General features: G+C 43.8%; 2 protein-coding genes and 2 pseudogenes across 7 annotated transcripts; 3 read left to right on the forward strand and 1 right to left on the reverse strand.

The window, feature by feature from the left end:
- Positions 1–47,572: 47,572 nt before the first annotated feature.
- On the forward strand, positions 47,573–48,367 carry LOC100399606 (chromatin target of PRMT1 protein pseudogene; annotated as a pseudogene).
- A 783-nt stretch (positions 48,368–49,150) lies between these two features.
- On the reverse strand, positions 49,151–155,309 carry LOC108591704 (uncharacterized). Its single transcript, XM_078345279.1, has 9 exons — positions 155,298–155,309; positions 153,908–154,129; positions 151,231–153,843; positions 147,550–147,716; positions 70,793–70,934; positions 60,379–60,531; positions 58,831–58,972; positions 58,292–58,418; positions 49,151–49,525 (listed from the first exon to the last, which is right to left on the reverse strand). Exons 1-3 carry the CDS (start codon positions 155,307–155,309, stop codon positions 153,022–153,024), a joined length of 1,056 nt encoding a protein of 351 aa, XP_078201405.1. The 3' UTR covers positions 49,151–49,525; positions 58,292–58,418; positions 58,831–58,972; positions 60,379–60,531; positions 70,793–70,934; positions 147,550–147,716; positions 151,231–153,021.
- LOC103792067 (carboxy-terminal domain RNA polymerase II polypeptide A small phosphatase 2 pseudogene) lies at positions 52,330–53,337 on the forward strand (annotated as a pseudogene).
- Positions 152,489–234,616, forward strand: SPIN1 (spindlin 1). Of its 6 annotated transcripts, none has more exons than XM_035299265.3 (7): positions 153,177–153,384; positions 184,272–184,481; positions 203,324–203,518; positions 205,886–205,934; positions 218,596–218,849; positions 224,686–224,919; positions 231,012–234,616. In XM_035299265.3, the coding sequence occupies exons 4-7, from the start codon at positions 205,909–205,911 to the stop codon at positions 231,209–231,211; spliced, it is 714 nt and encodes a 237-aa protein (XP_035155156.1). In that variant the 5' UTR covers positions 153,177–153,384; positions 184,272–184,481; positions 203,324–203,518; positions 205,886–205,908; the 3' UTR covers positions 231,212–234,616. The 6 variants fall into 6 exon arrangements, with proteins under 6 accessions (XP_035155140.1, XP_035155156.1, XP_035155163.1 ...); XM_035299272.3 differs by having other exon boundaries at positions 203,324–203,506; XM_035299249.3 differs by lacking the exons at positions 153,177–153,384; positions 203,324–203,518 and adding an exon at positions 152,489–153,111.
- Positions 234,617–288,358: the final 53,742 nt, after the last annotated feature.

The following is a 288,358-nucleotide window of genomic DNA, read 5'->3' on the forward strand; positions in this document are numbered from 1 at the left end:
AATAATAATAATAAACCTAGATAGAAAAATGATGGATAGACAGATAATATACATATATTATATTTACATATATATGTAAAATATACAAAAAGTAGCCAGAGATGGTGGTAGGCACCTGTAAACCCAGGTATTTTTATGTATTATATATATATATAAATGTATGTATATTTATCTATATTTTACATATATAAAGTTTTATTATGTTATATATTACATATATGTAAGAATATAATAATATAATTTCACATATATATAAAATCTATCATTTATTTAAATATATAGATAAGAGATAGTATCTAGGTAGGAGATAGATATACAGGAGATACTGCTCTGTCTATCTATCTATCATCTATCTAAAATCTCCTTTCAATATATCCTACCACTCTGTTTCTCTGGAGGACCATGACCCACACACCATCCAAGCTCACATCTGCTGTATGTCAAGGACAGCTAATGACTGATATTTATTATGTGATTCAATCCTTACAATGATCATGCATGATATTTCACAGGTGAGGAAACTAAGACTCAAGTGTTAAGAATCTGGCCCAAGTTGCACAGCTGAAAAGAGTCAGGCTTTGCACATGTTAGGTGCCAATGGTGAGTCTGACTCTCTTTACTGCTGCACCACTCGCTCCTCTGAGAGGAACAGCGAGAGCCCATCTGACTCCTTCACTGTGCCCCTCCCAACAGCACTCTCAAGAACACCTATAGCAGAAGCATCAGCAGTCCCCATAACCATGATTGCTATGACAACCACAGCCAGCCATGCAAGAGCCCAGCAGCGATGACGACCACCTCTAGAGCCGGCAGTGTCAGAGCACAACATGACCACCACTACAGTCAGCAGTCCCCAAGTCTCTGTTTCCCTCCAGGCACCTTTCTGGCACTTTCTGTGGGAAAGAAAGTGGGTGGGAAGAGCGTGATATCACAGTTTCATGTCCTGGGCATTCTTGACCCTTCCATCCTTTCTTCCCAGAAGGACACCGTGAAGTAGGCACTGCTTTATCAAACAAAGCAACACTGATGCACATGAGTTGTATCACTTGCCTGGGTTAAAGTTACATACAGGGACCAAGTGTTTTGATTATCACTCAGTGCTTGCATATAGTCTTTCTCAGTGGTGAGGCTTGTCACCATCCACACAGATGCCATTAGGCAGGAACTATAGCTGCCACCAGTTGTTCAAGGTGTTCAGGCCATCCCTGAAGGGCCTCAGCAAAGCCCCTTGTGGCATTAGACCCTTCCCCACAGTTTGTCCAGGTTGCCTAGAGTGGGTGATGATGAGGAAGGGTGCAGGGTTTTCTGTGTAGGGACATTGCAGTCAGTGGCCCATGGTCCTGAAGGATGGCTGTCACCCTACCCCACTGTTGGAGGCATTTCTGTTGGGCCAGCCTTTGGCTCTGACCTCACACTGCTGTTGTACATGCAACATGAGCCCTGGCAGAGTCCTCAGGATTCTCAGCTGAGGGGTTTCAAAGACAGCCTTACAAAGACATGAATGTCATCCCTCACTCAGCAAGCTTATATGTAGTGTCTACTAATTGCCCTGCACAGTGTTGCGACCATCGCAGGAGATTGCGGGGGCCAGCACGTCTGCTGGGGGGCTCTTGACCAGCAAGAAGGTCCCAACCTGGAGAGGGGGGGTGCACGGAAGAGAATAAGAAAGAACAGATGGGGTCTGGAGGGTTGAGAAGTCAGATGCTTCACCAACAGCTTTATTGAACTCAGGGTCTGGTTATATACATTACAAGTAGAAGTGTTTACGTCATGGGATCAGTGTTTCATGAGATAAAGGGGAACAGAAAGTTTTACAATACAATCACAAGTCACCATATTTTGGATAAATATGCTGGGAACAGGGAGATACATAGTCAGGTTAAAGGGGGGGGGGTGCAATTATCAGTCACAAGAGTCCGGGTGCAATATCTAAGTTTAAAAGTTTAAAAGAAACTATTTATCTAGGGCAGGAGTTTCACAAGAAAATCACAGGCTACATTATAAATCATTAAGTCACAAGCAGTATTGTAAATGCCATATCAAGGGTCCAGGTGCAGGAAAGACATAAACAAAGCAATTTGTACTATCAGCTTGCTTTGAAGATTTAAGTCATAACTTTAAGAAGAAACTATAATGAATAGAGAAACAAAAGCGGACACCGTGAGAACCAAAAGTGGACACCGTGAGAACCAAAAGTGGACACTGTGCCTCCCATCACCTCAGCACAGTAGAGTAATAACTCATGTTATTTTTTGTATATCACATAAGCCTTCTTGCAGACCTTCTTTCCCATAACTTGACTACCTCCACCAGGGGGCCTGTGTCTGGGATCAAGCTCAACCACATGGTGTGACCCACTACTTGGGGGTCTCACATGGGAGCGTTCCCACAGGAGATAAGCATACTTCCTGCTGCTAAGGAGCTGCAGTCTGCTTGGGAGGCCCACACTTGGCATCAGTACACTCAGGAGAGAGTGCAAATCTGGGCTTGCCAAAGATGCCCGTGGAACAAGCCAAACCCTGCACAAAAAACCCAGTGCAGGGGAAACAGGAGCAGCTCAGGGTGTAAGGTTGGGAGAAACTTTCATTTTCATGCTTAAAGTAATTCATAGTGCATGAACATCACTTTTATAATCAGAAAAGACAGATAAGGATCTTTTCCAACTTGCCCCCCAAAAACTGAGTATTAGTTTTGTTCATCTGATAAGTCCAAAGAGAGAGAGATACAAAGAGATATTCAGAGTGAGACACAAAGAATGAGACAGAAAGATATGGAGAAAAAGAGAGAATTCCTTTTGTTCTGACTATCTTCGATTACTAGTGAGACTGACAGTTTTTGCATATAACCTTATATATAAAACCATTCATTCTTTGCATTTCTTCTTTTGTGACTCAGTTATTCCTGGATTACACCATCTTCTTCCTTTGGTTGTTTCTCTTTGGTATGATTGATGCATAAGACCTCCTTATATATTAATGTTTTTAATCCTTTGTCTATTGCATATGTTACAAAAGTGTCTTTTTTTTTTATGAGACAGAATCTCACTCTGTCGCCCAGGCTGGAGCGCAGTGGTGCCATCTCAGCTCACTGCAACCTTCACCTCCTGGGTTCCAGCTATTCTCCTGCCTCAGCCTCCCGAGTAGCTGGGACTACGGCTGCGTGCCAACACGCACAGCTAATTTTTTTTTTTTTTTTGCATTTTTTAGTAGAGATGGGGTTTCACCATATTGGCTAGGCTGGTCTTGAACTCCTGTCCTCGTGATCCACCCAACTTGGGCTCCCAAAGTGCTGGGATTACAGGTGTGAGCCACCATGCCCAGCTGTCTTTGTCTTTTAACTTGACTATTTTATCAGAGGGAAGATACGCTTATGGGGACAGATATAGTGATCTTTTTGTTTGTGAGTTTTGCCTTTGCCGTCAGGCTTGTTAAATTTTTTTTACACGCCGAAAGATTGTATAGATGCTGACTTATATACGACTCCGATTTTCATAGTTTTATTTTTGCCATCTAAGTCCTTAAATCATTTGAGATTCATTTTGATGCAAAACATGACAGAGGAATCTAATTTTTTCCTCAATAGCTGGCTAATTGTAACAACTACAGTTGGGCAAATCTTTTCCCACGGATGTGGAAGGCTCCTTTATTGTTTCATAAAGCCTTGTCTATTTCTGGTGGTTCTGAACTTCCTTCTTTTCTTTCACTACTTGTTGACTCGAACAGGAGTATCATTACTATTTTAATTGTTGTAAATTTTATAAGATATATTTATATAAAATTGGCCAGGAAAAGTCACCGTCATTATTTTTCTTTTTCAGAATTTCCAAGCTATTTGTATGTATTTATTTTTTCTGAATGAACTTTAGAATATTTTATTGTGTTCCCCCTAAAGAAAGCTTTGAGTTGAATTGTATTAAATTTTCAAATTTACAAAACAATAGGCTTCACATCCAAAGAGAGGGTATGGATTTCCAATTCAATGAAAAAAATAATGGCTAAGAACATGTATTTTTGAGGTAGATGGCCTGGGTTCAAACCCCAGCTGAAAAACTTTCTAATTCTGTGACCTTGGGCAAGATGGTAAGCCTCTCTGTGCCTCAACTTCTATATATAAAGTGTGGGTAATAAGAGTAACCATTTCATAGGATGGTTGTACAACTTAAATGAATGTATGTTTGTCAGGTGGGTGGAATAATGCATGGCGCATTCTTAATAGGAACTAACTTTTTTTATTTGATACTTTCTTCTTTACTTTCCTCAGTAAGATTTTGTAGTCTGCTCCGTGTTGGTTCCATATGAGAATGTTGGGAGGATAAGATGAATCAAAACACAGAAAATATAGAACGCAGATGCCCCGTGGTAAGCACTCGATTATTTTGTCTTTTTTTTCTTTTCTTTTACTTTTTTTATTCCTGAAACATAGAAAGGGTGAGTGGAAGCTGCAGATGTTGTGCTGACCTGCTATGTTGTCTTTTTAACATCAAATGACAGTGCGACCCCTTTCTATGCCTACATGTCACCTTCAAGCTCATTCCAACTTCAGTACTGTGAAAAATGTTTAATAAAAATAACAGAGAAAAATACTCGTTCTGGACAATGGTCCATGTTTTCTGTACACTAAAAACCACCCTTATGTATCTCACATCATTCAAGTAGGAGAACAAGTCTCTCTGAGACTATGTAGTCCTTGTGGGTGAGGAAGAGAGATGATGGGTCCTTAGCTATTTTATTTTGTTTTAAATTTCATTCCCAGGCTAGGACTGTCTTTTATGGGTTTCAGCTGGAATAAGGTTTTCCTGTCTCATTATGAATCTGTAAGTGTTAACGACTATAACAGAAACTCTCCACGACCTTTGTGTGCAGTCGTAACTGCAGATCTCTACGTCGCAGGGAAATCACAGCAGTAACTTGAATCCCTCACGGTTCATCAAGATGAACAAATTACAGTGCTTGACGAGTGAACATTTGAATTAATGCAAGATCCCACAATCAGCACCAGGGCACACATGCATATGATCTGTCCGTCCACTGTAGTCACAGGGGCTTTGCACTCCTTTGTCTCATTTTCACAGTCTAGCAGATATTTGCTTTCTGCTCATCCTCACCTGTGACTTTTAAGGATTTGTTGGAATATGAGTTCAATGAGCAATAGCTGCCAGCCACACACTGCTGGACTGCCATGAGATTTTAAGAAAGACTTTTTCTCCTCATTCATTTCAAATAAAAACAAACAGAAATTCACCTGCACAGAAGAGTCCATAGATGCTAAAACTTTGAAGTTCTAATTTCTAATGGCAGCTGTCTCTTGAATCATGGACTTAGTTAAGTCAATCTCCTTAAACCTACTTTTTACTCTGTGAAAATGGTCATAAAATAACCTCACAGTAGTGACATTAATCTCACATTCTCATAAATGCAAATAATTAATGCGTACCTCTAACTTTTCCATAAGGACCACGTTTCTGAAATATGACTGACATAGTTTGGATATTTGTCCTCTCAAAATCCCATGTTGAAATGTAATCCCCAGTGTTGGAGGTGGGTCTAATGGGAGATGTTTAGCTCATGCAGGTGGATTCCTCATGAATGGTGTGGTGCTATCCACATGGTAAAGAGTGAGTTCTCCCTCTATTAGTTCACTCAAGAATTGGTTGGTAAAAGGGTGTGGCAATGCTCCTCCTCTCTTGCTCTCTCTCTTTCACCATGTGACACACCGGCTCCCTTTGCTTTGCACCACAGGTAAAACTTCCTGAGGCTTCATCAAAAGGTGAACAGATGCCAACACCATGCATTTGGGACAGCCTGCAGAACCACGAGCCAAATAAATACCTTTTCTTTGTAAGTCACCTCATCTCAGATAGTCCTTTACAGTAGTACAAAATGAGCAAATACAATGACTACATAGCAAATTGTCCTGAGACTCACACAGTCAGGAATCCGGTGGTGGCTGATCTGGGGCTTCTGGCTCTGGTTTCTGTTGTTTGGCTGCAGTCAAGCTGTCATCAGGGCTGTGATCTCATCTGAAGGCTTGGCTGGGGCTGGAGGATTTGCTTCTAAACTCATTCATGTGTTGTCAAAAGATGTCAGCTCCTCACTGACTGTTAGCCAGAGACCTCAGCTCCTTCCTGCATAGACCAACCCTTTAGGCTACTCACAAAATAATAGTTGGCTTCCTCCAGAGCAAGTAATTTGAGAGAGGGAGAAAGAAAGGGAGAGAAAGCCAGCACAACACAGAAGTCATAGTTTCTCTTACTGGCTAATCTCATAGTGATATCTCCTCACTACATTGTATACTAATGATCACATAGACCCACCCTGGCCCCATGCTGAAGGGGACTCTACAAGGGTATAAAAACCAGGCCATGGGTCACTGGGGCCGTTTTTGAAGCTGGCTACCAAAAGTACCATAAAAATCCTAAGCTAAATAGGGAGATGTAGAGTATGCTAGCTAGTGTTAAAGGAAAATCAGAAGTTCATTTTCTCCTTTTGAAAATCAAGCATCAATTATAATTCACCCTGGAAACTCCTTCGTCAGCATCCCAAATTCTCAGCAGTGACCTGTTGCCTGCCCATCCTGGAGAATTTGCCAGCTATCACCAGAACCATGCTCTCAACAGTACAGAAATGATGGGAAATGTCTGTATTCCCTTACCTCAAGAATACCTTGGAGTCCCCAGAGTCTGGCTGTTTTAGTTTTGGTTACTCAGTGCATGCTTGTGAGCACCTGCATGAAAGGGGAGACTGCCTCCCAGACAATCCCAGGCAGAGTCTGAAACCAAGGTTCTAACTACAGGAATGAACCTTCAGACTTGCCTGGTTATGACTGCTTAGGACAAAGCTCTGTATCACGCAGCCTGCAGCACATCTGCACTTCTGTCTTGCTGTGTGGGCATGCTAAGAGGAGCAGAGGGGAATGTCTTGGGTCAAACAACACAGGAGACTTAAGAGCAATTTGATCTTACACCTCAAAAGTAGGCAATGTCCAATGGCCACATGTGAGGGGAAGCTGCATATCTTCAAACCCACTGAAAATGTGTTCAGGGTATAATATAATGTTCCACTCAAAGACTGCTCCCTAAACATGTGCCAGGCAGATCTGATGCAGCAGCTAGAGCACTGGCGTATGAAGCTGAACCAAGCATAGACAGGGCTGACCCTCAAATCACCTCCATTTACAGAGACAGGCAAACATTGCATACAAAGAACTATCACAGGTGGGCGCGGTGCCTCAAGCCTGTAATCCCAACCCTTTGGGAGGCCCAGACAGGGATCACGAGGTCAAGAGATGGAGACCATCCTGGCCAACATGGTGAACCTCGTCTCTACTAAAAAAAAAAATGCAAAAATTATCTGGGTGTGGTTGCATACACCTGTGGTCCCAGTTACTCAGGAGGCTGAGGCAGGAGAATCACTTGAACCTGGGGGGCAGGGGGAGGTTGCAGTGAGCCGAGATTGCACCACTGCACTCCAGCCTGGTGACAGGGTGAAACTGTCTCAAAAAAAAAAAGAACTATAACACAAGGCAAAATACACTAAATACTGGTCGAGAAGTCAAAACAAAATAATCATAATTCCAGAGAAAAAAGCACCTTTTTATATTCAAATTAATAGTTCAAAACTAAATTAGTCATTTATTAATTGGGAAGATGCATTTATCCCATCCCTGGTTGTTTAGATAGGCTCAGCAGTGTGCTGGAACACAGGAGAAAAACCACAGCCCCCTGGGAAAGACTTAGATCTGCAAGGATCAGCAGCACAAAGCGTGCTATCTAGGCTGGAATAGATCTAGCTGTGTGGGAATAAAGCCATCATCGTGAGAAGCCAGTTCTCTGCAGGGGGTAATCAAGGATCTATTGTGGGAGTTATGCTTTGAGGGAGTGAGGAAGTATGAAGGGGACACTGACAAGGAACAGAGAGGTCGTACAGAGAGAACATTTCAGAAGGTACAGCATGTACAGGGACTTAAAGCCATAAAACACCCCCGCATATGCAAACAGTTGCAAGTGCTTTGGAGAGGGCTAGTTTTATAGAACACCAGGGGAAAAGTGAGGCAGCAACAGGTCCGAAAGTGTGGCTGGGCTGATGTGTGCAGGAGTATGGATTCTTTCCTCTAGGCAGCGGGCCTCCACCGAGGGTGGAGTAACAAGGCTCTTTGAGAATCTGAAGAAAGCTCTGGCCACATCTGTTGCAATAGTGTATGCAGATACAATTGTACCTACAATTCAGAGGGTTCCTGTAGCCCAGGAGCCCCTCTGTGGACCTTCTGCAGTATGAGGATAAGAACCCTCTTGCTCAGCCTCAGGGACCCCCTGCTGGGATTCTCACTGGAGTGAGATACTCCGATGCTCACTTCAGACCCACCTCCTCCAGGCAGCAGGATGGAGGACTGTTCTACAGGAGAAAGGGCAGAGGCAGGAGGCTACTGAATGCATCTCAAAACGTACTCAAGAGCTGAGAGCTTAATGTGTGTCTACCAATACGTTTCCTCTCTCTGAAATGCAGAACGTGGCATCAATTTAATAATAGCTGTTAGGAAAAAGAAGAACTCACATTAAACAGAAACTTTTTTTTTTTTTTTTTGAGGCAGAGTCTTGCTCTGTCTCCAGCCAGGCGTCAGGCTGGAGAGCAGTGGCATTATCTCGGCTCACTGCAACCTCCACCTCCCGGGTTCAAACAATGCTTCTGCCTCAGCCTCCCAAGTAGCTGAGACTACAGGCACGCGCCACCACGCCCAGCTAATTTTTGTATTTTTTAGTAGAGACGGGGTTTCACCAAGTTGGCCAGGATGGTCTTGATCTCTTGACCCCGTGATCCGCCTGCCTCGGCCTCCCAAAGGCATTACAGGTGTGAGCCACTGCGCCTAGCCTAAATAGACACTCTTTTCTACCTCACTTTTTCCATTTAGGATTTTTGGGTGGGGGAGTGGGGCAGTGGACACCAACTCTGATTAACTTAAGCATGACAAAAATTGGGTCTAATCCTAAGAAGGCTGGGTATCTATCTCATAGAGCCAACAGAGACACACACGTAGCCTGTGTTGGTTGGGTGGACAGGACGCAGGGCAGGAGCCTGGGCACTGCAGGCAGTGAGTCCCGCACTGTGAGCGACCCTGTGGCTGATCTCAGACGACAGCATCCCTGTGTGTCTTCCCATGACTTTCCTTCTCCCAAGACAGTGTCTGGTTGGCATATTGGGATCCATGCCCCATGCAGCCCAGGGATATTCAGTTGAGGTCCAGCCCAGGGATGGGGGAGTAGATCCCAATATGTCAACCAAATACCATCTCTGGAGAAGGAAAGTCCCAACAAACTCCGGGAAACGATACAGAACAAGGGCCCAAAGCAAGGAGGAAAGTGCTGTTACCAGAAAAAATTAAAATATTTAAAAATAGGGAAGGATGGGGCCGGGCTCAGTGGCTCATGACTATAATCCCAGCACTTTGGGAGGCTGAGGCAGGTGAATCATGAGGTCAGGAGTTCGAGACCAGCCTGACCAACATGGTGGAACCCCGTCTCTACTAAAACTACAAAAATTAGCTGGTCGTGGTGGTGAACGCCTGTAATCCCAGCTACTCGGGAGGCTGAGGCAAGAGAATTGCTTGAACCCTGGGGGCGGAGGTTGCAGTGAGCTGAGATTGTACCATTGCACTCCAGCCTGGGTGACAGATCAAGACTCTGTTTAAAAAAAAAATAGGTAAGGATGATGGCTTACCAAAAATAATGGATTTGCACTAAACTGATAAAAGCATGTTTTTCTCCAGACACATAGGTTTTCTTCTTCACTATCAGACCTTCACTTATTCAACAAATATTGTACTTACTATGTGCCTGCCCTGGGAATTACAGCAGTGGAAACAAATAGATGAAAATTCCTTCCCTCACTGGCCTTCCATTCTAGTGGAGGTTTGACTCTAAGCATTCTGCAGGTACAGATGCTAAAGGTCCTGGCTGCCGTGGCTTGGCCCTTTGCCTGGAGCTAAGTGATGCTATTCATAACCTACTCAAGTCCTGGACCTCTTTGCCACCATTGGGATGGATAGAATAATGTTTTGAAATGCAATACTGAAGAATACCATGGTTTTGTGCATTTTTCATATTCAGTTGAGTTCACAGTCTTGTTCTTTGTTTATCTGAATTCCTATTGCTGGAAATCATCTGGGAGTTTCTGACAGAGGGAATTTTTACAGCCGAGTATGGCACCAGAGTGAAGCATAAGAACTATGCTCTTGGTCGGGCGCTGTGGCTCACACCTGTAATTCCAGCACTTTGGGAGGCCGAGGCAGGCGGATCACAAGGTCAGGAGATCAAGACCAGCCTGGCCAACATAGTGAAACCCTGTCTGTACTAAAAATACAAAAAATTAGCTGGGCATGACAGAGCAAGACCACATTTCAAAAAAAAAGAGAGAGAGAAAAAAAACTGTGCTCTCTTTAATTCATGACTGGGTGTATATACCCCAGGCAATTTGTGTGCAACCAACATGGAGAAACCCCATCTCTACCAAAAATACAAAATTAGCTGGGTGTGGTGGCACATGCCTATAATCCCAGCTACTCAGGAGGCTAAGGCAGGAAAATCGCTTGAACCCTAGAGGTGGAGGTTGCAGTGAGCTGAGATTGCACCACCACACTCCAGCCCGGACAACAAGAGTGAAACTCCATCTCAAAAAAAAAAAAAAAAGAAATTAGAGACAAAATTTCAGTTAAACTTCATCTATTGGTGTCACCACCAACACAAATGACAGAGCCTGCAGTGATACCACAATTTACCTCCAGACTGGTGGTGGTATCTGGAAGTCAGACATATTAGATTGTGGAAAATGATGAGTCTTAGAATGGACAATGCCATTCAGTCAGCAGATGGCCAGAAGAATGGAGCTGGAACAGGCTGACAGAAATGCTCACAGGTGGCTTCCTGGGTCATTATTAAACAGCTCCTGGGACCGGTCTTAGACAGATGTGTCACGTGGTGCTTCTCCCCATATGGCCAGAGTCAGGGTGACTGAATTCCCAGGTTTCCAGGTTTACACAGCTGCAGACATCATAGAGGAGGGACACATGTGGTCCAGATACAAAGATATTCAGGCCTGCGAACAGCCTGCGACAGACGGATGTGCCAATGGAAAGGGGAGCTCATCACACCTTCCATCCTCCTGCCAGCCCACTAGGCCCTCTGCCAGGCCTCCAGACTCGGCCCACTGTCTCCTGCCCCAGACCTAAAGGTCTCCCCAGCTCTGAGCACAGACTGAGGCAGCCTCCTGTTCTCCAGGCACAGAGATGGTGGTAGGATGTCAGCCAAAGCCACAGAAGCAGCCAGTCTAGGCTCCTCCACAAGTGTAGAAATATGGAGGTCCCCCACCTCCCAGAGCCAAGGTGAACTGCAGGGTGATTTGGGGCTTACAGACCAGTATGCAGGGACATTCCTCCATGGGCTCCCATGACAGGCTTTGCAGTGCTGGAGGAGAGCCATACATATTTGTCCAGTTGCATAGTTCAGGCTTGTGAAAATCAGAGCTGAGAAATAAGCACTTTATTCTCCTTCCAAAAACAATGCCTGAACTCTGACCTCTGCCCCCCCATTTCTGCTCGATTTTCAATCTGTTTTCTATTATTTTCACTTCACATCCCTGTGCAGACTTTGCTAGAAATTCAGTGAGCCCAGGCCAGAAAACAATCAGTGCATTATCCTGAACTTATCCGAACATCTCCCTGTTGCTAGGAAAACCTACTCATTCTGGGGACTGATTTGATGCCACTCCTGGCCTTGCTGAGATGTTCCTCCTCCCAGCGGAGAGCAGCCAGGCCTTCAAAAGCATGCCTCGTGTCTTAGAGTCACCTGATATATCCTTAACCACGGCCCTGTCCACACAGCCAGGTGTGGCGGGGCTAGTCCCCCAGGGAACAAGCAGCCACCTCCCTCCCTGGCTGTTTTTCTATACCTGCCCTCTGCCTAGGGGCTGCATGTGTATTCGCTACTTCCTCAAAAGGGGGCATTTCCCACTGTTCTGGAGTTCTTGATTACGCATGCATCTGTGCTTGTGAAGCCAACCCAGTGTCCTGGCACTTTTCACACTGTTCCAACCAGCTGTTTCCAATCGGTCAGTTTCAGCTGGGTGAGCTGTTTCTTCTCTCCTGAACATGCAGTGCAGTCTGTACTATTATGACCCTGGTGTCTGCTTGTTTAATCAATGCTGGAGACACGTGGAAAATGGAGATGACCCTGCTCTTGGACCAGTTAGGTGGTATGGGCACCAATAGGGCCTCAGAAGGAAACTGAGTCTTTGAGGAAGTGGAAGAGGGTGCACCTGCACAGGGTGACGCTCGCAGCGAGGGAAGTGTGGGGAGACACTGACACGTGTGCCATTTCTTTCCCTTGGATGTGTATGACCTGGTTACTTCTGCAGGGGCCAGAGTTTATCATCCTGAGGTGTGTGGGCAGAATTTGGAACCCCAAGAACTTGGATGGGGAAAAAAATTGCATCTTTGTTTTCACTAACTTCTAACTACAATTTAGCACTTCCTTCCACTTCAAATGTGGCTGACAAACCACGGTGGTATCAGCACCACCTTTGTGACCCTGTCAGTGGAGGAAATCTCAGTCGTTTTCATTTCACCTTGAATTAGTTAGTGTCCACACTCGGGGCTGTTTCATAATTAACGGTCATCATCAGACCACTGCGAGGGCTTATTCATGCATTAACAAAGACGCACCCGTATTATGACGTTGCGGATGCATTTTTATACTTTAATGATGATTTTCAATAAGTGGATTTTCCTATAATTCTCTATGTTTTGTTTTAAACATCATTCTGAGAAGGGGGCCTGCAGAGGCCACTATGGTGCCTCCTCCACATTCCTGACCTCACCTTCCAGCTTCACTTTCTACGTGGAAAAGTGCGCCCTGTGAACCATCCTCCCCTATAAGCCTCAACCAATGATTTGCAAGGATTGTTGTAAACTGCTCAGCTCCCTCCTGTCTTGGGTGGGTTTCACCCTTCTCCCAATATCCCCCCAGGATTCAGTGCATCCTCTGCCGAGGAAGCCAGCTTCACAGCTCCCCTTGGCTACCATGGCGCCCCCATGTTGCTTCCTTACCTGCGCCGGTGCTCCCGGCACCTCCCCAATAAATTACCTGTTCTCAATCTTATGTCTTCACTTCAACTTACACAAAATGCAGACTTGATATGTGGTTGCATAAGGAGTTTATGGCCCAAAATTAGTCAAAGAATCCAGGCTAGAGGTCCCCCTTTCTTTCCAGTTTACCTTAAACCATACTTTTCTCCAGGGGACTCCAAGGCATCAGTTCTTGAACTGGAGTGGAGAGATTCTCAAAGATTCTTAAGTTCTCCATAGGAACTTCTAAGATGTACATTATCATCCAAGTGATAATCTTTGAGAAAAGTGTGTCATACAAGTTTTGAATAATTTACATGTCTTATAACTTGGAGTGTCATGTAAAAAAAGTGTCTTGGAGGCTTTAGAGTCCCAATGGCATTTGTGTCGATAATTGAGTTGCCACCATGCAATATCCCTTTAACTGTCACAGGAACAGAACAGAGACAGACATAATGTGCGAATGGTATATTCTGGCCAAGAAAAGACCAAGTAAAAATCACAATAGGATTGGTGAGGTTGCAGAAGAAAGAAAAATGAATAAGCAATCAAGTTGTCTCACGATCCATCATAGTTCAGGTACGCATGCTCAAAATAAACGACAAAGGCCAGGTATGGTGGCTCAAGCCTGTAATCCCAGCACTCTGGGAGGCTGACCCAGGCAGATCACTTGAGGTCAGGAGTTTGAGACCAGCCTGGCCAACATGGTGAAGCCCCGTCTCTACTAAAAATATAAAAATTAGCCAGGTGTGGTGGCAGACACCTGTAATCCCAACTACTCAGGAGGCGGAGGCAGGTGAAGTGCTTGAGCCAGAAGGCAGAGGTTGTAGTGAGCTGAGATCACGCCACTACACTCCACCCTGGGCAACAGAGGGAGACTCTGTCTCAAAAATAATAAATAAATAAATAAACAGCCATAGCTGCACAGAACATAGTTATTCTAGAGCCCTGATTGAGTTGGAACTAAGGTATCATCTGGCAAACAATACTAATGTTGCTAGTTTAAAGCTACTCTTTTAGTTTTGTTTCCATTCAGTTTATACATCTTGTAAGTCTTCATAAGAACTATAAGCATAAGGTGTTCTATCAAATTGTTTTATATTTGTCCTAGTTATTACAGTTGTGTAACAAATTGCCCAACACTTGGAAGCTTAGAATAACCATTTAATTCTGTTCTTGATTCTGTAGGTCCAGACTTAGGGAAGAGGTCAGTTGTGCATTTTTTACTTCGGGGCTGGAGTCACATGAAGACCCCACAGAATGGGACGTCCAGAGTAGTTCACTCATGGGGCTGAAGGTTGGCTGGTAGTTGAGTTGAGGCTGTCAACTGGCATACTTACAGGTGGTGACCAACATCCATAGGCAAGAAGGATACCCAGTATAACAGGCTCAGGATGGCCAGATGTATGAGAAAAATTATAAAGTGTTGATGAAAGAAATAAAAGACTTAAACACTTGGACAGACCTACCATATTCATGAATTGAAAGATCAACAGAGTAAAGATATTAATTCTCCCTTAAATGATCCATACGTTTAATGCAGTTTCTACCAAAATTCCAGAAATTTCTTTGTAGACATAATAAGGTTTAATCTAACATTGATATGGAGAGGGTGAGACCCTAGAAGAGCCAAAATAATTTCGAAAAATAAGAATAAATAAAGTGGAAAGAATCACTGTTCTCAGTGTTGAGACTTACCATACAGTTGTAACAGTCATGACAGTGTGGTACTGGCAGAGGGACAGACACATAGATCAAAGGAACAGCACGGAGAACCCAGAAATAGACCCACACAAATATGCCCACTTAATTATTGACAAAGGAGCAAACACAATTCAATAGAGAAAAGAGCAACTTTTCTGCTGAAGCAACTCAACATCCATAGGCAAGAAGGATATGGAGAAAGAAGAGAGAGGAGAGGAGAGAAGAGAGAAGGAGGTGGAGGAGAAGAAGAAGGAGGAGAAGAGAAAAACGAGGAGTGGAAGAAGGAAGAGGAGGAGGAGAAAAGAGAAGAAGAAAAAAGAAGACTGAAAAAAGAAACAAACCTCAACTCAAACATCATACTTTACACAAAAATTGACTCAAAATAGACCATGCACTTAAACATTAAAAAACGTAAAACTATAGAGCATTGGAGAAAATCTTTGAGACCTAAAGCAAAGCAAAGAATTCTTAGAACTAATGCCAAAAGCATTATCTAGAAAAAGAAAATGTATATATTCAACTTTATCAAGATCAAAACTTCTTCTCTGTGAAACAAACATCCTGTTAAAAGAATGAAAAGACAAATTATTCACTGCAAATCACATATCTGACAAAGCTCCTGTATCTAGACTACATGAAGAACCCTCAAAACTCCACAGTAAACAGCAACAAAAACAAAGAATTCATTTAGAAGATGAGCAAAAAGTGTGTATGGACATTTCACCAAAGAGAATGTACAGATGACAAATAAACTCATGCTGAATTTCTCCCTGAAGATCTTCAACATCATTAGCTCTTAGAGAAATCCAAATTCAAACCACTCTACTATTTCACTACCTGCTTATCAGAGTGGCTGAAATGAAAAGCAGTGATAATATTAAATGCCAGCAAGGACATGAAGAAACTGGATCACTCATACATTGCTGGTGTTAATGAAAAGTGGCACAGGCACTCTGGAAAATAGTTTGGCAGTTTCCTATAAAATTAAACATTCAAGTACCGTATGACTCAGACATTGTACTCTCGAGTATTTATTCCAGAGAAATGAAGACTTATTTTCATGCATGACCTTGTAAATAAATATTCATAGAGCTTTCTGATAATAACCAAGAGCTGGAAATTACCCAAATGTTCTTAGAAACTGAATGGTTAAACAAACTGTTGTAATCTACACTATGGAATCCCAGTCAGCAATAAAAAGGAGCAAAGGATTGATACACGAAGCACGTAGACAGACGTGAGGAGTATTATGCTGAGTGACAAGAGCAAGTCTCAAAAGAATGCATCCTGAATGATCCCATTCACGTAACATCACAGATAATGATTATGTTATTATCAAGGTAGAGAGCTGATCAGTCAGTTGCCAGGGGTCAGGGATCAGGTAGGGGGCGTGGTTATAAAATGTAGAATGAGGAGATCTTGTGGTGATGAACAGTGGAGTATCTTGATTGTGGTAGTGGTTATGCAAAGCTCGATGACAAAAGTGCATAGAGGTATATAAACAAAACTTGAATGGATAACTGATGAAGTCTGAATAAACTCTACAGATTGTGCCAATGGGAGAAAAAATACTGTGAATTTTTAAATCTGGAGGAAAGAAGAGCTACATAGGTTTCCTTGTCATTTTTCCCTTGCATTTGAGGACTATTAGAAACAGCTGCTGGGAAAAGTAAATTAGGTGCACAATTAAGGGCCCAGGGCCATACACGAAACTGGGGGGATGTGACCTAAGAAATAGATACCTGGTCTCTGCCACTGTTTTCTGACACAGAGTTCCCAATTCCCTTGGAATTTCCTGGGTGAATGGAGTGTCTTTTTTTTTTTTTTTTTTTTTTAACGGGTTCTCACTCTGTCACCCAGGCTGGAGCACAGTATCACAATCACGGCTCACTGCAGCCTTGACCTCCCAGGCTCTAGTGATCTTCCTACCTCAGCCTCCCAAGTAGCTGAGACTACAGGCCCACGCCACCACACTCAGCTAATTTTTTGGTTTCTCCATGTTGCCCAGGCTAGTCTCAAACTCCTGGACTCAAGTGATTTTATCTTGGCCTCCCAAAGTATTGGGATTACAGGTGTGAGCCACCACACCTGGCCAGGAGTGTCTTTTGTTCTAATGAGGCTACTCTTGTGCTTCTGGTAGCTTCAGAATGGGCGCTGGTCACCAGAAAGACCAAGCCATCATTAGAAGCTTGGAACTTCCAGGTTCTACCTTCCATCCTCCCTGGAGAGAGAAATGCTGGAAATAATCGACCATTCCTATGTGATGAGGCCTTCATAAAAGTCCCTAAACTATGGAGTTCAAAGAGCTTCCAGGTTGTCCAGCACATTCATGTGCCAGGAGGGTGACACATCCCAATTCCATGGGGAAAGACGCTCCTGCACTCAGCCCCTTACAAACTTTTATGTACCTTTTAATCAGGTTGTTCATCTGTATCCTTTGAAATACACTTCATGCTAAATCAGTAAACATAAGTTAATGTTTCTCTGAGTTTTGCAAGCCATAAAAGCAAATTATCAAACCTGAGGAGAGGATCATGGGAACCCCTGATTTATAGCCTGTTGGCCAGAAGTACCAATGACAACCTGGGACTTGATATCAGAAGTGGGGGCTGTCTTTGTGTGACTTTTGGAGTCTGCACTAGCTCTAGGCAGTTGGTGTGAATTAGTTGGTGTTCAGAGAGTTGGAGAATTAATTCGTATGGGAACCCCCTACACACACACACACACACACACACAAACACACACACATACACACACACACACACACAAACACACACACACACGGTGTCAGAGGTGTTGTGCATATAAAAAATAGTTTTTCTTTTTAGGTGTTTTCCTATAGGGAATCATGCAAAGACCTAGGGCAGTACCTCTCAAGCTTTGCTACATGTTAGAATCAGCTGGAAAACTGTAAAACGTACTAGACTGATTCCCACCTTCAAACATTTCCATTTAACTTGTTTAGGGTACAGTCCAGGCACTGGCAGTTTTAGGAATTTTGCAGGTGATTCTGACTTACAGCAAAGGTTAAGATTCACTGCTCTAAGACATTCCTCCCCATTTCCCACTCAGGAAACACCAAATTGGACAGAATAAACCCTTGCACTGTACAAATTCTAGAAAGGGGGTAAGAACGTGGTCTATCCTGTCCTCAAGCTATAGCATAACAGGCAAAAGAGGAGACAGATAATTCAGAATCAAGACAGCAAAGAAGGTACATACATCATACAAGAGCAAGTTGAATTTCAAGCCAGAGCCTTTCAAACATAAACAAAAATGAAATGAAACCACATGGCAACAATGTAGTCATTCATAGCAATAGAGTGCAAATACACAAATAAGGAAAAGTAATTCAAAAGACACCCAGAGAACTCAACAGAAAAAAAAAAATATATATATATATATATATATAAAACTCAAGGACAGAAGAAAATTCCACAATTCCAATTAGTTTATGCTCTAAAAACTTTTGATGAAAAACACATGTAACAATCAAAACTCAAAGAGATGGTGACTGGTTTTAAAAACAAAAAATAAACAGGGAAATTTAAACATAGGGAAAGAGATTCAGGATGAATCTCTTGCAGAACTAATATAAATTAAAACAGGAATAGTGTCAATATCACTGAAAATGGAATTACTGGTATAGAGAAAATAATGACATTGAATGTGGATTTTTTTTTTTTGAGAGAGAGGGTCTCTCTCTGTCGCCAGGCTTGAGTGCAGTGGCGCGATCTCGGCTCACTGCAACCTCTGCTCCCAGGTTCAAGCAATTCTCCTGCCTTAGCCTCCCGAGTAGCTGGGAGTACAGGTGTGTGCCACCACACCCAGCTAATTTTTGTATTTTTCAGTAGAGACGGAGTTTCACCATATTGACCAGGATGGTCTTGATCACTTGACCTCGTGATCCGCCTGCCTCGGCCTCCCAAAGTTCTGGGATTACAGGCACGAGCCACCGCTTCTGGCCTGAATGCAGATTTTTTAAAAGGAATTGAAGCAATTAAAATGAGCTAATAATTGTGGAAGAGAGGCAGAGAGAGACAATCCAACAAAAGAAAAACTGTCTCTGAAGAAAAGACTCCAAAAGAAATGTAACAGAAGATGAAATCAAAGTTATAGTACAAAAAGAAAAAAAAATTCTTAAAGAGGGAGGCTGGCTGGGCAAAGTGGCTCATGCCTATAATCACACCACTTTGGGAGGCTGAGGCAGGTGGATCACTTAAGCTCAAGAGTTTGAGACTAGCCTGAGCAACATGGTGAAACCCCATCTCTACCAAAAATACAAAATATTAGTCAGGTGTGGTGGCATGTGTCTACAGTCCCAGTTACACAGGAGGCTGAGGTGGGAGGATTGCTTGAGTCAGGGAGGCAGCAGTTGCAGTGAGCCAAGATTGCGCCACTGCACTCCAGCCTGGGTGGCAGAGTGAGACCTTGTCTCAAAAACAGAACAAAACAAAACAAAAAAAAAAACAAAGAGGGAGGAAACCCCAAATCCACAGGTCAAAAAATATTTCATGTTTCATGAAAAACAGTAATATATACGTTGTGCAGCAATGAGAAATACCCTAGATATACTAGATATACTATTGTACTTCAAAATATAAGAAGAGAATTTTTTCAGGCACCCAGGAAAGTAAACCACATATTCTGCAAAGGGCAAACTTAATCATGCTTTGGACTCCTCTGCAACTACTTCCAGAGTCAACAGTCAATCGAGCGAAATCCACAGACTCTGTAGGAAAGGACGAGCAACCCATGAATATGGTATCCAGCCAAGAAGTCATTCCAGGACAATGGCAACTGTCGGATGGATATTCCCTGGAGAACATGGCACCCTTGAACACACATGTTGTTCGGCACCACTTGAGAACTAACTTTGCCATTTCAGAGTTGGACCCAATGGGGAGGATGCCTGGTGGCATATGAAACTGTCCTAAACAGCTTTGGAAATCATGGTTCCAGAACATTCTGTGGGTGTTAGAACTCAGGACTCCAGGTGAGGGAGGGGGATCTGGACACCCTTTGAGGAAAAGTGTCTCTAAAAGGGGAGGGTCTCAGCTGTCCAGTCCCCTGACAGGTCAAAGGTGAGGCTTTAGAGTGGTCATTGGCTTCAGCAACATGAGTGTGACTGGTCAGGGTGAACAGGGCCAGCAGCAGAGTGAGGACGCAGGGCTCACGCCTGACTAGAAAGTCAAGAGGGGAATTATTCTGTGGTATTTTTCTGTAATGAGGAGCAATGACATTGGGCAGCAGCTGAGAAGGATATTCTTTGTTAAGGGGGAAAAGATGAGGAGGAAATAGATGATATAGAAGAGAGAGGGATGGATCTCTGGAGAACAATGCTGGGATGGCCTGAGGGAAAGGGCTGAGGGGCTTGTACCCTACCATATGTAAGTTGGCCCTGGGTGGGAGCCAGAAGAGTAATTTGGGGAAGGCAGGGAGGCACACGCAGAGCCAGAGGGATGTCTGTGTTGGCAAGAAGCACTCACAGTTCTCTTCCCATGCTTGTTTCCTCAGTGAACTAGAAAGCAAAGTCACTGACTGGAAATGAGAAACCATAAGTAACAGGACTATAGGCAGCACTGGGGCCCACTGGAGGGTCCTAACTGCCACCTTAGTGAGACCAGCCATCGGGATTTGTGCTTCCCCAACCAGGGCCAGGCGTGGTCAGGGTGAGAGCAGACTGGCTGGAGTGGGGTTTTGCCAGGTGAGAATGATGAATGAGATGGCAGCATCTTAGGGGAATGTCTGTTCTGTGCCTGTTCTAACATCGCATTTTGGACACACGTAACTTGTCTGGTTTCACAGTTCACAGCTGAAGGGGAGTTTGCCTCGGATCGATAGTGCCTTGAGTCTCACCCATAGCTGATGTAGATGATATTTAGATGAGACCCTGGACTTTTGGTTTTAGCATTGCTGTTGGAACCAGTTAAGACTTTGGTGGCTGTTGGGACAGAATGAATATATTTTGCATGTAAGGACATGAATTTGCTAGGCCAAAGGTGGAATGTCACAGACTGAATGTGATCTCCCCAAATTCATATGTTGAAAGCCCACTGCCTAATGTCATGGTATCAGGAGCCTTTGAGAAATAATAGGATTAGATGAGGTCGTGAGTGTGGAACCTGCAAAAACGAGGTTAGTACCCTTGTAAAAGAGACCCCCAAGAGAGCTCCCTTGCCCCTTCCAGCAAGTGAGGAAACAGCCAGAGGCACTGACTATGAACCAGGAAGCGAGCCTTCACAGTCAGGGAATCCTTGATCTTGGACTTCCAGCCTCCAGAACTGTCAGAAATAAATGTTTGTGGTTTATAAGGCACCCAGTCTATGGTATTGTGATACAGCAGCCCCAATGGGCTAAGGCCGGCAGGGAGTAATTAGATCCTGACCCAAGGACACCAAGCTGGGTAAGAAGTCCTTGCTAAGGACCTGAGTGTGGCTATGAGTAGCTGAAGGAAGTGGAAATGTGGGAGTTGTGAAAATGCAGGAGTTGTCTGACAGGACACGAGGTTGAGGGTGCTGGGCAGGAGGGGACACTGAGGAGTTTGTTCAGTCTGTGAGTCTAGGTAGAAGATCAATGGAGAAGAGGATGTCAGAGCTGAGGCCAGGCCATTAATGTGAATGTTGGAACCACAGGAATCAGGATAGCAGTGGCAGTGGAGAGTGTGAGCACGTGCCAGGAATGAGAGAGATTCATTCAAGGTCTGGAGACAGCTGTAGCAAGAAAAGGGTAGGCATTGGCATTGTTGGCAAAAGACTCAGCAGGTTTTAGGGAGGAAGGAGAGGGAATGATCTGGAGGCAGCAATGAGGAGCAAAGGACACAGCTACCATGTCCAGATGGGTGGCCAGCAGGGACACACCACCTTCAGCAACAACAGTCCCCAGGGCAGAGTCAGCTTGCAGAGGAGCAAGAGGGAAAGGGAACTTGTGGGAAAAGAACAGAGGCGGAGATGGCTTTGATGAGACTGTTCAGTGTGTTCAAATAACTAATTATGATCGTGTGACTGTGAAGAGCAGATGCTCTTCCTATAAACCTAGAACAACTAATTTATATATAGGAACTGATCATGTCATTTGTTGCTGTGACTAACAAGTAACATGGCCCCAAAATCTCTGGCTATTTGCAATTGATCCCCCCAAATTTAAGTAGACCCTTAGTCCTCACAGCATGTTGAATTGGTGGGATTTGTCTGGATGCATGTGCTCTCCTGATTGTTACCACCAGGAGGATTGAGCATGGGAGGCCAAGATTAGCCAGGCATGTTTGTTCATGCCTGTAGTCCTAGCTACTCAGGAGACTGAGACAGGAGGATCCCTTGAGTCCAAGAGTTTGAAGATGCAGTCAGCTACAATTGCACCACTGCAATGCCCAGAGACCCTGTCTCTAAAATAATAATAATAATGAAATATTGATACAGCTCAGTTCCGTGTCCCTACCCAAATCTCATGTTCAGTTGTAATTCTCAGTGTTGGGGAAGGGGCCTGGTAGGAGGTAACTGGATCATGAATGCAGATTTTTCCCTTGCTGTTCTCATGATAGTGAGTTTTCATGAGATCTGATGGTTTCAACGTATCTGACACTTCACCCTTCTTTCTGTCTCCTGCCGCCATGTGAAGATGCTCTTGCTTCCCCTTTGCCCTTCCTCCATGATTATAAGTTCCCCAAGGCCTCCCCAGCTATGCCTCTGGTACAGCCTGTAGAACTGTGAGACAATGAAACCTCTTTTCTTTATACATTTTCCAGTCTCAGACAGTTTTTTTATGGCAGTGTGAGAATGAACTAATACAGAAAAGTGGTACCAGAGAAGTGAGGCTTTGCTATAAAGATACCTGAAAATGTGGAAGCAACTTGTTACTGCATAATGGACAGAGGTTGGAACAGTATGAAGGAATCAGAAGAAGACAGAAGATGAGAGAAAGTTTGGAACTTCTTGAATTATCGAATGGTTGTGACCAAAATGCTGATAGTTATATGAACAGTGAAGTCCAGGCTGAGGTGGTCTCCAATGAAGATAAGGAACTTATTGGGAACCAGAGCAAAGGTCACTCTTGCTATGTTTTAGCAAAGAGACTGGCAGCGTTGTGCCCCCACTCTAGAGATCTGTAGAACTTTGAACTTGAGAGACATGATTTAGGATATCTGGTGGAAGAAATTTCTAAGCAGCAAGGCATTTAAGATGAACCTGGCTCCTTATAACAGCTTATACTTATATGCATGAACAAAGCGATTATCTGAAACTGTAACTTACATTTAAAAGGGAAACAGGATGTAAAAGTTTGAAAAATTTGCAGCCTGACCATGTAGTAGAAAAGAAAAACCCATTTTCTGGAAAGGAAGTCAAGGCTGCATAAATTTGCATAAGTAAAGAATGTTAATAGCCAAGACAATGGGGAAAATGCTTCTAGAGACCTTTCAGACATAAGAGACCTTTGTGGCAGGCCTTCCTATCACAGGCCTGGAGGCTGAGGAGGGAAAAATCATTTCGTGGGCCAGGCCCAGTGCCCCATTGCTCTGTGCAGCCTTAAAACATGATGCCCTATGTCCCAGCCACTCCAGCTCCAGCTATGGCTAAAAGGGGCCAAATACAATTTGGGCCATTGCCTCAGAGGGTGAAAGCACCAAGTCTTGGCAGCTTACATGTGGTATTGAGCCTGCAGGTGTGCAGAGGACAAGAGTTGAGATTTGAGAGCCTCTACCTAGATTTCAGAGGATGTAAGGAAATGCCTGGATGTCCAGGCAGAAGTCTGCTGCAAGAGTGGAACCCTCATGAAGAACTTTGACTAGGGCAATGGGGAGGGGAAATGGGGAGTTGGAGTCCCCACACAGAGTCCCCACTGGGGCACTGCCTAGTGGAGCTGTAAGAAGAGGGCCACCATCCTCCAGATCCCAGAATGATAGATCCATTAACAGCTTGCACTGTGCACCTGAAAAATCCACAGGCACTCAATGCCACTCTGTGAAAGCAGCCACAGGGGCTGTACCCTGCAGAGACATAGGGACAAAACAGTCCAAAGCCTCAGGAGTCCACCCCTTGCCACCCCTTGCATCAGTGTGGCCTGGATGTGAGGTATGGAGTCAAAAAAAAAAGATTATTTTGGAGCTTTAAGATTTAATGACTGCTCTGTTGGGTTCTGGGCTTGCATGGGCCCCCTTTGTTTGGGCCAATTTGTCCCATTTGGAACAGGGGCATTTACCCAATGCCTGCATCCCCATCGTATCTTGAAAGTAACTAATTTGTTTTTTTATTCTATAGGCTCCAAAGGGAACCAAAGGGACAGAAGAACCCTGCTTTGTCTCAGATAAGACTTTGGACTTGGACTTTTGAGTTAGTGCTGAAATGATTTAAGACTTTGGAGCACTGTTGGGAAGGCATGATTGTGTTTTGAAATGTGAGAGGGATATAAGATTATGGAGGGGTCAGGGGTGGAATGATATGATTTGGCTCTGTGTCTCCACCCAAATCTTATGTTAAATTGTAATTCTCAGTGTTGGAGGAGAGACCTAGTGAGAGGTGATGGTATGATTTGGCTCTGTGCCTCCACCCAAATCTTATGTTAAATTGTAATTCTCAGTGTTGGAGGAGAGACCTAGTGAGAGGTGATAGTATGATTTGGCTCTGTGCCTCCACCCAAATCTTATGTTAAATTGTAATTCTCAGTGTTGGAGGAGAGACCTAGTGAGAGGTAATTAGCTCTAAGGGGCGGATTTCTCTCTTGCTGTTCTCATGATACTGAGTGAGTTCTCATGAGATCTGGTTGTTTAAAAGCGTATAGCACTTCCCCCCTTTTTTTTTCTCTCTCTCTCTCTCCTGCCACCATGTGAGGGTGTGCTTGCTTCCCCTTTGCCCTTCCTCCATAATTGTTAAGTTCCCTGAGGACTCCCTGGCCATGCCTCCAGTACAGTCTGTGGAACTTTGAGTCAATGAAACTTTTCTTTATAAATTACTCAGTCTCAGGTAGTTCTTTAAAGCAGTGTCAGCATGGACTAATACAAATATACATTGGATATGAAGGTGACTCTGCTTCAAGAAAGAAAAGCATTTTATAACAAAATTATGAGATTATCTTGAAGGACATAATACCTGTTCTTAGCTCTTATATTTTGAGTTCAACCAAATAAGCACTTGTTGACAAACTATTCTACACCAAGATATGAGTACAACCTAGAGCAATTTATAGTCACACATAAATAAGTAAGATATAACATGGCAATTTCAACAACTGAGATAAGAAGGAAGTGTAGGAAGTTGGCAGAAGCCATGGAAAGCAAGAGAGTAGATGATTCCTAAATGCCTGTGGAAAGACCTAGGAAGGCACATGAGTTAGCTCAGGGTATCATAACAGGGTACCATACTGGGCAGCTTAAATAGAGACATACAGATGATTCCCAACTTATGACAGTTCGACCTACAATTTTTCTACTTTATAAATAGTGACAAAACAATATGGACACCATCATTTAAAACAGGAATAATCAGGGTAATTGCAGGAGAACAGAACATTCCAGGCAGCAGTTTCACATGAATAGCAAAAGGAAATTGTTAAAATATCTGCAGCAGCTATGGGCTGATGAGACTCTGAAAAACCCAAGGTGTAGACCAAACTAGCTAAAACCGACTGGACCCAGCACGCTGGATTTGACCTGGGTTTCACTTAGGTCCTCACTCTATGCTCATTAACATTCTAAATCATACACCCACCAGTGCCGTGACAGTTCTGGGAACCCCCATATTTGGTATACAAATGGATGGCACCACAGTTCCAAGAAATCTCCACCTTTTCCCAGGAATCTTCATTAATATTCCACCCCTTGGTTAAAGAAACTCATAAAGACAGCAGTCCTAAACCCCCATGTGTGACTCTCTTGAGTATACCTGCGCTCCCTTTTCCTGAGTGTGTACTTGTCCCTTTACAATAAATCTCTACTTTCACTGTTTTCTAACCCAGCCTTAAAGTCATTCTCCAAAGAGTGTCAAGAGCCTGGCCATCGGCTGGGGTTGAGGTCCCACCGGTGTTTGGGGACCTCCCCAGCCCACTGGTATCACAGTTAGTAGAAATTATATTTTGAATACCCCTACAATCATTCTGTTTTTCACTTTAAGTACAGTGTTTAATAAATTGCATGAGATATTCAACTCTTTCATACAAAACAGGCTTTGTGTTAGATAACTTTGCCCAACGGTAAGCTAATGGAAGTGTTCTGAGCATGTTTAAGGTAGGCTAGGCTAAGCTGTGATGCTCAGTATGTTATTGTTTGAAATACATTTTTTATTTTTTTTGAAGAGGATTCTTTTTTTTTTTTGGAGGCTGGAGTGCAGTGGGGCAATCTTGGCTCACTGCAAGTTGTCTCCCAGATTCAAGTGATTCTCGTGCCTCAGCCTCTCGCATGTGCCACCCGCCAGGCCTGGCTAATTTTTTGTATTTTTAATAGAGATGGGGTTTCACTGTGTTGGCCAGGCTGCTGGTCTAACTCCTGGCCTCTGATGATCTGCCCACCTCGGCCTCCCAAAGTGCAGGGATTACACTTGTGAGCCACTGTGCTCCCCTGAAATACTTTTTTTCTTTTTCTTTTTCTTTTTTTCAGCTCTGTCACCAGGCTGGAGTACAGTGGCACGATCTCAGCACACTGCAACCTCCGCCTCCAGGATTCAAGCGATTCTCCTGCCTCAGTCTTCCGAGTAGCTGGGCCTACAGGTGCATGCCACCATGCCCAGCTAATTTTTATATTTTTAGCAGAGACGGGGTTCCACCATGTTAGGCAAGATGGTCTTGATCTCTTGCTCTCGACCTCGTGATCCACCCACCTTGGCTCCCCAAAGTGCTGGGATTACAGGCATGAGCCACCACACCCAGCCTGAAATACATTTTTAACTTATGATCTCTCCAACTTATAATGGGTTTTTCCAGAACATAACCCCTCAGAAGTTGGTGAACATCTGCATTCTTTCACAGTTCTGGAGGCTGGAAATCTGAAATCAAGGTGTTAGCAGGATTGGTTTTTCCTCAAGCCTTGCTCCCTGGCTTGTTGACAGTTGTCATCTCCCTATGTCCTCACATGGTCATGCCTGTGAGTGTCTGCGTCCTAATCTCCTCTTCTTACAGAGACACTAGTCAGATTGGATTAGGGTCCACTCATATGAACTCATTTCAACTTATTTGCCTCTTTAAAGTCCCTGTGTCCAAATGCAGTTACATCCTGATGTGATAGGGTTAGAGCTTCAGTAGATGAATTTGGGGGAAACACAGTTCAGTTCAGAAGGGTACACAGGGAAGATGATACTAAAACAAAACCATGTGCACATACCCAGACTGAGAGGGAACCCAAGTCCTGTCTGGGTCCTCAGCTTTACAGAGTCAGAAATTCAATTTTGTAAATGTTCAGTCTCCCAGGAGAATCCTGTGTGACTAAACTCACAGAGGCTGTGAGCTCACTGTAAGCACAAGGCCAACTTGATCTTCTGTGATGAGAAATAGATTTCAAATAGACAGACACTCATGTTGGTTGGGCTGACAATTTTCTCCCTGGAAGAAAATGTTGTGAGACACAGTATTTCTTTTGGGGATGGGCTATAAGAATGTCAAAAAAGAGATAATTTGAGCAATGTTTTTCAAACTCGAGATCACAACCATTAAAAGATCCGAATAAATTGAATTGATTTAGTAGGTTAACAACTACCTTTTCTAATGGTATCTAATAGGATCGAATGAGATGAGATGCAGTGTAAAAAACATGGTCTCATCAAACATTCATCAAAGTGTTTTCAGCCAGGTACAGTGGCTAATGCCTATAATTCCAGCACATTGAGAGGCCAAGGCAGGAGGATCACTTGAGACCAGGAGTTCAAGACCAGCTTGGGCAACATAGTAAGACCCCATTTCTAAAATAAATTTTTAAAAAATCACGAAGTGTTTTGTATGTTCACATTTTGTCTGTGTGTGTGCATGTGCACGTGCACCTAAAACAAGTCCCAATGTGACATGTATTTCTTTCTGTGGAATGTGTTAAAAGATAAAAATTTGAGACACATACTGTGTCTCACAACATGGTGGTTCATGCCTGTAATCTCAGCACTTTGGGAGGCCAAGGCAGGCAGATCACTTGAGCCCAGGAATTTAAAACCAGCCTGGGCAACATGCCAAAATCCCATGCCTACAAAAAATACAAAAGAAAAACAAACAAATTAGCTGAGTGTGGAATGGTACATACCTGTGGTCCCAGTTACTCAGGAGGCTAAGGTGGGAGGATTGCTTGAGCCTGGGAGGCAGAGGTTGCAGTGAGCTGAGATCATGCCACTGCACTCCAGCCTGGGTGACAGCAATACCCTGTCTCAAAATAAAAGAAAATAAAAATTTGAAACGCCTTACAGTGGACAAACTTGAAAGCTAGATTGTTCCTCCCTGATGCACTTATCCCACTACAGGATTGGGTGTATTAACTGACCGGATATTTTGCCTTACTAAAATATTGCATGTGTGGAACTCTTAGTTGTAAGGGAAACATGTAAAACTGGCGTAAGGTAAAGGACCAAGTTACTATAAGTATGTAGAGGAACTAGACCAACCAGCGGAACCTGAGCAGAGAAATGGCCTCAGGCATGGTGGTAATCACCTGTAATTCTAGCTACTCGGGAGGCTAAGGTGGGGGAATCACTTGAATCCGAGAGGCAAAGGTTGCAGTGAGCTGAGATCATGCCACTGCACTCCAGCCTGGATATCAGAGCAAGGCACTCTCAAAAAAAAAAAAAAGACACGACTCAGGCCTCCCAACAACTCTGTGAAGGAGTTCCTATTTGGCAGGAAAGGGAAATACGGCACAAAGGAAGTAACACCCACATAAGGCCATGAAGATTGTCACATTACAGCTGACTTTCCCTTGACTCCAACTCTGAATTCTCTCCATTGCACCCCAACCCCTCCTCTGTTAAACTAGATTCTGCCAGTTGGCCAATCTCGAATTACCGTCACTCGAATATGTATGATGTTTAATCTGGGAATGTTGTTGGGATTAAAAGCATTGGCCAAATATCAGGTTTATATTCGCTCATAGCAGTGTGGGCTGCAAGCCTGAGAAAACAAATGCAAGAGGAAAGCCCACTCTCTGTGGGGGGCCTCTGCAGCTACACTGGACATTCAGCTCTAACCAGAACTCTTCACTGAGCTCCTCCAAAAAGGCAGAGTTCTTGGGGTGCCTATAGGTTCTCCAGAAATTGCCATGGTTCTAACCCGATGGTCTCAAAACCTCTTAAGGTCTTAGGACAGGTGGGTATCTTCAGGTGCCACTTTCTCATTGTGCAGGTGAAGAAAGTGATCTCAGAAGGGCAGGGGCTTTCTCCAGGTGTCATCAGGACTCTGGGAGAAAGTGCTCCACCAGGAGCAGTAGTACGTGCTGGAGTGGGACAGGGACCCAGAGAGAGAAGTGTGGAGGGGGCAGAGGTGGTGCACATCAGCGTGCAGTCCAGGTGCCACCAGTGGGATGTCAGCCTGGTAAAGAAAGGAATGTGGATAGCCAAGGGCACAGCCCAACCTCCGTGAGCATCAGACAAGGTAGCCAACTGTTTTGCAAGCCTGAATGCCCTAGAACCCCAAATGTTTCTGTGTGCCTGTAATCTCTCCTCAGTCTGTGCAGGATTATAATACAACATACAGAGAAGTCAAGGTTAGATTTTCCCTTTTTTTTTTTTTTTTTGAGACGGAGTCTTGCTCATCACCCAGGCTGAAGTGCAGTGGCACAGTCTCGGCTCATTGCAACCTCTGCCTCTGGGTTCAGCGATTCTATTGCCTCAGCCACCCAAGCAGCTGTGAGTATAGGCTCCCACCACAACATCTGGCTATTTTTTGTATTTTTGGTAGAGATGGGATTTTAACATGTTGGCCAGGCTGGTCTCTTAACTCCTGACCTCAGGTGATCCACCTGCCTCAGCCCCGCAAAGTGCTAGGATTACAGGTGTGAGCCACTGCACCTGGCCTACATTTTTTTTAAACCTCAAGTGTCTGTATGACACAATCAAAGCATGTTTGCGTGCTTGATTGTAAAGACCAAGCCTGTCAGCAAGCACAGATGGGTATCTTCAGTCACTTATGCTTCTGGACTTACCAGAATAACCTTGCACTCTCTCTCCCTTTGGCAACACAAACCATATGAATTGGTAAATAGTCTTTTCTGCAGCCTTAATGCTTGCTTGCTTTCTATTCAAAGGCTACTGCATGACTATACAGCATTTGAAACTCACTCTTTGATTGGAATTCAGGAAACACTGGCTTTCTTAATGCTGATTCTGCATTTCCTGCTGAAATTGAGCTCTCAGCTTTGAGCAGTCCCACTGAAACCAAGAGCAGCCAGCCAGATTCCCTGCAAGTCAGGAAATGAGAGCCAGACTCCCTTGCATGTCTCTGTGGACACTGGAGTCGGTTTCCCTTCCTGGGCAGATGAACGGGTGAGGTCTTGCACATGAATGAGTGGTGGAGAAACTCAGCCTTCTAGAAACTAAGACCAAGCATTCATCTCACAAGAAAACATTTTGGAAACTAGGTTTTCATCAGCAACATTAAATAAATCACTGGTTTTTAAAAACCAGTAAACCCCAATAGCAGTGTGTCTGGATTTGTTCTAAAACTTAAAGCATGAGTTTTGCTTGTAAATGAGAGTTCCCTGAAATGCCAGCAAAAAAGACAAATCAAACTCAATCCTATTAATAGAAACAACAACAAGGAAAAACATTTTTTTAAATAAGTAAAACATTTCATGTTTAACTTCAGTGATTTTGTGTTTAAAAGAAACAAACTTTTCCATAAGGAAGGTGTGCCTTCAGCCTCCCGGAAGAATCTCTTGGCTGGTATGACCTGGCCTGGTGCCAGGAAAGAGTGAGATTTGGCAGACGCAGGCATCAGGACTGCCTGCATGGTTAGTGGGTCGCAGGATCTGGCCCCGTCAAAGCAGACAGCGCTATCATCCCCACAGCCTGCAGAACCGGGGTCAGGTGTACCCTGATGCCAGGATCTCTGCCCTCCTCCTGAGAGGCGAGACCCCCTCGCCTCCTTCAATTTCACCTCTCCGCCATTTCCAGTTGGGAAGGAGGATAAAGAAGGAAAAATAAAATAAAATAAAATCCCAAAGAGCTGGGAAAATTACTTTCTTTAGTTCCCAGCGTGTCCGCTATCTGTCAACCTTGAGAGAGCTGCAAATGAATGCTGTCTCTGCCGGCTGGAGCTCGGCACTGGTTCATGCCCCAAGTCTCCACAGACCAGGCTCCCTCCTGGAGATACCTCTGCCAATCAACAGCTTGTTGCTTTTGTCTTGTCTCTGTAAGCCCCTCCCTTGCTGGTGCCTGTTCAGGCTGCATATGAAAGCAAATCAATGAATCCAGAAGATTGCAAGGTCAGACATCCAGCAAAGGGACAATGACATAGTTCCACTTCAGTTTCTCCTTTAGCATTGTAAGCCTATAACAGGGGAGAGAAGCTGCAGCTCGGGGAGCTCAAGAGCTCAGTGAATGAGGCTGAAGTAACCCGCAGCTCCCGGCAAAATAAAAAACTCACTTCCTTCCTCAGTTCGGTGTTCAAGAGATTTGTTCCCCGCTGCTCCTGCTACACTCCCGGTTCTCATCCGGTGGGCGTCATGTTTGACCATTTGCACAACAACCCTCTCGCTGCCATTCCCAGATCCTCATTGGTGCATTGTTCTTGTTGTTTATAGTAGACTTTATTCATGTATTTATTTTAATTTTTTAATTTTTTGAGAATGTTGCCAGGCTGGAGAGCAGTGGCTTGATCTCAGCTCACTGCAACCTCTGCCTCCCGGGTTCAAGCAATTCTCCTGTGTTAGGCTCCTGAGTAGCTGGGGCTACAGGAAGGTGCCACCATGCCCTGCTATTTTTTGCATTTTTTTTAGTAGCGATGGGGTTTTACCAGGTTGGCCAGGATGGTCTCGATCTCTTGACCTGCCTGCCTCAGCCTCCCAAAGTACTGGGATTACAGGAATGAGCCACCATGCCCAGCCAGTAGACTTTATTTTTTAGAGCAGTTTTAGGTTCATAGCATGAAGGAGCAGAAAATACAGAGCATTCCCATATCCCCCCTGCCCTATAGACACATAGCCTCTCCATGTCAACATCCCCCACAGAGTGGTCCATCTGTTACCATTGATGAGCTACCATGACACATCATCACCCAAGTCTGTGGCTGTCACCAGGGTTCTCTCTTGGCATTGTACATTCTGCGGGCTTGGACAAATGTATACTGATGTGCCCACCACTACAGTATTCCACAGAGTAGCTTCACTCTCTTAAAAATCCTCTGTGTGGCCAGGCATGGTGGCTCATGTCTGTAATCCTAGCACTTTGGGAGGCCGGGGCGGGCTGACTGTCTGAGCTCAGGAGTTCAAGACTAGCCTGGGCAACATGGCGAAATGCTGTCTCTACTAAAAATACAAAAAATTAGCTGGCCATGACTGTGTGTGCCTGTAGTCCCAGCTACTTGGGAGGCTGAGGCAGGGGAACCACTTAAACCTGGGAGATGGAGGTTGCAGTGAGCAGAGACTCCCCACTGTACTCCAGCCTGGGCAACAGAGTGAGACTCCAATTCAAAAAAAAAAAATCCTCTGTGTTTGACCAATTCATCTCTTTTCTTTTTTTTTTTTACTGTCTCCATAGTTTTGCCTTTCCCAAGAATGTCACAGGGTTGGAACCACTGAGCCTTTCCACGTTGACTTCTTTCACTTAGTAAACAGGTATGTTCCTTTTGGAGACTGTATCTCATCTCCTAGTTAAAGAGCAGGACTAACTACATAATTTGTGTGACTCAATGTAAGATGAAAATTTCGGGGCCTTTTGTTCAAAATTATTAAGAACTTCAAGATGGTGATAGCAGAGCATGAAGCCAAGCATGGGCCTTCTGAAGGCTGGGCCCTGAGAAACGGTGCAGGTGTCAGCCCATGAAACCACCTACTGAAGAGTAAGGTTTTAAAAGTAAATGCCCCACTGGGAGCAATGGCTCATGCCTGTAATCCCAGCACTTTGGGAGGCCAAGACGGACAGAGCATGAGGTCAAGAGATCAAGATCATCCTGGCCAACATGGTGAAACCCCATCTCTACTAAAAATACAAAAATTAGCTGGGCATGGTGGCACATGCCTATAGTCCCAGCTACTTTGGAGGCTGAGGCAGGAAAATCGCTTGAATACAGGAGGTGGCGGTTGTAGTGAGCTGAGGTGGTGCCAGTGCACTCCAGCCTGGCAACAGAACGAGACTCCATCTCAAAAAATAATAATAATAAAATTAAATTAAAAAATAAAAATAAAGCAGGCTGGGCGCAGTGGCTCACGCCTGTAATCCCAGCACTTTGGGAGGCCGAGGCGGGTGGATCACAAAGTCAACAGATCGAGACCATCCTGGTCAACATGGTGAAATCCTGTCTCTACTAAAAATACAAAAAGTTAGCTGGGCATGGTGGCGCGTGCCTGTAATCCCAGCTGCTCAGGAGGCTGAGGCAGGAGAATTGCCTGAACCCAGGAGGCAGAGGTTGCGGTGAGCCGAGATCGCGCCATTGCACTCCAGCCTGGGTAACAAGAGCGAAATTCTGTCTCAAAATAATAATAATAATAAATAAAGCAAATGCCCAACATGTGACTGGATCCTTTGTCTTCTTCAGGTTCCATAAAGCTGGGACATGTAAACAAAAGTGTTTATTTTGGTTTGCTTGTTTCTACAATGCTTCCACAGTTGCCAGTAACCTTGGTGCTCAAGCACTTTCTCAAACAATACAACTCAAAAAACAAGAGGGGACAAAGCCGGGGGCTCTGCTGATGACTTCCTTAATTTTATCAAAACATAAAAACACAGTATACTCAGAGAGATTGGGTCATGAAGCACGAAGCCCCCTCAGTACCCATGAGTGGGCAATGAATGACGTTTATTGATAAAAAGAAAACAGGCCCCTTTTTTGACGACATCTCAAATTGTCTTACTGATGACGAGGCAGGCTTATGTATTTCCAGGCAACACGATTCTAATTTAGGGAGTGCTGCAGCTGAGTAGTTAGCCGGTTTCCTGCTCACAGGGTGAAATATGCCAGACTCTAGGAAATCAAGGCAGGCTGCAGCACGGGGGCAGGTCTCTGTGCTGAGGAGCACGCATTGGCTCCGGCTTGCACCCTACTATTGTAAACTAAATGTCACTCCCTCTTGCTTTCTCCCAAATGCTGGTACTTTAGAATTCATGCAACTGTGCAGAACACTGAAGGGAAAATGTTCCATCTCTCATGCTGGCAAGACCCGTAGGGCACAGAGAGTTTGGGCGAGGGCTGCAGAGAGGACGAGGGAACGGCCCTGGATGGTGCTGTGCCTCACCAGCACACCGGGTTGCAAAGAGCATTAGTGTCTAGAGCTGCGGCAACGTGGGCCCACAGGCTGGGCGGCTGAAACAACATTTATTTTCTCACAGTTCTAGAGGCTGCAAGTCCTAGATCCAGGTGTCAGCAAGTATATTTTTCCTGATACCTACCCCCGTGGCTCGCAGGTTGTGTCTTCTGCCCGTGTCCCTCTGTCCGTGTGTCTATGTCCTCATCTCCTCCTCTTATAGGACACCTGTCATGTTAGTTAGAAGTTGACTACAGCTGTAAAACCTCTGCCTCCAAATACGGCCACTGACGTCCTGGGGTTTAAGGCCCCAACACAGGAATTTTAGAGGAACACAATTCAGCCACAACACAAGGTAATTTAAATTCTCCCCAGAGAGTGAGATGCGGAGGGCTATCCGGCAGTGTTACCACACATGCAGTTCTTCTGCAATTGCACTTTTAATAAAACGTATCCTTGATTTATTCTACAGTGTTAACCTTCCTCCCACTTACATTTACAAGTGGAATTGAATTGTTTTAAATTACCCCTAGGAAATCCTGTCTCTTCTCCATCACTTTATGTTTCCTTTCTCTCATATACCAATAACATTGTGTGGTTCTTTTATAAAGCTGAATAATCAAACTACTTAAGTTGTTTGTTTGACTTGCTATTTAGTGGTTTGGAATACAGATCAATCTAAGCACAGTCAGTAAGAGTTAAAGGGTAACAGATTCCAAACTCTCTGAACCTTTAAATCCCAGCTCCACTTCCCCTAGACCATCCTGGCCAACATGGTGAAACCCTGTCTCTACCAAAAATACCAAAATTACCCGGGTGTGGCCGTGTGTGCCTGTAATCCCAGCTACTCAGGAGACTGAGGCAGGAGAAGCGCTTGAACTGGGAGGTGGTGTTTGCAGTGAATCCAGTTGGCACCATTACACTCCAGCCTAGGGGACAAGAGCAAAACTGTAAGAAAGAAAAAAAAAGAAGAAAGAAAGAAGGAAAGAAAAAGAAAGAAAGAAAGAAAGAAAAAGAAAGAGAAAGGAAGGAAGGGAGGGAGGGAGGGAAAGAAAGAGAAAGAAAGAAAAAGAGAAAAAGAAGGAAAGAAAGAAACATTACTCTTTACGTTATGGAAACACCAAGAGTGCAGTGAAGGTTTTGCTGCTCTCAGCACAGAAAGCCAGTGACTGAGATGACGAGTATTACCAAGGAAGAAGCTTTCACCAGGTGCCACAGTTATGGGAGCTCAGTTTCAAATCCATCCCCCTAACCCACTCAAATTAGGGGTTTCTATAGCAGGGGAAAAGGTGTACCAATGTGTGAGAAAACAGGAACTTAAAATTGGTAAGGAAATAATCATGATAAATAAGGGAGTCTCATTGTCCGGAGTGGTGATCTGGTGAGTTTCAGTTCTTTGCTAATTTTAGAGAGGCCTGGAGGTCCTCTCCTGAGGAAGGTACTCAGACAAAACAAAGTAAGGTTCAAGCTTTAAGACCAGGGTCAGTTTCTATGTTTATCCAAAAAGATTGTCTATGGGACAATTGGACTGATTCATTCATTCTCTCTCTCTCTCTCTCTCTCTCGCTGTCTCTCTCTCTCTCTCGCGCTCTCTCTCTCTCTCTCTCTCTCTCTCTCTCTCTCTCTCTCTCTCTCTCTCTCTCTCTCTCTCTCTCAGACAGCATCTTACGCTGTTGCCCAGGCTGGAGTGCAGTGGCTCAGTCATGGCTCAGCTTAGCCTCAACCTCCCAGGCTCAAGTGATCCTCCCACCTTAGCCTCCAGAGTAGCTGGAATTACTGCCCCTTCTCTTTTGGTACTTTAAATTTGTATTATTTTGTTTTCAAGGGGAGTTGCAATTTTTTCCATATTTTCTGGGAAATTTTACAAATTATGGTTCTATTTTTGTTCATTGTTTTTCCTGTTTATCCCTTCCTTCACCACAAAATGAAACATTTAAAAACTTTTTCTATCAAAAGCACTTTAAATTATGTGAGAATCTCTGATTTCATCCTTCTATGAAATAGAATGAATGCTTCTGATTTACCCCTCTATTACATGGGAAAGCACACATAACTGGGAGCTGACAGCCCTAACTAGAGCGTGGGAGGCTTCGGAAGTGTCCTTTGGAATCAGAATGTCAGAGCTAGAGAGGGGAGCTAATCCACAGGGAAAGTCCCACTCTTAAGCGAGACCACCAACTTTGGGGGTATATCCCCAGGGTGCATGGCCAGGTCCATGTCGCAGTGCCACCTCTGGGTAAGACTTTCCCAGACACAGCAGAACCGCATCCAGCACACACTTCACCTATGAAAATAGGACTATGATTACCCAGACGTGGTGGCACACACCTGTAGTCCCAGCTACTCAGGAGGCTGAAGTGAGAGTATTGCTTGAGCCCAGGGAGTCTGATGTTGCAATGAACTGAGATCACTCCGCTGCACTCCAGCTTGACAGAGTGAGACCCTGTCTCGGAAAACAAAAAGAAAGAAAACAAATATGACATAGGTTGAGGATAAAATAAAAACAATGGATAGAGGTATGCCTTTCCTTATTATTCCTCACTTTTGTGCTGCAGGGAGCCTGTCTTGGTGATCGAAGCCTGATACAGGGGTTTGCAGTAGTAATTTATTCCACATATTTCCTAATTGCAAGTTCACTGTCAACACAGAGCTAGAAGAAACAACTGCTGCATATTCACTTGTCTATTCTTCAAGATGAAATTGGAATTATTGGCCAGGCATGGTGGCTCATGCCTGTAATCCCAGCACTTTGGGAGGCCGAGGCGGGTAGATCATGAGGTCAAGAGATCGAGACCATCCTGGTCAACATGGTGAAATCCCATCTCTACTAAAAATACAAAAAATTAGCTGGGTGTGGTGGCACGTGTCTATAATCCCAGCTACTCAGGAGGCTGAGGCAGGAGAATTGCTTGAACCTGGGAGGCGGAGATTGCAGTGAACCAAGATCATGCCACTGCACTCCACCCTGGCGCCTGGTGACAGAGTGAGATTCTGTCTCAAAAAAAAAAAAAGAAAAGAAAAGAAAAGAAATTGGAATTATGTTGTCAATTTCCTTTTAAAAGTCTCCCAGTGACCCTCTGCAGACCATCATGATTGAACACGTGGCTCCACAGCAGGGTTATGTGGCCACAGGCTGGTCGCTAAGCCTTAGTTTTTCATCTACAGATTGGCGACACCACGGGTGCCTGTCTCATGGACGATCCATCCTTAAGACCTGTTACAGTTACTTAGATAACAACTTCCAACAGGGTTTCCCTGGCCCCATGATCCCCAGGGCCTCTAAGTCCCCATCTCCCAAAGCAGCCCAATACACTTTACTTCTACCAAAACTGGACAACCAGAGGTCCAATTCCATCAGCCCCAGCATTCCTGGAAGACAACCTTACAGACCATCTCAGGCCCCTGCCATAGCCCTGTGCTCTGTGCCCTCCCTGACTCCTGGGCCAGCTATAAGGCTGGGATCTGCAGCTGCAACCTGGCCTCTCAGGAGCCACTACGTGGCAGGGCTAACACTGGCCACAGCAGGGGCACCTCCAGATGGAGCCAAGAAATACTGTCATTAGAACTGATTTTGCTTTGAGCCACTATGGTGAAGCCCACAAATGGCTCATTTCTTTTCTCTGATGTCCAGGGACTCAGTTGGGAGGAATTAAAAAAAAAAAAAATGTCTGGATTGAAGGCTTCTCCACTCACAGGCCTTCTGCTTGAAGGCTGAGCTTGGGTGGGACCGTCAACTAGAGCACCAACACGTGGCTTCTCACAGCTGGCAGCTGAATCTCAAGGAAGAGTGAGTGCACTGAGAAAACCAGGAGAAAACTACATAGGTTTTTCTGGCCTTGCCTCTGGAGTCAGGCACAGTTAGTATTCCCACACTCTGTGGGTTATCAGAGTCTCTATGGCTGGCCTGACATGGTCACATACAGAAAAATTGGGAGGACAGACATTAATTCTGTGAATGTCTCTGGAAAATATAATCTTCCACAGTCCCCATCTCAGAATAATATTTTTCCCGAGGACAGGCATGGTGGCTCACACCTGTAATCCCAGCACTTTGGGATGCCAGGATGGGTGGATCACTTGAGGTCAGGAGTTCCAGACCAGCTTGGCCAACATGGTGAAACTCTGTCTCTACTAAAAATACAAAAATTAGCCAGGCGTGATGGTGCACACTTGTAACCCCAGCTTCTTGGGAGGCTGAGGCAGGGGCATCACTTGAACTCGGGAGGTGGGAGGTTGTAGTGAGCTGAGATCAGTGTGTGTGTGTGTGTGTGTGTGTGTGTGTGTGTGTATGCACACATATATATACACACACATATATTTTTTATAAATAAACAGAATTGCAAAGAAATACAATTAAGACATGTCACTTGTGGTATAGTCACATACGTACTTCCTTGCTAACTTCTTAATTAGGAAAGCAAGACCTAGGGCAGTGTCTAAATGCCCCTAATTACCAATTTCCAGCTTGTGATGAGCTTGCATGCTATTTTAAGGAACCTGTGCTGACTGTGATGTGTACACACGTGTGGTTTCTATTGGTGGGTGATGGAATCACGGGTCCAGTGAGACCTAGTGGTTTGTGACTTACATTCACAATTGAATTTTCCTGTGTTTGTAAATTGTTATTAGGATTACAAATAAAGGAGAATCAACATTTTTTAATTTTCTGTATTTTGACCCCAAAATAGGATATGTCATCCCATCTATTCAAATTCAAAACTTTCTTTATTTCTTATGTATATTTCTGCATATATATTTTTATATATTTTTTCTTAATATTACTTCTAAGTATTGTCTAAAAACATTTTTTACTTCCAGTATATTTTCTAACTAGGTATTATTTTATGTAGAATAGCTACCTATTGATTTTTCTACATAAACTTGGCTTATACTGTGTTTTCTAGGGCCTTCCATGTGTGCTTTTATTATTTTATTTTATTTATTTCAAGACAGAGTCTCTCTCTGTCACCCAGGCTGGAGTGCAGCGGTGCAATCTCAGCTCACTGCAACCTCCAAACCTCCCAAGTTCGAATGATTGTGCTATCTCAGCCTCCCAAATAGCTGGAATTACAGGCACACACCACCACGCCTGGCTGTTTTTCATGTTTTTAGTAGAGACGGGATTTCACCATATTGATCAGGCTGATCTCAAACTCCTGACCTTAGATGATCCACCTGCCTTAGCCTCTGAAAGTGCTGGGATTACAGGCTTGAGCCACCACTCCAAGCCCCATATATGCTTTTATATATCATCCACCAACAGTAATAATTTAGTCTCTTCCTGGCCAAGTTTCATGTCTTCCATTTTGCTCCCTGGTTAATTGCATTTGCTTCCAGGACAATATTAAATAAAGAAGTGATTCGGAGTTTACACTCTTCTTCCTGACTTTTCTTGTTTCTAGAGTCTTAGCATTAATACTGGTTTCTGAGTGGAGATTTCAGTAGTGAGAGACTGAAAATACAAATGGACAATGGCCAGATTATGTATAAAAAAGGATCTTTCCCACAACTTGCAGCCTAGCTCAGGAAACCAACCTGCTGTCCACAGTAACCAGCTGAGGAAGCCAGCCTGCTATAGGTCAGACTTGCAGGAAGGCAGGCCACTGTCCAACAAGCAGTCCAGGAAGCCAAACCACACCCTGTAGTAACAGCCCAAAACCGCCAGGACTTGTTTAACAGCTGACAGTGACTCAGCTATTCCATGTCTGGATGTTTAACCAGAATACATGAAATCAGCATGTTGAAGAGATAACTGCACTCTTGTTTCTTGCAGCACTATTCACAATAGCCAAGATACAGAATCAGACTAAGGGTCCATCAGTGGCTGAATAGATAAGAGAAAATGTGGTATATACACATGATGGAATACTATTCATCTTTGAACAAGGAAGATATGGTTATTTGTGACAACAGGGACAAAACTGGGGAGCATTTATGCTAACTGAAATAAGCCAAACACAGAAAGACAAATACTGCATGTTCTCACTTCTAGGTAGAGTCTGATACAATTAAACTCATAGAAGCAGAGAGGAGAATGGTGGTTACAGGCGCAGAGGGCGGGCGGGGGGGAAGGGGAGATGATGATCAAACAGTGCAGAGTCTCAGTCAGATAGAAAGAACAAGTTTGATTTTTTTCTGAGACCTATTGCACAACATGGTAAATAGAACTAATAATTGAGTGTTAACAATCAAGCTAATAATTGCTAAGAGAGGAAATCTCAAATGTTCTCATCACCACAAATGTCAAATATTTGAGAGGATTGATAGGTTAATTGGTTTGACTTAATTATTTCACGTTATTTTCAAAAGTCATAACATCACTTTGTACGCATAAATGTATATAACTGTAATTTGTGAATGTGTAATTTAAAAATTAAAAAAAGGCTGGGCGCAGTGGCTCACACCTGTAATTCCAGCACTTTGGGAGGCCGAGGTGGGCAGATCACAAGGTCAGGAGATTGAGATCATCCTGGCCAATGTGGTGAAATCCCATCTTTACTAAAAAATACAAAAATTAGCTGGGCATGGTGGGGCGCACCTGTAGTCCCAGTTACTCGGGAGGCTGAGGCAAGAGAATTGCTTGAACCTGGGAGGTGGAGGTTGCAGTTAGCTGAGATGGAGCCACTACACTCCAGCCTGGTGCCTGGCGACAGAGTGAGACTCTGTCTCAAAAAAAAAAAGTAAAGAAATTTTGTTGCTGTTGTTTGAGATGGAGTCTCACTCTGTTGCCAGGCTGGAGTGCCGTGCCAGAATCTCAGCTCACTGCAACCTCTAACTCCTGGGTCCAAGTGATTCCCTTGGCTCAGCCTCCTGAGTAGCTGGGACTAGAGGCGTGCGACACCATATGTGGCTAATTTTTTGTATTTTAGTAGAGATGGGGTTTCACCATGGCTAGGATGGTCTCCAACTCCTGACCTCGTGATCTGCCGACCTCAGCCTCCCAAAGTGCTGGGATTTCAGGCGTGAGCCACCACTCCCAGCTTTTTTCTTTCTCTCTTTTTTTTCTTTTGAGACGGAGTCTAGCTCTGTCACCCAGGCTTGAGTGCAGTGGCATGATCTCGGCTCAGCAACCTCAGGTTCAAGTGATTCTCCTGCCTCAGCCTCCCAAGTAGCTGGATTACTGGCACACACCACCATGCCCAGCTAATTTTTGTATTTTTAGTAGAGATAGTGTTTCACTGTGTTGGCCAGGCTGGTCTCAAACTCCTGACCTCGTAATCTACCTGCCTCCACTTCCCAAAGTGCTAGAATTACAGTTGTGAGTCACCGCACCCAGCATGTTTATTTTAGAATTTTTTATTTTGTCTTTCAACCTAGGTACCATGTTTTACATTATTTTCGTTGTCTTATAAATTATAATCATTTGGCTCATATTTTCTGACAGATTATTGAAAGTATATCAGAAAACTACTGATTTTTAAAAATCTGTATGACCAATTGAACTCTAATTTATTTTAAGTGATTTGCTCTTGATTTTTGTTTCTAGTTTTAGATAGACCACCCTATGATCTTCAGACGATTATAATTTCGTTTTTACTTTCCATCTTACTTCTGCTTCAGAACATATTAAAGTGGTCATGGTTAAGAAACCAACCCAATAATCCATTTGTTTTATCTGAGTTCCTTCCTCAGAAAAGGATCTCCAGGCCTCTCAAAAAGTATCAAAGAAATGAAACTCACCAGATCATCTGATCAAGATAATGAGATGCCAGACCCCTCATTCATCATGATGGCTTTCTTGCCCCTCCCTAGTTCCCATTTTCTCACACGTAGTTACATTTCTTTCCTGCTGTGTAAACCCCTAATTTTAGTCCAACAGGGAGATGGATTTGAGATTTATCTCCTGTCTCCTTGGCTGCAGCACCCCATTAAAGCCTTCTTCCTTGGCGCTACTCATTATCTCAGTGATTGGTTTTCTGTGCAGGGAGCAGCAAGACCTAGACCAAACCTTGGATGTTTTGGTAACAATTCCTGTGTTGTTCCTGATTGTAAGAGGCATACACTGAATGTTTCATCATCAGGAACGGTGATGGTGTGTTTCAGTGACCAGGGTTGCCTAGACAAGGAGCTGACTGGGGATTGGAGGATCCTCATCTCCCAGCTTGGTTTCCCACCGACTGAAGACGCCTTGCCTTTTCTCCCCAGGAGGAAGGGTTACCTCCCCACAACCCCCTGGCGAAAGAAAATTTCCCGAGCCCTAAGAATGTGCGTTTCTCTTTCATTCTGCCCAACTCTATACCTAACCTTGGGTCTGACCTTTAGCTGGAGGGGGAAAAACAAGAAAGCAAGAGAGAACCAGAGCAACCACTTCTTGGAGAACTAACCAGAGAAAGCAGAAAAATAGCCTGACCATGAACTTGAGACCCTTTGCAGTCCATGACTTCACTGTACTCTTTGGACTCAACACAGTTTCCAAAACCTTAAAGCAGAAATTCCCAACCCCCAGGTCATGGACCAGATACCAGGTACTTGCCAGGAACTGGGCTTCACAGCAGGAAGTGAGCAGCTGGTGAGCAAGCGCAGCTTCATTTGTGTCTACACCTGCTCCCCATCACTCACATTACTGCCTGAGCTCCACCTCCTGTCAGATCAGCAGCAGCATTAGATTCTCATAGGACACAAACCCTATTGTGAATAGCACATGTGAGGGATCCAGGTTGTGTGCTCCTTATGAGAATCTACTGTCCAATGATCTGTCACAGTTTCCCATCACCCCCAGATGAGACTGTCTAGCTGTAGGAAAACAAGCTTGGGCTCCTGCTGATTCTACATTATGTTGAGCTGTATAATTATTTGATTATATATTACAGTGTACTAGCCTGGGCAACATGAAAAAAGCCAGTCACTACCAAAAATACAAAAAATTAGCCAGGCATGATGGTGCATGTCTGTAATCTCAGCTACTTGGGAGGCTGAGGCACAAGAATCACTTGAATCTGGGAGGCAGAGGTTACAATGAGCCAAGATCCACTGCACTGCAGCCTGGGCAACAAGAGTGAGACTCCACCTCAAAAATAATGTAATAATAATAGAAATAAAGTGTACAATAAATGCAATGCACTTTAGGCTGGGTGCGGTGGCCCACGCCTATAATTCCACACTTTAGGAGGCGGAGGAGGCCAGATCATGAGGTCCTGGCTAACATGATGAAACACCATCTCTACTAAAAATACAAAAAATTAGTCGGGCATGGTGGCATGCATCTGTAGTCCCAGCCACTTGAGCGGCTGAAGCAGGAGAATCTCTTGAACCCAGGAGGCAGAGGTTGCAGTGAGTCATGAGATCGTGCTATGCACTCCAACCAGGGCAGCAGAGCGAGACCCCATCTCGGAAAAAAAAAAAGTAATCCTGAAACCATCCTCAGCCCTATCACCTGTCTGTGGAATAATTGTTTTCCAAGAAACTGGTCCCTAGTGCCAAAAAGGTTGGGAACCACTGCCTTAAAGGACTTAGGGTTCAGAGACTGGCCCAGGCCATAATACATAATGACAAACTCATCCTGAATTGACAAGCCAAGACCCTGCTTAAATTTCCAATCACTTTTCCTTGTGCAACTTTGATCATTTGTCTTTGAGCTGCATCTAGTTGGGGAGAGAGTCTTCCTAGGGACTGCTTTCCCACTTTATGGGCTAAACTGTGTCTCCCTAAAAAAGCATCTATTAAAGCTCTAGTACCTCTGAGTGGGACATTATTTGGAGATAGTGTCTTTACAGAGGTAATTAAGTTAAAATGAGGCTATTAGAGTGGGCCCTAATCCAACCTGACTGTCCTTATAAGAAGGGAAGATGAGGACACAGACACGCAGGGACAACCATGTGAGGACACAGGGAAAAGACGCCATCTACAAGCCAAGGAGAGGACTCAGAAGACACAAACCTGACAACACCTTGATCTTGGTCTTCGAGTCTCCAGAGGTGTGAGGAAGTAAACATCTGTTGTTTAAGTCACCCGGTCTGTGGAACTTTATCATTATTGCCTGAGCTGACTAATATGCAAACACTGTGAATCCTGGGTGCTTTCTTCTCTGACAGGAAACCTAAGGTCCATCCCACAAGGTCTAATACCTCAATTAGATTTTATCCTGCCTAGCAAGGAACTCCATTGAACACTCACCTTATATAAGAGTCTATATTTTGCTGGGCACAGTGGCTCATGCCTGTAATCCCAGCACTTTGCGAGGACAAGGTGGGAGGATCACTTGAGCTCAGGAGTTCAAGACCAGCCTGGGCAACATGGCAAAACCCCATCTCTACAAAAATTACAGAAATTATCCAGGCATGGTGGTGCATACCTATAGTCCCAACTACTTGGGAGGCTGAGTTGGGAGTATCACCTGAGCCCGGGAGGCAAAGGTTGCAGTAAGCCAAGATCATGTCACTGTATTCCAGCCTAGGTGAGAGTGAGACCCTGTCTCAAAAAGAAAAAAAGAGTCTATATTTTTCCTTTGTCACTACTGACCCTGTTTAATTCATTCGCATACTGCTATAAAGAAATACCTGAAACTGGGTAATTTTTAAAGAAAAGAGGTTTAGTTTACTCATGGTCTGTGGGCTGTACAGGCTTCTGCTTTTGGGGAGGCCTCAGGAAACTTACAGTCATGGCAGAAGGCAAAGGGGAAGCAAGCACCGTCTTCACATGGTGGAGATGGAGGGGAGAGAGAGTGAAGGGGGAGGTGCTACACACTTTAAAATGACCAGATCTCATGAGAACTCTAACACAACAACAGCAAGGGGGAAGTCCACCTCCATAATTCAGTCACCTCTCACCAGGCCTCTCCTCTAACACTGAGAAGTACAATTCGACGTGAGATTTGGATGGGGACACATAATGAAACTATATCAGACCCCAAGGTCTCCAAGCAACTCCTGCAAACATTGGTTGCCCCAACTCCAGTGCCCTGGTGCCACAAAGCCTGTGTGTTTCACCACATTTATTTCACACTTGCCTACAGAGAGAGGTGACTGCTCTAGAACAACCCTCTCCATTCAGCAGACGCCTTGCAGACCTCCCTGGGAGATGATGGACACAGGGAGGCCTGCAGGGCATCTGCTACACATGGCTGTCCTGCATTTCCCTTTCAGTGTAAAGCCTGGACACTCACTCAGCCCCAGGACATGGTAAAATTTATCCCAACCCTTTGCCAGAAAGGCATCAGCCCTGGAGGGGTGATATGGCAAGACAGACAGCCCTTATCCTCACAAGAGAGATTTTTTTATAATGAGCACCGAATTCTATCAAATGCATATGGTTTGCTCTGATGAAGCCATGCATGGTGTGAAGTGACTTCTTCATTGTGTGTCATTCCTAGAATGACTGCTGCTTGCTTACATTGGATTATTCTGTTACTGTAACCTAGTACCAGTGCTGTAGTCAGAACTAAGCTCATTCATGGTAGGCAGCTTCGAGTGGTCCCGCTCCCTCACCCAATTCACAGCCTTGTGTAGTTACCTCTGCTTGATCGGAGATTAGGCTCACACTTCTAAGGAACAGATAGGCAGAAGTGATGATGTCATTTCCATTGTTGGTTTACAGAAAGACTGGCTCTCCTCTCAAGCTCCCTCTCGCTCTCTCCCACACTCACTCTGCAGGAAGCCAGCTGCCATGTTGGCAAGGCCTATGGAAAGCCACATTGCAAGATGCTGACGTCCCTGCAGTCTGCCAGCAAGGACCTGAGGCTAACAACCACATGGGTGGACTCAGAAGCAACCCCTACCCAAGTCCAGCCTCAAGATGACCCCAGCTCAGCCAATACCTTGCAGCCTTTTGAGAGAACCCAGACTCCTGGCTCTCCTCACATGCCACAGGAATCAGATCTGTAGCTATTTCTCTAGTTGACTTATTTGATCCATAAGTATAATAATAACCTCTCTTACCTCCCCAGGAGGGCCAAATGTGGTGACCCAACCAAGGTCCATAGATTAACCCCCCAAGATGACAAAAAGACTGGAGCAGCTGCCTCTCTAGGTATTTACATCTCAAGGACAAGTGAGTCTCAGAACTTGCAGAACTCTGTATCTGAAAGCCAAAGGTGGGCAGTTCCAGCTACTCAGGAGGCTGAGGGGGAGGATCACTGGAGCCCAGGAGGTCCAGCCTGAGCAACTTAGCAGGACTCCTGTCTAAAAAAAAAAAAAAAATACCCAGCTGATACACACATGCACTTCAGGCTAGCAGGCTCCAGGAGATTTTATTTACATACCAATAGGCCCAGGATCTCCAAGGAGACCCTTTTAGGAAGGAAGGCAACAGCTGCCTCCTTCCCATTCATAAGCAGGGAAAGTCAATTCCCCCATCCCTCACCCATGGAGTGTCCTCCTCCCATCGGCTTGCATCACGTCCCCTGGGGGACAGGCCTGGGATGAGGCAGTGCCAGTGCACTGATGATTTACTGCACGGTGTTCAATAAGAACTCTGTCTCGGAGCCAGAGGCTCCTCATGTACACTGTATTAGTTTGCTGTGGCTGCCATAACAAGGTACCACAAACTGAATAACTTAAAACTACGGAAATTTGGGCTGGGCATGGTGGCTTATGCCTGTAATCCCAGCACTTTGGGATTACAGGCATGAGCCACAGGCCGAGGCGGGTGGATCACGAGGTCAAGAGATCGAGACCATCCTGGTCAACATGGTGAAACCCCGTCTCTACTAAAAATACAAAAAATTAGCTGGGCATGGTGGCGCATGCCTGTAATCCCAGCTACTCAGGAGGCTGAGGCAGGAGAATTGCCTGAACCCAGGAGACGGAGGTTGCGGTGAGCAGAGATCGCGCCATTGCACTCCAGCCTGGGTAACAAGAGCAAAACTCCGTCTCAAAAAAAAAAAAAGAGTGCCTTTGACCAGTGATTTCATTAAGTCGACTTAAGACTGTTGAGGTTTACTTAATGTCTATTTTTGCCTCTTCTGAAGCGTATATACTTTTCTCCTTACTCTTCAGCTATGATAAGCTAATTACTTTTGTTTGTATGTTACTATGTGATAAATACTTTAAAATGTGATACACTCCTGTAATTTATGAGAGTACGTTAACTGCTGTGAGTTTTGAAGGTGCTCTAGTTCTTCCTCATATTTGGCCTTGGAATGCACCTTGGATTCCCCTAAGGTTTAGGCTTTCTTCGTTTGTCTTTGAAACTACATCTTCTGTCTCTTGTCATCATATCTGCCTATTGCGTGTTTTTATACCTTCAACCTCTCTAAAAGCTGTTACCTGAGCCCTTGTTATCACTTTTGGTTGAATGTGCTGCACCTAGCTGCATTTCTAAGTTTCTGATTCTTGCAAGTTTGTAGAGGAGTCTTTAACCCACATCAGCCTTGATCTAAGTGCACCACTTTACTTAAAAGTTTGTGGGATCTGAAGCTCCTGGTCTAGCAAGCCATGAAAATGCTAATAAATATTTGTAAAAGAGCTTTTATTTAAACATCCATTTTGTTCGACCTTGAAGCTTTACTAATATGCTGAAGAACAAACAGCCGACGCCAGTGAATATTCGGGCTTCGATGCAGCAACAACAGCAGCTAGCCAGTGCCAGAAACAGAAGACTGGCCCAGCAGATGGAGAATAGACCCTCTGTCCAGGCGGCATTAAAGCTTAAGCAGAAGAGCTTAAAGCAGCACCTGGGTAAGAGTAACATCCAGGCACGGTTAGGCCGACCCATAGGGGCCCTGGCCAGGGGAGCAATTGGAGGACGAGACCTACCCATAATCCAGAGAGGCTTACTCAGAGGAGGACTACGTGGGGGACGTGCCACCAGAACCCTGCTTAGGGGCAGGATGTCACTCCGAGGCCAAAACCTGCTCCAAGGTGGATGAGCCGTAGCTCCCCGAATGGGCTTAAGAAGAGGTGGTGTTCGAGGTCATGGAGGTCCTGGGAGAGGGGTCCTAGGACGTGGAGCTATGGGTCGTGGCGGAATCGGTGGTAAAGGTCGGGGTATGATAGGTCAGGGAAGAGGGGGCTTTGGAGGCTGAGGCCGAGACCATGGACGAGGGAGAGGTGCCCTTGCTCGCCCTGTATTGACCAAGGAGCAGCTGAACAACCAATTGGATGCATACATGTCGAAAACAAAAGGACACCTGGATGCTGAGTTGGATGCCTACATGGCGCAGACAGATCCCGAAACCAATGATTGAAGCCTGCCCACCCTGCCATGAGATACTCTTTTTAGTCCACAGGTCTGTAAATAACCTTGAGATAACAGATGAGAAGAAATCTGATTGATGCTGGATGGACCTATCACAACAGGCTATGGACTTACTTGCCACCAGCTTGTGCATTTAGTGTGTTCCTTTTACTTTTTGATACTGTATTGTATGAAGCCCTTTTGTCCTTTAATTTTGTTTTTTGTTTTTGTTTTCTTTTTCGGGGGTGGGGTAGTTTCCCCTCCTTTACCCAGACTTCTTTTTGATGCATTAGCCTTGTGGCTAGAACACCCTCTTCCTACCTCTGCCTTCCCTCACTTGTCAGATGCTCTGACATGCTAACATTTCTTTTGTTGATCTCTGTTGCCCCCACAGAAAGGTCCCAGAAACAAAAACAGTGTTCCTCCCTGATGCTTAGATTTCTGAGGTAGGGTTCTGTTATATCCTCTTCAATAGCCTCTTTAAAATGTTAAGAAAGTCTGGAGCTCAAAGATGCATTCTTCCACATTGATAATTTAGTAAATTGAGAACATTGACATCACTACAGGGCAGCATAAGTGGTTGCTTACATGTGGTAGCAGCTCTGATTTGATCAAGGTTGCTACCATGTACATCGACACCACATATAACCAGCGTGCTGGGTTGAGTCGTACTAGATTTCTACCCTTCTCTTGGCTTTGTATCATGTCCAGAAGGGTACTATAGGGTTGGTTTATACCTATAATATAGAGGAAGAAGCCATTTGATTTGGCAGGTATGTCAGAATGGAGACTGATGGCGGATGAAGTGCTGGAAGAGGTCAGAAAATATCCATGCTAAAATGTAATTATCCTCATGTTTATCCCAAACCAATCTCGGACTTCCCCACTCATTAGCTTTATTTCACCCTTATTTCCCTCGAAAGTTTAAGTTCAACAATTGTAAGTGTTCCAGTTTCAGTGGAATCTTGTATTTCTGGTTCATTATAACAAATTGTTTGCTCAAAAAAAAAAAATATATAGAAATTTATTCTCTCAAAGTTCTGGAGGCTAGAAGTCCAAACTCAAGGTGTCAGCAGGGCCATGCTCTCTCCAAGGGTCCAGGGAAGAATCCTCCTTGCCTCCTCTCACTTCTAGTGGTTTCCAGCAATCCTTGGTGTTCCTTGGCTTATGGCAAGATAACTTCACGCCCCACCTTCACCCTCACGTGGCTGTCTCTGCTCTGTGTGTGTCTGTGTCCAAGTTTGGCCCCTATAAGGACAGCAGTCATTGGGTTAGCGCCTACCTTAGTCCAAGAAGACCTCATCGTAACTTGATTACATCCTCAAAAACTATTTCCAAATAAAGTCATATTCACAGGTTGAGTGGACATGAATTTGGGGGAAAACATTACAATGGGAATAAATACACATATTCACAATAAAACCAATAAATACTTTTTCTTTGGAGAGAGAAAGGGCCTTTTTTGTCTCCCAGGCTAGAGTGCAATGGTGAGATCATGGCTCAATGCAGCCTTGACCTCCGAAGCTTAAGCAATCCTCCCACCTCAGCCCTTCAAGTAGCCCGGACTACAGGTGCGTACCACCATACTCAGCTAACTTTTGTATTTTTTTTTTTTTTTGCAGAGATGGGGTTTCACCATGTTGCCCAGGCTGGTCTTGAACTCTTTAGCTCAAACAATATACCTGCCTTGGCCTCCCAAAGTACTGGGATTATAGGTGTTAGCCATGCATGGACCTAATGAAGAAATATTCAAAACCTAACACACATGTCATCCCAGCATAATTATTAATAATGCTCTTTCACTCTCAAAATGTTCTAGTCTGGGATGGACGCAGTGGCTCACGCCTGTAATCCCAGCACTTTGGGAGGCTAAGGAGCATGGATCACAAGGTCAGGAGTTTAAGATCAGCCTGGCCAAGATGGTGAAACCCCATCTCTACTAAGATCAAAAAAAAAAAAAAGAAAAAAAAAAAAAGAACACTAGCGGGGTGTGGTGGCAGGCACCTGTAGTCCCAGCTACTCAGGAGGCTGAGACAGCAGAAGTTGCAGCGAGCAGAGATTGTCACTGCACTCTAGCCTGGGCAACAGAGAGAGAGAGACTCCATCTCAAAAAAAAAAAGTTCCAGTCTGGATGATAGATGGTGCAGTCGCTGACTGATAGAGACTCATACTGTCAGACACTGTTCAATTCTCTTCTACTTCTTCCTGTAGCTTGGAAGTTATGCATGGTCATGTGACTGGTTTTAGCCAGTGGAATGTGACAAGGAGTGGCCTTTGGTTTTTTGTTGTTGTTTTGAGATGCAGTCTTGCTTCTTCACCCAGACTGGAGTGCAGTGGTGTGATCTTGGCTCACTGCAACCTCCACCTCCCAGGTTCAAGCAATTCTCTTGCCTCAGCCTCCCAAATAGCTGGGATTATAGACACATGCCAGCATGCCCAGCTAATTTTTTGTATTTTTAGTAGAGACGGAGTTTCACCATATTAACCAGGTGGGTCTCGAACTTCTGACCTCAAGTGATCCACCCACCTCAGCCTCCCAAAGTACTGGGATTACACATGTGAGCCACTGCACCCGGCCAAGGAATAGTGGCATTTGGAATACTGCCTTTAATTACCAGTGCTCAGCTCTTCAGTCCTCTCTATACTATCAAATCAAATCCAGAGTGAGCCAAAATAATGATATATGATAACCAAGCAGAGCTTGTCCCAAGAATGCAGGGATATTTTAACATTAAGACATCTATTAATGTAAGCCGGGGGCCGTGGTGGCTCATACCTGTAATCCCAGCACTTTGGGAGGCTGAGGCAGGCAAATCACTTGAAGTCAGGAGTTTGAGACCTGCCTGACCAACATGGTGAAACCCCATCTCCACTAAAAACACAAAAATTTGCCAGGCATGGTGGTGCATGCCTATAATCCCAGCTACTCAGGAGGCTAAGGCATGAGAATTGCTTGAACCCAGGAGGCGGAGGTTGCAGTGATCTGAGATCATGTCATTGTACTCCAGCCTGGGTGACAGTGAGTCACTGTATTTAAAAAAAAAAAAAAAGCATGCATCACTACATGTACATTACACACAGCCTATAAATTCAAATATTAATATTGGCACAGAATTAGACACATAAAACAATGGAAAAGAATAGAAATTCCTGGAACAATTACATTAGAAACTTGGATCTCTATCTCACATTGTGCAAGTACACATTCCTCATGGAGCAAAGGCACAAACATAAAAAATGCTTTAAAAATATAGGAGCACATTTTACAAAACTGGGATACAAAAGATCTTCTTAAGCAAGATTAAATGCAGAAATGATAGAAGTATAATAATTGACTACACAGAAATTTAAAACTTCCATACAACAAAAATTCCAGACGAAGTATAAAATGAGAGGATCCAGTATGTGCACTATGTCTGTACAGGGTTTATATTCAGAGTCTGCGTCTACTTTGACTCTGATTAATCAATTTTTTCTAATAGGCAAAAAACCCAACAGAAAACAGACAAAGGGTCTGGGCACATATGAATGGCCTACAAATATATAAAACAGTTTTCACGCTTAGTATAGTGGGTCATACCATAACCCTAGCAGCTTGGGAGGCCAAGGTGAAAGGATTACTCGAGGTCAGGAATTCAAGACCAGCCTGGGCAACACAGTGAAACCCCATCTCTACCAAAAAAAACTAGCTGGCATGGTGATGTGTGCCTGCAGCCCTAGCTACTTGGGAGGCTAAGGGTGGAGGATGGCTTAAGCCCAGGAGTTCAAGGCTGCAGTGAGCTGTGATGGTGCTGGTGTACTATAGCCTCGGGTGACAGAGCGAGAACCCGTCTCAAAGAAAAATAAATTAATTTTAAAAATGTGTTTTTGCCGAACTGAGGAGCCCAGAACTGCCGCCGGGGAATCGGGGTCGGGGGCACCCGGGGGAGCCGCTGCCCTGGCCGCCTGCCCTCCGTACAGGCCGCCTCCCTTCCCGGCCCGGGGAGGAAACGAGACGGGGGACGTGAACAGCTGTGGAAGTCGGAGTATCGGGAGCCAGAGCAGGCCCCGCCCAGGCCCCCCAGCCCAGCCCAGCCCGCGTGCCCGCCCGTCCTTCCACCCAGCCAGCCCGGGCCCGCGGGATTGTTAGATGGAACACAGCTCCATCATCACCCAGGCGCGGAGGGAAGACGGCCTGGTGCTCACCAAGCAAGGCCTGGTCTCCAAATCCTCTCCTAAGAAGCCTCGTGGAAATAACATCTTCAAGGCCCTTTTCTGCTGTTTTCGCGCCCAGCATATTGGCCAGTCAGGTTGCTCCACTGAGCTCGCTGCGTATAAGGAGGAAGCGAACACCATTGCTAAGTCGGATCTGCTCCAGTGTCTCCAGAACCAGTTCTACCAGATCCCGGGGACCGGCCTGCTCCCAGAGGTGACAGAGGAAGATCAAGGAAGGATCTGTGTGGTCATTGACCTGGACGAAACCCTCGTGCACAGCTCCTTTAAGCCAATCAACAATGCTGACTTTATAGTGCCTATAGAGATTAAAGGGACCACTCACCAGCTGTATGTGCTCAAGAGGCCTTATGTGGATGAGTTCCTGAGACACATGGGGGAACTCTTTGAATGTGTTTTCTTCACTGCCAGCCTGGCCAAGTATGCCTACCCTGTGACGGACCTGCTGGACCGGTGTGGGGTGTTCCGGGCCCACCTATTCCATGAGTCCTGTATGTTTCACCAGGGCTGCTACATCAAGGACCTCAGCCGCCTGGTGAGGGACCTGAGGAAGACTCTCATCCTGGACAACTCGCCTGCTTCTTACATCTTCCACCCTGAGAATGCCTGTGCAGTCTTGATTTGATGACATGGCAGACACCGAGTTGCTGAACCTGATCCCAATCTTTGAGGAGCTGAGCTGAGCAGAGCAGAGGACGTCTGCACTAGCCTTGGGCAGCTGCGGGCCCCTTAGCCTTCCCTGCTTCCAGGCAACAGCCATCCCAATAGGGGACTTTCCCACACTGTGCCTTTATGATTAGCGTGACAGAGTGGAAGCTGCAGCGCCTCACCACATGGCCCAGAAACAGTGAAAAGTGATTGTAAAGAGCTTTAGGACAACCTAGACGCCGAGTGGGCAAATGCCAGACCAACGATACCCAGAACTACCTGCCGCCAAGTTGTCAACATGTGTGTGTGACTGAGAGAGAGAGTGAGTGTATGTGTGTGCGTGTTGCCATGAACTGTGGCCCCAGCATATAGTGTTTCACTGGGGAAGAAGCTGAAAGACCAAGACTTCCCAAGTGAGCTCGCCTCCTCTCCTGTCACCCTAGGAGCCACTGAGCTCTATAAGGATGAAGACTATTGAAGGCTCCATTGCCAAACCATGGCCTTTCCTCAGTGTTGTAAGGCCTATGCCAAGGAGAAAGGAAGGTATGCCTTTGGGTGCTCGAGGCACACACCTTTCTGAAATCCTCCAGCCAGCTGCTGCAGACAAAAGGTGACATTTATGGGAAGATGAGGACTTGATTCCAGACCAGCACCTCAGTGGCCATCAGGGCTTGTGGCCCAGAGGCTATGCTTGCGTCCAGCTGAGTGCCTGGGACGGGCCCTTTCTGTGTCTCCCCAAGGCTGGGTTGCTGAGCCTGCCTTCCTCACCACCTAGCCATAGTCTCAAAACTGTGGGGAAGGAGGTTTTCTCCCTGCCTGGGAAGAGGACAGATAACTGATTTCCATTCTTTTGATTCTGTTTTAAAATTCTCTTCTAAAAAAAAAAAAAATGTGTTTTCACCTTTATTAATAATCATGGGAATTGGTTAAAATATCTACGATGACATGTTATCTTTCTCAAACTGATGTTCTCTGTATGCAAATACACTATTAGAGAAGAGAATAAACTGGTACAGCCTTTTTCGAAGGGCACTTTGGCAAGTGCCTCCCACTCTTTCTAATGTGCACACCTGGAGTAGAATGCATTATAACAGGAGAGTATTTACCCCTACTTTGCTGTAAGAAGAGTTCCCACACCAGTCCACAGCCATGAGAGTTCCAGGGCCTTCCCCTAAGCCAAGATGCTTCTATATTGCAAGACCTAAAATTTCAAAGTGCAGCCATGACATCTTTTAGACTCACGGGCCCCAAAGGCTTAATTGTGAGTTCCCCTGCTCTAACCAGAAGTGCCCCCTATACAGTGGAAAAGGCTTCCCACCTAGCTAGTTCCAGACCAGCTGAACTCCACCTGGTCTTCAACCTAACAGATTTCACTTCACTGCCAGCTTGAAGAATTACTATTATTATTATTATTATCATTTTGTTGAGATGGAGTCTCACTCTGTTGCCAGGCTGGAGTGCAGTGGTGTGATCTCGGCTCACTGCAACCTCTGCCTCCTGGGTTCAAGGAATTCTCCTGCCTCAGCCTCCCGAGTAGTTGGGATTACAGGTGACTGCCACTGTGCCCAGCTAATTTTTTAATTTTTATTTTTAGTAGAGATGGGGTTTCACCATCTTGGCCAGGGTGGTCTTGAACTCCTGATCTTGTGATTTGCCTGCCTTGGGTTCCCAAAGTGCTGGGATTACAGGTGTGAGCCACTGCGCCCGGCCAAGAGAGAGATCTTTCTGATACACCTTCATGTAGAGTATTTTCTTTCTAGCAGTTACATCTATTTAAAGTCATCATTTTACAGTGTACTTTCTGATCTCTGCTCCGTCCCCCACCATGACAGAGGCTCCCGTTTGCCTTGGCCAGGAAGTCTCCTCAGCTCCTGGGACCATGCCTGGGGTGTCCCAACTCTCCAAAAATATTTTCTGAGTAAATGAAATGAAGGATTTACGCTCTTTGGGAAAATGAAATCAAATTCTTGCTCAGAAAAAAGGACCACTAAGGAAAAACTGTGGGTTGTTCTGAGAATTTGAATTTTATCTAAGGTTTAGTCAACAATGGGTAATGAAGCCACTCTTTGTGTTCAGAGCTTTAAAGTTCCAACTGTGGTGAGGATGGGGGGCGGGGATGGAGGGAGGCTGGAATCTTGTGAAGCCACATGTCGCCTGCGTTAACCAGATCTCAAGGGACAAGAGCAGACTGACTTCTATATGGACATGACGGCATCTGCCACTTTTGCAAGAAAAGGCCAGGGCTGTGTGCCCCGTCTGCCCATGGGCATATCCTCCAGCATAAGGGATCTGAATCAGGAGGCCTAGAGTTCCCCCAGTTTGGTAAATTCCCCAAACGACATGTACATTTTTCTGGGGAGTGACTCTATAGCTTTCATCAGAATCTCAAAAGGGCCTAAGACCAAAACAAGGTGAAGGCGCATGTGTCTAACTGCTTACTGCTGAGGTACAGTACTTCAGTAAAGGAGGCCAGCCCTCCATGTGGTTGGATTTATCTCTCGATATTTTCCCTGGAGCTAATTCATAGATGGCTCCAACTCTCATTAGATGTTTGCCCTCTGTAGCCAGGAGGGTGGAGAACAGTACAGGGGCATACGAAATGCCAATGTCATCCCTTGTCCTAAGATTCCACCACCCCACCTAGCTCACAGCTAATGAATCCCCTTATGCTCCAGCCAAGAAAAGCATAAGGAGGAACCCCTCTTCCTCCAACGCGACACATATGTCCTGTCAAGGCACCTCCCTCCCCAGCTCCGGGTCCTCTCACTTAGAGGAAAACTTCCCACCCTCATCATTACCCTATTACCGCCCTCTCCTGGGGAAACCTGTCGCTCTTTGGCATACTAACCTGTTCTTTTGTTGTTGTTCTTTCTTTTAAGAAACAGGCTTTCACCATGTTGGCCAGGTTAGTCTCGAACTGCTAACCTCAGGTGATCCCCCCGTCTCGGCCTCCCAAAGTGCTGGGATTACAAGCGTGAGCCACCGCATCCGGCCAATACTAACCTGTTTTAGCAGCTCCCGTCATTTAGAAACAACTGTCCTGACCCCACACCTACTCATTTCATGATCAAACTCGTTTAGCATCTGTCTACACTTGCATCTTCACTACCCTAGAGGAGGAAGAAACTCCGTTTCCTACCACCTTCCTAGGTTTTTCGGCTAGGGCCCTGCAAACTAGATGGACAAAAGACAGCTGAATGAGAGAAAAACAAACAGAAGTTTATTAACGTGTGCGGTGCAGACACACCAAACTCAAAGATGAGTAACCGAAAGGAGCGGTTATGTAGTATCTTTTTTTTTGAGATGGAGTCTTACTCTGTCACCAGGCTGGAGTGCAGTGGCTCAATCTTGACTCATTGCAACCTCTGCCTCCTGGGTTCAAGTGATTCTCCTGCCTCAGCCTCCCTAGTAGCTGGGACTACAGGCACGCGTCACCACATCCAGCTAATTTTTTTGTATTTTTAGTAGAGACAGGGTTTCACCATGTTGGCTAGGGTGGTCTCGATCTCTTGATCTTGTGACTCAGCAGCCTTGGCCTTCCAAAGTGCTGGGATTACCGGCATGAACCACCTCGCCCAGCTAGTTGTGTAGCATCTTAACAAAGAGCAGTACACCAGAGAAGTGACAAGGCCAAGGCCAAGGACTGAGTTTTCTAGGAGCTGCAAATTGTGGAAAGGCAAATGTAGGGGAAGACTAATGAGAGGATATGGGTGGTTGGCAAGGCTTGCTGTGTGGGTTCCTCTGGTGCTGTCTCCAGGCTGCCGAGAGTCTGAAGCCGTCTCCTTTGATTAACAATGAACTTCTGTCCTTCCTGGTTGAGAGGGGAGGAGGGCACCTTTACCAATTTCTGTTTTTATGTTATGGAAACAGGGGCACGAGAGGGAGCGTTTCTTCTGTCTGCTGTCTCTCAATTGCCTTCAGTCCAAAATAGTCCTTATGACAAAGTGGCATATTTTGGGGTGGCATATTCTGCCACCCCTCACTTCTCTAACAAACTCTTCAATTAGGCTTCCGGCTCTACCACTCCATTGAAACCACTCCTATCTCCAGCCCACCTGTGGCAAATCCAGAGAATGCCTCAGCCTCCTTATCACATTGAACCCAGGGGACCCTCCTCTGCTTTGAAACCTTCTGGCCATTTGGCTCCTCTCTCTCCTCCTCTCTTGGCTTTGCTGCCGCCCTGGACAGCTGACTTCTCCACTCTGCTGCAAGGCATCTCTGTACCAGAGCCCCGGGGGTCGGCAGGTGGGATGAGGTGCCTGTTTGATGACAGCATTTAAGCTCCCTTCGCCCTTCCCCTCTGCCCCATATCTGGACAAGCTACTGTGGGGACCCACTAGGAACACTAGAGTTGGCATAAAGACTATTTTATGCTGAAGACATTTGAGAGTCAACAGATGCAGAAAGAAGCCAGAGCACTCCTTATCGGACTGCGAGCAGAAACTTTAAAACTGAGGCTGTCATAAACTCCCCTTAGGTAGTTTCTACTCCCAGGAAGAAAACTGAGAGTAGCCCCATCATAAATCCCCTCTTCAGAGAAGTTTCATGGCAATGAGGAGGATGGGAAAGACCACTCACAAACATTATATTATTATTGTTATTTGAGACAGAGTTTCACCCTTGTTGCTGAGGCTGGAGTGTAATGGTACAATCTCAGCTCACCACAACCTCCGCCTCCTGGGTTCAAGCAATTCTCCTGCCTCAGCCTCCCGAGTAGATGGGACGTAAGTGTGTGCTACCATGCCTGGCTAATTTCTGTATTTTTAGTAGAGATGGGATTTCCACCATGTTGGCCAGGCTGGTCTTGAACTCCTGACCTCAAGTGATCTGCCCACCTTGGCCTCCCAAAGTACTAAGATCACAGGCATGAGCCACCACGCCCAGCCTACACTATGGACTTTAAATAACACCTACCTGCTTCCAAATTCAAAATCAACCCAGAATCCCCCCACAAACTCCAAACCCAAATTTCTACCCCTTACCGTCTCAATACCTGTGTCATCTCAAAGTTTAAATTGAAACAAAATTCTTCACTTGCCCTCTGCCTCAATCCTAGTAAATGGTACATTCACCCAATTTCAGACCAAAGCCCAAGAATTCGTCTTTCTTTCTCCCTTCTCTTCATGCACCACATCCAGTTCTTGAGCAAGCTACCTCCATGTAGCCTTCGTACTTGTCCCCTTTCCCACTCAGCAGCCATTGTGCTGATCCAGGCCACCGTCACTTCCTGCTTGACGGCCAGAGCTTCTGCTCCACTCCTGCCCCTCTGTGGGGTGCAGCCCTGGAGATGGAGAAAATGTAACCAAGATATAGATTAGGCCCATAGTGTATAGCAGATCTAATCTAGTATAACAATCTGTATATTCAAATATAAGAATCTACGTCCTGTGAGAATATCTACTGTACTGTGACGATCCAGATGTAATCCTAGATTAGCTGTGCTCCCTGCACACTGCGCCTGCCATGGAATGGAATCCCAGGAGGCTGCCTGCCTCTTCACCTGGTCTCTCCCTGAGCTGGGCTGGCGTCTAGTCCCACCTGTCCCCTGGACACCTTTAGCCCATCCTACCTTGAGGCCTTGGTGCGGGAGGCTTCCTCCTCCTCACAGCCTTAAAACTCAGCATACCTGCCCCTCTTCAAACACGCTTTCCTCACCCTTCCATCTGAAGCTTAAAACCCTGCGTCTGAATCACCTCGTTTCCCGAGCCCTGGTGAGTTTCATTCTTCCCTAGGTGTCCCCGGTCCCTGGACCACTTTCCCGAGACGCCGAACAGAACCTCTCGGAGTTGTGTCTACACTTGCTTGTCACGAAAGGAAATGCTGGTGTTCCAATTCCTAGCACAGAGTTAAGAATTGGCACCAAATAATTATTTCTTGAACTCATGGATGATTAAATGAATGAATAAATTAGTTAATCACATGACCTAGAATGGGGTTCTGAAAGCCACCAGTTCTGGATATGTGAATTTAAAAAAGACAATATTTAGGCCAGGTGCAGTGATTCACACCTGTAATCCCAGCACTTTGGGAGGCTGAGTTGGTGAATCACCAGCAATCAGGAGTTCAAGACCTGCCTGGCCAATGTGGTGAGACCCCGTGTCTAATACAAAAATTAGCCGGGCATGGTGGCGGGCACCTGTAGTCCCAGCTACTCAGGAGGCTGAGGCTGGAGAATCCCTTGAACCTGGGAAGTGAAGGTTACAGTGAGCAGACATCACACCATTGTATTCCAGCCTGGAGGCCAGAGCAAGGCTCCATCTCAAATAAATACATAAGAAAATATTTAAATACAAACTTACAGGGAGCAGAAGAAAATAAAGATATTCATTTTCTAGGTGGGAAAAAATGTTTCAGCTTAATATTAATGGAAAAAATTACACAGTAGAATGTTCATATTGTAGACTGCATTGAAAATGTAAAAAATGTCAAATTAAAAACAATTTTATGTTTAAAATTAAATATGACAAAGAGGGAGCGTGTAGCAAACATAAGAGGTTATAACCTTAATATTAATGATTTGTGCACACTGGTTAAGGCAAACATGACCCTGTAGTTCAGTGAGGACAGAAAACGTAAGCAAACTATTTACAAAAGAAACTACATTCAACCATACTATAAATCAAAGTGCAAATTAAAACAATAATAATTTCCGTCTTACGTATGGAATTTGAAAAGGGTTACATACATTATTATCCATATTCAATGGTTAGACTGCGAAACTGCTAAAGGGAATAATTTGGTATAATTTTGTGATTAAAAGAAAAGGCCTTAGAATGATTCAATGATCATTAACCCATTAATTCTACTTCTCCGAATTGATCCTTAAATAATCTGAAAAGACAGAAAAGATTAATGCACAAAATTTTATCTCTATCACTTAAACAATTTAAGAATTTTCCTTAGAAACAATTTAAGATATTATTAGAGTAATAGTTGAGTCAAATTAGCTCATTTATATGATGGACTATAATATAACCATTAAAACATTTATAAAACCTGTATAAAAGCATGAGAAAAATCCTATGATATAATATAAAGGAAAAAAGAAAAAATATGAGCTTATGCACACACAGGCAGACACACATACACACACACACACACACATGCACGGTTGCATATTAAAATTTAGGTGAAATGCATATAAACAATGAGAAAGAAATACTGAGTGCCTTATCTAAGTATGTATAATTCCTGGTAACCCTGCAGTTTACAAATAAAGTAAAATATAATGTCATAAATACCTGTGCATTGGCTACATTCAATATCAGTCCATTCATGGCCAGCGCAGTGGCTCACGTCTGTAATCCCAGCACTTTGGGAGGCCGAGGTGGGTGGATCACTTGAGATCAGGAGTTCGAGGCCAGCATGACCAATATGGTGAAACCCTGTCTCTACTAAAACAAAAAACAAAAATTAGTCAGATGTGGTGGCAGGCGCCTGTAATCTCAGCTACTCAGGAGGCTGAGGTAGGAGAATCACTTGAACCCAGGAGGCAGAGGTTGCAGTGAGCTGAGATCGCACTACTGCACTCCAGCCTGGGAGACAGAGGAAGACCCTGTCTCAAGAACAAACAAAATCAATCCATTCAAAATCCCTCATGTCTGAATCCTTCTGTTTATTCTCAAGTCACTTCCACTCACTCAACCCTAGTCTCTGACTGATTTCAGGGGCTGTGGGCATCCAATGAAACAATGTAATTATAAACTCAGCCAATTATTAAGTTAAAATTGGAAATGAGGCTGGGCATGGTGGCATGCACCTGTCCACTCAGCTACTTGGGAGGCTGAAGCAAGAGGATTGCTGGAGCCCAGGAGTTTGAGTCCAGCCTGAGCAACTAATGAGACACCACCTCTAAAAAAAAAATTTAAAAACAAAAACCTGGAAATCATAAATGTGATGCATCATTTCTCACATTGAAATGCTGCTCCAATTAGAATAAAGCTGTTGGGAAATGATTGAGTTCCCTCTACCTCAAAAAGGATCATTTAACAATTAAAGAGAAGATAATAAAGAGAAATGAAAATGATATGAGTCTCAGTAGGAGAACTTTATTAAAAGTTGACCTTTTTATTGTTTTAACTAAGACTTTGAAGGCTATGCAGTCAAATTCGAAAATAGATGAAAAAATGCCCTCAGTCAAGTTTGCGGAGAATGCTTTGTGTGTCTAGCAAGGTGGGTCTCTGGTGAAGCTAGACCTGAAATAATACAGTGAGAAGCAACCAAGAGCCCACTTGGGGTCAGCCATAGGTTTCCAGAGTGATATGTTGAGGAACCTGGGCTTTGCTCTCTTTTCAAGGAAGTGTCAAAGGCCATTTAACCAAGAGCACAGTGCCCTCAGATCTATGGTTTAGGAGGGAAGCCTGGGGTTGCGGGGAGGGGGACAAGAGGAAGTGCCTGCAGATATGAAAGCCGCAGAGAATTACATCTTTTAAGTTTCCTTGGTCTCCCTGACATTAGGGCCAGAGGATTCCTAAGCAACTATCTGGACTGGATTTCTGCCAAAGCCCCCTGGAAAAAGCTCATTTTAGTTCATTCTGCTGAGCACTCTGCCTCGCAGTGGTAACTGGATCATCAGTGGCCACAACAACTGCCCGCGGAAGCCAGTTGCCGGGGAAACAGCCTAGCACTTGCTTCTTAACTCCTGGCTTCAGTGTAACTGTTGAGCTGAAGTCACCCTGAATTATGAATGGCAGCAATGAATGCGGTGGTCTACCTCAAACAGCCGGGGGTGTCATGACCCAGAAACAAAGGTCAGGAAGGAGCCAGGGGGCCAGAACCCCTGCGTCCCTGCTCCACTGTTCTTCCCGGAGGATGAACTGACACATTTGGTTGGAGAAGCCTTCCAGAAGAGAGCCTACCTTCCTTAGAGTATGGCTGAGTGATCAATTAATTCCAAGAGTATCCAGCTTGGATATGATTTGAAAGAAACTCACCTGTCATTTCATATTAACACAGCAATTATGATACTAGATGTACGTGGAGACAAACACACATACACACATACTGGGACAGAGAGAGAAAGAGAGAATTTGGTATAATTTTGTGATTAAAAGAAAATGACTTAGATTGATGTGATGATCATTAACCCATTAATCCTAGTTCTCTAAATTGATCCTTAAATAATCTGAAGAGACAGAAAAGATTAATCAACCTCAGTGAGAGTATAAACCTAGAGAGAGAGAGAGCAGCCCAGGCAGCATATGCAGTATACACTAAAGCATGGTCAATGATCAGTAGTTATCTATAGATTAAAGCTGATTTTTACTTTCTTGCTTGTCTACTATTTCTCTACATCTTTTACCTGACCATACGTGACTTTTGCAATAAGAAAAATATAACAAGTTTATTTCCATTTAACTAAAAAAGGAGGGGTCTGGCCATGAGCTCATGCCTTTCAAATGCCTGCTCAGAGGATGAGTCAAGAGTCAGGAATTTCAGAGGGGACCACTATCAGCAGGGGAGTTTTGTAGCTCAAATGGCCCACCACAACACCCGGCTAATTTTTGTATTTTTGGTAGAGATGGGATTTCACCATCTTGGTCAGACTGATCTTGAACTCGTGATCCACCTACCTCAGCCTCTCAAAGTGCTGGGATTACAGGCATGAGCCACCACATCCGGCCAACACCCAGGATTTCTATATCCAGCCAAACTATCTATCAAAAAGTGTAGAATAATGACATTTTCAGACATGCAACATGACATGCACCCTTCTTGAAGAATACACTCAACCTCGGTGAGAGTATAAACCAGGAAACAAGAGATGCAGCAATGCATACCAGAAAAGAGGGTCCCCAAGATGATGGCAGGGGATGTCTCAGGGCAGGGACAGAGCCCAAACAAAGAGGGCAGCCAGTCCAACCAGATTGGACCATCATGACCAAGAGAAGGAGAGGTATCATCATCAGAATCCCTGCTGCTGTTTTGTTATCCTTTTAACCTGAGAATTAATTATGTTAGCTTGCCTCAGATTATTTTCTACATGTGATTTGTTTTGATCATGAGACTTCTGACAGCCCTTCCCTGTCTGCCTGAGTACTTTCATTCCATCCAACAACATGATTCACTTTGATATTTGCCTAAAAGCTGGGTATAAGCCACACTAAGCTTAGAAAAGCAAAATTTAGAGCAGCCCTATTTCTCTGATCATACTCCTGCCAGATATGCAAGTCCTAGCCCTATCACAGATGCCCCAAATGCAGCGAGACCCCTGTTTCCCAGGACTGTCTCATGACCTTACCCCAAACTAAAGCCAGATTATATCCCAGAAATTCTCTACAGCTTCTTTTCCACTGAATATTTTTATCTAACAATGACAATATTGACGTTTGCATAGATGGCTAGTTTTGTGCTTGCTACCCAGATTTCAAAGCTAAGCAATATATATGTAATTTTTTTCCCACTGCAGACACAACTGGTAGAATAATGTGCTGGGGTTAGGACTTCAACACGTGAATTTTGGGAGGAGGTAACTGGGAAGTAGAAAAGTTCCTTTTTAAAGTTTCCTTTCTTGTTAAAGAGTAAGTATGCTAATAACTTTTTGATAAGCCCTATGTTATGCAGCTGTTAAACATGGCTTGCTTACAGGCACATAGTACATTCTATGTCTGTGTACTCTAACCACAATATCTGTGCTGAACATGTTCACAGGCATGTCCCAGCTCCCCATTGCTTTTATCTATTTAGAAAAGTTTTAAGTTGTTAGCCAATCGGATTTTAGTTTAGATTGTGAGGTCTGGCTCCAGCCAATGGAGATAAGACACAGCAGTAAGGATGACCCTAAATGCGTAAGGAATAAATTTGCGTGTCTTTTTTCTTGTTCATTGTACTCCCGTGGCACAATGGCTAGTGAGGGTACCCTTCCTGCAGTGCAGGAAGTAAAAATTGCATTGCTGAAAGATCCTTTATTTCAGTGCTAATTTTTCTTCACAGCACCAAGAATCTATTTCCAACATCTATCTCCAATAGTAATTCAGCCCATAACAGTAATATTATTTTTAATTATTATTTTTTTTTTTGAGACAGAGTCTTGCTGGAGTGCAGTGGCGTGATCTTGGTTCACTTCAACCTCTGCCTTCTGGATTCAAGTGACCCTCCTGCCTCAGCCTCCTTAGTAGCTGGGATTACAGGCATGCACCACCACACCCAGCTAATTTTTGTATTTTTAGTAGAGATGGGATTTTGCCATGTTGGCCAGGATGGTCTCAATCTCCTGACCTCATGATCCTCCCACCTTGGCTTCCCAAAGTGCTGGGATTACAGGTGTGAACTACTGCACCCAGCCTATTTTCAAATTTTTATTAAAAAAGTACAAGAGGCCAGGCATGGTGGCTCATGCCTATAATTGCAGCACTTTGGGAGGCCAAGGCTGAGATCAGGTGTTCAAGACCAGCCTGGCCAACGTGGTGAAACCCTGTCTCTGCTAAAAATACAAAAATCAGCTGGGTGCGGTGGTGGGTGCCTGTAATCCCAGCTACTCAGATGGCTGAGACAGGAGAATCGCTTGAACCTGGGAGGCAGAGGTTGCTGTAAGCCAAGATTGTGCCACTGTGCTCCAGCCTGAATGACAGAAAGAGACTCTGTTGCCCAAAGAAGAAAAAAAAAGTATTAAAGAAAAGAGCAATAAAAATTTTAATGAGCAAAAGAAAAAATATATCACAATTGAAATTTTAAAGTGATAGAGATTTCCTGAAAACAAAAACTTACATAACCACAATTATCAAAACCAGAAATTAAACATTAACATAATGCTGTTATCAAGTCACAGAACGCCATCGAATACTGCTAACTATCACAATAATCTGTCTTATGGCTCTCTTTTTCTCCCTGGACTGTGATCAAATCCGGGAGTGCCTTGAGTTTCACGTCCCTTTAGTTTCCATTAATCTGGAACCATTCCTCAGCCTTTGACTTTCAGGACCTTGCCATTAAAATTAAAATCAAATTTTGAGGTCATGAAAGTTGCAGTGAGCTATGATCTCACCACCATGCTCCAGCTGGGGTACGGAGTGAGACCCCAACTCTAAAATAACAATCATAGAGTTACTCACCAAACTTTCACTCAGTAGTTTCAGCATCCATTAATGGATTTCCTAATTCCATCATTTCTTCTATCTAGTAGGCATTCCATAGTTTTACTAAGTTATAATCCATTCTTGTCATTAATTATTCTAATGTTCAATCATTCCAAATTTGGCTTTGATGTCCTTTTGATATGTCTCCATTGTTCTTTAAAGACACAGAACTGGCCAGGCATGGTGGCTCACGCCTGTAATCCCAGCACTTTGGGAAGCTGAGGCAGGTGGATCACCTGAAGTCAGGAGTTTGAGACCAGCCTAACCAACATGGTGAAACCTTGTATCTACTTTATCTCTACAATTAGCAGGGTGTAGTGGTGGGCACCTATAATCCCAGTTACTCAGGAGGCTGAGGCAGGAAAATTGCTTGAATCTGGGAGGCAGAGGTTGCAATGAGCTGAGATCATGCCATTGCACTCCAGCCTGGATGACAAGAGTGAAACAGAGCTATTCAGGAGAACAGTAGCATGCTGACTTCAACTTATTCTGAAACGCTTCTAGAAAAAAAGAAGTATGTATATACACACAAATGCATGCATATACATACAGTCATGGATTAACTGTGGGGATACATTCTGACAAACACATCATTAGGCAATTTCTTCATTGTGCAAACATCATCGGGTATACTTACACAAACCCAGATGGTATAGCCTACTGCTCACCTAAGCTACAAACCTGTACAGCATTTGTACTAAATACTGTTAGGTGACTGTAACACAATGGTAAGTATTTGTGTATCTAACCATAGAAAAGTTACAGTAAAAATAATGTGTATAATTTTATGAAACCACTGTCATAAATGTGGTCCATTATTGACTGAAATATGAAACATAACTGTGTATAGATAAAGACAGGGCCAGGTATGGTGGGTCATGCCTGTAATCCCAACACTTTGGGAGGCCAAGATGGGTAGATCACTTAAGGCCATGAGTTTGAGACCAACTTCGCCAACATGGTGAAACTCCATGTCTCCACTAAAAATACCAAAATTAGGCAGGCATGGTGGTGCATGCCTGTAATCCCAGCTACGTGGGTGGCCAAGGCACAGGAGAATCACTTGAACCAGGAGATGGGGGTTGCAGTGAGCCAAGATCGTGCCACTGCCCTCCAGTCTGGGTGACAGAGTGAGAAAAAAAGAAAGAAAGAAAGAAATCCTTTATCTGGTACACTAATGTACTAAGCTTGTTATTTGAGCTAGATGTTATTAATTATATAATGATCACAGCCATCGTTGTGTCTATCTCAAAAACTCTCTTTTGTTTAAAGCCTAAATAGCCTAAACACTGAGATCGGGGCACTTCCCTGATATATGAGCCATGGAGCAGGAGTGCTGCAGAGACAGAGCAGGCCTGTTCTTGGTTTGCTCCCAGACTTGCTTTTGGCCAGGGAGGCTGGCCTCCACTCTACCACCCCTATCCATCACCCGAGCTCCCTTGCCTCTGGCTTACAGCTGGGGTCAGTCAGCTGACCAGGAGGCAACAGGAGGGAACAAGGGTGGAAAGACAGAGAGATGACAAGGAAGTTATTCTGCCCCTCCTCTCTTGCTGCAGCCTGGCATAGCTGTGTTCCATGTGGCCCTGTCCCTGGCCCCAAGCCATCACCAGCCTCTGATCACAGCAAACATTCTTCTTGCCCTTCAGAGCTGGGAGCAACCACTACCAGTCTGTACAGTCCCTGGTGCCTCCAGGTCCCTCGTTGGTTTATTTACCCAGCTCTATAAAATCTCTTCATTAAACTCTTTTCAGATAAACTATTCATACCTTTAGTGTTTCCTGCCAGGATTGTGATAAATAAGGACAGATGACACATGACTGGTCTTCCTCTATCTTTTGATTCCTGGATGTTATTATGTTTTGATATATTTAGAATAAACATATATATATGTATACACACACACATATATATATATATATATACATGTAAAGAGCCTTAAACATCTAACAACAACATGACCCGACCCAAAGCACTGGCAACTTGCTGGGGAATCCTAGAAGGTCACAGAAATCAGACACACCGGGGCCTATGATGGTGAAGATGTGGGACTCCATCTCCTCTATCTGTGCTCTCTGGTTCCCAGTCTCTACGACATCCCAAAGTGATTGTCTGAAAAGATAGAGATGCTTCCAGCACAGTTGTTGCATAACAAACTACACCCAAACTTGGTGGCTTAAAACAACCACCATGTCTTTAGCCCACAGATCTGTGATTTGGGCAGGGCTCAGTGGGATGGCACAGCTCTGCTCATGTGATGGAACCTGTGGTGGCTGCAAGCTGGTGCTCGAGACAGCAGCCCCCAGAGTAGCCAGCCCACTTGGACAGTGGCTCAAACCTGAGAGAGAGCCAGGCAGAAGCTGGGTTGCTCTGAAGATGTGATCAACCCAGCCTCATTCCCCCGTTGCCCTCATTTCCTCCTGTTGCCTTGCACTGGCTGACCCCAGCTGGAAGCCTGAGGCGAGGGAGCTCAGGGCAGCCTCCCTGGCCAAAAGCGAGTCTAGGGGCAAACCAAGAAGCCACACAGGTTCTTCATCTGGCCACAGTCAGAAAGGCTCAACCTGGTTAGAGGTGAGAGAACAGAGATGAAATATCTTGATCGGGAATAACAAGGCTCAGGAGGAGCCCATGGGACCATAAACGCAGTTGTGGCCAATCTAAACAAATAGAATCTGCCACAAAGACATTAAGAAAATCAATACCCAAGTGTGAGAATCAACAACACCCACTCTATGTTGCCCTGCTACGGTCATGTTGGAGTGCCCTCCCTCCCCAGGCCTGCACAACAGCAGCTAGAACGCGACTGCACACTCAGGCTGCTTTGGAGACCTCACCACCCTTACACCGTTGTACGAAGGCATTTCTGCCTTGTTCTGTACTATATCTCAGATGTCACATAAATCAGTGACAACTACCAGTTAATTGCTTCTGGAAGAAAGCTACCTGGAGTTTCATTTTTTTTCTTTGCTAGTGATGAATAATTTTCCTTTGAATTGTATTTTGAAATATGGGGGAATGTGGTCCTTTCATTTTCAAAACCTTGCATCGGTGACAAAAAGCAAAATAAAGGAGAGATCTTGAGTATCCATCACACTGGAAGCTGAGCACTGTATTCCATTGCACAGTTCCCAGAATTCCCACATGTGTGTGAAGGCATATGAACATTCCATGTCAATGTCAGTCTAAGGGCATATCTTTCTCCCCCTCCATCAGAGAGTCTTCACCAAACAAGTATTTCTGGAGTAACCTACTCTTCATCGTCAGGAACAACCTGGAATGCATGCCGGGTCCTGTGGGTGCAGAAATTAAAATGGTAGCAACTATACTGGCCACACTGAGACCTGCAGCCCAGGCTGGATCCAATGTCCAGCTAGCCTGAGGTGTGCCATTCTACAAGTCCATACATTCATGCTCATCTCCCACACAAGAGTTGCCAAACTCTGACCAGGTGCAGTGGCTCACACCTGTAATCCCAGCACTTTGGGAGGCTGAGGCAGGTGAATCACCTGAGGTCAGGGATTCAAGACCAGCCTGGGCGACATAGCTAAACTCCATCTCTACTTAAAATACAAAAACATTCACTGGGTGTGGTGGGCATTCCCAGCTACTCGGGAGGCTGAGGCAGGAGATCGTTTGAATGCAGGAGGTTGCAGTGAGCTGAGATGGCACTATTGCACTCCAGCCTGGGCAACAGAGTGAGACCCCATCTTAAAAAAAAAAAAAGAGTTGCCAAACTCTGCTCAAGGCCTCCTCTGTGATTCCAGGTTTCTTGCCTCTTGATGTGCACACAGTGGTAACCTCTCCTCACGCAATTCAACCCCCCTAAGTGCTCCTGCCCATTGCCTCATCTCCCATCTCTCCTCCCACTTCCCCTTTAATTCTCCCCTTTGGTCTACTAATGAATCAGTAACTCCAGTGTCCAGATTTGGGGAAAGCTCTTCCCAATTCCTCCCATGACTGAAACCTGGTTTTTCTCTAAGATGTCCCAAAACTTGAAGCCATCTCTAAGAGACTTTCTTCAATCTCCAATTGTCCTGGGGACCAAAAAAGCCCTTTGCCCATCTGTCTTCTGCAATCCCTGCTGGGACTTGCTCTTTCTCCTCCCAAAAGTCTCGTCTCACTGCTGACACCACGTCTCCCTCATGTCTCCCCCATGTCCCTCTGCTGTCTCCAGGGCCTGCACCTCCCTGAGGCTTGCCCAGCATTGATGCCTTCAGCTTTCTCAAGAATCCTTTGAAGAACTTTCCTTTCATAAATTCTTGGCTGCACTCAAATGGCCTTCTGCTGGGCAGGTGGCAGTAGCTACCCTTGACTCACAGAAACCCCGGCTTGCAAAGCTGTCCAAGAAACCCTCCCACCTTGCAGCCGGAGTGACAGAGCACAGGCCAAACGTGGGTACCTGGTCCTACAGAGCTGTTTAGGGTTGGTCCAACCTAAGGCAACTCTGAGTTAGTACAGTTTGAGGGTACGTTTTGGGCAATGCTCCCATGTGAGACCCTAGTAAACTGGGTCTCACCATGCAGTGAGTTTGAGCCCAGACACAGAGTCTCCAGTTGGAGGAAGTCGAGCTAAGGAAAGCAGGATCTAAAAGAGGTTTTGGGTTGAAGATAAACTACTGCGGACAATCGCTAGATGGCCATGGGGTCTTGAGGTGCACCATGACCCAATGGTTAGCAGTCATGTGCAGCAGTATGTTCATTTTTACAAGCATATTCTTCTTTGTTCTGTCAAGACAGTAGTGATTGACTGTCATAGCTTAAGAGAACCTTCTGTGTAGCAAGATGATGAATCTGACTTTGTATTGTATAGATAACAAGAACCACCTGCTTGGTTCCATTGTGTATCTGATCTTTCTACTGTAACCATCTGATTTATGTTGTAACTTGCTTTTTCACAGTAAAAACTTTCTGTTCCCTTTTATTTCACGGAACAATGTATTGAACTGACGTAAGTGAGGTTTTAAGAAATGTATATAAACTGACACTGAGCAAAATAAAGTTGTTGGTGAAGCATAGACTTCTCAACCCTCCAGACCCCAGCCGTCTATCATCTTTGTCTTCCACGCACCCCCCTATCCAGGTTGGAACCCTCTTGCTGGACAAGAGTTCCTGGTAGATGTGCCCCCCAGAATACATGTCTGAAGTCATCAGACAGCCTCAGCCCTGCTCCCAAAACAACCCCTTTGCAGTGCCTCCATCTCCCCTTGACAGTGCCCTGGGATGCTGTCTACTGCTCAGCATGGCGCTGTGCAAAACTCACAGTCCATTCACTTGTATTAGTACATGTGTTGAAATGTGTTCGTATGGATGAAAAATAAATTCCCTTTTAAGATTGAGGGAAAACTTAATAAATAAATAAATAAATTCCAGTGCAGGGTTTTCACACACAGCATAATGAAGCCTCTGTAAGATGGTAACAAAGTCATTAGCTAAAAATGCTCTGCATAGTGGGGGCTGAGGAGGCAAGAGAAATCAGTAGCTGAGATTCTACATAAAAAACATCTGTTAAGACTGAGAGACCAGGCCTTGCTGCTTACAGTGGCATCTCCTGGGAGCTTGTGAGTAAATGCAGAGATTCAGCTCACCCCTGAGCTGTTGAATCAAAACCTTCATTCAACGATGTCCCCAGGTGATTCACGTCCACATTAGTTTGATGAGCACAGGCCAGATGACAGAGAAGGCAGGAGGAGGGAGCGTGTGTACAGCATCATTGACATATAACTCCATCTAAGAAAAAAAAATCCAGGTTATGTTTCAAAAGGCAACTTGCCAGTGGAACCAGATGTTTTGCCTTGATAAATAAAGACTGTATCCAACCAGATAAGGACATAACTGAACATACTCTTCCACTGTCAGCCCTCACCAGAGGACTCTGTGGCTATTAAAAGAGCAAGATTTCAGCAGATTAAAACAGCACTCTTTTTTTTTTTTTTGAGGTGGAGTCTCACCCTGTTGCCCAGGCTGGAGTGCAATGGCTCGATCTTGGCTCACTGCAACCTCCACCTCCCGGGTTCAAACAATTCTCCTGCCTCAGCCTCCCAAGTAGCTGGGATTATAGGTGTCCACTACCATGACCAGATAATTTTTGTATTTTTAGTAGAGCCGGGGTTTCATCATGTTGGCCAGGGTGGTCTTGAACTCCTGACCTCATGATCTGCCTACCTTGGCCTCCCAAAGTGCTGGGATTACAGACTTGAGCCACTGTGCCCGAGTCTAAAACAGCCATCTTAATAGACACGGTCTTGCTGTCACTCCTGATCAGCACCCAGCATCTGCCACTGAACGTTCTACCTGCCTCAGACTCTTCCTTGAAAAACTGGTGGGTCTCCTGGGCCACACAAGGATATTCTTTTTGTTTACATTGCTCTCCTTGGATGGTTCATTAGCCCGTACCTATCTCCTTTTTAAACAATTTGGCCAGACGCAGTGGCTCACACCTGTAATCCCACCACTTTGGGAGGCCCAGGTGGGTGGATCACCTGAGGTCAGGAGTTCAAGGCCAGCCTGGCCAATATGGTGAAAACCTGTCCCTACCAAAAATACAAAAATTAGCTGGGTGTGGTGGTGGATGCCTGTAATCTCAGCTACTCAGGAGGTTGAGGCAGTAGAATCTCTTGAACCCAGGAGGCAGAGGCTGCGGTGAGGCAAGATTGCGTCATTGCACTCCAGCCTGGGCAACAAGAGTGAAACTCCATCTCAAATAAATAAATAAATTTTAAATATTTTGTAGAAATGGGATCTCATTATGTTTCCCAGGATGGTCTCCAGCATTTGAATTCAAGTGATCCTCCTACCATGGCCTCCCAAAGTGCTGGGACTACAGGCATGAGCCATCATACCCAGTCCCATCCCCTTTCTTTTGATACTAAATGTTACTTTGTTGTGGAATGTTTACTCTGTAACATTTTTCTATGAAGTATACCATTATGTTCCATTTACAACATTGACTGACTTGTGGAGTGGCTTGAGCCTGTGTGCCTACAGCTCTAAATACTGGGAATTGCCTCCTTAGGAACCCATGTAGCTTGTGGCTTTTATGATTGAAATATCATCAATAACAGTCTGACATCATGGAAAACATAAACATGGGTGGACCTGGTTATCTCTGACCTTGTACCACTTACGAGAGGGTTAGTGGGAACCCCCAGAGAAGAAGGAGGCTCAAGGGTCTGACAGGAGCATTGGCAGCCCTGAAAAACCATAGTCTGCACAGGTCATACCTGCACTCAGAATACTTTTAGGAGCACCCCACCTGTCCACCCTCATTCCTACAGGCTGAGAAAAGCCATGGGGAGCTGAGCAGGAGTCTCCCTCACCACACTCTGACATCAAATGTATAGTGTTTATTCCATGCCAATTCTCTAACTTGTTGACACCAGCCAGTGTCAATTCAATTCTGGCACTATCTACCTGGAGATAGCACAGACCGCACAAGTTAAGAGTTGTGCTGCACGAGACTGCTGCCCCCTTCAGATGCCAGTCACAAGTCCCAGACCTGTACCTCTGACTAGCCATAAATCGGGGGTTCTTGCAACCTTTCCTTCAGTTTGATAATTTGCTGGTCGGACTCAGAACTTGGAAACATTCGTTAAGTTTATTTACTGAATTGTTATAAAGCCTACAACTCAGGAACAGCCAGATGGGAAAGCGGCATGGGGCAAAGGATGTAGGAAGAGGCTGGAGCTTCCATGTCCTCTTTGAGTAACCAGCTCCCAGCACCCATATGTTCGCCAGCCCAGAAGCTCTCTGAATCCCGTCATTTAGGGAGGTTTCATTAGGAGGTTTGATTATGTAGGTATAATTGATAATCATTGGCAATGGGTTATCAGCTCAAACACCAGCTCCTTTCTCTTTAATCCTGTCTTGGTCTTCTGGCCACCAGCCCCGATCCTGAAGCTACCTGGAACCCCAGGCCCCAGTCCTTTCTTTAGCATACAGACACTCCTATCCCTCAGGACACTCCAAGGGTTTTAGGAGCTGTGTGCCAGGAACTGGGGCCAAAGACCAAATATTCACCTTTTTATTATATCAGAGGTCACTCCATGGTCTTTGACCATGGATACCTTATTGTGAAGGATCAGAGAAGTCAAAAGACATGGACACATTACCAGAAACGCCTTGAGTCAAAATAATTCATCCAGTCTATCAAATTGTATGAAAGTATCTTCCAGGTTTACAGGCTGCCATTCCATCTTGTCAGCTTCTGGAAACAGGTGTGGTCTCTGCAAATATTGCTTTGCCCTTTCAAGCCTCTGAACTAAGAGACATTATCATCTCTTGCTCTGAGCCATTTTCAAAATATTAATATGACATTGGGTTTCCCTTGTTACATAACCTATTTATTCATTTCTTTACTTTTACCTACTATTCCTCCTCCTTTTCATTTATACCCAAACTTTTCCACCCTGGATTGAAGGGGCATTCAGTTCAGCCATTGCGCTAGTCCAGATTGCAGGTAGCAGTATAATCTAGCAAGAGCCTTCTCCTCGGTCCACTCCCATTCAGAGAGGGTAAGGTTACACAGGCACAGGACGAGTTGGCTACTTTCACCATTAGGCAAGATAGCTGCATTCACCATTAGCCCCAATTTCTCAAATGGGATGAAGGCACAGCCTACCCCATCAGGCCTTTTGGAATTCTGTCATAATCTTTAGAAATACAGTTACAAGGGCTGGGTGCAGTGGCTCACATCTGTAATCCTAGCACTTGGGGAGGCTGAGGCGGGCGGATCAAGATGTGAGGGGATCAAGACCATCCTGCCCAACAGGATGAAAACCCCGTCTCTATTAAAAATACAAAAATTAGCCAGGCATGGCGGCACGCACGCACCTGTAGTCCCAGCTACTCAGGAGGCTAAGGTAGGATAATTGCTTGAACCTGGGAGGAGGAAGCTGCAGTGAGCCAAGATCACGCCACTGCACTCCAGCCTGGGTGACAGAGCGATACGCTGTTAAAAAAAATAAATAAATAAAAATAAATTAAAAAAAAATATATATATATATAGTTACAGCTGCTTGTTATTCAGGAACCATCCCTGCTGTAGTTGCAGCCCGATCCTGTGACCATTACATCCGGTGGGGAAAAAAATTAAGGTGAGGTGGAGAAGAAAGACAAGGTTATAGTTGTTATACCAGTATACTTCTCTCTTGGCAAGAATTGCATAGACCTACCAGGGTCGTCCCCACCCCCTTCTCCCCAGATCTACAGAAAGAAAAATACCAGCTGAGCTTGGTGGCTTACGCCTGTAATCCCAACACTTTGGGAGGGTGAGGTGGGCAGATCCACTGTAGCCAGGAGTTTGAGAGCTGCCTGGCCCACATGATGAAACCCCATTTCTATAAAAATACAAAAATTAGTCAGGTATGGTGGTGGGCGCCTGTAGTCTCAGCTACTTGGGAAGCTGAGGCAGGAGAAACACTTGAACTAGGGAGGAAGAGGCTTGCAGCCTGGGAACACTGCACTTCAACCTGGACAACAGAGCAAGGCTCCATCTCAAAAAAAAAAAAAGAGAGAGAGAGAAATATTTACTGGAGTCATTCTTTTTTTTCTTTTTTTTCCAAGACAGGGAATTGCCCGGGCTGTATTGCCCAGGCTGGAGTACAGTGATGCAATCATGCCTCACTGGAGCCCCGGCCTCCTTGGCTCAAGTGAGCCTCTCACCTCAGCCTCCCAAGTAGCTGGGACTACAGATGTGCACCACCATGCCTGTCTATATTTTTAAAAGAATTTTGTTGAGATGGGGTGTCATTATTTTGCCCAGGCTGGTCTCAAACTCCTGGGATCAAGTGATCTCCCCTCCTCAGGCTCCCAAAATGCTGGTATTACAAGTGCAAGCCACCGCACCCAGCCACATACACTCTTTTAGTATTTCTCATGTTGAGTGTGAGCACACACTGAAGAAAGTGTCTCAGGCAACGTTTCATGTTTTTATCTCCCCCTTGTATTAGACAATCAACGTTTTAATTGCTTGTTCCACTTTTCTGTCAAACTATTACTCCAAGGCAGATGTCTCCCCACCCATTGCTGGATGTAAGGACTGTACTGTGTCCTTGGTCTGAAGAAATTACCATCAGCTGTCCAAATCTGGGCAGTTTTCTCTTCTGTTCTTTCTATAGCACTCTGAGCACTTACATCTTCTACCAGGTAAGCAAAGCCCAGTGCAGAGTCAATGTCTATTCCTCTTAGGACCTATTCATAGCCCCCAGGGCTACTACGTCAGTCTCACTTGACAGTTGTGCTTGAGCAGAGCTCAAGCCCCTCTCGACTGACCAGCAAAGAGTTGCACGGTGTGTTGATGACAGTTCCAAGGTGATCGGACTTTCTGGAAACATGCCCTGGGGGGGCCTCCCCACTAGGGAATCTGCCCCGTAGCCGTTTGCAGTCTCTGTCTCTTTTGCTTGCAGACAGAGCAGTTCTATCAGCATTCTGTGCTCGAGAGAGTACAAGAAGAATGTGTCTAGATTCAATCCATCTCTGCACTACTGAAGTCCTCCCCCAATCCAGTCATTTTATGGACCCAGATGACCACCTCAAGTGAGTACATGGGGATACCTGCTTGTCAATTACAGTCACCTTCTGGACCTGGAAGTTCAAAGTATCCATTCTTCTGATAGCCTCTTCATGTCTTACTTTAGTGGAGCCCTCAAATTCCCATAGTGGCCAGGCACAGCAGCTCATGCCTATAATCCCAGTACTTTTGAAGCGAAGGCAGGCGGAGCAGTTAGACTGTTGTAAAAAAGAAAGAAAGAAGGAAAGAAGGAAAGAAAGAAGGAAGAAAAGGAAAGAAAGAAAGAAAGAAAAAGGAAGGAAGGAAGAGAGGGAGGGAGGGAGGGAGGGAGGGAAAGAAAGAAAGAAAGGAAAGAAGGAAGGAAGAAAGAAAGAAAACAAGGAAGGAAGGAAGGAAAAAAAATAAATTCCCGTAGTGAGTTCCATAGAACCATGCCCCATACAAGTATCTCTTTAATAGGACAGGTTTCCATGGCCTCCTGCCTGACCATTTGGCCAGGCCATTGGCCATCACCCATGAATTGGTAAAAACTGAAACATACAGGCTCTTACCACTCTTCAACTCTTCCATCACTGCTAGAAATCCAACCCACCGAGCTGATTTGTTTTTACCTTCTTCAATCAGAGGGGCATGTTTCCAGACAGTCTGATCACCTTGGAACTGTCATCAACACACCATGCAACTCTTTGCTGGTCAGTCGAGAGCAGTTTATTTATAGAGCACTGTTCATGTGATAAAAGAATCTGGCTGCTCCTAATGCGATTTCTGAGTCAGTCCTGGGGAAAAGAGGCTCCCTGTTTGTGAGTTTCTGCAGCACAATCCTGTGTAAACCACTTTCATCTTATTATGGAGCTCCTCTGAGCACTGCCATCCGCACTAGAATGTTTCTCTGACATCACATAGGACGTTGTGGGTATTTTCGGTTTCCAGATTATTTTATGTCCTTTTGTCATAGGGGTGGCTCCATTAATGTCTGATAGCAAGCTAGTAAATGCCCCCAAGTGGAAATTCACTGGTCCAAAGCCCAGTGGGTGTGACTGGGATTCTTCTCCAGGCTTTCTCCATTGGCCCCACTTTCCACTCCACACAGGGCTATCCCACCGTGAGTCCGTCTCTCCCAGCACTCCAGCTTCTACTCTGCACCGTGTGGGCTCAGGCAGTCTTTCTGCTCCCCACATAGCGTGTCCAGTTAATACTGCTTGAAAAGCAAGTGTAATGCCTTCTGTTTTGTAGCAGCAGTTCCCCAGTAAGATACCAGTCCATCTCCATAGGATGTTCCGGTAAAAGAGATACAGCAACTTCAAACATACCAATTTTTACTCTTACTTTCACCTTAATCTCATCAATCCTGCTCTTCCTAAGTGAAGCCTTCATTAGGACCTCCCCAACAATTTTTGGTTTTACAACACTAGGTAGAGGAGGCCTTCCACAGTCAGCCATGATATTCACTCCCATAAAACACTCAGGAAAGAGACACACCCTCTTCACATTCAGCCTGTTTAACACTCCGATGTTCATGCAATCTTTCACCCTAATGCTCCCAGTCCTTACATTTCTATATTCTCTCAGTATCATTGCCGCTGGGTTAAGCTTCACCAACAAGCACTGGTCCCAGTGCAGGGGGCTTCCTTATCAAGGTGTCTGTGACTCTCCCCTCTGCCTTTCCTCATTCACTTATTAATTAACCCAGTATTTTTATTAGCACCTGTAAGACCCATGCGAGGAAGCTGAAACAGAAAATTTGATAAGGCTTCTGGAACTTTCCCTCCATTTTCAATAGCGAGGTCATATGGGGTGTCCACATAAAGGAGCTCCCTGAACCACAGCATTTACCATGACGTGGGTAACAGGCGTATTCAGCGGCTGAGTATCCCATCATAAGCTAATCCCACATGGCTTGCATTTGAAGCATGTCAGCTGTGGTGCTCCACTTGGCATTGATAGGGGAGTCAGGCAAGCCCCCTTTTCAGAATAATTAGATCTTATAGTGGCTTTTATCCAGTCCACCAAGCTGGCTCTTCCCTTGGGAATAACCTCCTGTGTGTCTGAATCATGTACAGCTATCTGTGATTGTTCCATAGTGAGCTGTGGGTCCTGTATCAACCCACGCATGCTCTTCCACTCTGCAGTATTCAAAAACAAAGATACTGCCCCTAAATTAGTTATTCTCAGAATTTGGGTTGGTAAAGGCTCATCAAGAAGCTAATGATACTGATTCACAAAATGAGTCAGTTCCGTGCTCTGTAACTCCTGATCTCAGTAGTTACTGTTTTTTTTCCCACCACCCACCCTCACTACCTTCTTCGTGACCATAGGTCTTAGAAGGACTCTTTTTGTCCCCTCATATTTCTTCTCTCGAGAGGTGCCCTGAAACTAGTGACTAAGCTCAGGCCAACCCAAATCTGACCCTGGTCCAGCCTCAAGGTCCACCCGGCACTCTCATTTACTTTCATTTTAGCTAATACAGGTTAGCAATAACCGAGAGATTGTATATTTTGCTTTTTTCTTATTATTTTGCATTTCTTATGATTCCAGTGAATCAGTTCCCCGGGAGTTGGATGCATCTCTAAATTCCACTGGTAACTTTCACCTTTAGTAACTGATTGCAGCACAGCTATGGCTCCATATCATGGGTGACCACATGGCCACCCAGGAATCAAAGGTTCCCCACCCCATACCCTTTTACCCTTTCTCTTCCCAAACCATATGCTTCTATGAGCCAGTGCCTTTCTATCAAATCCCACTTTTTTTTTTTTTTTTTGAGACGGTGTCTCATTGTTGCCCAGGCTGGAGTACAACAGTGTGATATCGGCTCACTGCTTACTCTGCCTCCCAGGTTCAAGCCATTCTCCTGCCTCAGCCTCCCAAGTAGCTGGGATTACAGGTGCCTGCCACCATGTCCAGCTAATAGTTTTGCATTTTTAGTAGAAACCAGGTTTCACTATGTTGGCCAGGCTGGTCTCAAACTCCTAACCTTGTGATCCACCCACCTTGGTCTCCCAAAGTGCTAGGATTACAGGTGTGAACCACCACGCCCAGCCTGATGCAAATCCCACATTTTTGACACCAAAAGGAGCAAGGATTTTCCCCACCACACTTCTGATGTCACATGTGTGGTGTCTTTTCCAGCACCATTTCTCCAAGTCTCCTACATCAACTGGGTGTCCTACAATGAATTCTACCCAGTTCTGAGACTATCTTCCTGGAAGTGGCAGGAGATCCCACAAGTTAAGGGTGCAGCCCCACATACTGTCTCCATCCCCACTTCACACACCAATCACAAGTCCTGGGTCTCCTGTACTTTTGACCAACTAACTGGCTATGAACTGAGGTTTCCACGACCCCTCCTCAGCTTTGGTAATTTGCTAGAATGACTCGCAGAACTCAGGAACACGCTTTACCAGCGTTATATAAAGGATACAACTCAGAAACAGCCAGATGGAAGAGATGTGGAAGGCAAGGTATGCGGTGACGCGGAGGCCTCACACCCTCTCCAGGTGCCCCACCCTCTCGGCAGCTCCAGGTTTCAGGTGTTCATCCACCGGTAAGCTCTCTGAACCCCGCTGTTTAGGGAGTTTGTGGAGGCTTCCTTATGTAGGTGTGAGTGACTAAATCATTAGTCATTAGTAATTAAGCTCAACCTCCAGACCCCATCCTTTCCACAGAGTCAAAGACCACTTCCTTTTTAACTTAGGATTATGAAATGAAAATATCTTTAAAAAATTTTTTTTGAGACAGAGTCTTGCTCTGTCACCCAGGCTGGAGTGCAGTGGGATGATCTTGGTTCACTGCAACCTCTGCCTCCTGGATTCAAGATATTCTCCTGCCTCAGCCTCCTAAGCAGCTGGGATTACAGCTGTACACCACCACACCAGCTAATTTTTGCATCTTTAGTAGAGATAGGGTCTCCACCATGTTGTCCAGGCTGGTCTCAAACTCCTGACCTCAAGTCACCCATCCGTCTCGGCCTCCCAAAATGTTGGGATTATGGGCATGAGCCACTGCACCCAGCCAGGAAAATACCTTGGGCCCCCAAAATCACTAAGCTAAAGGGAAAATTCAAGCTTTTATCTTTGTTTTTGGCCTACCTTAAATGTCTAGATTAACTTAGAGAGAGAGATATCCTTGCCATGCTGTCTTTCTGTCTCAGAATGGAAAATGTTTCTTCATTTACTCAGGTTCTGTGTCTGTTCCTCTGTTCACTTGAAGCTTTTCTCTGGGTACTCCTGTACATCTCCAGGTGTGTATTCTGAGATACTTCTTCTCCTTCTTTCCATGCTAAATGAGACTCTCTTCCATCAGTGTTTGAGGACTGTTGCTTCAGGTAGGAAGCATTTTGGCAAATTATTACTAGAGAGCCCATCTTAGCGAAGAGTCTGCCTGCTGCTCACCCCAGAATCCTGTGTGCATGCTCAACCTCCTGTGACACCCTCTTCTTGTCACCTAGTCCCCGTGTAGTGAAAGGGTGGTGATGCCCAGGACACAGGGACTGCCCCAGGATCAACTGGACCCAGCCCCTCCAACCCCTTTCCACCAACTACTTCATCACCTTTCACACTGAAAAGTCAAATCAATATTTGTGGACTGCAAAGTCTCATTTCTGAGAGGTATGTCTTTTTTTTTTCCTTTTGTCTTTTTTTTTGGAGACAGGGTTTCACCATGTTGGCCGGAATGGTCTTGATCTTATGACCTCGTGATCCACCCACCTCAGATTCCCAAAGTGCTAGGATTACATTTTTGTTGTTGTTGTTGTTGAGATGGAGTCTCACTCTGTTGCCCAGGCTGGAGTGCAGTGGCGCAATCTGAGGTCACTGGAAGCCTTCCAGGTTCATGCGATTCTCCTGTCTCAGCCTCCCAAGTAGCTAAGATTACAGGCATGTGCCACCATGCCCACCTAATTTTTTGTATTTTTAGTAGAGACGGGGGTTCACCATGTTGGCCAGGCTGGTCTCAAACCCCTGACCTCAAGTGATCTATCCGCCTCGGCTTCCCAAAGTGCTGGGATTACAGGCATGAGCCACCATGCCCAGCCCTTTGCTAGTTTTGGGGATCTTCCTTTCAAATACTGAGAATATCCTGGGTAAAAAGGGACAATTAAAGGGAAGGAGACCTAGACTGCACCTCTCAGGGAGGATGTGGCCAGGTCACGCTGTAGGAATACACATGGGATGGGAGACATTTCTATAGCTATCTTTGGAAAATGCAGCATCAGGAAGGGAAAGCGTCAACAGAGACAGGAGACAGGGCCTTGGAGACTTGCCTGGTTCCCAGGAAGGTCACTGGTCACAAAAAGAGAAAGAAAAGGGTGTCAGAGATACATGTAAAAGCAAATGCCCCAACAAGACCAGACGGCCACATAAAAAAGCATTCCAATTCACAGTGAAGTTAGTGCACCTACGCATTTACAGATCAATCTTTATTACATATACATTTACAGTCAAATAGCTTATGACAACAATACAGATCTTAAGGCGGTTTCAAGGATTTCACAACAAAGTTTTGCAGTTTACTTCAGTGGTACCCATTAATTACACATTTGGTTATATTTGGCTGTATTTGGAAAAGTTCCTCAAGGAAGGAAAAAAAGACTTTTAAGATATTCCCCTCAGAGGCTGGGTGTGGTGACTCACGCCTGTATTCCCAATACTTTGGGAGGCTGAGGCAGGCAGATCAAGAGATCAGGCATTCAAGGCCTGACCAGGCCTGACCAACATAGTGAAACCTCATCTCTACTAAAAATACAAAAATTAGCTAGCCTGGGCAACAAGAGCAAAACTCAGTCTAAAAATAAATAAATAAAAGCCTGGTGCAGTGGCTAATGCTTGTAATCCCTTGTAATCCCAGTGCTTTGGGAGGCCGAGGCAGGCAGATCACCACCTGAGGTCGGGAGTTCAAGACCCATCCTGACCAACATGGAGAAACCCTGTCTCTTCTAAAAATACAAAATTGGCTGGGTATGGTGGCACATGCCTGTAATCCCAGCTACTTGGGAGGCTGAGGCAGGAGAATCGCTTGAACCCGGGAGTTGGAGGTTGCGGTAAGCCAAGATCATGCCATTGTACTCCAGCCTGGGCAACAAGAGGGAAACTCCTTCTCAAAAATTAATTAATTAAAAAAAAAACAAAAAAAACAGCAAAGTGTCCCCAGCAAGCTGGAATAGCTGGGCACCTGACTGCAGATCTGGGTGGGTTCAGGATGGCTTCAATCAAAAGAACAGACATTGTTGAGTTCCAAAGCTGGGTCATAAAAGCCTGGAAGAGGCTTCCTCCAGGGTCTCCTATGTCTTAGTCATGTTTTTTGGTCTTCTGTATAATTTTTTATTTTTTTTTTTAGAGATTGGGTCTTGCTATATTGCCCAGGCAGGTCTGGAACTCCTGGACTCAAGCAATCCTCCCACCTAGGATTACAGGCACGTGCCACCACGCCCAGCTCTTTTATAATGTTTTGACATCTGAAAAACCTGGCTAGCCAAGGAGAGACTGCCTTTCCAGGGGTTAGATCATTCTTAGAGCTAGCCAAGGGCTTTGCTGAGACCTCGCTTTTTCTATACAAACCAACCAATTCCAAGTCTATACTCCCGCCACCCCCTTTATCTTACTCTCACACAAGCCAATATTTCTCCTGCCCTAAATCATCCAAGAGCTGGGTGCCAGGCAACTAGAGGCAACCCCTAAAGCCCAAAGCCTGCTGGAATCATTCAGACTGTTTCTCCTGCCCTGCCCTGCCATTCTCACAGAAGCCCCAGTAAAAGCTCTGGCCTCAGCTTCCCCCTCACTTCTGCTCCCGCCTCTCAACCAAAACCTGGCACTCAGTTTGCGGTGGTCTGCCATAAGCAACAGAAAGCAGAACAACGTGCAGCTTGGAGGGTCTGGAAAAGCCAGTTCTCCTGATTCCATCCCGGGATTTTCAGATGGTGCTTTTTCAGGAACTAGAGGTTCTTCCAGCACTCAGGACCACACAGGATGAAAAGTTGGGGGAAAACACCTGTCCCCACCACCTTCCAACCAGAATAGCTGCAGTTTTCATCTGATTTTCACCCTGTTTTGATTACTTCTGAGAGAAAAAAAAGTCCCATTAAGAAAGAGATTCTCTGGATTCTGAGCATTCTTCGGCTTGAACAAAGCTGGAATGCGCCTCAATTAAAAAAAAAAATTAGAGAAGGAAACTGAGGGCCACAAGGGGAGGCCCCAGACCTGGAGGCCAGCTCCAAATAACAGAAACAGTTCTGGTCCACTTGCAATTTTTGTTATTTCACGTCCGGGTGACCCATTTTATCCCACAAATCAAGAGAAGAAACAAGCTTTGTTCCTGCCTTCTAAATTTAACCCGCTAGGCTGGCAACTAAACTGTGCTAGGCGGTCTCCAAGCAATACACCTGTGTTTCTCATTACGTCTTTCATTTCCATGGTTTCAATCCTTGCCCACCTCAGGAACCAATTTCCTTATCACATCTGAATAACTTCAGTGGTGAGCCAAAAAACAACCAGGATATTCACACTGAAATTCACAGCATTCAAAATCTAATTTAGTGATTCTCTTTGTGTATTATTTTCCGAACAAGAGGGGGCCTAATTACAACAGACTCACACAGATCGCTTAATATCTAGTACTAGGCACTTACTGATAAGACATCACATGAAAAGCACGTTGGAATACAGCTGATGGGTCCATTGGCATGGGCGATACTCAGAAATACCCACAACTATCAAATTGCTCGGATACCTCAAAGCATATTCATTCAATAAATTTTCAGAACTTTTTTTTTTGAGACAGAGTCTTGCTCTGTTGCCCAGGCTGGAGTGCGGTGGCGCTATCCCAAGAGCACTGCAACTTCTGTGGCGCTATCCCGAGAGCACTGCAACTTCCATCTACCAGATTCCAGTGATTGTCCTGCCTGAACCTCCTAAGTAGCTGGGATTACAGGCATGTGCCACCATGCCTGGCTAATCTTGTTTTTTTTGGTATTTTTAGTAGAGACAGAGTTTTGAGATCGGATTCTCACTCAGTCACCCAGGCTGGAGTGCAATGGTGCGATCTCAGCTCACTGCAACCTCTGCCTCCTGGGTTCAACGATCCTCTTGCCTCAGCCTCTCAAGTAGCTGGGATTACAGGCATGTACCACCATGCCCAGCTAGTTTTCATATTTTCAGTAGAGATGGGGTTTCACCATGTTGGCCAGGCTGGTCTCGAAACCCTGACCTCAGTTGATCTGCCCACCTCAGTCTCCCAAAGTGCTAGGATTACAAGCATGAGCCACTGTACCTGGCCAGAAAGTCGCTAATTTCTAAGCAGAAGCTAGAAGAGGATGAAAACAGTGCGCTGTTTGGCAAAGAAATACTTTAGACTTAATGAAGTATCTTATATTAAACACAATCTCCCCTTTTCCTAGGGCACCCTTTCGAACAGTTGCTGTTTCTCTGTCACATGGTCGTGATGTTTTCATAAACAGCAGAGGTTTATTTGCTGCCTTCATCTCGTAATGGGACATAGAAAGTCATGGAGAAGGAGTGCTTTGGCCAAACAGAACGTGGAGTGATGGTTCTTGGGCCTAAATGGAAACAGCCCATGCCGGGGTGCTATTGGGAAACTTCACATGCATTGACTGGATAAACAAGAAATACAGAAGTGCCTCTCCTTCTATCCAATATTCTAGAGCCTCAGCCATAAGTCACCATACCTCACACAAGGTCAAAGAATCTTGTAACACACGGATTAGTCAACATTTGCATGAAGACAGATCCCTGCAAAAAATATTCTCCAGAACCCTGCACCCCCACGGTAGCCCTGTTGGGTGGTCAGGCTGCCAAAAGGAGAGAGATCAAGCTTACTTACTGCGTCCGTGTCCAGAGGTGGAGGCAGAGCGGTCACCCCGGAACCAGTGGGTTATTTCCCTACCTCCCTTTCATACTTGTTCCTTGCTGCCTCTCGGGCTGACAGCAGGCCTAAGCCCGAGCTTGCCAAAGTGCCTTTGGCCATTTCATCACTTCATCTTTATTTTATGATTTTTTTTAAGACAGAGTCTTGCTCTGTCACCTAGGCTAGAGTGCAGTGGCATGCTCTCAGCTCACCCAAACCTCCACCTCCCGGGTTCAGGTGATTCTCCTGCCTCAGCCTCCCAAGTAGCTGGGATTACAGGCAAGTGCCACCATGCCTGGCTAATTTTGTATTTTTAGTAGAGACAGGGTTTCTCCATGTTGGTCAGGTTGGTCTCAAACTCCTGACCTCAGGTGATTCACCCACCTCAGCCTCCCAAAGTGCTGGGATTATAGGCATGAGCCACTGCACCCAGTTCTTCATACTTATTCTAAATGTGAACAATTTCATATCTGTATAAAGTAGACATTTGAATGACAACCTGAAAATGATTTCAGTTTTAAATTTTAACTGCTGTGTATTGAGTCTTTGGATATCATGCAGAAATTCAGTCTGGTCTTATTAATGGAAATTCCTTGTGATTCTACATTTTACTTATTTGACCCCAAATCCTTTTTTTCTTTTTCTTTTCTCATTCTTTCTTTCCTTTTCCAAGTATTTCTCAGAACTAGCATTTCAAAGTTTCAGGAAACACGTGTCAGGAATCATTAGCTCAGAATAAAATCCTCGAAGCCCAGCTCAGTTCTTCTACAAATTATTTTATTTTTTTAATTGCATTTTAGGTTTTGGGGTACATGTGCAGAACATGCAAGATAGTTGCATAGGTACACACACGGCAGTGTGTTTTGCTGCCTTCCTCCCCTTCACCCACATTTGGCATTTCTCCCCAGGCCATCCCTCCCCATCTCCCCCCACCCGCTGTCCCTCCCCTATTCCCCCCAATAGACCCCAGTGTGTAGTACCGCCTTCCCCGTGTCCATGTGTTCTCATTTTTCCTCACCTGCCTATGAGTGAGAATATGTGGTATTTCATTTTCTGTTCATGTGTCAGTTTGCTGAGAATGATGTTCTCCAGATTCATCCATGTCCCTACAAAGGACACGAACTCATCATTTTTGATTGCTGCATAATATTCCATGGTGTATATGTACCACATTTTCCCAGTCCAGTGTATCATCGATGGGCATTTGGGTTGGAACTGAGTCCTAATAAGTTGTAGAAAACCACCATGAACTTCTACAACTTATTAGGACTCAGTTCAGACCTTTTCTGTCTTTCACTTCCAGCTTCTCCTGACCAATTGCTTTTCTAATGCCTTGGCATATACACAGCCTTAACTAAACACTTCTGGAGGTATTCTCCAGCTCTCCGGAGCACTGGACTTGTCAGCTCAGCAACATTCTTTTGTTAAGGCAGGGATCACTTTGTCCTGCATTCAGATTGTCAATAAGTATCAGCTAACTGATTAATCCTAAGAGGCCTCTGCAGCTGAAAATTTTAAAACTTGGTGACTATGTCTATATAATCACCATCCCTTATTGCTCCAGTTGTTTCTAAGTTTTTCACTGTGCTGCGTCCAATTTCATCATCATCCAATTGAAGTGGTGAACTTAGCCTGTGATCCAGCTATGGAGATGTTATTCTCATCCAATAGTACTGAATATTAAATGCTTTTAATAAAGAGACCTTCCAGGAAAAAAAACACCTTAAACTTCACATAGAACCAAAAGAGAGCCCGCATAGCCAAGCCAATTCTAAGCAAAAAGAACAAAGCGGGAGGCATCACATTACGGGACTTCAAACTATACTATGAGGCTACAGTAATCAAAACAGCATTGTACTGGTACCAAAACAGAGATATACATCAATGGAACAGAACAGAGGCCTTGGAGGCAACACAACATATCTACAACCATCCAATCTTTGACAAACCTGACAAAAACAAGCAATGGGGAAAGGATTCCCTGTTTAATAAATGGTGTTGGAAAAACTGGCTAGCCATGTGCAGAAAGCAGAAACTGGACCCCTTCCTGACACCTTACACTAAAATTAACTCCAGATGGATTAAAGACTTAAACATTAGACCTAACACCATAAAAACCCGAGAAGAAAATCTAGGCAAAACCATTCAGGACATAGGAGTAGGCAAGGACTTCATCACCAAAACACCAAAAGCATTGGCAACAAAAGCCAAAATAGACAAATGGGACCTAATCAAACTCCACAGCTTCTGCACGGCAAAAGAAACAGTCATTAGAGTGAATCGGCAACCAACAGAATGGGAAAAAATCTTTGCAGTTTACCCATCTGACAAAGGGCTGATATCCAGAATTTACAAAGAACTCAAACAGATTTACAAGAAAAAAACAAACAAGCCCATTCAAAAATGGGCAAAGGATATGAACAGACATTTTACAAAAGAAGACATACATGAGGCCAACAAACATGAAAAAATGCTCATCATCACTGGTCATTAGAGAAATGCAAATCAAAACCACATTGAGATACCATCTCACACCAGTTAGAATGGCAATCATTAAAAAATCTGGAGACAACAGATGCTGGAGAGGATGTGGCGAAATAGGAACACTTCTACACTGTTGGTGGGAGTGTAAATTAGTTCAACCATTGTGGAAGACAGTGTGGAGATTCCTCAAGGACCTAGAAATAGAAATTCCATTTGACCCAGCAATCTCATTACTGAGTATATATCCAAAGGATTATAATCGTTCTGCTATAAGGACACATGCACACGAATGTTCATTGCAGCACTGTTTACAATAGCAAAGACCTGGAACCAACCCAAATGCCCATTGATGATAGATTGGACAGGGAAAATGTGGCATATATACACCATGGAATATTATGCAGCCATCAAAAACGATGAGTTCGTGTCCTTTGTAGGGACATGGACGAACCTGGAAACCATCATTCTCAGCAAATTGACGCAAGAACAGAAAATCAAACACTGCATATTCTCAGTCACAGGCAGGTGCTGAACAATGAGAACACATGGACACAGGGAGGGGAGCACTACACACTGGGGTCTGTTGGAGGAAATAGGGGAGGGACAGCAAGGGGTGGGGAGTTGGGGAGAGATAGCATGGGGAAAAATGCCAGATATAGATGAAGGGGAGGAAGGCAGCAAATCACACTGCCATGTGTGTACCTATGCATGTTCTGCACATGTACCCCAAAACCTAAAATGCAATAAAAAAAAAAAAAGAGACCTTCCAAACAGGCTTTGTGTAGGCAAGAAGGCAGTTTTATTTCATACTTGGGTGCAATCCAAGAAAGGACTGGTGAAGGGAGTAGGGGTGGGAATTGGTTTTATAGGTTGGGACACTTTTTTGGTGGCCAGGGGTATTACAGAGTAAGATCAGTTACAGGGGTGGGGGTAGGGGCAAGAAGCATACATTACCATAAGTTCAGTTACAATGGCTGGTGGGGTAAGGTGTAAGAGTAGTTAGGATGTCAGGGTGGGGTGAGGAGTATTCATATTATCATAATAACAGTTAAGATGGCTGGGTGGGGAGAGAAGCTCAATGTCCGTGGGAAGCTCCACTGGGTAACCAGGGATAATGTCGAGTGCAGGTGGTGGGTGGGGGGTGATCAGCCGAGGCAGGCAGGACTTAAGATTTTCTGGGTCCAGGCTTGCACATGGAGACCTGGCAGGAAGCAGTTTTAATATTGCAGCCAAAGGTCCCCAAGACTGGAAACTTTGCTTTTTACAGCATCATAGTACCATGTGACAGTGGAAAGGGTGATGCTGACATTTACCACTCATTTGGGGATTTCACCTTACACTGCCCTTCCTTCCTGTTATTTGCTGGTTATTTGCCTGTTATTTATCTTTCGTATGTTCTCACACCTTCAGTCCTTTGTCTCCTTTCCTTAATTAAACGGTCGATTTCTTGAGGCGATGCCGTGAGTCTAGCACAAAGCCCCTCACGAAGTAGGTCTTCAGCAAAGGGTGGTGAATAGGGGCGTGTTTCACAGTATCCAGATTTAACAGGCAGAGCTAAACCCATTTTTTTTCCCTAAAAACAGCAGGCATCGTGTATTTCTGTTGAAGCCTCAGAGTTTAAAAGGCAAAACTAAACCAAATTTCCCCCTCAGCACATCAGGCATCGGTTCCATTGAAGTTTATTTCTGTGTGCAGGGCGTCCTGCTTGTGCCCGGCACCCCACGCATCCTTAGCCACACATGGGCTGGAGAGATGTAGGTCACCACTCCCAGCAGAAGTAGCAGAATGAGTTAGTGGCTGGCTTAATCAAGAAATGCAACCCTTTTGTGAAGCAGAGGTGGGAGGTCACTTGAGGCTAGGAGTTTGAAACCAGCCTGGGCAATATGGTGAGATCCTACCTCTACAAAAAACGTTTTAAATTAGCCGGGTGTGGCAGCATGAGCCTGTAGTCCCAGCTACTCAGGAAGCTGAGGCAGGAGGATCCCCACCCTGCCATCTTAACTACTCTTACACCTTCCCCCATCTGCCATTGTAACAGAACGTATGCTAATGTATTCTCCTTGCCCCATCCCCACCACTGTAACTGATCTTACTCTGTAACTTTCCACTGCCCACCCCAAACTTATAAAATGAACTCCTATGCCACCACCCTTTGCTAATGCCCTTTTCAGCCTTAGCCCACCTGCACCCAGGTGAATAAACAAAGCCTATTTAGGGGGTCTCTTCATTTAAAGCGCATATTTTAACAATTGGGAGTTTGAGGCTGCAGTGAGCTGTGATTGCACCACTATACTCCAGCCTGGGCTACAGAGCAAGATGCTGTCTCAAAAAAATAATAAGAAAAATAAGAAAATGAAATACAACCTCAAGAAGCCACCAACGAGGAGTACTCTCAGCAACATTATCTGGAAAAAGAATAAGTAACATTTTCTGCTGTAGTTACTCAGGAAAAGGAGCATTACCCCTATGGGAACATTGTTGTGGACTGCTAAAGGCATTCCGAGAGCTTGTCCCTGTCTGGTTGCACTTGGTAGCGCCTATCCCACTGAACCACTGTCAGACCCTCTGGAGGGCCAACTATGGGTGATCTATAACACAAGGGGATTTATGTTTAGCCCCTCACAGAAGGTCACTTATGTCTTGGCACATCTGGTGCACTGGTAAAGAGGGGATTGATTTGCAAGGCAGGGGTGGCCCACACAGGTCTTTGCAGACTTTTCAGGAGAAGGATGAATATGCCCCCCTCCCCCACAAAATAAGCCACTTTGCTGTAAGAATTACTTGAAGCTGAAGGTAACTGAAAAAAGGCAGAAACAGAAACAGCACTCGGCTCACCCTCTCCCCCCGCCCCCACCCCACCCCGCTTTCTCCTAAAAAGCATGGCATGCATTTGTAAAACAGTCCCCAGTCCTCTCTCCACCAGAAAGGGCCAAAGGTAATTACAGGTGACAACTGGAGACAGCACCAGCAGGACCCACTTAACAAGCCCTCCTCCCTAGCCCTTATCTACCATCAGCTTCCCCATATATTTGCATTCCTATAATTTGACACTCCCAGGAGCCAGGAGTCCTTTTGTCTTGCCACTTTGCTACAGATTTATTAACGATGTAGAGAAGCTATATACATCTGAGTTCCAGCCACCCTTTGAGTCACACACCCTTTGAGTGCTGCACATAAGCAAAATGCACGCATTATAAACTTCCTTGTTTTTCTGCTAATCTGTCTTTTCTTAGTCTAATGTGACTGCACCCCAGATGGGTAGAGAGGAAAACCTACTTTTCTCCGTCCCTCTACAGAGAGGTCCTGACCAGAGGAGGGAGAACGCTGTTCCTGACCCAGACACCAGACTGGGGCCAGCTCCTTGGACTCCTCCATGTGAGTGGAGAGAAAGTGCCACTCTAGTACTAAACCTTTGTTTAACCCAGACATACCAGAAAAGGAAATCTTAAGCTCAAAATCTCAGCCAAATAGCAATACTTGGAAGTTACTCTTAAAATGTCTTTATCTGTATTTAATGCTTTCTTAGGCCGAGGCAGACAGATGGCTTGAGCCCAGGGGTTCAAGACCAGCCTGGGCAACGTGGTGAAACCTGGTCTCTTAAATACAAAAATTAGTTGGGCATGTTGCCATACCCCTGTAGTCCAAGCTATGCGGGAGGCTGAGGCGAAAGAATCACCTGAGCCCAGAGACGTCAAGACTGCATTGAGCCAAGATTGTGCCCCTGTACTCCAGCCTGGGTGACAGAGTGAGACCCTGTCTCAAACCCCGCCCCTCACCACTGCAAAAACAAACAAACAAAAAAACCACAGTCCCAGCTCAGTAGTTTACTTCTGTAATCCCAACATTTTGGGAGGCCAAGGCAGGCGAATCACCTGGGGTCAGGAGTTCGAGACCAGCCTGGCCAACAAGGTGAAACCCCATGCCATCTTTACTAAAAATATAAAAATTAGCTAGATGTGGTGGTGGGCACCTTGAATCTCAGCTACTCGGGAGGCTGAGGCAGGAGAATTGCTTGAACCCGCGTGGCAGAGGTTGCAGTGAGCTGAGATCGCCCCAATGCACTACAGCCTGGGCGACAAAGTAAGACTCCATCTCAAAATAATAAAAATAAAGAGAGAGAAGCAACCAGTTGTGGTGGCTCATGCCTATAATCCCAGCACTTTGGGAGGCTGAGGTGGGAGGATTGCTTGAGCCCAGGAGTTTGAGACCAGTCTGGGCAACATAGTGAGACCCCATCTCTATTCAATATGAACTCTTTTTTTAAAAGCAAGAAAGAGACAGAAGACAAGACATAGATACAGAGGAGACGGCCATGCAAAGACAGAGGCAGAGATTGGAGTGATGCTGCCACAGGGGCCCTCTCTGGGCCACCAGAAGCTTGAAGAGAAGAGGAAGGACCTCTCCTAGAGCTTTCAGAGGGAGTGCAGCTCACTGACACCTTGATTTCAGATTTCTAGCCTTCAAAACTGTGAGATAATAAACTTCTGTGTGTGTGTGTGTGTTTTGAGAAGGAGTTGCCCAGGCTGGAGTGCAGTGGCGCTATCTTGGCTCACTGCAACCTCCATCTCCTGGGTTCAAACAATTCTCCTGCCTCAGCCTCCCGAGTAGCTGGGACTACAGGCATGAGCCACCACACCCTGCTAATTTTTGTATTTTTAATAGAGATGGGGTTTCACTGTATTGGCCAGGCTGGTTTCGATTTCCTGACCTCGTGATCCACCCACCTTGGCCTCCCAAAGTGTTGGGATTACAGGTGTGAACCATCATGCCCGGACTTTTTGTGTGTATTTTGTTGTTTGGGTTTCTTTGAGATGAAATCTCGCTCTGTCACCCAGGATGGAGTGCAGTGGCACAATCTCAGCTTACTGCAACCTCCTCCTCCTGGGCTCAAGTGATTCTTCTGCCTCAGCCTCCCAAGTAGCTGGGATTTACAGGCGTGTGCTACCATGCCTGGCTAATTTTTGTATTTTTAGTAGAGACAGGGTTTTACCATGTTGGCCAGGCTGGTCTTGAACTCATGATTTCAAATGATCCACCTGCCTTGGCCTCCCAAAGTGCTGGAATTACAGGTGTGAGTCACCGCACTGGCCTTTCTGTTATTTTGAGCCACCAAGTTTGCAGTAATTTGTTGTAGCAGCCACAAGCAACTAATGCAATTGGTAAGAATTTACAATTTTTGGAAGAGATGGGAAGAGTTAGCAACCACAATTTACAGCTTTGGGGTTTTGCTTTTCTTTCCAACTCAGTTTTCTAAAAACCACCAAAAATATGTAAAGAGAAGGTGAAGCCTCTTTTCTCAAGGCAGGGAGATAGAGCTGCACCCATCAGATGAGATTCCTGCCCCATTCTTCAGGGCCTGGGTCTAACTGATTTCCCCCAGAGCATTCAAGTGATTCAAATCTGCAGGCCAGTCTCTGTGCATGTCTCCTTGAACTTCCTGCAAGGGTCATTTTGTGGATTTTTGATGCATTTCTATATTCTCAGTAAGGATTGTATTCTGCACTTTATAAAAGACTCTTTTTTGCTTCTCTCATTTCTTTCTTCTTACTTGCTTCTTTTTTCCCTTCTAGTGACTATTTGCTATTGAAGACAGTTAACTTAAAGTCACCATTCTCGGTCCAGCCAGGAAAAATCAAGTCTAGGACTCCAGTGGTTTCCCTCTTTTTGGGGAGGAAGGACTTCTACTCCAGTGGAACATTACCTAGTGGGGCGTGGGGGTGGCAGGGGGTGTTAGCAAGGTTTTTCAGTTTTATCTAGGATTTTTTTCCCCAAGTGCTCTTTTATATACATATATAAAAGAAACCCTGTCTCAAAAAAAAGAAATATCTATATCTTTGTTGATATTGAGACAGGGTCTCACTCTGTCACCCAGACTGGAGTGCAGTGGCACAATCCCAGCTCACTGCAACCTCTACCTCCATGGCTCAAGCAATCCCCCCACCTCAGTCTTCTGAGTAGCTGGGATTACAGGCGCATGTCACCACACCAGGCAAATTTTTGTATTTTCTGTAGAGACAGGGTTTCACTATGCTGCCCAGGCTTGTCTTGAACTCCTGGATTCAAGGAATTCTCCTACCTCAGCCTCCCAAAGTGCTGGAATTACAGGTGTGAGCCACTGCACCCAGCCCCAAGTGCTCTTAAAAGGATAAAAACATGTCCGTCTATCTCTGGGTGAGACTTCTCTAATTCATGTTACTAACAGGTGAGCAAATGATGTGCTCTAAAACACGAAGGGTTCGAGGCTACACCTGTAATTGTGCCACTGCACCCCAGCCTGGATGACAGTGAGAACTTGTCTCTAAAAAAAATAAATTGAAGGTCAGGTGCAGTGGCTCACAGCTGTAATTCCAACACCTTGGGAGGCTGAGGCAGGTGGATCACTTGAGACTGGGAGTTCAAGACTAGCCTGAGCAACATAGTGAAATCCTGTCTCTATAATAAGTAAATAAAATAATATGCAAAGGGAGGAATGATTGGTGCGAGGGAAGAAGACCAGAATCCTGGATCCAACACTTGCTGTGTAACAGTGGATACGGTTAGTTAACAAGCCCGAGACTCAGTTTCCTCATGCAGAATGGACAATAGTAACCTTGTGTACTGACTTTATCTGTGCCTGTGTCTACTTCCCTGTTAACCTGGCACCCTTGAGGGGGGCCGTGCCAGCTTCTGCTGTCCCCCAGCTTGGCCCACAGAAGGGAGCTGACTGTGCAGCCCCACAGGGTGGCTCTGAAGAAAGACTCCTCATGCTTATGAACTCCTTGGCCTCATCTCCACCTTGGTTCTCTCCAAAGACTTGTCCTAAAGCCCTGTTTGCCACTTCTACCACTCTCTTTCCCCCTCAACATGCCTCTGTGGCCCATTTTTGCAGGATGGAGATTAAATAGAGATAGGAGAAGGATGAAGAGAGGGAAAAAGGCTGAGATGACCATGTTAACGCTCCAAGTACAAATTTTTAGAGAGTTGTTTCTGGCTGGGTGTAGTGGCTCATGCCTGTAATCCCAGGGCTTTGGGAGGCCAAGGCGGGCAGATCACGAGGTCAAGGGATCAAGACCATCCTGGCCAACATGGGGTAACCCAGTCTCTAGAAAAAAACGCAAAAATTAGCTGGACTTAGGCTTGGTGGCGCGTGCCTGTAGTCCCAGCTACTCGGGAGGCTGAGGCAGGAGAATTGCTTGAACCCAGGAGGTAGAGGTTTCAGTGAGCTGAGATCACGCCACTGCACTACAGCCTAGATAGAGCTAGGCTCCATCTAAAAAAAAAAGGCAGTTGTTACTAAGTTGTTACTTTGTTAGAAGGTAGAACTTCTACGAATATGGAAATGCAGTGTCATTTATTTGTTCAAATTCTACTGAAAGCTTTTTTACTTTTCTTTGCGATGGCTGCTGCTTAAAGAGAAAGTGTCGGGACACAAATCATGCAGGGTCAAATGTGTTCCCTAATGAAGAGACTGCTGCACAACAGAACCCCGCGCTTCAGCTTCACTCACATTGTCATGACTACCTTCTGCACTTCAGGAAAAACAAGCAGCAGGTGTTAGCACAGGCCTAAATAAGCTAACAGACCTTGCTTGTCATGGCGAGCACCCAACACTCTTTGAATTAGGTGGGTTTGGGTTTGTACCCAGGTCTCTGGGATGAGCTGCTTGGCTGGGCCTCAGCCTCCAGCAAAGCCCATCCAGCTGTGTCCTGGCAACCTCCTGCTGTTCTGGGGCTTGCCACAGAGAATTCAGTGTCTACAGCTTCTCCAGTTTGTCATTATTTAAACGTAACTTCTTTGGACAGGGAGAAATATATCAAGCTGTAAGTCATCTGTAGATGTCACATCTTTTCTGTAAGGCTGAAATGTTTCCAGATGCTGACAATTTTTTAGATAATGCCTTCAGATTGATATAGCAAGGGGATGATCTTTCTCTGCAGAAAAACAATCTAAATCATTCATTGATGGCTTCGCTATTTCCCACCTTTCACCTCTTTGGTAAGAAAGCTGAATTCTTTGTGTAGTGAGGCAGTGAGATAGGATGTGGACATCTGTCTAGCACCCACCCAAAGGGACAGATCCTCTCCCCCAGGTCTTCTCACCTTATGGATGGGGGTCTTCCTCAGGCTCTGCTGGCTTGCAATGCTCTTTAATTTGCCTCTCATCATTTTTCATAGAAAATAAAAGGATTGGCTGGGTGGGGTGGCTCACGCCTGTAATCCCAGCACTTTGGGAGGCTGAGGGGGGCAGATCACTTGAGGTTAGGAGTTCAAGACCAGCCTGGCCAACATGGCAAAACCCTGTCTCTACTAAAAATACAAAATTTAGCCAGGCATAGTGGCACATGCCTATAATCCTAGCTTCTCGGGAGGCTGAGGCAGGAAAATCACTTGAACCTGGGAGGCAGAGGCTGCAGTGAACCGAAATCATGCCACTGTACTCCAGCCTGGGTGATAGAGCAAGACTCAGTCTCGAAAAAAAAAAAAAAGAGAGATTTATTTCTGTACATGTCTCTGAGCTTTTTTTTTTGGCAAGGCATATAATGTACATTTCTGCTTGTAATAAGCAATGTTATTTCTTATATGCATATATCTGTCTTAAAGTCCCCTGATACCTCCAGCCTGGGAGAATAGATGCTTAATTGCATGCTTTTTTCTCCAAATAACATTTGCATGTGTTCCAGGAGGAATTTGCTATACTTCTACTAGTGAGAAGTAAAGAACAGGGAAACTGACAGTAACTGTTGCGACACAATCCTACAGGAAAATGCTTACCAAAACAAAACCTTTTCAATAATCATTTTTCTTTATGGAGAAAAAAACATTAGATAAGGACAACACTGTCTAAATATTTATTTGATGATTTGAAAGGCATTTCCATTGTTCCAGGGCTTGGTGAGGCATACCTACATTCCTTATCCTAGACTAAGCCACCTCCAAGTAACCAAGGCCAGCATCTAGACTCAGCCACTGGTCACTGAGTTTACCAGGGTAGAGGCTGTCCCCAAGGAAAGAGTCCATGCTGGGGCCCAGGGTGTAGGCTACGTTTCCAGAGCATGTTGTAGCAACATCCCACTCCAGCTGCCCTTCTACAGGGTGACTTGCCCCTCCTCCTCCAAGAGGTGGAATGGACTTCCTTCCCTCTGCATCAGCTGGCCCAAGTCAGGCTTTGACCAAGAGCACACAGCAGGAGTCCCCGGTGTGGCTGCCAAGACTGGGCTGGAGATGACCGGCAGCTCCTCATCCTCCCTCTGTCTCATTTGTCCACTCCTCCCTAGAACAAGCATGGCCCTGAGCACCATGCAGAGCCCAGGCTCCCTGAGAAAGAGACCACTTGGAATAAAAGAGTCTGTCCAGCCTCCAGTTGCTTTAGCCATCTTGCCTGGGCCAGCCTCAGGGGTCCCCACCCCCAGCCCATCTGCCAACTGACACCACCTGGAGCAAAACTAACCTGGTTGAGCCCTGTCCAACTCTGGACCTACACGATTTTGCACAAATAAAATGATGATTGTCATCTTAAACTACTAGGTCCCTGGGCCATTTGTCATTCAATGAAAAAGCCAAGTGACAAGATGTAGTCAGGGGTCCCAGCAACTTGGCAGTGAATGGTGTCAGGGAAACCGGCACAGCAGAAAATGAAGCCTGGATGGCTGGCCACCACACCACACCCACACATCACTAGCTACCACAGCCCTGATTCCAGTGGGCTCCAGGGCAGTGCCGTGGGCACCAGGAGAGAGGGTGGGAGCGTGCTTGATGTACGTGACTCCATCTTAGAAAAAGACTCCATCTTACATTTCAGAAGGCATACCAACAGGGACTGGAAGTTCACCTAATTGATAAAGATGGCACCCAACCAGATCAGGATATAAACATAAACTCTTTCACCATCAGTCCTCATCAGAGGACGCTGTGGCCATGAAACATACGTCAGCTCAAAATGGCCATCTTCAACAGACACTGTCTTGCTGTCAGTGGTGATCAGCACCCAGCATCTGCCACCAAAGGCTCTGCCTGCATCAAAGACTCTTCCTTGCAAGATGTTGACAACTGCCTGGACCAAACGAGGACACTGTCCACGTCACTCTTTTTTGGACTAGTTTGTGGACCTCTCTTCCTATCCCCTTTACTCTTTTTTTTTTTTGAGATGGATTCTTTCTCTGTCACCCAGGCTCTGCAACCTCTGCCTCCCAGATTCAAGTGATTCTCATGCCTCAGCCTCCTAGAGTAGCTGGGACTACAGACTTGCACTACCACGCCCAGCTAATTTTTGTATTTTTAATAGAGACAGGGTTTTGCCATGTTGGCCAGGCTGGTCTCAAACTCTGGACCTCAAGTGATCTGCCCCCCTCAGCCTCCCACAGTGTTGGGATTACATGCATGAGCCACCGTGCGCTGCCTCCCTTTTACTCTTGATGTTAAATGTTACTTTATTTGATGTGGAATGTTTCACCTGTAATATTTACATATTGAGTAAGTATACTCTAATGTATGGTTTGCAGTATTGACTGACCTGCAGAGGGGTTTGAGCCTGTGTGCCCAAGGCTCTGACTACTGAGTAAACGGGATGTGCTAAGGAGAACTGCCCCTGTGGAAACTCCATGTAGTTCATGGCTTTTATGATTGAAATACCATCAACAAAAGTCCAGCCTTGTGGAAAGACACCAACGTGCGTGGGCCTCGTTATGTCTGACCTTGTGCTGCTAATGACAGAGGTGGACAGGATCACATGCTGTGGGGCCTCAGCCACACAGGCTGGTTTCTAAAACAGGCAGTGATTTAGCATGCTGTATCTCTGAGGTCAGAGCTGCCACTAGACACAGGTTCAATTTTTTTGTTTTTTAGATGGAGTTTCACTCTTGTTGCCCAGGCCAGAGTGCAATGGCATGATCTCAGCTCACCACAACCTTCACCTTCTAGGTTCAAGCAATCCTTCTGCCTCAGCCTCCCAAGTAGCTGGGATTATAGGCACAAGCCACCATGCCCAACTGATTTTGTATTTTTAGTGGAGATGGGGTTTTTCAATGTTGGTCAGGCTGGTCTCAAACTCCTGACCTCAGGTGATCCACCCACCTTAGCCTCCCAAAGTGCTAGGATTACAGGCGTGAGCCACCACACCTGGCCCACAGATTCAATTTTACAGAGCTGGAGGAAAGGCATTTACAGATTCTGCATAGGACCAGAATGTGTCTTAGCAACTAAATAATGGAGGTACATGTTTTTAGATGGATCAAATGCCCCAAACAATTCAATATGTTAAATGTTGACATCAGAACACTTGCACCAGAATCTTTCTGTTTCTGCACTTAACTTTATAGTTCCTTTGGACTTTTGTGTCTAGTTTGCCATAGGCTAGGAGCCTCCCAGAGGTTCCTGCAACAGCACACAAGTAAAGGAACAAGACAGGTGTAAATAAACCCACAAATAGAATGAGGACAATGCTGATGATGACATCTGCAAAGGGAAGACAACAGACCACTTCTGCGACACTGAACCCAGAGTGAAGAACATTGATGGAGGAAATAGCAGAGGAAACCACAACTCAGAGGAAGCCACAGCTAGATGAGCAGCTCCTGGTGGGATGGGATGAGGGAGGGTGTAGCCATGGAAGAAACTGCTGTGCTCTGTAGAGTATGGGACAGGGCCAGGGCTCCACAGTTAGCAGGAGGAGAGTCCAGTGGCACTGAAGATGAAATAGAGTTGAAGACTTGTGTGTAGAACCATCAACACCCCCATCCCCACCCCACCACATGTACAGAACTGCAAGGACATCCAGCCAGGTAATGACTCCAGGCAGAGTCATGTGCACAGTATGGAAGGGCTTGAGCAACTGGTGTGCACGCCTGGAGTAAAGGCCTCCCCACACTTTGCACGGCCAGTTCTCTGCCCACCCTCACCAAAGGATGGTCTGAAGTCAGCAGTCCCTGTTCATATCCCAGAGTTTCTGTCACCCTTTATAGTTCCTCATTCTTAAATATGAAAGCTCAACCAATGCTTACCACAGATTAGAGAAAACTTGTGGTATAAAAGAAACCAACGAGGATTCCAAGAAAGAAAGACAAAGACAGAAATGTAACTTCAAAGAACACAGAGAGAATTCAGAGAACATAGAATGTAAAACAGGCTAGGCACAGTGGCTCACGCCTATAATCTCAGCACTTTGGGAGGCCGAGTGGGTGGATCACCAGATCAGGAGATTGAGACCATCCTGGCCAACATGGTGAAACCCCGTCTCTACTAAAAATACAAAAATTAGCTAGGTGTGGTGGCGGGTGCCTGTCCTAGTTACCCAGGAGGCTGAGGCAGGAGAATCGCTTGAACCTAGGAGGCAGAGGCTGCAGTGAGCTAAGATTGCGACACTGCACTCCAGCCTGGGGGAGAGAGTGAGATTCTGTCTCAAATTTAAAAAAGAACATGAAAGAACAGAACTTCTTTGATCAGTATCTCCAGAAAGATTTTAGAAAATACTCCATCCACAGAACAACATGATACAATGAAGAATGAGCCCTTGCTGGGTGTGGTGGCTCACACCTGTAATCCCAGCACTTTGGGAGGCTGAGGCGGGTGGATCACAAGGTCAGGAGTTCAAGACCAGCCTGGCCACATAGTACAACCCTGTCTCTACCAAAAATAAAAAAATTAGCTAGGCATGATGGTGGATGCCTGTAGTTCCAGCTACTTGGGAGGCTGAGGCGGGAGAATCGCTTCAACCCAGGAGGCAGAGGTAGCAGTGAACTGAGATCATGCCATTGCACTCCAGCCAAGGCAACAAGAGAAAAACTCAGTCTAAAAAAAAAAGAAAGAAAGAAAAGAAAAAATGAGCCCTGTGAGAAGAACCCCAATAAAAGCCTCTGGAAATTAAAATTATGTTTTATAAAATGTAAAATAATAAATATAGATGGACAATAATGTTTGGGAAATCACAGAAAACACAGAGAAGGGGAAACAGAAAGTAGGCCAGAAACAATAGAGATATGGATTTGATTTGCAGTAGTTTTGAAGGTCTCTTATAGAAAAAAAAGAGAGAGAGATAGATGATAAATACAGAGGTCCAACACCTACCTAGTGTGAGGTCTTTTAGGCTGACTGACTGCACCATGGACTATGCCATGGTCACCTCTGCAACCTGCACATACACGCCAGATGAGTTCCTGGAACTAGAAAGTCTGAAGTAACTGAAAAACCACCAAAAGAAGAATGATCAACCCCAGCAGCATCTAATTAACTTTGAGACATTATTCTATTGTTCCTTATTCCCACCTCAACTGATAAGGCAACTGGACTTTGCAACAGATGTTGGTCAACCTCAGGACTCCAGACCCTACGACCCCCTCCCAGATTGCAAAAAAACCTCCCTGAACTGTAACTTCTGTAACTTTCCACTGCCTACTCCAAACCTGTAAAACCAACTCCTATCCCACTGCCCTCCACTGACTCTCTTTTTGAACTCAGCCCACCCGCACCCAGGTGAATAAATAACCATGTTGCTTGCACAAAGCCTTTTTGGGGGGTCTCTTAATTCAGAGAGCATGTTTAACACCTAGCAGGAATTCCAGAAAGAAGAAAAGAAGGAAAGAAGAGAGAGAGAAGAAAAGAAACAGAACATAAAAGGAAGGATAGAAAATTATAAAATAAATAGGGCAGTGGCTCAAGCCCATAGTCCCAGCAGTTTGGGAGGCCTAGGTACGTGGATTGGGAGTTCAGGACTAACCTGACCTGAGGTTGAGAGTTTGAGACTAGCTTGACCAACATGGCAAAACTCTGTCTGTACTAAAAATACAAAAATTAGCCAGGCCTGTAATCCCAGCTACTCAGGAGGCTGAGGCAGGAGAATCACTTGAACCTGGAAGGCAGAAATCGCAGTGAGCCAAGATTGCTTCACAGCACGAGCCTGGATGATAAGAGCAAGACTCTGTCTTAAAACATATATATATATAGATATATATACACACACACATACTTATTATATATAATAAATAATTAACTTTTCTGAAGAAAAGACAAAATCTTCAGACTGAAAGAGGCATGAACCAGGCAAGGTGGCTCACAACTGTAATCCCAGCTACTTAGGAGACCAATAAGGGAGGATCATTGGAGGACAGGAGTTTGAGACCAGCTTGGGCAACATAGCAAGACCCTTCTTACAAACAAACAAACAAACAAGAGTGAAAGAGGCATTGAGAGTAGTATCAATTACTACAACCACTTTGAAGAACATCTTGATGATAATTCACAGAGCTGTCTACACACCTAGTAATTTCCCTGTCAAGTTCATCCCCTGGGGGCACAGCTTACAGACTGGGGACTCTTCAAGCACTATGAAATGAATGTGAACCTGCTGGGTTTAGAGTCTCAGTCCTCAGGGTGTCTGAGCAGGGCCAGGAGCAGCTGGAATGGCCAAAGATCGGCACCTCCTGCTGCTCCTCCATCCACTGATGCCCGTGTGCCACAGTGTGCAGTGCCAGTCCCACTGTGCACTGTGACATGACAAGACTGAAAGTGCTTGCCCAGAAAGATGCTACACTAAGTAAATGAGATGTAGGCAATTTGTTGCGGCATTGTTTGTGGGAACAAAATAAATGGGAATAGCCTAAATGTCTACCAGTGGAAAACTGATAAACAATAACACGCCAAGGAGCTTCCAGGTCGGTGAACATATGGATGGGTCTGCAGGGCGGTGCCCCAGAGAAAGTATGAAGCCCTTGACCTCCCCCAGACCTTGCCCTATATATCACTTCATCTGGCTGTTCCTGAGTTGTATCCTTTATAATAAACCCTCAATTGGCTGGGTGCAGTGGCTCATGCCTGTAATCCCAGCACTTTGGGAGGCTGAGGTGGGCAGATCATGAGATCAGGAGTTCAAGACCAGCCTGGCTAATATGGTGAAACCCCATCTCTACTAAAAATGCAAAAAAAAAAAAAAAAATAGCGGGGTGTGGTGGAGGGTGCCTGTAATCCCAGCTACTTGGGAGGCTGAGGCAAGGTGAATAGCTTGAACCTAGGAGGCAGAGGTTGCAGTGAGCCAAGATCGCACCACTGCACCCCAGCCTGGGCGACCATGCGAGACTCTGTCAAAAAACAAAAAACAAAATCTAGTACCATTTCCTGAATTCTGTGAGCCATTCTAGCAAATTCTCAACCCCAAGAAGGGGGTCTTAAGAATGCTGGATGTATAGCTTGTCTGTCAGAAATACGGGCAATATCTGGATTTGAAATTGGCAGCGGAAGCTGAGGGCGGAGCAGTCTTGTGGGACACAGCCCTTCATCTGTGAGATCTGCTGCTACCTCAGGTAGATGATGTCAGAATTGAGTTAAATTGTAGGACATCCAGCTGGTGTCTGCCAAGGAACCGAATTGAATTTGTTGTAGGGAAACAACCCACACATTTGGTCACAGAAGTGTTCTAAAGTTGAGAGAATAAAGTAGATTTCTTCCTATACATTTGATGTTAGAGAAGGGATTTCTAGGATTTGCTTGAGCAGCCTTGACTTGTGAAAACCTGTGGTTTATAAAGAGGAAGGATGAAAGGATGAGCAATCAGGAACCTTTGATCCCTGGATGGCTATATGGTCACCCATCATATGAAAACACAGCTGGGCTGCATTTAGTGACTAAAGATTAAAGTTACCTATGGAATTTGGAGATGGTAATAGACCCAACTCTTAAGGAGTTGGCCCTTTGGGTATATAAGGAAACGCAAAATAATCAGAAGCATGCTAAACATCTAATTTTGAGGATATTGTTAGATGTAATAGTTAAAATGAAATTAAGAGAATGCTGGCTTGGACCTTGAGGCTAGACCAGACTCAGATATGGGTTAGTCCAAGCTTCAGCCACTAACCTCAAAGCCACCCCCAAAAGAAAAAGTACTTTCTAGACCTCTGCTCACCAACAAGTTTGTCCACATGAGAGGATGGCAAAAATAAGAAAGTACTAAAGCCAGGGATACGGTGTGAAGGAGTTGTTTCATTTTGTGAATCAGTCCACCAGCTTCCAAAAGTCGATTGTGAGAGTAACTCATTTGGGGTAGTATTTTTGGTTTTGATTGCTACAAAGCAGAAGAGCAAGGTTAGGTTAATGCAGGACCTAGAGTTCACTATGGAACAATCACCAATAACTGTACATGATCCAGACACACAGAGGGAATTCCCTAGCGAACGGCCAACCTGGTGGACTGAGTAAAGCCCCTGAAAGATCTGTTTACCTGAGAAGTGTGTCCACCTGACTCCACCCTGAGGCTAAGAGGAGCCCTGCAGATGAAGCAGCTGAAATGCTTTGTATGCAAGCCACGTGGAACTGGCTTCATGATGACTGGGATATTCACACACTGAATATGCCTATTACCCAGGTCATGATAAATGCTGTGGTTAAGGGGGCTCCTTTTGCATACGCATCTCATGTGACATTACTTCTGCAGAATCAGAGGACAATCCACAAATCCTTATCAGATCACCTGTCTCAGCTTCCCTGTATAGGTCTTACGGACACCAAGAACATTAAAGTGATTTAATGGCCGGGCAAGGTGGCTCACACCTGTTATCCTAACACTTTCGGAGGCTGAGGCAGGAGGATCGTTTGAGTTCAGGAGTTTGAGAACAGCCTGGGCAACACCCTGTCTCTAACCAAAAATACAAAAAATTAGATGGGCATGGTGGCATACCCCTGTAGTCCCAGCTACTTGGGGCGCTGAAGTGGGAAGATTGCTTGAGCCTGGGAGGCAGAGGTTGCAGTGAGCCAAGTTCTTGCCACTGCACTCCAGCTTGGGCGACAGAGCAAAACTCTGCCTCAAAAAACAAAAAAGAAAGAAAGAAAATGAAGAGACAGGGGCAAGAATCAAGGAACTTGTCCCAGCAGGTGTAAGACTTTGGATGAAAAATGGGATGAATGTGGCATACACAGATGGTGCTAAACAAAGGTGTTGAGGCAGCACTGTCAAAGGTTGGGTAAAGCGATGGCGCCTCTTGCTCAAGCCCTACTCTAAGGAGCCCTGTCTTCAGGGGCCAGGCATGGTAGCTTATGCCTATAATCCCAGCACTTTGGGAGGCCAAGGCAGGTGGATCACCTGAGGCAGGGCATTTGATAACAGCCTGACCAACGAGGAGAAACCCTATCTCTACTAAAAGTTTAAAATTAGCCAGACGTGGTGGCACATGCCCGTAATCCCAGCTACTCGAGAGGCTGAGGCGGGAGAATTACTTGAACCAGGGAGGCACAGGTTGCAGTGAGCCGAGATCGAGCCATTACACTCTAGCCTGGGCAGCAAGAGCGAAACTCCATCTTTAAAAAAAGGGCCCAGTTTTACTGTTTGTTTTGCTATAATACTGTCTACAAAAAGAGTCGAACTCTATAAAATATTTGAAGATGATTATCCTGAGGCAAATGTGAGTGACGCATGACACAGCCCTTAAGAGATCCTGAGAGCAGGTGCCCAGGGTGGTCAAGGCACACCCTAGTTTTACACATTTAAGGGAGACATGAGACATCAATCAAATACATGTCAGATATATGTTGGTTCAGTCCGGAAAGGCAGGACAAGCTGTTGAAAGAGTTAAGTTATTATCTAACGATATGGAATCAATAGAAAGGAATGTCTGATAAAGGAATGATAAGAAGTTGTTATCATGTAGATAAAGCCTCCAGGCAGCAGGCTTCAGAGAGAATAGATTGTAAAGGTTTCTTATTATACTTAAAATCTGTGTTGATGTTAAATTCTGGTTAGTTTTTCCTGAATTCCGAAAGAGGGCAGGGTAAGGGTATAATGAGGCATGTTAAACCCTCCCTTCCTGTCATGGCCTGAGACAACTTTGGAATTTCCTTGGCTGAGAGGGTCCATTTACATGGTTGGTGGGAGGCAGGGATGCTTAGAATTTTGTTTTGGGTTTACAATAGAATACCACAGACTAGGTAATTTATAATGAACAAATTGGCTCACGTCTGTAATCCCAGCACTTTGGGAGGCCAAAGCAGGTGGATCACCTGAAGTCAGGAATTTGAGACCAGTCTGGCCAACATGGTGGAACCCCATCTGTACTAAAAATACAAAAACTTAGCTGGGCATGATGGTGGGTGCCTGTAATCCCAGGTACTCAGGAGGCTGAGGCAGGAGAATTGCTTGAACTTGGGAGGCAGAGGTTGCAGTGAGCCAAGATTGCACTGTTGCACTCCAACCCTGGGCAACAAGAGCGAAACTCTGTCTCAAAAAAAAAAAAGAACAAAAGTGTATTTCATACAGTTCTGGAGGTTGAGAAGTCCAAGTTCAAGGGGCTACATCTTGTGAGCGCCTTCTTGCTGTCTCATCCCAAGGCAGAAGGTGGAAAGGCAAGAGAGTACTCAGGAGCAAGCAAGCGGAAGCAGGCTGGCCTCTTTCTTTTATCAGGAGCCCATTCCTGCAATAACAGCATTCATCCCCTCATAAAGACAGAACCCTCATGACCCAATCATCTCTCATGGGTTCCACTTCTCAACACTGCCGCATTGAGTATTAAGTTTCCAACACATAAATTTGGGGGAATACGTTCATCACATAGCACTGTCAAATCAATAATTTTTAGGAACTTCAAGACTGAAACCTATCTGATATTGTTTGGACTTGTGTCCCCACAGAAATCCTATGTCAAATTGTAATCTCCAATGTGAGAGGAGGGGCCTGGTGGGAGGTGATTGGATCGTGGGGGCAGACATCCCCCTTGCTGTTCTGGTGATAGTGAGCGCTCATGAGATTTGGTTTTCTAAAAGTGTGTAGCACCACCCCCATCATCCTCTTCCTCTTGCTCCAGCCATGTAGGACATGCCTGTTTCCCTTTCACCTTCTGCCATGATTGTAAGTTTCCTGAGGTGTCCCCAGCCATGCTTAGTGTACAGCCTGCAGAACCGTGAACCAATTAAACCTCTCTTCTTTATAAATTACCTAGTCTCAGGTAGTTCTTTATAACAATGTAAGAACGAACTAATACACTATCCAATCATTCATTGCACAAATACGGATGCATATGGACTGAAATACTTTGCTGGAGGGGGAGCACACATGGTCCATGCCCCATGGAGCTTCGATGCAGGGCCATGCTTGTGATAGATGACTGAAATGTGAAGTTAAGAGAGCTCTAGGCACCCACCAGGAAAGTCTGGCCCTGCCTGGGCATCAGAAAGAGCTGTCTTGATAAAGTGGTGATAATGCTGAGGTCTAAAGGACTAATAGGACTAACAAGGTGAAGAGAAGCAAAAGAACATTCCAGGTGTCCTGAAAGTACTTGTAGCTTTAAGAAAAACATTTCTGGTGAAGCTAGCTCTGGGATATGAAGCCACAAGAGAAGTTACTCAATAAAATGAGAACTTGGCAAGGAAGGTGGCTCACGCTGTAATCCAACTACTTTGGGAGGCAGAAGCAAGTGGATCACTTGAGGCCAGGAGTTTCAGACCAGCCAGGCCAACATGGCGAAACCCCATCTCTCCTAAAAATACAAAAATGAACCAGAAATGGATAAGGGTGGCGGGTGCCTATAATCCCAGCAACTCAGTAGGCTGAAGCAGGAGAATCACTTGAATCTGGGAGGCAGAGATTGCAGTGAGCGGAAATCACGCCACTGCACTCCAGCCTAGGCAAAAGAGCGAGATCCTGTCTAAAAAGTTAAAGGAAAAAGAAACCTATGATTACAAAGAGATACACTGTCAGACTTCTCAAGAATTGGTGATGTGATTTCCATGCCTTAGAAGATACTTATTCACAGGATCCTGGGCATAGCATGCAGACTGGCTTTCATCCCCATAGTGAGCAATGACTTCCACACTCATACTATTCCACAATTCTACTATTCCACACCCCTACTATTCTGAAGATTCCACACTTCTACTATTCCACACCCCTATTATTCCACACTCCTACTATTCTGAAGATTCCACACTTCTACTATTCCACCCTCCTATTCTGAAGATTCCACATTTCTTACTATTCCACACTCCTACTATTTCGCACCCCTACTATTCCACACTCCTACTATTCCACACCCGTACTATTCTGAAGATTCCACACTTCTACTCTTCTGAAGGTTACGTTTTATCTAAGATGATGCTCTTTTTTGTAATTGTTAAACACAATATTTAATCGCTTTTGTATAGCTAGGTAGCTTCATACAAGATAAATTTCCTCTATCTTAATGTACGGACTGAATTTTATATCTTTTGGAAATATTTTTGCCCCAAGACTTTATAAACGTTTTTTTCTCAGAATTTAGAATGTTAACCATAGGAGAAGTTAGAGGCCTTTTATTGCCAAGAAACTATTTAATAATATCTTCTATTTGAATTTATTATTATTATAATTTTTTTTTTATAAAGACTGGGTTTCACCATGTTGGTCAGGCTGGTCTTGATCTCCCGACCTCAGGTGATCCGCCTGCCTTGGTCTCCAAAGTGCTTAGATTACAGGTGTGAGCCACCACGTCCCTTCTGAATTTATTATTTTATTACTGATGTGTCCATTTTATTTTTGCTCTTTACAGTGACTAGTATTTCAGAGTACAAAACTATAAATTTTTACTGCTTTCATAGGAGAACTTATAGTGTTCCATAGCACTGTGGAATGACTATAGTTAATAATAGTATATTATGTAGTTTCAGATAGCTAGAAGAAGGATACTGAATGAGCCCAATATAAAGAAATAATACGGCTAGGCGTGGTGGCTTACACCTGTAATCCAAGCACTTTGGAGGCCAAGGCAGGTGGATCACCTGAGGTCGGGAGTTCAAGACCAGCCTGACCAACATGGTGAAACCCCATCTTTAGAAAAAAGAAAGAAAGAAAAGAAATAATACATATTTGAGGTGATGAATATGCTAATTATCCTGATCTGATTACCTACATTATATGTATCACAACATCACAAACCCATAAATATGTAGTTATTTTGTATCAATTTTTTTTTTGAGATGGAGTTTCACTCTTGTTGCCTAGGCTGCAGTGCAATGGCATGATCTTGGCTCACGGCAACCTCTGCCTCCCAGGTTCAAGTGATTCTCCTGCCTCAGCCTCCAGAGTAGTTGGGATTACAGGCATGTGCCACCATGCCCAGCTAATTTTGTATTTTTAATAGAGATGAGGTTTCTCCATGTTGGTTAGGCTGGTCTCGAACTCCTGACCTCAGGTGATCCATCTGCCTCAGCTTCCCAAAGTGCTGCGATTACAGGCATGAGCCACTGCACCTAGCTTTGTGTCAATTTTAATGAAGAACAAGGAGGCAACTCAACAAATGGGAATTTAGTACATGACAAAGGTCACAGTTATTTTTTATAAATTGTTGGTTTTAAAGCCAGGGTCCTGCTCTGTTGTCCAGGCCTTGACCTCCTGTGCTCAAGCAAATCTCCTACCTCAGCCTCTGAGTAGACTACAGCTGCACACAACCAAGCTTGACTAATTTTTGTTTATTTCTTGTAGAGACTGGGTCTCACTATGTTGCCCAGGCTGGTCTCGAACTCTTGAGCACAAGGGATCCTCCCACTGTGCTCTCTTAAAGTGTTGGGATTACAGGCATGAACCACCACAGAACGAATTATTTTTAAAATAACAGTGTTGAAACAATTGTCTATGTGAAAAAACACTGCAATGTTTTCCTAAGATCACACATCCTCAAAATTTATTTTATTGATTAAGGACCTAGGTGTAAAACAGTATTTTATAAAAGCACTGGAAGAACCCAAGGGAGTATATTTCTATAGGTTTTATTTGATAAAGTGTTTACTAATTAGGACATTAAATACACAAGTTATACAGAAAATAAACTGGTTGGATGCAGTGGCTCACACCTGTAATCTCAGCACTTTGGGAGGCCGAGGCGGGCAGATCATGAGGTTAGGAGTTCCAGACCAGCCTGGCTAACATGGTGAAATCCCGTCTCTACTAAAAATACAAAAATTAGCCAGGCGTGGTAGCATGTACCTATAGTCCTGGCTACTCAGAAGGCTGAGGCAGAAGAATCACTTGAACCTGGGAGGCAGTTGCAGTGAGCCAACATTGTGCCACTGCACTCCAACCTGGACCACAAAGCCAGACTCTGTCTCAAAAAAAAAAAAGAAAGAAAGAAAAAGAAAAGAAACTGACTGGATACAGTGGCTCACACCTGTAGTCCCAACACTTTGGGAGGCCAACACTGGTGGATCACCTGAGGTCAGGACAAGACCAGCTTGGACAACATGACAAAAACCCATCTCTACTAAAAATACAAAAAGTAGCCAGGCATGGTGGCAGGCGCCTGTAATCCCAGCTACTCAGGAGGCTGAGGCAGGAGAACGGCTTGAACCTGGGAGGTGGAGGCTGCTGTGGGCCAAGATCGAACCATTGCACTCCAGCTTGGGCAACAACAGTGAAATTCCATCTTCAAAGAAAAAAAAAGAAAGAAAGAAAGAAAGAAAAGAAACTGATAGTTTTGGGCCATTTTAAAATTTAAATGTCTGTATGAAAAGGCATAAACAAAGTTAAGCAAGTAATGCCAAAAAATGTTTTTACTAAAAGAAAAATGCAACAACCCAATGAAAGAAAAATGGACAAAGGATATGAGTCAACAATTTACATAATAAAAAACGTAGGCTGGGTGCTCACACCTGTAATCGCAGCACTTTGGGAGGCTAAGGAGGAAGGATTGCTTGAGCCCAGGAGGTCGAAGCTGCAGTGAGGCAGCCAAGGTCACGCCACTGCACTACAGCCCAGACAACACAGCAAGACCATGTCTAAAAAATTTTTTTTGAAAAAAAAAAGTATGTGCCGGGCACAGTGGCTCATGCCTGTAATTAGCACTTTGGGAGCCCGAGGCAAGTGGATCACTTGAGATCAGGAATTCGAGACCAGCCTGGCCAGCATGGTGAAACCCTGTCTCTACTAAAAATACAAAAAATTACCAGGCATGGTGGCGGGCACCTGTAATCCCAGCTACTCGGGGGCCTGAGGTAGGAGAATTGCTTGAACCTGGGAGGCACATGTTGCAGTGAGCCAAAATCGCACCAGTACTCCAACCTGGGCAACAGAGCAAGACACCATCTCAAAAAAAGAAAAAGAAGAAAAATATAAATAAATGGTCAATAATAGATGCTTTCTCTCAATAGTTATCAGAGAAACATAAAGTAAAACAGAGAGATATTTACACTAATTAGGTGAGCATAAATATTAAAGATTAATAACATTAAGTACAGACTGATGCATATGTACATATGGAAAGAAGAGGAAGACCATATCCCCATTTAATTTTGGTAGCAAATTTTTATAGAATTTTTAGATGAACTCTGGAAAAATCTATCAACATTTACAGTATGCATATACTTTATGGTAACAATTACATTTCCAGAAAGCTATCCCACAGAAACATTCATACATGTATACATGTGTTTATAGAAGTATTGTTTATCACAATGGAAAATGGAAACAATCTAAATATTCATCAAAAGGGAAACTTAAATAAACTATGGCACCTTTTTAAAACAGAATACTAAGTAGTGGTTTTACAAAAAATAGGAATTTCAATTCAGGATGGCAGACCAATCACACATACCTACCACCCACCTGATGAGGTCTCATGATACAGAATTTAGAGGCACAGGATTGAATAAATCCAAAATATTAGAGCAAGAATGAGGTGGTGGTGCAGGAGACAGTGGTGGCCAACAGATGAGAAATTTCAGTACACTTGAGGGAGACACATACCAGTGGTAAGCATGTTCACCTAATTATGAACGTTCTGTAAATGTGGTGAGCTCAAAGTGAGTTGGTAGGATGGAGGACAGAAGTCAGGATTGGGGCGAATGGGGAGAATTGACTGCTTGGGCTGGGTCCCTTACTTACTCCCCATCCCCCCCAATAGATAATTCAAGAGAAAAAGAGATACATTTAAAGGCTCTAACATAAGGCCAGGCGCAGTGGCTCACTCAATCCCAGCACTTTGGGAGGCCAAGGCGGGTGGATCACGAGGTCAGGAGTTCAAGACCAGCCTGACCAACATGGTAAAACCCCGTCTCTGCTAAAAATACGAAAATTAGCTGGGCATGGTGGCACACGCCTGTAATCCCAGCTACACAGGTGGCTGAGGAAGGAGAATTGCCCGAACCTGAGGCAGAAGTTGTAGTCAGCCAAGATCAGAATATACATGCACACACGCACACACACACATACATTTTTTTTGAGACAGAGTCTCGCTCTGTTGCCCAGGCTGAGTGCAGTGGCACGATCTTGGCTCACTGCAACCTCTGCCTCCGGGTTCAAGCGATTTTCCTGCCTCAGCCTCCTGAGTAGCTGGGACTAAAGGCACGTGCCATCATGCCCGGCTAATTTTTGTATTTTTATTAGAGATGGGATTTCACCATATTGACCAGGCTGGTTTGAACTCCTGACCTTGTAATTCACCCGCCTCGGCCTCCCAAAGTGCTGGGATTGCAAGTGTGTGTGTGTATATATATATACTTTTTAACTACAAAACAAAGCCAGGAGAAATGGGGAGTTATTGTTTAATGGGTGTAGGGTCTCATCTGTAGGGCATTAGAATGTGCTATCCCAGGACAGGTGAGGTAGCTCATGCCTGTGATCCTAGCACTTTGGGAGGTGGAGGCAGGCAGAGTGCATGTCTGTAGTACCAGCTACTCTGGAGGCTGAGGTGGGAGAATCACTTAAGTCCAGGAGGTTGAGTCTGCAGTGCACCATTATCGTGCCACTGTACTCCAGACTGGGTGACAGAGCAAGACCATGTCTTAAAAAAAAAAAGTGTTATCCCAGGTCAGGTGTGGTGGCTCACACCTGTAATCCCACTGCACTCCAGCCTGGGTGACTGAGTGAGACTCCATCTCCAAAAAAAAGTGTTGTCCCAAAACATGTCTCTTTGACATAATTATTATTTTGAGCCAGACTCAGTAGTTGAGAAACAGCAGATGCCAAAAAAGCTCTCTGCCCTCCCCCTCATTTGCCTAAAAGCAGGCTTAGAGCCTTAATCACCTGAGACTCTTTTTGGCCCTGAGACAGCACCCAAGGGGAATCTAGGTAACAAACCTTGCCAAAATAATGATCTTCCTTCCCAAGTGTCCCTGCACATCTTCACCTTCCCACAGACTGCTATCTAGAAAAGCTTAGACATCTTTTCCTTTGTCTTGTCACTTCTCTACAAATGTATTGTTCTTTGTCAAGATGTAGTACAAGCTCACGTCTTTTTTTTTTTTAATAAGATGGGGTTTCACCATGATGGCTAGGCTGGTCTTGAACTCCTGACCTCAGGTGATCCACCCACCTCGGCCTCCCAAAGTGCAAGGATTACAGGCATGAGCCACCATGCCCAGGCACAAGCTCATGTCTAACCACCCCTCTGAGTTACTCCTCCCTAAGTGCTGCATTGTGTTTGCACAGTGCACGTTAACAAACTTGCGTTTGTTTTTCTCTTGTTAAATCTTTTATCAAGGCTGGGCGCGGTGGCTCACGCCTGTAATCCCAGCACTTTGGGAGGCTGAGGCGGGTGGATCACGAGATCAAGAGATCGAGACCATCCTGGTCAACATGGTGAAACCCCGTCTCTACTAAAAATATAAAAAATTAGCTGGGCATGGTGGCGCGTGCCTGTAATCCCAGCTACTCAGGAGGCTGAGGCAGGAGAATGGCCTGAACCCAGGAGGTGGAGGTTGTGGTGAGCCGAGATCGTGCCATTGCATTCCAGCCTGGGTAACAAGAGCAAAACTCCGTCTCAAAAAAAAAAATCTTTCATCAGTTTAATTTCCAGGGCCCCAGCTGGTAAACCTGGAAGGGTAGGGAAGAAGCTTTTTTCCCTCCCCTACACAGTTCTGCAAGATGATAAAAGTTGTGTGGGTGGGGCGTGGTGGCTCACGTCTGTAATCCTAGCACTTTGGGTAGCTAAGGTAGGAAGATTGTTTGAGCTCAGGAGTTCAAGACCATCCTGAGCAATATAGCAAAACTCTGTCTCTACAAAAAATACAAATATTAACCGGGTGTGGTGGTGAATGCCTATAGTTGCAGCTACTTGGGGAACTGAGGCAGGAAAATCACTTCAGCCCAGGAGGTGGAGGTTGCAGTGAGCCGAGATTACACCACTGCACTCCAGCCCAGGAAACAGAACAAAACCCTGTCTCAAAAAAACAAAAAAACAAAGTGGGGGACATGGGGGGTACACACTGGGCTGTGTCCCCTGGGCTTCCCTTCTCCTCCTGTCTGTGGTGGCATGGCTGCAGCTCTGGCAGCCATCTTGGGACCAGAGGGAAGGCAGTTAGGAGACACTGAGACCTCGACTATGGCATCCAGCTGGGAAACTCCAAACGCCACCAGTCCCTATGCTGCTTTTTCATAAACACTTTGAGTTTGAGTCACTATTATTATTATTATTGTTATTATTTTTTTTTTGAGAGAGAGAGTTTCACTCCAGGCTGGAGTGCAGTGGTCCAATCTCGGCTCACTGCAACCTCCACCTCCACAGTTCAAGCGATTCTCTTGCCTTAGCCTCCCTAGCAGCTGGGACTACAGGTATGTGCCACCACACCTGACTAATTTTTTGTATTTTTAGTAGAGATGGGGTTTCATCGTGTTAGCCAGGATTGTGTCGATCTCCTTACCTTATGATCAGCCTCGGCCTCCCAAAGTGCTGGGATTATAGGCGTGAGCCACTGCGCCTGGCCGAGTCACTATTATTTTGTGCTTGCTGTTATATGCACCCAAAGGCAATCCCTAACTGATGCATTCTTGTTATATCCTATTCCTGTTTCATGTGAACCAGTCCTGGCAGCACCTAGCAGAAACTTTTGCAGAGCAGCCTTTTAACAAAGACTTGTTGAGTGACAGAAATCGACCTGGGATTGTTGTAACTTATGTCAAACTGAGAACAGCACCACCAAATGCACTGGTGCTCTGAAAACCTCATAAAGGAAAGCAGAAGCCTTCCCCAGGAACATGAAGAACTAACAACTCTGCACCTTAAGGAAACTTCCATCAGTCTTGTCTAAGGAGGAAAGTAGATAGCTTATGTCCCGGCAGATGAGGTAATAAGACAGGCCCTCCACTGTGAATTTATGTGTTCCAGCCCCTTGGGAAGTAAACTGCCTGAAGCCAATCAACTTGTGGGTATTAGTGCCAAGGAGCAGGTGACAAATCGCCCCCTACTCATTATAACAGAAGCCAGAATGTCTCAGCTCTCAGGGAGAGAGGTGTTAACCCCTCACATTCTCTCCTGCAATGGGGCACTTCATGAAAACTAGAGAATTATTTCCCTTTATTCTTGGTAGTCAATAACAATCACTTATTTGGGGAGAAATATTAGGCTTAAAAACAAACAAACAAAAACACAAAAAGACAATCACTTAATACCATGGACATGGGAGGCAAAAGAATTCTTAGCCTTCCTCATTAAAAACACTACTAAACCAGCTAGGTGCAGTGGCTCTCGCCTGTAATCCCAGCACTTTGGGAGGCCGAGGCAGGCGGATAACCTGAGGTCGGGAGTTCAAGACAAACCTGACCAACATGGAGAAACCCCATCTCTATAAAAAATTTTTTAAACATTAAAAAAAAAGAGGGCCGGGCGCAGTGGCTCACGCCTGTAATCCCAGCACTTTGGGAAGCTGAGGCAGGTGGATCACGAGGTCAAGAGATCTAGACCATCCTGGTCAACATGATGAAACCCCGTCTCTACTAAAAATACAAAAAATTAGCTGGGCATGGTGGCGCGTACCTGTAGTCCCAGCTACTCAGGAGGCTGAGGGAGGAGAATTGCCTGAACCCAGAAGGCGGAGGTTGCAGTGAGCCGAGATCACGCCATTGTACTCCAGCCTGGATAACAAGAGCGAAACTCTGTCTCAAAAAAAAAAAAAAATTTAAAAAAAAGAAAAAAGACCACTAAACCATAAATCACACAGGTCATAGAAGCATAGAACAAATATTCAAGTTGCCTGTCTGCTTTCATTTTTTGAGATCAGAAACTTGGGGCTGAAAAGCTAAATATTTGGCAACTAATTTAGGAACTTAAATTCATGCTTGGAAAGCTCTTAATGTCTAAAAGGAAAATAGATAATATTGATATTCTTCCCAAATAACTACACATTCACTATCATTGTACCACCCCCACAAATGTGGATGCTTAACTGTATCTTGTTTTCTTTGTTCTGAACTGATCTGGTATTTATAGTTCTAACGATCTCTCCCTAATGAGGGCTGTGGTTTTAAGGACCACTACCCTTCTAACATCTACTATTACTTCCCTTCTTTTTCTCTTTTTCCTTGACAGTTGGGCCCTTTCCTCCAGTCTCTCGTTCCAAAAGAAATCACATTCTAGTAAGATGATCTAGTTAATGTAAAATTTTATACATTTTCTATTCTGGGTTTCATATAGAACTTTAAAAAATAATAATGAAAATTGTGCTGACTTAGATGGACACTTTGATTAATCTTTCTCCTGTAAATTGTATTTGATGGCTGGGGGCACGGTGGCTCATGCCCATAATGCCTGTAATCCCAGCACTTTGGGAGGCTGAGGTGAGCAGATCACTTGGGGTCAGGAGTTCAAGACCAGCCTGGCCAACGTGTTAAAACCTCATCTCTACTAAAAATACAAAAATTAGCTGGGCATGGTGGTGTGCAACTGTAATCTCAGCTACTCAGAAGTCTGAGGCAGGAGAATGGCTTGAACCTGGGAGGCAGAGGTTACAGTGAGCCAAGATCCTGCCGCTGCACTCCAGCCTGGGTGACAGAGTGAGACTCTGTCTCAAAAGAAAAGAAAAGAAAAGAAAAGAAACAATGTCAACAGTATATGTCAAAAGCACTTTCATTTACTATTTTATTATTTAATTTTGCTTTTTCCAGACAGGGTCTCCCTCTGTTGCTCAGGCTGGAGCACAGTGGCAAGATCATGGCTCACTGCAGCCTTGACCTTCAGGGCTCAATCAATCCTCACACCTCAGCCTCCTGAGTAGCTGGGATCACAGGCATGTGCTGGCATGCCAGACTAATTTTTTTATTTTTTATTTTTTGTGGAGACATGTCTCTTTATGTTGCTCAGGCTGGTCTCAAATTCCTGGGCTCAAGCGATCCTCCCACCTCAGCCTCCCAAGACACTGGGATTATAGGCATGAGATACTATATCTAGCCCTCTTTCATTTTTGAGAATTGACTAACAAAGAATACAGAAACTAGCTGGCTGTGGTGGCGTGCACCTGTAGTCCCTGCTATGAGGTTGAGGTGAGAGAATCTCTTGAACGACGAAGAATTGCTTGAACCCAGGAGGAGGAGGAGAAGGTTGCAGTGAGCTGAGATCAAGCCATCACACTCCAGCCTGGGTGACAGAGTGAGACTCCACCTCAAAAAATTAAAATAAATAAAAATAAAAATTAGCTGAGATAAATGGAGCGATCTTGTAGTATCCATTAATGTGCTACTTAAATTCAGGGACGGGTCATGCAGACACCCCCACCGAGGCCTCCTCCCTGCTTTGGAGGTCCTTACCTCCCTTCCCTCCAACACCAGGGACTGGTTGACAGGCATGGCAGTTCTCCCTCAACTCTGAGAATGAAGAGGTGAACACGTGATTTCATTCTCAACTTTATACTTTTCTACCAGCCTCCTAGGGAATAATCACACCTGCTTGCCTGAGGACACTCTTTCCCGCATTTTGTACTTCAGTGGCCGGAGAGTAAGGGATGACAAGAATCTGAAAACACTGCCCACTCGTTCATTCACCAAATCAAAAAACTCACAACTCTTTCCCCAAAAAAGTCAACAGAACCAGAAACGGCAACCAGGCTACTTCTCTATTTCCAACCTGGGCTCGTACACCCCTCCGTAGGCAACCTAGTGGTCCCCCGCTTCCGGGAGGTCACCATATTGATGCCAAACTTAGTGCAGACACCTGATCGGCATAGCGCACTATAGCCCAGAACTCCAGGACTCAAGAGCTCCTCCAGCCTCAGCCTCCCGAGTAGCTGGGACTACAGGCACGCGCCACTGCGCCTAGCTCTATTTCCTTCTCAACCATGTTAAAGAAAAATTATTCCAACTTTTGTTAAAATGATTGGGAAGACTTATCTAAGATTATTGCAACAGAGGAGAGAGATCAGGCTGAACTCCAAAGGCAGGAGAGACTCTGGGACTGATAGCCAAAGAGGGCAGGGTGGGATCAGTGGGTGGAAAATTACTAAGAGGAGGCACCAAGGGTCAGGAGATTCTAGCTAACCCAGCCTAATGAGACTCTTGCTAAAGGCAGGCCAGGGACTTAGACTTAGAAAGCATCACCTTATCAAAGGTGGAGGATGATCAACTTGATGAGACATCAAGGGTGACCAAATTTCAACGAAGACGGGACTCTCATAAAACTGACTCCCAGAGATCTCTTTATAAAGGCACTCATGATCTAACCACCTCCAAAGACTCCACCTGCAGCTGATACCATCACTTTAGGGATTTCTACTTATAAATGTAGTGGAGACACAAACAGACGATAGCAGTATTATTAGCTTTTAATAATCCCATACTTTGGCTAGGCACAGTGGCTCACATTGAAATCCCAGCACATTGGGAGGCTGAGGTTGGGGAATGACTTGAGGCCAGGAGTTTGAGGCCAGTCTGAGCAACAATGGAAACCTCATCTCTACTAAAAATACAAAAATTACCCAGGTGTGGTGGCACATGCCTCAAGTCCTAGCTATTTGGGGGACTGAGGCAGGAGAATCGCTTGAACCTGGGAGGTGAAGGTTGCAGTGAGCCAAGATCACACCACTCTACTCCAGCCTGGACGACAGAGTGAGACTCCATCTCAAAAAACAACAACAATTAAAAAATCAGATACTATCTGAGACTGGGTATTTATAAAGAACAGGTTTAATTGACTCACAGTTCCACATGGCTGGCAAGGCCTCAGGAAACCTACAATCGTGGCAGAAGGTGAAGGGGAAACAAGGATCTTCTTCACATGGCGGCAGGAAAGAGAAGTGCAAGCAGAGAAAGTACCAGATGCTGATAAAACCAACAGATCAACCGGTGGCTCATGCCTGTAATCCCAGTGCTTTGGGAGGCCAAGGCGGGCAGATAACAAGGTCAAGGGATTGAGACCAACATGGCCAATGCGGAAACCCCATCTCTACAAAAAAATACAAAAAAAAAAAAAAAAAAAAATAGCTTGGCGTGGTGATACATGCCTGTAATCCCAGTTACTCAGGAGGCTGAGGCAGGAGAATCACTTGAGCCAGGGAGAAGGAGGTTGCAGTGAGCTGAAATCTTGCCACTACACTCTAGCCTGGTGACAGAGTGAGACTCCATCTCAAAAACAAACAAACAAACAAACAAAAAGGATCAGATCTTGTGAGAACCCACTATCACGAGAACAACATGGGGGAAACCACCTCCATGATCCAATCATCTCCCTCCCTCCACACGTGGGGATTAGAGGTCCCTCCCTGGACACGTTGAGATGACAATTCCAGATGAGATTTGGGTGGGGACGCAGAACCAAACTGTAACAGTATATATCAGAGCCACCCTCTTGGGGTTGACCTCACAAAGAAACTGTTGTTTCATTGTCCTCTACCCTGGTTTGAGCATCAGGCTGGCATGGAGCAAGGCTTCATCATACACCCTCCTGGGAAGACCTTGAATCCTGTCAACACCACCCCATGTGGACGGTGACCATTTGGGTATCCATCATGAGCATGTGAGACCTTTCTGGTTATTGATTATTCAGATCCAAAGAGATGAGGTGATAACAAGCACACACTAAATATCTTTTAGTCTCTCATAGTGGTCAGGATATGCTATCCCAATTGTGGCCCCTTAGCATTTGACAAAACAGCCAAGGCAGGAAGGTCACTCTCACTTCCCCTTCACCCTTTTCCTCTAAAGCAGGTCACTAAACCCTTATTTTTGAGGTGTCCTCGCTGCACTCAGAGGAAAGGAATGTCCTTATCTCTGAAGGCACAAGGACACAGAGAAGAGTCTGAACAAACATGCCTTTCAAGTCCAAGGTCTATTACCATTAGATCGTGTCCCTTTGTTCAATCACACTTCTGCACACGTGTCCACTCTTCATCAACTTAACGTAAAAATATATAGGTTTCCCTGTTTCTTTGCGTCTTCATTTCTTTTGTTATACGGGCTTCAGACATGAACCTACTGATGGGGAAGAAAAGGTGATTTATTGGGTTGCTGTTGTTGTTTTTTTTTTTTTTTTGAGATAGAGTCTTGCTCTGTCCCCCAGGCTGGAGTGCAATGGTGTAATCTCATCTCACTGCAACCTCCACCTCTAGGCTCAAGCGATCCTCTTGCCTTAGCCTCCTGAGTAGCTGGGACCACAGGTGCACACTACCACGATTGGTGAATTTTAAATTTTTTTTGAAGAGACAGGCCCCACTGTGCTGCCCAGGATGATCTTGAACTTGTGGGCTCAAATGATCCTCCCATCTTGGCCTCCAAAGTGCTGGGATTATGAGCAGGAGCCACTGAGCCAAGCCAAAAAAGGTTATTTCTTTGTCCATACATCTCCTACCATTGGTACGTTGTTCTAAATTCCTCTGAGGCTCTGAAAACCAGGTCTGATGCTTATTGAATGGGTAAATTGAAAGGAAAAGGGTTTATAAGGTGAAAGAAGTTGGTGCCACTTCACTGGTATGAAGATATTTTTCTTAAGGATAGGACCTTTCTCAGGAGCACTTGGGAGTTTTCTTCCTTGTCAACTTCTTCCATTACAGGAGAGAAAATAATGTTTGCCCTTATCAAAGGCCAAATGTAGAAACCTTCGACAGTGGTTGTCCATTGCCACTCATGACTTCCCCCACCAGGGGTAGAAGGTTGCCCACAAGAAGCTGGGGAAATAAGAACACCTGAACCCTGAAGCACAGCCGTAAATCATTGAAAACAGCCTTTGTTCACAAAGCACACTGCTGGCTTCCAAAGGTTTATCAGCTGGCCAAGTGCAGTGACTCACGCCTATAATCCCAATGCTTTGGGAGTCCAAGGCAGGAGGATTGCTTGAGCCCAAGAGTTCAAGATGAGCCTGGGGTTTGAACGCATGGGGAGACTCCATCTATACAAAAAATAAAAAATTAGACCAGGCGTGGTGGTTCACACTTGTAATCCTAGCACTTTGGGAGGTCAAGGCAGGCCGATCACCTGAGTTAGGAGTTCAAGACCAGCCTGGCCAACATGATGAAATCCTATCTCTACTAAAAATACAAAAATCAAGTCCATTCCTGTAATCCCAGCTACTTGGGTGGCTGGGGCAGGAGAACTGCTTGAATCCAGGAGGCGGAGGTTGCAGTGAGCAGAGATCACACCACTGTACTCTAGCCTCTGTGACAGAGTGAGACTCCATCTAAAAAAAAAAAAAAAAAAAAATTAGCTGGGTGTAGTGGCTTGTGTTTTAGTTACTCGGGAGGATGAGGTGGGAGGATCCATTGAGCCAGGGAAGTTGAGGCTATGGTGAGTTGGGATCGTGCCACTGTACTCCAGCCTGGGCAACAGAGTGAGACTCTGTCTCAAAAAAACAAAACAAAAAAAGTTATCTGTGCTCTTACCCAAAAACTCCCCTCAGTCTCAGAGGCCACCAGATAGGGCATTGGTGCCTCATCTATCCCAATGCTAGGCCACAGTGTGAGCTCTGGCTCCAGAGTCCTGCTGTGTCAAACCCTAGGACAATAACAGCAGTCCTCTGACAACAGGGATGAGCCTTGCATTCCAATAACATATCAACATAATGGTTCCATGGAGAATATGTGGAGAATTCCACTGCGGCCCTTTGCTGGCATCTCTAGGATGGAGACTCTCCAGGGAAGGCTGGTGAGTGAGCCTGTGTCCAACAAGACAGGAATCTGCACAGCAGGAACCTACCCAGCAGCTCCAGTGACAGGCATGTGACAGTCCTGGCTGCTAGTGCAAAAGCACATGCAAAGGAGAAATAAGGAGGCTTAATTTTCCCCGTGGAAAATAAGAGACTCCTGCAGCTTTTCCCTCTTTCTTTCCCCCATCCCTCCCTCCCTCTCTCTCTTCCTCCCTCCCTCCCTCCCTTCCTTCCTTCCTTTTGAGATGGAGTCTCACTCTGTGGCCCAGGCTGGAGTGCAGTGGAGCGATCATAGGTCACTGTAATCTTTTTCTTTTTTTTGAAACAGAGTCTCGCTCCATTGCCAGGTGCCAGGCGCCAGGCTGGACTGCAGTGGCGCAATCTTGGCTCACTGCAACCTCCGCCTCCTGGGTTCAAGCAATTCTGCCTCAGCCTCCTGGGTAGCTGGGACTACAAGTGTGCACCACCATGCCCTGCTAATTTTTTATTTTTAGTAGAGACGGGGTTTCACCATGTTGGTCAGGATGGTCTTGATCCCTTGACCTTGTGATCCGCCCGCCTCTGCCTCCCAAAGTGCTGGGATTACAGGCGTGAGCCACCACGCCCAGCCAGATCACTGTAATCTTGAACTCCTGGGCTCAAGCAATCCTCCCACCTTGGCCTTCCAAGTCACTGGGACCACAGGTGCACACCAACATGCCTTAAGTTTTAAATCTTTTTTGGAGATGAGGGTCTGCTGGGCTCAGTGGCTCACATCTGTAATGTCAGCACTTTGGGAGGCCAAAGTTGGAGGATTACTTGAGACCAGGAGTTCAAGATCACCCTGGGGGACATAGAAAGACCTGTCTTTATAAAAAATGCAAAAATGTTAACTGGGCTTGGTGACATGCATCTATAGTCCTAGCTGCTTAGGAGGCTGAGGTGGGAGGATTGCTTGAGCCCAGGAGTTCAAGGCTGCAATGAGCTGTAATCATGCCACTGCACTCAAGCCTGGGTGATAGAATAAGACCCTGTCTCAAAAAAATAAAAGAAAATGAGAGCTGGTATCTCACTCTATTTGCCCAGGATATTATTGAACTCCCACCTCGGCCTCCCAAAGCTTTGCAGTTACAGGTGTGAGCCGTCCACTGTACTCAGCCACCTTTTCTTTCTTTCACCTTTTCTTCCTTTCTACCTTTTCACTGCAACCTCCACCTCCTGGGCCCAAGCCATTCTCCCACCTCAGCCTCCCACATAGCTCAGACTACAGGCATGCACCACCACACCTGGCTAATTTTTTTTGCATTTTTAGTAGAGATGGTTTTTCACCATGTTGGCTAGGCTGGTCTCAAACTCCTGACCTCAAGTGATCTGCCCACCTGGGCCTCCCAAAGTGCAGGGATTACAGGCTTGAGCCACCATGTCCAGCCAAGATGGCGTTCTGCCATGTTGCCCATGGCTGGTCTGGAACTCCTGGGCTCAGAGCGATCCACCTACCTTAACCTCTCAAAGTGCTGGGACTGGCCATGAACGGCAGCTCACGTCTGTTATCCTAGCTACTTGGAAGCAAGAGGATCGCTTGAACCCAGGAGGCAGAGTACAGAGGTTGCAATGAGCCAAGCTGAGATCACACCACTGCATAACTGAGTGAGACTCTGTCTCAAAAAAAAGGCGGGGGTGGTTTGGGATTATAGGTGTGAGCCACCACACCCCTGCTACCTTTTCTTTCAATATGTTTCTCTGTCCTTTTCTTCTTTTTTGTTTTTGTTTGTGTGACGAAGTTTTGCTCTTGTTGCCCAGGCAAAGATCTCAGCTTACCACAACCTCCACCTCCCAGGTTCAAGTGATTCTCCTGCCTCAGTCTCCTGAGTAGCTGGGATTACAGGCATGCACCACCTAGCCTGGCTAATTTTGTATTTTTAGTAGAGATGAGTTTGTATTTTTAGTAGAGATGGGGTTTCTCCGTGTTGGTCAGGCAGGTCTTAAACTCCTGACCTCAGGTGATCTGCCTACCTCGGCCTCCCAAAGTGCTCGAATTACACACGTGAGCCACCACCCCATAGCCTCTCTGTCCTTTTAAAATGTATGTAAATCTTCTAATGGCCAAAGAAGCCTCTTGCCTGCCTCCCAATACCACAAATGTTTCCTCAAGGACCCAAGATACATCTCCCTGAGATGTAATCATCAAGGAAGAAGATGCCCCTGTCTCCCAGTTTGAAATGTAATTATCAAGGAAGAGAACGGCCCTGTCTCGCAGTTTGCAGAGAAGAGCTGGGCTTCACTTGCCACCTGACTCCATGCTGCAAACCTACTTACTGCAGTGTGCTGCAGCCACTTGCCTGTACAAAAGAGGAAATTTCTTTCAGTCTTTGCAATCTTCCAGCAGATTGCCTGTGATGCACATCACTCTATTTGATGCTTATTTGATAATGAAATTGCTTTCTTTCTCTTCTACCTTTGTAGAGAGGTTTTCTGGCTTGGAAGGGGATTTTGTTTTTAAATCCATTTTCAAAGCATTGGCCAGGAACAGCCCCCAGCACACTTTTCTTGGGCCCCAGGGGAGGGCTGCTTTCCCTCTTGCATCTTGGAAGTACCCAGGAGCTCCAGAAAAGACCAAGACTGGCTGGGCACAGTGGCTCACACCTGTAATCCCGGCACTTTGGGAGGCTGAGGCAGGCAGATTGCCTGTGCTCAGGAGTTTGAAACCAGTCTGGGCAATATGGTGAAACCCCATCTCTACTAAAATACAAACAAACAAAAATTAGCTGGGCATTATGGCATGCGCCTGTTGTCACAGCTACTCAGGAGGCTGAGGCTGGAGAATTGCTTGAACTCGGGAGGTGGAGGTTGCAGTGAGCCAAGATCTCACTATTGCACCCCACCTTGGGTGACAGAAGGAGACACTGTCTCCAAAAAAAAAGCAAGACCCAGAGGGGCCCCAGGGCAATTACCCTCAGTCAGAATTTCTGGGGCTAGGGAAATAAAATAAGGAAATAAAAGGGAAATTTCAAAAAAAATGTTTAAACTCTCCAGGTGATTCCAGTGTGCAGGCATAGCTGGGGTTTGCCACCCTGGGAGGACCAAAGAAACCAACAGATAAACCCACTGCCAATGGAACTAGACCCTTACGTAGAACTATAAAGACACCAAAACATGGCCCCGACTTCACCCTTTTAAGAGACTTCCCATCTTCCTGCTCCAGGTCCCTTGAGGCTTGCCTGCTTCCTCATTCTTTCTAAGCCCGGTTCTCTAGCCCTCTTTCATTTAGGGAACAATATGCTGGCATTAAATTTCCTTTTGTGGCCAGGCACAGTGGCTCATACCTTATATTAGTCTGTTTTCACGCTGCTGATAAAGACATAGCTGAGACTGGGAAGAAAAAGGGGTTTAATTGGACTTACAGTTCCACATGGCTGGGGACATCTAGGAATCATGGTGGGAGGTGAAAGACACTTCTTACGTGGTGGCAGCAAGAGAAAATGAGGAAGAAGCAAAAGTGGAAACCCCTGATAAACTCGTCAGATCTCATGAGACGTATTCACTATCATGAGAATAGCATGGGGAAAACCAGTCCCCATGATTCAATTACCTTCTTCTGGGTCCTTCCCACACGCATGGAAATTCTGGGAGATACAATTCAAGTTGAGATTTGGGTGGGGACACAGCCAAACCATATTACACCTGTAATCCCAGCATTTTGGGAGGCCAAGGTGGGAGGATTGCTTGAGCCCAGGAGTTCAAGGCCAGCCTGATGCCATCTCTACCAAAAATGCTAAATCAGCTAAGTGTGGTAGCATGTTCCTATAGTCTCAGCTACTCAGGAGGCTGAGGTGGGAGGATCACTAGAGCTCCAGAGGCAGAGGATCTAGTGAGGCAAGATGGCACCACTGCCCTCCAACCTGGGTGAAACAGCAAGACACTGTCTCAAAAAAAAAATCCTTTTGTGCAAGTTAGACTACAACTAAAAAACCTGATATATCTATCCTAAGAAAGTCATCATTACCTTAAGTCTCATACTGAAAAATCCAACCATGACTTTGATTTTTTTCTAAGCTCTGAAATTATAGAAAATCCATTTCAAACTTCTTAGGACTGAAGCCTCATTAAGGGAAAAATTATTCAGACACTTGTTAAAACAGGAAGAAAGACTATTCAGGACTATTGCTGTTGGTGTCAAGATGGCTGCAATAGGGGAGAAAGATTACATTTAACTCTGAATACACCGGTAATCCCAGCATTTTGGGAGGCCAAGGCAGGTGGATTACCTGAGGACAAGAGTTCAAGACCAGCCTGGTCAACATGGAGAAACCCCATCTCTACTAAAAATACAAAAATAACCCCATCTCTACTAAAAGTACAAAAATTAGTGGGGCATGGTGCCACCACTAATGGGTGCCTATAATCCCAGCTACTCAAAAGGCTGAGGCAGGGGAATCACTTGAACCTAGGAGGGGAGATTGCAATGAGATCATGCCACTGGACTCCAGCCTAGGCAACAAGAGTAAAACCCTGTCTCAAAAAAAAAAAAAAAAAAAACAAACAAACAAAAAAAAAAACTGGCTGGGCACGGTGGCTTACGTCTGTAATCTCAGCACTTTAGGAGGCCAAGATGGGCAGATCACAAGATCAGGAGTTTGAGACCAGCCTAGCCAATATGGTGAAACCCCATCTCTAATAAAACTACAAAAATTAGCCAGGCATGGTAGTGTGTATCTGTAGTCCCAGCTACTCAGGATGCTGAGGTAGAATTGCTTGACCTGGGAGGCAGAGTTTGTAGTGAGCTGAGATTGCGCCATTGCACTCCACTCTGGGTGACAGAGCAAGACAGTCTCAAAAAAAAGGGTCGGCTGCAGTGGCTCATGCCTGTAATCCCAGCACTCTAGGAGGCTGAGGTGGGTGGACTGCATGAGCTCAGGAGTTCGAGACCAGCCTGGGCAACATGGTGAAACCCCATCTCTACTAAAATACAAAATATAAGCCGGGCATGGCACCACCATGCCTAGCTAATTTTTTTTTTGTCTTTAGTAGAGATGGGGTTTCACCATGTTGGCCAGGCTGGTCTTGAACTCCTGACCTCATGATCTGCCTCCCTCAGCCTCCCAGCGTGCTGGGATTACAGGCGTGAGCCACTGAGCCTGGTCTTTTTTTTTTTTTAAACACCCTGACTGGAGTGTAATGGCATGATCTCAGCTCACTGCAACCTCTGCCTCCTGGGTTCAAGTGATTTTCCTGCCTCAGCCTCCCAAGTAGCTAGGATTACAGGCATGCGCCACCATGCCTGGCTAATTTTTTGTATTTTTAGTAGAGACAGGGTTTCACCATGTTGGCCAGACAGGTCTCGAACTCCTGACCTCAAGTGAACCTCTCACCTCAGCTTCCCAAAGTATTGGGATTACAGGCATAGGCTACCACACCCAGCTGACCACACTTCTCAAATACTACCTGATAACCTTCTGGTCATATTTGATAGTTTACATTAGAAGTAAGCAGGCTTACTAATTAATCCCCCTTGGGAAGATCTTGTGACTTGATGGTGATATTCTGTCTCTGAGTAAAGAATCTTATCGAAAGTACCACAAATTGTTGATGTACTGATGAATGCATAGCCTGCTGACACTGAATAGAATGCTGATTTATTTTAAGATTAGCTGAAGCACGAAGTTCTACTGATTGTCTTGCTTGTAGGCATTTTTTAGCCCACATGATGTAATCTGTAGCTAATGATCACGACTTCTGTATTGTACCCTCCTACGAAAAGAGAACAACTCCAGTATAAGAAATCTTCCTCCCTTCTTTTAAACTTTCCTATAAAAACCTTTTCAGGAGTTCGAGACCAGCCTAGCCAACCTGGTGAAACCCCGTCTCTATTAAAACTACAAAAATTAGCTGGGCGTGGTGGTGGGTACCTGTAATCCCAACTACTTGGGAGGCTGAGGCAGGAGAATTACTTGAACCCGGGAAGTGGAGGTTGCAGTGAGCCGAGATTGCAACATTGCACTCCAGTCTGGGCAACAGAGCAAGACTTTTTTGAAAAAAAAAAAAGAAAAAACAAAACAAAACAACTTTTCACCATGGTGGGGTGTGGCAGCTCATACCAGCACTTTGAGAGGCCAAGGCGGGAGGATCCCTTGAGGCCAGAAGTTTGAGACCTGCCTGGGCAACATAGTGAGACTCTGTCTCTATTTTAAAAAATTAAAAAGAAAAAACAACAACAAAACCTTTCACCTAGTGACATGCTCCAGAACAACTCCAAATTTGTTGATGGGTCTTCCTAGGCCAATTCTCATCTTCAGCTTTCAATAATCCCTTACAAAATTATTTCTCTCTCAACAGCCTCAATTTTGGTAGACAAAACCAGCCAGCTGACTGCCCCAATCACATCCTCTATGAGGTTTTCACACTCTAGGCTACTATACATCTGCCCTAATCACCCCAGAGCCACGTACCAGACAACTAAGAGTCAGCCCCTAAGCTCCAGGGGCCACTGAGATTATGCAAACTAGCCAATCTTAAACCTGCTTTTGCTGCCCCTCCCATTCCTTCCTGTGGAAAAGGCTAAAGAAACTTACCCACAGTTTTACCCTCCTCTTTTTTTCCTCCTGACTAAACCCGATGCTTCCCCATCCAGAACCGCCCCACCTATCCACCCTATCCCCATGGCATGACCTCTCCTCTTGGAAACTGTGAGTAATTATGTTATAAATGAAATATACCTCGTCTTTGTCCCTAGTTAACACAGAGCACCTAAACCCCTTAGAATTTCTTAAGAGATACTTCTATCTTTTGCTTTCTTTCTTTCTTTCTTTTTTTTTTTGAGACAGAGTTTCGCTCTTGTTACCCAGGCTGGAGTGCAATGGCTCGATCTTGGCTCACTGCAACCTCCGCCTCCTGGATTTAAGCAATTCTCCTGCCTCAGCCTCCCGAGTAGCTGGGACTACAGTCGTGCGCCACCATGCCCAGCTAATTTTTTGTATTTTTAGTAGAGATGGGGTTTCACCATGTTGGCCAGGGTGGTCTCAAGCTCCTGACTTTGTAATCTGCCTGTCTCGGCCTCCCAAAGTGCTGGGAATACAGGTGTGAGCCACTGCACCCTGCCATCTTTTGCTCTTCTTTTGATCACACCTGAATCTGTGCTAATGAGGTGACTTACAGTGGGGCTGCTATGCTAGCTTCAGGATGAAATTGGTCACCAGAAAGACCAAAAATGTAATCAGAGGGTGGGAACTATCAGCACCACCTTCCCACCTCTGGAAAGAGGATGAGCTAAAGATTAGGTGCTATAAAAACTCTAACAGGCCAGGTGCGATGGTTCACGCCTGTAATCCCAGCACTTTGGGAGGCCCAGGCAGGTGGATTACCTGAGGTCAGGAGTTCATTACCAACCTGACCAACATGGTAAAACCTTGATGAGCTTGGGGTTGGTGAACACTTGGAAGTACCTGGAGGATGGTGCACCCAGACAAGGCATGAGAGCTCTGCGCCCCTTTCCCCCACTGCCTTACCCTGTGCATATCTTCCATCTGGCTGTTCCAGAGTTGTATCCTTTATAGTAAAACAGCACATGTAAGTAACTATTTCCCTGAGTTCTGTGAGGGGTCTTAGGAAATTAATCCAACCCAAAGAGTGGATTGTGGAAACCCCCAATTTAAAGCCAATCAGTCTCATCAGACTGAACCCTCCAGTGGTGGGATCTGATGCTGTTTCCTAACAGTCAGAATGGAATTGAATGAGTACACCCAACGGGTGTCTGCTGAAGAACCGCCTTGTGTGTGAAAAAAAAAAACCCCCACACATCTGATTACAGAAGTGTTCTGTGGTGAGTCTGAGTGTACAGAGGGGAAAAAAAATCTGTTTTTCCTTTACAGTAATGAACTCTCTTTTCATTGCCATCTCTCCTGATCTGTTATCCTCAGTACACCTTAAATTTTTTATCAATACACCATATTTTAAAACATTATGTCACTGTCTCTAGAAGTAAGCTCTATTATTGGGGAAAGAGACTAGAACTGGCTGGGAGCGGTAACTCACACCTATAATCCCAACACTTTGGGATGCCAAGGTGGGCGGACCAGCTGAGGTCAGGAGTTCGAAACCAGCCTGGCGAACATGGTGAAACCCCGTCTACACGATAAATACAAAAATTAGCCTTGCATGGTGGCAAGCACCTGTAGTCCCAACTACTCAGGAGGCTGAGGCGAGAGAATCACTTGAACCTGGGAGGAGAAGTTTGCAGTGAGTTGAGACTTGCCACTGCCCTCCAGCCTACACAACAAGACTGAAACTTCGTCTCAAAAAAAAAAAAGAGAGAGAGAGAGACCGAAAGAGACTGGAATTGCCCAATGGGTTCGCCTTGCCTACTGCCTAGACAAAGCCAATATACAAAGACAGGGAAATTGCAATACAGAAAGAGCAATTCATGGAGATCTGGCTGTGCAGGAGACCAGAGCTGTATTATTACTCAAATCAGTCTCCTGGAGTATTTAGGGATCACAGTTTTTAAGGACAATTTGGTGGATCGGGGAGGCCAGTGAGGTGGGAGTGCTGATTGGTCAGGGATGAAATCACAGGGAATCGAAGCTGTCTTCTTGTGCTGAGTCTGTTCCTGGGTGGCGGCCACAAGATTAGGTGAGCCAGTTTATTGACCTGGGTGCTGCCAGCTGATCCATCAAGTGTAGGGTCTGCAAAATATCTCAAGCACTGACCTTAGGAGCAGTTTAGGGAGGGCCAGAATCTTGTAGCCTTCAGCCGCATGACTCCTAAACCATAATTTCTAATCGTGTGGCTAATGTTGGTCCTACAAAGGCAATCTAGTCCCCCAGGCAAAAAGGAGGTCTGCTTTGGGAAAGGGCTATTATAAACTAAGTTTCTCCCAAAGTTAGCACTGCCTACACTCAGGAATAAACAAGGACAGCAAAGAGGTTAGAAGCAAGATGACGTCAGTTTAGTTAGATCTTTTTCACTGTCTCAGTCATAATTTTGCAAAGGCATTTTCAAGACCTTTGTGTAGTGTGGATACCCGGCATGGTCCATAAGCCCAAAAGCGTTATTTAAATGTGGTTAAACCAAACAAAAAGCCATACGTTACTTGGGTATAACATTGTACCAGAAAAAAAAAAAAAAAAAGAAGAAGAAGAAGAATTAAGAAAGTCTGGACACATTTAAATATTGAATAATAGTTTGTTGACTACCAGGCAAAAATAAAATCCAGGGAACTCACCACCCAGTCATTCCTGTGGTCCTGTGGTCCTGAGGTCCCTGGTCAGCCTGCTGTCTTCTATCCTTCTTGTGATGTTTGTTCCTTTTTTTGTTGAGATGGAGTCTTGCTCTTTTGCCCAGGTTAGAGTGCAGTGGTACCATCTTGGCTCACTGCAACCTCCACCTCCCAGATTCAAGCAATTCTTTTGCCTCACCCTCCTAAATAGTTGGGATTACAGGTGTGCACCACCATGCCTGGCTAATTTTTTTTCCCCATGCTGCCTCCCCCTCCCCAATTTGTTTTGAGTTTTTAGTAGAGACAGGGTTTTACCATGTCGGTCAGGGTGGTCTCAAACTCCTGACCTCAGGTGATCTGCCTGCCTCAGCCTCCCAAAGTGCTGGAATTACAGGCATGAGCCATTGCGCCCGGCCATGACATTTGTTTCATATATAATACCCAGGACTGTTAGTTGTACTTAGTATGAGGAATAAGGAAACTACCACAACTCACACATATGAAATAGATAATTTGAATAGCTGCATAACTATTAAAGAATTTGAATTCATAATTTTAAAACTCTCAAAAAGGAAAAATTCACAGACAGATGGTTTCATTGGAGATGCCTGCCAAAAGCTTAAAAAAATTAACACCAGTTGTACACAATCACTTTTAGAAAATAGGAGAGAAGGGAATATTTCCCGACTGATTTTATAAAGTTACTATCAGCCTAATGCCAAAACCAATTAAAGTATAAAAAAATAGACCAGGCACAGGGACTCACATCTGTAATCCTAGCACTTTGGGAGGCAGAGGTGGAAGGGTCACTTGAGCCCAGGAGTTCCAGAGACTAGCCTGGGTAACTGGTGAGACCCCATCTCTATTTAAAAATAAATAAATTGATTAATTAAAACAAAAAACTACAAACCTATAACCCTCATGAGTAGACATGCAAAACTCCTTAATAAAACATTAGTAAATTGAATTCAACAATATAATTTTAGAAATTATACAACATGTCTGAGTACGGTTGATTTTAAGGATGCAATCATAGTTTAATATTTGAAAATCTGTAATCTATTACATTAACAGCTTAAACAGAAGCAAATCACATAGTCATGTCAACAGATGCAGTAAAAGCTTTTCACTTTTCAACACCCATTAATGATAAAAATTTTCAGAAAAAAAAGGAATAGAAAAAACACTTCTTTCATCTACAAAAAACCTACAGCTGCCAGGCACGGTGGCTCATGGCTGTAATTCCAACACTTTGGAATTTGAGAGGCTGAGGCAAGAGGATCTCTTGAGTCCCTGGGCTCAAGACTAGCTCGGGCAACATAGAGAGACCCTGTTTCTAAAATAATAATAATAATAAAACAAAATTAAAAAAATTAGCTGGGCATTGTGGCTCTTGCAAAAGCATGAGGATCACTTGAGCCTGGGAGGCAAGGCTGTGGTGAGCTGTGATCATACCATTGCACTCCAGCCTGGGTGACAGAGTGAGTGACACTCTGACTCCAAAGAAAACAAATTAACAAACAAACCTACAGTTAACATACTTGATAGTGAAACACTTAATGTTTTCCCTTTAAGATCAGGAACAAGACCAAAAAAAAAAAAAAGATCAGGAACAAGGAAAGGATGTCAGCTCTTATCAGTCTTAATTTAACATAACGCTGAAAGTTATACGCAGTGTATAAAGCAAGAAAAGGAAATGAAAGGCACACAAACCATATGGATCAGAAAGGAAGAAATAAACTTGTCCATGGCTGGGCACAGTGACTCACCCCTACAATTCCAGCACTTTGGGAGCCAGGCTGGGAGGATCACTTGAGATCATGATTTCAAGTCCAGCTTGGTCAACATGGTAAAACCTGTCTCTACTAAAAATACAAAAACTTAGCTGGGCGTGGCAGCGCACGGCTGTAGTCCCAGATACTCGGGAGGCCGAGGCATGAGAATCACTTGAACCTGCAAGGTGAAGGTGGCAGTGAGCCCAGATGGCGCACTGCACTCCAGCCTGGGCAACAGAGCCAGACTCCATGTGAAAAAAAAAATTGCTGGGTGTGGTGGCACTTTGGGAGGCTGAGACGGGTGGATCACCTCAGGTCAGGAGTTCCAGACCAGCCTGAGCAACATGGTGAAACCCCATCTCTATTAAAAATACAAACACTATTTGCAGATAGCACATATATTTTTAGAATTTTATTGGAGATGGAGTTTTATAGTGTTTCCCAGGCTAGTCTTCAACTCCTGAGCTTAGTCGATCCACCTACCGTGGCCTCCCACAGTGCGATTACAGGGGTGAGCCACTGTGCCTGGCTAGATAGCATAATTTTCTTTTTTTTTTTTTTTTTGAGACAGAGTTTTGCTGTTGTTACCCAGACTGGAGTGCAATGGCATGATCTCGGCTCACCACAACCTCCGCCTCCTGGGTTCAAGCAATTCTCCTGCCTCAGCCTCCTGAGTAGCTGGGATTACAGGCATGTGCCACCATGCCCAGCTAATTTTTTGTATTTTTAGTAGAGATGGGGTTTCACCATGTTGACCAGGATGGTCTCGATCTCTTGACCTCATGATCCACCCATCTCGGCCTCCCAAAGTGCTGTGATTATAGGCGTGAGCCACCATGCCCGGCGATAGCATAATTTTCTATGTAGAAAATCTCGGCCGGGCGCGGTGGCTCATGCCTGTAATCCAAGCACTTTGGAGGCCAAGGAGGGCAGATTACCAGAGGTCGGGAGTTCAAGACCAGCCTGACCAACATGGTGAAACCCCGTCTTAAAAAACAGAAAGAAAGAAAGAATATCTCAAGGTAGTTAAAAAACACTTCCTAGAATTAATGCAGAAGTCAATTGTATTTCTACATACTAGCATGAACATGAAGACATCAAAAGTAACAATGGAATGCCATTTAAAATAACTCAAAAAGTACTCGAGTATTAATATAGCAAAATATGTACATGACTTATGTGCTAAAAGCTACACGAATTTCAGGAAAGACATCAAAGAAGATCTAAATAAATGAGGAGACATACCATATTGATGCATTTAAAGACTGAACATAGTAAAAATGGCAATTCCTTGCAAGTTGATATAAAGGTATAATGCAATTCCTATCAAAACAGCAGCAAGATTATCTGTAGATATAGGCAAGATCATTCTAAAATGTATGAAAAGGCAAAGGAACTACAATAGCTAAAGTAATTTTGAAAAAGAATAAAGTAGAAGCAATCAGTTTACTTGATTCCAAGACTCGTAATATAGCTACAGTAATCAAGTTGTTTGGTATTGGTAGAGGGATAGACACATATATTACATAACATAACATAACATAACATAACATAACATAACATAACATAACATAGACCCAGGAATAGACCCACATAAATATGCCCAACTGACTGGGCAAAAGCAATTCAATAGAAGAAAGATAACGTTTTCACAAGATGGTACTGGAGCAAATGTACATCAAAAAGCAAAAACAAGAAATCTCAACCAAGTCTCATACCTTATAGAAAAACTAGTTGGGCGCGGTGGCTCACGCCTGTCATCTCAGCACTTTGGGAGGCCAAGGCGGGCGGATCACGAGGTCAAGAGATGGAGACGATCCTGGCATACATGGTGAAACCCTGTCTCTACTAAAAATACAAAAAATTAGCCAGGTGTGGTGTGCGCCTATAATCCCAGCTACTAGGGAGGCTGAGGCGGAAGAATCACTTGAACGGGGAGGTGGAGGTCGCAGGGAGCGGATATCCCGCCAGTGCACTCCAGCCTGTTGTCAGAGACTCCGTCTCAAACAAAAAAAAAAAAAAAAAAAGAAAGAAAGAAAAGAAAAACTCTTTTGGCCGGGCTCAGTGGTTCACACCTGTAATCCCAATACTTTGGGAGGCCGAGGTGGGTGGACCACGAAGTCAGTAGTTTAAGAATCGGCCTGGGCAAGATGGTGAAACACCATCTCTACTGAAAACACAAAAAATTAGCTGGGCGTGGTGGCAAGCGCTTGTAATCTCAGCTACTTGGTAGACTGAGGCATATAGTTGCTTGAACTCGGGAGGTGGAGGTTACAGTGAGCAGAGATTGCCCCACTGCACTCCAGCCTGGACGACAGAGTAAAGAAAGAAGAAAAGAGCCAGGTGCGGTGGCTCATGCCTGTAATCCCAGCACTTTCGGAGGCCGAGGCGGGTGGATCACTAGGTCAAGAGATCGAGACCATCCTGGTCAACATGGTGAAACCAAGTTTCTACTAAAAATACAAAAAATTAGCTGGGCATGGTGGCACTGGCCTGTAGTTTCAGCTACTCAGGAGGCTGAGGCAGGAGAATTGCCTGAACCCAGGAGGCGGAGGTTGCGGTGAGCCGATATCGCGCCATTGCACTCCAGCCTGGGTAACAAGAGCGAAACTCCGTCTCAAAAAAAAAAAAAAAAAAAAAAAAAAGAAAGAAAGAAGAAAAGAAAAAAGAGGGAAGGGGAGGGGCCTGGCCTCCCTCCCCTCCCCTCCACTCCCCTCCCCTCGCCGCTCACGCCTGTAATCCAAGCACTTTGGAGGCCAAGGCAGGCAGATCACCTGAGGTCGGGAGTTCAAGACCTGCCTGACCAACATGGTGAAACCCCATCTTTAAAAATAATAATATTTTTAAAAAAAAAAAAAAAGAAAAGAAAGGAAAGAGAGAAAGAGAGGAAAGAAGGAAGGAAGGTGGAAGGAAGGAAGGGGAGAGAGAGAGAAAGGGAGGAAGGAAGGGAGGGAGGGAAGAGAAAGAAGGAAGGAAAGAAAGAACGAGAAAGATCTTCCCAATGTTTAGGAAGGGAGGCAGAAGGAAGCATACATATCTATAGCTCTCTTTTCTCATATAGAGAAATGTAGATAGAAAATACCAAAAAAGAGATATAGACCAATGGAACAAAACAGAGGCACCGGAGGCAACACAACATACATACAACTATACAATCTTTGATAAACCTGACAAAAACAAGCAATGGGGAAAGGATTCCATGTTTAACAAATGGTGTTGGGAAAACTGGCTAGCCATGTGCAGAAAGCAGAAACTGGACCCCTTCCTGACACCTTACACTAAAATTAACTCCAGATGGATTAAAGACTTAAACATAAGACCTGGCACCATAAAAACCCTAGAAGGAAATCTAGGCAAAACTATCCAGGACATAGGAGTAGGCAAGGACTTTATGAACAAAACACCAAAAGCATTGGCAACGAAAGCCAAAATAGAAAAATGGAACCTAATGAAACTCCACAGCTTCTGCACGGCAAAAGAAACAGTCACTAGAGTGGATCGGTAACCAACAGAATGGGAAAAAATTTTTGCAGTCTACCCATCTGACAAAGGGCTGATATCCAGAATTTACAAAGAACTCAAACAGATTTACAGGAAAAAAACAAACAAGCCCATTCAAAAGTGGGCAAAGGATATGAACAGACACTTTACGAAAGAAGACATATATGAGGCCAACAATCATATGAAAAAATGCTCATTGTCACTGGTCATCAGAGAGATGCAAATCAAAACCACATTGAGATACCATCTCACGCCAGTTAGAATGGCGATCATTAAAAAATCTGGAGACAACAGATGCTGGAGAGGATGTTGAGAAAAAGGAACACTTCTACACTGTTGGTGGGAGTGTAAATTAGTTCAACCATTGTGGAAGACAGTGTGGCGATTCCTCAAGGCCTTAGAAATAGAAATTCCATTTGACCCAGCAATCCCATTACTGGGTATATATCCAAAAGACTATAAATCGTTCTACTATAAGGACACATGTACACGAATGTTCATTGCAGCACTGTTTACAATAGCAAAGACCTGGAATCAACCCAAATGCCCATTGATAATAGACTGGATTGGAAAAATGTGGTACATATACACCACGGAATATTATGCAGCAATCAGAAATGATGAGTTTGTGTCATTTGTAGGGACATGGATGAATCTGGAGAACATCATCCTCAGCAAACTGACACAAGAACAGAAAAGGAAACACCGCATATTCTCACTCATAGGTGGGTGATGAAAAATGAGAACACATGGACACAGAAAGGGGAGTACTAAACAGTGGGGTCTATTGGGGGGAAAAGGGGAGGGCCAGTGGGAGGGGGAGGTGGGGAGGGATAGCCTGGGGAGAAATGGCAAATGTGGGTGAAGGGGAGAAGAAAAGCAAAGCACACTGCCATGTGTGTACCTACGCAACTGTCTTGCATGCTCTGCTCATGTACCCCAAAACCTAAAATCCAATAAAAAATTAAAAAAAAAAAAAAAAAGATCCTCAAAAAAAAAAAAAAGACCCAAGAATAACTTTAAAAAATAAACAGGCGGCTAGGTGTGGTGTCTCACGCCTGTAATCCCAGCACTTTGGGAGTCCGAGGCGGGCGGATCACGAGGTCAAGAGATCGAGATCATCCTGGCCATGGTGAAACCCCGTCTCTAATAAAATACAAAAATTAGCCAGGCGTGGTCGCGCGCGCCTGTGGTCCCAGCTACTCGGGAGGCTGAGGCGGAAGAATCGCTTCAACCCAGGAGGCAGAGGTTGCAGTGAGCCGAGATTGCGCCACTGCACTCCAGCCTGGCGACAGAGTAAGACTCCGTCTCTAAATAAATAAATAAATAAACAAACAAAAAAACAGGCTTCAGCAGGTCATAGACTTAAAAAAAAAAAAACCCAAAAATCATGAACAGGCTGGGTGAAGTGGCTCAGGTTTATAATCCCAGCACTTTGCGGGGGCCTGAGGCAGGCCGATCACTTAAGAGCAGGAGTTTGAGATCAGCCTGGCCAACATGGTAAAACCCCGTCTCTACTAAAAATACAAAATTAGCCAGGCTTGGTGGTGGGCGCCTGTAATCCCAGTTACTTGTGTGGCTGAGGCATGAGAATCACTTGAACCAAGGAGGGGAAGGTTGCAATCCTTCACCACTGCACTCCTGCCTGGGCAACAGAGCAAGACATTGTCTCAAAAAAAAAAGAAAAAAAGAGGGCCAGGCACGGTGGCTCACGCCTGTAATCCCAGCACTTTGGGAGGCGAGGCGGGTAGTCACGAGGTCAAGAGATCCAGACCATCCTGGTCAACATGGTGAAACCCCGTCTCTACTAAAAATACAAAAAATTAGCTGGGCACGGTGGTGGGTGCCTGTAATCCCAGCTACTCAGGAGGCTGAGGCAGGAGAATTGCCTGAACCCAGGAGGCGGAGGTTGCGGTGAGCCGAGATCGCACCATTGCACTCCAGCCTGGGTAACAAGAGCAAAACTCCATTTCAAAAAAAAAAAAAGAAAGATAGAAAAACAAAACAAACAAACAAACAAAACACTGGATAGGATTAACAGCATCTTAGACAAGGCAGAAGAAAAGATGAGTGCATCGGAAGATCAAGTAATAGAAACCATGCAAAATGAAACAGAACATAACATAGAGACCCAGAAATAGTCTTTGAGGGAAAGACTCAAAAGAAAAATAAACTGAAAAATAAATCGGTGAGCTATGGGATAACATCAAATGGCCTAATATATTCGGGCCAAAAATTTTTGAAGAAAGAATGGCCCATGTTGTCAAATTTGATGGAACTGTAAACCCACAGTTCAAACAAACAACAAACCCAACAACCCCAAGCAGGAGTGTGAAGAAAATTAGACCAAAGTACAATATAATAAAATTGCTGTCCAGGTGTGGTGGCTCACACCTGTAATCCTAGCACTTTGGGAAGCCAAGGTGGGTGAATCGCTTCAGTCCATGAGTTTGGGACCAGCCTGGGCAACATGGCAAAACCCTGTCTCTCAAAAAAAAACAAAAATTAGCCAGGCATGGTGGCACACATCTGAAGTCCCAGCTACTCAGGGGGAGGCTGAGGTGGAAGGATGGCTTGAGTCTGAAAGGCAGAGGTTGCAGTGAGTCAAGATCTCGTCACTGTACTCTAGCCTGCGTGACAGAGTGAGATCTCATCTCCAAAACAAACAAACAAATAAATAAACAAAATTGCTTAAAGTGAGATATAAGGCTGGGCATGGTGGCTCACACCTGTAATCCTAGTGAGAAAGGTAGAAAATTGCGGGGCAGGCAGTTAGGATGAGTTATTGGTTGAATTATTTCAGACAGAACAGCTGGAAAAATCAAGCTTCAGGCACAGATAAGGGAACTTGCAAGGGGGCTTGCCTAAGACAGGCCCACAGCTGCACAGATGAGAAAGGATATATAGATGACATGTCCACAATGGAAAAATTCTGTCCCCTGACACATATGCAGTAAAGGGAACAAAACAATATGGAGCAACTCAAACTAAGGGTCTGCATGTACATTAGGAAGAAGGAGTGGAGCCACCTTATGCAAATGAGATGCCCAAGCCTCATAGGTTTCTTATAAAAGCCTTTACGTTCAACTGAAAACACAGTAGGCTGGGTGCAGTGGCTCACCCCTGTAATCCCAACACTTTGGGAGGCCTCTAAGCCTTCACCTCCCATTAACACAACATCATTAGCACAAAGTCACCACAAGTCCTCTGGTCAGGCATGGCTCCCTCTGTGCAGATGCTCTAGGAAGTACCCACTGATGTATTCCCACCACAAACCCCTAAATTTCCGTGTTCTGCAGTGGTTCACTCTCAACCCAGGAATCTGAAGCAATGATTTCTAAATCATGTAATTTGAGGGGGAGAGGTAATGAGAAGGTGGACATATTTAACTGGTAACTAAGGCATAGAAAAATCAGCTAAACAGGCCGATTAGTTGATGGCTCATGCCTATAATCCCAGCACTTTGTGGGGCTGAGGCGGGCAGATCACCTGAGGTCAAGAGTTTGAGACTACCCAGACCAACATGGAGAAACCCTGTTTCTTTACAAAAATTAGCCCAGCTACTCAGGAGGCTGAGGCAGGAGAACTGCTTGAACCCGGGAGACAGAGGTTGCAGTGAGCTGAGATTGCGCCACTGCACTCCAGCCTGGGTGACAGCATGAGACTCCTGTCTCAAAAAAATAAAAAATAAGCTAAACTTGTGTCATTTTTTCATATATAGACAACACCACACACACACATGCACGCACACACACACACACACACACATACACACACACACACACACACACACACACACGGGTACATTCACATATGGGCATGCTCAACAGGTTTTTAACTGCCCAAACACATTTGGAATTCATCTGTGTAGAACATTCCAACACTCCTGCCTCAAAGGATGGTTGATCAGAAGACTGAAGATAACAAACAAAATTCTTGGCCTTTGGTTTGCAAAATAGTCTTCTGAGGTTTCAAGGCAGAGATTTTAGTCTGAGACAACAAAGTTTTGAAGTCTGCAAGATCTGTTTGAGATTCAAATGCCAAATTTCCTTTTTCTTTTTTTTCTTTCTTAAGTGCCAAATTTCTAAAGATATATTTACTTTAGGAATATGAAAAGATTGCATGAGATTAGCACTCTCCTGTCCCCTGCGATAAAGATACCTTCGTTTGGGCAGGAGACAGTTGGTGATGCCATGAAAGGCATGAAAGCCTTTGGGTTAGGGCATGAGAGCGTTCTCTGGCTCTTGGCTGCCATTGCCTAGGAGTTAGTGTCTTGGCTGAGTCTTGGGGTATCATTTCTGTCCTGGCCTGGCTACACCTTCTTAACCTATTTCTACTTGAGGCTGCAATTTTGTGTGTTATGAAAAATCAGACCTTGTTAATGATCTTGAGCAATATAATATAAATAACTCCCGCAAGCTTAGGGTTCCAATAATGGAACACTAGTTAAGTATTATCCAGGACATGTATTATCTGCTGGAATGCCAAGGCTCCCCTGCCTGTGCCACAGCGGTTTGTGAACCCCTCAGACTCATCCTGACACTCAGAGAGGCTGTGGGCAGGCCTAGCACCCTTGCTGAGGCTGGGCACTTATCATGTACACTCTGACTACAGTCAGTAGATGACCTAGTCCTGGAGGAAAACTGTGAAAGTGATCACCCCCAGGGTCACTGTTTGAAAGCACTGTGGTTTCTTAGATTTAATCTATTCTATAACATGCTGATGATTTATGGTTTTCACATCAAAGAAATGAGCACTTACACTTTTTACCCTTAGGGCAAATCTGGCCAGGGGAGGAGGGTTGGTCTCTCACACACAGAAACAGGCATTTTCAAACACAGATACAGATGTAGAACTAGCAACCCTTTGGAAAGCTTGTCTTTTGTTTTAAGGAAATTATCTGTGGGCTGCCTACTATATAAACTAACATTTACACTTGATAGAGACTGAAAGTGGAATATTTTGATTATTTGACATTGTGAGTCGTGAAAAACGTTTTTTTTTTTTTACTTTTATTTTATTTTGAAACGGAGTTTCACTCTTGTTACCCAGGCTGGAGTGCAATGGTGCAATCTCGGCTCACTGCAACCTCCGCCTCTTGGGTTCAAGCAATTCTTCTACCTCAGCCTCCCGAGTAGCTGGGACTACAGGCGTGCACCACCATGCCCGGCTAATTTTTGTATTTTTAGTAGAGACGGGGATTCATCATGTTGACCAGGATGGTCTTGATCTCTTGACCGCGTGATCTACCCACCTTGGCCTCCCAAAGTGCGGGGATTATAGGCGTGAGCCACCATGCCCAGCCCGAAAAACATGTTTAAAGACAAAATCGGCCTGGCTCAGTGACTCACCCCTGTAATCCCAACACTTTGGGAGACTGAAGAGGGTAGATCACCTGAGGTTAGGAGTTTGAGACCAGCCTGGCCGACATGGCAAAAACCCATCACTATTAAAAATACAAAAATTAAGCCGGGTGTGGTGGCTCGCGCCTATAATCCCAGCACTTTGGTATGCTGAGGAGGGTGGATTATGAAGTCAGGAGTTCGAGACCAGCCTGGCCAATATGGTGAAATCCTGTCTCTGCTAAAAAAAAAAATACAAAAAATTAGCTGAGTGTGGTGGCATGCACTTGTATTCCCAGCTGCTTGGGAGGCTGAGGCAGGAGAATTGCTTGAACCTGGGAGGTGGAGGTTGCAGTGAGCCGAGATTACACCACTGCACTCCAGCCTAGGCAACAGAGCAAGACTCCATCTCAAAACAAAACAAAACAAAAATACAAAAATCAGCCAGACATGATGGCGCACAACTGCAGTCCCAGTTATTTAGGAGGCTGAGGCACCAGAACCATTTGAACCTGGGAGGCAGAGGTTGCAGTGATCCGAGGTCGTGCCATAATCTCCATTGCACTCCAGCCTGGGTGACAGAGACTCTGTCTCAAAAATAAATAAAGACAAAATCAAAATTAATCCTCTCCAGTGCTTAAAGTTATATTCTATAATTTTAAGTTTTTTTTTTTTTGAGACTAAGTCTCACTCTGTCGCCCAAGCTGGGGTGCATTAGCGCAACCTCGGTTCAGAGCAACCTCTGCCCCCCCCTTCCCAGGTTCAAGCAATTCTCCCACCCCAGCCTCCCGAGTCGCTAGGACTACAGGTACCCGCCACCACGCCTGGCTAATTTTTTTGTATTTTTAGTAGAGACGGGGTTTCACAATGTTGGCCAGGCTGGTCTCAAACTCCTGACTTTGTGATCCGCCTGCCTTGGCATCCCAAATGCTGGCATGACAGGCATGAGCCACCATACCCAGCCCAGTTTTAAGTTTTTAAAAAACAAACAAGTGTTTCTGAACACGGGAGTAAAAAAATGCATTATCTTGGTATAGGAAGGATGTTTCTAAACACTATAAAAACTAAAGAAGCAGTGTAAGAAAATAGTGCCAAATTTGATTATACACAAATTTTAGGCCAGTTATGGTGGCTCGTGCCTACAATCTCAGCACTTCGGGAGGCTAAGGCATGAGGATCACTTGAGCCCAGAAGTTTTTTTTTTTTTTTTAAGTGGGGGTTTCGTCGTGATGGCCAGGCTGGTCTCGAACTCCTGACCTCAGGTGATCCACCCACCTCGGCCTCCCAAAGTGCTAGGATTACAGGCGTGAGCCACCGCGCCCGGCGAGCCCAGGAGTTTGAGACCAGCCTGGGCAACATTGCAAGACCTCCTCTCTACAAAAAAAAAGAAAACAAAATTGGCCTGCGCATGATGGTATGTGCCTGAGGTCTCGTTTAGTTGGAAGGCTGAGGTGGATGGATCACTTGAGCCTACAGGATGAGGACACAGTAAACTGACGATTGCACCACTGCAGGAAAATAAATACCATAAACAAAATAAAAACTGAAATAAAAAAATTGGGTAAAAATTTTGCTACATATGTGACAACAGATTGATATTCTTCAACATGTAAGGAGTGCCTGAAAATCAAGGAGAAAAAACAAAAATCCCAATAGATTAGACCATAACATGGACAATTCACAAAGAATAAATCTCAAAAAATTTTTTTGCTTTATTCTTTAACAGCTTTTTTGAGATACAATTCCTGTATTATACAATTCAGCTTTTAGTATATTCATAGTTGTGCATGCATTATCATAATCAATTTTGGAATATTTTTATTACTCTAGAAAGAAATGTAAGCATGTGACTAATTCTTTCAGCCCATTGTATAACCTCCCAGTGGGTTCACCTTGCCCTCTACCTAGACAGATCTAATTTATCAAGACAGGGGAATGACATATAGAAAGAGTAATTCACACAGAGCTGGCTATACAGGAGACCAGGTTTTTCTGTTTGTTTCTGTCTGTTTGAGATGTAGTTTCACTCTTATTGCCCAGGCTAGAGTGCAATGGCAAAATCTTGGCTCACAGCAACTTCTGCCTCCTGGATTAAAGCAATTCTCCTTCCTCAGCTCCCGAGTAGCTGGGATTACAGGTGCACACCACAATGCACAGCTAATTTTTTGTATTTTTAGTAGAGACAGGGTTTTACCATGTTGGCCAGGCTGGTCCCGAACTTGGGTGAGCCACTGCACCCAGCACAGAGTTTTATTATTGCCCAAATCAGTCTCCCTGAGCATTCAGGGAGCAGTTTTTAGGGACAACTTGGTAGGTAGGTGGGGGAAAGCCAGTGAGCTGGGAGTGTTGATTGGTCAGGGACGAAATCATAGGGAATTGAAGCTGTCTGCTTATGCTGAGTCAGTTCCTGGGTGGGGGCCACAAGATCAGATGAGCCAGTTTATTGATCTGGGTGGTACCAGCTGATTCATCAAGTGGAGGGTCTGCAATATATCTCAAGCACTGATCTTAGGAGCAGCTTAAGAAGGGTCAGAAACAGTCAGGCGCGGTGGCTCATGCCTGTAATCCCAGCACTTTGGGAGGCAGAGGTGGGTGGATCACGAGGTCAAGAGATCGAGACCATCCTGGTCAACATGGTGAAACCCCGCCTCTACTAAAAATACAAAAAGTTAGCTGGGCATAGTGGTGCGTGTCTGTAGTCCCAGCTACTAAGGAGGCTGAGCCAGGAGAATTGCTTGAATCCAGGAAGCGGAGGTTGCGGTGAGCCGAGATTGCGCCATTGCACTCCAGCCTGGGTAACGAGCGAAACTCCGTCTCAATTAAAAAAAAAAAAAAAAAAAAAAGGGAAGGTCAGAATCGTGTAGCCTCCAGATGCATGACTCCTCAACCATAATTTCTAATCTTGTGGCTAATGTTGGTCCTACAAAGGCAGTCTAGTTATTGGGAAAAGAGCTATTAAAGTCTTTTTTTTGGGGGGGGGGGTCTTTGTTTTAAACTATAAGTTTCTCCCAAAGTTTAGTTCAGTGTACCCCCAGAAATGAATAAGGACAGCTTGGTGATTAGAAGCAAGATGGAGTTCGTTAAGTTAGATCTCTTTCACTGTCTCAGTCATAATTTTACAAAGGTGGTTTCAATTGCAAAGACAAAATTATAATAATTCACTGAGACCATGACATTGCAGTAAAGAAAGACTTCAATTGATATGATGAGGCTGGTCATAACCACATGAGAGACGGAGTTATTACTCAAATCAATGTTACCAAAGGCTTGAAGGTTCGGGGTGTGTTAAAAATAGTTCAATGTGCAGGGAGTTAGGGTATGGCGACAAGAGCAAAACTGTCCCCCCACCCCCAACCCCCAAAAAAGATCTGACCTAACCAACTCCATCTTGCTTCTAACCTCCAAGCTGTCTTTGGTCATTCCTGGGGGTAGGCTGAACTAACTTCAGGAATAACTTATGTTAGAAACAAATGCTTGTTCCTTGGTGCCGAAAAGAAGAACCAGCACTCAAAGAACTTTTCTCAGCAAGGAGATTTTCTTTCTTTTTTTAAAAATTAATTAATTAATTAATTAATTTTTTTTTGAGATGGAGTTTCGCTCTCGCTACCCAGGCTGGAGTGCAATGACGCGATCTCGGCTCACCGCAACCTCCACCTCCTGGGTTCAAGCAATTCTCCTGCCTCAGCCTCCTGAGTGGCTGGGATTACAGGCACGTGCCATCATGCCCAGCTAATTTTTTGTATTTTTAGTAGAGACGGGGTTTTACCATGTTGACCAGGATGGTCTCGATCTCTTGACCTAGTGATCCACCTGCCTCGGCCTCCCAAAGTGCTGGGATTACAGGCTTGAGCCACCGCGCCCGACCCCGGGCGATTTTACTTTCTACTGAAAGGGTGCTTTTTGGAAGTCTGATTGCCAAGAGAGCACATGAGATAAAGAAAAGCAGAAGTTTTTATCCCTGATGCATTGGGTCTTATCTCCATTGGCTGGAGCTGGACTTCACTATCTAGACTGATCCCGGTTGACTAAGAACTTAAAACTTTCCTAAATAGGTAAACACACAATGAAGAACAAAGAAAGGAAGGGGATTGTTTACAGGAAACTAGGAGAGTAATAACATTTCCAAATAAGTAAGAGGCATAGGCTTTAAGCCAGGAGATGCCTGGGCATATTCGGACATGTCTGAGCAGGCTATAGGTCAGAACAAATAACTTTGTTAAAGTACAAGGACATAGAATGTACTTATTCCCGTACTATATTTAGCAGCTGCATAGGGCTTAGCAAGGAGTTACTAGCAAAAAGCAAGGAAACTTGAAGGAAGTTAGTTTTTTTCTTTTTCGAGAAACTATTATTTCTATCACATTATTTATTCTTCAACAAAAAAGGAAACTTTGAAGAGGAACTTTTTACTTTTCACACTTATAGTTTGAAGCAAAGATGATAACAGCCCTTTCCCAAAAAAACCTGCCTTCTCGCCTGGGGACTAGACTGTCTTTGTAGGATTAACAAATTAGTCAAAATATTAGAAATTATGATTTAGGAGTCATGCAGCTGGAGGCTACAAGATTCTGACCCTCCCCAAATTGCTCCTGGGTATAACAACACTATTGTAAAACCTAAGATCAGTGCTGGAGATATTTTGCAGACCTGGCACTTGATGGATCAGCTGGCACCACCCAGATTGATAAACTGGCTCATCCGATTTTGTGGCCTCCATTCAGGAACTGACTCAGCTCAAGAGGACAGCTTCAACTCCCTATGATTTCATCTCCGACCCAATCAACACTCCAGAATCACTGACCCCCACCCCTCACCCATCAAATTATCCTTCAAAACTCTGCTCCCTGAATGCTCAGGGAGACTGATTTGAGTAATAATAAAATTACCATCTTCGTACAGCTGGCTCTGTGTGAATTACTCTTTGTCTATTGCAATTCCCCCGTCTTGATAAATAAGCTCTGTCTAGTCAGCAGGCAAGGTGAATCTGTTGGGTGGTTATAAATTTATAAAATATCCTCCTTCTCAACTTAACTATAATGTTGCCATCATCCTGCTCCCCAATAAAATAATTATCCATGATCGTCAAGTACCCAGTTTACTTGCTGTTTGACAATTATTGTTATTATTATTATTGAGACAGAGTTTCCTTTGCTCTTGTTGCCCAGACTGCTCTATTTTTAGTAGAGATGGGGTTTCTCTATGTTGGTCAGGCTGGTCTCAAACTCCTGACCTCAAGTGATCCACCTGCCTCGGCCTCTCAAAATGCTGCGATTACAGGTGTGAGCCACCATGCCCAGCCTTATTATTACTTTTGAGACGGAGTTTCACTCTTGTTACCAGGTTGGAGTACAGTGGTGCTATCTTGGCTCACTGCAATCTCTACCTCCTGGGTTCAAGTGATTGTCCTGACTCAGCCTCCGGAGTAGCTGGAATTACAGGCACCTGCCCCCACACCTAGCTAATTTTTGTATTTGTAGTAGAGGCAAGTTGTTAGCCTCTACTACATGTTTCACCATGTTGTTAGCCAGGTTGGTCTTGAACTCCTGACCTCAAGTGATCTTCCCGCCTTGGCCTCCTAAAGCGCTGGTATTACAGGTGTGAACCACTGCACCCATCCTGACAATTATTATTATACTATCCTTTTCATGAACACTACACCAGGTCAGGTCCTGTCCCAAAAAGTTTATTACAGGAGTCTTCTACATTGTCTCCTATATCTCAAAATTTCTCTTCTACATTTTCCTCTATATAGCACCAGACTGACTCAGCAAAGTTTACCCGACAAACCTGACCAAACATCTCGAATGGTTTCCAGCTGTATGGTGAAACTCCTTTGTATACATGTAGTTCTTTACAGAACTTATTTTGATTCTTGACATAACTCTATAAGAATGGGTAAGGAGAGTTTAAATTCCCCTAATATCCTGGAGTTTCACAACCCCTGTGTCCTAATAAATCCACATGACCCAGTATCCTCAGACTACATCATGCATTTATTCATAATACGCAGCTGTTGAACCCTTACTGTGCTCTAGGAGTCTACTGATAAAAACAGAGTTTGTTGTGCCCTCTGGACTTAATAATGGGATAAGAGAACAGAGGATACACAAATAAACAAATTGACACCCGTGCAATTACAAGAAGGGATCGATACTGCAAGTAGAAACGATAAGGACTAAGTAAAAGAGAACAGTGGGCAATCTACCTGCGCAGGTGGTCAGGGGAGGCTTCTCTGAGGAGGTGACATTTAAAAGCATTTATTTGCCTGCCGGGCAGAAAATGACCTATAGGGAGATGTGGGGTGTCAGCCAAGGGAAACGGAAAGAAGCCTGGTAGTTGACCAGATGGCTGAACTCTGCTCCTGCTGTTTCAAGTCCATCATTCAGTAAAGATTTCTTGAGCACTATGTGATGTTCCCCTCCTCCCCCACCTCGTGATGTATATAGACTTTGTGCCCCCTCCAGAGGCTAATGAATAATGATATCTGCTGAACCAGTGAATGGAAGGGCTGTTCTGGTTTTCTTTATACAGACAGGGACAATTTCAGTTGTTTGAGAGAAGCCTGGAAGGGCATGCACTGTAATTTGTGATTTTGCTGAGGCTCCAGGAGCATAGCATTAAGCCATAGTATAAATGAGAATGGAGAGAGGGTGCCTTCTGAGAGACACAGTTCCTGGATTCTCTTTGCCCCTTGTAGTCTCACTGCTGCTGCCTGGCTTCCAGCGGATAGTGGCAGGCTAGTTTGGGGGAGAAAAAATATATTTTTCCTCAACCCTCTCTGAGTTCTTTGAGATGGACTGCTAGAACAAAAGACAGATTAACAAGAGAAAAGCAAACAAGTTAATGAACATGACTACCTTACAACTATGTGGGAGATAACTCAGAGAAATGAGACAATCTCAAGAGTAGATATCAAAGAATTAGCTTCAGACTTACCATCATTCCCTGACAAAGAATGAAAGGCATAGGCCAAAACACGTTCATCCTCCCCTAGGACTGCCTGGCCAAGAGGTGCAGGGTAAACAAAAGCCAGGTCTGTGATGCAGATTCAGCTTGCGCTTTTTGCATTAAGAGTTTCCAGTGATTTACTCATCCTTTTCTTCCTGGTACAGAGAGAAAGACACCATTACAGATGCAGATTTTCTTTATAGAGTAAGTTTCTCTTGCTGAACTTCACCACTGGCCTCCTCTCCCTTTAATAGGAATGCAAATAACATTTATAGGAGGCCATTGGTTTCCACTGAGCTCCTGCACCAGCTTCAACAGACCAAACCAAGTCCCTCCTGCTAAAGATTGTTGTCACCAAACTGAAACTAAGTTAGCTGACCTGAGAAATCAGGAGAGATAAAAGTCAGATTTCCAAACAGGCCAGCTTTAGCTGGTATGACAAGGGAGTCTCCTCTGCTTTAACCTTTACAAGGAAAGCAACTTTCAAACTACCAATTTGCTTTTTGTTCTTTGTTTCTGCTTCCTTCAGCCTTTTACCTAGGACTAAGTTATGATATATACTTACATATATATATATATATATATATATTTTTTTTTTTTTTTTTCTTGCCCAAATTCCTATCTAAGATGTCTGGGGAGTCATGCCCTACAAACCATAAATTCTCATCAGATGGGTTTTATTTAACACTGTATATCATGACTTACTTTCCAATCTGATGCTGGCATAACAAGGAAGAAAATAAGAATATTTACCCCAAATCATGTTTCTCTGCCATATCTTGAAATGGCCTTGCAAAGCCATCACTTATGGGAAAAATCCACATTCTGCAGAGAATCCCTTCCCCCCTCAAACTTTTTTTTTTTTTTAACTTTCCTTCCTTTCCCAGATCCAGGAGATAATCAACCAAGAGTCAGGCACACTTTTAGGTCCAATAAGAAACATTTTACAACCTATTCACTCTGAATTCTGCTATCTGAGAGCTTCCTCTGCACAATAAAACTTGGTTTCCACAATCCTTTATCTTACCCTGAACATTTCCTTTCTATTGATCCCAGATCTTCACATAAACTCAACCGACTGTCAACCAGAAAATGTTTAAATTTACCTATAACCTGGAAGCCCCCTCTTTGAGTTGTGCTATCTTTCAGAACCAAACCAATGTATTTCTTTTTTTTTTTTTTTTTCCCGTTTTTTACTTATTAATAGTGGGCTTCACCCAATCAGGTGAAAGTCTTTTTTTTTTAAAGACGGGGTTTCACCATGTTGGTCAGGCTGGTCTTGAACTCCCCGCTCAGGTGATCTGCGCGCCTTGGCCTCCAAAGTGCTTGGATTACCTGTGTGAGCCACCATGCCCCGCCCAATGTATTTCTTTTTTTTTTTTTTTCAGACGGAGTTTCGCTCTTGTTACCCAGGCTGGAGTGCAATGGCGCGATCTCGGCTCACTGCAACCTCCACCTCCTGGATTCAGGCAATTCTCCTGCCTCAGCCTCCTGAGTAGCTGGGATTATAGGCATGCGCCACCATGCCCAGCTAATTTTTTATATTTTTAGTAGAGACGGGGTTTCACCATGTTGACCAGGATGGTCTCCATCTCTTGACCTCGTAATCCACCCATCTTGGCCTCCTAAAGTGCTGGGATTACATGCTTGAGCCACCGCGCCCAGCCATATTTCTTAAATGTATTTGATTGATGTTTCATGCCTCCCTAAAATATATAAAACCAAGCTGTACCCTGATCACCTTGGGCGCAGGTTCTCAGGACCACTCGAAGGCTGTGTCATGGTTCACGGTCACTCATACTTGGCTCAGAATAAATCTCTTAAAGATTTACTCTTGGCCGGGCACGGTGGCTCATGCCTGTAATCCAAGCACTTTAGAGGCCAAGGTGGGCAGATCACCTGAGGTCGGGAGTTCAAGACCAGCCTGATCAACATGGTGAAACCCCGTCTTAAAAAAAAAAAATTTACTCTCAATATATCCATGATTGGTGAGTGTTCTTTGCTCAAATAAGCTCTGTTAAACTTGGCTGATATTTTTCTTTATCATGAAGAAGCTTTAGTGTGGAGTCCAGTGGTCTGAGGCTTCCTGAGAAGCAAACTAAACAGGCCCCCACCATTCAAGACTCACACTCTAGCAAGGTGATGGGATGGTGGGATAAAGGGTCAGAGGATGGGGGCTGGGCCTGGGACTGGGTGTGGCTCCTCCAGAGAACATCTGGGTTTTTTTTTCCTTTTTAAAACCAATTACTTCCCATGGAAGATTAAGTTCTGTATTGCAGTTGTGGAGCAAACATGGGGATGCCATCCATAGGCTCTGAGCCATCAGTAAGCCCTGAGCCAATCTGGAACTTGCCCAAGCTGGTCTGGATCTCCTGGGTTCATGCAATCCTCCTGCCAAGGCCCCACAAAGTGCTGAGGTTACTGTTGTGAGCCATAGCACCCAGCCTTGTAGTGTCTTTATTGACCTCTACTCTCACAGACTCTTGTGTAGGCAGTGGAGATACAGCAGAGAACAGAGGAAAGGATGTGTGCTCTGGGAATTTACAAGACTATGATAATGTGACAGAGGGCTAGAGGAGGCACAGAGCACGCTCCCACCCTTGCCAGCCTCCTGGAACCCAGGTGAGCAGGCAACACCTGGAGAGGCTCCCAGCAGGACTGTGTGTGCTAAGTTTGTTTCTGACCCTGTCTCTGTGCTTTCCTTATTTGTTCCCCTCCTCTGGTCTTAATGCTGACCAGCCAGGTAGATGCTGGTCATTTCAGTTCTGACCCACGGCCTGGACTCCACACTTCCTCACATGGATTCTGTATCAATTGTGGCTCTCAGTCAAAGATCTGGCCTCAATGCCTCATCACATCCAACACAGAAGAGATGCCTCTGTCTCAATGAGGCCACCATCTCAACAGAATTCACATGTTAGGTGTCTCATTCTATTTTCTGTTGCTTGAAACTGGGTAATTTATAAAGAAAGAGAATTTTGTTTTAAAGATGGAATTTCACTGTCACCCAGGCTGGAGTGCAGTGGCACAATCTTGGTTACTGCAACCTCTGCCTCCTGGGTTCAAGCAATTCTCATGCCTCAGACTCCCGAGTAGCTGGAACTACAGGCACGTGCCACCGCGCCCTGCTAATTTTTGTATTTTAGTAGAGATGGGGTTTCACCATGTTGGCCAGGCTGGTCTCGAACTCCTGACCTCAAGTGATCCACTCACCTTGGCCTACCAAAGTGCTGGGATTACAGGTGTGAGCCACTGTGCCCAGCCTTTAATTTTTAGAATTTTATTTATTTATTTTAGAGTTGAGGTATTGCTATGCTGCCCTTGTCGAACTCCTGGGCTCAAGCCATTCTCCTGCCTTGGCCTCCCAAACTGTTGGGATTACAGGCGTGAGCTACAGTCCTGTGTATTCTCCATTGCTCCCAGTGTGACCATTACTAGAGGCAAAATTTAAATCAGGGACTGAGGATGGAGATGGAGGTGGCGCAACATATTTGACTTTGAAGACATTTTCTGTAAATTTTGGAGGAGTGGGTGTGCTACTGGCATCTACTGGGTGGAGGCCAGGAATGCTGTCAAACATCCTACAAAGCATGGAACAGACCCCACACAAAAGGCTTATTCCATCCCAAAAGTCAACAGTGCTTAGGTGGAGAAACCCAGGGCTCTTACCAGTGAGATGAAGTGTTCCAACCAGCAGACTTCTCGGCACTTATCTTCTTCCCATCCCTCCTTGTTTCTGAGATTACCCCACTATAAGACATTAAACAGGCTGGACGCAGTGGCTCACACCTGTCATCCTAGCACTTTGGGAGGCTGAGGCCGACGGATTGCTTGAGGGCAGGAGTTTGAGACCAGCCTGGCCAACATGGCAAAACCTCATCTCTACTAAACATATTAAAAATAAATTAGCTGAGTCAGGCATGGTAGCTCACGCCTGTAATCCCAGCACTTTGGGAGGCCAAGGCGGGTGGATAACCTGAGGTCAGGAGTTTTGAGATCAGCCTGACCAACATGGAGAAACGCTGACTCAACTAAAAATACAAAATTAGCCTGGCGTGGTGGCGCATGCCTGTAATCCCAGTTACTTGGGAGGCTGAGGCAGAAGAATCGCTTGAATCCGGGAGGCGGAGGTTGAGGTGAGCCGAGATTGCACCATTGTACTCCAGCCTGGGCAACTCCGTCTCAGAAACAAAATTAGCTGGACATGGTGGTGCATGCCTGTAGTCCCAGCTACTCTGGAGGCCGAGGCACTGGGCTTGAACCCGGGAGGCGAGGTTGCAGTGAGCCCAGATTGCGCCACTGCACTCCAGCCTGGGCAACAGAGTGAGACTGTCTCGAACACACAAAAAAAGACATTAAATAAACAAATCAAAGTGAATAATCTCTCAACACTTGTGAAACTGTAAGTACAGCGATACACTTTTATATCCCGGTGTTGAAATTAGCCCTCTAGTTGGCCTGTGAACGTCCCATGCCTGCCAAGTGTGTCATCTGAGACAAGCATTTCAATTTGTTTGAGCAGGCACATATCAATCTTATCTGGAAGAAAAGGTGCCAGTAAAAGCCCAAAGAGTAAGTATTGCTACCTAATAATTGTGCTGCAGTTCGGAGTGTTCAAGGTGCTTTCCAATAACATGTTCTGAAATTTGATCTGACAGCGCTTTGGGAGGCGGTTTATTAGGAAGCGGCTGCCCTGTCGCACTCGAGGAACCGCGTCAGTGACCTGCTCCAGGACACGGGGCTAGCGGGGAGTGGAGAGAGGCCGGCTGGACTCAGCCTCCAAGTCCCACACTCGATTCTGCAGGAATAAAAACTGTTCTTCATGCTACCACTCTCCCTTTTCCTGTAAACAAGCAACAAAATGCTGAAAATGCATCTTAACTGAAACGGAAGTCAAATGAATTCGCGTGCGATCACGGGAATTTTTGGCTCTTAACCTTACGAGTGGAGCTGGGTGAGTTCCGTTTGTGGTGGGGGACTGGAAACAGGTTTCTGGGCTTCCAGAGCCACATCCCATCCCCACACAGCCTAGGCCAGGCCAGGTGTTTGTCGGTGAGGCTCCGGGGCTCCAGCTAACCTGAGCTACCTGGGCAGAGCTTTGGGCCGGGAGGCAGCAAGCGGGGTGAGCGGGCGACGACACCGGCCTCTACGCAGTGCGGTGGTGAAGACGTCTCTTCCAGGGAGTCACAGGAAGCAAATCCATCCTTTTAAAGGGCTCGCGTCCCGCGGCCCTCAACCGGCGCGCTGGAGGAGAGCTGTGGCGTTCCCCGAGGTTCATGGCTCACAAGGCTCGCAGCCCAGCCCTGTGATCCAGCTTCCTCAGTATTCGCGGTGCACCACTCAGGGCGACTTGCGGCTTACGTCCCAGGACAAAGGGGACTTGTCCTTTCTTGAAAGTCCTACTGCGCGAAAACGAAGCCCTTCTCTGGCTGCCTGCCCTCCGGGAGAAGCTGCGCCCCGTCAAGCTCCAAGTCTCCGGGCGCTGCCGCCGCCCATTCCCGGCGCGCACCTGGAATTCCCGAGCTCGGGCCCCGCCCTGCCGCCCGCCAGGTGAGCGGCGCCAGGCCCCGCCCCCGCTTCCCCCGCCCCGCTCCATCGCGCCTGCGCAGTCGGCCGTCGGCGCCAGGCGCCGGGGCGGCGCGGCCGTCGCAGTTCGGCGGGCTCAGTGCGCGTGCGCCCTGGCTGCTGGGGGGGCGGGCGGTGTCCGCGGCGAGGGAGCGGGGGCGGGGAGGCGCCGTCTGGCTCGGGCTGGGGCCGGCGGGAGCGCGAACGAGCGACGGCGGTAACCGGGAGCCTGTGGACTGCGGCCCCAGCGGCCAGCAGGTGAGGCCGGCGCGGCGCGGGCGTGGGTCGTACAGGGCCGTGAAGGGGTGCGGGTTGCGGGCGGGCCAGGAGTGCGGCGGCCTGGCCGGGGGCGCAGGTGAGCGCTGCCGGCGCGGGGCCCAGCGGAGCATTGTCCAGCGGGCGGCGCCCGCACAGCGCCCCCTGCCGGCCGGGCCGCGGCGGGGACCCGGGCGGGGCGGGCCTGGGCCTCGGGGCGGGCGCGCGCTCCTTTGTTCGCCGGCCCCCACTCCTCCGTTCCCCCATCTCCGCCGCCCCCCGCCAACATGGCCGCCACCCTCCTGTCCCCAGTTCCCCGGCCGCCGCCGGCCCCTTAGCGCGCGCTTTGTTTGGAGCGGAGCTGGGAGGCCCACGGGCGGGGGGCGGCGGCGCTGCGCAGTCGGGCGCGGGGTGGGGGCGCTGCGCTAGAATGCGGGCCGGGAGGGGGAGCGTTGCATAATCCTGGGCCGGCGACGGGGGCGGGGCGGGGGGAGGGGCGGGACCCCGGCGCGGCGGGTCGGGTCACCCCGGGGACGCGGGCCTGCCCTCGGGCCACCCGTCCCAGGCCCGGGGGATGGCCGTGGTCCTTGCAAGTTGTAGGCTGCCGGAACGCCCACCGGCCAGTCCTCGCGCTGGCGCAGCCCCCTTCCAGATGCGCCCGTTTCTTCGCCGCCCTCCGTGGGGGCGCGGCGAAGGGGTTGCGTGCTCTGGAGGGAGACACGCACTTTTCCTCTCCATCGTGAGTGACCTTGGATGTATTCGTCAAGGAATGAATGTGTTGAAATGTGCGATGCGAGAACTGCGCAGCACCTCGGGTTTGGCTTTCTCCAGCATCTTATTGCATTGATTGTGTCTTCTTGAATTTACAGAGGTTCGTTTTGAGTAATGGCTTCAGTAATGTCAACCCATACGCATTTCAAAGTTTGTTTATGCAATTGTTTTTACATTTATTCTCTTTTTATTTATAATTTTTGAATTAGATTTTGTGTTTTGGAGAGATTTTCCGTACCTGGTGGAAGTGTTTTTAATCTTGGTAAATACGGATTGTTTGGCTATTTTATCACGTTCGTCAGAAAGCAATACCGGGAACATTTAAGTGTTTTAAAGGCTTTCACTCTGCAGTGACTTGTGCCAGAGACGACATACATACCAAAACGGGAATACCTGTCTAACTTTTTTTTAATTGGAATTTTCTGGAAGGAATTCTATGCAATCTGAAAGGATTGATGGAGAGCACAGTAATTGTTTTCTACATCGCTTTTGTTAAGCAGTGAAAATTAGACAAACTTGGAGATTTATACCTGGACATACTGAGTTTTTGAACACTTTTGAAGTGAAATTTTGGAAAGGGCAGGTGAAATGAGGCTTTTTCCAACCTCCCCTTCTCCCTCTCAGTTTGGTTAAAAGGCAAACACCAAAATATTGTGGTAGCTGGTAATTTACAGAACGTTCATTATCAGATTTGATAATTATATATTAAAGCTGTACAATATGTGTATGTGAGAGTTATAGGTAGTAGGTCGCAGAGTCTTATGAAAAATACAATTTACAATCTTCTGAGTAGCAAAATGGTTACTGATAAAATGGTTATGAATTGTCAAGGCAATAGGGCCGGTATATGTCTTCAGTTACCTTTTTATGCCTGAAATCCAGGAAACTGTGTAAATGAATGTTCCCTGGAATAGCCATTGCAATGCCAAATGTTGGTCATTGGTGTCCTTACAGTGTATTTCAGATAATGGAGTGTCTCCCTTACTTGTGAACTGAGGCGTCATGATATTGCTGTGGCTTTTGTGTGCCCCTCTGCATTTTGTGGGTAGTGTCTCACATTTGGCTATCATATTGAGAAGATGAGGGTTACTAATTTGGTTTTAATTGGAAGAAATTTAGGTGGTTTTCACTTCCTAGTGACTTACCTGATTGCACATAGTTACAACATTACTGGTTGCACTCCTTAATTGCTAGCATCTTTTTTCTAGTATGTTAGATATGCATTCTGTTTTGTCCTTTAAAATAATATTTGCTGAGAAAACACTTAAGTGTTAATACTCTATTTGTTTATATTTATTGGATGCTTAATTAAATGTGTTTTCTTTCCCTTTTCCTGAATGAAAAGAAATCGGAAGAAGAGAATCAACTGTTTTGTGCAAGTATTTTGTTCAGTTTAGAAGACATGGTATTGTGAAAACAGCGTAGTCTCTGGAGTTAGACATGGAGTCAGAATGTATATCTAACATACTAGAAAAAAGATGCTTGGAAGAAAGGCCTTCCAAGTCAGAAGCATCTGGGTTGAAGTTGAGCTCCACTTCTTACTGGTCCAAAGCCACGTAACTGATTCATCATGCAGCCTTTTTGTTAGAGAAAAAAAATTTTTTAATGCTACTCAAATATGTCTTATTTTTTTTTCCATACACACATTTGTTATTGAAAATTGCGAAAATATTGAAGGTCCTTTTATTGGAGTTCAAACATTTGAAAACCAGAAAATTTAATTATGCTGTAGCCAAACTACCCAATGTTTTCTTGACATTCCTGCCCCACAAGTTGCTTTACTTCGATTCTTGATGTTGGGCTTCATCTCACTGACTTCAGCCTTCTAAAACATGGGAATCTTAGGACCTACTGGCTCTTGGGGTCACATCAGGGAGGAGAGTTAAAGTATGTTGAAGTTATTCAGACACATTCAAGCTACATAGATCTCTTATAAATTACTGGTATCATGGTAGAAATGAAAAGATAACAAAAAAAGACATCACAGAACTCTTTATCAAGGTTATTGGTATATAGGCTGTCCTAGCATAGAGTAGCTTTCTCAACCTGGTGCATAAAATTCCCAGCAAGAAAAGTACAAGAGTCACAGTTCATGGTTGAATTGGCTTGGTGTCATGATTCCCAATGGTTCTAGCATTCTCAGGCTATTAACATGGTCAGAATTCCGTGGTTCTAGCATTCTCAGGCTATGATACACACAGAAACTGCAGCCACATTGGAATGGTTCCCTTCTTGATGCATTTTGAACTCCCTTTAGGCCAGTGTCTACTAGTTCTTTTTCAAGCCAAGGAAATCTGTTGAGTAACAGGTATCTCAATTTTATCCTATTTGCTTTCTGCATGGATAGCAGTGTTCTTACTTCGCCTACTCCTAAGGTAAGCCATCTCTGATGGCCTGGAAGATTCTCTTCTATCCAGTTGTTGGAATGGATCTTCTGGTAGAAGGAAAGGGGGGAATTTGGTTCTAGGGTTGAAAGTTGTGATACTAAGGTTCTTTATTGACATCTCTGAGCGGAAGAGAGGCCCCGAGTCATCCTGGAAATTTTCTTCAGTGAGCCGTTATGAAGACTCTGAGGTCAAGGTTGGGTTAAACTTTTGTGGTGGGTCCATCCGAGGTCTAGTCAACAGCACTAAGCTCTTCCTGGATCTTTGGGACCCAGTGGAAAGTGATTCCAGCTCTCAAATTGCTACAAGGAAATCTATGACTCAGAAAGAGCCTGAAAACCCAAACTCCAGCAAATAATGGTGAAAGAGCCAACCCGAAAAGCCTTTTAAAACCTTCAATTCCTTATCTATAAACTGGGATAAAACCTATTGTATAAGGCTATTCTGAGAGTTACATGAAATGGATTTATAGAGTTCTCAGTACAGTTCCTGAAATACAGCAGCCGGTGCCAGTAGATTTCCTTCCCTTTTCTACTTTTGAACTTTGCTGTAGTTATTAGCATTTTTTTAACGTTGCAGTAAACAATTGGCTTAGTTGTGCATCAGTATTCAGTCCAATTTAATTTCAGATTAGGTCTTTATGGGAGCCTCTTCATGACCTTAAAATTGACATTAACTCTTTATAGAAGAGGTTGTGTTTGACTAAATATATAAACAGGGCCAGGCATGGTGGCTCACGTCTGTAATCCCAGCACTTTGGGAGTCTGAGGTGGGCGTATCACCTGGGGCTGGGAGTTTGAGACCACTCTGACCAACATGGAAAAACCCCATCTCTACTAAAAATACAAAATTAGCCGGACATGGTGGTGCATGCCTGTAATCCCAGCTACTTGGGAGGCTGAGGTAGGAGAAACGCTTGAATCTGGGAGGCGGAGGTTGCAGTGAGCCGAGATGATGCCATTGCACTCCAGCCTGGACAACAAGAGCGAAATTCTGTCTGAGGAAAAGTAAAAATAAAAAAACCCAGAGATGTATACTGACAGACTTTGTAGTATGATAGAGGAGATACAAATACATATAGTGAGGGAATTCTGCACTGAAGGGTATCTGGGAAGAGAAGGTGATTCTACAGAATAGCAGAATGGGAGAGGAAAGACATCTGGCTGGAGGGGAAAGCAGGAGCAGAGGCATGAAAGAAGTTAAAGAGACCATGGGGGATTTCAGTCCCAGCCAAAGTTAGCCCCTTGCTTGTTTCCCTTTTTCCTTCCTCTCCTTCCTTTTCTTTCTTTTCATCTTCTGTCTTCCTTTGTGAGTGTGTTTATGTATAGTGTGGGATGAGAATACCTGCCTCATCAGGGGTGAGCCTAAATGAAGTGAGATCATTCATCGGCTCCTGGTATACAGTCAGTGCCTAGTTGATATTGATGAGGAAGTCACCACTGCCAACACCACCTGTAGTTTCCTATGGCTGGTCTGTCTAGGGATGAATCTAGAGGCCACATTTTAAGTTCTGCATATAACATTAAGGTGGTTGGTGTTTAATTTGTAGGTAGGGGGAAGCCATTGAAAGGTAGGGACAGGATTGCACCTGTGTTTTAGAACAGTATTAAAGGGGATTTGGAGGAATCTGCCCGTGTAGGAACTTTAATTTCCAGAGTCTAGTCTGTTAGAGACGCTGTTGAAGTCTAAAGTCAGAATATTTTAATTTAAAAATTTTTATTTTCTCTGGTCAGGGTGGAGAAGACAAAGTCAGATTTAATATTATGTTAAATGTACTTTTTTTCCCTGAAGGGAGAAGGGAGAAAGGATTTATTTAATGTAAATATTATTTTATCCAAACTTTGAGAGAATAGATGAAGAGATTGGTAAGGCATTTTTGTACCATTTGAGATGTAGATTATAGTAGCATGTTAACAAAATGGTCAGAATTTTTTAAAGAACTGGATTATATTTGTTTGTAGTTGTGTATGTTTGGGCCTGTCTGGATGACTTGACTTGACACAGCCATAAGGAGAGAAAAGAATGCTTTTTCCTGCTTTGGGTTTTTTTTTTTTTTTTTGATGGAGTCTCGCATTGTTGCCTGGGCTGGAGTGCAGTGGTGTGATCTCGCTCATTGCTCGCTGCAACCTCCACCTCCTGGGTTCACGTGATTCTCCTTCCTCAGCCTCCTGAGTAGCTGGGATTACAGGAGCACACCACCACACCCTGCTAATTCTTTGCATTTTTTTTAGTAGAGACAGGGTTTCACTGTGTTGACCAGACTGGTCTCCAACTCCTGACCTCATGATCTGCTTGTCTCAGCCTCCCAAAGTGCTGGGATTACAGGTGTGAGCCACTGTGCCCGGCCTCCGCCATCCCCCAGAAGGAGTCTTGCTCTGTCGCCAGGCTGGAGTGCGGTGGCGTGATCTCAGCTCACTGCAGCCTCTTCCTCCCAGGTTCAAGTGCTTCTCCTGCCTCAGCTTCCCAAGTAACTGGGATTACAGGTGTGTGCCACCACACCTAGCTCATTTTTGTATTTTTTAGTAGAGACGGAGTTTCATCATGTTGACCAGGATGGTCTTCATCTCTTGACTTTGTGACTCAGCCTCCCACCGTTCCTGGCCAGATTTTTTTTTTTTTTTTTGGTGGGAGGGGTTTGAATTACTTTGTTTATGCTTTCTCTAGAGTGTAATTGTAGACCCATAGTTTTTTAAATTTAATAATAATAATTATTATTATTATTATTTTTTGAGACGGAGTTTCGCTGTTGTTACCCAGGCTGCAGTGCAATGGTGCAAGCTCAGCTCACCACAACCTCTGCCTCCTGGGTTCAAGCAATTCTCTCGCCTCAGCCTCCTGAGTAGCTGAGGATTACAGGCACGAGCCACCATGCCCAGCTAATTTTTTGTATTTTTAGTAGAGATGGGGTTTCACCATGTTGACCAGGATGGTCTCGATCTCTTGACCTCGTGATCCACCCGCCTCGGCCTCCCAAAGTGCTGGGATTACAGGCTTGAGCCACCGCTCCCGGCTGACCCATAGATTTTTATGTATCCCTTGTGTGTTTCTTTTTGAGACAGTCTTGCTCTGTCACCCAGGCTAGAGTGCAGTGGCGTGATGTTGGCTCACTGCAACCTCCGCTTCTTGGTTCAAGCAATTTTCCTGTCTCAGCCTCCTGAGTAGCTGGGATTGCAGGCGTGTACCACCACGCTCAGCTAATATTTGTATTTTTAGTAGGGACAGGGTTTCACCATGTTGGTCAGGCTGGTCTCGAAATCCTGATCTCGTGATCTGCCTGCCTCGGCCTCCCAAGTACTGGGATTACAGGCGTGAGCCACTGCACCTGGCCTTTTTTTTTTTTTTTTTTTTCCTTGAGACAATCTTGCTCTGTCACCCTGGCTGGAGTGCAGTGGTGTGATCTTGGCTTACTGCAACTTCCGCCTCCTGGGTTCAAGCAATTCTCCTGCCTCAGCTTACCAAGTAGCTGGGATTACAGGAGTGTACCACCACGCCTGGCTAATTTTTGTATTTTTGGTAGAGATGGGGTTTCACCTTGTTGGTCTGGCTGGTCTCAAACTCCTAACCTCAAGTGATCCACCCACCTCAGCTTCCCAAAGTGCTGGGATTACAGGCGTGAGCCACCATGCCTGACTTTATACAGTGTGTTATAATGAAATACTCACTGTTTTTCCTCAGCTTGTCACAACGTGGACATATTGAGGTCCTTTCAAGCTAGTTCTCTTTCCTTTGACGTGACACATAACTCTCTGAAGCTTTTCTTGCTTTCTGACACAAGGTGTCTGAGGTTCACTTTATGCTTTTCCTGCCAAATACCTTTCAGTAATTTCTTTTTTTTCTTCTTCAATTCAGGTAAGTCATTTCTTTCAGCTTGTTTTATTGATGAATAGAGTTTAGATACTAAAATCTGAGTGTACATGTTCTTACTGTTAGGATGCCCATGCTTTTATTGGACAGCCAAGGGAAACATACAGATGTGGATTTTTATATTGCTGTTTCTAGTTCAAATTTGACATCACAGTTTCTATTATGAGTTTATCCTTTTTTCTCTAACATTGAAAATTAGCATTCTTAGCAACATTAATATAATTGCTTTATCTTACAGTACAAATGTTGTAGTTTGAAAACAACACTGATAACCATAACGCAACTGTAGGTTTATGTTTGGTTATGGTTATTTTTGTTCTTCACATGTATCTATATAAGCACGTACAGTTGACATTCTGATTTGTAAGGCCATCTGAAAAGATTTTCTCTGATGATGTTATGTGATAATTTGGTTTGTTTTTCTGAAATTCTTCTAAGAATTGTGTTTATTATTTAATGTATTTTTAAATGTGTAGAACATGTATGTGACCATTTATGTAGTTCAAAGGTCGGCGCTGTGTCAAAAAGTTACGTTCGCAGCCTCACTTTCTGTTTTTTTTTTGAGACAGAGTTTCACTCTGTCACCCTGGCTGGAGTGTAGTGGCGCCATCTTGGCTCACTGTAGCCTCTGCTCCCTGCCCCGGGTTCAAGTGATTCTCCTGCCTCAGCATCCTGAGTGGGTGGGATTACAGTTCCTTGCCAGTGTGTCTGGCTAATATTTGTATTTTTGGTAGAGACGGGGTTTCACCATCTTGGCCAGGCTGGTCTTGAACTCCTGATCTCATGATCCACCTGCCTCAGTCTCCCAAAGTGCTGGAATTACAGGCATGAGCCACCTCACCCGGCCCACAGCCTCACTTTCATTTTGTCTCACCACATATTTTTCTCCTTTCCCAGATAATTGTGCTTTATTCTTTTGATATTTCATTTTTGCAAATGTAAGCACATCTGTATATTTTTATTTCCCTTTCTTAATAGGCAGCATTCTATGCACACTGCTCTGCTTCCTTTTGCTTCATATATTCTGGAGATCGCTTCATAGAAGCTGTGTATTTTGTGCTTGCAGCTCATGCCTAATGAGGAACATTTGGATTGTTTATGTTTTCTTGGCTGTTAACAAATATTGCGACAATGAATAACCTTGTGCCTATAGTGTTTTGTATTTGTGCAGATACAGCTTTAAGGTAGATTGTTGGGTGAAAGTAAACACATTTGTAATTTTGTTCATGTCAAAACGATTATATTTCTTTTTAAAACTTTTGAATTTTTTGTGGCGATGAGGTCTCAGTGTTGCCCCAGGATGATCTTGAACTCCTGACCTCAAGCAGTCCTTTCATCTGGGCTTGCCAAAATCTTGGGATTACAGGCGTCAGGCCCAGTTAATTTTTGTATTTTTGATAGAGACCGGTTTTTGCCTTGTTGCTCAGCCTAGAAAATTACATTTTCATGCTGGGTGCGGTGGCTCTTGCTTGTATCACAGCACTTTGGAAGGCTGAGGCAGGTGGATCCCTGCAGTCAGGAGTTCAAAACCAGCCTGGACAACATGGTGAAACACCGTTTCTACTAAAAATACAAAAATTAGCTGGGCAAGGTGGCACACGCTGTAATCCCAGGTACCCCGCATGAGAGTCACTTGAACCTGGGAGGCAGAGGCTGCTCGAGCTAAGATTGTTCCATTGTACTGCAGTCTGGGTGACAGAGCGAGAATCCATCTCAAAAAAAGAAAATTGCTGGGCGCGGTGGCTCAAGCCTGTAATCCCAGCACTTTGGGAGGCCGAGGCGGGTGGATCATGAGGTCAAGAGATCGAGACCAACCTGGTCAACATGGTGAAACCCCATCTCTACTAAAATACAAAAAATTAGCTGGGCATGGTGGCGCGTGCCTGTAATCCCAGTTACTCAGGAGGCTGAGGCAGGAGAATTGCCTGAACCCAGGAGGCGGAGGTTGTGGTGAGCCTAGATCACGCCATTGCACTCCAGCCTGGGTAACAAGAGCGAAACTCCGTCTTAAAAAAAAAAAAAAAAAAGAAAATTAAAATTACATTTTTAAAAGGCAGATCCCATGTCAGCTTTTACTGAAAACTAAATGGCTTCCTGGTGCCTTAAAGACAAAAGTTTATTATGTAGTCTCAAGGATATACATATATAGTTGGTGTACATATCGCTTAATATTCCTTAAAAACAGATACTTTCAGAGAACCTCATTGTGAACATCATAGAGTGCAGTTACACAAACCTATATGGGACAGACTACTGTGCACCAAGGCTGTGTAATACGGCCTAATGCTCCTAGGCCACAAACCTGTACAGCATGTGACTGAACCGAGTACTGTAGGCCTGTAACACAGGGGTAAGTGTTTGTGTATGTAAACATATCTAAGCACAGAGAAAGTACAGTGAAAACATGGTACAAGAGATAAATGGTTCCTGTATAGAGCCCTTACCGTGATTGGAGCTGGCAGGACTGAAGGTTGCTCTGGGTTGAGTCTGAGTGAATGGGAAGGTCTAGAAGGTTATTGTTCACTACTGTAGACTGTATGTAAACACTGTACAATTAGGCTACACTAAATTTATAAAAAGTTTCTTCAGTAATTAACCTTCTTACTGTAACTTTTTAACTTAATAAGCCTTTTAATTTTTTTTTAACTTTTTGTCTCTTTAAATGGCGCTTAGTTTAAAACAGCCCCATTATAATATGGATCCATTGTGGTACATGTGGTCTGTTGTTGACAGAACCCTCATTAGGTGGTGCATGGCTAATTACTTTGGGCCTCAGCCTCATCTTGTACCGTTTCCCCCCTTGCCCTCTGCTCCAGCTGTGTGGGGCCTCCTTCATTCTCCTGTGCTTACCGTCTTCTCCACCAGGAATCTTGGCACTTGTTCTTTCCCTCTGCCTGGAATGCCTTTCTTTGTTAACAGTTATCCCTAGTCTTTAGAGTTTGGCTCAGGCATCACTTTTTAATGAACTTTTCTGTGTGCGTGCTTGCAAATTTTCATAAGAGATTGGACGTGCTGATAGTCATCACCCACTCCAACAAGTGTCAGTTGTCTGAAGTTTTTTTTTTTTTTTTTAAGACAGAGTCTTGCTCTGTTGTCCAGGCTGGAGTGCAGTGGTGCAGTCTCAGCTCACTGTAGCCTCCGCTCTCCGGGTTCTGGTGATTCTCCTTCCTCAGTCTCCCAAATAGCTGGGACTACAGGTGTGTGCCACTATGCCTGGCTAATTTTTTTTTTTAAATTTTTAGTAGAGACAAGATTTCACCCTCTTGGCCAGGCTGGTCTTGAACTCCAGAGCTCAAGTGATCTGCCTGCCTCGGCCTCCCAAAGTTCTGGGATTACAGATGTGAGCCACCACGCCTGGCCTGAACTTGTTTTTTGAGACAAGGTCTCACTCCAGTCGCCCAGGCTGTAATGCAGTGGCACAGTTTTCGTTCATTGCAGCCTCGACCTTCCTGGGGTTCAGGTGATCTTCCCATCTCAGCCTCCACAGTAGCTGAGACTACAGGCACTTGGCACCATGCCTGGATAGTTAATTTTTGTATTTTTGGTAGAGAGAGGTTTTTGCCTTGTTGCCCAGGCTGGTCTTGAGCTCCTGGACTCAAGCAGTCTACCTGCCTCAGCCTCCCAAAGTGCAGGGATTACAGGCATGAACTACTGTGCTTAGCTGTCTGAGGTTCTTGAATTTTTTTCCTGACCTTTCTGCAGTCAAGTCCTCTTGGTGCCTACCAAAATTACAGTGTTATATTAGTTTATGTAATTTAATTAATTTTAGTTTTCCCACAAAGGCTGAGTTTCATGAAAGCAGAACTGTTCCTGTTTCTGACCATAATTACTTTTCTAGTACCTAGCTCAGTGACTGGATTGTGAGGGCTCAAGCTACTGTGTGCAGTAGCTAGAGTTAAATAATGAGGAAATCGAGGCTTGTGCAGTTGATTAAATGTCTTGTTTGCTGCACAGATATCTGTCATATAGTGATTAGTAAGTAACAATTTGGTGACTTTTAATTGTAATTTTTCTTTCAGGATCACATACGGTTTAGAAAAATAAATCCACTAGGATGGATAAAGAAAAAAGTATATGGGGTGTGTATGTATGTATTAAGGCATTTGTTACAGGGATTTGAGGTCACACCGTGTAGGAGTTGGTTAAGCAGTTTCTATCAGGCTGTTGTCTTTGTGCTTCATAATCGAGTTTGAAGTCCACAGGACAGTCGATTGAGAACAGAAGATAGATGTAAAGTGGGGAAGAAGCCATAGGCAGGGGGGATGGAAGGCCATGCTAGTTCTAGCTGTCTGTGTTCTGCTTGTGTGGGTGGCCTGCAAGAGCTGGATCCTTGGCAAATGTAGCCCAGGAGGCGGAGGAGCTTAAGGAGAACCCAGAGGAAGGTAGAGGGGATGCAGCTGTGGTTCTAGGCCAGCCACTGCCTCACAGGACTGGGGTGAGTCAGAAGATGAACAGCAACAGTGTGTGCAAGCTGCAGGGTGGTTGCTGTATCTCCTGCACCCCTCAACTGCTGCGCAAGAATCTCTCGAGCCTTGCAAGTTGGAAACGTAAAGGAAAGGAAATTCTGAGGAATGTAGTTCAGCTCAGCCAAGTTCAAATCATACAAAGCAGAATGAGCAGCTCAGGCTTTGAGATTTTTAGCTCAGGTTACACATAAGGAACCTGAAGGTTTCTGTGACTGCTCTAAAAGTGCAAATGTAATTCTCAATTTGTGGGTGAGATCATTGATTGGTAGGAATAGAATCCTGAAAATTGGATTGGAGGCATATGATCAGATTCTCTTCAAACTGGAGACCTGAAATCTTTAAATGCTGCTCAGCTACCTTTGCGGGAGAAGCAGATTTTCAAACCCTTCTCAGAGGAACTTAACCTCCCTTTGCCTGAAAACCCTGTAACTGGCCTCTCATTGGGTAGTTGCCTTGTAGGGTACTGTCTTTCTGGGAATCTGCCCTGTAATCCTCCTTTCTTGTAGATCTGTGACTAGACTGTTCTTGCGACAGGTCCCAGAGAGTGAGGTAACCCATGAGAAAAGCATGCTACACTCGAAAAGATTGTATAGTTTTGCCAGTATATGGTCAGGAACCTCAAGGAGTATTTGTGGCAGTGGATCTTAGGAGCATAGTATAATAGTGGAAGGAACATAAAGTTGGATCAGGCAGAATTTATTGATATGGGCTCACTACGTAGAGATTCTGGATTCAGTGTTATAGTTCGAGGAGTTAGAAAGGGCTCTAACAGTTGAGTTGATTGGCTGAGGCCCATCCTATGAGGACTAATTCCTCAATTAGATTTTTTCTGGCCTAACAAGGAACTCCACTGAACGCTCATCTTGTATAAGAGTGTATATTTGGCCTGGCATGGTGGCTAATACCTGAAATTCTAGCAGTCTTTTCCTTTTATTAATGCATACTATTTTACATCTTTATGGGATACGTATGATGAATACTTGTATTTGTTTGTTTTTTTCTGAGATGGAGTTTTGCTCTTGTTGCCCAGGCTGGAGTGTAACATGATCTCAGCTCACTGCAACCTCCACCTCCCGGATTGAAACCCTCTCCTGCCTCAGCCTCCCAAGTAGCTGGGATTACAGGCATGTGCCACCACAGCCAGCTAATTTTTTGTATTTTTAGTAGAGATAGGGTTTTACCATGTTGGCCAGACTAGTCTTGACCTCCTGACCTCAGGTGATCCACCCATCTTGGCCTCCCAAAGGGCTGGGATTATAGGCGTGAGTCACCATGCCCGGCCTCATATGAATACTTCTTACATGCATAGAATATGTAATGATCAAGTCAGGTTACCTGGAGTATTCATCACCTTGAGTATTTATCTTTTTTTTTTTTTTTTTTTTGAGACAGAGTCTTGTTTTGTTGTTCAGGCTGGAGTGCAGTTGTGCAATTTCAGCTTGCCGTAACCTTTGCCTCCAGAGTTCAAGCAATTCTCCTGCCTCATCCTTCGGAGTAAGCTGGGATTAAGGCATGCACCACCATACTGGGCTAATTTTTGTACTTTTAGTAGAGACAGGGTTTTACCATGTTGGCCGGGCTGGTCTGGAACTCTGACCTCAGGTGATCTGCCTGCCTCAGCCTCCCAAAGTTCTGGGATTACAGACGTGAGCTACCGTGCTTGGCCGAGTATTTATCATCACTGTGTGCTGCTAACATTTCAAGCCTTCTTTTTTAGCTGCTTTGAAATATACAATATGTATTTGCTAACATACTACAAATACATCGCGCCATTGCACTCCAGCCTGGGCTAACTATGGTGACCCTACTCTGCCATAGAACATTAGAATTTACTGCTTCTAACTGTATGTTTCTACCCATTAACCAACCTCTCTTCATCACCTCCATCCCTTCCCAGACTCTGATACCTGTCATTGTATTCTCTGTTTCCATGATGTCAGCTGTTGTTTTTTTTTTTTTTTAGCTCCCACATATTTGTGAGAATGTGCGGTGTTTTTCTTTCTATGGCTGACCCGGCTTATTTCACTTAACATAATGACCTCTAGCTTCATCCATGTTGCTGCAAACAACATGATTTCGTGTTTTTTTCTGGCTGAATAGCATTCCATTGTGTATATATGCCATGTTTTCTTTGTCTGCTCATTGGTGGATACTTAGGTTGATTCCTTATATTTGCTATTGTGAATAGTGCTGTGATAAACATGTGAGTGTACACTGATTTGATATACTGAGTTCTTTTATGTTGGATAAATAGCCAGTGGGATTGCTGGATCCATGTAGTAGTTCTGTTTTTAGTGTTTTGGGAAATATCCATGCTGGTTTTCATAACAGTGTTACTAATTTCCTGTCCCACCTCAGTGCATAAGAGTTCCCTCTTCGCATCATTGTCAGCATCTGTTGTTCTTTGTATTTTTAAAATAGTTTTCCTAACTGTGGTAAGGTGGTGGGGATCTCATTGTAGTTTTGATTTGCACTTACCTGGTGATTACTGATATGAGCATTTTTTCATATATCAGTTGGCCATTTGTATATTTTGATGTCCTTTGCCCGTTTTTTAGTGGGATTATTATTATTATTTTTTGAGACGGAGTTTCTCTCTTGTTACCCAGGCTGGAGTGCAATGGCGCGATCTCGGCTCACCGCAACCTCCGCCTCCTGGTTTCAGGCAATTCTCCTGCCTCAGCCTCCTGAGTAGCTGGGATTACAGGCATGCGCCACCATGCCCAGCTAATTTTTTGTATTTTTAGTAGAGACGGGGTTTCACCATGTTGACCAGGATGGTCTCCATCTCTTGACCTCGTGATCCACCTGCCTAGGCCTCCCAAAGTGCTGGGATTACAGGCATGAGCCACCATGCCCGGCCTCTTTCTTTCTTTCTTTTTTGAGACAAAGTCGCTCTGTCACCAGGCTGGAGTGCAGTGGTGTTATCTCGGCTCACTGCAACCTCTGACTCCTTGGTTCAAGCGATTCTCCTGCCTCAGCCTCCTGAGTAGCTGGGATTACAGGCATGTGCCACTGCACCCTGCTAATTTTTGTATTTTCAGTAGGGATGGGTTTTCACCATGTTGGCCAGGATGGTCTCAATCTCCTGACCTTGTGATCCACCGACCTTGGCTCCCCTAAGTGCTGGAATTACAGGCCTAAGCCACCGTGCCTGGCCTTGGGTATATAGTTCTTTAATTATCCTGCTTGGATTCTTGGATTTTATTGAACCTATGAGGGGGTTGTCTTTTGTTAGTTTTGAAAAGTTGGCAGGCATTATCTTCTCAACTGTATCTGCTATTCCCCCTTTACCCCTCCTCCCCTGTATTCTGAGAGCCCACTTAAACACACGTTATATCTTGGTCTCTTATCCTCTTCGTGCTTCATCCTGGATATTATTATTATTTTTTTTTTTTTGAGACAGAGTTTCGCTCTTGTTACCCAGGCTGGAGTGCAATGGCGCTATCTCGGCTCACCGTAACCTCTGCCTCCTGTTCAGGCAATTCTCCTGCCTCAGCCTCCTGAGTAGCTGGGATTACAGGCACACGCCACCATGCCCAGCTAATTTTTTGTATTTTTTTTTTTTAGTAGAGACGGGGTTTCACCATGTTGACCAGGATGGTCTCGATCTCTTGACCTTGTGATCCACCTGCCTCGGCCTCCCATAGTGCTGGGATTACAGACTTGAGCCACCACACCCGGCCATCCTGGATATTTTTATCTGATCTCTCTTTGTTCAGTAATTGTTAACAAGGTTAACTTGCTGTTAATCCTATCCATTAGTTTTTTGTTTTTGTTTTTGTTTTTGTTTTTGTTTTTACTTTTGGAATATTCATTGTATTTTTTTTTTTTTTTTTTTTGCTTCTGGAATATCTGATTTATTGATAGTTTTCTGTTGAAGTTTTCAATCTTGTGTTTTCTTTAATTGAACATAGTAATTATAGCGACTTTAGTTTTCATTTAATGATTTCATTTATTGGTACACTATTCTCCTAGCTTAAAGTATGATTTTGCAGTTCTAACATTTGGCAGGCCCATGGTCCTTTTTTTTTTTTCTTTTAATTTTTAAGTTGTTTTTCTCTGTTATCCAGGCTGGAATGCAGTGGTGCAATTATGGCTCACTGCAGCCTTGAACTCCTGCACTCAAAGGATCCTCCTACCTCAGCCTCCCAAGTAGCTGGGACTTTAAGTGTGGGCCATCATGCCTGGCTAATTTCTTATTTACATCTCTTTTAGAGATGGGAGTTTCATTGTGTTGCCCAGGCTGGTCTCTAACTCCTGACCTCAAGTGATCCTCCCACTTCAGCCTTCTGAGTTGCTGGAATTACAAATATGCGTTACCATGCCGGGCTCTGCTTCATTTTTCTTGTTTGTTTTTTTTTTCTGCTGGTTTTTATTCATTTCGTCTCTTTTTTGGCTGTGTGTGCATTTGTGTTTGCACGCATGTGTGCTCATGTATGTGTGTATATATATGCACATCTAGTAGATTACGTTTTAAATATCGTTTGAAAAATTTGGGGTCTAGGATGATATATCCAGAGAGGATGTATGCTTGCTTCTACCCCAGGCATTTCAGGGAATAGGCAGTCTGGGATCACCTCGGTTCAGTTTTAGGGATAAAGATGAGTTGAAGTTGAGCTACACATCTTAGAGCCTGGCAGCTTCCCTTTTCCTCCACTTCCTAAGTGCAGCAATTCAGGATTCCATCTTGAAGGTAGATGAGTTTACCTGTCACTCTGCAATCCCCGTTGGTATTTTCTGAATTTTGAATATTTTCTCCTAATCTTACCAAGCTGTCAGATTCTCAGCTGCCCCTTAACACTTGGCAGTTGCTCTCAGGGACCAAGTGGTTATAAATGTAGGGTTTCCCTCTTTAGATTCTGTCTCTCTGATACCTTACTATCTTTCAAGTTATTTGATGCATTCATGTATATATTTAGTGTGTGTTCAACTTTTTTTTTTTTTTTTTTTTGGTGAGGTAGGGTCTCGCTTTGTTGCCCAGACTAGAGTGCAGTGGCATGACCATGGTTTACTGCAGCCTTGGCCTCCTAGCTCAAGCAGTCCTTCTGCCTCAGCCTCCCTAGTAGCTGGGACTATAGGCATATGTCACTATGCCTGACTAATTTTTTAAATTTTTAGTAGAGATGAGATCTCCCTGTGTAGCTCTGGCTGGTCTTGAATGTCTGGATTCAAGCAATCCTCCCTTGCCTGCAGAGTGCTGGGATTACAGGTGTGAACCACTGTGCCTGGCTTGTGTTCAACTTTTTCTCATGATAGTTTTCAGTTATATACAGAAATGAAGAACGTAGTGCAAAAGAACCCTGTTTGTTTCCTTTACACAATTCCAGTAGTCATTGATGTAGCTTCCTTGCTTCTGGTATAACAAGATATTTCAAGCTCCTCTAATGTCCTCCTTCTCATCTGGAATTGGCTACTTCTCTAAGAAACACTGGCTTCTGATGGTTTTTTGCTAGAGATATCCTTGTAAATTTTACTTTAATTTCATAGCTGTTGGGAGGATTACCAGTCCATTATTACCAAGAGTTGACCATTTACACTGACAGTTGCAGGTGGCCTTCAGAAACCTATCAAAGACCCAGAAGATTGCTTGTTATCCATAGTTTTAGATAGAGACGGTTGTGCTATGAATCGTTTGGCAGTTTTATGAAACCAGTGGATGCCTTTTCAGAATCTTTCTGAACACAGTGAATGAAATACACAGGATCACAACAGAAAACAATTACACTGAAACAGTTACACAAATATTACTACCTTGTTAAACAGAAGACTATAACATCTTTGTTAGTAATTTAAGTGACAAGACAATATTGTTGATGTATAGATAATTCAGATTTTATTTTTTTAAGATAATAAAATTAAGGGCTTTTTTTGTTTGTTTGTTTGTTTTGAGATGGAGTTTTGCTGTCACCCAGGCTAGAGTGCAGTGGTGCAATCTTGGCTTACTACAGCCTCTGCCTCCCTGGTTCAAGCAGTTCTCCTGCCTCAGCCTCCTGAGTAGCTGGGACTACAGATGTGTGCCACCACACCTGGCTGATCTTTGTATTTTTAGTAGAGATGGGGTTTTATCATGTTGGCCAGGCTGGTCTCTAACTCCTGACATCAGGTGATCTGCCTGCCTCAGACTCCCAAAGTGCTGGGATTACAGGCGTCATCCACTTGCCTGGCATATGTATATATGTATTTTTGTTTTTTTAGATGGAGTCTTGCTCTATTGCCCAGGCTGGAGTGCAGTGGTGTGATTTTGGCTCACTGCATGCAATCTCAGCCTCCCAGGTTCAAGTGATTTTTGTACCTCAGCCTCCTGAGTAGCTGGGACTACAGGTGTATACCACCACACCTGGCTAATATTTTAGTAGAGATGGGGTTTCACCCCGTCTTTCATCTTGGCTCATAGGTGTGAGCCAGTACACTAAGCCAAAGTTAAGGTTTTGATATTTATTTGAGACAAATCAATTGTGGGGTAGTCTTTGGCTCATCTCCTTTTATATATTTGTTGGAAACAGGTGCTCAAAGTTGCAGAGAGAATTAACACTCAAAAGATTTCTCAGCAAGTCAAATTTACTTCTGCAGAAGGGTTCTGCTCACTTCACTGCTGCGAGAGCACACTGAACAAAGGAGGGAAGGGGTTTTTATCCCTAACACAGTCTCTGTTTCTTCTGTGTCTTGCCCCTGTTGGTTGGAATAGCCAATCTAAGCTACACTTGATTGGCTATTTTAAATCAGGACTGGTGGGAAGATTGGTTACAGACCAGGTAGCTAGGAGCTAAGAGGGCTGTTTCCAAATAAGGAAGAGATATGAGTTAAAGATTGGGACTGGCAGGAGAAGTTGTTTACAGAGAGTAGCTAGGAGTGAGAAGATACAAGGAAGTTGATTTTGAGAACAAAGAACAAGGAAGTTAGACTTTGAAGAGCAACCCATTATATCTGATATATTTATCAACAGATAATTGTTGATGGTGAATTCTGTTGAGCATTGTAGTTGTGTATCATTTTGATACAGTCTGACTTAGGTCAAAGTGAATCAGTTTCTACAAGACTGTCCTCACTTAAGATACCAACTGCAAACTTGAGGGGCTCCCATGTTACTTCCATTTCTGACTGAGTCCAAATGTGGAGGTTTCCATCACTGTCAAGTTTGATAATTCACTTAGGATGACTCACAAAACTCAAGAAAGTACAGTACTGATAGTTTATTACAGCAAAAAATACAAATTGGGACCAGCCATAAGAAGTACATATAGGAAAAAAAAAAAGAAGTACATATAGGATAGTGTCTGGGAAGGTCCCTGATGTGAAGTGTTCATGCCCTCCTATGAAGACAGGGTGGATCATCTTGGCATATTCATGTGTGACTACATGCACAGAGTATTAACTAGGAAAGCTCATATAAGCCTCTGTGTCCAGAGTTTTTATTGATGCTTCATTACATCAGCATGATCCATTGAATCATTGGCCTTGAGCTTGAACTTAATTCCTAGCTCCCCTCCGTGAACTTTGGGCTGCTATCCTGGGGCTCAGAGCCCCAACCTTCTAATCCCATGGTTGGTCTTTCTGGTTTGGCTGACCCTCACACCCACATCTTGAGACATCTTGTTAGCATAAACTAGGTGCTCACCATGAGTTACGGAGATGCCCTGTCCCTCGCAGGACATTTCAGAGATTTAAAGGGTACCAACCAGAGCTGGGAGAAAGGCCATCCAAGCTCTTTGTTATATCATAGTCAGCAATTCTGCTATCAGTTTTATGCCTAAGGACCAGACCTAGTGATATCACATGGCTGACCTGAGCTGTGCCTGAGCTGCTGTGTGAGAACACTGTGTACTCTGTCTGTGCTGGTGGCAAGTCTAGTTAAGTGTCAGTTGATCAATTTAAGTGGTATTTTGAGGTCTACAATAAATGCAATGGGATGAAAAGATGTGATTTCTATTGTTGAGAAAATGGAAGTACCACTACTAAAACTGTGGTTTGCTGCATACATTCATGATGGAAGGAAGTGCTGTACTTCAGGTAGAGGTTAAGAAAGATGACGATAAAATTTTTCTCCTGTCCTAATCCATGGTCCTTATAGAATTTGACCATGTATTAATAATTGTATTAAAAATTGGTATTAAGATGTTTAGTGGTTTAGGGTGTTTAATAATTGTTATATTGTTAGGAGAATTTGAGGCTCTGAAGGTCTTCAGATATCTACTTGGTATATGTGATAGCTGCTTTGCCAGTATCCTTAAGTAGCTGAACGTTGTGTAATAATGCTTTATAAGGCTTGAGATCTTTATTTTAATCTTTGAGGTTTTAGCTAAAGGCACGACCTACACCGGTGGGCCCTAGAACATTGTCCCTAGGTGCCATCCATTGTAACATTTATTTTTTGAGACAGGATCTTGCTCTGTTACCCAGTGCAGTGGTGCCATCTTGGCTCACTGCAACCTCTCCTTCCCAGTCTCAAGTGATCCTCCCATCCCAGCCTCCCAGTTAGCTGATACTACAGGTGTGGACTACCACATTTGGGTTTTTTTTTTTTTTTTTTTTTTTTTTTTTTTTTTTTTTTTAGTGTTTTGTAGAGATGAGGTGTTACTGTGTCACCCAGGCTGGTCTTGAACTTTTGGACTCAAGTGATCTTCCCATCTCAGTCTTCCAAAATGTTGGGATTACAGGTGTGAGCCCCACCCCACCCATTGTATCATCTTAAATAAGAATATCTAGTAAATTCTCTTAGTTGCCTAGGAAGGTTTCAAGGTTGTACTCTGAGTGTTTTTTCTTTCCAGAATACAAAACCTAAAACTATTGACCCTTAAATTTTTGTTGTGAAAAATTTCAAACATAGAAAAGTTGAAATGGGCAGTTAATACCTGTGCTCAACACCTGCATTCAGGAGTTGAAGATATGTTTCTATCCTTTTCCTTTTTTTTTTTTTTTTAAATTTCTGTTCTGCAGAAATTTGTTTTTTTAAATTTCATCCTTTCTTATCCTCTTTTTATTTTGCTTGTTTTTAGAGATGGGGGTCTCATTCTGTCACCCAGGCTGGAGTGCAGTGTGACTTGATCAGAGCTCTTTGCAACATCAAATTCTCAGACTCATGGGATCCTCCTATCTCAGCCTCCTGAGTGCTGGGACTACAGATGCACACCACCACAGTTTTAAGACAACTTGTTGATAGCCCAACCTTCAGTTTACACTTGACATGTTTCACTATTAGTGCTCCTGATGTTAAGATTTGGGAACTTTGTTTAAACAGTTTTTGTATTTTTGTTTAAACAGTTTTAGGAATCTATTTTCTTTTTATTTATTTATTTAGAGATGGAGTTTCCCTCTTGCTGTCCAGGCTGGAGTGCATTGGCGTCATCTTCGTTCATTTTAACCTCTGCCTCCTGGGTTCAAGCGAGTCTCCTGCCTCAGCCTCCTGACTAGCTGGCATTACAGGCATACACCACTACACCGGCTAATTTTGTATTTTTAGTAAAGACGGAGTTTCTCCATGTTGGTCAGGCTGATCTTGAACTCCCGACCTCAGGTGATCCGCCCATTTCGGCCTGTAATCCCAAAGTGTTGGGATTACAGGTGTGAGCCACCGTGCCTTGTTCTATTTTTTTTCTCTTTCTTTTTTTTTTTGAGATGCAGTTTTGCTCTTGTTGTCCAGGCTGGAGGGCAGTGGTGTGATCTGGGCTCACCACAACCTCCACCTTCTGGGTTCAGGTGATTCTCGTGCTTCAGCCTCCCGAGTAGCTGGGATTCTGTAATTCCTACAGGTGCCTGCCACCATGCCCAGCTAATTTTGTATTTTTAGTATAGACGGGATTTCCCATGTTGTTCTGGCTGATCTCGAACTCCCACCCTGAGGTGATCGGCCCACCTTGGCCTCCCAAAGTGCTGGGATTACAGGTGTGAGCCACGTGATCGGCCCACCTTGGCCTCCCAAAGTGCTGAGATTACAGGTGTGAGCCACTGTGCTTGGCCCTATTTTCTTTTTATAAGTAGTATTGTTCAGTGATAGTAGCAGGCAACAAATACTTTGATATGTAGACTCTACTTCCTGAGAATTACTGCTTTTATGTCTGAAATGTTGAAATATTCATGTATTAACCTATTTGGAGACAATACATTGTCATTCATTTTGTGATACCCTATTCCTTTGTTGAAACAATCTATGTGTTTATTTTTAAAATAGGAAGTTTATCTTGACAATGCTAGTTGGAATCTGTGGGATCTTGACCAAATTATTTTAATGTCTGTGCTGTAGTTTTTCAATTTCCAATATGGAATAGTTATGGTACCTACCCTCCTCATGGTTTTTGTGAGGAGTTTATGACACATAGTGAGTGCTTAGTAAGCAGTCATTTTTCTGGTAAGTAATTGGAGAATTTTCCAATATCCTTTGAGATTATTATAGAATGAGAATTTTGAGTTTCAGAATTTAAGTTTATGACACATTTGACATTATTTAGTAAAAGTGCAAGCCTGGATACGTATATATATATATATAATTTTTTTTTTTTTTTTTTGAGATGGAGTTTCACTGTTGTTACCCACACTGGAGTGCAATGGCACGATCTCGGCTCACCGCAACCTCTGCCTTCTGGGTTCAAGCAATTCTCCTGCCTCAGCCTCCCGAGTAGCTGGGACTACAGGCACGTGCCACCGTGCCCAGCTAATTTTTTGTATTTTTAGTAGAGACGGGGTTTCACCATGTTGACCAGGATGGTCTCGATCTCTTGACCTCGTGATCCACTCGCCTCGGCCTCCCAGAGTGCTGGGATTATAGGTATGAGCCACCGCGCCCAGCCACGTAACTATATTTAATAAAGTTGGACTTAGCAGAGGATAATTCAGCATCTTTTTCCTCTTAATTTCTTATGAAAAATTTGAACTGAAATAAAAGTTCACAGAATAATGTTAGTGAATACTAATGTGCTCTTCACCTACATTAACATATTTTGCCATATTCATGTTGAATAAAAATTGTAGGTGGTGCCATTGCTTTGAGCTAGTCTCCTGCCTGCACTAGGCCACAATAGACCAGACTAAAATCTAAATGGGGCCACCCATGCTGAGGTTCCAGACCACTAAACTGAGGTGTTATCAGACCTTCCCAGAAATCAGGAGAGAAATAGCCTAAATTTCTCAAACCAGGCAGTTCCAATAGGCATGATATTGCATTTCCCAATCAGTTATTTCTTTATCCTGTTTTCTCTTTCCTTTCTTACAAGGAAAGTAACTTTGAAATGACCAATTCACCTTTTGTTTTGCCATCCTGAAATAATCAAAAGGATCATAGTCAAATTTAAAAGTTTTACTCAGGCTGGGCAGAGTGGCTCATGCCTGTAATCCCAGAACTTTGGGAGGCCAAGGTGGGCAGATCACCTGAGGTCTGGAGTTCGAGACCAGCCTGACCAACATGGAGAAACCTCGTCTCTAATAAACATATAAAATTAGCTGGGTGTGGTGGTGCATTCCTGTAATCTCAGCTACTCGGGAGGCTGAGGCAGGAGAATTGCTTGAACTTGGCAGGCAGAGGTTGTGGTGAGCTGAGATCGTACCATTGCACTCCAACCTGGGCAACAAGAGTGAAACTCTGTCTCAAAAAAAAAAAACCAAACAAACAAAAATTAGCCAGGTGTGGTGGCACAAGCCTGTAGTCCCAGCTACTCGGGAGGCAGAGGCAGAGGCAGAGGCAGGAGAATTGCTTGAACCGAGGAGGTGGAGGTTGTAGTTAGCCAAGATTGCGCCACTGTATTCCAGCCTGGGCCACAGAGTGAAACTCTGTCTCAAATAAACAAAAACAAAACAAAATAATTTTATTCAAGTGCAAAGCTGAGAGTAGCCAACTGGGTAACAGAATCCAGAGGAATGGAGCCAGCCCTCTGAAGCTGGCTTATGTGGGCAGAAAACAAATTTAACAGGATTGCCACATTTTCCATACAAGGCTGGTTTATGAGTTATAGCAATTTGATTAGTTACTGTTCTTTTCTTTTTCCAATTTAAAAGAGTTTATTTGACATTCCATCTTAGTGTGGTAGTCTTGAGGTCTATGTGTAAGAGAAGTAAGAGGGAAGTTAATCTATAATGAAGATCAAGTTTAGAGGGATAGGGGTCTTTGGAGCCCTTTAGTCTTTTACAACATTTTACAGAACACTGTAGGTAAAGAGGCTGATCTATAATCAGAGGAATAAAGTTGCCTGTCATGTGACTAAGGTCCCATAATCACATTTCTTTAAGGCTGAAAATAATTTAAGCTTCCAGTAGATTTGATTTTGAATTATTTTCCCAGTTCTTTGTTTCTGCTTTCTTCAGGCCTGTTCTGGCTATACAAGGAGCCTCTGCTCTGCTCACTGGAATGCTCATTCTGTTTTATGGAACAAAGCGTTTGATTCTAGAATCGTAAATAAAACTGTTTTAGATCCTTAAACCACATTATTGTAATTTCATCTTTCGATACTTATGTTATCCCTCGAGTATGTATTTTCTTCCCCTGAACCATTTGAAGTTAACTTACAGAAATTGTGAGTCTTCCTCTTTAGACATTTCAGCATGTTTCTCCAAAGAATATATTCTCAGGCGTAACCACAACTTTATCATGCTTTTAAAATGTAATGATAATCTCACAGTATCTATTATTTAGTTTACATTTAAATTCCCCCAGTTGTCTTAAGAGAGAGAGAGAGAGAGTGTGTGTGTATGTGTGTGTGTGTGTGTGTGTGCGTATGCAGGGTCTTACTCTGTCAGTGAGGCTAAAGTGCAGTGGCTCCATCACAGCTCACTGCAGCCTTCACCTCCTGGTCTCATGTGATCCTACTGCTTCAGCCTCTTGAGTAGCTGGTAGCTGGTACTACATATGTGCGCCACCACAGCCAGCTATCCGTACCATGTTGATCACTTGAACTCCTAGGCTCAAGTGATCTTTCCAAAGGATTAGGATTACAGGCTTTAGCCACTTTGCCTGGCCTTAAGTGTCTTTGGTAGCTTTGACCCACCTCTCCCCACCAACCATGTGTTTAGGGTTTATTGATTGTCTTATTGTTGAGTCTCTTTTAGTCTAGAGCAGTATGTCTACCATTTTTCTTTTTGGACATTGACTGTTTGAAGAGTATGGCCCACTTTTCATGTACAAACTCCACCTCTCTTTCTCTCTCCCCGCGAAGCACAGTCTTGCTCTGTTGCCCAGGTGGAGTGCATGGTGTGATCTCAACTGACTTCAACCTCTGCCTCCAGGGTTCAAGCAATTCTGCCTCAGCCTAGGGATTACAGGCACGCGCCACCAGGCCCAGCTAATTTTTGTATTTTTAGAGACAGTGTTTCACCATGTTAGCCAGACTGGTCTCTAACCCTTGACCTTGTGATCCGCCTACCTCGGTCTCCCAAAGTGGTGGGATTACAGGTGTGAGCCACCACATCCAGCCCCAAACTCCACCTTTTTAATTTGGCCATTTCCTCATGGTGCTGTCTAACTTGCTTTTTCTGCATCACCTGTATTTCCTATAAACTAGAAATTACATCTGAAAGCTTGATTAGATTTTTTTGAATATATGTGTTTTTTTGTTTGTTTGTTTTAGTGACGAGGTTTCACCGTGTTAGCCAGGATGGTATCCATCTCCTGACCTCGTGATCCACCTGCCTTGGCCTCCCAAAGTGCTGGGATTACAGGTGTAAGGCGCTGCGCCTGGCCTTTTGAATATATTTTATATTGCCACACCTCACCTGGAGATAAAAAATTTTTGACAAGAGTAGTACTTTATAAGTGATGTGGTCTGCTTTGTATCATATCACATTAAGAAGTGGATGAAGTGAGGTTGATTCCCTTTTAATGATGCCAAATTGTTTGATCTTTCAATTCCTTGGTAGTATAGGCCAAGATTGCTCCATTGTAAAGCAACAACATTTTCCTCTTTATAATTAACAAGTAATCTCTGGAGCGATCCTTTGATACCATACAATTACTGTTCTCCAGCAACCTTTCTCCTGATGGTTTTAGCAACTTCTGATGGGTCTCTGAATGCAGGACTGACTTCTAATGGCCTTATAATTAAGCTCAGTTTGTTAATATTCTTCATAACACTTGAAGAAATACTTTCTGCTAACCTAGAAATAATGCTAACTCTGAATTTAAAATTTTGTTTCCTTCAGTTTTTATTTATGAAGTTAATTACTTAGTAGAATAACTTAAGGTCTTTTAAAAAAAACCTGAGCACAGTAAGTTTAGCCTTTTCCAGTTAAAGTAGAGTGGGATTTGTTTTAGGAAAGCTTTAGTTCATCTGAATTTTGAAAGCCTTACATGGCAGCTGTTAAAACAAAACCAGTTTTATTAGTTAGCACTCAGTGTTTTCTTTTTGATCTGTTTCTGCATTTCTTTCTGGTCTTAACAGAGTTAGGATAAGATCAGGTGGTTGAAGTATTTATTAATTGTAACTCAAAAAAGAGAAAGGACTCTTCTTAAAATGTTATTGTTATTTTTTAGACAACATCTAAACATGAGAGAAGGGATTCTTTTTTTGAAACAGAGTCTTGCTGTTTTGCCCAGGCTGGAGTGCAGTGGCATGATCCTGGCTCACTGCAACCTCCGCCTCTCTGGTGCAAAGCCTTAGCCTCCGGATTAGCTGGGATTACAGGCGCCTGCCACCAGGCCTGGCTAATTTTTGTATTTTTAGAGGAGACGGAGTTTCACTATGTTGGCCAGGCTTGTCTGGAACTCCTGACCTCAGGTGATCCGCCCACATCGGCCTCCCAAAGTGCTGGGATTACAGGCATGGGCCACTGTGCCTGGCCAAGGGAAGGACTCTTCTCTGGAGTTTTGCGTTCTAATATTGTTCAAATAGCCACCTTGTATCCTTCACCCACTGCAACTGTTCCTTCACCTCCTATTTAAATAAATTTTTGGTTTATTAACAAGTTCAACTTGAAATTTTAATGAAGTGGAAAGCAGCAGAAAATATTGCTAAAATAAGCTTAAATCTGATAGTGAGGAGAGTGCATAGTTCAGAATATCAGTAAGTTAAAATTTTCATTGATCGAATGAATTTGTTAGGATAAATTGATTTTATATAGTTAAAAAATTTCTTTAATCTGGCCGTATGCAGTGGCTCATGCCTGTAAGCTCAAAAAAAATTTTTTTTCTTAGTCTTTGAAGTAGTTCTGTAAAGAGCACAGAAAGGGAGTGGAGTCATGGGATGTTTTTTGAAATTTGGAAATACTACATTATTATTATTATTATTTTTTTTTTTTTTCTGTGACAGAGTGTTACTCTGTTGCGCAGGGTGAAGTGCAGTGGTGTGATCTCAGCTCACTGCAACCTCTACCTCCCGAGTTCAAGCAGTTCTCCTGCCTCAGCCTCCTAAGTAGCTGGGATTACAGGTGTGTGCCACCATGCCTGGCTAATTTTTGCATTTTTAGTAGCTACGGAGTCTCAAACTCCTGGTCTTAGGTGGTCCTCCTGCCTCAGCCTCCCAAAGTGCTAGGATTACAGGCATGAGCCACCACACTCAGCCTATATCATGTATTTTTTTTTTTTTTAATAAAAAGCTCTTGATCTTTATTATTGCATTTTTTTGAGATGGGGTCCTACTCCATCACACAAGCTGGCGTGCAACGGCACAATTTTGGCTCACTCCAACTTCTGCCTCCCAGGATCAAATGATTCTCCTGCCTCAGCCTCTCCAGTAGATGAGACCAAGGGCACACACCACCACATTTGGCTAATTTTTTTTTTTAATTTATCTTTTGTGGAGACAGGGTTTTACTATGTTGACCAGGCTGGTCTTGAACTCTTGAGCTCAAGTGATCTGCCTATCTTGGCCTTCCAAAGTGTTGGGATTACTGTTGTGAGCCACTGCACCTGGCCTTTACATCATGTGTTGTATGCTGATGGGACTATGCTAGTGGTAAATGTATACAGAGGAAAAAGGATGGGATTGATTAGGCAAGTGACGGGGTTGAACATGGCTTAGAGATAGTGCATCTTTTATTATGGAGACAAAGGGTACTGATCAGTTAGTCAATTTGCTGGTAAAGTGATGAGTAGTTCTCTTTGCATTTGTTTTCATAGCCAGTAGCAAGCCTATCTGCTGAGGCTGTGGGTATTTGTTGAATGCTGACGTGAGATATGAGATGACAAATTTGAAGTGAAATTTTGTATGTTTTTCATCCATGTTTAACTGCTTTATGTTGTAAGTACTCTAGGAAGGGATTTGGGTTTGGGTTTCCCACACAGCAGTGACAGGAAGAGAAGGGTAAGAAAATTGAGAAAGGCAGTGGAATAATAATCATCATGATGTGATTGATCATCCATGAAAACTTAAGCAGAGTAATGAGGGAAGTTAGTCCCTGAGGAGATAATGCGATATTGAAAAACAGTAAAGCTGTAGATACGTGGTACCGGTGGCATCAAATAATTGTTGGAATGGGAGTGTCAGTGTAAGAAAACTAGAATGATGAGAGGTGGTTTGAGTGTGAAATAATGGTTTTGGGGTTATTACAGTTATTGTTGATAAAAAGGTCTATGTTGGGACTGTGAGAATAGATGAAGAGTAGGGTAAGTGGGTTGAAGGGAGGGTGTCTAAAGAACCAAGTGGGGAGGTTGAATGGATCATATGTGTGGATATTGAGGTTGCCAAGAATTTTAATGGGAATCATGGAGGAAAAGAAGTAAACCAGGTACCATAATCTTCAACAAATGTGTGTAGATGACTGGAAGATTAACAGGTAGACAACTAACAAAAAGGGATAGCTGTTATAACTCGCATTATGGCATATGCTTCTAAGGTGAGGATTTGAGGCAGGAGAGATTGTGTTAGGGTGTGCAGTGAGAAATACAAACAACCACCTTTTGGGGGAGCTATTGGCGGGTAGGGTCATATGCATATGTTAAGAAGTATGTGGTCAAAGCACTTTACCTTCTGGAGAGGTTTGGGCAGGCGGGGAAGAGAGTCATAGGGGCCCATTAGATAGGTCTGAATGGGAAGAGAGTTGAATGAGGGAAAACAGGGATATGAGATTTGATGTGGCAGTTGGATAGGCTCTCAGGGGAAGGCAAGTAAGCAACCAGTTGTCCTGACAGCCTAGTCTCTGTAGCTCATTGAGTAGTGCGACAGACCTGTTATATCTGTAGGAACTAAATTTGGCCTAAAAGATAATTTGCTTTCATAAAATGACTTTAGCATTTACATAGGTGAGGAACTTTCTTTGAGGCTTCTCCGGAATTCCTGGACCTTTTTCTTTAGTTTCTGGAAGCTTGTGAGAAGAAAGGGAAACACAGAGACTTGTTGGCTATAATTCTTTCTTTTGTCTAAGACCCTGGACTACTGATCTTCAGCCTCGCTGTTGCTCTGTCTTGAACATGATTTCCTGTGATGCCCCCATGTTGTCCTTCCACTCTTGCGCCCGCCCCCATGTTGTCCTTCCACTCTTGCCGCCCCAGTGACCTCACACCCCTGTCACCCACCCCCATAGTCTGGTTCTTTGCTGCGTCCTTTTCCAACCATATTGCTTGACAAAGTCCGAATATGGGGAGACGAGCTTCAAGAAAAGGATGAGGCATGGGGATACAATTTCTTGGGTGGATCAGTGGGTTCTTGGGAATCGTCTGCTTAATCATTTTTCTTGCTAATCAAAAAATTGTGTACTCAGCTGATGTCACTTTAGAGTCCCAATTTTCCACCGACACTCCTAGCACCTCAGAAATCCCCGTTACTACTAATGGCCCCAGATGTCGCCACAGTATACTCGATATCTTGAGGAAAGACCCTAAATTCACTAAAGACGTAAAGCAGTTTATGCTTGAATTGCAACAGGTGAAAATACTCCAGGAGTCAGTCACCCCTACACCTATTCCTAGAATTAAGAAAAATAAGGGAAGAACAAAAACTTAGAAATCTACTTCCCATTACCCAGGGGCTTCCTTGGGTAGTTTATAAGCTAGGGAATAAATTTTGGTATCCCCCTGAAGGAGCAAATGTTAATTAGAAAATAATTAGACTTACTGATCCTTCTCTACCTTATACGGAAGTAAATAACAAGGACGGAATTAAAATGGTTAATATAGACAGTGTCCATGTCATTTATCATTCCCTAACATTTATGGAAGGGCTTGCTAGAACATGATCTCCTTGGTATATAAAAACAAAACAACAAAAAATATTTGCACTAAAACAGTTAAAGAAAGTAAGTTCATGAATTTCCACGCTGTCCTCTACCTCGTAGTCAAAACTCCATTGACCCTTACCTGTAACCATAGTTAACAGTATACTTGCCAATGTTTGTTGTTATTGTGTCCAGGGACTATCCACTCATCCCTGAAGATAGAACGGACAATGTCTATCACTTGGTCAATATTTAGCTCTTAACCTGTTTTATAATTTTTTAACATTTAGTTATGAAAGCATAATGTCTAACATAAAAGTTAATCATAAATTAATAACCTTTAAGAAAAGAAAGATAATTAAAAACAGTAGAATGTAGATATCTAACGTTTCCTTGGAATCATCTTTGAAACAAACTCTTCTGATTATTCTGACGAATCATAGTACAATGTAATTTTCTGAAGCACAGAACTGTAACTACAAAGCCCTGTTGATGTTTGAATTTCCAGTTTTGTCTGTTCACCTGTCAAAATTAAAAGTATAGAAACCAGGCCGGGCGTGGTGGCCCAAGCCTGTAATCCCAGCACTTTGGGAGGCCGAGGCGGGTGGATCACGAGGTCAAGAGATCCAGACCATCCTGGTCAACATGGTGAAACCCCGTCTCTACTAAAAATACAAAAAGTTAGCTGGGCATGGTGGCGCGTGCCTGTAATCCCAGCTACTCAGGAGGCTGAGGCAGGAGAATTGCCTGAACCCAGAAGGTGGAGGTTGCGGTGAGCCTGGGTAACAAGAGCGAAACTCCGTCTCAAAAAAAAGTATAAAAACCATGAATTGCCTGTAATAAACACACACATCTTTTGGTTGACACAACCTGCAAGTCCTGCTGTCTCCTTCCGCCGACACCTAGCTCACCTTCGGGATCCCCTGGATCCTGCCCGGCTGGACCGCGGCAGTTCTTTGTGTCCATCAGAGAGATGGGCCATGCTTTCTAAATTTTCTGTGAGGTTCCAGCATCCACCTTTTTCTGGTTTCCAGCAGCAGGATGCTTTAGGATAATAATGGGGATGCTAGACAACAGCTGTATTGTGTTCCAATTTATGTTGGAAGAACTTTACTTTTGGATCTTGCACTTGTCCCAGGTTTCTTTTTTTAAAGAGTCTGTTGCCTCTTTTTCTCCTTTTTAGTTTGTCATGTCCTGAGAAACCAGATCTTAGGAAATAAAGTTAATTGCTTTGGGACAGCAAATACTTTTGCTTAAAATTTTATGTTTAAAGGCTCACTAGGCATAATTTTGCTCTCTTGATGCTGTAGTAATGAACTGTTTCACTATTTTACAGAGTGCTTGTGATTTCACGTATTTTTGCTGAACTTGTAAAAGAGACACTTGGATGGTGGATTAACGAGAACACTAACATTCTGTGAAAAATTTCAAATTGGAGAATATTGAATTTTCACCCTAGTCCAGCAGCTCTGCTGCTCACTTAAATACAGATGAATGAAGACCCCATTCGGAAAGACACCTGGCCAGCGGTCCAGAGCTGATGCAGGTAGGCATTGTGGTTCTACACATATTTAAATACAATACGTTTCAAATAAGTGTAAAATTGGGTACTTTCACATAATAGCTGGTGAAAAACTTTGTCCTTTTTTTAGTATTTTATACACGCACGCATATGTTAAGCAGATTTAAGTTTCTTGAAAAGGAGGTAGTCACACAAAATTTATGTATAATCCTCTAGTAAGTTACAAATGTCTAGTAAATTTAGCAAGTGAATTATAAATATATGTTAATAGGATTATAGTGAAAGGAGTTATTTCTTTTGAAAGAGTTAAAGTGAGGTGACATGAGTTAGATTTAGTGAGGTTTAGTATATTGAGAGTAACTTTAAGGAAGAAAGACTTGGAATTTCTTGTGTTTATTTGAAAGAACTTCATTGGTGTGGAAATTTTTATAAAAATTACATTAATTCTTATTTTTATGGTACGTAGTTAATACAACTTGAATAGAAGTTAGTCTTTGCCTGATTTTTAGTTTCCCCAAAATAAAGATAAACAGAATCTTATAGGATACTCTATAAAATAGGTAAGTCATACTTTCTTTGTGACTTGAAAACATTCTTCTCCATTTCAGACATAGATTTGAATGTTGAAAAAAGTCTGTCATAACATGTTAGGGTTCTTTGACAAATGAATCAGAGAATTATCCTAGAAAAATTATTAATAGTACAAACTTGTTTACATGATTTAGAACAATTTCTTTTATTTATTTACTTATTTATTTTGTTTGTTTTTCCCTAATACATATTTTGGTAATTTTCTTTTATTTACTGTAGTAGTTGGAGTTCCTTTGTAGAAAAACCACAAGAATTAAGATTTCTAAGTACCCCTTATCTTTATTTTAGCTTCTCTTTTTTTTTTCTTTAAATTTTAAAAATTATTGTTAGAGATAGATTCTCACCATGTTGGCCAGGATGGTCTTGATTTCTTGACCTTGTGGTCCGCCTGCCTCGGCCCCCTAAGTGCTGGTATTACAGGCATGAGCCACTGTGCCGGCTCTTAGCTTCTCTTTTTGAAGATAATATTCATTTAAATATTTAATATTTGTCAGTGAGATTAATTTGGGCTAGTGATGACTGAAGTTTAAGGCATCTGAGAGCTTATGCAGAATCCTAGCCCTTATTAGCATATAAAGATTGACACATTGTTTAGTCCTCTTGAGCCTTAGTTTTTCTCATCTAAAAAACAAAAATGGGACTCTTTTTTGTTGTTGTTGTTGAGAGGGAGTCTTGCTCTGTCGCCCAGGTGATCTTGGCCCAGTGCGACTTCCGCCTCCCGGGTTCAAGTGATTCTCCTGCTTTGGCCTCCCTAGGAGCTGGGATTACAGGCATGTGCTACCATGTCTAGCATTCATTTATTCATTCTGTGTTTTTAGTAGATATGGGATTTTTGCCTTGTTGGCCAGGCTAGTCTCAAACTCCTGACCTCAAGTGATTCTCCCACCTTGATGTCCCAAAGTATTGGAATTACAGGCATGAGCCACTGTGCCTGGCTGAAAAATGGGACTATTTATTCATTTATCTATTGGGGTTAAGGACTAAATGAGCTGTGAGTCAAATGTTTAGGTAGGTGCCTGGCACTTTTAATACTGTTATTATTGTTGATCATAATGTTTACAAAAAATATTTTTATTTCTTCTCATTAATTGACAGAAATGCCGTCAGGTGTTTATTGATTAGTGAAATCTCCAAGGTCTTTGTCATTTGAAATAGTAATTCCTTTTCCAAAGTTCATGTATGTACAGCATACAGTATTCCAAATTCAACATTCTTTCTTTTTTTATTTTTTATTTATTTTTATTTTTATTTTTTTTGAGATGGAGTTTCGCTTTTGTTACCTAGGCTGGAGTGCAATGGCGCGATCTCGGCTCACAGCAACCTCCGCCTCCTGGATTCAGCCAATTCTCCTGCCTCAGCCTCCTGAGTAGCTGGGATTACAGGCATGCACCACCATGCCCAGCTAATTTTTTTTCTTTGTATTTTTAGTAGAGACGGGGTTTCACTATGTTGACCAGGATAGTCTCAATCTCTTTACCTCGTGATCCATCGGCCTCGGCCTCCCAAAGTGCTGGGATTACAGGCGTGAGCCACCGCGCCCGGCCCATTCTTTCTTTTTTTAAATTTCCATTTTTATTTTGGATTCGGGGGTAAATGTGCAGGTTTGTTATAAGGGTATATTGTATGGTGCTGGAGTTTGGGTTTCTATTGATCCCATCACCCAGAGAGTGAACATAGTAGTTCTAGCGGACAGTTTTTGAGCCCTTGTTACATCCCTCCTTCCCTTCGGAGTTCCCAGTGTTGATTGTTTCCATCTTTATGTCCATGTGAACACAAGATTTAGCTCCAGCTTATGAGTGAGAATATGCAATGTTTGGTTTTTCCTTTTTGCATTAGTTCATTTAGGATAACAGCCCCTAGCTGCATCCTTGTTGCTGCAAAGGACATGATTTCATTCTTTTTTATAGCTGTGAACATTGCTGTTTTCTTTATTGATTTTGAAGTCATCTTCCTAGGAAAATAGCTGGCTAAGTAAGGTGATGTGTAATATAGTATTAGTAACTGAAGGAACTAAACCAAGAGGTTTTTTTTTTTTTAAAGGAGATTGTTAATCCTAACAAGTACTTTGATCTTACATTTTCTTACTCTTTGATATTTTTTATAGCATATGGCATAGGCCTAAAGCCAAAGTAGGTCTGTGTTAATCCTAGTTGACCTGTTAGATATTTTAGCATAAGAGACCATGAGGTTATTTTTCAGTGTTGTGTAATTAAGAAGATACAAGAAAAATAAACCAAAGTGCTTTTCCTACGTATTCTCTCTCTTTTATTTTTATTTTTAAAAAGAGACAGTCAGTGTCTCTGTCTCTCTCTCTCTCTCTCTCTCTCTCTCTCTCTCTCTCTCTCAAATAGGCTGGTGTGTGGTGGTATAATTATAGCTCACTGCAAACTTGAACTCCTGAGCTCAAGCAGTCCTTCTGCATCAGCTTCCTGACTAGCTGGGACCACAGGTGTGTGCCATCCAGCCTGGCGAAATTTTTTTGTAGAGGCGGGGTTTTGCAGTGTTGCCCGGGCTGGTCTTGAACTCCTGGGCTCAAGCAATGCTCTTTCCTCAGCCTCCCATAGTGTTGGGATTACACTCGTTAGCCACTGTGCCCAGCCTCCACCTGTTCTCTTGTATAATTCAACACAGCACCTCTGGTCACCCAAATGTGGGAAGGGGAGGAGTTGCTTCCCACCAGCAACCAAGCAGTTCTGCAGCAGACAACATTTCACTTCAATCCATTTCTGATACTACCAGGAGATAGCATCAAATTTCATAGGTTGAGGGCTTTGTCCCATAAGACTGTCCCCTACTTCTAGTGCCAGTTCGGATGCACATCTGTGTCTCTGGAACTTCTGGACTGAACATCTGTAAATTGAAGTTTCTACCACCCCATCCCTGGGCTCAATTAATTAGCTAGAGAAACTCACAGAACTCAGTGAAACACTTTACTTTTACCAGTTTATTATGAAGGATATTACAAAGGGTACAGATGAACAGCCAGATGGAAGAAAGCGATGCATAGGGCAAGGCGTGCAGGAAGGGGCATTGGTGCACCTACCACCCTCCAGGAAACTCCAAATAGTGTTATGCTGTCTGGAAACTCTTCTAAACCCTGTCTTGGGTTTTTATGGAAGCTTCATTGTGTAGGCATGATTAATTACATCAGTGGTCATTGATGATCAACTCAGCCTTCAGCCCCCGTACCCTCCTGGATACCAGTAGGTGGCTGAAAGTCCTGATCCTCTAGTCATGCCTTGGTCCTACTAGAGACCAGTCCTCATCCTGAAGCTGTCTCTGGTTATCCCATTAGCATCCAGAAGACACTTAGCACTTCCGAGTTTCCAAGGGTATTGGAAGCTGTAAGTCAAGAGGAGGAAGAAGACCAAATGTATATATTTCACAGTATCACAGAAGTATATCCTATTTGGGAAAGATTGCTGACCCCAGGATCAATACTGTTTATAAAATAAAGTCTTTTTTTTTTTGAGACAGTCTCTCATTCTGTCACCCAGGCTGGAGTGCAGTGGCATGATCTCATTTCACTGCAACCTCTACCTCTCGGGTTCAAGCAGTTCTCCTGCCTCAGTCTATAGGTGCACACTAGTATTCCTGGCTAATTTTTGTATTATTTTTTGAGACAGAGTGTTGCTCTTGTTAGCCAGGCTGGAGTGCAATGGCGCGATCTCGGCTTGCCACAACCTCTGCCTCCTGGGTTCAGGCAATTCTCCTGTCTCAGCCTCCTGAGTAGCTGGGATTACAGGCACACGCCACCATGCCCAGCTAATTTTTTATATATATTTTTTTTTAGTAGAGGCGGGGTTTCACCATGTTGACCAGGATGGTCTTGATCTTGTGATCCACCCGCCTTGGCCTCCCAAAGTGCTGGGATTACAGGCTTGAGCCACCACGCCCGGCCCTAATTTTTGTATTTTTAGTAAAGACAGGGTTTCACCATGTTGGCCAGGCTGGTCTCAAACTCCAGGCCTGGAAGGTGTGAGCCACCTCACCCCACGTAAAATAAAGTCTTAATCATTCTTCCTGTTAACATAGATAAATGCTTTGCTGCTTTAAGTTCTTGTATCAGCTACCAATGTGTCTATTGCATACGAAAGAAAAATCAAAAAGGGTTTTGTCTCAAGGAAGCAAGAAGTCCATCCAGATAGGCATTTCAGAGTTGTTTAGGTGGCTCACCTATGCCCTCAGGCAGTTACCATCTCAAAGGCCTTTTCACTCCTGTCTAGTTCCTGGGCTGATAGGACTTAAATAGCTGGGAGCTTTAGCTGCTCAGCTTCCTGGGGCTGACCTTCAAGTAGAGGCTTATCTAGCCTTGGAACTTGGAATTTACACAGGTTCACTTCTGCTGCATTCTATTCATTGAGGCAGTCACAAAGCCTCGCTAACTTTCCAGGGAGGGAAGCATAGACACTATGCTTGATGGGAGAAGTATCAAGGAATTTGTGGCTATATTTTAAAAACTGCTACAGTGGTAAATAGTTTGAGTAGGCAGCTTCCAAGTCTTTGATATAGAGAGTGAATGACTGAGGAAAAATTTGAAAATTAGAATTTTATGATTTCTTTCTCTCATTCAACATAATCAGGAATTTCTGTTTTGAAAATAACTTAGGTTTATCTATAATTGTGTTGAAATTTAATTGGTTGCTAGAGTAGTAGTTTATGCCTAAGGACATTGGGTAGCAAGTACTATTAGGGTATATATGGTAAAATTTTTTTCACAGGTTTTCTCCAGTGTTAGCTTCATTTTAGTTTTTTTAAGCAAACTTTGCAGTATTTTCCTTTTATGATATATTTTAATCATATTGATGGTATAAGGCATGGTAGTCATAGATGGTCATGTACCTACTACTCGAATTTAACAAATATTTTTCTCTTTGTTTTATTTTATTTTATTTTTTTTGAGACGAGTCTCACTCTGTTGCCCAGGGTGGAGTACAGTGGCATGATCTTGGCTCACTGCCAGTTCCGCCTCCTGGGTTCAAGGGATTCTCCTGCCTTAGCCTCCTGAGTAGCTGGGATTGCAGGTGTCCACCACCACGCCTGGCTACTTTTTGTATTTTTTTAGTAGAGACGGGGTTTCACCATGTTCCAGTCTGGTCTTGAACTCCTGACCTTGTGATCCATCTGCCTCAGCTTCCCAAAGTGCTGGGATTACAGGCGTGAGCCACTGTACCTGGCCTTTTTGTTTTTTTTTTTTGAGATGGAGTCTCATTCTGTTGCCCAGGCTGAAGTGCAGTGGCATGATCTCAGCTCATTGTAACCTCTGCTTCCTGGGTTCAGGTGATTCTCCTGCCTTAGCCTCCCGAATAGCTGGGTTTACAGGCACCCACCACCACACCTGGCTAGTTTTTGTATTTTTAGTAGAGATGGGCTTCACCATGTTGGTCAGGCTGGTCTCAGACCTCAACTGATCCGCCTGCCTTGGCCTCCAAAAGTGCCAGAATTACAGGTGTGTGCCACCTTACCCGCCCATTTTAAGAACTATTTCTTTTAAAAAAGTTGATTTTATTTTTATCAAATTAATAAAAGTTTGTAATTGAAGATGTAAAGTAATGCTAAATGTCTTAAAACAAAAAACAGTAGGTACTCTAGAGGTAACAATTTTTAACTCATTTTTATTTTTACTTTCCAAATTTATAAATAATAAGAGTATAGAATTTTTCTTACATATTGACTTGAGGATTTTAGCTCTTCCTCTCCTACTAGCCTTCTAATAATGTTTTTGGCTAAAATTGTATGTATTGTTTCTATTAGAATTAATGTATACATACTGAATACTGTAATGTAGTATAATTACTTTTTTTGTTTGGTACAACAGTTTGCTTTTACTGGAGTTTAGTGATTTTTTTTTTTTTTTTCTATTTCCTTAAATTTCTCAGAAACTTGACCTCATAAACTCCCCAATAGCTTTGTAAGACCTTTCTCAGCATAATTTCTTGCAAAGTCAAATGTGATAATTCATCTGTTAGATGTTTTTCTAGCACCTTTTGTTTTTTTCTAATTTGTGTTGATTGCTGTCTAGACTGGTGCAACATTGCCATTCTGAGAATTCCTTTTTTCTCTCTTTTGCGTTGGATTCTCCTTGTTTCATGAATGTCGTGCCTTTTGTTTTTTGGTTGGTACTCTTATCTGGGTGAACAGGCAATGAATGAATTGATTGCTAAAGCTCAAGTGGGGTATATGGTAGTTTTTTCATATTCTCCACTTTTGTGTGTCTTTGAAATTGTCTATAACAATCTTTGAAAATGTACATGGAAGATAGTGTTTTCAGACTTTGTGTTGATACTGTCTTTATTCTACCCTGATGGTCCTTCCTTTGGTTGGTTAAGATTCTAGACTGGAAATATTGTTAAGTCAAAATTTACTCTGTTTCTTGTCTTTGAGGTTCCATTGTTGCTATTTAGGGAACGTGGGTGACATTTTTATTTCTCATCTTTTGTGTGTGTCCAGTGGGTTTTATTCTTCATTCTTTGGGAACTTTTAGAATTGTCTTTTTATGTCTTGTGAAACTTTATGATAATGCCCGTTAGTGTGTATCTTTTTTCATATTGTTCTACGCTTTCAGTCTTCAGATTAATCCTTTAGGCCAGGTACAGCGGCTCTTAAACTATAATCCCAGGGCTTTGGGAGGCTGAGGTGGGAGGATCATTTGAGGTCAGGAGTGTGAGACTGCCTGGGTGACATGGTGAGACCTCACCTCTACCGAAAATTAGCTGGGTGTGGTGGTGTGAACCAAAAAATAGATTTATTCTGTAACAATGTGGAATTTTTGTTACTTCTTTATCTCCTGTTTCCTCCTTTCTCTCTGAAATGCATGCTACTTGGATATTCTGCCTCTTAGATTGATCTCCCACTGCCCTCCCCCACCCAGTTACTTGTTTCATTTTCCCATTCTTTTTTGTTTTTTGAGATTGAGTCTTGCTCTGTCGCCCAGGCTGGAGTGCAGTGGTGCAATCTTGGCTTACTGCAACCTCCACCTCCCAGATTCAAGCAATTCTCCTGCCTCAGCCTCCTGAGTAGCTGGGATTTACAGGCACATGCCACCGTGCCCGGCTCATTTTTTAGTGGAGATGGGGTTTCACTGTGTTGGCTAGGCTGGTCTTGAACTCCTGACCTGTGATCCGCCCACCTTAGGCCTCCCAAAGTGCTGGGATTACTGGTGTGAGCCACTGCGCCCAGCCCATTTTCCCATTCTTTGGGGGAGCATACTGCCTTTTTATTTCCTCACCTTTTCTGTTTTGTGTGTGTGTGTGTGTGTGTGTGTCTGTGTGTGTGTGTGTGTCTGTGTTTTTTTTTTCATTTCAGTCAGCAACTTAATTTCTATGTGCCTTCCCTCTTACCCCCTCTTTTTCTTTTACCCACGCTGGTCTCAAACTCTTGGGCTCAAGACATCCTCCTACCTCAGCCTTTTAAGTAGCTGGGAATACAGGTGCACGTACCGTTGCGCCCAGCTTTTTTATTCTCATGCTTGTTTATTTCATAGATTGAAGCAGCTTACATTTCTGGAGATATAAATCACTTTCTTTCCTTAATGTAAATTTATATTTTGTAGGAAATGTAGGTTTGCAAAACAGCTACCCCAAATCCAGTTGCTGCACTTCCCCTGAAGCGGGGCGTTTAGATCCTGTTCCACTGGGCAGGGGTAAAATGATTTGTTAGCCGTCCAGGTTAACAGTAAATTCTTCTCCCAAGGCTGGAGCTGTCAAGGCACAGTCTGCATGAGGCTCACCCTGTCTGGCTCTGGGGTGGGGTGGGTTGCTCTGTAGGTAGGAATTGTGGTGGGTGGGGAGTTCAAGGAAGGGTCTGGACCCTAAGACTTCTGTTGGCAGGAGGGTGCTGGGAAAACTCTGCCTTGGGCTGGGGAGTCCCCTCTCCCCTCTTGGGGGAACAGGTGGGAAGGGCGTAAGTGGGACCCTGCTGTCTGGAGGGCTCAGGTCTGAGCAGCAGGGAGCCCTTAGCATCCAGCAGACTTATTGGGAATTTACTACCTGAAGACAAAATATAGGTCTAGGGTCTTTTTTGTGATTTGGGGGTCGGGGCTTCGGTGGGAGCAAAGAGGTGTATGGCCTAAGGTCACACAGTCTGAGAGAAGAGTCCTTGGGATCAGAGGTTGTACAGAAGCACTTTCCCCACCTCCTGCTCATGAGATAAGGTTACCAGGATTGCATTATCATGTTGTGTTTCTCTGGACTCATAGGTCAGGGTTCATAATGCAGCCACCAAGATAGAAGTCACAAATGGGATTCATGTGTGTTAACTGACAGTGGCCTGGCCAGAGGTCAGGGGGCACTAGATCCTTTGCAAGAAAGCTAAGTGATCAACAGGTGAGATGCGAGAAGCCAGGCACATGGCAGCTCACACATACATGGCCTCGGACATGACAAAGCCTTAGCCCTGGCAGGAATCAGAGGGGCTGCTGTAGGACAGGGCATCGTAGATGGGTTTGATCTTATCCAGATAGTCTTCCAACTCCTCTCCCTCCTTGTCCTCTAGATCCAGGGAAGCACCTTCCACAGCAGGTGGCCCTGGAGGTACCAGGATGGGGGATCCCAGGCTTGTGGCTCAAGGGTGTAAGAGTCCTGACTATTTTTCCAAGGTGGGCAGCTCATGGTATCAAGCCTTTCCTGCTCAGTGGATGAGATGCCAGCATCAAAGTAGGGAGTCTTGAGTGGGCTATGCCCCGAGGCCCCCAGAGTGAAGAGCTGGGAAGGCTACACCAGGAGACTGGCAGGGAGGTCAGGACTGTTTGTTTTGAGATAGGGTCTTGCTACGTCACCCAGTCTGGAGCACAGTGGCATGATCTTGGCTCACTGCAGCCTCAGCCTTCCAGGCTCAAGAGATCCTCCCACCTCAGCCTCCTGAGTAGCTGGGACTACAGGTGCAAGTACCGCCATGCCCTTCTAATTTTTATATTCTTTTGTAGATATGGAGTTTTGCCATGTTGCCAGGCTGGTCCTGAACTCATGAGCTCAAGTGATCAGCTGGCCTTGGTCTTCCTAAGTGCTGGGACTTACAGGCGTGCATCACTGCGCCTGCCTATAAATTGCTTTTTTAAAAACCCTTTCTAATATTAGCCGTACTGCTTACAAGTTTCTTTATGTCTCTACTATTCATCTGTTTCATTTGGAGGCTTTCCTTGAGTTTCTTGATCCTAGGGTGATCCTTTAGGAAGGCACCAAGACAGTGGGAAGCTGTCTGTGAGGAAATGGCTATTGTTGCCTGGTAGACTTCTCCTGCCTTACTGGGGAGTCTGTCTGTGAGTGTTTTCTTTGGAGATGGATTGTCATGTGTCCTCCTTAGATAATTATTGCTCATCTCTCAGATTTTCTTATTTCTCTTTCAAGTTTACATTGTCATATTTCTTTCTTTTTTTTTGGGATGGAGTTTCGCTCTTGTTACCCAGGCTGGAATGCAATGGCGCGATCTCGGCTCACCGCAACCTCCGCCTCCTGGGTTCAGGCAATTCTCCTGCCTCAGCCTCCTGAGTAGCCCGGCTCTATTGTCATATTTCTTTACCTGCTGGATCCCCAGAGACGACTGTGTATCATACAAAGCTGAGCTTATAAAATCTGCAGAGCAGCTGGGTGCGGTGGCTCACGCCTGTAGTCCCATCACTTTGGAAGGCTGAGGTGGGCAGATCATGAGGTCAAGAGATCAAGAGCATCCTGGCCAACATGGTGAAACCCTGTCTTTACTAAAACTACAAAAACTAGCTGGACATGGTGGTGTGTACCTGTCATCCCAGCTACTCGGGAGGCTGCTGCAGGAGAATCACTTGAACCTGGAAGGTGGAGGTTACAGTGAGCCGAGATAGCCACTGCACTCCAGCCTGGAGGTAGAGCGAGACTCTGTCTCAAAAAATTAATAAATAAATGAAATTAAAAATAAAATCTGCAGAGCAACAGGAGAGTATCATCTTGGTAGACTCTCAGTGACATTTTCAAACAAAGGTGTGGTGAATACTCTCTTAATGCCATCTGTAAGTTCTTGCAAACTGTGACTTCACGGAAAACAAAACTAGTTTTTTTTCCTCATGAGTGTTATAAGGAAACAACTTTGAACAGTAAATTGACAATATTCGAGGACCTGCTTTACATTGTTTTGTGTAAAGTCTCTGTTTTCAAGAACCTATTGACAGTTAAGGGAGAACTCAAGGGGAGGAGTGAGTCATAGGGTTGGAAGTCAGTAAGTATGATGTAGATGGGGATTGGTTTAGAATTTCTAATCCATATGAGCTGCTGGATCAGACATTGGTCTTTATCATTGGAGCATCTGAATCTACACGAAGTTCACTTAAAATAGTTGGTCTTATTTTGGAATCTATGTCTGAGTAAGCCTCTGTTAAACAGTTTTGGTTATATTTTGTTTCTCTTGCATATTATGTTTTAGTATAGTTTTGGCTGTTTTAGAGTAATAGAATAGTTATTTTATAAATTATGGTTCTATTTTCTTCAACAGTTAGATATAATAAAGCTGTATAGTAAAGGATCTTTTCTCTTTTCCACTGGAAAGTTAGTGATGGGTGATATAACTCCACTTTTGGTGACAAACTGTTATCATTATTCAGTTAATATGTACCCACTTGACTTACTCTTTACTTGCTTTTTCTGCTTAGCAATGTGTGTTGGTGACCACTCTTTAGCAGTATGCAGAGCTCCTCTTGTTTTTTACAGATGAATATTACTCCATTGTGTGGCTGTACCATATTAGTTCATTTGGTAATCCATTATTACTAGACATGTGAGTTGTTTGTAGTCTTCTGTTGTTACAAATAATAGCTACAGTGGAGTGGGTAGGGTACTCAACACCTGTAAATCCCAACACATTGGGAGACTGAGGCAGGTGGGTCACTTGAGGTCAGGAGTTTCCAACATGGTGAAACCTGACCTCTACTGTAGATGCAAAAATTAGCTGGGCATGGTGGTGGGCGCCTGTAATCCCAAGTACTTAGGAGGCTGAGGCAGGAGAATCACCTGAACCCGGGAAGCAGAGGTTGCAGTGAGCCAAGATTGCACCACTGCACTACTCCAGCCTGGGTGAAAGCATGAGACTCTGGCTCCAAAAAAAAAAAAGAAGCTACAGTGACTACGTTTGTCAATATGTCTTGCTGTTTTGTCACTGGATAAATCTCTTGAAATAGAATTGAGTCAAATCTTCAGTTCATGTATAATTTTGTGAGATCTCAGCAGATTCCCCTTCATCGACTCTATTATTTTGCATTCTTTTTTCTTTTTTGGAGACGGAATCTTCACTTTGTTGCCCAGGCTGGAGAGCAGTGGCATGATCACGGTTCACTGCACCCTTGACCTGCTGGACTCAAGCGATTCTCCTACCTCAGCCTCCAAGTAGCTGGGACTACAGACATGTGCCACCATGCTGGGCTTATTTTTGTATTTCTTGTAGAGACAGTGTTCACCATATTGACCAGGCTGTTCTCAAACTCCTGAGCTTTGTGAGCCATGGTGCCCAGCCCATTTTGCATTCTTACCAGCATTAAGATACGTAAAATGTTTCTTTCTCCTCACAGTTTTGCTAGTGACATATGTTGTCACATATGTGGTTTTGTCCATTTTATGGGTGAGAAATGGTGTCTCTGTTCAGTTTTATTTGTGATCTTAGGTTGTAAGGGTCTACTTGGCCTTTCTTTTTCTGTTATTACATCTATTTTTTCCTCATTACTTGCATAAGCTTTTTTTTACATCAGATTTATTAACCTTTAATCTGTGATGGGGTGATTTACCTTCTTATACTTCTGTTTTGTGGAGTCAGTTTCTTGGAAACAGCCTTTCCTGAGTCTCTGGTCTCTCACTTCTACCTGTATGGGTTTGTCAGCCTATGTTACTGTTAGATATAGCGAACTCCAAGTTTCTCTTTAAAGAATTGGTATGTCAATATGTTCAGCCCTCTTATTATCTAATTCTCCATTTTAAAGTTTAACTTCTTGGCCCCTAGTTTCCATAAACAGCTTTCTCATCAGTTCTAATTAGTAATTCACATCTGTACCCCAATCACCTGGTCTGACCTGTTCCATTACCATCCTTCCTGCCAAACTACTAACCCCACCACTCTGGCTCACACCCCTGCTCTCTTTAAAAATAGCCAATTGGAATTAGTTTAGACTGTGCAGTCCAACCCTGGCCAATAGGGGAACAACACAGCTGTAGGGGCTACCTGCATCAGGAATAAGAACCCCTTCCCCTCCCTTGACCAGATGTGTGCTCTCCATTGCTCCATCTGTGAGATGCACCCTTTATAGAAGTGAATTGCCTTGTTGAGAAAAGTAATATTTGAGTGCTACTTCTTGCAGCACCGAAAATTCACATGTAACATTACCTAAGTCATAATGGAACCTTCTGCTCTTCTAGGTTATATCTATGGTTTCTCAGATCTATGTTTATGTTGCTTTTCTTATTTCTTGAGGGGTATCCTTCAATAACTTCCAGAGAACATGTGTATGAAATATAAATTTTAGCCCATATATGTTTGGAAATATATATAATGTCAGTTAATAATTTAGCCAGGTAGGAAGTTCAGGGTTCAAAATCATTTTGCTTCAATATTGAAGATATTACTCTCTTGTCTTTTTGTTTTCTAGCCCAGTTTTGTTGGTTTACTTTAAAGAAATGGAGTCTGTGTTGCCCAGGCTGGACTTGAGGTCCTGGCTTCAAGTGATCCTCCTGCCTCAGTCACCTGAATAGCTGGGACTACAGGTGTGCGCCATGGCACCTGGCTTTATAGCTCAGTGTTGATGACAGAAGAGTAAGTGTAGACTAAAAGTTTTAAAATTTATAATCTTGATTCAGTTTTAAAGTTGCAAAGAGATAATGGGTTTTATTTTTTTAGAGCAGTTTGAGGTACTCAGGAAAATGGAGTGGAAAATAACAGAATTCCCATATATTCCTTTCTCTCTCATATTCACAGCACACCTTCCCCCATCCCCACCCGACATCTCACAGAGTAGTACATTTGTTAAAGTTGATGAACCTACACTGGCAAGTCATTATCACCCAAAGTCCATAGTTTACATTAAGGTTCATTCTTGGGGTTTCACCGCCCTGAAAATCCCTTGTTTTCCCATTATTTTTTTCTCTCACCTCGAATCCCTGGCAAGTGCTGGTTTTTTATTGTCTCCCTACTTTTGTCTTTTCCAGAATAACATAAGATACAGTTGGAATCATACAGCATGGAGTCTTTTCAGATTGGATTCATTCACTTAGTAATTAATGTGCACATAAATTTCCTCTGTGTCTTTTTATGGCTTGAGAGCTCATTTCTTTTTAGCACCAAATAATATTCTGTTGTTTGGATGTACCAGTTTATTTATCCGTTCACCTACTGAAGAAACATCTTGGTTGCTTCCATATTTTGGCAGTTTTGAATAAACCTGCTATAGACCGGAAGTGGTGGCTCATACCTGTAATCCCAGCACTTTGGGAGGTTGAGGCAGGCTGATCTCTTTAGCCTGGGAATTTTAGATCTACTTGGGCAACATGTCAAAATCCCTTCTCTACAAAAAATATAAAAAGTAGAGGGGTATGGTGGCTCACAGCTGTGGTCCCAGCTACTTGGGAGGCTGAGGCAGGAGGATGGCTTGAGCCAAGCAGGGAGAAGCTGCAGTTAGCACTAATCATGCAACAGAGTGTGAGATCCTGTCTCAATTAAAAAAGAAAAAGAAAAGCAACACAACAAAGTGAATAAAACTGCTGTATATATCTGTGTGCAGATTTTGTGTAAGGATATTTGCAACTCTTGGGTAAATATCAAGGAGCACAACTCCTGGTTAAACGTGTGTTTACTTTGCAAGAAATTGCCAAACTGTCTTCCAAAGCGGCTATACCATTTTGCATTTCCACAAGCAACTACTTTTTGGTTTCATTGATTTTTCTCTATTGATTTTGATTTTCAGTCGTAGTGATTTCTGCTCTAATTTTTATAATTTTATTTTTCTCTCTTTATCTTGGATTTAATATTCTCTTCTTTTTCTAGTTTCCCAAGACAGAAGCTTAGATTATTGACTTTTGATCTTTCTTTGGCTGGGTGTGGTGGTTCAGGCCTGTAATCCCAGCACTTTGAGAGGCGGAGGTCGGTGGATCACTTGAGGTCAGGAATTTGAGACCAGCCTGGCCAACATGGTGAAACCTTGTCTCTACTAAAAATAGAAAAATTAGCTGGGCGTGGTGGCACACCCCTGTAATCCTAGCTACCTGGGAGGCTAAGGAAGGAGAATTGCGTAAGCCCTGGGAGGCAGAAGTTGCAGTGCATTGAGATCATGCCACTGCACTCCAGCCTGGGTGACAGAGAGACCCTGTTTCAAAAAAAAAAAAAAAAAATTTTTTTTTTTTCCTAATACATGCATTAATTGCTGTAAATTTCTCTGTAAGCACTGCTTTTGCTGCATCCTACAAATGTTGGTAAGTTATGTTTTCATTTTCATTCAAAATATATTTAAATTTCTCTCGCAATTTCTTCTTTGGCCCGTGTGTTTAGAAATATGTTGTTTAATCTCCATTTTTGAGATTTTCCAGCCATCTTTCTGTTGCTGATTTCTAGTTTAATTCTGTCATTGTATGACAGCATGCTATACTGATTGCTTTTAAATTTGTGAAGCCGTGTTTTATAGTTCATAATGTGGTCTATGTTGATAACATTTTCCATGTGAACTTGAGAAGAGTTTGTATTCTGCTATTGGGCGAAGTAGCCTGTAGATCTGACCATAGATCAAATTCCTAGTCAAATGGAATTTGATGGTGCTGTTGAGTTCATCTATATCCTTATTGATTTTATGCCTTCTGGATCTGGCCCTTACTGATAGAAGGATGTTGAAATCCATAACTGTAATATAGTTGAGCATCCCTAATCCAAAAACCTAAAATCTGAAATATTTTAAATCTGGAACTTTCTGAGCAACTTACATGATGCCACAATTGGGTGATGAAGATGAATTAATACTAAAGAAAAAGTGCCTGTTGACCTCATGGGGAAAATGTGTGATGGGCTTACTGAAGGAGTAGAGCAGGGTGCATTTGTGACAGAACAAGGAATCATGTCTGTTTGTACAAATAGAGACTTTAAAGACAAAAGACTTGTTCATGAGGCAGCTGACTGGAGGAAAAACTTCAAAAAAGCAATCCAGTAGAATGCTTGCTCTTTCCTAAGGACCCACTTCCTGGTCCCTCAACTGCTTCTATTTTTTCTCACCTAAAAAAAAAAAATCAAACACAAGAAAGCACAGTATTGTAGGCAGAGAGCAAAGGCAAGCTGTTGTTTATTGTTGCTGTTAACAGCTGATACAGATATTCTGGTGCTGCTACCGTGTGGCTTAGGTATCCTGAACACATTATTTTTTCACTGTATTAATGGCATGCCATATTTTTTACTGTTAAGAACTTGTGTGTGAATTAGTGTAAGAGAATGGTTGCTGTTGGTAGCACATATATTCAATGTTGGGAATGATGACGATAACAAGCACAGATACCCACATGGGTTGAGCTAGTGACATCTTTGCTTTCTGATACTTCAATGAATATACACTTTGTTTCGTGCACAAAATTATTTAAAATATTACATAAAATTACTTTCAGGGAGTATAGAAGGTTTATATGAAACATAACTAAATTTTGTATTTAAACTTGGGTCCCATTCCCAAGATACTTCATTTTGTATATGTAAATATTTTGAAATGTAAAGCACTTTTGGTCCCAAGCATTTTGAATAAGGGATACTCAACCTGTAGTGGAGTTACATATCTCTTTCTATAGTTCCATTAGTTTTTTAATGTAATGCTTCTCTTTATCTTTGCTAACTTTTCTTCCTCCAAACTCTGCTTTCTCTAAAATTAATATAGGTTCTGCTTTCCTTTGATTGTTGGTAGCAAGCTGTATCTTTTCTTCATCCGTTTACTTTAAATCTGTGTATCTTTATAGTTAAAGTGGATTTCTTATATATAGCATAAAGTTGCATTTTGTTTTTGATCCACTCTGAGTCTCTTTTAATTAGTTTATTTAAATCTGTAACATTAAAAATGGTTATTTATGTAGTTGGAGTAATATTGTATCATATTTATGTTACTATTGTCAATTTTTTGCTCTTGTTCCTTTTTCCTATTTTTGCCTTCCTCTTTTCTGCCTTCTGTGGTTTTAATAGCATTTTATATGATGCCACTTTTTTCCTTTTTTAGCTTATCAAGGGTAGTTTTTGTTTTTAATTTCTCTGTTTGTTTGTTTGTTGTTGTTTTTTTATTGAGACAGAGTTTTGCTCTTGTTACCCAGGCTGGAGTGCAATCGCGCGATCTCGGCTCACTGCAACCTCCGCGTCCTGGGTTCAGGTAATTCTCCTGCCTCAGCCTCCTGAGTAGCTGGGATTACAGGCATGTGCCACCATGCCCAGCTAATTTTTTCCATTTTTAGTAGAGACGGGGTTTCACCATGTTGACCAGGATGATCTCGATCTCTTGACCTTGTGATCCACCTGCCTCGGCCTCCCAAAGTGCTGGGATTACAGGCATTGTTTTTAATTTTTAATAATTTTTTTTAATGTTTAAAAATAGAGACAGAGCCAGCCTGGCCAACATGGCGAATCCCCGTCTCTACTGGGTGTGGTGGAGGCATCTGTAGTCCCAGCTACTTGGGAGGCTGAGGCAGAAGAATCGCTTGAACCCTGGAAGAGGAGGTTGCAGTGAACCAAGATCGTGCCACCGCACTCCAGCTTGAGCGACAGAGCGAGACTTTGTCTCAAAAAAAAAAGAAAAAAGAGAGAGTTTCACCATGTCACAAAGGCTGATCTTGGACTCCTGAGCTCAAGTGGTTCGTCCACTTTGGTCTTTCTAAGTGCTGGGATTATAGGTGTGAGCCACTGTCCCTAGCCAGTTTAAGTTTTTAAACTTTTTTAGTGATTGCCCTGTAGTTTGCAATATAGATTTACAAGAAATTCAAGTCTACTTTATTTCTTTGTCCTTCTCTTTTTCTCTTTCTTTCTGCTTTTTTTGGGGTGGTGGGGGCAGAGATGGAGCCTTGCTGTATCACCCAGGCTGGTGTGCAGTGATGTGGTATCGGCTCACGCAACCTCTGCCACCCAGGTTCAAGCTATTCTCCCACCTCAGTCTCCCCGGTAGCTGGGACTCCAGGCACCTGCCACCACGCCTGGCTAGTTTTTTTTTTTTTTTTTTATAAGAGACGGGGTTTCACCATGTTGGACAGGCTGGTCTTGAACTCCTGTGCTCAAGTGATTCATCTGCCTCAGCCTCCCAAAGTGCTGGGATTATAGGTGTGAGCCACCACATCTGGCCTCTTTCTTTCTCCTTCCCTTTCTTGCTTTCTTTCTCTTTTTCTCCCCTTTTCCCTCCTCTGCCCCCCCCCGCTTTTTTCTTTAAAAAAAAAAAAAACTTCCCCTTTCCAAGCCTACTTTGAAATAACATTACATTGCTTCAAGGGTAGTGCCACCTACCTTATAATGACAAAATATAGTTGGCCTTCTGTATCCATGGGTTTTGTGTCTGTGGATTCAACCAAACGCAAACTGAAAATATCCAGAAAAACGCCACTGTGCCTGTACTAAACATGTACATTATTGTCTTTTTTTCCTAAATGATACATTATAACACCGATTTACATAGCTTTTGTATTTGGTATTACTAATAATCTAGAGACAATTTAAAGTATTTGGGGGGGTTTGCCTAGATTAGTTGCAAATACTACACCATTTTATATAAGAGACTTGAGCATCCATGGAGTTTGGTGTTGAAGGGGGTCCTGGGACCAGTCCTTCACAGATACCGAAGGATGGCTGTATTCCCAGTTCCTCTCTCAAGGCCGGTTGTATCACTGCTGCCATTCATTTTGTGTGCACATACAATGTTGCTCAATTAAGACAAGAAAAATAGGCCAGTGATGCTGTGGCTCATGCCTGTAATCCCAGCATTTTGGAAGGCCTACGTGGGAGGATCCCTTGAGCCCAGGAGTTTGAGACCACCCTGGGCAATGTAGTGAGACTCCATCTCTACAAAAAATGAAAAAAATTGGCTGGCATGATGGAGCATTCCTATAGTCCCAGCTACTTGGGAGGTTAAGGCAGGAGGTTCACTTGAGTTTTGGGAGTTTGAGGTTGCAGTGATCTATAATGTTAACCACTGCTCTAGCCCGGGTGAAAGAGTGAGACCCTGTCTCAAAAATAAACGAATAAATAAAAGTGTTTATGTTATTTTTATTTATTTTTTCTTTAATGTTCTTCCTTTATATAGATCTGAGCTTCTCACCTATGTTTTCCTTTTTTTTTTTGAGATGGAGTCTTGCTCTGTCGCCCATGCAGCGGTGTGATCTTGGCTCACTGCAACCTCTGCCTCCTGGGTTCAAGCACTTCTCTTGGCTCAACCTCCCGAGTAGCTAGGATTACAAGTGCCCACCACCAAGCCTGGCTATATTTTCCATCTTTCTAAAGATCTCCTTTTTAACATTCCTTACAAGGCAGGTCTGCAGGTGACAAATTTTATCTCTTTTTGTTTGCCTGGAAAAGTCTTCTATTTCTCCTTCCCTTTGAGGTATAATTCTGTAGGATATAAAACTGTAGGATAGTAGTTTTTTCCCTCTCAACACGTTAGATAATTTCCTTTGCTATCTTCTTACTTTGCATGGTTTCTGAGAAGTTTTCTTTCAAGATGCCTTTCTTTTCCCTTTCCTTTACCCTTTCCCTTTTTCCCTTTCCAAGAGAATCTTGCTCTGTCACCCAGGCTGGAGTGCAGTGGCCTGATTTCAGCTCACTGCAGTCTCCACCTCCTGGGTTCAAGCAATTCTCCTGCTTCAGCCTCTGGAGCAGTTGGGATCACAGGCACGTGTCACCATGCCCGGCTAATTTTTGTATTTTAGTAGAGATGGGGTTTCACCTTGTTGGCCAGGCTGGTCTCAAACTCCTGAGCTCAAGTGATCCGCCCACCTTGATCTGGGATTACAGGTGTAAGCCACCGCACCTGGTCAAGATTTCTTTTCTTTACCTTCGATTTTCTACAGTTTGAATATTTGATATTCCTAGATGTAGTTTTTTTCAGGCATTTATTTGGCTCTGAGCTTCCTGGATTTGTGGTTTGGTGTCTGTTATTAATTTCTGGGAAATTCTCAGTGTTTGCTTCACATTGCGTCTCTTCCTTTCTTTCTCATCCTACTTGAAATTCCATAATGTGTCAGTTATGCCTTTTGTACTTGTCTCATAGTTCCTAATATTCTGGGGTGCTTCTCTCTGCTTTTCAGTTTTGGAAGTTTCCATTAAGATGTTCTCAAGCTCAGAGGTATTTTACTTAGTCCTGTCCAGTCTGCGAAAGGCATTCTTCATTTCTGTTAAAGTCTTTATCCATAGTATTTTTTGATTCTTAGAAGTTCCATCTCTGTATATATTGTCCATCTATTCTTTCACGTTGTCTACATTATGTTAGAGACTTTAGCATATTAATCATAGCATATTGATTTCCCCAAGTGTTAAGAGGTGACGATGGGATCTAAACAACTATACCCCTTTGTGACTTCTCAGAATTATGTGCAGATCTGTGTGTAGCCAAAGACTTAAGATATCCTCCCTCAAATGCCGACTTTTTGAATTTTCCTTCTGAGTCGATCCCTTCTTGCCCACATGCATTCCCACAAATTCCAGCCACCCCACCCTCACCACTGACTTACAACGTGGTAAAAAGATGGTGTTCATGGTTCCCCCTTCATGTACCATTGCCCAAAAGTTGCTTTCAGGAATGAGGTCCGGGCCTGTGCACGGTTTCTGTGTTTTCTGCTCCCACGTCCCACGCACTTGTGCTGCCTATTGCCCAGTGTCTAAAACCAGGTGTTTCATATATTTCATCCTGTTTTTCAGTTGTTTATGACAGTAAGACAGTTCTGTATCATTTAGCACTTTATGGCTAGGATTGTCACTTAGTCTTGTTTTGGTCTTTTGGTCTTTTTAAATTTTATTTTATTTTTTGAGACAGGGTCTTACTCTGTTGCCCAGGCTGGAGTACAGTGGTGGGATGTTGGCTCACTGCAACCTCTGCCTTCTGGGTTCAAGTGATCCTCCCACCTTAGCTTCCCAACTGCTGAGATTACAGGCATACTCCATCATGCCTGTCTGATTTTTTGTATTTTTAGGAGAGACTGGGTTTCACCATCTTGGCCAGGCTGATCTCAAACTCCTGACCTCAAGTGATCCACCATACTTGGCCTCCTTTCAAAGTGTTTGGATTATGGGCATGAACCACTTTGCCCAGTTAGGTTTTTTGTTTGTTTGCTTCTGTTTTTTGAGTCAAAGTCTTTCTCTGTCACCCAGGCTGGACAGCAGTGGCACAAACACAGCTTACAGCAGCCTAAACCTCCTGGGCTCAAGCACTCCTTCGACCTCAGCCTCCTGAGTGGCTGGGACCACAGGCACATACCACTACACCTGGTTCATTATTTTTTTGTAGTGACAAGGTCTTGCTGTGTTACCCAGGATGGTCTCAAACTCCTGGCTTCAACTAGTCTTCCTGCCTTGGCCTCCCAGAGTGCTGGGATTACAGGCATGAGCCTCTACGCCAGGCTGACACTTAGTTTTTCTTGTAGCTCTTGTCCATGCAGTTCTGGTTTTGTGCTTTCATGGCTAATTTGAGTGGGTAGAGAACTGTTGCCTCTGTTAATGTCTTTCAAGAATCTCTTCTGTGTATCTCCTTTTTAAAAGTTCAGTAAACAAATAGCTTTCTTACATGTTTGCTGGTAATGGTGTGTTTTCTTTTCATGTTCTTTATAGCAGTTTTGCAGAAGTTAAGATTTTCTTGAGTTATGAGGTATTTTTATATCTGGTTTTCATTGACTGTATACTCATCTCTCTTACAGGCCATTCTGGAGTATCTGCCAACATGATGAAGAAGAGAACGTCCCACAAGTAAGCAGTTCTGAAACCTGATTCTAAATAGTGTTTTGTGACCTTTTGTCCACAGCATATAAGATCACCTAGGTAAGGTCCCCTCCCTTGTGATTGAGGGCCTCTTAGCTCACAGGAGATGTAGGGTGTGATGAGGAATAGTATCTAGTCATCTTCTCTGTCCCTTCCCTTTTCCTTGGTCTGGCTGAAGTGTGCCAGGTCTACCTGTAACTATTAAAAGGCTTTTGGACATGATTTTTCTTCAGATGAATGGGAACTGGGCCAATGGAAGGAAAACCGTTCTGGCATGTGTGGCAGGTGCGTGGGGAACCTCTCCCTCTTCTCTCCTTGGAATGACTGTGTGGGCCTGGTGTGTAGCTTCCTCTCCTGGTCTTGGTCCACTGTTTGACAAGGAGCTCCTTTTGGGCAGAGACTGTGTCTTATGCTGGGAGGGCCTGCCTAGGATGCTGTCACGCGCTCACTGCTTTATAGCATTTTTAAATGAAGGAAAAACTTACGAACTTAAGGAAAGCATATCCATGTTAAAAGACAATGCAATAACCATGTATTTAAACTGACAAGTATGCTCTCAATCCTAAATTCTGTAGATACCAGCTTACAGAATCCACTTTTTTCACTAAATTTTTTTTTGTTTGTGACAGTTACATCCAAAAAAGAAAATTATGATTCTATTAATATCTTCAATTATAATATTCACTTTTACTTTATTATATACAATAGATTTGACAGCTACCCTCTACTGATAACTTTGCCAGTACAAACTGGAAATGTCACTCTAACAATCTGTTCTGATTGTAAGACTCTTCTTAATCATAGATTATTAAATAAGGAGAAGACACTCCTTGACTCTAGCACCGTGTGAGGCACTCTTTAAAACATTTTTCCCCAAAATATTTATATTGAAAGTGTATGCTCCTTTGCCACCACACTGTAATAGCTGAAGTGGATGAGAGGCCTCTTAGCGCTCACGGAAGGGCTGATGAATAGGAATGCCCTTCAGTAATTGTTAGTGATTGTACCAAACAAAAATCTCCAAAATGTGTACCTGATACATAATGTAAATATTTGTAATATTTAGCTTAAGAAACTGCCCGTAAAGTAAAAATGTGAAAGTAAGCTACATATGTTCTTGTTTCTCTGAGATTTAATAGTTTCTTAAATTTTATCCATGTGCTCATCACCTTCATGGTTTTGCCATGTCCAGTGATATGTTTCCATTCATTATCATGTCATTACCATGAATGGTAAGCCATGTCTTGCCATAAATAGAACATAACAATAAAAACAAATATAAGCTGTAAATATTAGGTAATGATGAAAAACTTAATTACAGTTGGAGACAAAGGCAAGTTAAACCTTAACTTTGCAAGACCAGAACAGTTCATTCAAAATAGATTTTGCAAATTAAGTTAAAGGCTTTTAGAATGTTAATATGCGTCCTAATCATTTTTTCGTATTTTCTTATCATCTATGATTAAAAGAGTTCATTTAGTTTGGATTTCAGATATTAATGGGGCTTTTGGGTTGTTAATTGGGTTTTGTGCAAGAAGATTCTGTGTGCCTCATCCTAATAAGCAGTATTATTTATTAATTCATAGATTTGATTCCCTAAACCATAAGAAACAAGCACCTACCTAAAGTTTATATGTATAGTAACTTAAAGAATCATCCTCTGTGTTCCACATTTGGGGACCTTGATTTAGTGCTTTCACAGGCATACATACTTGTCTTGAAGACTGGAAGCCTTGAACCCATTACTGTCTAGCAAAAAGGAGAAATTGAAAGGAAAAGTTGTCAGTCCCATTTTCCTGTTCTCAATGCAAATCTGAAGATGGATAGAAGGAAAGGCTGAAACACAAGTATCCACATTCCCGAATGATGATTATTAATTTCTTTCACTTGGAGTGAGCAGGGATGGCTTTATGGAGCTTTGAAGAGGCTCTCCCAGGTGCTGGTCTTAGAGTTAGGAAGCCTGATGGAGTTCGGCTGTTAGGCCTGTGGAAGTTCCTTAAAGTGTCTGAGGTTGGCTTACTCCTTTCTAAAATTAAGGTATTGGACTAAAACAATGAGGTTTGAAGCTTTTTAGCATAGATTTCTTTCTAAAATGCAGTTTTTATGGAAACCAAATATAAGAAAACAGAACTATAGGTCTTTCTTTTTTCTTTCCTTTCCTTTTCATTTAATTTCTTTTTTTTCCTTCCCCCCACCACCGCCAGTAAGCCTTTTGCTCTCCTAAAAAGGTTTTTCAACACAAGATGTCAGCACAGAGGAGTAGTACTTTCAGAACTTCTTTGAAGTGTTGAGCAGAGTACATAATGTTTCCTACAGTCTCAGTTTTCTTTTTTGGGAACATGAAGACATAGTGTTCGTTCTAAATCGTGCTACCCAAGGTGTGGTTCGTGGATTGGCTGCAGCATCAATTCAGCAGTTGGGAACTTCTAGAAATTCTTTGGTTCCTCTCTTCAGGCTGCTGAATCCAAGAGGCTTTGGGGGCTGGTCTGGGGAATCTCATAGAGGCTCTCCAGGTGATTCAGATGCATGCTGAAGTTTGAGAAGCACTGGCCTAAATCATTGTTGAAATGATATCGTAAGCACATTGGAACACTAAGTTAAATTGTGGTCGGAAATTAGCACACAAAACTATAGCAATGAAAGGTGGTTACAGTGCTGTGTAATTGTTTACCATTTACTCAAATTCAAATTACAGGATAAGTTCTCTTTAGCCATTACACAGATATCAGTTTATCTCTAATGATACTAAATACCTTTCATTCACTTTATTTTGTTCCTCAATTATATGTTTCAAGAAATAGCTTCTGGAGTTATGAAACAAGAAAAGAGATTATAGATGTTTAATTCTGGCTGCATTTCAAGATGTCATAGGTTGAATGAAGTATCTTGGTATTTGCTTTACTGTATTGCTCTGTGAGGGGATGTTACTAACTGGTAAATGAGAGCTAAGAATATTTTAGACTCTTTCCCAAGAAAATATAAGAGATTGAAGGGCTTTTAGAAATACGTATATTCAGAGAGTTTTTAAATCAAAATCACTATATTCAAAAAAACCTTAATTTTAAATCACGTTGGAGTTGCTAATCACTCTTCTCTATTGGGGATATTCTGAATGATCCAGATATAACTAAAGGGTGTTTGTTTTTATTTTATTCCTTTGCTAGTAATTCCAAATAGTTTGCTTTTATATACGCTATTTCAACTGATGGAAATAAGCTTTAACTTTTACTATTAATAGTTTTTCCTGATTTTATTTTTTTAGAACTCGTAGCAGGTGATTAGAAATTAAAATTTCTTAGAACTTGTTCAATATAAAAATAACCTTTTACTTTGGGAAATTTTAAATATACACAAAAATATAGAGTAGTATATCGTAAGTCTTGGCATTCCTCACCTAGCTTCAGTAATCTACATTTTGCCAAATAGCAGATATTCTTAGTGTATCTAAACCTGTCTTGAAGTAGGTATTAGTTGGAAGAACTGAAAAGAATTTATTAACAGCTTCCATATTTCAGTACTCTTGGGAGTGAACACAGTCTAGGTTTGTTTAAACACCCATACTTGTGAACTTTGGCTGCTGAGCAGCTTGTGCATTCAAGGCCCAGTGATTTTAACAAGTAGCATATTATTCTAATTACTCGGTTTTTTGCCTTCAGGGGAAAATTACCTTTGTTTGCTTTGCCTTTTCAGTCAAATTTAGTTATTAAGTAAATTGGACAGAAGTATGTGTAACAGATATTCTTTAATTCTTCTTTTGGAAATAGTAAAATTACATTCTGAAAGAAGAACTGCTCTTGAACCACAAAAAGGCAATAGAAATTAATGTAGGAATTGCTATCCTTAAAATATGTAAATCTGTTTATATATATAATTTATTGGTGAATTAGTATGCACATTAATAAAGCAATAATTTAAAATTGTGTTTTATGTGGCTGCAAAACTGAAATACTTAAGTTGTAGAAAATTTTGAAAACAGGTAAACACAGAGGAACAAAACTTATTTATAATGCCATCACCCAAAGATTATCTGTTAATAATTTAATGTATATTGTCAAAAACTTTTTCTTACATACCTATAAGGATTGTATATAAAAATTTTTCATGTGGTCATATTTTATACACTTGTGGGTTTTAAAAATTTTTCTGAGACTAGGTGCAGTGGTTCACACCTGTAACCCCAGCAGTTTGCCGGAGCCAAAGTGGAAAGACTGCTTGAGCCTAGGAGTTTGAGAGCAGCCTGGGCAACATAGTGAGACCCTGTCTCTAAAAAAAATAAAACATTAGCTGGGCATGGTGGCAGGCGTCCGTACGTAGTTCCAGCTACTTGGGAGGCTGAAGCAAGAGGATTCTCTCTTTTTTTTTTTTGAGACAAAGTTTCGCTCTTGTTACCCAGGCTGGAGTGCAATGGCGTGATCTCAGCTCACCACAACCTCTGCCTCCTGGGTTCAGGCAGTTCTCCTGCCTCAGCCTCCCGAGTAGCTGGGATTACAGGCACGCGCCACCATGCCCACCTAATTTTTGTATTTTTAGTAGAGATGGGGTTTCACCATGTTGACCTGGATGGTCTCGATCTCTTGACCTCATGATCCACCCGCCTCGGCCTCCCAAAGTACTGGGATTACAGGCGTGAGCCACCGTGCCCGGCCTATTTTTTGTATTTTTAGTAGAGACGGGGTTTCACCATGTTGACCAGGATGGTCTCGATCTCTTGACCTCGTGATCCACCCGCCTCGGCCTCCCAAAATGCTGGGATTACAGTTGTGAGCCACCACGCCCGGCTTGCAAAAGGATTCTTTGAGCTGAGGAGTTTGAGGACAGTTTGGACAACATAGCAAGACCCCGTTTCTTTACAATTAAATTCTTTTTAATGCTTTTAATATGTATATAGTTATTTTATCATGGAGATATATACTCTGAACTTTTTAATTATTGGGGCCTGTTGTTAAACATTTTATATGTTTAGTTTCCCCTATTAGCAGTATCTTTGTGCACATCCATTATTATTTTCTTCTGATAAATTTGTAGATATGGACTCACTGGAACAATGGAAACTCCAAATGGTAAGACTTTGGACAGATCCTGCCAAACTAATCACTAGAAAGGTTTTATTCATTTTATACAGAGGTAGAAAATAGTACTTCATCACAATTTACATTAAAATTATTAAAATTCTAAGTTTTTGTTATTGTTAATACGAAAAGATCATCCTGCTGGCAGACCAGAACACTAAGAAATTTCTAGATCTCAAGTAGATAGGAACAAATTTATATCAAGATTCCACCAAGGAACTCTGATGCCAAAAAGTAAATAATCAAATTAGATCTAGAATGCTGCCAGGATCAGAGATAATAAGGGCTGGACAAAGATTGGCTTAGGTACAGTCACCAAAATAATTAAAATGGTAAGAAAATTAATTGCACAGAATTGTCACTGGAACAGAAGATGCTCAGCTTACCTTTTCTTGACTTAAAGATACCTGTCACTTCTTAGCCTCTGTGCATTTACCAGGGTCGTGGCTTCTGTCATCAGAACCTGCATTTACTACTGAGAGGCCAGAGAGTCTGACTTGAGCTGAAGACATGCATTGTATCTGCAGATGGCACTTCATCTTGACTTACATCTACAAATACTGACACCAAGAATCATGAGGCATCTTAGAGCACTAAACATATAAAAGACAGTCACTAGTCAAAACAGAAGAACAAGCCAACAATCACTATGTATGTATAGGAAACAGAGGAGACCTGATCCTAATGAGTTTCTGGAATAATCAGGAAAAAAACGAAACTTATCTTCAGATATCAGAAAGCATGTTCATTAAAAAGAAAAACCATTTAAGATATGATGACAATGAAACAACCAGTTTTTAGACATTAAAAATATTTTGCAAGTTATTTAATAGGCTGAAAGTAGAGTTTACTTAATTCACTAACAATTGAAATAAAGATTTCTTCAAGATAAAAAGTATGAGAGGGCAGTTGAATCATGGAGGATTGATCCAGAAGTGCTACTATTTGTCTAATGAGATTGCAAAAGGGGGTGAAGGAGAAGGAGAAGAATAATCCAGGCTACATATGGGTGATAATATTCCTTTGTTCTCTTCAGATTGACCAAATTCTTGTGAGGGATAATTAAAAACACATGTCACAGGTCTTACTGACATTTTAGAATCTAGGAATAAAGAAAATTCTAAAATACCTTGAAGACCCAGCACTTTGGGAGCCTGAGCTGAGGCAGATCACTTGAGGACAGGAGTTTGAGCCAGCCTGACCAACATGGCAAAACCCTGTCTCTACTAAAAGTGCAAAAATCAGCTGGGTATGGTGGTGCACACCTGTAATCCCAGCTACTTGGGAAGCTGAGGCATGAGAATCATGTGAACCTGGGAGGTGGAGGTAGCAGTGAGCTGAGATTGCGCCACTGCACTCCAGCCTGGGTGATTGAGACTTTCTCTCTCCCAAAAGAAAGTAATATAAAACACCTTGAAGAGAAAATTGCCCCTCAAAAGAACAAGAATCAGATTGGCTTCTATCGTCTAATTCTAGATGAGAAAAGAAAAAAATTTTTTTCTCTCAAAGTACTGAGGGAAAAAAGATTTTGAAACTGATTTGTATACATAGGCAATTCAGGGATGAGGGCAAAATAATATTTTGAGGCTTAGAAGAATCTAGCAAGTTTATATTTCTGAACTTTATCTCAAAGAATTACCAGAGGATGTGTCTAGGAGGACAGAATATATGTGAGAAGAAAACATGAAAATATTGAGCAAAAAGCCTTTCTTGTTTCTAAATAATGCAGCAATTTGAAAAGTTACTATTAAGATAGTAGCAAAACGGGCCGGGCGTGGTTCATGCCTGTAATCCCAGCACTTTGGGAGGCTGAGACGGGTGGATCACGAGGTCAAGAGATCGAGACCATCCTCGCCAACATGGTGAAACCCCGTCTCTACTGAAATACAAAAATTAGCTGGGCGTGGTGGCACATGCCTGTAGTCCCAGCTACTTGGGAGGCTAAGGCAGGAGAAATGCTTGAACCCGGGAGGCGGAGGTTGCAGTGAGCTGAGATTGCGCCACTGCACTCCAGCCTGGCGCCTGGTGACAGAGCAAAACTCTGTCTCAAAAAAAAGAAAGTAGCAAAATGAAAAATAACGGTTTGGAACAAAAGCCTACATTTCACCAATACAGGAGAATTAGCCAGGTAAGGTTTAAAGTCTTTCTTTTAAGGATTTTTGTTTGGTGTTAGTGTTGCTTTGGATAGGGGGTGAAAAGTATAGGTTTTGATTAATCATAAATTTTAATAGAAAAATGAGAGTTTAGGTATGACGTTTGTAAAGTTAAAGGTAATTTCTGGAAGACTAGAAGTAGGATACATCATTTGCACTAGAAGCTTTATTTAGTGAAAAGAAACTTCAGTCATTCTAGCTGCACTGATACAGGAAGAGAGGAAAGTGAGGAAAAGAAAACAGAAGACAAGTATATAACACAGAACAAAATGTTAAATATGAGACTCATAGTATGATTTACCACAGCAAAAGCTAACTTTTTTTTAATAAGATGAGTACATAAAATCAGGTCAAAAGGGAGGAATATGCATCTTCAGAATTAAAGGACCCTGGGTCCAGTTTGAGGAGTAGTTCTGGCCGGATGCAAGCCCCTTGTGTAATGGCCAAAGGGAGGAGACCTTCTTTGCTCCTTGGAGGTGTCCAGTATTAAAACTGTTTATTCCGCAATACGGTTCTAGACATTATCAGGAGCAACTGCAGATAATTTCCGTTTACAGAGGAATGCTGCTAACAAGTGTAGGAGGGAGCAGCGACAAGTAAAAATTCTGCTGTCATATAGGTCAGGTTTATGTTGGTTTTGTTAAAATCAAGGGTAGAGGCTGGGCATGGTGGCTCACGCCTGTAATCCCAGCACTTTGGGAGGCCGAAGCTGGAGGATCACAAGGTCAAGAGATCAAGACCATCCTGGCCAACATGGTGAAATGCCATCTCTACTAAATATACAAAAATTAGACAGGCGTGGTGGCACGTGCCTATAGTCCCTGCTACTAGGGAGGCTGAGCCAGGAGAATCACTTGAACCCAGGAGGTAGAGGTTGCAGTGAGCTGATTTCATGCCACTGTACTCCAGCCTGGCGACAAAGACTCCACCTCAATAAATAAATAAATAAAATCAAAGGTAGAAAATTTCATGCTGTTAGAGAGAGGGGAACACATGGAGAGGGAAGGGGGAAGATTTATATTAAAGAATTGGCTAATGCAATTATGGGGACTGACAAGTTTAAAATCTGCAGGGGAGGCCAGCCATCTAGAGACCCAGGGAAGAGTTGAAGCTGCAGCACGAACAGGCAGTCTGGAGGCAGAATCCCTTCCTTCTCCGTGGAGGCCATTGTTTTTCTTGGATGAGATGCACCTATGTTATGAGGGCAGCCTGCTGTGTTCATAGTCTGCGATCCAAAGTTTCATTCCCGCTAAGAAATGCTTTCAGAGAAACATCTAGACTAGTTAGTGTTTGACCACGTATTTGAGTGCTGTGGTATAACCAAATTGACACACAAAGTTAACCACCATACTGGTGAAGATGATGTATTTGCTTATAATTTTAGTAGTAATCATGGAATGTCTGTGTAAATTACAAAATGGGACACATGACTGAATTCTGTCCTTAGTGAGGCTTAGGAACTAACCTTAGCCTTTGCGCTAAATGTGAAGAAAGCCTGATCCTGTTCAGGGAGTAACTCACTGGGTCTTTTGCTTAGAAACCAAAAGAAGATATGTAACTGGTTGTCAGTTTAAGGAAAAAAGTATTGCTAAAAAGGATTCTTGTGTTCTAAAGTGGAAATGTTATCTCCTTCATCAGCTGTTTTCCTGAAGAAGCCAATTGGATATTATTTTATATTCCAAGAGATTATGCAAATGTCTAAAAAAATCCCCTTTTTCTTCTACCTCTGTGTAGTAAAGTTACAGACTTTTTGTTTATTTTTAGGTGATATATATTGGTTTCTTACGGTGAACAGTTTTGAATTTAGCTCTTTGTCATCTCCTTTCTCTCTACAATCCTAATTTTAATCCTTTTTTTATGCAAGTGTTGTAAGACAGTCAGTATACTTACTCTACTTAACATATGCTTTCCTCCTGTTTTGAGAGTTGTGTTAAATTTGTAATATCAGAACAGATAATGGTTACACACTATTGTCTCTCCTTGCCATCATTCAGTTAAATTAATTCATTGCGTTCTCCCAGTGCTGTGCTGAACCTTCTCTGTGAGTTCCTTGATTATCTGAAGCTCATCGTCATGTAATTTTGTAAGAACAGTATCCCCTGCCTTCTGACATACTCATTACAGTTTTTGTCTGTGGCCTTTATACTTGAAGGTAGTGTACATTCTTGGCTGATGAACAAATCTTTGGCTCACATGTTCTTTTCCCTGAGAACCTTAAGTTTATTACTCTGTTGCCTTCTGGCATAGAGTGTTGCTCTCAAATTCTGAGTCCTTCCCTTACACATGATTTGGTTCTTTTGTCTAAATGCCCAAAGGGTGTTATTTTCTTAAAAATTCATTTATTTGACTTGGAGATGCCTTAGCTCCAGTCATTCTGTTTTCCCAGGAGGTGCCTTTGTATATTCAATTGTTTTGTTTCAGGAAGGTTTTCTTGAATTGCGGTTTTTCGTACTCTCATCTGTGAACTTTGATTTTAGTTTTTAGTTCTTCTGTTATACAGAAGTTGGAATATTTGTTACCATCTCTTAATTCTTTTTGCTTTTGTCCCCATCTGTCCCCTTTTCATTGTCCACTTCCCTTACATGCTCTCATGGTGTCTATTTCTTCTCATGTTCTAGTTTAGTCTTTGTTTCTAAAAAAAAAAAAAATCAAATTACTATTGGTTCTTTATTTTCTGTGGTAGTTCTTACATGTTTTCTTGTCTGGCTATCTCATTTTTCATCTTTTCTATTTGTGATATATGTTCTTAGATTAGTTAGGGTTCTCCAGGGAAATAGAATCGTTGGGAGTTAGATAAAACATGAAGGAGATTTATTATGAGGAATTGGCTCATTGCTGTTTTGGAGGCTGAAAAGTCCCATTGAGTGCTATCTGTAAGCCAAGCCCCAGGAAAGCTGGATGTGGAAATCAGTCTGCAGGCCTAGAACTAGGGGAGCCAGTGGTGTCAGTTTCAGTCACAGGGCACAAGAATACGGATGTCCTGTGGGAATTTACTCAGGATGATGGCAAAAATATTAAGGGGAAAATATTAGAGAAAGTTGTAGCATATAGTCTCAAACCCTTTTGGAAGGCCTAAGGGCTTTTTCTATAGTTCTTGGCTGAAGACAGCCAGAGTCTCTTTGCAGGAGCCAAAGAGATTAGGGAACAAAGACAAAGGAATGTGAGTAGTTTACCTAACTAGCTTGGTTACTAATGTGGTCTTAAAACTAACCTCTGAGCTGGATGGCTGTCTTGGGGGAAGTTGACCAGGGTTATTACCCACTGATTGTGTTTGCTTTGGGCATTGGAACGCGTCTTTTAATCTTTAAGTCTAGTGGTGTTGACTCAAGCCTTTGTCAGTTAAACTTTACTAAATAAATGTGAGTCTCACTGAGTGGTGGGGGCCGGTCGCTCTATCTTTTTACAGCCCTCTCCAGGGAGTCTGTAAGCAGCCATGGACACTCAAGCCAAACTGGCAAAGCATAATATCTATATGTCAGTGTACTTTATTCATCTGTCACTGAGTCAGGGTGTGCAGGACAGACCCCTGCACACCCCCCTCCCTCCCCCAGGTGATGACCCTGACAGAGGTGGCCAACATGGGGCAACCCCACCAAGTCCCAGTTCAGGCAGACCAGGAGGAAGAAAGAGGCAAATTCCTCCCTCCTCCATTTTTTGTTCTGTTCAAGCCCACAGAATGGATGATGGCCACCCACGTTGATGAGGGCATATTCTTTGTTCATTCTGCTGACTGAGATGCACAGACACACCCATGAATAGTGTTTAATCTGGGCACTCTGTGGCACAGTTAAGTTGACACACAAAATTAATCATCGCAGTTCCTCTTTCATGGCTTCTGCCATTTGCTCTGTGTTAGTAGTTTTCATCTACTTCATGGGCCTGTTTTTTGAGGCCTGCTTCTGCCTGTCAGAACATCCTTTGCATTGTTAGTCTCTTTTCTCCTCAGAATAACTTTGTGTCTTGTCAAACCATGATGCTTCCAGACTCATGTGAATAAGAGGATTCCAGGAAGGCTTTCGTAGCTTAAGACCTCTCTCTTGTGTAGCCACTTCTGTCATACTTTGTGAGACCTGCCACCCTCATTTGTGCCTGAATCCTGCTTTCCTCCCCCTGTGGTCCTGTCCTGCTCAGTGAGAATTGTGTAATCAGAAGGGCTTTGTCTTTCAGGAAGGCAGGTTTCCTGGATGTTTGTACAGTCCCCAGGGGCTTATGCAGACCTGGGTTTTCTGGCCTCACAGTCTCGCACTTAACCTTGTGAATCTCCTTCCCAGTCTCCCTGGTTAGGCTCCGATCCTCTTGCTTAGTTTTTCACACCAAGGAGAAGCTTCCGTTCTGTGGTGAATACTCCTTATCGTCTCTCATGGCCCATTCCCCTCTGACTTAGCTGCATTTATGTTACCAGTCTAGAGGAAATTCTTTCTATTTAGAAAATAGATAATTTTAGTTTTAAACATTACAACCTACAATAAATTGTTTCTTTAAAAAACTTGTTTATGTTATATGTCAGACATTAATCACTTTTTTTCATGGTTTATGAAATGGGAGCTTTATATCCATGGAACTGTGGGAAGGGAATTTCTTTCAGCTGTTTTCATTCTTGGCATATATCAGCAACCATTGTGTTGGTTTTGGCCTTCAGCTTGCCTCCAAGAAGCCAAGGTTTCAAGGTGAAATGAAGATTTTTTTCCTGATATCAAGAGCCAGGTGTATTATTTATAAACATCCTATATAGATTTTTCAGTTGCTAATAATCAGAAAAAAATAGTGTGATGTTTTAATAATTTATAATATTACATTGTTTTTTATAAACTTCAGTTTTAAGATTATATGTTTCCTAGACAAGTAATATTTCTGTAGTGCATTGATATAAGCTAGTGTGGACTTCAGTTTAAGAGAAAATTGTCTAGTTTATTTTTGTTTAAGCCTGTACAGGCAGAATAAGGTGGGCACTAGAGTGGGTTAAATTGAATAACCATACATTTCTTTTTAACTTGAAATGGATTCATATTATGTAAAGCTATATACCTGTGTGATTATTGGTAAAATGTATTTCATGGGTCAGCCCTTCTGCTTCTTTAATCAACTTAGATAATTTTGAGTTGATTGAATTAAACTCAGAAAGCTGAGGACCTGATGATTAATGGTAGGGCTTAAGTTGCTATTGACTAGTAGGTTTTTTTTGCCCCTGTCTGTATACAGTTGAGGTACACAACAAGTTCCTATTACTAACATACCATGTTACACACTCACCACCACTGGTACATGGGTAGAGATAACCACCTTGAGTCATCTGAAGCAGGAATGTGGCAAACGAGTTTGTACAGATTTTGGGACCATCTGTAATGAGAGCGTATTAGCCCGTTATGTTAGATCTAGACCTGCATACTTTTGAGATAATACCTTATGTCTGTATATGTGTGAATGCAGAAAACATCGGAGCAGTGTGGGGCCGAGCAAACCTGTTTCCCAGCCCCGGCGGAACATCGTAGGCTGCAGGATTCAGCACGGGTGGAAAGAGGGGAATGGCCCTGTTACCCAGTGGAAAGGAACCGTTCTGGACCAGGTGCCTGTAAATCCTTCTTTGTATCTTATAAAATACGATGGATTTGACTGTGTTTATGGACTAGAACTTAATAAAGATGAAAGAGTTTCTGCGCTTGAAGTCCTCCCTGATAGAGTTGGTAAGTTCTTTTTACTATTTGTGCATTATATGCTTTAAAAATGATATTGAAAATGGATGCTTTTTTATCATTTTATATTATTAATACTTTCACTTTTATTGAAACACAAGCACCCCTCCTAATAAACATTATATTAAATCACTGACAACCACAAAAAATGGATCCAAAGCAATTCAAGGAACTGTGTAGGGGATATAGAGATGTGTATTCCCCCTCCCCCAAGAAGTTTGCAACTTAATAATTTATAATACAGTTATTCTAACGTTTTTGCTCACTGTTCTCTGGACTCTGGTGGGTAAGGTTATCAGTAGCTCAGATCTCCTGTGTGTTGATCTCATCAGATACAAAAGCTAAGAGAATGTGCATTTACTTTACAGTCTATATGTGAAAGTGTATCTTTGATTGTATACAATGTAAATGAGAATTGTACTTGGAGCCAAAATATAAGCAACCAAAACGTGATCTTTATTGTACACAGAGCTTATTTGAACAGTATTTGTGGGGATGAATGGCTCTTTTAAAATGTCATGTAGTGCCAGTTTTGCCTTACAAATGTTCCTTAAGACGTAAGGTCTAAGGTAAATGATAATTACTGACTTTATTTTTTAGTAGGGTGGGATACACCCAAATTATTACTTTTTTGCAGTATTTATTTTGAAATATTTTCTTATTACAGTGATGCTGCTCTTGTTTAAAATACTGGTTTGTACTTTGAGAATTGTCTTTAATAGTCTATACCATTAAATAATAAAGCTTCAGCAGATCTAGACTTTGGAGGTAGGAATTTTGGGATCAGATTTCACGGGAAGAAATTAATTGAGTTTCCTCACTTTGTTTTTCTTCAGATTGTGCCATTGTATTCCTGGGATATAACAGTTTCCCTAGCAAGTTAATTCTGCCATAGTAGCAAGTTATTTTGTTAATCTTCTATTTAGATATCAAATCCGAAATCTTTGTTCATCTGCATAAATATGGTTCAGTTTTCAAAGAAATCTTTCTTTAAATATAAATCTTTATTATTACTCCTAACGGTGATATTAAATCTGTTATTTTCAACATTCTCATCTGTTCTTAAGTGTGACTGAGTACCTGCTCTTCCTCTTGATGTACATCTACATTTCTTCTTGATCATAACGTTAATCCATTTCTCACATAAGAAACTTTAACACATTAAGAATTTTAACAGCAGAATTTTAGCCTCTGCCCCTTCTGAGACAAGACAAATAGCTCACTTGAAGGTTCCTGCATATTGATGCGTGACCTGTGGCTGTTAGTCTTTTTGTCATTGAAGGATAGAAACTGTGCAAGTATCTGGTGATGGTATTAAGGGTTCCATGTTGTTTGTAGTTTGGGATTATCTGTTTCCAACAATATTGATTTTGTAAACAATAAAGCAATTTAAAAAGAAATCCAAGAGCTTCTATGTAAATCAGCAATATATATGCCTAATTCAGCTAATAGTTGCTATTAATTTTAGTACTCACTGTATTATGGTTGGTGCAAAAGTAATTGCAGTTTTTGCCATTGAAAGTCATGGCCAAAACAGTAGTTACTTTTGCATCAACCTACTTTAGTCTAAAAAATTACTTGCTTTTCACCTATGCTTTACATAGGAAGAAATTTGCTTCAGGTAGTATATTAGAGTATAATTAAAATTATGTTTTTCTTAAGCTAAAGTTGGAGAAAAATGTCAGTCAGCCAAAATGCATGTGATGTCACAGAGCAGTGGTTCCCAAAGCAAAGTCCGGGGACCCTTGGGTTCTCTGAAGCCCATTCAGGAGATTTGCACGGTCAGAGATATTTTCATATTGATAAGTTGTAATTTGCACTTTTCACTCTCTCTTTTTCCTCAGTTACACAGTGGAGTTTCCCACTAGCTATTTGGAAGATTTGCATAACTTAGTGAACACAAAATTTTCTTTATGAGCAATGCATAGTACCAGATCATGCACTGGTGGTAGAGCTGTAAAAAGTGCAAGACTAACTACTTTTCAATTGTAAAAAAAAATGTGTATCATAAAATTTACTGTCCTAACCTTTTTTTTTTTTTTTGAGACGGAGTTTCACTCTTATTACCCCAGGCTGGAGTGCAGTGGCGTGATCTTGGCTCACCGCAACCTCCACCTCCTGGGTTCAGGCAGTTCTCCTGCCTCAGCCTCCTGAGTAGCTGGGATTACAGGCACGCGCCACCATGCCCAGCTAATTTTTTGTATTTTTAGTAGAGACGGGGTTTCACCATGTTGACCAGGATGGTCTCAATCTCTTGACCTCGTGATCCACCCACCTCGGCCTCCCAAAGTGCTGGGATTACAGGCTTGAGCCACCGCGCCCGGCCCTGTCCTAACTATTTTTAAGTGTACAGTTCAGTAGTGTTAAGTACATTCACATTGTTGAAACAGATCTCCAGAACTTTTTCATTTTGCAAATCTGAAAATCTACCTATTAAACAAAACAGTGTGCCTTTCTTCCCATTCCCAACCCCTGGCAATCACCGTTCTACACTCTGTCTCTATAAATTTGACTACTCTGGATATAGAAGTGGAATCATACATATTTGTTTTGTGAATAACTTACTTAGCATAATGTCCTCAAAGTTCATCCAAGTTGCAATGTGTGACAGGATTTCCTTCCCTTTTAAGGCTGAAGAGAACATTCCATTGTATCTCTATACCACAGTTTATCTGTTTACCCATTAAGGAACATTTGGATTGCTTCTACCTCTTGGTAGAATATAAAATTGTGAATAGTGCTGCTGTAGACATGGGTATGCAGATGTTTCTTTGAGATCCTGCTTTCGATGGTTTTGGTTATAGGCACATGGGATTGCTGGATCATATGGTAATTACAATTTTATTTTTAATATCATAATTCTAATTTCTTAGGTAGAACTACCATACCGTTTTCCACAGCAGTTGTACCATTTTCCAGTCCCGCCAGCAGTACACGAGGGTTCCCGTTCGCCATCCCTTAGTCAGCAGTTGTTATTTACTGTTGTTGTCATAGTGGTCATGCTCATGGGTGTGAGGTGATACCTCATTTGGTTTTGATTTGCATTTCTCTGATGATTAGTGATGTTGAACATCTTTTCATGTGCTTGTTGGCCACTTGTATATCATCTTTGGGGAAATATCTATTTAAGTCCTTTGACCATTTTTTAATCAGGTTATTTGATTTTTGGTTTTGAGTTGTGAGAGTTCTTTATGTGTTCTGGAGGCATGAGTTTCAATGTAAGAGTATGACAAATTTATTAATGGTTTCAGATTCTACATTGTAACTAATTTTTAAAGAGTTAGCTGTTGAATTTTGTAGTTTCATATAAGACTATCTAGAATTACTGAAAGACAGAATACTCTCCTTTTTCAGCATCATAACTTTGTAAAACTGGATTTTATACATCAAAAGAACAGATCATAACAGATTGAGCACTAAAACAGATATGAGAATCTAGTTGTTCTTTTTGAAACCTAGACAATTAGGAGATTTGCAAAAATGTAAAATTATGCCACTCTTCTTACCGTATTTTGATAGGAAATAGTTACTTTTAATTTAAATTACATTGTTATACAGATATTTTAAAATAAACGTTTCTGGATTTGTTTTTTATTTTTTGAAATAGTAAGTATTGGTAGGAATTGTCTGTGTAAACAAATGGCTTTTTTAGGTCTTTAGTAATTTCTATTTACTTTTAAATTATGTTTTTGGAGACAGGGTCTCGCTTTGTCACCCAGGCGGGAATATCATGGCTCACTGCTGTCTCAACACCTTGGTCTCAAGTAATCCTCCTGCCTCAGTCTATTGAGTAGCTGAGGCTACAGGCACACATCATGATACCCTGCTAATATTTAATTTTTGTAGAGATGAGATCTCATTATGTTGCCCAGGCTGGTCTCAAACTCCTGGCCTCAAGCAATCCTCCTGTCTGGGCCTCCAAGTGCTAGGATTATAGGTGTGAGCCACTGTGCCCAGCCAGTAGTTTTTAAGAATGCAAATACAGTTCTGAGATCTAGTAGTCTGAGAGCTACTAGCTTTAAGAAACTAGTGGGGTTCTTTTTTAGTGTCACGCACAGAGGGAATTTGTAATTTTTTATTATTACTGCACACTTAAAGAAAACCAACCATATAGGTTTAGAGTATGCTGATAAAATTAATAGCAATACATTTGTGAAGAAAATCTAACTTGTTTCTTTTGATTTAATAGAAATAGAAGTCTGATGAATGAGGAAAATAGGAGTGCTAATTGTTTTTTGTTGTTAACACAGGGTCTCACTCCTGTAGCCCAGGCTAGAGTGCAGTGCCGCCATCTTGGCTGCAGCCTCGGCTTCTGGGTTTAGGTGATTTACGACCTTGGCTTCCTGAGTAGCTGGGACTACAGGCCTGCACCGCCACACCTGGCTAATTTTTTGTATTTTTAGTAGAGACGGGATTTTGTCATGTTGCCTAGGCTGGTCTCAAACTTTTGGGCTCAAGTGATTCGCCCGCCTTGGCCTCCCAAAGTGCTAGGATTACAGGTGTGAGCCACCGCGCCTGTCTCAATTTTTTTTTTTTTAAAGACAATTGTGTATATTTTAGGTAAAGACAATTATCTAAAATTGTTGACTGGAGAAACCTTAAAACCAGTAGGATCCTTTATAATTTTTCTAGTATTAAAAAGACAAAGATGATAATTTTTACCCACTTTTGAAAAGTATTAAGGGCAAGGACTGTTAATCTCTTATTACAGATACCTGAGCCCTGGTTACACCGGACATCTGATTAAATCATACAACAAATATTGACCTGCTGTGATCTAGGTATAAAAGAAGAAAGGGAAGGTCTCAGTTTTCATGGGGATATACCAGCAACATACAAGTACCACAGATACATAAAGTGGGATAACTTTAGATCATGGTGAATGTTATTAAAAGTAAAACTGAGTAGTAATGTGACGGATTGGTAGGGCTACCTTCACCTTGTTGGTCAGGAGAACCCCAAGAGGAACTGGCCTTCTGAAGGTGTGAGGAAGAGCTTTTTAACAGGCAGAGGAGAGTGTGTTCTAATGGGAGAGGGAGAAGAGCAGAGTAGAGGAGGTATGGGCAGTGAGGAAGCAGATGGCAAAACTTGAGGGCAGAGGCGTGATGGCTTAGGGCTTGGGGGCCATAGTGAGCAGTTTGGTTGTTTTTCAAATTATAAAGATAAGGTGTGGGAACATTGTAAATCACACAATCTGGTATCAGTGACACAGTGATTACTTTGGTTTCAGTGGAGAATAAGATTGTAGGAGCAAGAGTAAAACCTATGCCTTAATAAAAAATGGAAACAAGACTAAAGGAAAACAAACACCAGTTTCTTTAAAATAAAAAAAAAAAAAACTTGTGCCTTGATTAGGTTCATTTCTAAGTTTTAAATAAATGTTCTGTGGTCATGTGAGATGCTAATACAGGAAAAGCAAGGTGAACTATATACAGGAACTCTACTATTTATGTAATTCTTCTCTAAGTCTGAAGTTATCTCAAAATTTAAGTAAACAATAAAAAAATATATTTTATACCTTGAATGAACAATTAACACTTGTGATGTGGGTACAGAACCAAGAGCAGACGAGTCCAGAAGATTTTTTTTTTAAATCATATTTTTTTCAATTCACTGACTTGTGACAAAATACTTCTATTCCTGTTGAATTCAACTCTGAGCTGGGGCCCAGTAGTTTGTGTTGGGTTTTTGTACTTCTGAAAGCCTTCACAGATTTCTGATGCTTGCTAATACATTGCATGGACAAAATTTCAGATAGTCTTCTTTAGTAAATTCAGTCTTCATAGGCAGTAATCAGTTTGTCAACTTTTATTTTTTAAATCCCCAGCAACATCTCGAATCAGCGATGCACATTTGGCAGACACAATGATTGGCAAAGCAGTGGAACATATGTTTGAGACAGAGGATGGTTCTAAAGACGAATGGAGGGGAATGGTCTTAGCACGTGCACCTGTTATGAACACATGGTTTTACATTACCTATGAGAAAGACCCTGTCTTGTATATGTACCAGCTCTTAGATGATTACAAAGAAGGCGACCTTCGCATTATGCCTGATTCCAGTAAGTATATATTGGCAACTTTTATTTTGGATAATTCAAAAGGGATTTGGATTTTAGTACAAGATATTTGATTGGCTATTTTGCAGATACATTTTTATTTTTGGATATATAATTATTCTTTTAGTCATACACAAACACAGGCTTTGAAATTTTTCATCTTGTCATGAATTTCAGTTAAGAAAATGTTTGATAATTAGTTCTGCTTGGCTTCTATAATAAAATACAAGTTGTTTTATAATTGTTAACACTACTACATGTTACTTACTTTTATTTAAAAACATGATGGAATAGGGAACAATAAAACACGTCCCTATGTACCCCTGCTCAGCTTTAACAGTTACTGTCTCATTGCCTATCTAGTTTTATCTGGTAGTCCCCCCAATGTAATTATTTTGAAGCTAGCCCCAAGACATTGATTATTTTATCTATAAATACTTGAACTTCAGAGCAGCAGTTTTCAGCCTTTTTTGGCACCAGGGACCAACTACTTTTGTAGAAGACAGTTTTTCCATGGATTGGGGGTTGGATATAGAGATGGTGGTTTTGGAGTCATTAGATTCCCACAAGAAACACGCAACCTAGATTCTTAACATGCGCAGTTCACAATAAGGTTTGCACTCCTATGAGAAGCTGATGCCCTGCTGATCTGACAGGAGGTAGAATTCAGATGGTAGTGCTCTCTTTGCTCCTGCTCACCTCCTGCTGTGTGGCGTGGCCCAGGTATTGGGGACTCCTGATTTAGAGAACATCAGTTTTAGAAAACAGCTAATTGGGGGAGCTTTTCTGTAGCAACTGAAGTACAGAGTCAGTGTTGAGACAAATCATTTTAGCTATTTCCACAAGTAGTCTGTTCGTGAAGGGACGGTAGAAAAGGATGTACCTGGGCTAATTTCATTAGGCCTAGAAAAGCTTTATTCTGTTATTTCTTTAGTTGTTGTCATTGTTGTTTTTGTTTTGAGACAGAGTCTTGCTCTGTCGCCCAGGCTGGAATATAGTGGTATGGTCTTGGCTCACTGCAACCCCTCCTTTCCCTCCCCAACCAGGCTGAATCAAGTCTCCTAAGTAGCTGGAACAGCCTGGTGCCTATCACCATACCTGGCTCTCTGTGTGTGTGTGTGTGTGTGTGTGTGTGTGTGTGTGTAAGTAAGTAGAGACAGGTTTTCACCATGTTGCCCAGGGTGGTCACGAACTCCTGAGCTCAGGCAGTCCGCCAGCCTTGGCCTCCCAAAGTGTTTGGATTACAGGTGTGAGCCACCGTGCCCCACCATGTTAGAATTTCTTCTAGACCATACAGTTAGTCCATTTAAATTGTGCAATTCTGTGCTTTTTAATACATGCACAGATAGGTACAGTCCTCACCATAGTCAATTTTAAAACGTTTTCATAACCTCGAAAGAAAACCTTGTATCTGTTAGGTATCAGTCCTTTATTCCTTCAACCTGTCTTCCTCCTAGCCTTAAGGAACCAATAATACTTGCTGTGTCATTTTCCCTGTTGTGGACTTTCATATGAATGGACTATATGGTGGGAGGTCCTTTGTGCTACTTTCTTTTCACTTAGCATGTTTTCAGATTTCATCCACGCTGTAGCGTATATCAGTACTTCATTCCTTTTATTGGCCAAATATGATTCCATTGTATAGATATACTACATTTTGATTAGCCAGTTTATCCAATAAAGGACATTGGAGTTGTTTCCCATCTCTTGGTTGTTATGAATAATGCTGCTGTAAACATTTGTGTACAGGTTTCTGTATGGACATGTTTTCTTTCCTTTGGTTTTATTCTACCTGGGTATGAAATTGCTGGCTCCTCAAGTGAGCCACCTGCCTTGGCCTCTCAAAGTGCTGGGTTTACAGGGGTAAGCCACTGCACCCAGCCTATTGGCCCTATTTTTATCATTTATGGTGAAATATTTATTCATAGCCCCTGCCCATTTTTAAATTGGATTATCTGTCTTTCATTATTGCATTGTGATAATTTTTTTTTTTTACATAATAAGACCCTTATCGGATATAGGTTGCAAATATTTTCTCCCATTCCATGGGATCTGTTTTTGCTTTCCTGATGATGATCTTTGAGGCTACAAAAGTTTTAAACTTTGAAGTTCAAGTTACGTTTTCTCTTGCTTAGTGTGCTTTTTGTGTCCTAAGAATCTTTTTTGCGAAATCTGAGGGAATGAAGATTTACACTTGTTTTCTTCTAAGAGTTTTATAGTTTTCGCTCTTAAATATAGGTCTTTGATGCATTTTTGAGTTAATTTTTGTCTGAGGTTCAAGATAAAGGTCCAGCTTCCATTTTTTTTGCATGTGATGCCTATTCAATTGTCTTAGCACCATTTTTTGAAAAGACTGTTCTTTCCCCCATTGAATGTTTTTGGCACCTTTATTGAAAATCAGTTGACCACAGATACGTGGGTGTTTTTCTGGGCTCTCAGTTTTATTCCGTTAATTTGTATGTCTGTCACTATACCAGTGCTGCATTGTCTTGATTACATTGCTTTGTAATGAGTTTGAAGTCAAGACTTTTGAGTCCTGCTTTTTTTCCCTCCTCTTTTTGAGACAGTCTCACTCCATTGCCCAGGCTGGAATGCAGTGGCACAATCTCAGCTTACTGCAGCCTCCACCTCCCAGGGAACTGGGATTACAGGCATGCACCATAACGCTCGGCTAACTTTAGTATTTTTCATAGAGACAGGGTTTTGCCTTGTAATCTCAGCCTCCCAAAGTGCTGGGATTACAGGTGCGAGCCACTGCGCCAGGCCCCTGCTTTCTTTTTCAGGATTGCTTTGGCTATTCTGGATCTCTTTCAATTTCGTATCAATTTTAGAATCAACTTGTCAGAACAAAGAAGTCACCTGGGATTCTGATGGAGACTATGTTGAATTTGTAGATGAGTTTGAAAGAGCATTGCCCTCTTAATGTTAACAAGTCTTCTAATCCATGAGCATGGGGTGTTTTTTCACTGATTGATTGCAACACTTTGAAAACATTTTTTGTTTTGTTTTCCTTTTCTTTTTTTTTTTTTTTTTTTTTTTGTGAGAAGGAGTTTCACTCTTGTTGCCTAGGCTGGAGTACAATGGTGCGATCTCAGCTGACTGTAACCTCCTCCACCTGGGTTCAAATGATTCTCCTGCCCCAGCCTCCTGAGTAGCTGGGATTACAGGTGTCTGCCACCAGGCCTGGCCAATTTTTGTATTTTTAGTAGCAATGTTTCGCTATTTTGGGCAGGCTGGTCTCGAACTCCTGACCTCAGGTGATCTATCCACTTCGGCCTCCCAAGCGCTGGGATTACAGGTATGAGCCACAGCACCTGGCCTCGCATTTCTTTTATTAAATTCACTTCTTAGGATTTTGTTTTTTTTGATGCTGTTATACATATGAATTGAACTGTTTTCTTAATTTCACTTTTAGATAAGCTCATTCTTTTAAAAACTACTCGACGGCCTTCACACACAGGAATCTCTTGCTTTGGACAGATGTAAATGTAACTAGTAGACCCTTCATGCATCAGCCATGTGACAGTCATCTCTATTCCTTTTTTGTTTAAGTTTCTCCTCTGAAGAAGTCAGTTAATGAACTTACTAATTTGTTCATCTGGTCTTGAATTTCTACTTCTTATATATATATATTTTTAAGATTTGTGAGCTGGGTGTGGTGGCTCATGCCTGTAATCCCAACATTTTGGGATGCCAAGGCGGTTGGATCATCTGAGGTCAGGAGTTGGAGACCATCCTGGCCAACGTGGTGAAACCCCGTCTCTACTAAAAATAAAAAATTAGTCAGGTGTGGTGGCACACGCCTGTAGTGCCAGATACTCTGGAGGCTGAGGCAGGAGAATCGCTTGAACCCAGGAGGCAGAGGTTACAGTGAGCCGAGGTCATGCCACTATACTGCTGCCTAGGAGACAGCCAGACTCAGTCTTTAAGAAAAAAATTGTGTATAAAGGGGTAATAAAGAGGTAATACAAATTATTTATATACTAAAGAATTCATCATGAGAATGTTCCTTTAAAAAGCATTTTTCCAACCTGTGTGAGGTTACTTGAACATTTTTTAATAGATAAATACCTAGTCAAGCAAGTACTGTTAACCTAATCATAGGAAATACAAGGGCATTTGCAGTTCTCCCATCGCTTTTCCTAACCACTTTTTGATCTTTCCACTCCTTTAATTGTCCAAACTCATACGTATTGCGAGTGTGCTGTGGAAGCTTATTTACCTTTAGAAACAGTGGTCATGTTCTGATCTAATGAGTTCTGAAAGGATCTTGTTCAACTACCTGCTCTGATGATAAAACGGGACTCTACATGAGTCTCTTGGTTAGCTCAGTTACTATAAAATTCACATGTGATCGTGTATTTGTAATTCCTTCTTAAACACAAAAGTGCCACAAAAATATGGCAGTATGATGATACTGCTTAAGGGAAGAGAATTTTTAAAGAAAGAAGTTTAGCTTATATTTCTTTATTACTTTTTAAAGAGCTGATTATGCTCAGGTGTTTTATTTTTATTGCTTGTGATTCTTAGTACCAGAGATCACAGTCGCACTTTTTGGATTATCATTCAGTGAGAGAATTTATTGTAACCAAAGAGTCAGACAACTGTTAATACATATACATTTATATGGTTCACATCAGGATACTTGTGAGAGTAAAATGGCATTACTACCAATTGTGCCAGTATGACATGAACCATCTTAAGCAGCTGCAACCCTGGTTGCCCTATCTGAAGATTACTACAAGGAAAAGAGCTTTGAGTTTTTCAGAACCCATGCAATTTTTTAAAAAACAGAAGTATAATTGCCTACCTTTATCCCTCCTTTTTTCTTTTACTTTGTATTTTGTTGTTGGTAGTGGTTTGCTGTTTCTGTGTGTTTTGTTGTAGGCCAGAGGCAGTGCATTAACATTGGTGCAATCTCCTCTCACTGTAACCTCTGCCTCCCAGGTTCAAGCGATTCTCCTGCCTCGGCTTCCCGAGTAGCTGGGATCACAGGCATGCGCTAGCATGCCCAGCTAATTTTTGTATTTAGTAGAGAAGGGGTTTCACCACTTTGGCCAGGATGGTGTAGATCTCCTGCCCGCCTCTGCCTCCCAAAGTGCTGTGATTACAGGCATGAGCCACCACACCCTGCCAACTTTGGGGACCTTTTAGATAGTACAGATTCCTGGGCCATCCTCAGAGATTCCCTTGTACTTGGCCTGGGCTGAAGTTCATTCAACACCAATTTTTAAAGCGTGGAAAATTTTTTTAAATTTCGAATCTGAGGAAGATGATGTGAAATGCCGTAAAGTTGAGGGATAAGAAGATTTAAGGATTCACAGACTACAACCTATGGTACTTAGGCATTTTAAATGTATACCATATTCTCAGTAATCCCTGTAGGAATTGTCTGCCTTCAAATTATATTTCAAAGCCACTCAGACTTACTTTGAGTTAATTACAGCTACAAATTAAACATGGACCAAAAGAATTTTGGGATATGATTTTCAAAATTGTTCATATATCTAGATTGGGGTCGGCAAACTATTTTTATGGAAAAAGTTTCATTGGAACACAACCACACCCATTTATATACATATTATCAGTGGCTGCTTTCATGCTACAGTGGCAGAGTTGAACAGTTGGGACAGAGACCACATACCCTTAAGCCTGAAATATTTACTGTGTGGCCTTGTAAGAAAAAGTTTGCTGACTCCTGGTCTAGATAATCATCAATTTAGGGTATTTAGATTTTTTTTAAATTATGAAAATAAATATGTGAGTTGATTTCTTGGGAGGCCAAGGTGGGTAGATCACCTGAGGTCGGGAGTTCAAGACCTGCCTTACCATCATGAAGAAACCCCATCTCTACTAAAAATACAAAATTAGCTGGGCATGGTGGCACATGCCTGTAATCCCAGCTACTTGGGAGGCTGAGGCAGGAGAGTCATTTGAACCCAGGAGGCGGAGGTTGTGGTGAGCTGAGATTGCGCCATTGCACTCTAGTCTGGGCAGCAAGAGTGAAACTCTGTCTGAAAGAAAATATGTTAGTTGATTTATATCTAAAAATTGATTTTAAAATTTTCTCTCTCTTTTTTTCTTTTTTAATATAGATGATTCACCTCCAGCAGAAAGGGAACCAGGAGAAGTTGTGGACAGCCTGGTAGGCAAACAAGTGGAATATGCCAAAGAAGATGGCTCGAAAAGGACTGGCATGGTCATTCATCAAGTAGAAGCCAAGCCCTCCGTCTATTTCATCAAGTTTGATGATGATTTCCATATTTATGTCTACGATTTGGTGAAAACATCCTAGATGTCATCACAAACTGCCAAATTTGTGGAACTGTGAAATGTATTATTTGTAGACATAAAGACTTGATTGCTTTCCAGTTTAATGAAAGCTTAAATGTCCCTGCGAACCCACAATCTCTGCCAGCAGAACTGGTTTTATTCTGAATAGTACAGATTGATGTGAACACAAAGCATTTTGTGTAAGGAGAACTCCTTTCTCTTAAAAGAAGTCTGTCTATTTGGAGGGGAGTTACAGGCAAGTTTGATAAAAGTTAAGCTAGTATCATAGTCATTTAAAATTGTAATAGATCTTAATCATTTCCCCTTTACCCTAACACTCTTATTCTGCCGCCACAATGCAAGCATAGTTTGGTGTTTTCGTTATCGCCTTTTTTGAGATATATGTATCCGTATCTACCTATATCTATATGTGTGTATACATATATAATATATACACATAGATATCACGCACACACACATACACGCACACATACCCCACTGCAGTCTTTTCTTTGTGGGATTGGGATGGGGGTGACATAATTTTCTTCAATTTAACAGGAGTGCTTTACCCAAGTCAGTCATGGTTATGATATTACTGCTCTTTATTTAAAATTAAAATTTGGGCACAGGAAGCATATAGAAACATTCAGCTTGTTTCAAAAAAATCAGAAGTTCAGAGCACCTTTTTAGTCTGGAGCCCTTAAACTGTAAGTTCAAATGAGAATTACTTGTGAACAGTTAATGACCCACATTAGGAGTTTACAATCTGGTGAGAAATCTGGGTAAAAGGCTACCTTTAATTCTAAGCTTTGAGTTTTTTTAGTTACATTTTAATCATAATTTTTTTTAGCAAAGCCCAGGTCCTTGTTCCACACAGTGTCATGTAGGTGTATTTTGGACAGCATGTATGGTCTGTTGTTTGTACAAATCAGTAATCTGGATTTCAGTACATGGATTTAAAAGGCAACAATACGTCACTGGTTTGTGTGTTTTTGGTAAGTTTCTGGAGGAATACAATCTTTTTATATTGGAAGTTTAAGTTTTGAGTGGCATTATTGCCTTCTAACAAGCTCTCTGGGACTTTAAAATTTTTATTACTATTATTGCTAATGTATGATTATGGTTGGAAACTTCTGCTCCACCCCTTCCCCCTACCCCCTGGCTTTTCCTCACAGAGAATGTCTAGACAAATAGCAGCTTGGTCTCTTGACACCTTATGTGGGGTGCATGTTTCTGCTCCAGGTGTGCTGTTAATGTGGATTCATTCTATTCAGTGGCCCCTTGGGGTTTGCATGTCAGTGATGCGTTACCATGGAAGAGTCAGCCATTTGTGTTCGCTTGGTGGGTGTAAGTAATAGCAGCCCTTTGCCACGGTCTTTACATCGTTTCTTCTTGAAAGGTTGTTCTAAACTGAAATAGAACTGCAAGTGTGATTGATTGGTCAGTGAAACAACGGCTCTCACTTTGTTTTGGAGGAACCCTGGTGGTTTGACAGCCAGGAGAAAGGCCATATGTAAAACCAGTCTCTTGTGGAGATTGGAAATCCTCCCTGTTATTTGGGCAGAGCCGAAACTTGTATGCTTGTCACTCAGACACCAGAAGTTTGAATCAGAGATCCAAGTGGCCTCTGTTGTGGCTGTTCTTGATGGTTTCCAGGCCTCATTATGCATGGTTTGCTTGATGCCCATTTTTTGTGCCTTGTGCTGTTGGATGGTAACGACCACTCACCATGTAAACACAGTACCTCAGTTTTCTGTCCACAGCTACAGTCGCTCTGTCCCTGTTGCTTCACCTTGGGCAGCCAGGGACAAGCTTTTGAAAGCAGTGTGATACCCAAGTCATAGGTGCTTCTCTTTTGTGTGAACAGGTGTTATTCTGCAGATCTACTATGTGTTTTCCTGTTGACTCTTAAAAGTCCCTGCATGTAAATCTCAAAGCTGAGCCTGGCTCCCAGAGTCCAGACTGACATTGCAGTGCAAGAATTTGCGAGTGTGTCCAGCATGCATGGACTGTGCAGCACTTGGCTCAGTAACTTTGGGTGGAAACATAAAGTTCGTGTCGAAGTATCTTGAGGGTTGGGTCAATTGAGACATTTCTAGCATTACTTAATGACTTGCATTGTGGTTTTTCTGCAAGCAACTTTAATAACTTTTTTTTGATACCACATGATCTCCCGTTTCTAGATGAATGCAACATGATGATGGTGATGACAACGATGAGTTTAATCATTGTTCCATTTATTGCCTTTAGGGCTGAGGGAAAGGGAAGGGTTTTTTTTTTTCTCCCCATTTTCCCCCATTCTGTCTTTCTTTTGGTGGCTTACACCACACTTAATGACGCTATGACTAATTCTGCTCCCAAGCCCTTGTATCTTGGGCTTCGTTTTAGGCTCATGTGTCAGATCTGCATGCATTGCTTGCATTTTTCTGGTATCAGAATGTTGGTTCCTTGTTCTAGGAATTCAACATTAATTTCCAAAAGTATCATGGGACTTGTGACAACACAAGACATGAATCTATGTATAAAATTTATTGGCCTTTCTCATTTACCTGCTCTAGTATTATTGTATTGTGTGTGCGTGCGTGTGTGATGTCAGGCTGCCACGTAAAACTTCAGAGAAAAATCTTAAAAGCAGACCATCCTTTTTTGCATGCTCTATTCTAAGTAGAATGTTCAATGTAACTGACTAAAATTGCATGTTAAAGATATTTAGGTTTTTTTGTTTCCTTTATTTTTATTTGCTTTCAGTTTCCTGTATATTTGCTTACTGTGCTGTTTTAGTGGTTTTAGGATAAAAATGCACTGGTGAAGCAAATGTAGTGCCAACAGAAGGTGATTTTCCAGTTGTAAATGTCATGCAGCATTTGAAGGGACTGTGTTTTCTTAAAAAAAAATCACAGTTACTTCTAAATCAGATTTCGTTTCTTTTATCGTTTTATGTGCCAAACCACGAAGTGCATTGGGCTTGAATCTCTGAACACTGTAGACCCATTAGAAGACTGTTCCGATTGTCACAAATTGTAGTGCCTGAAAACACTCTTAAGCTGATTGTCTTAAAAAAATGAACGTTCTCCAAAGACAAAACAGGAACAATTATTATAACACAATAATTATGGTTGAAATGTCTGTGGTTCCTTGGAAATGCTGCGCTCTTTGTGTTTTTCCATCATTAGTGCAGTTGGAATGAATGTGTATAGGTCAGAGGTCTTCGTGTTCACATTTTAAAATTAGGTAAATGACCTCATCTTTCAAGCTTGAATTCATTTTTAATTTTAATTTTATTTTATACAATGTGTAGACAGTTCCCTGTTCTCTGCATTTAGAAGTATACACAATATAAATCTGTTAATTCTGTAAGTAATTTTTATAATTATGATGTAACTCTATCTTATCCTTAAAACATTTAAAATAAACCCTTTATGTGCAACTCCTGACTGTAAAGTTTGTGCTCATGAGCAAAATGTGATGTGTTAAATGTGGTTCTGAAAAGTTTTTGGGCCAAGTAACTTTTTCATCACATGTAAATGTCAGATATGCATAGAAACAGAAAGAAACAGAATTTTTATTAGATTGATAACATTCAATAATACCTGAAAGAAGAGGAGGCAATCATCAGTATCCCACGTATATTAAATATTAAAGTTTGCAATTTGACATTGAGAAAGTTTAACTTGCAAGATCCTAAACTTAAAAAAAATTCTTTTAAATAGAATTAAATAATGTGTATTTTATACTTTCACATCTATTCTTGCTTTGAGTATTTCTTATAATGCTTTTGCTCATACTTAAATAATAACGGGATTCTATAGTGAAAAAATCACTATTTGTCAATGCTAAGGATATGAAAAAATGAAAGTAATACAGGATATGAAATAAACAGTGGGATTCTATAGTGAAAAATCACCATTTGTTGTCAGTGCTAAGGATGTGAAAAAATGAAAGTAATTAATTGGTACCAACCTAATAACACTTATATATGTTTTATCTTTCTTATTTTGATCAATGAGGTAAAAAGTGGAATTATGGCAAAGCTTTAATTATTTTTTATTTTTATTTTTTAAAAATGTTTCCCAGCTCATTTTGGCCAAGAGATTTCATGCTTAAGTCTAGGATAACCTTCTGCCTGCTTTTGGGAGAATATTGATACTTGGTGAGGGATGAATGCAGACTTGAGCTTTGGGACATCTGGCTTCTAGGGCTGTGTCAGTGCAATGTCTGTGCCCCAAGACCATGGAGGTTACTGAGGTGGACTGAGGCAGGGTCTACTCTGGCTCTGGTGGAAGAAGGCTGTAATTTGGGGAGGGAATGAGCCATTGGGAAGCACTGGCACCCCTGTTGAGTCCGGATTTTCTGACCTTCCTTGCTGAAGGTATTTTCGATGTATGTCTGTAGTATTTATCAAGGGTATGGCTCTGTAAATATTGCCCAGAAATATAACAAAGCAAGTTTAGTCTGAAGTTTGGAAGTTGATGACTAGTATTTGTAAACTAATGAATCAGCTCCCCTATTTAAAGCAGTCATCACTCTGTTGGAGAATTTTTGTTTCTTGTCTTGGTACAGTTAAACTCTGTGATGATAAAAGCATTTGACGCTAATAAAGCATTCGTAAATGCTTAATTACCTTGCCAAGCATTTTCCACGCTGTTTTATTTAGTTCTTGACAGTCTTCTGAGGAAGGCACCACTTTTCTGTTCTACAAATAAGGAAGCGTAGAGATTGAGTATCTCAATGCAGGATTACCGAGGAAGGAAGACTCATCTCTATTTTGTGCCCAGACACTGAGCTGCTCTATGAATGCCTCAATTAAATTACTTCAGTGGAGTGATTTGAGTAATCTATAGTATAATATTTTCTGTGACTAATTTTCTGTAACCTTATTTCATGAGTTAATATCTTAAAAGTGTTTATTTCCAAATTGCCAAATAAAAGGTTTTATATTAGTCATTAGAATGTAGGCATCTGTGTCTCTGTATACTAAGAATTATAACCCAAAATTATTTTTGTGCTTAAATAATAAATGATGTCTCCACCGTGGCACACTTATACCTGTGTAACAAACCTGCACGTTCTTCACATGTATCCTGGAACTTAAAATTTAAAAACAATTTTTTTTATAACTAAAAGAATAAGTGATATCTCTTTTTGGAAAGAAAGTATGCTGAAGAAATTTTAATTTTTCATCATAAGAATACAGATACTTATTTTAATTTTTAAATCTTACTTGTTTATTTTGAGATTGGGTTATGAGACTGGCTAATTTTTGTACTTTTGGAAGAGACAGGGTTTCACCATGTTGCCAAGGTGAACTCCTGGGCTCAACAGATCCACCTTCCTCAGCCTCCCAAAGTGCTGAGATTATAGGCATGAGCCACGGCACTCAGCCAGATAACTTTATATTTTAAATACACTTTAAATATATCATGAAAGTAGAATCTTCATAAATCTAATTTTTTTAACCACACAGGAAACTTAAAAAGCCTAAATTTCTTTTGCTTATGATCTACAATCTCATACTTAATTTTTATAGTAATTGGTTTGTTCTATGTCATATACTTTAAGTTGTTAGGCTGCAGAGTTGAGAGAATTCATTGAATCTTTAAGTTTCTTCTCCAGCCATTCCTAGAACTTCTGTCTGCCCTTATGATTGGTTTGAGTAAACCAAGTAGCAGATGGTTTTTGAAAAATGTCATGGCACATAAGTGTGCCTAAACATGACATTGACATTCTTTCTGCTTAATTTTTGAGTGAGGGCACTGGACCAAGTGGTGCGCTGGCCCCTGCCAGCTCTGAGCTGACACAGAAGTACGGGGCCTCACTGTGTATTTGTTTTTTTATATTGATTGTTCCAGTGGGTGAGTAGGCTTACTCCTGGCTCTGCTTTTACCATCCTCTTTCTCATTATATTCAATTTATCCTTTCTGGGGGGGAAAGTTAAGAGCTTTATGTACCACATAAACTACTTAAAATCCTGAACAGGGTAGACACATTATATATAACTTTAAAATTGTCTGTTTATGTTGGAATGACTGAAGCAGCTTATAATATGAAAAGACAAAAGGCCTTTTAAAAACCTTGATGTTGGGCCAGGCGCAGTGGCTCACGCCTGTAATCCCAGCACTTTGGGAGGCCAAGGTGGGTGGATCACAAGGTTGAGTTAAAGACCAGCCTGGCCAATGTGGTGAAATCCTGTCTGTACTAAAAATACAAAAAAATTAGCCGGGTGTGGTGGTGCATGGCTGTAATCCCAACTACTCAGGAGGCTGAGGCAGAATAGCTTGAATCCAGGAGGCTCTGATTGCGTTCAGCCAAGATTGCACCACTGGGCTCCAGCCTGGGCGACAGAATGAGACTGTTTCAAAAAAAAAAAAACCTTCATGTCTTCCTGTTAACATAAGTAACAGTTGTTAACAACCCAGGGTTGAGTTGCAGCATTGTGAATTGTCTTCAGATACAGATTGTGAAAATAACTCTAAAGCCTTTTTCCTCAAACTTGTCTTTATCCACCATTGTAAGAAATTGGATAGCTGCTTTCCTTGGTCTTTCTTGCACCCGCACACTGTGTATACAGGTGTGAGCCTCTGGCCTTCTCATAGAAAACTCTGATGACTATTAGAGAGATGATGTCAGCAATAGCTCTTTTTCCTAAAGTCGTCTTTATCCTGTACTGTGTTCACTCTGTTTTATTTATTGGAGACCTGGTTTTAACAAAATGTTACCTCTAGTTTTTCTGTAATATTGTGGTAAAGTAGCTTTAACTACTGGATTAGCCACTAGATTCTCAGTTTAATCTAAATCTGATGGATGCTAGTAAGGACAAAACTATGGTGATTTTCAGAGCAGTCCTGTAGGGGAGAGCAATGTAAGACAAGTAAGCATGGTGCAGGCCTATGCCTGGCACAGGGTATGTTGCCGTTCTGCTGGCCTGTCATCATTGGGCACCACTCAAGGCCTTAACGTGTTTTTCCTTTTCTTTTTTCTTTCTTCCATGGATGGGGTTTCACTGTGTTGCCCAGGCTGGTCCTAAACTTCTGGACTCAGGTGATCCTCCCACTTCAGCCTCCCAAAGTGCTAGGATTACAGGTGTGAGTCACACGCCTGGCTGGCTTTACTTTTGATGTTTGAGATTACACTTTCAGTTTCACACAGTCAATTTTGCTTGTCATATAATATTAGGAAGATTTCAGTAGTTATATATTTTTTTTAGAACACTAGCATCTTCCAACATACATAAAAATTATAATAAGCAGTGTTAAACGTTTAGTAGAATGTTTCACATTTTCTACTTTATGGTTGCTGAGAAGACTATACATCTATGGTGTTTTTTTTTCTTTTTTGAGATGGAGTCTTGCTCTGTCACCCAGGCTAGAGTGCAGTGGCATCATCTTGGCTCACTGCAGCCTCTGCTGCCTGGGTTCAAGCAATTCTCTTGCCTTAGCTTCCCAAGTAACTGGGATCACAGGTGCCTGACACCACACCTGGCTTTTTTTTTTTTTTCTTGGAGGAGTCTCACTCTGTCACCAGGCTGGAGTACAGTGGCGCAATCTCTGCTCACTGCAACCTCCACCTCCCGGGTTCAAGTGATTCTTCTGCCTCAGGCTCCGGGTAGTTGAGACTACAGGTGTGCACCACCACACCCAGCTAATTTTTGTATATTTAGTAGAGATGGTTTCACGCTGCTGGCCAGGATGGTCTTGATCTGTTGACCTTGTGATCCACCCACCCTGGCCTCCCAAAGTGCTGGGATTACGGGCGTGAGCCACCTCGCCCGGCCTGTATTTTTAATATAAACAGTTTCACCATGTTGGCCAGGCTGGTCTTGAACTCCTGACCTCAGGTGATCTGCCCTCCTTGGCCTTCCAAAGTACTGGGATTACAGGTGTGAGCCACCGTGCCCGGCCCAAAGGGACACATCTGTGTTTTACGTTTGCTTTTGTATTGTCTTAGTGTTCATGAACACTAAAATATCTTCATAATTCATTTGTAAAATGTGCTGGAGTTGGCAGTCTAAGCTCATGACTAGATGAGTAGTGACCTAAATAGCAGATCTGCTTTTAAAACGTATTCCTGTGGAGAGGGACGCTGCATTCTTTTAAGAATGATAGCTGTGCCTGATGAAGTTTATCTGTTGAAAACTACAGGAAAGTAACCATCATTATCTTTGTTTCTGCTTTTAGACTTTAGATGCATGATGTATTTAATTAATTAGTCTTTTCCTTTCAATATAATCTGAAATGGTCTTTGGAGAACTTTTAAAAGTTGATTATGTTTCTAGGGGGAGAAATTTGCACATGTTAAAATTCACGTTGAATTTTTTGACATCCGTCACTAATTCAGTTTCTGGTATGGATTTATAACATTGGTCCCTACATTCTAAGTAAAGCTAGCTGCTTTATAAATTGCAACAGAATCTCATTCTCTTGATGTGTGCTCAAAAGAAGTAACTTTCAAGATTGCAAGAGTGATTTCTAAAGTTGGGTGGGTCATTGTATGTTCTTCCATGTGGAGCTTTGTGATGAGGCAGATAGTATAGCAAGGAGAAAACTTGAATATTTTGGTCCTGAGAAGGTAAAGGTAGTAGGCTGCCTTCCGAAAGGGTTGGCAGTTTAAGGGACATTTTAGACCTCTATTCTAGAAAATGTAACTGTTTTCTAGAAAACAGTTGGGTGCAGTGGCTGGGTGCAGTGGCTCACGCCTATAATCCCAGCACTCTGGGAGGCCGAGGCAGGCAGATCACCTGAGGTCATGTTGGCCAGGCTGGCCAACATGGTGAAACCCTGTTTCTACTAAAAATAGAAAAATTATCTGGGTGTGGTGGCACATGCCTATAATCCCATCTACTCAGGAGGCTGAGGCATGAGAATTGCTTGAACCCGGGAGGCAGAGGTTGCAGTGAGCCAAGATCACACCACTGCACTCCAGCCTGGGCAACAGAGGGAGGCCCTGTCCGAAAAAAGAAAAAGAAAAAGGAAAATGTAACTGCAGATGAAAGTTTAAACTTCTTTAGACTGAAATTTCACATGTTTATACCTTCCAAGTATTGTTTAGTTTTGTTTATTTAGACGTAGGATCTTGCTCTGTGTCCCAGGCTGGTGTGCAGTGGTAAAGTTACAGCTTACTGTAACCTTGACCTCCTGGGCTCAAGTGCTCCTCCCAAGTAACTAGGACTACAGACAGGTGCCACCACCGCCTGCTGATTTTTCAGAGATGGGATCTTGCTATGTTGCCCATGCTAGTCTTAAATTCCTGGCCTTAAGTGATTCTCCCACCTTGGATTCCCAAAATGCTAGGATTTGAGGCATGAGACACCCATGCTCAGTCCTCAGGTTTTTATGGTAACTTAAAAGCATGTCAGTTCCAACTTAAATTGGCTTCGGTGCTATTTAGATAGTAGCAAAAATGTATATTCTAGTATATTTTAAAAGTTTGAGTATATTTAAATAATTTCATAACCCACCTAAACTATCCTATGGAATAAAGTGGATATAAATATTTTGTTCTTAGAAAGTTCTCTGCCATTTAATTATGATTTTTTTAAACACCTATTATGCTGTGAATTCATAGGGACTAGGTTCCAACAACCCAGGCTCCTTTCCATTGGTTCTCTTAAAGTGCACTTCTCTGGATGGAGCAGGCTGGTGTTTAGTGGAACCTAGGCACCTTTCTCTGGCTTCCTCCTCTTTTCTGATCATTTTCCCTCACGAGTTTCCGGAAGCTATCCTGGCCCTTAGAGGGCTCAGGGTTCAGTATACTCTATACATATGCACATCAATTGTTTTAAGAATCTTGCCCTTACCTTGTTTACAACAATGCCAACAGCATGCTGGGTAACACTGTAGACTGCCCCAGTTTCGCCATGGTAATAGTTGTGGGCAGTCCTTCTTGAACAGTACCCATTCCCCTGATGTCTGCAATACTACTACCTTTCTTACAGATTCACATGTATGTGGGCAAAGGAACAACTTGTTTTCTAAAAAGTTTTGAAAAAATACATCAGGTGCCTCTTCTCTTTCCCTTCGTGTTTGTAATTTTGGCAATTTGCTGGAAGATGGTGGTTGGGGCCAAAAGGAGTAATTACACATTTTTTTTTTTTTTTTAGATGGAGTTTCACTCGTTGCCCAGGCTAGAGTGCAATGGCACAATCTCTGCTTACTACAACCTCTGCTTCCCAAGTTTAAACAATTCTCCTGCCTCAGCCTCCCGAGTAGCTGGGATAACAGGCACCCACCACCAGGCCCAGCTAATTTTGTATTTTTTTAATAGAGATGGAGTTTTGCCATGTTGGTCATGCTGGTCTTGAACTCCTTACCTCAGGTAATCCACCTCGGCCTCCCAAAATGCTGGGGTTACAGGCATAAGCCACTGTACTGGCCAATAATTACAAATGTTTAAACTGTCCTGTTGAATAATTCATTCTTCCTAGGTAAATGTAATTTGCTATGGTGTTCTACCACTTATCATCAGAGATGTAGTTAGCAGAAATGGCCTCTAAAATTTGTGGTCACTGTTACATTATAAAAATTTGCCAGACACTGCCATATGTGTACCTATGCAACTGTATTGCATGCTCTGCACATGTACCCCAAAACCTAAAATGCAATAAAATAAAAAAATTAAATAAAAAATAAAAAATTTGCCAGGCCAGGCATAGTGGCTCACACCTGTAATCCCAGCACTTTGGAAGACCAAGGCGGGCGGATCACTTGAGGTCAGGAGTTGGAGACCAGCCTGGCCAAGATGTTGAAACCCCATATCTACTAAAAATACAAAAATGAGCTGGGTGCGGTGGCACATGCCTGTAATCCCAGCTACTCAGGAGGCTGAGGCAAGAGAATCACTTGAACCTGGGAGGCAGAAGTTGCAGTGAGCCGAGATGGCACCATTGCACGCCAGCCTGGGCAACGGAGTGAGACGTTGTCTCAAAAAAAAAAAATGCCTATAAATGAAGTTATATGGTGGTTATGATTTGAGGGATTTTCGGAGTACCATGCCAGGTGGCAGTTGAACTCTTAGATTCTGGTAAAAATTAGCCTTGGATAGGGATTTTGGAGTTGGTTCTGTTATCTGTTTTAAAATGTGTGTGTGCTTTAGTTTCTTTCCTTGAATGATTTTCCTAACAGGTTTAAACTAATTTCTTTATCTAGAACAATAGTATGATTTCCTAATTTTTAAAAAACGCTTTGGAAAGATTAATTTGGTTTTTGTCCCAATCAGTGACAGTACATTGCCTGTAAAACTAGCAACATAATTTGAATCACTGACATGTAGTCTGTAAATGGTTAGTGTCCATTCTAAGTATGAGTAGTCAGAAGCCTTCCATTGCTCACTTAAATTTTTTTTATTTTTAGACGACATTTCACTCTCGTTGCCCAGGCTGGAATGCAGTGATGCAGTCTCGGCTCACTGCAACCTGCCTCCCGGGTTCAAGCGATTCTCCTCACTCTCAGCCTCCCAAGTAGCTGGGATTACAGGTGTGTGCCACCACATCTGGCTAATTTTTTATTGTTAGTAGAGATGGGGTTTCACTGTGTTGGTTAGGCTGTTCTCGAACTCCTAACCTCAAGCGATACACCTGCTTCAGCCTCCGAAAGTGCTGGGATTACAGGCATGAGCCACTGCCCTTTACTGCTCACTTAGTTTAGCTAGATACTCTCTACTGTTGGCGTCTTAGAACTAACAGTGACATTTGGGCTTTGGACTAGAAATGTCAAATTGATAAGGCATTGGTTCTTGTGTTCTGTGATGATCCATTGAGGAGCTTGGGTCTAAAGATTGCCATTTTGGTAGAGCTTTTAGGAAGAGAAAATGAAAAGTAAAATACAAATTGAAGCATATTCTCAGTTTACAGTCATCATTCTCCTAGCTGAGCATTACTGGACAGAATGTTAATACTTTGGAATCCACCAAGGCTGTTTCTGCATCTGCCCCAGAACAACACAGATGCACAGGATTCATTTGGCTCCGGTCAAGGCTGTGGCTGGTCAGGCACCGTATGTACTACTTGTTATGTTTTATGTGCACACTATTCTGTAGTTTTATCATGAATTGAAAGGTGACTTTTCAGGTTCCTTCCATTACCACAGAAAAATATCCAAAAACTTTTCTAGTTTCTATGTCTTAATAATATAAAATCTCCTAAAATCGTTTTTATGTGTTTTTTTTCCCCCTTTAGCAATAGCTGTAGTTACACTGTCAAATTAGAACAGGGGAATGAGGTGCTGATGTTATTCTGGCTGGACACCGTCTTGAAGGGAATTGGATGAATCACTAACTGAAAGTCTTGTGTTCTGAGCTCTACTTCCTTTGAGAAAATACCAGCTTTATCTTTTTAATGGGCATATTGTGGGGATTTAATGGATTTCAAAAACATTCACAGAATTTTCCTTAAGAAACTATTAAAATGAGACTTTAAAGTTTCTTTTATAACTAACCATAATGTCAGCTGCCTTTGCACTTTGTAAAAACCATAATGTCTTAAAGTAAAATTGTCGTACTTTCATTGAGGATTCTTGTGGTAGTGTAATTTCATGCTGTATTTTTTTAAAAAATGATCTTTAAAAGAACAGTTTTAAGAATCTCACAAATTTGTTTCAGATTAAGTCTTAGTTCAGTATTTGGAAAATACTATCCAGTGTTTTAAAAATGTTCTGGGTTTGAATAAGTTTGAGAGGCAAATCTCCCAAAAAGAAATGTATGAGTGTACATAATTGAAAAAAGGAATAAGTTAATTCATACAGTGCCTAAAGTACCTTTAAGCATTAGAAGAAGTGCTCTGAACAAGGTCATCTCAAGTTCAGCAAAGTCCGCCTTTAAATCGGTCTCCATGTCAGGCTTTCAGGCACTGAGACCCAGGTTGGGATAAGGGGCACCTCTAGCTGTGCTGATCAAGGCACCCCAGGTCCCTTCCATCGTGGTTCTCTGGCCAACTGCGGAGTTGGTGAAGCATAGCATTTCCTGTGATATGATGAATGGTGTTATAGGCCGCCTGAATGTTGGTGAATGTCGCCTCCAGAGGCCTCTAAGATCCAAGAAGTCATCCAGGCCTGGTAGCTGATGAGGATCATAGTCCTGGTGAAGAAATGCAGCTCTTAGCTTATAATGTCCTGTCAGCTGGATGCAGGGATGACGTTTACACCTCAGAAAGACAAGATAGCCAACCGCTATCTTTTTTTTCCTTCCTTTTTTTCTTTTTTGAGATGGAATTTCTCTCTCGTTGCCCAGACTGGAGTGCAATGGCACAATCTCGGCTCACCGCAACCTCCACCTCCTGGGTTCAAGTGACTCTTCTGCCTCAGCCTTCTGAGTTAGCTGGGATTATAGGCATGTGCCACCATGCCCTGCTATTATTTTTTGTATTTTTATAGAGGCAGGGTTTCGCCATGTTGCCAAGGCTGGTCTCGAACTCCCGATCTCAGGTGATCTGCCCACCTCCACCTCCCAGAGTGCTGGGATTATAGGCATGAGCCACTGCGCCTGGCCAGGCTACTTTCTAGTGGGAGAAATGGTGCTCACTGAGTCATAAACGGAAGGCCAGACTTTTCCATGGTTATGCTCCTGTTGTGGATAGTCAGGAGAACTGTGGTAAAGGGCCTCACAGAAGGTTTACAGACAGAAAAGCCAAATCTGAATCCTAAAGGACCAGTTGCCTGCTTCTAGTTTAACCACCTCTTGGAGACAGGATTGCAGGGCGAAGAGCTATCAGCCAGCCTCAGGTGGCTTGTTGGAGTCAGCAACTAGCTAGGTATCATGGAACTTAATTATGGCCATTTTCTCTGTTATTCCCCACTATTTTCATACCTTTATTTTCCTTCCTTATCTACAGTTAACACTTTCTAAAAGGTCATGAGCCAAATAAGCCCTTCCAGGAAATTCAGTTGCTACCTTAGATCCTTAGAAAGTGGTGTTTTGTATGCTTTTTGTTCATCAGTAACTGCCGTTGTGCTTCTAACTCACCATTAAGTTACTCCTCTGGGGCAGAAAGAAATTAAAGATCCAAGAGATAGGAATTTATTGCACATTAAGTTTGCTGCTCCTCAGAGATGATGGTCTTTAAGAGTGATCAATAAGAATGTGAGATTGTTATCGCCATTAAAGAGAAAATTACAAATTTAGCTTGGTTCTTAACTGGCATTTATTCATGATTCTAGAATTGGATAGCCCTCGGAAGAAGGATAGGTTCAAAGGACTCCTGTCTGTCACGTGGCCAGGCAGCATTTATGAACAGAAAACAGAAATGAGGTAGAGAAAAAAAACTGATATACAGAGACAGCTTCATTGATTACAGCTTGATGTTTGGCTTTTTATACAACTTAAAGTTGGTGCCTTTGTTGCCTGAAGCTTGGCTGCTGTGATTGTCTGAGACTGTTTGATATAAAAGTATACAAAAGTATACCGTTATGCATGGTACTGTTTGGTATGCATCTCTCTTGATGGGGATACTTTCTGCAAAAAAAAAAAAAAATTTATTTAAAAAATTTTTTTTGAGACAAAGTCTCACTCTGTCACCCAGGCTGGAGTGCATCCTCTCAGGAATAAACCGGAAGTCATCTAAAAGTGACTGAGCTTCATTTCTGATGAAACTACCAATATCATTTGTACTGAATGAAGCCTGAAGGTTTCAGAACTCCAAACTCAACAACTTTAATAATTCCCACAGTTCCAAAGTCTTTTAAGAATAAGATTCATATACTGATATAAAACTTAACCTGCAGGTTTATAACAGGAAGATTCACGTCATTAGGAACATAAAAGCATCTTCTCATCCCTGAGATACTACCTTGCAAATATTAGGGAATAAAAACTCCACGACTTTGAACTGCCTGTAAAATCTAAGATGATAATTCTCAAACCTGAGTGACTGTAGGTTTGTGCCTCGAACAATATTCAAGGGCAGGGGAAAGTGCTTCTTAAACTGCAGTTTCCTGGGCTCTAATTTCAGCCTGGGTGAAGCCCAGAAACTAGCTGCTGTAGCCGGCACTCACGCTGCGCTCAGCACTCACCAGAGGTGGATTAAGAGTATTTGGCCTGAGGACGCCTCAGTACATAAGTCTTTAGGGTAATGAACTGCAACTTAACTTAGTATGTAACTAACTGAAAGCTCAATTAGGAGTACAGTCATACATAGCATCATGATATTTTAGTCAATAGCAGACAGCACATACGATAGTGGTACCATGAGATTAATACTAGGCCCGGGTGTGGTGGCTCACGCCTGTAATCCCAGCACTTTGGGAGGCCGAGGCAGGAGAAACACAAGGTCAGGAGTTTAAGACCAGCCTGACCAACATGGCGAAACCCTGTCTCTACGAAAAATACAAAAATTAGCTGGGCATGGTGGTGTGTGCCTGTAATCCCAGCTCCTCGGGAGGCAGGAAAATCACTTGAACCCAGGAAGTGGAGGTTGCAACGAGCTGAGATCACGCCACTGCACTCCAGTCTAGGCAACAAAGGGAGACTCCATCTCAAAAAAAGAAGAAATTCTAATATGGTATTTTTACTCCACCTTCTCTGTTTAGTATGTTTAGATATACAAATATCATTGTTTTCCAACTGCTTACAGTATTCAGTTCAGTGACACGCTGTACAAGTTTGCAACCTTAGAACAACAGGCTATTCTAGACAGCCTAGGTGTGTAGTAGGCTACACCTTCTAGGATTGTATAAGAATACTCTAAGATGTTCCCACAACAATGAAATATGAAATTTTGGGCAGGGCATGGTGGCTCATGCCCATAATCCCAGCACTTTGGGAGGCTGAGGCAGACAGATCACGAGGTCAGGAGTTCGAGACCAGGCTGGCCAACATGGTGAAATCCCGTCTCTACTAAAAATACAAAAATTGGCAGGGTGTGGTGGTTCGCACCTGTAGTCCCAACTACTTGGGAGGCTCCAGCAGAAGTAATCATGTAATCCCAGCTACTCAGGAGGCTGAGGCAGGAGAATCACCTGAACCCAGGAGGCGGAGGTTGCAGTGCATGCTGCCAAACATTTAAAGAGGCAATCATGCCATTTTCACAGACTTAGGAAGTAGAAGAGTAAGGAACACTTACCAACTCACTCTGTGAAACCAGTATTACCCTGTTGATAGAAAATCTCTCACAAATATATTAATAGTTACAAAAAAACATGAAAAGTCAAATAACATAGATTTAGACACCTGACCAAGTGAGACATGTTTAATATCAGAAAAGCAATTAATGTATTTGAGTCATCTCAAATGATAGGGAAAGAGTATTTGAGAAAGTCTAATACATATTCATGATAAAAATGGAAAATGGAATAGAAGAGAGTTTTTTCAGTTTGATGAAAGACATCCACAGGTCAGGTGCAGTGGCTCATGCCTGTAGTCCCAGCACTTTGGGAGGCCGAGGCTGGCGGATCACTTGAGATCAGGAGTTCGAGACCATTCTGGCCAATATGGTGAAACCTTGACTCTACTAAAAATACAAAAATTAGCTGCGCATGGTGGCAGGCACCTGTAGTCCCAGCTACTCAGGAGGCTGAGGTTGCAGCAAGCCGAGATGGCACCACTGCACTCCAGCCTGGGTGATGGAGCCAGACAGCATACTTACAATGAGAGAATATACTCATAAGATCAGTGGCAAGCAAGTCAAAGGTGTCTATACACACCACCTATTATTGACCCTATACCACAGTTTCTAACCAGTGCAATAAAGCAAGGAAAAGCATCCAGATTGGAAAGGGAGAAATAAAATTGTTTTTTTTTTTTGCAGATGACATAATTCTATTATGTAGAAAATCCTAAAGGGTACATATACCCACACTCGTGTGCACACGGAGCTAATGAGTTCAGCAAGGTTGCAAGATACAAGATGTATATACAAAAATCAGTTGTATATGGCTATACACAATATAGCAATAAATTGTGAAAACTAAACAATATCATCCATAGTAGCATCAAAAAGGTCAAAATAGGGCTGTGCAAGATGGCTCAAGCCTGTGATTCCAGCACTTTGAGAGGCCAATGCAGGCAGATCACCTGAGGTCAGGAGTTCAAGACCGGCCTGGCCAACATGGTAAAACCCCATCTCTACTAAAAATACAAAAAAGAGCTGGGCATGGTGGTGCATGCCTGTAAGTCCCAGCTACTTGGGAAGCTGAGTCAGGAGAATCACTTGAATCTGGAAGGTGGAGGTTGCAGTGAGCAGAGATCGTTGCTACTGCACTCCAGCCTGGGCAATAGAGCAAGACTCCGTCTCAAAAAAAAAAAAAGTCAAAGTACTTCATAACAAATTTGACAAAAGTGCAACATTTGTACACTGAAAATTGCAAAATATTGCTGAGAGGAATTAGCTAAATAAATGGAGAGATATTCCATGTTCATAGATTGGAAGACTCATTGTTAAGATGGCAGTCCTATCAAAATCCCAGCAAGCTTTTTTTCTGTAATTAACAAGCTGATCCTAAAATTTTTATGGTAATGCAAAGGACTCAGAATAGTAAAAAAAAAAAAAAAAAAATGTAAAATTAAGAACAAATTTGGAGCATTTCCAAATGATAAAGTTTACTATAAATCAAGACAGTGTGGATTAAGAATAGACATATGTATGTATCAAAGATTTGAGGCTCCTGAAATTAGCCCTTAGATTCATTCTTAATCAATTTTGCTCACAGATGCCAAGGCATTTCAATGAGGAGAAGATTTGCCCTTTCGACAAATGAGGCTTGAAATCCACATGCAAAATAATGGATTTAGATCCTTATATTTTCCACAAACATTAACTTAAAATGGACCATACACCCAAATGTAAGACCTAAAACTCTAAAACTTAGAAGAAAACACAGGCAAGAATCCATGACTCTGGGTTGGGCAAAGATTTCTTGTGTGATACCAAAAGCACAGTCTCTTAAAGGTAAAATTGATGAATTGGGCTGGCGCGGTAGCTCACACCTGTAATCTCAACACTTTGAGGCCAGGGTGGGCGGATCACCTGAGGTCAGGAGTTAGAGACCAGCCTGGCCAACATGGCAAAACCCCCATCTCTACTAAAAATACAAAAAAAATTAGCCACGCATGGCGGTTGGCACCTGTAATCCCAGCTACTCAGGAGGCTGAGGCAGGAGAATCACTTGAACCTGGCAGGTAGAGGTTGCAGTGAGCCAAGATGGTGCCACTGCACTCCAGCCTGGCCTACAGAGTAAGACTCCATCTCAAAAAAAAACAAAAATAATAATAATAATTGATGAATTGTGCTTCGTCCAAGTTAACAACTTGTGTATCATAAGCCAACATTAAAGAAATGGAAAAAGTCACAGTTGGGAGAAAATACTTGCAAATCATATTGATAAAAGATTTATATGTATAAAGAAATCTTCAATAAGAACCCATGTAACCAGCAGCTATTAAATGTATTCAAGGAGAAAAACAAACAAAAAAGAGCCCGTGTAAAAAATGGGGAAAGGATTTGAATAGACATTTCTCTAAAGGAAGATATAAAATGGCCAATACACATTGAAAAGATACTCAACATCTTTGGCCATTAGAGAAATACTAATTAAAGCTATGAAATACCACGTGTCTCACACTAGCGTGGCTGTAATAAAAGAGCCAGGCAGTAAGAAGTGTTGCTCAGGGTGTGGAGAAGCTAGTTGCAGCCCCTCTGGATAGCACTTCGGCAGTTTCCTACGGTACATACAAATTTCATGTATAACCATAGATTCCTAGGAATAGACCCATGTGAATTAAAAAAAAATATGTCTATAGGAGACTTGTGAACTATACTTGTAGCTGCATCATGTAGCTCATGTAGATCTTTGTATCTCTATTCTTGGTGCCAAACTGGGAATAACCCAAATTTCCATAAGCTGGTGAATTGCTAAACACAGTATGTTACATCCACACAATGGAATATTGCTCAGATATGAAAAGGGACAAAGTACATGCTACAACATGGATGAACCTCAAATGTGATCAAATGAAAGAAGCCAAGGGGGAAATACTGTGTATTGTATGGTTCCATTGATATGCAATGACCTGAAGAGGGAAAACTGGAGGCAGGAAGTGGTTTAGTAGGGGGCTGGACTTGGGCTGGGGGTGGACAGTAGCTGTGAATGGGCATAAGGAACCCTTTTGGGATGAGGGCAATGTTTAAGTTTGGTTAAAATTTACTAAAGTAGGTGATTTTTTGGCATGTATGTAAATTCCACCTCAATAAAGTTGTTCAAGGCTCCTGAGATGAGACATGAATTCTAAAAGGAAAGCGTGGGAAGAAGTTTATGACTGTGGCTGTGAGCTGGTGCCTTAGAATTTGTTTTTTGTTTGTTGGTTTGAGACAGGATCTTGCTCTGTCACCGAGCCTGGATTGCAGAGGTGCAGTCTTAGCTCACTGCAGCCTCCACCTCCTGGGTTAAAGCGATTCTCCTTCCTCAGCCTCCTAACTAGCTGCAATTACAGGCGCACCATCATGCCTGCCTAATTTTTGTATTTTTAGTAGAGACGGCTTTTCAACATATTGGCCAGGCTGGTCTCAAACTCTCACCTCAGGTGATCCGCCCGCCTTGGCCTCCCAAAGTGCTGGGATTACAGGTGTGAGCCACCATACCCGCGCCCGGCCTTAGCACTTGCATTTCTAACAAGCTCCGAAATGGCCTGTTCCTTCCAGTCAAAACTCTAAGGCTAAACCCAGAGCCTCCTGTGGTAGGATACCCACCTGTGTCTGAATGAGGTGGATGCCTGAGGGGTCCCTGATTTCCATTGTGCTCTGGGTAAAAGCTGGTGACCAGTGACACGGCCGAAGTCCTGAGAAGCTTGAGGTTTCTCTTTCAGGGGGAAAAAAATGGTGAGAACCAAAGAATCCTGAGGAGGAGGTTGTCATGAGCTGCAAAGCTCTTGTTGAAAAGCACAGGAGGAGTAGCTGAGAGCAAGGACAGGAACATGAGTAAAGAAGCTACATATGCTGGCTGAGCTGGGCATCCAGGCACAGCCATGGAGATGTGCTCCAGGAGGCAACTTATCACTCCGCCTGTGGGCACTGCAGGGGACAGGGCTCAGTGAGCGAGACTGTGCTGCAAGGCCCACAAGTGACCAAACACTCTATGAAGTACCTCGGCCCCGGGCAGGCCCTCCTGATGCTAGAAGGCCGATCCTTCCCAGAGACTGGGAAGGGCTCAATTTCGAGGAAGGTTTGCCAGTGAGAAAGCCAGAACCCAAAGAGGTGGCCCACAGACCAGCAATGCAAAAGGCCGAAACCAAAACCCAGAATCCAAGCAAAACACCTAAGCTGACCGGGTATGAGACCCTTGTGCAGTTTATTTTCACTTCCTGTAGTCCTTTATCTGAAATCTGCTTTAGGTGAGTTTAGCTGGGAATTAAGTTGGCTGTGACAGGGAGGACACCACCCTCAGGGTAGGAAGATGGGAGGAGATGGACTTGGGTCACTGGGCTGTGGCCAAGAGCCCCCTTTTTATTACTATTGAGAGATCTCATCAGGATTTCCCTCCATCAAAATTCAAGCGGGACGCCATGGCTCACGCCTGTAATCCTAGCACTTTGGGAGGCCAAGACAGGTGGATCACCTGAGGTCAGGAGTTCAAGACCAGCCTGACCAACATGGTGAAACCCATCTCTACTAAAAAAAATACAGGCTGGGCATGGTGGCTCATGCCTATAATCCTAGCACTTTGGGAGGCTGAGGCGGGTGGATCACGAGGTCAAGAGATCGAGATCATCCTGGTCAACAAGGTGAAACCCTGTCTCTACTAAATATAGAAAAATTAGGGGATGGTGGTGCGCGCCTGTAGTCCCAGCTACTCGGGAGGCTGAGGCAGGAGAATTGCTTGAACTCAGAAGGCAGAGGTTGCAGTGAGCCGAGATCGTGCCATTGCACTCCAGTCTGGGTAACAACAGTGAAACTCCGTCTCAAAAAAACAAAACAAAATAAGCCACGTGTGGTAGTGCATTCCTGTAATCCCAGCTACTTGGGAGGCTGAGGCAGGAGAATTGGTTGAACCTGGGAGGCAGAGGTTGCAGTGAGCTGAGATCGTGCCATTGCACTCCAGCCTGGGCAAAAAGAGTGAAACTCTCGAAAAAAAAAAAAGTTCGAGACTAGCCTGGCTGACATAGTGAAAATACAAAGCTTAGCTGAGTGTGGTGGTGGGTGCCTGTAATCTCAGCTACTTGGGAGGCTGAGGCAGGAGAATCACTTGAACCCAGAAGGTGGAGGTTGTAGTTAACCGAGATCATTCCATTGCACTCCAGCCTGGGTGACAGAGCAAGACTTTGTCTCAAAAAAGAAAAAAAAAATTGGGCTATTCCTGTGAGGAACTGGCTCTGCTGAAGAACCTTCCACAGTTATGTGCATGCTCTGTACATATATGCCCCCACCATGTTGTATGGATTTGAAGTGTGCTGGCTGGCGCAAATGTCAGAGTACACAGATGACAGTGTGAAGGGCCAGAAACAGTGATGGTCATCTGACATCAGATGGTGCCTATGGAGTTTTTTTAAAGTATTTATTTTTATTTTTATTGCATTTTAGGTTTGGGGGTACATGTGAAGAACATGCAAGATAGTTGCATAGGTACACACGTGGCAGTGTGATTTGCTGCCTTCCTCCCCATCACCTATATCTGGCATTTCTCCCCATGCTATCTCTCCCCAACTCCCCACCCCCTACTGTTCCTTCCCTATTCCCCCCACCAGACCCCAGTGTGTAGTGCTCCCCTCCCTGTGTCCATGTGTTCTCATTGTTCAACACCCACCTATGAGTGAGAGCATGCGGTATTTCATTTTTTGTTCTTGTGTCAGTTTGCTGAGAATGATGGTCTCCAGGTTCATCCATGTCCCTACAAAGGACACAAACTCATTGTTTTTGATGGCTGCATAATATTCCATGGTGTATATGTGCCACATTTTCCCTGTCCAGTCTATCATCAATGGGCATTTGGGTTGGTTCCAGGTCTTTGCTATTGTAAACAGTGCTGCAATGAACATTCGTGTGCATGTGTCCTTATAGTAGAACAATTTATAATCCTCTGGATATATACCCAGTAATGGGATTGCTAGGTCCTTGAGAAATTGCCACACTGTCTTCCACAATGGTGAACTGATTTACAGTCCCACCAGCAGTGTAAAAGTGTTCCTATTTCTCCACATCCTCTCCAGCATCTGTTGTCTCCAGATTTTTTAATGATCGCCATTCTAACTGGCTTGAGATGGTATCTCAATGTAGTTTTGATTTGCATTTCTCTAATGACCAGTGATGATGAGCATTTTTTCATATGTTTGTTGGCCTCATGTATGTCTTCTTTTGTAAAGTGTCTGTTTATATCCTTTGCCCACTTTTGAATGGGCTTGTTTTGTTCTTGTAAATCTGTTTTAGTTTTTTATAAATTCTGGATATCAGCCGTTTGTCAGATGGGTAAACTGCAAAAATTTTTTCCCATTCTGTTGGTTGCCGATTCACTCTAGTGACTGTTTCTTTTGCCGTGCAGAAGCTGTGGAGTTTGATTAGGTCCCATTTGTCTATTTTGGCTTTTGTTGCCAATGCTTTTGGTGTTTTGGTGATGAAGTCCTTGCCTACTCCTATGTCCTGAATGGTTTTGCCTAGATTTTCTTCCAGGGTTTTTATGGTGTTAGGTCTTATGTTTAAGTCTTTAATCCATCTGGAGTTAATTTTAGTGTAAGGTGTCAGGAAGGGGTCCAGTTTCTGCTTTCTGCACATAGCTAGCCAGTTTTCTCAACACCCATTTATTAAACAGGGAATCCTTTCCCCATTGCTTGTTTTTGTCAGGTTTGTCAAAGATCAGATGATTGTAGATATGTTGTGTTGCCTCCGAGGCCTCTGTTCTGTTCCATTGGTCTGTATCTCTGTTTTGGTACCAGTACCATGCTGTTTTGATTACTGTAGCCTTGTAATATTGTTTGAAGTCCAGTAGTGTGAAGCCTCCTGCTGTGTTCTTCTTGCTTAGAATTGACTTGGCTATGTGGGCTCTCTTTTGGTTCCACATAAAGTTTAAGGTGGTTTTTTCCAGTTCTGTGAAGAAGGTCATTGGTAGCTTGATGGGGATAGCATTGAATCTATAAATTACTTTGGGCAGTATAGCCATTTTCACAGTATTGATTCTTCCTAACCATGAACATAGAATGTTTCTCCATCTGTTTGTGTCCTCTCTTATTTCGTTGAGTAGTGATTTGTAGTTCTCCTTGAAGAGGTCCTTTACATTCCTTGTTAGTTGTATTCCTAGGTATTTTATTCTCTTTGTAGCAATTGTGAATGGTAGTTCATTCTTGATTTGGCTCTCTTTAAGTCTGTTATGGGTGTATAGGAATGCTTGTGATTTTTGCACATTGATTTTGTATCCTGAGACTTTGCTGAAGTTGCTTATCAGTTTCAGGAGATTTGGGGCTGAGACGATGGGATCTTCTAGATATACAATCATGTCGTCTGCAAATAGAGACAATTCGGCTTCCTCCTTTCCTATTTGAATACCCTTTATTTCTTTTTCTTGCCTGATTGCTCTGGCTTTTGAAAGTATTTTTGAGAAAAATTAGCTATGGAGGTGATCTTACAAGTCAGCCCAACACTAGCGTCAATTCACATGGGAAAATGTCCCTTCAAAGCCCTGCATGGGGCCGAGTGCACTCTGTAGCACGTCCGCTGATACCAGCCCGTGCAAGGGGTTCACGCAAGAGTCAGGCCTGGCTCTTCATATTCCCTTGCGCTGCCTCCTTCCCCTGTCCAAAATGGACATGGATGAGAGAAGGGAGCAAAAGAAATGTTTAGTCCTTTCCTGCCAAAGTCCCTGGACTTTGACGGAGAAACAGATCAAACATGATGGAGGCCTTTGGGTCGGGAAAGGGGAAAGTCATTTGAGAAATGGTGCCATCCAGGAGTGGACGCTAGTAGGGACAGTCTGGAGGTGAGATGTAATGGAAAATGCCCATGGGGTCAAGGCTGGAGCTGGCACTGGACGATCGCTAGTTTACACAAACAATATGCAGTCCATGGAGACAGTGGGAGGGCCTAGGGCAGCTTGCAAAGGACATCAAACTTCCCAGGTGAAATACAGAGGGGGCCCCTAGTCACAATAGTGGAGTAAGAATATCCCTTGAATGACTGCAGTGGAACCTGACATGAACCTTGTCACCAAAAACACACATGGAAGGCATTAGAACAAAAAGCCAAAATAAGGTGCTCCCTCCAGTAAGGGATTCTCGCAGAAGAGACTCTTGAAAGGCATACAAATTGTTACCCCAGGCCGGACGCGGTGGCTCACGCCTGTATTCCCAGAACTTTGGGAGGCCGAGGCTGGTGGATCCCGAGGTCAAGAGATCGAGACCATCCTGGTCAACATGGTGAAACCCCATCTCCACTAAAAATACAAAAAATTAGCTGGGCATGGTGGCACGTGCCTGTAATCCCAGCTACTCAGGAGGCTGAGGCAGGAGAATTGCCTGAACCCAAGAGGCAGAGGTTGCGGTGAGCCGAGATCCCGCCATTGCACTCCAGCCTGGGTAACAAGAGTGAAACCCCGTCTCAAAAAAAAAAAAAATTGTTACCCCAACAGCCTCCATTACATCTTGCCTCCAGACTTCTGTGACACAGGGTAAAAAGAAAGTAACCAGTGCCCTGTCTCCTCTCCAGGAGGAGGCATGCATCTTTCTCCAGGGACAGGCATCTTTCTCCAGGATCCAGCCAAGAATGATAGCGGGGTCCAGATTTAAAGGGAAGATGTGCCTTTGGGGCTCCAGTGGGCCTTACTCTCCATTCTTATGTCCATATTTGCTTTCTCAGTTTTCCAGGAGAGCAGCTCAAGGTCATGCTGACCACACTCATTCTGTTGTGAGAGCTTTGCTTTCCCCCGAATGCTCTGAATAGATTTGAAAATCTGTAGTGTCATGTGCAAATTCAAGCCTTAAGAAGAATGCCTGTACTACAGTGAAGGTGCAGTGCTGTGCTTGGGAACTGGTTACTTTCTTTGTACAGCAGAAGAACTATGAGATGGGCTTGAGGCCAAGGGAAAAGGCAATTAGAGTGATGCCACTCTCTGCCTGTGTCAGAGGAGAACTTAACCTGGACTTTATACCCCGTGTCACAGAAGAATCAGGCAGCAGCCATTCTAGACCTGTTTTGGTTGATTGTATGTCTGCATGTGTGTGCTAGCCCCACTGAGAATCACTGATATTCTTTTCTAAATTACATGCCGAAGAATAAAGACAAGTGTCTGGCCCAGGCAGTGTGCTTTGCTCTCTGTTTTGGAGAAACTGTGGTTATAGCAGTAAGGAATAATAGTTAATGGATACATAACATCCATGCCAGATTGGGAGGCTGCCCCCAAAAGTGCACCCCTGCCCCAGCGACTTTGTGATAAGTTTGAGATTGCCCTTTTAAATCTGCGTTTGACAACTGATCCAAAAAAGTTCTTAGAATTGTGATTACTTCTTGAGAGTTGCTGTTAAGAAGTGGAAACTATCAGGGAATCTTTGAATGAATGTCTCTTAAGAATAAAGCATTGTTTGGATTTGGGGGCGTGGGGACCTAGAAAGAAACTTAGAACCTCTCACACAGGGAGATGGGCGCAGAAATGTCTTGACATGGAGTGTCCGGGGAGGGGAGCTGAAGCTCAGTTACAACTTCCTCCCTCGTGTTGTCTGCAGATAGCTCCTGTCAAGACAGTGCTGCTCACAAACACTCTCCAAGTGAGCACCAAGCCGGCTGGACCTCCCCAGGAGAAAGCTGCCTCAGCTTTGGATTTTAGAAGCACTTCTTGGAAGAAGCCAAGATGGAGAGAAATTCTGTGTAAGCCAGGAACATTCCAAACCCTTGGGAGTCAAGGACCACCTCAGCGCTTTAGCTGAGCACATCTTACTAACACCCAACAAAGTAAGGACTCAAAGAGAACTGTGCCTGCCTGAGGGCACTGGGCAGGAGCCCAAGTCATGCCCTTCTCTTTGTAGTAAGAGCTCATACTTAATGAACCATGGAACACAGGCACACATAGGGGTTTCGATCCATGTGTATGTTTTCTATAGAGTATAAATTCCTCACAGTCACCTTACCCTGACAGGCTTTGTGACTGCTCCCATTTTACAGATGGGGCAGGCTGAGTGTCTTGTGAGGAGCTTAGCCTATGGTCTGAGGATCTAAGGCAGCGCTGTCCATAGAGCTTCCTGCAGCGGAGGAAGTATTCTGTCTGCACTGCCCAGGATGGTAGCCATGACCCACACGTGGCTTCAGAGAGCTGGAAATGTGGCTCATGAGATGGCAGAACTGAATTTTAAGATTTATTTCACTTAATTTAAATAGCCATGTGTGGCCAGTAGGTCTTGTGTCAGATAGTGCAGGCAAGGTGCCAGCAGTATTCTGCATCTTAACATGGGGGTCGTCTGTTTATTGCCACACTTTAGCTGTGCAGCCAAGTGTTGATGCTCGTTAGTATGTACGGTAGATCCTACACTTTGAAAGGTTGTGGTGGCTTCCTCCAGGCTCTCCCATTAGTCGCTGAGGATGACTTTTTTGGTGGCTTCTGTTCAGATCAGTCCAGGCCATCTTGCTCCTCTTGCTCCGCAATGCCATGATTTGAAGTCAGTCACCTATATAAGAGGGTGACCGGGGCCCTGCACCTCAGCCAGCTGTATTTGAGATTGTCACTGGTTTATTTATCATTTGATTAGATCACACGACAGCCAGTGGATTGCTGTGGTCTTTCCAATTTGCTGCAACAAATGAAGTCGCTCTGCCGGGTACAGTGACTCATGCCTGTAATCCCAGCTACTCGGGAGGCTGAGGCAGGAGGATCACTTGAGGCCAGGAGTTCAAGACCAGCCTGGACAACACAACAAGACTCGGTCTCTACAAAAAACAAAACAGAACAAAATTAGCTGGGCATGACGGTGCATGCCTGTCATCCCAGCTACTTGGGAGGCTGAAGTGGGAGGATCACTTGAGCCTAGGAGGTCGAGACTGCAGTGAGCCATGACTGCACCACTGAATGCTGTGTGGGTGATAGAGCGAGACTCTTTCTCAAAAAAAAAAAAAAAAAAAAAAAGTCTCTGTTGCTAATAGGAGCTTCTATCAAAGTAATAACAAGAAACAACAGTTTAAACGCCAAATGTGGGTGAAGGGGTGAAAGCAAACAGAACACACTGCCATGTGTGTACCTGTGCAACTGTATTGCATCCTCTGCACATGTACCCCAAAACCTAAAATGCAATAAAAAAAATAAGAAGAAAAAAAAAATAACAATTCATAATGAAAAAAAAAAAAGAAAAAAGAAACAACAGTTTATTGTTTGCAGGCACTTTTCAGGATGCTGTATGTGTGTCATCTCACTAAGTCTTCATTTAACAGATATTACTGTCTTCTTTTTACAGATGTGGTAGCTGAGGCAGAGCGATGGTAAATAACTAGCACACAGTCATGCTAGTAGGAAGGACTGGTCTGCCGCACTCACCCATGTGTCCACACCTCTTGAGACACAGCACTTGTGGGTCACTGGAGTCTGTATCTTATTATGTGTCACTGAAGGGACTTTAAAATTTTGGTATGATAGAAGAGATAGATTTGCTCTCAGAAGATACGTATCCATACTCACTTCACATCCTCTAGAATGACTCTAGTGAAAAAAGACAGTAACAGGCGCTGGCGAGGAGGTAGAGAAGTCGACACCCTTCTACCCCGCTGGTGGGAACCAATGCAAAGTGGCACAGCTGTGCCGGGCGCAGTGGCTCATGCCTGTGATCCCAGTAATTCGGAGGTGGATGGCTTGAGCACAGGAATTGGAAACCACTGTAAACCACGTGGTGAAACCTCATCTCTCCAAAAATACAAAAAATTAGCTAGGTGTGGGCTGGGCACACTGGCTCACGCCTGTAATCTCAGCACTTTGGGAGGCCAAGGCAGGTGGATCACGAGATCAGGAGATCAAGACTGTCCTGGCTAATATGGTGAAACCCCGTCTCTACTAAAAATACAAAAAAAAAAAAATTAGCCAGGCATGGTGGTGGCACACCTATAGTCCCAGCTACTTGGGAGGCTAAGGCAGGAGAGTCACTTGAACCTAGGAGGCGGAGGTCGCAATGAACTGAGATCGTACCAACTGAACTCCAGCCTGGGCCACAGAGCCAGACTCCATCTCAAAAAAAGAAAAAAAATTAGCGAGGTGTGGTGGCATGTGCCTATAGTACCAGGGAGGCTGAGGTGGGAAGATCATTTGAGTCTGGGAGGTCGAGGCTGCAAGTGAGCCATGACTGCACCACTGCTCTCCAGCCTGGGTGACAGAGCGAGACTCCATCTCAAAAAAAAGTAAAAATTTTAAAAATAAAAATAAAGTGGTGCAGCTGCTGTGGAAAACAGGAGGTTCCTCAAAAAGTTAAGCACAGGATTACCATGTGACCCAGCAATGCTATTCCCTCCCAGGTGGAGATGAAAACACATCACACAAATGTTCACAGCAGCATTATCTGCAATGGCCAAAAAGCAAAAACAGGCTAAACGTCCATTGGCTGATAAATGGGTAAGTGGTTTATCTGTACCATGGAATATTATTTGTGCCATAACAAGGAACGACATTCTGATACATCCTATAAGATGGATGAAACTTATAAACATACTGAGTGGCCGAGCATGGTGGCTCACGCCTGTAATCCCAGCACTTTGAGTGGCCCAGGTGCAGAACATGCTGAGTGCCACCTGAGGACAGGAGTTTGAGACTAGCTTGCCCAACATGGCAAAACACTGTCTCTACCAAAACTATAAAAATTAGCCAGGCGTGGTGGTATGCGCCTGTAATTCTGCTACTCAGGAAGCTGAGGCGGGAGAATCTCTTGAACCAGGGTGGCGGAGGTTGCAGTGAACCGAGATCATTTCGCTACACTCCAGCCTGGGCAACAGTGTCTCAAAAAAAAAAAAAAAAAGTACCAAGTAAAAGAAGTCACAAAAGGCCACATTTTATATGTGACTCCATCGATATTAAATGTCCAGACTGGCAAATCTATAGGGGCGGAAAGTAGGTCAGTGGTTTCTGGGGCCTGGGAGGGGCAGATGGGAAGGGAGAGACTGTCCAGTGTGCCTGGGAACTATGAAACTCTGGGAACTATGAAAACGCTCTGGAGATAGTTGCTGGTGATGGCAGTATGACTTTGTGAATCTACTAAAACCCACTGAATAATGCTCTCAATGGAGGAATTCTACCGGGTGTGAATTGTCTCTCAGTTTTTAAGTTCTACATGGTTTAGCCTGGAGGACAAAGGCTGCAGCCCCTTTGTCATGCCGGCCTCCTGAACTGGTGCTGCCTGTGTCCTGGGGACCTGAACAGATGCCCACTGTGGCCTGGACAGCCGAGTCTGCATACAGGAGGCTGCCATTCTCCTCATGTCCCCCAGCCCTCGCCTCCTCCCCTTGTTCTTCACTTCGATGCTCTATTTACACTCACATGTGCCCACCCAAAGTTCCGGGTTGACTGGGGCCTTCCGATGTGCTGGGCTCTGCTCTAGTCCTGGGAACATGGTGAGTGGGATGTGGGCCCCTCTCTTGAGGCTCATGGTGTGGTGAGGAGACAGTAAGTCAGCAAGTCACAAGCAAGAGGGACAGGAGGGCAGCGGGCTGCGGTGGGCGCAGTACTCTGGGGTGTGCATTCTCAAGCTTCATGGGGAGGTGACATCTGACCTGAGACTCTTACTGGGAGCCCTCGAGCCTTGCTCTGGGACAAGGCTGTCCTCCGATTTATTGACCTATGACAGTGAGACTGAGGGCTCACTAACAGAACCTCTGGCATCTTTAGGAAACAGGAAGAGACGACCCTTCTAGGATTGGGAGAAGGATGGAGCTGGGGTAAAGTTAAGTGCAGCAGTGTGTTGACAGGCTTGAAGCAAAGCAGGCCTGTGTGGCTGGGGCCGCAGCGGGACTGGACTGCAGAGTGGCCAAGGCCGGTTTCCCTGGAAACAGCATTGTTGAGAGAGACACGAATGTCGGGTCCAGCAAGCCACTGTCTGAGGCTCTCATCTCTGAGGGTCTCCACGTCTCCCTGACACAGGCCCTCAGGCCACAGTGGGCTGCTTCGTCCTCACTGCTGTCATTTCAAATGTTCCAGCTCTGTAGCTGGTCTTACCTGGGTATCCTCCGGCAGAGCAGGAGGGGAGGGGCCTTTCCACTTTCACCAGAGGCTCTACAGCAGGACACCCGGCCAGCACCGAAGGACAGCCAGCAGTCCCTTCGTGATGCTCAGAGCCATGGGGAGATGAATGTCACACTCCTCATTATGCTGCACATGTGGGAACCCTTAGATAAACACATGTAACAGAGAGATTTGGCTGCTTCGCTCTACGTGCAGAACAGGCCGAGTGCCAACAGTCAGGCGTCATTCAAGCTAAACCAGCCTGACAGAGGCGGGGGGAGAAAGATCCACCTGTGGAGAGGACACTGCAGCGAGGCCCAGGGAACGGGAGGGGTGGGCTAGGGAAGGGGCAGAGATCCCTGGCTGGGCAGCCACAGCTGCTTAGGTTAGAGGGATGGGGGACCAGGAGAAGGGCAGGGCCATGCCCAGGGAGCCTGGCCTTGCTCAGCGCTGGAGGCAAGAGTGGTGCATGGTGTGTGTGTGTCATGTGTACGAGCTCCTGTCCTTGTACCCTCGCCTCCCTGTCAAACACAGGCTCATGCACACAGCATGCATGCACATGCACTGGTGTTTTTCGTCATTCTGTCACCGACAGACTTCCCTGTGAGGTCTTCTCGTGCAGGTGTCCCCACTGTATGACGCCGTGCAGTTGCGCCCGCCAGAGAGTGTAGGGCTGTTGGACCTCACAGGGTTATGGGGTGTCCCTCATGCTATGCTGAGGTACTGGATCCGAGAAGTAAAGAGACAGGACACTGAAGAACTGGTGAAGAGCATCTGGACTTGGGGGGGGCCACACAACTTGTAAGTGGAGATCAGCGAGAGCCCCTAAATGCCCAAGAGCATCTGTATTGATTAGGTACAAGCAGCGGGCAGGGTCATAAGTGAGGTCATCATCTATAGGCTTACTAATAGGGCAGACATAATCACGTGAGTCACAAGCGAGGGGGCCACCCCATTATGTTACTTGGGCAGAGAGGTGGGCCGTGTGCAGTAGGGGGCTGTACCGTGCACAGTAGTAGAGGGTCGTGTGCAGAAAAGGGGTCCACCCCCATTAGGTCAGCAAGGCAAGGAGGTGGGCTGTGTGCAACAGGTGTCGCGCACAGCACTTCTTCTCTGGGGGCTAGAGACTTCAAAGGATTTCTAATAGAAGGATACTGTAAGCTTAATGCAGTGGGAGCTGACAGACTTGTGGCTCTTCTCTTAAGGTATTTATGGGAGGATGATTTGAGCTAGCACAGAAGCAAGAAAAGACTGACAGGGTGTACAGCCTCTGTGACTGGTCACACCAGAGGGGTTCTTCTCCCTTGATTATTTCCAGGATCTCAGGCCTGAGGCCTACGTTCCACAGGAACTGGATGCAATCTCCTTTATCAGGAGGAGAGGCTCTTGCTCCAAGCCTGCCATACAGCATATGCCCTTTCAGGCAGGGATGCCACTGCCTGGGTCTTTGGTTCTTGTCCTGGTCTGGCTGTTGTCCCATGTACTGCTTTGGTTCTGTGACTGCTCTAGGCACTCCTCCTACTACATACTGCTATATGGTTATATGGAAGGATTATATAAATCAGCGCTAAATGTGTCAGTACAGCTCCGACTACAATATCTATATGATTATATAGAATGATTATATGGGACTAAGTAAGATTATATATATAAGCTAGATAGAGTAAGCAGTGAGTTATGCTTCAGGCACTAACTGTGCCTGGGGTTTGTACAGTTCTCCTTCCTCGGTGCCCCTGGGGATGTTACCCACAAAAGAAGACCTTTATGCACTCTGCCATCTCATTAAAGGGCCTTGCAGGTATGTAAACTTGTCATCACAAATGCGGGGGACTAGGCCACCCATTCTCTTGTTCGGGAGGTCACCACCCCAGCTGACAAATTCATTGCAGTGGGAGACTTGAAAGCTGGACCCTGTGAGCAGCAGGGCAGCTGAAGGACCTGCGCTCAGTGCAGGCAAAGCACTAGGGAGATTGTGCAGCCACGGGGACACCGGGACAGGCCCTCCGCCCCCATTTCCGGTGTGTGGGGTGTGTGTGTTTGGGTGGTGTGCATGTGTGATGTGTGCGGTGTGTTTGTGTTGTGTAGAGGATATGTGGTGTGAGTCCAGTGCATGTGTGTGTGCGTGGAGGGGGATGTTTGTGGTGTATCTGATGTTCTGTTGTGCGTGTGGTGTGTATGTGATGTGTGGTGTGTATATGGTATGTGTATATGTGGTGTGGTGCATGTGGTATTTGCGTGTGGTATGTATATGTGGTGTGTGGTATATGTGGTGTATGTGGTATGTGTGGTGTGTGTATAGTGTATGGTGTGTGTGGTATGTGGTGTGTATGTGTTGGTATGGTGTGTGTGGCACGTGTGTGGTGCGTGTGTGTGTTGGTGTGTATTGTATGTGCATGTGGCATATGGTGTGTGGTAAGTGGCATGTGTGTGAGGTGCATATTATGTGTGGTGTGTGGTGTGTTCTATATGTATTGTGTGTGGCATGTGTGGTTGTATGGTGAATGTGTTGTGTGTGTGGTATGTGTGGTTGTGTGATGCATGTGTGTATTGTGTGGTGTGTGTGGCATGCATGGCATGTGTGTGGTGTGTATGTGGTGGGTGTATGTGTGGTTGTGTGGTACGTGTGTTGTGTGTATAATATGTCGTGTATTTATTGTGTGGTGTACGTATGTCTGGTTGTGTGCTGTGTGTGTATGGTGCATGTACTGTGTATGTACTGTGTGTGGTATGTATTGTGTATGTGGTGTGTGTGTAGTATGTATTGTGTGGTGCATGTGTGGCAATGTATTGTGTGTGGTGTATGTGGTGTGGGATTGCGTATGGTGTATGTGTGGTGTCTGTGTGGTATGTATTGTGTGGGGTGTATGTGTGGTGTGTGTGGTATGTATTTGTGCTGTATGTGTAGCATGTGTAGTATGTATTATATGTGGTATATATGTGGGTGTGTGGTGTATTGTGGTGTGGGTAGCGTATGTGTGGTGTATGTGGTATTACGTGTTATGTATAGTATCGTGTGTGATGTAGGTGTGGTGTATGTAGTATGTATTGTGTGTGGTGTATGTGTGCTGTGTGTTATGTATTGTGTGTGCTGTGTGGTATGTCGTGTGTGGCATGTATGTGTGGTGGGTGTGGTATGTATTGTGTGTGGTATGTGTGGTGTATGCAGTGTGTGTGTAGGTATTGCGTGTGGTGTATGTATGATGTGTGGTATGTAATGTGTGGTGTGTGGTGTGTAGGTATTGTGTGTGGTATATGTATGGTATGTGGTATGTATTGTATGTGGCATGTATGTGTGATGCAGGTGGCATGTATTGTGTGTGGTATATATGTGTGGTGTCTGTGGTATTATATGGTGTATGTGTGTGTAGGTATTGTGTGTGGTGTGTGCATGGTGTGTGGTATGTATTGTGTGTGGTGTGTGTGGTTGTGTGGTGTGTAGTGTGTGTGGTGTCTGTGTGGTGTGTGGTGTGTGGTGTGTAGGTATTGTGTCTGGTGTGTGCATGGTGTGTGGTATGTATTGTGTGTGGTGTAAGTGTGGTTGTGTGGTGTGTGGTATGTATTGTATGTGATGTATGTGTGGTGTGTGGTATGTATTGTGATGTATGTGTGGTGGGTGGTATGATTGTGTGTGGTGTCTGTGTGGTTGTGTGGTGTGTGGTATGTATTGTCTGGTGTATGTGTGGTGTGTGGTGTGTATTGTGTGTGGTGTGTGGTATGTATTGTGTGGTGTATGTGTGGTGTGTGGTATGTATTGTGTGTGATGTATGTGTGGTGTGTGGTGTGTATTGTGTGCGCTGTGTGGTATGTATTGTGTGTGGTATCTGTGTGGTTGTGTGGTGTGCAGGTATTGTGTGTGGTGTGTGTGGTTGTGTGGTGTGTAGGTATTGTGTGTGGTGTGTGGTATGTATTGTGTGTGGTGTGTGTGGTTGTGTGGTGTGTAGGTATTGTGTGTGGTGTGTGTGGTGTGCGGTATATAATGTGTAGTGTGTGTGTGGTGTGTGGTATGTAGTGTGTGCGGTGTGTGGTGTGTAGGTATTGTCTGGTGTGTGCATGGTGTGTGGTATGTATTGTGTGTGGTGTAAGCGTGGTTGTGTGGTGTGCAGGTATTGTGTGGTGTGTGTGCGGTGTGTGGTATGTATTGTGTGTGGTGTAAGCGTGGTTGTGTGGTGTGCAGGTATTGTGTGGTGTGTGTGCGGTGTGTGGTATGTATTGTGTGTGGTGTGTGGTATGTATTGTGTGTGGTGTAAGCATGGTTGTGTGGTGTGCAGGTATTGTGTGTGGTTTGTATTGTGTGTGGTATCTGTGTGGTTGTGTGGTGTGGTGTGTGGTATATTGTGTGTGATATGTGGTATGTAGTATGTGTGGTGTCTGTGTGGTGTGTGGTGTGTGTGCGGTGTGTGGTATGTATTGTGTGTGGTGTGTAGGCATTGTGTGTGGTGTGTGGTATGTATTGTGTATGGTGTGTGTGTGGTGTGTGGTATGTACTGTGTGTGGTGTCTGTGTGGTGTGTGGTGTGTGTGCGGTGTGTAGTATGTATTGTGTGTGGTATCCGTGTGGTTGTGTGGTGCATGTGGTGTGTTGTGTGTGGCATGTGTATGTGTGGGGCGTGGGGGGTGTGTGGGGTCACAGGAAAGGAAGGGCCATCTAGGAAGCCCTGCTGTTTGCAGCTGCCCTGCGGAGCTTGCAGTGGGTGTCACAGCCTCGCGGTGACAGCCCCTCGGCCCCTCGGGTGGGGCCCTCCCAGCAGGGCCTGTGTGGAGTCGGAGCTGATAGAGGCTCCAGGCTCCGCTGGATGGCGCACGCTGGAGTTGCTCAGAGCCCTCGCGGGATCCTGCTGACTCTGAGCGGGAAGCAGCTGGGGCGGCCACTCCTGCGCCTCCTCCCGCCGGCCTCGGCGGTTCCTGGGCGCTGTCCTCCTTCACGGAGAGTCGAATTCCACGGGAACCGACCCCATGCGCAATGAACCCTCTTGGGGCAGGACGTTTTCTCTTAGACCCGAGGCTGAAAGAATGCGTGGAGCAGACCCCGCCAGGAGAGCTCGCAGAAGGGCGGTGGTGATTGGCAGCTCATGAGGCCTTCCCCGCCATCTCGAGGAGCTCTCCACCTGTTCTCCCCTTCCCGTCCCCGCCTGTCCTGTGTCATCCTGGGAGCAGGGAGCCTCTCCCTCAGGAAAGGAGCTCACGCCACACACCCAAAAATGACCCCGGCTTTCACAGTGAGGCTGGGGCCCCTGCTGGATCCTGTGTGGAGTCAGTAGACCTCAAGCCCATTGAGAAAGCATCTAGAGCCTCACAGACAGCAGGTGACTGAGAGCTCTGAAGGGCAGAGAGTCCCCACCAAGGTTTATATTACCCACTTGTGTGTTTGGGATTGACATAAATTCTCACTGGGGTCATGTTCCAAAAACCTTTGAAAAGTGCTACAGTTGAATCATTGTGCATGGAATGAACATGGTTGGGTTTACCACAAGGATGCTCACCCACAGGTGATTGAGTATGTTCGGTCTTGGCTATTTCAGAGAATTATGTAATGATTCGTGTGGATGGTGCACGTGGATACTGTTGAGAGCAGTTGATCTAGCTGGTCTAGTGGCCCTATCCCAATACAGAGAAATAATTTTGTTGAGTATGATAACCAACTCACACTGCCTCTAGACCCGCCTCATCCGTCGTGGTAGCCAGAGCCACGTGTGGCAGTGAGCATTGGAAATGTGGCTGATCTGAACGCAGATGTGCTGTAAATGTGAGAACTGGAAGACTCGGCACACAAAATATCCCAATAGTTATTTACTATTGGTTAGATGTTTAAATGATCGTATTTTTGGCACATTAGGCTCCCTGTGCTATATTTTAAAAATCAGTGTGGCCAGGTGCGGTGGCCCACACCTGTAATCCTAGCACTTTGGGAGGCCGAGGTGGGTGGATCACCTGAGGTCAGGAGTTCAAGACCAGCCTGGCCATCATGGTGAAACCCCATCTTTATTAAAACAAAACAAAACAAAACAAAAAATCAGTGTTACCTCTCTGTGTTTAATGTGGCTACTGGAAAACTTAAATTTCCATTTGTGGCTTGCATTCTCTTTCTGGGGGGCTGTGCTGCAGTGTCCATATAACTGGGTGATGTTTTTCTGCTAACAGATGGGCCCACGGGCACATGACTGTCCTTGTTTGCAGCCCAGTGCCAGCCCCTTTGTGGCTTTCTCATTCATCTGGTACACAAATCCTTCCCAAACTACTCCTCATCCAGCCCATGCTCTTAGGAGGAGCTAACCAGAGCCCTAGTCCCCTTCTTCATTTGCTTCAGTTGCCAGTGGCTTTGCTCAGCAGGAGACCATAACCCTGAAGAGAAGGTCTCTGCCTGGGCTGCTGAGAGGGACCTGCGTGGGGCTGTGCAATCATGTCTCCTGTTCCTTCTGGCCTCGCACCACCTGCAGTCTTGCCTGTCCTGCCCCTTGCTGTTGCAAGAATGCAAATGTTGTACGCTCTCTCCCTCCTCCTCTTGTTGACCATGTCTAGGATGTCTATGAAGACCTGGGTGTAGCCTCTTGAATTCTGACTGTTCACCTTCCATTTTTACCAACTTACTCTGGCATTTTTTTGCTGAAATACAACAGATTTCTCTTCTCTTCTCATCAAATATCTGTGATAGGCCAGGCATGGTGGCTCGCGCCTATAATCCCAGCACTTTGGGATGCTAAGGCAGGCAGATCACGTGAGGTCAGGAGTTTGAGACCAGGGTGGCCAACATGGTGAAACCCCATCTCTACTAAAAATACAAAATTAGTTGGGCATGGTGGCACATGCCTGTAATTCTAGCTACTTGGGAGGCTGAGGCAGGAGAATCACTTGAACCTGTGAGGTAGAGGTTGCAGTGAGCCAAGATTGCACCATTGCACACCAACCTGGGTGATAAGAGCAAAACCCAGTCTCAGAAAAAAAAAACCCAAAACCAATCAACCAAACAAAAACACAACTCTGTGATAGTGTGAATGGACTCTCCTCCCCCAATTTTTAATCAGTTTTCCACTAATAGATATTTAATTTTGTTATTGTAAAATGCTTTGATAAATGTCCTCCATTTGGTTTTTTTTTTTTTTTTTTTTTTTTTTTTTTTGAGACAGAGTCTTGCTCTGTTGGCCAGGCTGAAGTGCAGTGGCGTGATCTCAGCTCACTGCAACCTCTGTTGTCTGGGCTCAAGCGACTCTCCTGCCTCATCCTCCCGAGTAGCTGGGATTACAAATTGGTCTTAAATACTTACTGTTATTTCAGTTTAGGTTTCCTGTGCACTTAAGAAGACCCCTAAAGGAGAATTATCTCTGTGTTAAAAAAAAAAAACTGTCATTTGGCCAGGCCCAGTAGCCCACACCTATATATATAACCCCAGCATTTTGGGAGGCTGAGGCAGATAGATCATTTAAGGTCAGGAGTTCGAGACCAGACTGACCAATATGGGGAAATCTCGTCTCTACTAAAAATACAAAAAAATTAGCCAGATGTGGTAGTGCATGCCTGCAGTCCAGGAGAATCACTTGAACCTAGGAGGTGGACTTGCAGTGGGCCAAAATCACGCCACTGCACTCCAGCCTGGGTGACAGAGCGAGGCTCCATCTCAAAAAAACAAAAAAAATAAACAAAGTGTGCCATTCAGTGTGCCTCTTTTCCATCTAGAAGCCCCTTCAAATGTGTGGAAGCCCCTGGGTGCATCCTGAGGGCACTGGGATTGTGCAGTGGGCTCCCCCACAGTGGACACAGTTCAGGGAGCTTCTTAGCCTTGGGCTCTGGTTTTGGAGCTTTGCAAATGGAAAGAACCCCTGTTTATTTTCATGACATTCTTAAGAATAAAGACACTCAGGGAATTTTTGTTATCTTTATGTCTAGCATCCAGAGGAATGTGTCAGTGTTTTTCATCTCAATGTGCTGTTAATCATGGTCTTTTTTTTTTTTGAAACTGAGTTTCGCTCTTGTTACCCAGGCTGGAGTGCAATGGCGCGACCTTGGCTCACCACAACCTCCGACTCCTGGGTTCAGGCAATTCTCCTGCCTCAGCCTCCTGAGTAGCTGGGATTACAGGCACGCACCACCATGCCCAGCTAATTTTTTGTATTTTTAGTAGAGACGGGGTTTCACCATGTTGACCAGGATGGTCTCGATCCTTGACCTCGTGATCCACCCACCTTGGCCTCCCAAAGTGCTGGGATTACAGGCGTGAGCCACCGTGCCCGGCGTTAATCATGGTCTTATACAAAAAGGAGTGGGGAGGTCGGGTGTGGTGGCTCATTGCCTGTAATCCCAGCACTTTGAGAGGCCAAGGTAGGTAGATCACTTAAGGTCAGGAGTTCAATACCAGCCTGGTCAACATGGTGAAACCCCTTCTCTACTAAAAATACAAAAGTTAACTGGGTATGTAGCACGTGCCTGTAACCCTAATTATTCAGGAGGCTGAGACAGGAGAATCACTTGAACCTGGGAGGTGGAGGTTGCAATGAGCCAAGATTGCACCACTGCACTACAGCCTGGGTAACAAAGCAAGACTCTATCTCAAAAAAAAAAAAAAAAAAAAAGGAGTGGGGAAAATAAAAATTCCCAAAGTGTGTTAATATCACAAAATAATAGTCATTTAAAATATACAGAAGGGAAATTTTTATAGCAACTGTCATTTCATTTTACAAACAGAAGAATATGAAATTACCCTAATGCACATATGTAGTAATCCATTGTTTTAAGAAGAAACCACCCTTTTAAAGTCCAAATGCTATGTATGGTATTTTCAACAAGACCAAAATGAAATGAATCCAATAGGAATTAAATTGATGGCCAGAATGAGGGTCCTGGTTATTTTTATTAATAAAAAATCCCCATTTGTGACAAAACAATTGAAATTCAGTTTAACCTCCAGTATGAAGACACTGCTGGCCTCTCCCGCCAGGCTGCCAGTTGTCTGGCAGTTGTCCTGGTCATTGATACCAGAAAAGTGTGGCTTCTCTTTCTTAGGGCGGGGTAGTTGGTAAGTTAGTGAAAAGCTAAGGATGGGGATAGAGGAACAGGTTAAAGGCCACCTAAAGGAAGTAACTGGCCAGATTCCTAGTGTGAAAAAGGCTTTTGGGCACCACCAAAAAAAGTCCACGAATCTGTGGCATAAATAACAGGGGGGGGGTGGTAATGGGGGCGGTGGAGACTTTAATAGATTAGAAATCTAAAAAAAGAGGCTTTGGAGGTATACAAACCAAATGGGTGGACTTTGTCTAAATCCTAATTTGAATGAACCAATTGTAAAAACTTAATTCACAGACAGTTGGGGCAATAATATAATAAGGAACTATCGGCTAATTTGTTATGTGTGAAAAGTTAATGGTTTTATAAGAAATATCAATGGGTGCAATGACACCATGTCTGGGATTTGCTTTAGAATGTTCCAGCAAAATGTTGGCATGTGCCTGTAATCCTAGCTACTAGAGAATCCAAGGCAGAGAGAGGGGCCTGGTCTCATTCCTGCTTGAGCCCAGAAGTTCAAGACCAGCCGGGGCAACATAGTGAGACCCTGTCTCCAAAAAAAAAAAAAAAAAAACCAGAAAAGAAAAACAAAGTGTTCCAACAAAATACATCAATAACCAGTTACATAAATGGTGCAGGAGTACACAAGAGGAGTCCAGGATGGGCGGGGGGTAGAGGAGATGAAGCCATATAGCAAAGTATGGATGGTGGTTGAAGCTGCAGAAGGAATTACAGGGATCCCTGCACTCTGCTTTTGTGCATGTTGGTAAAATTTCTAAATAGCCTTAACAACATTTATTAAATGCCTGCCATGTGCAGAGCACAATGCCAGCTCCCAGGACACCTCCCACCCAGTTTCTCAGTCCCCAGCCATGTTCTCAAGCCACATCTCCCCTGGAGGACTCTGCAGGCTGGGACTGGGGTGAAGAGGATCAAGGGATAGCACGGTGACCCGAAATTAACATCAAGAAAAGTGTATTCCTTAAAGTAAAAAGCATCCATAAGCATAAAAGAATGAATAAAGGAATGACTTCATTAGTTGATGATAAAAAGGAGCACCTTGTAAAGAATATATAATAACCCTATTCTGTAGATACAAAATATACCTTCAAAATACATCAAACAGGCCGGACTTGGTGGCTCACACCCTTGGGAGGCCGAGGTGGGCAGATCATGAGGTCAGGAGTTCAAGATTAGCCTGGCCAATATGCTGAAACCCCGTCTTTATTAAAAATACAAAACTTAGCCAGGCGTGGTGGTGTGCACCTGTAGTCCCAGCTACACAGGAGGCTGAAACAGGAGAATCGCTTGAACCCAGGAGGCAGAGGTTGTAGCGAGCTGAGATCACGCCACCGCACTTTAGCTTGGGTGACAGAGCAAGACCCCATCTCAAAAAAAAAATCTGATAAAATATATAAAACAAAAATGGGCAGAATACAAAGAAATTGCCAAGTCAGCTATCACAATGGGAAAATGGAATACAATCCTTTGAGAAATTGAGAGATCAGCAGAGAGAAATCAGTAAGGGCACAGAAGATTTGAGCAATACAATTAATGAACATGATATAAGGACAGACATAGATCCCTGCACTGATTTTTCTAGAAAGCTGTCCATTTTGTCTAAGGCTTTAGTTCAAAGGCATAATGTTCATAGTAGTCTCTCATAACTATTAAAATATTTACTTTATCCATCACTGGATACTCTTCTTTAAATTGTTTCTTCTCTTTTATCAACTTGCCTGACTTTGGTACCCTGTGGGTACTGAGGGATGACTGTGTTTGTTACCTACATATAATTAACATATGAGCTACATACAATTAATGAGCTTGATATAAGGACAGGCATAGATCCCTGCACCAAAAGGGATCTTGAAGCTGCAGAAGGAATAACTGGGATCCCTGCAGTTTTATTTTTATTTAAATCAGTCTCCTAGAGAATTTGGGGATCTGAAATTTTAAGGATAGTTTGGTGGGTACAGGGTGGGGAAGTGGGGAATTGGTGGGTCGGGTTGGTGATGAAATCATAGGGGGTTGAAGTGAGTTTTTCTTGTTGTCTTCTATTCCTGGGTGAGATTGCAGAACAGGTTGAGCCAGATTGCTAGTCTGGGTGGCCTCAGTTTGTGCATTGAAATTCAGGGTTTGCAAAATATCTCAACCACTGATCTTAGATTTTACAACAGTGATTAACATCCCAAGAGCAATTTGGGGAGGGTCGGACTTTGCAGCTGGAGGCTGCATGGCTCCTAAACGATTTGTTAGTCCTACAGAGGCAGACGAGTCCCCAGGCAAGAAGGGGGTCTATTTTGGGAAAGTACTGTTATTTTCTTTGTTTCAAAGTTAAGCTATAAATTTCTCCCGAAGTTAGTTCAGCCTTCTCCCAGGACTGAACAAGGACAGCTTAGAGGTTAGAAGCAAGACAGAGTCTGTTAGGTCAGAACTCTTTCACTATCATGATTTTCTCAGTCATAATTTCTGCAAAGGAGGTTTCCAGTTCATTCAGGAGGCTAAGATGTTGTTGATGCCAAGTGAAAGGTGACAGTGTAGGGACAGCCTCTTATGTTCCTGTTACTTATAAACAGAGGTGCTAATAGCCTTTGAACATCTTTGCTTACAGACGATTTGAACCTAAGGGTTGAGAAGCTGTAGGGAAAGAAGAAATGAGTAAAAACTTTTTTAAGTTTTTATTTCAGTTGGGTTGGGATTTTTTTTAAGTAAAAGACTTCTAAAGTCTCATCTCTTGGAAACAATATTTTGATCCCCAGTAAGATAGATCCTAAGGACTAAAGAACCACAAAAAAATTTTAAGTTGTATTCCGATGACTTAATTTTAGTAGTAAGATCGTTACTGTTATTTGGAAACTATTACATTTATACTGTGGAATAAAATAATCAGTAATTTTTCATCATTTGGAATGAAACTTTACAGTGTAAAAGAAGACAGATACAGATATAAAATTTTAATTTTAGGGCCAGACATGGTGGCTCACGCCTATAATCCCAGCACTTTGGGAGACCGAGGCAGGCAGATCACCTGAGGTCAGGAGTTCAAGACTGGCCCAGCCCTTTTGTGTCACTGCACTCCGGCCTGGGCAACAGAGTAAGGCCCTGTCTCAAAAAAAAAAATTAAGGTTAATTTTAGTAAAGCCTCTGTAATTTTAGATCTGAGTTAGAAATACCAGAATGAACTCAGGATTTATTTTCCTCTTTTTACAACATAAATAATTCCTAGCTCTGGCCATGAAAACACCTAGAAGCCATGATGACCGCAGAGTAATGAGCACTTCTGTCAGAGGCGTGTGAACCAGGGCAACTCTTAAACAGCAGCTGGGTGAAATAAGGCTGAAACCTACTGGGCAGCATTCCCAGATGGTTAAGGCATTCCAAGTCACAGGGAGAGATAGGAGGTCAGCACAAGATACAGGTCATAAAGGCCTTGCTGTTAAAACAGGTTGCAGTAAAGGAGCCGGCCAAAGCCAAGATGGTGACGAGAGTGAGCTCTGGTCCTTCTCACTGCTACAATCCCACGAGCGCCATGGCAATGTCAGGAAGTTATCCTTTATGGTCTAAAAAAGGGGAGGGATGAATAATCCACCCCTTGTTTAGCATATCATTAAGAAATAGCGATAAAAATGGGCAACCAGCAGGGGCTGCTCTGTCTATGTAGTTGCCTTTTTTTTTTTTTTTTTAAGACCAAGTTTTGCTTTTGTCACTCAGGCTGGAGGGCAATGGTGCAATCTTGGGTCACTTGCCTCCCAGGTTCAAGCAGTTCTCCTGCCTCAGCCTCCCAAGTACCTAAGATTTACAAGCGAATGCCAACACGCCCAGCTAATTTTTGTATTTCTAGTAGAGATGGGGTTTCACGATGTTGGTCCGGCTGGTGTTGAACTGCTGACCTCCAGTGATCCGCCTACCTCGGCCTCCCAAAGTGCTGGGATTATAGACATGAGCCACTGTGACTGGCAGTTGGAATAGCCATTCTTTTATTCCTTTTACTTTCTTTTTCTTTTCTTTTTTTTTTTTTGAGGCGGAGTTTCGCTCTTGTTACCCAGGCTGGAGGGCAATGGCGGGATCTCGGCTCACCTCAACCTCCGCCTCCTGGGTTCAGGCAATTCTCCTGCCTCAGCCTCCTGAGTAGCTGGGATTACAGGCACGCACCACCATGCCCAGCTAATTTTTTGTATTTTTAGTGGAGATGGGGTTTCACCATGTTTACCAGGATGGTCTTGATCTCTTGACCTCGTGATCCACCCGCCTCAGCCTCCCAAAGTGCTGGGATTACAGGCGTGATGCATTCTTTCTTTTGCGAGATCCAAGAACCCTCTCTTGGGGTCTGGATCGGGACCCCTGCTCTGTAACACTTCTAATTCTCTAATGATTTGGTTGCTAAATACCATATTCCTCTAAAAAACAGCAGGCTCTTTGGTGCAATGGCTGATTCCAGTCTGCGGCAGGAAATACATGAGACAAACCCGGGGCACATTTTGTGCCAGAAAACAAAAACTGTGGGGTCATTTTATTTTTTATTTTTTGTTATTTATTTATTCTTTTGAGATGGGGTCTCGCCTTGTCTCTCAGGCTGGAGTGCAATGGTGTGATCTCGGCTCACTGCAACCTCTGCCTCCCAGGTTCAAGTGATTCTTGTGCCTCAGCCTTCCAGTAGCTGGGATTACAGGCGCCTGCTACCACACCCGGCTGATGTTTTGTATCTTTAGTAGAGATGGGGTTTCACCATGTTGGCCAGACTGGTCTCAAACTCCTAACCTCGTGATCCACCCGCTTCGGACTCCCAAAGTGCTGGGATTACAGGGGTGAGCCACGGCTCCCAGCCCTGGGTCACTTTAAAAGGACATAGTTAATTTGAAAGGAGTCCTACTGGCCAAGGAAATGACAATTTGAGCATTAGAAAGAAAAACTGCTATGATGGATCAAAGTGCATCAAATTCATCAAATTCCATACGTATTCGTAAAATATTTAATAAAATGTATTAGCTTCCTTTTAAGGTTGATGGGTGTCACTCATTTTGAAAATTGATAAATAATCAAACGTGTATCCAGCTTTTTCTGCATGAACTGCACCTCAGGGAAACCATACCAGAAGAGGGAAAGGTCTTCTTTATGAAAAACATCGCACAGAAAGCTGAAGGGAGGATTGGATTGGGAAGTCACCATGTTAAAAAGGCTGAAATAACTGATTGAGACAAAAATAATCAGTGAATGCCAAAAGCCATAGGGGAAGTTTTGATGGAAAACTTTTAAAGGACAGATCAGGCTCACAACACCTGGACCCATTTATCAGTTTTGATGGAAATGATGCTCAGCATCTCGTAACAGGTAGTCTCACCAAAAAAAGAAAAAAAAAATTGACCCTCTAGTTTAAACCAATGTCTTACAGGAAACTAGGCATGGAAGGATAAATTAATGACACCACAAGGAAACAATGTGGCAAATCCAGACTGTGGGAGAATTTGAACATGAGAAATTTGCATTGAGTGAATTGGAACCTAGTTTGCCATTAAATGTTATTGAAAAATTATTTTACTTTTTAGTAGGTGTGGTAATGGCACTGTGGTTGACTTTTTAAAAAACTTGTATGTTTAACATACTGGAGCAGCCATGTGTCAGTTAATGAAGGAATATGTTCTTTTTTTTTTGAGACAGTCTGGCTCTGTCGCCCAGGCTGGAGTGCAGTGGTGTGATCTTGTCTTAGTGCAACCTCTGCCTCCCTGGAGCAAATGATTCTCCTGCCTCAGCTTCCCGAGTGCCTGGGATTAGAGGTGCACGCCGCCATGCCCGCCTCCGCCTCCCAAAGTGCTGGGATTACAGGCATGAGCCACTGCACCCGACAGACAGGAATATGTTCTGAGAACTGTGGTGCCAGGCAGTGTTGTCCTGTGAACATCATGGGGTGTACTCACACAAACCTAGCTGGTATGGCCTCCTACTCACCTAGGAGGACATATGGTAAAGACTATTGCTCCTAGGCTACAAAACGGTACAGTTTGTGGCTGTACTGAATACCATAGCTAGTTGGAACACAGTGGTATTTGTGTATCTATCATATTTAAACATAGAAAGATACATTAAAAATACGGTAACATAATCTTATGGGACCACTGTTGGCTATGCCGTCCGTGACTGGCGGAAACATATGGCGCACGAATGTGTTTATGGATGGTTAAAAAAGGGCTTATCTCTATTGAGAAGACGTGGCAGGTGAATTGAATGTCTGGTGGGGGCAGGTAGACAATCCCTTGCTTGGATCTAAAAGTAGAGCTGTGGGTTAGACATAGCCATCAGGAAAGGGACCAGGGAACATTTAGGAACATCCCTGCTTTCTGGTGACAGGATGTCCCTACTAGTGGTTCCCAATTCTGGCCTGATCACTGGCATCCAGGGGCTGTCTCAGCAGCAGCACAGCATAGGGGCTGGTTACCCTAGAATGTCCACCATGGGTCCTCTTTCCCCTTCAGAAAAGTCTTCAGTTCCACAAGAAGTAAAGTCAACTACAGATGTTTAGACACCCATGTGCAGGATTTCTGAGCCTGAATTACCCAGTGACCCTGGCTATGGATGCTAACTCCTCACCTGAATTCTTCTGGGGGCTCAGATGTGGGGCGGAGCTGGTTTCTGCCCCTTACTATGATCTTGAAACTGCTTTTGCAAAAATTATATTACTGAGAAAATTATGACAGTGAAAGAGATCTGAGCTAACCTACCCTGAATCTTGCCTTACCCTTAATTATTCCTGGGCTATGGGGCTTGGAGAGACTTTTAAGATATCGTGACAATAGGTCTCCCCCCAAATTCAACCGCTTTTGTAAAGCTAAAGGGAAGCCATCAGGCGGGGAGGTAGAAGGAACTCGAGTCCTGCTAAGGCGCAGACATAAATGATTGTCAGCCATTATTCTTGAGGTTGTAAGATATGCAACTTTCCCAATTACTCCTGCAAATAATATCACTATTGTAGAACCTAAGATATCTTTTCAGTTCTATTTCATGTCTGTTTTAGTGAACTCCAAGTTTCTCTTCAAAGAATCAGTATGTCAGTATGTTCAGCTCTCTTATTCTTTAATTTTCTATTTGACAGTTTAACTTCCTTGTAATTCCAGTAAACAACCTTTCCTAATCAGTAGTTCTAATCAGTAGTTCACATCTGTTCCTCCGGCCCTGGGCTCCATCTTGACTCATCCCAGTCACCTGCTCTGGGCACCTTCTTTGACCTAGGTTACCTCTGGCTACCTTCTCTGACCCACCTGTAACTGTCCTTTCTGCCAGAACACCCACCCTGCCACTCTAGCTCGGACCCCTGCTCTCGCACCCTTCTATAGAAGTAAACTGCCTTGCTGAGGACTTATCTTCCAATGTTATTTCTTTCGCGGCATTGAAATTTTCCTTACAACATGTCTGACAGATGGTTCCATGGTTCCATCCACCTGGACCTACCACCCCATTGCTGTGGCCCATCAGAAACTATTCAGCAGCAGGAGGACAGCTTCAACCCGTATGATTTCATCTCTGCCCCAACCAATCAGCAGCAAACACCTGTTACCTGGCCGCCCATACCCCTTTCCCCAAATTGCCTTTGAAAAACCCCTAACCCATGGCAGGGTGCAGTGGCTCATGCCTGTAATCCTTCCTAGCACTTTGTGAGGCCAAGGTCAGTGGATTACCTGGGGTCAGAAGTTGGAGACCAGCCTGGCCAACATGGCAAAACCCTGTCTCTACTGAAAATACAAAAAAATTACTGGATGTGGTGGCGCGCACCTGTAATCCCAGCTACTTAGGATGCTGAGGCAGGAGAACCTGAGGGGCGGAGGTTGCAGTGAAACGAGACCGCGACATTGCACTCCAGCCTGGGGGACAGAGTGAGACTTTGTCTCAAAAACAAAACAAAACCCCTAACCCATGAGCTTCAGAAGACACAATTTGAATATGAACTATCTCCCACCGTCGTGAATGGCCTTATGTCTATTAAACTCTTTCTTTCTTTTTTTTTTTTTTTGAGACACAGTTTGTCTCTTGTTACCCAGGCTGGAGTGCAATGTCGCGATCTCGACTCACTGCAATCTCCGCCTCCTGGGTTCAGGCAATTTTCCTGCCTCAGCTTCCTGAGTAGCTGGGATTACAGGCATGCGCCACCATGCCCAGCTAATTTTTTGTATTTTTAGTAGAGACAGGGTTTCACCAAGTTAACCAGGATGGTCTCGATCTCTTGACCTCGTGATCCACCCGCTTCGGCCTCCCAAAGAGCTGGGATTACAGGCGTGAGCCACGGCGCCTGGCTAAACTCTTTCTTTACTGCAGTGCTGTGTTCTTTACACAGTGGGCAGGAAGAAACACCTGGATGGTTACAACTTGGCTGAGTGATCCCCAGGCCCTAGTGCCCATGGGGTCCTGGTCTCCACTCCTCCCCACAACCCCAACAATGGGCCATGCCGATGTTTCTGCTAGACGCTTCAGCGTCTCACTGCACTGGGGGTCAGGACTCAAACATCAGCTGTTTGGCTGGTATAATAAACAAAACTTTTCCATTGCAGGTGGTAGCACACAGAAATTCTTGTGATTTAATGCTTTTCATCCCTCCAGGGAAAACCATTTTCTTCTTAGAGACACTAGTCCTGACAACCTATTTGTTTTCTCAAAGCAGTGATATTTCCAGAATTTTTAAGTGCCTGTGGTGGGGGAAGAGGGCTGATTGGAAAGGGGAATGGGGACCTGCAGGAAGAGTAATGAGCTTCCCGCAATGATTTCTGATATAAAGAGAAGGAAAAAAAGATACTATGGTTTAGTTTTCTCTTTTACCTTCAAAAAGGGCACCGTGTTATCTTGTTTCTTTTACATAATCCTCTCTCAGGTTGCTAATTAGGGGGTGATTTCTTTGTCATCACCCGGAGCTGCTCTCCAGAAGCCCTGTTGCCTGGGCTTAAATACTGCTTTGAAAGCTGAAGTTTGTACATGTGGCTCAGCCGGAGAAATGCCCCCACAGAGGCGGTAGCTTTGAGCTGAGCCCAGCGCTTCACAGAGAGGAAGGAGCTTTCAGTGCGTCCACCCCTGAATCAGCTCACTTGCCTGCTACCACACCCAGCTAATTTTTGTATTTTTAGTGGAGACAGGGTTTCACCATGTTGGTCAGGCTGCTCTCAAACTTCTGAACTCGTGATCTGCCCACGTTGGCCTCCCAAAGTGCTGGGATTACAGGTGTGAACCACTGCCCTGCCCAAATCTCTTAAAAGCAAGCATCCTTGAAACCCAAACCCAAAGACATATAAATATGGGTTTCTCTTTTTTTCTTTTTTTTTTTGAGACAGAGTCTTGCTCCGTCACCCAGGCTGAAGTGCAGTGGCATGATCTTGGCTCAGTGCAATCTCCTACTCCAGGGTACAAGCGATTCTTCTGCCTCAGCCTCCTGAGTAGCTGGGATTACAGGTGTGTGCCACCACACCTCGCTAATTTTGTATTTTAGTAGAGACGGGATTTCGCCATGTTGGCCAGGATGGTCTCAAACTCCTAACCTCATGATCCGCCTGCCTCAGCCTCCCAAAATGCTGGGATTATAGGCATGAGACACCGCGCCCAGTCTGGTTTCTCTTTTTGAAAAATGGGACTATTTAACAACAGCTATAATCTGGGGACAAAGAAGTGTCAAATAGCATACTGGCGTGGACAACACATGGCAGCCTCACATCAGTTAAGAAAGTCCAGTTGAGTGTCTTCTAGAAAATCACACCCAAAAGAAGAAGGAGAGAAGGAGGTTCTCAACCTGAGTGCTGGGAAGGAGCAGGGCAGGGTCAGGGGGCCCCACACCAGGTCATATGTTGGAAAGATGACCTGAGGGGGCTCTCATTTTCTTCTTTTTCTCAGACAACCGGTCACTCCCTGGGGTTTGACTCATCTTCAAAGCAAGTTAAAATAAAGGCAGAGCTAGATGAGGGCCCATCTATTATTATTATTATTATTTTTTGAGACGGAGTTTCGCTCGTTACCCAGGCTGGAGTGCAATGGCGCGATCTCGGCTCACTGCAACCTCCTCCGCCTCCTGGGTTCAGGCAATTCTCCTGCCTCAGCCTCCTGAGTAGCTGGGATTACAGGCACACGCCACCATGCTCAGCTAATTTTTTGTATTTTAGTAGAGACGGGGTTTCACCATATTGACCAGGTTGGTCTCGATCTCTCGACTTCGTAATCCACCCACCTCGGCCTCCCAAAGTGCTGGGATTACAGGCTTGAGCCACCACGCCCGGCCCTATTTATTTATTTATTTAACTTTCACTGCTTTACAAATGTCCATTTTTGTGAGGAGGGTCTGTGACCATCTCACTCTCTCTAAGGGCCTCTAACTCCCCTTTATCCTGGTCAGACCATGAGATCCTCCCTCTGGGAAGGTGCAGGATCACTCAGCTGTGCGGCTCTGAGCAGCCCCAAATCCTGTCTGCTCCACAGTTGACTGCACCCTCCCTTCTGTGTGGCCAGTTAGGACGAAGACAGGGAGTACACTGGTCTTGTTCTTGAGGGCCCAATCTAGACACCGCCCTAGGCCACACTGGGCTAGCGGTGTCTGACCTGGGGCTGTAGTTGGAGGGGCCGCCTGAGATTGGGCTGGTTAGAAGCGACCCCTGCCCTGTCACACAGTCCCTGAGATGAGCATTTGAGTGTAAATTGTTGTTATTATTACTGTTTTTGAGATGGAGTTTTGCTCTTGTTGCCCAGGTTGGAGTGTACTGGAGTGATCTCGGCTCACTGCAACCTCTGCCTCCCAGGTTCAAGTGATTCGCCTGCCTCAGCCTCCGGAGTAGCTGGGATTACAGGCATCCACTACCACGCCTAGCTAATTTAGTATTTTTAGTAGAGATGGGATTTCACCATGTTGACCAGGCTGGTCTTGAACTCCTGACCTCAGGTGATCCGCCTACCTCAGCCTCCCAAAGTGCTGAAATTACAGATGTGAGCCACTGCACATGGCTGAGTATACATTATTAATATTTGGAGTAATCTCAGGTAGCACAACCAGAAGTGGGGCAGTGGGGCCAGTGACAGGGGATTCCCTTCAACAGGTAATTGTAAGGCAACGAAACAGATGGACTTGGACAAATGGATAGAAACAGTGTCTAGGGATGCGGCCAGGGTGACGCACCAGCAAGAAATGTGAGGGACAATTTCCAGGGACATTGGATGTGACCACCTTCCTGGGGCAGGTGGGAGCCTGGGAAAGCCTCTGGGTGGGGGTAGAGCTTCTTCATGACCCCGGTGAGGAGTGCAGGGGTGTTCCTCTTAAGGTAACTTATTCAGCTGTATGTTTGTTTTGTGTGATTTTCTGAATCTCATTTTTATTTTACAGTCAAAGCCGGAAGAAACACATGGATGAGATCAGGAAAAAATCATGGGGAGGCGTGAGAAAATGTCTCTGTGTAGGCTGCTGGAATGTTTCCTTTCTAGGGAGGTCTAGCAGACTTTTTACACTACAGAGATTTTACACAAAAAGCTCTTGTCTTTTGTCTTTGACTTGGGGACCCAAGAGTTGAAATGATTTCCTGTAACAATGACTTATGCCCCGCTTCCTGGTTTAGTTGCTTTTTGCTCAAGTTGATACAAAGATAAATGAGATTGATAATGTTGTGGTTTCTTATTATCCAAATGCAGGCAGCTTGAGACCTCCCAATGTGTTCTCAGGTGAGATGCTAAGACCCTGGGCATTTGCACATGATAAAAATGGCCCAGGAAGGAGCCCAGGGACTCCTACATCCCTGATGACCTTTGCTGTGGCATTGAGTCATCTTGGCCACGGTACCCTCCATCCCAGGGGCTGGTCTTTAAGAATTCATCAAATCTCTCTGTCTCTTTTTTTTTTTTTTTGAGATGGAGTCTTGCTCTGTTGCCCAGGCTGGAGTGCAGTGACACGATCTCAGCTCACTGCAACCTCTGACTCTTGAGTTCTGGTAATTCTCCGGCCTCAGCCTCTTGAGTAGCTGGGATTATACTGAGTAGCTGGGATTATAGGCACCCACCACCACACCTGGCTAATTTTTGTATTTTAGTGGAGACAGGGTTTCACCATGTTGGTCAGGCTGGTCTCAAACTTCTGAACTCGTGATCCACCCACTTTGGCCTCCCAAAGTGCTGGGATTACAGGTGTGAGCCACTGTGCCCTGCCCAAATCTTTTAAAAGCAAGTACCTGGCCAGGAATGGGGAAGGGATGGGACAAGGACAAACATTCTGACAAAATGATAAAACAACAGGTCTCAAAAGTTAAATACCATTGGATTATACTCAGGGGATACAAATTTAAAGGAAAAAGTTCCAAGTCAAAAGCTGTGAGGGTCAGTGGAGTCCCCCACCTCACCCCGACATGAACAACTACTTCCTATTATACAGCTCCTTCTTTCTTCAAATTTCCCCTCACATGAAATGAGGTCTTTGGAGATGGTTTAATCTGGAAATATAGTACATTTTATGAGGATGTGATAGCATGTGGGTTGTGAACATCCCGTCTGGGTCAGCAGTCAGGTGCCTTGGCTCCAAGCAACAGAAAGTCTTTCTCATCAGGGACAGGGGATGGGGGTGGGGTGCATATAGGTTCTTTTAAAAAGGTCCAGGAGCCAGTTTGCTCCAGAAACAGGCATAACCCAAGGGTGGGGTCCTTTCCTGTACTCTGCAAGCTGCCACCCTGGCCCTTCCCACTGAGTGACCTCTTTTCCCTGTTTTGGGGGAGAGAGGCCTCTCATGGGCTGAGCCCGTGACTGTGCCAGGTTGTGGCCGCAGAGTCAGGGAGGAGTAAAGACCTTTTGCTTCCACGGGCAGGCAAGACCTAGCCCCAAGTCCCAGCGGGGCCATTCATGGGGTTTGGAAGCTGGGACACACATACATACATATACACTCATATATATGAGTCTCATATATATAACCCTTATGCATATGTACATATACATACACAACACTCATACACACACCACTACACACACATACACACAAACACTCACATACAGGTGGATGCTAAGTTAAAGACAGAATTTTCTTCTTTTTTATTTTTGTAGAGATGGGGTCTTGGTATACTACCCAGGCTGGTCTCGAACTCCTGGGCTCAAGTGATCCTCCCACCTTGGCCTCCCAAATTGTTGGGATTATGGGCATGAGCCACCGCACCTGCCCAGGACTGAATTTTCAACCGTGGGTTAGGACTATAGGGGTTTTGTGATTTTCTGATTTGGTGACAGTAGTTCTCGCATCAGGCTTAACAGACAACTGAATAGGGTCTATGTCAAGGGTTTTGTTCTGAAATGAAAGGCCTTTGTGCTGGGTGGCTTGCTGCTGTTGCCATTAGGAGTAGCTGGCGTAGTTAGTTTTGGGGAGGGTGATGATGAAGCAGAAGAATCGCTTGAACTCGGGAAGTGGAGGTTGCAGTGAGCCAGGATAGCACCACTACACTCCAGCCGGGCAACACAACGAGACTCCATCTCAAAAAAAAAAAAAAAATACAAGAGATATAAATGTGTTCTATGTCATAGCAAAGCATCTTTCAGGTGACTTGGTAGGTTTTTCTGAAGATTTGGGCTTATATTTTGCTAAAAGGAGAGCAGGTGATTTTAATGTGACAAGTTACGTTTGCAGAGCAGATGGTCATGGCTTGTTCCTCTGCTTTTCCACTTGACTTCCCACCTTTCCTTGTGTTACCAGGAGTCCTGTCAGCTGAACCTCTTGCTCCCGTACAATCTGTTCTGTCCTGCTCTTCCTGGACTGTATTGCCTAGGAAACCACCCCAGGTGTTTGACCAGCTCCTGCTCTCTGGGCAAGTGTGCCCAGCCCTAGAACTTGACAGTGGGGTCAGGCGCCTGCAGCCAGTGACAGCCAACCTCTTTCAGAGTCTTACCACAGTGTCTTGATATTGTATATCTGTCAATTCTCTAGGTGGGAGCTACCTGGGGGCAGGTACTCTCTGACTTCTTGACTTCTTGATTTGCATCCTGGCCAGCTGGTGCTTCAGGAGAGTACTACACCATAAGAATTTGTGGGTAAATGCACAAGTGAGTGAATGCGGGCATTTATTTGCTCACCAGATGTGGGTGGAAAGTCTCATAAGTGCTGAGGCTGGAGATGGAAGCCTCAGCCAGTTCCTGTTTAATAAATAGACTATAGAAAGAAGAATATAGTTAGGAATAAGTAGCATGAGTAATTAGATATCAATCTTATTGAACATTAAGCCTTGATTCAAGCCTTCTTGTACTTTATGCATGATTATCTAGGAGCCTCAGGTTGCTGAGGTCAGGGACTGATAGGGGACAGTAGGGAATGTGGCCATGAGGCAAGATCATTAATACCTGTCGAACATCGACTGGTGGTGATCAGCAGGGACAACCTGTTGAATGCCGAAACCAAGCCCTCTATCATGGTTGAGGATGGGTTGTTGAGGATGGGTTGTTGAGGATGGGTTGTTGAAGCACATCTAAAATCTCTGCGGTAGCACCAGTGCTTGGGGAAGCACCCACTACTCAGCAAACCATGGAAGGGAACATCCCTGTCTTTGGGTGGGTCGGAGAACACCCCGCTCCCCAACACTCTTGTGGAAGGGCTGATATCAGTCAGCCCAATCCGCAGCTACCCAGGGGCTTAACTGTCTCTATGTGGTGCTGTGCTGTATCGGTTACATCTGTGTCTGCTTTCACTCCCTACTTCTGCACCTGGTTCCTCTTTTGTAGATAGTAAGAAGTAGCATAATTCTTGAAGCCTTTTTCTTACTTGACAGGCATAGCATGAAGTGCTGACTCATCTTGCTGCCCCCTGCTTCGGCTACTAGCAACCCTGGGCCCCCTGTTTTGGACCTAATAAAAGTCAAAATGTCCAGACACTCGGGACCACTACCAGACTCCGCGCACTGGTGGTAGTGGACCCCTGGGCCCAACTCTCTTTCTCTTGATTTCGGTGTATCATGTCTTTATTCTACAGTCTCTGGTCTCAGCACCAGTAGAGAATACCCTCTAGACCCAGCAGGGCTGGACCCTGCAACTGGGTCCACATTTCTTAAAATGAGTTTGAAGTGTGAGTGCCGGCACGTCTGCCGCGGGGCTCTTGGCCAGAAGAGGGTCCCAACCTGGAGAGGGGGGTGCACGGAAGAGAAGAAGAAAGAACAGATGGGGTCTGGAGGGTTGAGAAGTCAGATGCTTCTCCAACAGCTTTATTGAACTCAGGGTCTGGTTATATACATTACAAGTAGAAGTGTTTATGTCATGGGATCAGTGTTTCATGAGATAAAGGGGAACAGAAAGTTTTACAATACAATCACAAGTCACCATATTTTGGATAAATATGCTTGGAACAGGGAGATACATAGTCAGGTTAAAGAGAGGGGGGGTGCAATTATCAGTCACAAGAGTCCGGGTGCAATATCTAAGTTTAAAAGTTTAAAAGAAACTATTTATCTAGGGCAGGAGTTTCACAAGAAAATCACAGGCTACATTATAAATCATTAAGTCACAAGCAGTATTGTAAATGCCATATCAAGGGTCCAGGTGCAGGAAAGACATAAACAAAGCAATTTGTACTATCAGCTTGCTTTGAAGATTTAAGTCATAACTTTAAGAAGAAACTATAATGAATAGAGAAACAAAAGCGGACACTGTGAGAACCAAAAGTAGACACTGTGAGAACCAAAAGTGGACACCGTGAGAACCAAAAGTGGACACCGTGCCTCCCATCACCTCAGCACAGTAGAGTAATAACTCATGTTATTTTTTGTATATCACATAAGCCTTCTTGCAGTGCTTCTTCCCCATAGCTCAACTACTTCCAACAGGGGGGGCCCGTATGGGGATCAAGCTCAACCATATGGTATGACCCACTACTTGGGGGTCTCACATGGGAGCGTTCCCACATTGAAGCTCTTCCTAACTCCAGTGATAGTAGCTGATTTTTGTGAAGGTTCCAGAGGAAGGTTTTAAGACAGATTTGCAAATTACTGGGAGGAGGACATTGCTAGGAAAGCAGAATTGCTGGGAAAGGGTTGGACAGGGCTTGCTGGTGGGTAGGGAGGTAGGGAGGGCTCTGTTCTCTTGGGTGGGAAGGAAAGCTGAGGGATACACGCAGAGCATCCTCACTGAGTAACCACACATGCCCTATGGCATGACTTAGAGAGGGCTTGGGGTCGATGAGGCCCTTAAAGCCATGTAGAGAAAAACCCGAAAGAGCAGGAGAGTGAGCGGGAGATGCTTGACGCTCAGCTGCTCTAGGAAAGTTGCCGTTTTGCTTTGTTCTGCACTGAGCCATCCTCCTGGTCCTGTTTAGGTTACAGGTACCTTGAAATAAAAAGGCAAGAACCACTGAGCCCGTTGGTGGATGCTGAACCATCTGGGGAGAGGAGGACAGCACCTGGCCAAAGGTGACATGAAGGGTCCGTGCAGGAGGGGCGTGGGGGGGGGCCACCAGCAGCTGTGCTGAGTCAGGCTAGGGTGGGCAGGTCACAAGCTCAGGGTCTGGCTCCACATGTCACACCTGAGACTCTGGGCGAGTCTCAGTTTTAATCTCCTTGTGTCTCAGTCTTCCATTCTGATAAATGGGGATAACCTTAGTCACTCATGAAGGGCTGCTTTCCAGAGCAGGAATTACATGGGGGTGGAGAACAAGGATGCTGGGCTTTAGGTGAGCCTCGGAAATGGCACTGGAAACCAGCAAACCCAGCCTCTGTGTAATTACATCTGAAGTGATTAAGAAGATGTACTTACCTGGAAAATAATTGGTTCACTGGGTTAAACAGAACTTTCTTCTCCTCCTTCTCCTCCTCCTCCTCCTCCTCCTCCTCCTCCTCCTCCTCCTCCTCCTCCTCCTCCTCCTCCTCCTCCTCCTTCTTCTTCTTTTCTTCTTCTTTCTTCCTCTTTTCTTCTTCTTCCTCTTCTTCTTCTTTTCTTCTTCTTCTTTCTTCTTCTTTTCTTCTTCTTCCTCTTCTTCTTCTTCTCCTTCTTTCTCCTTCTTCTCCTTCTTCTCCTTCTTCTTATCCTTCTTCTTCTTCTTTTTGAGATGCAGTTTCACTCTTGTTACCCAGGCTGGAATGCAATGGCGCAATCTCGGCTCACCGCAACCTCCGCCTCCTGGGTTCAGGCAATTCTCCTGCCTCAGCCTCCTGAGTAGCTGGGATTACAGGCACACGCCACCATGCCCAGCTAATTTTTTGTATTTTTAGTAGAGACGGGGTTTCACCATGTTGACCAATATGGTCTCAATCTCTTGACCTCGTGATCCACCCACCTCGGCCTCCCAAAGTGCTGGGATTACAGGCGTGAGCCACCGCGCCCAGCTCTTCTTCTTTTTTTTGAGATGGAGTCTCGCTCTGTCACGCAGGCTGGAGTGCAATGGCGTGATCTCGGCTCACTGCAATCTCCATCTCCCAGGTTCAAGTGATTCTCCTGCCTCAGCCTCCCAAGTAGCTGGGATTACAGGCACGCACCACCACACCTGGCTAATTTTTGTATTTTTAGTAAAGATGGAGTTTCACTGTATTGGTCAGACTGGTCTTGAACTCCTGACCTTAGGTGATCCACCCATCTTGGCCTTCCGAAGTGCTAGGGTTACAGGCGTGAGCCACTGTGCCCAGCCAGAACTTTCAAATGTTGACGTAGTTCATATAACCTAAAGCATGAAAATATATAGTATAAAACATAAATCACATTTGTTAATACCACTGCCAGTCTCTCATGAGAAGTCTGTAAGTACTGGGAAACTGTGAAGCTCTTGGTGCTGGGTAGAAGCCTTTCAAAATTCTAATTTTTGCTTAAAAGATTTAATAGTATCACTGGTAATAAATAGTATCAGTTGATTCTTTTAAATGGACAGGTTCAAGTTATTCATGTCTAAGAAAATGTCTGTCACATACCTATGCCTAAATATTCATAGTTTGCCTGTCAATTGTTCTTTTTTTTTTTTGAGACGGGGTCTCACTCAGTTGCCCAGGCTGGAGTCCAGTGGCACGATCTCAGCTCACTGCAACCTACACCTCCTGGGTTCAATAAATTCTTTTTTTGGGGGGGGGTTCAATCAATTCTCTCACCTCAGCCTCCTGAGTAGCTGGGACTACAGGTGCCTGCCACCACACTGGTTAATTTTTGTATTTTTTGGTAGAGATGGGTTTT

Source organism: Callithrix jacchus, chromosome 1, assembly GCF_049354715.1.
Source record: "Callithrix jacchus isolate 240 chromosome 1, calJac240_pri, whole genome shotgun sequence".
In the NCBI taxonomy this organism is placed as follows: Eukaryota; Metazoa; Chordata; class Mammalia; order Primates; family Cebidae; genus Callithrix; species Callithrix jacchus.

Coding starts and splice junctions, on each gene's coding strand:
- SPIN1 (XM_035299249.3), top strand. CDS start 184,430: ATGAAGACCCCATTCGGAAAGACACCTGGCCAGCGGTCCAGAGCTGAT. Junction 184,482..205,885: donor GCGGTCCAGAGCTGATGCAG/GTAGGCATTGTG, acceptor TCTCTCTTACAG/GCCATTCTGGAGTATCTGCC. Junction 218,850..224,685: donor AGTCCTCCCTGATAGAGTTG/GTAAGTTCTTTT, acceptor TTAAATCCCCAG/CAACATCTCGAATCAGCGAT.
- LOC108591704 (XM_078345279.1), bottom strand. Junction 153,844..153,907: donor GGCAGGCCCGCGTCCCCGGG/GTGACCCGACCC, acceptor TCGCCGGCCCAG/GATTATGCAACGCTCCCCCT.